General features: G+C 39.8%; 1 protein-coding gene across 2 annotated transcripts; it reads right to left on the bottom strand.

Annotated features, from left to right (window-relative positions):
* Positions 1–48,363: 48,363 nt before the first annotated feature.
* Positions 48,364–268,104, bottom strand: LOC119661661 (protein dead ringer). Of its 2 annotated transcripts, none has more exons than XM_038071094.1 (11): positions 266,265–268,104; positions 204,686–204,828; positions 200,296–200,449; positions 195,724–195,913; positions 195,553–195,653; positions 134,324–134,396; positions 92,019–92,202; positions 55,996–56,143; positions 55,590–55,924; positions 55,166–55,527; positions 48,364–49,183 (listed from the first exon to the last, which is right to left on the bottom strand). In XM_038071094.1, exons 1-11 carry the CDS (start codon positions 266,319–266,321, stop codon positions 48,999–49,001), a joined length of 1,932 nt encoding a protein of 643 aa, XP_037927022.1. In that variant the 5' UTR covers positions 266,322–268,104; the 3' UTR covers positions 48,364–48,998. The 2 variants fall into 2 exon arrangements, with proteins under 2 accessions (XP_037927022.1, XP_037927023.1); XM_038071095.1 differs by having other exon boundaries at positions 200,296–200,446.
* Positions 268,105–288,358: the final 20,254 nt, after the last annotated feature.

Genomic DNA, 288,358 nt, shown 5'->3' with positions numbered 1-288,358 from the left:
TAGCTTTCCTTCAATGCTTTCGGTCCGCTTCCGCTTCCGTTAGCCGCTAGTGCATCCATTTCACCGTGTTAATTAGCACGTTCAACGATATATCCGATTTGACCATGCAGGTTCTCAAATGTTCCACCTTTAAACAGGAGCTTAGCTCAGTCTCTAGGTTTCTCCTTGAGCTTTCAAATCTTGGGCAGGTGAAGAAAAAGTATTCTGCATCTTCGGCTGCAATTTCACATGTAGGATCATGAAGTCATTTATCCAAACTGAAACTGTAATGGTATTTCTCGTAATAATCATGCGCTATAAACCGAGTCAAATCATAACTCGTTTCGCAGTAGTTTCGACGTTAGCCTGTGTGTTCACTAACTTCTTTGCCTATTCTCATGCTATTTGCCACGCAACCAATGATTTCGTTCGCACATTTTGTTGACTTAGGCTCGGTTTCTGCTTACCAGCTTGAAGGTGCTTATGGTCTTCTAGGAAATTTAGTGCTGATGTTCACGCTTGTGCCGCATATAAGAGAACAGATCTGCCGACTCGTAATAGAAGTAATCGTCGACCATGTTTCGGGTAGCCTATATTTGCCAGCACTCTTGTTAATGCTCACCTGATGGTAGCTGCTTTCTGCCCAATCCAATTTCAATGTGGTTTAAAACTCAACTTTAAGTCAAAAGTTACTCCCAGTCACGTTGCACCCAAGGAGAATGCCATTCAATATCTGATGCGTTTCCGCCGCTTTGAACGAAATCGCTTAGGTTAAACTGAGAGGTTAGGTTAGATTACGTTAAGTTATACAGAGAGATTGGTGGCAGCCCCAGTGCCAAGCACTCAGGATCCGTGTCCTATTAGGGCTTTCATATCTCCCTTCTTAAGGGGGAGTAAAAATGCCCTCTCCATTTGGCTGCGCGAATCTTTGGAACTTCATCCTTCAAAGAAGACTTGGCAGTGGATGGCCTGATGCCAAATGCTGATTCTGATCTCATCAATGTGGAGCTGGACGCTTAGCGAGTCAGCCTGTCAGCTCCCACATCGCAAGCGATGCTCTAATGCCTACTACCCACATCAAGAATGTTTGATACCGTCAACCAATTTTTAAAATAAACAGTTGGGGCTCCACGTTGACCTTTTTTAGCCCAGCTGTGGAATCTTTAAACAGCAAATCGGTTCTGGATAATGGCGCGTCGTCGGAAATCGTTCGAAAGACAGTACTTACAATAAGGGCACATATCCTGTATGAACACGACCGGCTTTTTCTCATGCATTTGGTCGTTAATGCTGCGGCCCATATAGGAGCGCCATAAAGAAGACCGAACTAATGACTCCCGATAGCAACACTCTGCTGACCTAACTAGATTCATCGATATTTGATAGCGTTCGCAAGAGTGATACCTGTAAGAGGGATGGTTTTTTCTCTGTATGTTTCACATGTGCCTTAAATATTAGCCGATTATCAAGCATTAGTCCCTGTTATTTGGTCTGATTTCAAAATCGTATGTTGATGCATTCCAGCTTCTTTTGCAACAACAACCATATTAATATCGTCGGCGAAACCGACCGTTTTTGTCTATATTGTGCGGACGGCAGATTTTACTGCTTTATTCGGAACGCCATTAGGTCCCGATGTTTTCTTGTCATTCACTTTTTTACACACTTTGAGCAATTCATCTTCGGTGATACGAGGAATGATCTCTGAATTGATTGCTCTGATTACTTCAATCACGGTGTTCGATCTTCGCGAGAACAGTATCTCCGCTATTGATTTGAGCATTATCAAACATGTTATCTGCCATGTCTCGCTCTCTGCAGGTCGTGCCTCAATTGTCTAAACCTAAAGAGCTGCTCTTGGAAGTCCAGTCTTTCTCTCGATTTTGAACGGGCCTTCAAACATATAAGCATTTTGTCCTAAATCCTGAATAGTAAGGCGAGCCGCACTTGAATTCATAGGCTGGACAATTTTTCTGCAGTTCCTTCATTCATACTGGCGGAATTTACCCAAATTTATCCGCACTCCAGGCATTTGAAGGACTTTGTAATCATTTTTTTTGTAAGAATGGAGGGAGCCCTGAGTCCATTTGATGGTGGACCAGACCAATTGTAGATAGACATTCTATTTTTCTGGTTTATTGACTCCTCCTTTTGGCCTAACACCCAAAGTATCAAAAATTCTGACGACTCCGCTTTCATCCAGGGCAGAAGCAACTCATCAGACGCTGTCTTTTCCCCGAAAATAGCATTACCGAAGTGATTCAAGGGTGTTGTTTACTTGTTTATATTAATTCACAAACGCGCCAGGTTTGCAAATTTTTACAATAGCCTTGAACCACTTCTGTCACGCTGCTCCTAAAACAAAGGCAGATGTAGCGGTGAATTGCCTCTTCTCTGAGTGGAACCGTAGTCGTCTCAATTTTTGTAATCATTACCTGCTCGTGAATGTGACAAACGACCCAACCTACTTGATGCTTCCTGCTTCCAAAAGCTTTTTTGAACTTTCCGTTGAAAGGATATGTACGGCCGTTTATATTATTTCTAAAGATATAACATCCCTCATTCCGAACTTTGACCGAATCGTCGCGGTGATATCCTCCCTCCCTTACATTCGATAGATTATGGTTCTAACATCTGCATATTCATGATATCCCTTCTGCACTCATCTGGTTTTTCCCGTCTTTCGCTGCATTGAGAACACCACTTTGAGATCTTCCAATTTGGATCTATCTTGACGTTGCGCAGTATACCAATACGACATTTCGCCTTTTATTTCTATCGAAATAACGCCGGGCCTCGACTTTTTGACTTTCTACGCCATTGGTTTCTTGACCGATTTTGTTCATGCTCCTTCTTTATCGCCCACCCATTTCTGGATTATGATGTTCGTTTGCCGAACTGTACTTTCCGTTCTCGGCTCCGATGTCTCTTCCAGTTTATATTTTGGATTGGAATCTTTATTCATGGTGTATTTTCTATTTACCTGGAAGATATTCAATCCGGGAGTCCTTTATAAGAAGTTGTTCTTTCGTATTGATTCTTTGATCTTTTTATCGGCCTAATCAATCTCCGTTTGTATAGAACTCTAATGTTCTTACACCATCCCTCATTGGTTAACGAATGGGATGTATTTTTCATTCTCCAGCATTTCAACCAATTTCATTATTTCCGCCATAATTTTCTGGAAATTGGTTCCTTCCGTGAAAGAATTTACCTCCCTATCCACATTTAGGTGACGTTTGAGGCTCGTATTCGTTGACGATTGATTATGAGCTTGTGCTCGTTAATCTTGAAGTATGATTTTTCTTGTTCCCCGATTTTAGTTCACCATTATTTGCACTTTCAGCATTTTTAAGTTTATTAATACCCATGATATTTAAGTCCCCACTCAGCCACTACTCCTATGATTATCTTTGCGAACAGTAAGACAATCCAAGAGTTAAATATTGTTCAGCCGGAACCGGATCAGACGGAGAACCTCAGTTTTTTTACGTTTATCTTCAGCCCGACTATGCTTTCGTCCTCCTCGAAATCCAGAGCCATTTGGCCAAGGTCCATGACCCAGTGAACGAGCAAACAGATGATACCAGTGGAGTCGATTCATTTAAGAAAAGATGACATTGAACCCTACCACGTCCTTAACAAAGGCAGAATGGAAAACGTCACCAATATCGAAAAGAAAAATTATCGGTGGCAAGATGAAACCCTGGCGGACCCCGTTTCGGCTTTCCAGTTCTTCGACGATATTTAATCGATGCATTTGGCGCCATCATATGATACTCTGATAAACTCTATTAGTTCCTACCGAATGCCCCTTCTAAATAGAGAAATCCAGATGCACTTCGTGTTGACGCTGTTGAAAACTTTCCAAAACAGATAAAGAGCAGGTGGAGGACGAGATCGCAATTCCGAATATTACTCCATAATCATCAGTGTCAGCAGACTTAAATCGGAAACCAGTCTGCTTTCTGCCGATCGAACTTTTGAAATGTTCTTTACTGATGAGATGATCATAAATAATATCTTCGGAATAGGAAGGCACGCAAGTATTCCCCAAGCTGGCTTGATATTTTAGGTCTGATATTGCTGCTTTAACATTTTAACATTTTACGGCATATACCTACTAACTCAAAGCGAACTCAAAAGATGTAATCAGTACGTGTTCGCGGTATTTCTAGCAAAAATTTTTTTTTGAATTAAAATTCAACGCCGTCTCCGTCGCTAGTAGAAATCTTTTATTCAGCAAGTATCGATATTTTGGGAACAACCTGTTCCCTTCTTCAGTGCCCGGTGTGTACCCCAAAGGGTGATGCCTTGGCCGATTGGAGTCCAGGACTCCAGGAGTCTGGACGACTCGCCCATTAAGAATTGGTTTTTAATAAGCTTTAGGAATCAATTCAATTCAGTTGAATTAATAGAGAATTTGAGACTAGAATCTAGTTCTCTATCAGTGAGCGTAGGGTTACCTTCCACTCAGGCTTGGATCGCCACGAGTGAAGTTCAATTTTTGTTGTATTTTTTTTCGTTGATATTCATTGATGGCTGCCATGACTTTTGTTTTAAGCGGAAAGTTGACCGAACTTGGCAAACTCTTTTTTCTCGAAACACAGAGAGAGGGAAAGTTACAATTAAAACGTAAGGATAATAGGGGGCCTAGTATAAAGCCTTGGAAAGAGGAAAGGAACGGGATGAACAACAATTATTGAACCTTAAAATACGGCGACTAATAACCTACTCTCCCATCATTTATTCTCATTTTCAACTTTTATCCTTTAACACAAATTTCAAACAGACACTTTAAATGGAATATCCCAAAAATTGATTTGAAAGAATGCGAGAATCACGATGAAAATTCCTTTGCACAGAGAAACTTAGACAATCTTCAGAGAAGAGAAAATAGATAGGAAATAGAATTCAAACAACAATCATCACTCTTTCTGGAATTTCAGTAAAATCATACTCATCGTAAAATCGACACACGATCCATTAAGGAAAACTCTATATAGAGAGACCTAGGAAAAAACTGCACAGTGCACTGCACTTGTTGCAAAAAAATAAATTTTTGCAGTTTTTAAAATGCGACAGCATATCAAATAATGTTACCCGCGCAGTAGTCACGAGGCTGTTCACACGCGTTATGATTGATAAGCGAATCAGAGAGATAAGTTCTAACTAAATCTAAATGTAAGGATGAATTATTCGGTGAAGAAATGCTTACGGTTTTCGCGGATCAAGTTCCAATTTTTAGCAAGCTGTTTCAGCCCCCTCTAGGACTTCGTAAGAAATCTACATTACTCTGTGACTGTTCTTCGGTACATAATTTTAGGGTCTTCCATTCATCAGCAATCCTCCGTCAGTGAAACCCACCACCTGATATGTAGACCAGCAAGGGTCCACTCGGTCTTTCTTAATGTGCAACCTATTCGCTGCCACTTCTTTTTCTACTTAATCATCTGGTTCTACCCGGAACCTAGTCCTCTGTTGAAAATTAGTTTACTCCCATGTCAAGTCGCAAATACTTCTTAATTATAACGTGGAGCATTTAGCCAATAGTGATAGTCACTTTTCATATGCTACTTGATAGTAGCACAGGCCACATTGCGACAACACTGTTGTAGAACAACTTCGACCCGATGTTGTTGATTTGAAGAAAGTGTCGAAAACGGGTTTATTCGTGTTGATACGAGTACAGTAAATTAAGTCTAGCTTGGTGCAAAGGAATGTTACAATCCATCAGATTGTATGCCTCCTACTCAGTTTCTTTGGTGTTGTTATGGTTCTTTATCATTTTTTTAGTAAGGCGACGTCAGAATAGAAACCTTTATTTGGCCGGTGCCATGTTTTCATAGAACTCTATCTGGCACTTTTTCCAGATCCTTAGTTTTTTAGTTCAAGTTTATGAGTACAATGAGTGGCATCAGGCTAGTTAAGCACTTTGAGGAAAAATACAATTGTCTATTAAACTTAACTCTGTCCACTGGTGTCACATTGACTTCTAATATACCATTATATGAGTGAAGTGTATCCAAATTTTTGGTTGATCCTACATACCCCCAATTAACTGAAAGGCATAATGGCTTCTAGTTTTTCCAGGTATCCTCTTACGCCTAGTATGCACGCGTCAAAATTTTTCCAGAAATCATTAGGAACCAGGTTAGGTGGGGAATTTGCAGGAAAATCCACAGTTAAAATCGATCAATCCACTATCAATCAGACATTTAAGGGGTTCTTAAGGCAAAGCGAAGTCATTGTGGCCATTATTTTGGCTATAGCAGGTTTCCCACAGATACTTTGATCTCAAAGCGAAAACAAGATATTTCTTAGATTGAATAACCCATAAAAAGAAACTTATTCGTTTCGAAAAAGTGACATTTAGATCCCCTTTTTGCTTCTTTGTGATAAATAAATATCTATAATAAGTACTCCACCAACGATTCTCTGATTCAAACCAATATGGCAGCATAATAATGATCGTTGGCGCAACAATTTATATTGGATCAGGGCCTTGAAGGGTGTTAGAATACCTCATTCAGGACCGTAACGGAACACTACAGTACACTGTAGAAGGCAATGTGGTCAGCATTGCGGTCGTCCGATGTTACATATTAACCTGATTTGGCTCAGGCACTCATTTACAGCTGAATCAACTGCTATCCGAAATCCAGTCAAAGCTATCACTTTGCCGATTATTGTACACTTAGTTATGGCTCTGAAGTCAATATGTTCACTTCTTTTCGTCAGTTGTCTGCTATGCAACATATCCACGTTGCTGCCTTAGTGCTTAAATAACTAATATTTTCGTAGTCAATAGATACTCTCTCTTTTTGCCACCACGCTTTTATTTAATTTGTTGTTTATTTCGCACCTCATTGTATTTTTACAATATCCTACGCCCTTTTTGCAATTTCCTCTTACCATTTTGGAAAACTCTCGAATAGTGTTCTTCTGTTACCTGAATGATGTTGGTATCCCTGTCCAGCACATTGCACTTCATTAGTGCAACACCGCAGATTATTCTCTGACGTTAAACCAGCTCCAACGCGTATTCTCACCAATGACCCACTAATGTTTGCACCGCACATATTTCTTCCTGAATCCATCTTTTCCTCCTACTTTTCCATTTAGGATTGTGCTCCCCTATACGCTCCTCTACCGAAAATAAAGCATTCCCTGTTTATATTTTACCGCCTGATCCATCCTTCGTTACTCATCTTTCGTTCTTCGACAGATTATGAAAAGTCCTAATACACATTCTACACTTCTTCCCTATACGTCTTTCCATTTCTTTATACAGCTTCATGAAAAGCTGTCCTGAAGATCAGAAATCACTTAAATAGCACTCTTGACTTTGCCCTATCCAACCTATCTGTGCGTTACTTTTCCCAATCTCCAGACGGTCCTGCGAACGTCAGTCCTGATGTACACTATCCTCCTCTTGATTCCTATGCGCAGTCCACTCGCCCCATGTTTAGCTTTCGAAAAGTCAATTTCGAAGATCTCAATTTAATTAGTCAACTTCCTTAACACGCGACCAAACTTTCGATTTCTTTTATACCTCTACCTGGTTCCTTGATATATTTACTTCTCCCCAATTTGCTGTTATGCTACCGATTCTGTTCCACTGACAGCCATAAAAAGCCCCTTCTTTATTCCTATATTCCTTTTCCCCTTCCTTTCTTCCAAGGATCCATTCTTAATCAATGGCCAGGACTTCTTTGTCGCTAGCCTTGGTTTCTTTACAACAAAAACCTTAAATTCCTTTGGCTCTATAGTCGAACTTAGGCACTCTGATTCACGGGATATGCTACTTTCTTTTACCCTTTCCCACTATATTTTCCTATCTTCTTGGTGGTGGTGTAACTTTCGATGAGGTTATCCAGCACATCTGACTCCTCTTCTGGCTTGACGTTCCTGAGTATTGCTTTGTTATCTGGTCATCTTCTCACGACTGAGATTTTTTTGCTTCATATAAAACATGTTATTTTCAGAGTATCTTTTACGATCCTCGAACTCTATTTCCAGACAGCGAAGCCCTAGGGCCATAGTAACATCCTACACGAAGTCTGGGTTTTGGGGAGTACATGCGAAGTTTCCGCGGATAAACACAGTGTGACCGAGTCGTACAAATCGACTTCATAGACGATCTTTAATCCATCGGAAAAGAATATAGCAGTACATTGAAGGCTTCTGCCGGGCAGGACTACAGGGTTTCATGTTGAACTCAGGATATCTAAACTTAGCTTCCGCGGGAGTAGATGCAGATGTATAATAATATTCGAACAAAGGGTTGAAGCCATCAAAAATGGGAACAATTTGTGAGATTGGATACTATCAATTCACTTATTATTTAATTGTCGACTCAGAAAAATGTTGGCTTTGATACATTCTTAAAATCACTAAACTACATTCCCGAAATCTAAGTATTTGTTAAAAAGCCTTTCAGTCTGCGCGCATGGATATTATAACTTTTTCACTCACTCTTGCGATAGCTTTGAACTTACATATTTTCAATTTTTTGTTAAACAAATGAAAGCAAAATCTACAGTGGGCCATTTCCATTAATTCTATGATTACCTAGAATACTTCACTTAAATATTTACGATAAGGCAATTGTACATTTCAGTATTATAAGCAAACAGAATGATGAAGTTCATTCTCGAAAAGTCAGCTTCACATGGACCTCCAACACATCGCCAAAAAAATTATCTGCCTACATTATATATAGTAATGTTGCTAAATAAACATTGTTAAATTCGGAAGCGAAATTTATAGGATAATAAATAATTCCAATCTTTCTATCTCGGTACTATATATTGATTAGATACTTCAAAACGTCATCGACTTCATAAATCACTACAAAATTGATAACCCTATTTTAAAATAAATATTGAGTCCGAAAGATACAACTTTCAGATGTAGTGCATCAACAAAATATGCAAATGATATCTTCTTTTTTGCAACTGACGAAATAATGTTAATAGCTTGCTAATTGCCGCTAATTTGCTAGAAAAATTGGCAATTTGCTACGTTCACTGTAAGCTTCGTGATTTGCTAAGATACGCATAAAATTGATTTTCTGCTACTGCAAATTCAATTTATTTGAAAATTATTTACAGTTGATTAATGTAGCATCTAAATGTGAAATAGATTTTGCTTTGAAAACAAACAGAAAAGGAGTTTCATGGGAAACACTGGGTAAGTGTTACTCGTTCTGGATGCCAAGGTCACAGCAGAATCAAATGAAAAAGTTTTGGGAAATTCTCTGTATTGTATTATGCAGAGATAGGGTCGTTTATATATTTGGTATTGTAGGCTATGGAAACCAGTTTGAAATTTAAAGAAACGTAACTCACATACTTGTGCTACTACTGAGAATATTGTATCGAATATTGCTAGTTTACCAGAAAAACTAGAGATTTTTAGCAGATCCCAGATTCGTATGGAAGAAGACTTCAACCAAAGCATGTACAGAGGTTACACGATCATTTACGAGTATATACCCCTTCTATGAAACAATGACTTTCATTAAAAGTAATATGAATTAGAACCGTATTGATATACTCCATTTTTTAGAGGGAAGATCGGGTCCTGAACTACTAAGCGACTGGAAGAATCACTACTCCACGGTTCTAAACTGTGTTAACTTCGATGAAATTTCTTCTTTCATAGATGATATCGTCAGTGATAGCAGCATGAGTATAGGGTCAACAACCCTTAACCAAAATAAAATCATGCTAATTAGCAACAGTTTCTATAGACATCAGCCTGAAACTCTTGTTTGTTTTGTTGGTCTACCTGCAGCCCCTGAAAACTTATTACATATTCGTCCAAAACAATGCGACCAAGAAAGTATAATACCACCATGTGATGACAACGACAAGCGCTATAGGAACCACAACTGTGCTACCCAGAACTAGACGGTTAATCTGTGAACTACATTTATTACGGACGTACTTCATTTTGAAGTATTTACTAAGCTGTAGCAAACAAAGAGGTGATATTAAACCCATCATAAGGAAAGCCATGAAACACAATTGTCCTTACATACATATATTGGTTGAATGGTAGAACTATGGATGCATCTAAACATGCATTCGATGATGCTGCTTTTTTCAACAACTTTGAGTCCAACAGCAACATAATATCGGAATATCGGAATGGAGGGAATTTCGGAGTCTATGTACCTTATAGTGGCAGCCTCTTGGTTTGTTCCAGATTTTTCGGTTGGGTAGTTTCTGAGAATGGGTCCAACAAATGGCAAAACTAAAACCGGTTTCGGAAAGTACGAACTGAGACCTTTCATTTGCTATCCCACATGACTATATTTGGTGAAAAAAATACACCCCTCTTTTGCATGTATGGGGATTCCCCCTTAAATTCTACGTAAAAGGATGTAACTGACTGTATGCATCAGCGTTCACAGTTTCCACCTTTCCACCAAATTTGGTGTTAATCGCAATAACCATCTCCGAAAAAAATGTGTGTGACAGACAAACAAAAGGACGGCGGTCTCCCTGAGAATCAATTCGGTTTTCGAAAGAGGAGATCTACAGCGAATGCAAGTAAAACCGCACTTTTTGTGCGGGGATCACTCTCGATGTGACAAACGCCTTCAATTCCGCTCGCTGGGACAAGATACTTAAGTGATTAGGGACTCGTGCCGAAGTACCAGATGTGTATCGTTGCCAACTTCCTAATCGATAGGGTTCTGTGGTGCGAATCAGATGAAGGAATGAAATTATATCCAACGACATGCATAGTTCTACAAGGGCCACTCTTGTGGATTATTATGTACAACGGAGTGTGGCCTCCATTGATGTGGCGGTTGTTGGACGACTCCTCGAAGAATTCGAGCTTTATGTAAATGAAGCAGTCTATGAGATTAAATTCTGGTTAGAGAATGCTGGTCTACAGCTCGCAGTAGTACTTATTATCAAACAAAGAAAATGCACGTCAATGATCGAATTTGGAACACAAACAATTCACTCCAAACCTGTGTTCCAGTATTTAGACGTAATGATTGACCACAGGCTAAACTTCAGATTGCATGTGCAGCAACCAAGGCACATTACATCGGAGGGCTGATTGCGAGAATACTACCAAATATAGGTGGCTCAGGGCCGAGCCGTTGACTACTTCGAGGGCGATCAGTTCGATCCTACTATATGCAACCCCAGTATGGGCAGATCCACTGACAATACAGCAAATAAGAGAAAGTTTGTAGCTGTGTATCGCATAAGTGCACTCCGAACACGTTTCGCTTACAGAACAATATCAAATGAAGCAGCTTGCGTGATAGCAGAAATGGTCCCGATTAAGATTCTGACCGAAGAAAGACAACGGCTTTACGATTGAGCGAATCTCACCGAAGAATCTCCTGCCCGTCAGCGGGAAATGGATCGAGCGACCCGACGGCGAAGTAGATTTCAACCCAATTCAATTCTTGAGCGGACACGTCTGAATGCATAAGTTTATTATCACTCTCGAACAATGAAAACTCAAACCTTTTTGGCCAAAATTTGTTCAGGATATATACGCGAAGATCCCGGAAGTGAACGAACTAATCGTCAACCACTAAACGATTGAAACTACGTTGCCTAGAATAAATAATATTGTTTCCAATTTCTTTATCGTACAACCTACCATTTGGCAGAATTATTTGAAGTGGTTTTCAAATTGTTTGATTTATATAAAAAAACTATTCATCTATTTCGTTAGCCAATTTTCAATTTACTTTTAGAAAAAAGTTATTTTCTCTCCTGATTTGTTATTAATGACTGCGAAGGAAGGCAAAGCTCCTTGGTTAAAAGCGCAAGGGCGTTGCTGCACCACCAGTTGCAGCAATATCCACAGAATTTGGACACAAGCCGCAGTTATAGTGTAGTGTAGTGGTAGTCAATGTTTTAACATGCTCTTCACTAGGACATAATTCTATGATCTCCGTGGACCGGACCGGTTTATTATGATTGCCCCTGTTATAGGACCACTAATAGAAAACGAGAAAGAGGCGTAAATGCAAGCGACAAAATTGTTCTTAACCGAATGCTAAAACATCAGAGGAACAATTCACCATAATAAGGGAGTGCATGTTGGGAAAAAATACAAGAACTGGACGAAGTTAAATTTTCATAATGTACCAGAATGCCGGGAGCAATTTGTTACCTTCTTTATGACCTCATATACCTTGCACCAAAGAAGGAGATAAGTTGTTCCCGGAATATATATATATATATATATGCAAAATAAAAAGTAATTACTGCTGTTTATAACTGTATTAACGTCTAGGAAATATTTTCTTCTCGAATCCAGCTAGAGAAACAGGGACGTAATAGAGGTGTTCGTAGACATGGTAAGGGATTTTAGCCGTGTACTGCAATAGTCTAAAAGCATAATAAGATTCTGGATATTTTCTGGGACAATCTATAACCGCTTTATAAAACGTAGGCGAGCCTTAGACCTGACTGACTGATGAAGATCTGGTGCATCGTGATCTGCAGCGACAACTAAATTACCTTGAAACCGTTGAGCACCTTAAAAATCGTTCAATAATTTAGAACTCGTTTCAACTCCATACCTCTATTCAATATGGTAGAGTTACGCTGGGTACCTGTAGGAGAGAGGGAAATAAAAGCTCGCCTTAGCGAAAGAGCGTTCAATATCACGCATGCCAGGACCGGAACGGGTATTTGGAGTGACCGCAGCATAGGTAAATATAGCTTTCGAAAATTCAATGCAGCCGAACACACCAAACTGTTCCTACTAGAACCATACAAACATGCTGCTAAGTTGATCCTATCTGAAAGCAGGATATTATGCAGATCTATTAAGGGCATTTTGATTGACGATAATTCACTAAGCAGAGTGTGCATTGAATTTCTGTTATTTTCAAAATTAGAAAATTTTGTAGAAAAAAGACGGAGATTAAACTATTTTTCCGAACAGAAACCCGGGATTGGCGCATCTCGTTCGGTTGCGCCATTCCGCTCGGTCACGTGCCTGATCTGGATGGAGTCGAGAGGTCCTCAAATCACCATCCCGCGTATCACGCTATCAACTGCAATATAAATCTTGGTGAGTGAGTTCTCATCAGCGCCAATTACATGCCCATACCATCAAAGACGTATCTCTCATAATTTCTCCACCATCGATGCAACCCCATGTTGATTGATTGCATGGCATATTACGCCACTGGTCCAACACAACATCCCTCTCTTCATTACGGCGAAGCGAAATTCATTGTCTTTTATAGTCAGCTAACACTTAGAACCGCAGAGGGCGACAGGACAGACCACACTGGGGTAGAAGTTGGATCTGGAACGTTCATTGATACGCCGATCACAAAGAATGCCAGTTGTGGAACGCCACATAATCCAGGTTGCGCTAATGCAAAAAGCAATTTGATGAAACATAGCATTGATCAGAGATAATTTAATTGCTCAATTCTTGGCAGTTCGCTGCCACTCACAGTGATAGTTCCTGTCTCCAATATCAAAAATCAAAAATTCTATTTTATTCATTCCGAGACCGTGTTGTATGAGACTATCATTCAATTTGACAAGAAACCGATGAAAACATCATCTATAGAGAAGAGTCTGTCCCGGAATGAAGGAAAGGATGTCCCATGTAACAGTGTGTATAACGAGAACAAGGAGATGCGAGAGGACGCTTGATAAACACCGCCAAAAACACAAAACGGTTTTGATATACCAGCCACACTTCCCACTTTCATCATCATCATCAACGGCGCAGCAACCGGTATCCGGTCTAGGCCTGCCTTAATAAGGAACTCCAGACATCCCGGTTTTGCGCCAAGGTACACCAATTAGCGAACTCTTAACCACGTTCGAGAGAAGAATCCTCCGAAGAATTTCATGAAGACAGACGATTCCGTAGCCTACATAACGACGAAATCTATGAGCGATATCATGACCGTCCGATTGCAGATAAAATCCGGCTCAATAGGTTACGGTGGGCGGGTCACTTAATCCGTATGGATGAGGATGATCCCACCCGGAAAGTCTATAAGGGCAATATCTATGGTAGAAAAAGAAGACGAGGCAGACCCTGCCTAAGATGGAGCGATGGCGTAGGTCAGGACGCCAGACAGCGAAGCGAATTGGTGGACCTCGGCGCAAAACCGGGATGTCTGGAGTTCCTTATTAAGGCAGGCCTAGACCGGATACCGATTGTTGCGCCGTTGATGATGATGGTGAATGTCTTCAGAACAGCCAAGGAATTAATAATGTTCCTTAAATTAAAGGTAGGAAGCCCCAGGCTAAAACGGGAGGTATTACTTTCAAAAGAATATTTTGTCTTCCACCGTTATTATTGATATAGGACCAACCACGAGATACATGTATCTCTTACACATGTGTATAATTTTATAATCAGCCTATTAGCCGGTTCGACGAAATCAGATTTTCCTCAGAAGTGTTTGCTCCTCCTCTGCTGTTCTGCGCCTCGTGCCTCCGTCATTGGTCATCCTGGAATAGTGGTTTCCATGGCATACACTAGTTGACAATGAAGTTGTCGACAAAATTGACCAGCCGCGGGGACTTTCCCTGTGTTACTTCCTTATAACAGCACGAAACACAGGCGCGGAGCGACCTGCAATTGGTTTGGTGTTGACACAGGAGTTGACCTAGCACTATTAAGGAGTCGAATATCATCGAGTTCGCAACTATCGAAACGAAATTACCATAATAAGCAAATTCATCGACCGTTCCAATACTCTGCCTACTAATGCAGATGAGAAGGGTGCGATGATCAGTCAAACTAACACGAAGCATTGGTGTTGGTGAAATTTATCAGATATTTTTCCTCGATGCAATACATCATATCTTGCGCAGTAGGTGGCTCCAACAATAGCTATTAGTTTCTCTGCGTGCCTGTCCTGTGCAGAGTACTCCAAATATCCTCCCGGTTGATACACTCGCCTGTCTTATCGAAGTTAATGAAATACAAGTTAATCGGACCTAAACTCCGTACATTGCTCCACAATGATCTGAAAGATGTTAAAGTGGTTTGTACAAAACAATGCATTGCAAGAACTAGCCTGTTCTATGCCGATCAAACTTTCAAAGTGTTTTTCGATACTTTAAGGGATAATTTAGCTATTATCTTTGCGACATAAGGAAGAATCCTTTCAATTCTCGCACTCAGGATAGGTGCTTCTTCTTGCAAGCTCTTTCGTGATGTGATATATTGTAGCGAAATCATAATTATTTATGGCAATTTCCACTTCCCTGAACAGTGCAACAATGAATTTTCTTTTGTCGCGGTGCACGTTGTGAAGCGTTCACATGCCGAGATTTTCCGCGATACCGGAGCTCAAGCGCAACATATTCGCCCCCACTTTCAGCAGCGGCAAGAATCTACAGTTCTCTATGCTCTTCGATCATCGATGCGATGTGGTCGATCTGATTAGATGTAGATTGTCGATCAATTCAGATCAAACTGACTTTATGGTAGGCTCTGTACAATCCAATGGCCAGGTGAAATAAACTGTAAAAAAACCACAAACCTCTTACCATTGTCATTACACTCACAACGCATGCCCAAGCAAAATTTTATCAGAGCCCAGGTTAGCAATCACATCACACATCACAATATCACCTTGGAACCCACGCCCTCTTCGACTGTATTGAGTTGCTCCTCTGTATCAGAAATCTCCTTACTTACTTACTTACTTACTTACTTACTTACTTAGCATCTGAATGCTCCCCAAACTGAGCCAGAACCTCGTAATGAGTATATTTTCTGATACCCAAGATGTGAATGCACGCCTTGTGGCTGTAGTAGCATGTATTAATCCAGCTTTAGATTCACGCTTAAATCCGTGAGGTCTGCCAGAGCCTAATTACACAATGCCGCAAGACTGAGAGAAGTGTTACCCACTTTACTGAACCTTACAATGTCCATCCTGTTTCTTTGGAATCCTCGCTGTAGTTGTAGCAGGCAAGCATTATGAAGCGCCTTATTCCCTCATCATCGACGACGCAACACCCCGTATCCGGTCTAGGCTTCCTTATTAAAGAACTCCAAATATCCCAGCTTAGGTCCGAGGTCCATCAATTGGATATCCTTAAAGCTGTGTGGCATCCTGGCCTACGTCGTCGTTACATCTCAGGGTCTATCTAGTCTTCTTTTTGTACCATAGGTATATTACCCTTATAGACTTTCCAGACTCGATCATCCTACTCCATACTTCCATAGATCGTCTGAAGTATAAATAATATTTGAGCCTAGCTCTTTGATAATTCACCGATATCTATCCATTTTGGTCGCTTCCTACGGCAAGCAAGAAATTCTTGAAGAAAGTCCTGGATCCCCAGCTGACAGAGGAGCACCAAGTTCTAGCTAAATAATAAGTAAATAAATGAAGTTTACGCCACCACTTCTTATGGGAAAGTAAGAGAAGAAAGGAAAGAATGAGACCACCTTGCAAATCACCACCCAGTTTTTTTGGGTTTTTTGAAAAATGAGGGATCCAAAGTCCAACATATGATGTCGGGCAGACCCAAAAGGAAAGTAACTTACTCCTTCAAATTCCAAGTACTATTTAATGTGCAACCATCTCAAGTGAAATAGTTCGAAGAGGCGCGAAAAGATGGGAGCAATTAGATTTATTAATAAACTCCTTTTTAAGACATATGATTTCATAGTATCGCTTTCTATTAACCTCGGAGCACTTTGCGACATTGAAGTTAACCGTGATAATCCTTCCCTTTACCTCCAAAACCATATTTGATTTTCAGAATATCAACTGAGATATTCATCTACTCATGTTGTTCGGAATACGTCGTGGAAAAGGGAAAACGGCGCAACAACCGGTGTCCTAATATTGGGATGAGGAACTTCAAACATCCACTCCGGCTATCTGGCATCCTGGCAAACGCCGTCGCTTCATCTAAGCAGGGCTTGCAAAGTCTTCTTTTTCTACCATTAGAGACTTTCCTGGATGGATCTGACTCATCCAAATGAATTAGGTGTTCCGTTCACTGCATTCTATTGAGAAGGATTTAATCTACAATCAGAAAGTTGCGGTATCGTTCATAAATTTCATCATTATATTGGCTGCTCTTTTAGAGGGACAAAAATTCTTCTCAGAATTCTTCTGTCGAACGCGTTAGGAGTTCGCCGTTTTTTGGTAGGAACTAGAGTCTCCAGGGAATACATGAGGACCGGATACTATTGTCTTGTATAGAAATACCTTTAGCCCCATATTGGTTCGTATTGAGCGGAACAGTTTTTGTAAGCTGAAATGGACTGTTGGCTGCCCACAACCGTGCGCAGATTTCATCGTCATAACTATTCAATTTTTCCAAAATTGCATTCTCTTATCTTAATTATTTTTCGTTGACCAGTGCTTCTGGATTTTGTCTTTGTTTCCTTCTTTGGTGCTAACGTTGTCACCATGTATTTCATCGTGGCTAGATCAACCCACACCTCCCGATCTCATTCCGCTTGCTCGATCTAGAGAAAAGCAATTTGTACATTTCGAGTTGTTCTTCCCATTATTTCAATATCGGCGGAACAAGCCAGGGGGGGGGTGAACTTGTGGAGAATAGTAGCTCTTCCATCCACCTCGAGGCCTCAAGAATGCATCATAAAGCATCTTCTTGTGTTAGACCGTCAAATGTCTCGAGAGTAATCCAGCTGCTTTCATCTGGCCTCTCACATTAAGCAAAGTCAGTTCAATCAGTATTGATCATTTTATCGAGATACCAAATCCTCTTATGGTCATATACAGTTTTACCCTGCCAATGTTATTAACAAAAATCTAACGACGGCGAAGCTTAGGCTTGAACGATGGTGAATTTACGTTTGTTATAGTTCGTAATTACTTGAACCGCTTCGGCTACGCTGACCCAGGGCAGCGGTGAGGCCGCATTTTTTGAGATGTGTCTACTCTGGATGAAACCGTATGTCGTCTTCACCCCTTTTTTGAAAGACTTAGGTAATAAGTTCAAAAGGAGAGGTATGTGGAACAAAAAAGTGGGGGTAAGTTATTCCCCATTTGATGCGGTCCAACATCAAGTGAATGGGAACTTAGAATTCTCAATCCCTAAGCAAAGAACCCAACCCATCGCTTCAATATGCATATGCGGTCGGAAATTCCTGGTGTGGCTGCTTCCTGTTCTCTTGAGTTCACGGACTTGTTGATTTTCGCCGGATTCCTTTTTTCTTCTAGGAAATCACTTCTCCCTTCACGGAGTTTGTGGGACTGATATCTTCTCCTTATTAAACTTATTTTACAGCGGTGGTTCTTACTAGTAAATTTTTACTGCAAAACGTATATTATTGAGCAATACCAAGTGTAGAACTCAATCTTTACAAATCCAAATCGTCACAGTAAAAAGATATAGGCAACTAATTGCAGAAACTGAAAAAATTGTATGAATGCAAAGACAATTGGTTCCCGAAATGCAATAGTTGTGCAATTTCAATCCAAAATATTAGCCAAGAACAACAAATTTCTTCAAATGTTTTTCTTTTGACGGGACTTGGGGTTGCTCACTTACATACATTCCAGGTTAACAGGGGGTTTTTCATTCTTCCATTTCGTTCCCGGTTCAGCGAATTGATCGGATATACGTGGACATTCAAGTATTTTTTGACATCACTTTTCAGTCCAAGTGAAATACCAGTTGAAATTTTGATTGTGGTGAAAGACGCAAATGAATCAGACTTAATTTACGGGCGGACCAAACTACCGGATGGCCATTCTCTTCCCTCATTACAGAGAGCATTCAACGAATAGAAATATAAATTTCAATATTAAATTTGAATTCCATCAGGAAAAGGCTATCACAGATGCTAGCCGTCTGTGAGCCAACTGGACGGCCGCTTCGGGGAAGGGTTACAGGATTGGGTATCATAGGCCTCAGTAAAGCCGAACGCAGGCATCCGGTTACCCTTGTGGAATACCAAAAAAAATTTCCAACCTTAAATCAAGAAATTTCCACAAAATGCAACTTATCCCATTTCACAGATCTCAGTCATCCTAAAAAGCCTGGGCTTGCTTTAGAAAAGTTACAATGAGAGTTATAAAAGTAAGAGAAAATTTCACTTGACCTGATCGGTAAGCAAATAAACATAGACTCCAAATCGCAATTAAATAGCGAACGCAAATACTGGAAAAATCTTCAAGACCGGATGGAAACGCACGAATTTGAAAAGAAAACATTCCAAACCACGGTCGACAACCCCATAAATCACATTAACCGAAGCTCGGTCAATTTTCATTGGGGAAATGCGTGCGCGTCACTTTCGCTTTCGATTCCACTTGGGGTGAGACTGATTCCTGGACGCCGTTGTCACAACGCAGATGACCTTCCTCATGAAAACTTTCATCTGTTGCTTCACAAGTCTCCCTCACTTCTAGCCACCCATTGCCGATGATTGTGCTTAGAGCGCTTCCTCCCCATAGTGCTATCAATTCAAGCTCCAGACAACTGTTGCTCGTATGTCCACGTATTACGTTTGGTGAAGACGTGAGGAGTTCGCTGATTCACATTCACCTGTCTCTCGCCCGAGTTTTGGGTGGTGAAAATACTATTCGCAACCCGCCTGAGCTTTTGCCAATTGAGAGTATTCGGCTGGAGATTTTGAAGTGAGTATTGTATTTCCACGAGGTTGAATGACGTCTTTCTTGCTAATTGACTTATCTTGAATCTGGTGTTTGCTCTCAGATACAAATCACGCATTCAGAGTTTAGAAAATTGCAATTATTTTAATGTTTTATGCTTTATAATTACGAAAGTGGGGCGATAACAATCCACAAAAACTGGTACTTTACATTTTCTCCAAAATCGGATGCTAAAAGGCAAAAAGATATAGATAGAGCTGGTAATTCACTCTTTGAAGATTTTCCTCCAGTTACCCCTAAACATCGTAACATAGAAAGCGTAAGAACATCTCACTCTCCTTGGTATCGTCGTTTCATTCACAGCAATTCACATAACTGAATAGACTATTCCGTACCCCAAATTCCCTAAAAATTTGGCGCCTGAAATCTGCCTGCTCTCACCCACTCATTTGCTTTTGCTCTTTCGCCATCGTCCTACCACCAGCTGGGTGTTCGTTTCAAACGTATCCTTTCTGAGAGGTCAGGAACCCGCTCGAAAGGAGTTTCCCAATTTCTCAGCACAATTTAGCGGGAATTCAAGGCGCAATAAACTTTCCATTGAGGTTACTATAAACCATCTCAAAAGGGAATATTTAATCACCTTTCTCGCAAAATGGAATTTAACCCTCTAGCAAGTATTGTGCTCTCTTGCAGGTGGAGTTCTGCTTTGATTGATGGGTACAAATCTCAACTAACGCGTTACGACTCATTCTAAGGAATTATTAAACAAGTCTGTACAAACTGGATGTGAATTAACTGTCTGCTGAGCATCCGTTTTGTTTTTCATTATTTTTCATCATATAACGTTAGAAAATGTTATTTTAAGCTTTCATCTGTTCATGCTTACGAGTAATATTATTTGGCCCATGATGAAGATTTTAAACGGGAGACCAAGATACCAAAACCACTCTCCGCAAATATCCTTTCATTAGTAACAGCGACATGATAAGCACTACCAATTCAAATAATTAATTAAGATGCCAAATTATATATAGTACACATATCGTAACCTATATGACTTGCCTTAAATATAGAAGCCTTCCGCGGCTTAGCATTACATATTAAAGGAAATTTAAAAAAAACCGGAATCTCTGACAGTGAAAAAAAATATTTTTATTCTAAATACCGCGGGCTATAGATAAGCTTTTGGGAAATACTCGAATTACTGAAACTTCTGGTGGGATGATATCCGAAAATTTTTGTAATAAATATTCATCCCTCTGTCAATTACCGCATCCGGCGGTTTTCCTCTCTATCTCAGATTTAGAGTTTGTTAACTTTCGCCACACACGCGGATCACTTTAAAATTTCGTTTCATTCAAGACAACATTAGTGAAGTCTAGACCATCAGCCTTCTACCCTGCTGCTACGCAGAGTGCAGCACCACGTCACCTCACAATTTACGACCCCTTGAGTTGATGATCGATTCAGGCACTGAAGCCTCGATTCTTCCCGCATCCTGGAATCATAAATTAACACCACAATTGTCAAAACTCGAGGCAGCAAATTCCTCATCGCTCTGCACCTGTGGGTACAGTAGCATGAGTTTACGGGTTCGATTAGCGTATCCTCGGCACTTCATTATAGCGGATATCAGCACTTTCATATTAGGTCCAAACTTCCTGTAGCACTTTATGTTACTACTGGTTATACAAAACAAATTCCTCATTAATCCCAAAATTTCCCTTGGGTAATCAGGAAGAATGTTAACCTGCACGCCTAACACTCTTTCCATTGCTTTTGAGAGCGTTTCCAGCATCTTGACTTTTTTTAGATTTTTCGGTTAGGTAGTTTCTGAGAATGGGTCCGTGAAAGAAATTATTACTTTCGACCCTCGCACTCCCCACCTTTTCAACAAATGTTAAAACTAAGACGAACTTCGGAAAGTATTAACCGAGGCCTTTCATTTGATATCCCACATGACTATATTTGGTAAAAAAAATATCACCCTCTTTTGAATGCATGGAGACCCCTCCCCTTAAATTCGGCGTTGAACGATGTAACTGTAAACTGTATGCGTGAGAGTTCACAGTTCTTAATTTTTCACCAAATTTGGTGAGAAAGACGTATGTGACAGACAGATATTAAACCGATTTTTTTGTTTTCTACAAAACCTTAAAAAACGGCCCAATGAATCGCAATTACCCTAGTTTGCGAACCGTAGAAATATGTTCTGAATAAGTCGTGATAATTTCAAAAAATGTCGGTGGATAGATTTTGGGCATCCGATTTTCAACATGCAATTTCGAGAAAAACGCATTTAAAAATTAGAATGTGATTATTAATCATAAAATCTTATCTGACCATTAATCTGCTGTATCTAGTCCATAAACCTTCGGTTTCTTTAAAAAACACATATAAAGCCTTGGTTTCAATTCCGGTAAATTCGCGCTTCATCACCGCGATCATCCACACACACTGAAATTTCCGAACGACTCGGAGTATCGAAAAATCACTTTGCGCAAATATTCTACACTATATCTAGATACAATTGATTCCGCAGATCCAGTACACGGGATGACCCCCTGAATACATTTACCATTGGGTTGCGGGGCCATATGAAGTGGCGAAGACCAGTAATTGTATAAAAGCCTGCAATACCCTTCTTAAGGAGTCATTCCGTGAGCCGCGATTTTGTGGCGATTATAGACGTTTAATGGCCAGCCTTACCCAATTCTAAATAAATTCTTGTAGCTCCCGAACACATTCCCAAATCGACAATATGCGCAACTTTCGGGCTATTCGAAATAATTAGGATAACTTTTGGACTATATAATAGATCTTCTAGGCCGAGGGCTGTGCTTACTTACCCATGTAACATACATAGTTTTCCATTTCGTTTTCCAACCTTCAACTGCCTATATCTCATCCCGAATTTACATCCATACAAAGTAACATCCTTTAAATTTCAATTCCAAATAATTAACGTTATTACAATAGCTCGATGTCAGCATTAGAGGAATTTTTGAATATGCACGACTGCGAAACAACTTTCTCGTTGTTTGCAGCAACATAAAGCAGCTGGAGGGTATTGTGACTTCTAGACAGGAAGGTGGACAAACAAAAGTCGTCAGATAGAAGAGAAACCTTCAAGGAATCAAATTTTTTTTGAACATTTTTAACGGAATGTTTTGAGCGAGCTTTGTTCAAATTTCTTTTTTTCTTAACCGTGTCCGTATTAGAAAAATCCACCCAAATTCAGTGGGGAGAAAAGGTAGGAGTAAATCCGCGAAGTGCGAACCGGTGGACAGAGGAAGAAAAGAGCAGCTAATGCAATGTCAACCAAATGTGATTGCCCTTACACTCGTGCGTCCTTTCAGGCTTTAGGGGCCATCGAAATCTTCTCCAGTTCCCAGAAATGTTTTAACATTTTGTGAAAGCTATCCTCCGTTGTGGTTGGTGGCAGAGCAATTAGTGCATGACTGACGAAGTTTGGTTTTAACTGACCATGGAATCCTCCTGAAAGAATCGAACCCAAGCAACTAAAGTACCCGTTTCCCCCTCCAATAACTCAAACGCCGGACTTACTTCGGGTTTTTGTGTTCTGATCTTTAACGTTGATCTCATGCATATCCTCTAGCTTACCAGTGTAATAGAAAAAGCTGCCTGCCTTTAGAATCCTTTTAATACGTTCGGCTAATTCACTCGATTGCGTCAATTGCTACCTGTACCTCCGTCAATACTTGGACCGACTATAGCAAAACATCGTTAAATAATAGCCCAATACGTGGTCCGAATTGCAAACTGCGAAAACTGTACACCCGCCTCTTGATTTGTTGTATACTCAGTGGCTCGTTTGGGCAATTTATAAAGTTTTTTACTGAACTAAAGCCGAATTGTGTACTTGCCCTTTTAAAATCCGTCCCTTTGACTGAATCACTGAAGCCGCTATCCGGCTTGGCGAACCATGTTCCAAATCGAATTCCTTCAAATAAAAATCAAAATACAAAATTTTATTCACAAGAACAAATATTTCCACAAAACGGGATTTGATCAAACTATGTATAATATTTAGCGAAGTTACAATATGAAAATGTTGATTGGTACCCGGAATGGAGCGTAACACCTACGAAACGCTTGCTGAACCAACAACAACAGATCTACTACACATAGTGATCGCTGAGTCCTTTCTTAATGAAAAACCACAGACGGAGATTGATGCGTGCGTAAGAACGGAACAAATTTTACCAACTGGTCTTCCAGGTTGAGGGTTCAGTAGGGCTAACGACCCCACACGGAAACCACATGTTACGGATCCATGAAAGGAGCATCGGACTGGATTGATTGATGGCAGAGCCGACAAAGAAAGCGGACAAACGCTTTTTCTCATGGAACGCTCCCTGCACAGAACAGGAACTGCTAAGCAACTAGCCGATATCTTGCCATAAGAGAACTCATATGCGCTCTGCGCCCCAATAACGTTCACGCCCCTACAGATGAGACTGCACAGTCGGAGAAGGATAGCTTCAACTACACAGTGGAATGAATGAAAATCATGCTTCGAAATTTTAACACACCCGTATTCAGGCGAAATATGCGCTCCCATAGTTCGCATAAATTAGCAATAATAGCAGGCTTTATTTAATCAGGTGTCACACGAAATGATAGCAGGAAATGCCTGGTTTGCGTGAAAAGGGAACAAACGTGAATGTCTCCTAATAGAACGACTTCCAACAATATTGACCATGTGGTAATCGAACGCCACCATCAGCCTTGCCAATACATGAAGGGGGACCAGATCCGAGTCTAGATCACCCTCTTGTACCCATAGTTCTTCTGGCAAATAAAAACGAATAAAATCACCACCTCGAACCCTTTATGACAATCAGGTATGAGTTATCATAGCATCTACGCCTCAATTACCGCAGTTAACAAAGGTCCTGGAGACGAAGTACTGGCAACTGATCTTCATTACTGCCTGAACAATGTTATCATTGGCACGGCCAGAAACATACTTCGCCCACTCGTAAAAAAGTTGGAACGGTTGGCTCGACGATGAATCTAAGCTAGCCACTGAAGGGTTGAATGCTGCACGTTAGCAAAGCAGCATTTACGGACAAATTAGCATTTTAAGCCATGTATAATAGCCGCTAATCCTGCTAAGACTAAAAAGGTCTGTTTTTGGGCCGTATCGGCATGTTGCAGCAACGGCTTGAGTGCTCAACAGCCAGAATATCGACGAGTTGGAAGTCCCGCCAACTGAAGACGATGGACAAATTCTGCTACCACCAAACATTCATCGGCTTCAAAATCAGAAATCTCCAGGAGCTATTTTTTCTCTACGGCAAGCGATGGAATTTTTTTTAAGAAAAAGTGTTCTAGTTCTTTTGTTCTAGTGCTGAAGTAGGGAACGTGCTTAAAAAGCAAACAGGCAAATACTATATCTACGACCTAAACTGAAACTTAAATCGGAATACTTCATTGGTGCGCGGCAGACCTTCAAAGTCGACATGCAACCACCCCGTTTAAAGACAACTAGGTGGAATGCTAAAACATAATCGCTAAAACTCTCCTCCTTCAAATATGAAGTGCGCGTTACAACCTCATTAACAACTTGTTAACCTCCGTCGTTTCCAGAATCCTAAAATTCAAATCACCAGACCCTTCATTACATCTTTTCCTCTGCAAATAACAACTGAACACAAAATAGACGTAAAGTTGCATTTATTATCTCCCTTTAAAGAGTTACTTCTACTTGAAAGATTCTGACATTTTCTTTGTCCCACTTCAGCTTTTTAATCACTTTGTGAAAAGTCAAGTTCATGGAAACGGGACTTGTCCAAGATGTTTCATTCAACGGGTTCAAAGTTTAATTATCCTCGCAAAACAAAACCTATAAAATCCGTAACATTTCAACAAGGCACCTAAGAAATAAGGATGAAAGAACCGTTAATTCACCCATGAAAGTGAAAGAAAGAGTTTCAAGTGAATTAAGAAAATTCACTCCCAAATGTTCTAAATTAGTGTCGACGCTGTTCAAGCCTGAGGAAAAGTGAAGAATGATTTTAATGAAAGAGTAAGGAAAAGTCAAAAAAAGTTTTACCAATTTTTAGTACTGGAAGGAATGAAAATAAATCGGGAAAACAATAAAAACAATGAAGTTCGCACAGCTCCTTTAAGGATGCTTGCACAATATACTCTCAGCCGCTCCTTCTCTTGTACACACAAGTATCTTTTTATGTTAGACGACTTTATCACTTGGAGGAAAGCTATTTATAGGATTGGCATTGTTCTCAAATGCATTTAAACTCTCCTATTCAATTGAAGTTATTTCTGAAGAAAGTTACACAGCTGTCCTTTCAGAAATATTGAGGACAGTAATCATCCCACTTTAAAGAGTGAAACCTGCAAACACATCAAAATTTAACTACTTATATCTTGCATTGCATTCTCAATATTTACTTATTGATATAAATATACATATTGAAATAAAGATATTGGAAGCCAGAAATGAAATAGTAAAAGTCAAACTTTAGCTATTTCTCTTATCTTAATGATTTCAAATTTACTTACACCGCATTGCTATAAGAAAGGAATGATTATAGATTATTGTTTCTTCACTTTAAAGTTTATGATCGGTATTATTTATGATTAGTTCTATTCAGAAATATTATCTACCCATACCTATAAAAGTGCCATAAATATTGTTTGGTTTCTTTTGTTGAACATGCAGGGAGTCCTGAGTCCACTTGATGAAAGACTGGATCACTTAAGAAGCATCTTACTTCCTCTTCTGTGGTCCACAGGACCCTCTTTTTTGGGTTAAATACCAAAGTTTTTCAAGAAAGTTCACCCTTGACTGACGTCCAAGCCAGAAGTATCAGCATCAGAGACGGAACACCGTAACCAAGCGATTCCACTTCACATAACTCGCACCCATGTCGGTTGTGTTTGAGTATTTCACCCGTTGGAAACTCTCCTTAAATCGCGACAAATGCGAGACCATTCCATGGAAACATCCCATCCCAGTCCTCTTGTCTCCAAAGCCATGCAGATCGAGACCGTTGAAGATAACCTACTTCGGACTCATCTGTCTCCCCAGATCCTCTTATCCCCCCAATCTCAGAACCGTCTTTTCGATCCTCAAGGTAGAGTAGTTTTCTACACAGACAATTTCCCTTATTCCCAATTTTTTAAACCTACCCGTCCTACCCCTCCCAGCTTTTAATTCCCATCCCTCTCTCGCATATCACCCATTCTACCCCATTCCTTTTTCTACTCCCCGGCCTACCCTGTTTTTAAATACGCTCAACGAGTGGAGGTTTTTTCGATTTTTCCTCCAAGATGGCTTTGTAAATATTGTATTTCCCAACATATATTTCTTTAGTGATAAGTTAGGTTAAGCTTCATCATATACCTTCGATTAAGTTTAACTGCTAAGGTAGTCCCTAAGTTAATTATAACTTTATATTCATCTTTTCTAGTAAAAAAAATTATTGTTTTTGGTACCACTTGTTTGAGGAAAATTGGTACAGGGAATGAGCACTCTACCTTTTACCGTTACAGAGTTATAGCGTTTTTCGTCCCTGAATTCACATGTCTCAGGAGAATTCCTATCTCTCAGTCGCTTTGGTTAGGTTTAAGCGAACAGTAACATTCGAGTCTCAAACGTGGTATTGCGTGGTGCCATACCCCTTAGTCCGGTAGAGATTTAGGTTGGATTTGCATTCACCAGTATAAATAAACCGCGCCATGCATTCAGTATAGACTGATACCGTTGTGCACGCCTCAACGGGGCCTCTGAATGTAGTCACAAAGTGGGTTCTCGTGTCTTAAGAAGAGCATGGAGTTCAGTCAGCTCCACAGGTACTCACGTTAAACGACCAAGGACGTAACTGCCCTTCTAAAAATCCACCACAAATATGCAAACACCTCCCTATGCAAAGCCTGAGAAAGAATAGAAGACGCATACATATATACACAGCAATAGGTAAATGCCCTCGTGGGAGATATGCAACCAGGTGATTAGACCCGTGTGAAAATGAATTTCCGATCCTGGATAAACATTTTTTTTATTTATATTTGACAAATACTTAAGCTAGGAGGAAGGTAGTGTAGAGATAGTTAATAGGAACGCAGGGGACAGTTGTTACTCGTCATCGACTACCATTTTTGGTCAGTTATACACCTAAGAATATAAAGTTGTCTACATTTTGCAAGCTCTACTGGTGATTCGTTATATTTTGTCTAGTAGTGGTCATTTTTCCCATTTGTATCGTCATCTTTCGTCTTCATTTCGTTCGGTCGAAGACATTCATTTGCTGCACTACGTCCTAAAAGAGTTATTACGCCCCTTTTATTGGTTATAGTGTACCTATAAACTATAATATGTCAAGCAAGCCTATAACCATCAGGAATTTTAATATCTTCCCTACACACAAGTGCCGGACACTGTCCCAAAGCGTGCAGCGTTTCGTCATACTCCACACAGAACCTGCAGGCAGCGTCCGTAGATATCGCTAGCATCCCCAGGTTATAGTTTAATAACAATCGTTGACGCAGCAGGGCTATTAGATCAGGGCCTTGAAGTGTGTTAGAGCACTTCATTCAAGACCGTGACGGTGCACTACAATACCCTGTAGGTGGCAATGTGGTCAGCATTGCGCTCGCCCGACATTATTACCTTGATTTGACTCAGGTATTCATTCACAGCTGAGCTCCCTGGTATCCGACATCCAGTCACGATAACAAATCCCTTTGCCACCAATGAGATTTGATTCGCGACCTACCGCTACGACAGCACTCTAACCACTTGAACCATCCGGACGGTTATAGATTATTCGTCATTAATCAATGAGTATTCCCACTATAATCTGAAGGCTCTCCTTGATGAGGTTTGAATAGTCCTTTAAGCGCATGGGTTCCTACCCCCATAAGTAACTTGGAGTGTGCCATTCCTGGTGGGTTTGCCCAGGATAGTTCCCTCTTTTCATTTTTTAATGTCATCATCATCATCCAATGTCACTGAAAAGGTCTCCTAGTCATTCCTGCTCCCTAATTGGCCAGATTATCCACTGCCTTATTAACTTCTCATCCAACATGGCCTGAAACCCAGACCTTATCGAATGGGCCGAGCGAGTTCAGTCCCCCGAGGCATTCCTTTACAAGTTTTGAGTGCGACGCTACGAACCTAATACGGAAATTCCTGACAAAGATTGGTATTTCCGTTTATCTTGCAACGACTATTGGTACCTATTTACAAGAACGGAGACTCTATATGGCACCGATGACAGGTCCCTGGAGTACGTTGTCTCCGCGGGTGTCCCTCAGAGCTCAATTCTAGGCCCACTGCCGTGGAGCATCATTAACAAAGATGGAGTTATTCTTTCAGTCATCAAGGAAACCACGGTGGTATGTTCTACCGACGACATAGCACTGATTGTGGTAGCAAAACATTTCGAAGATGGTGAGTTACACTCATGCAAAGCGCTGTTAAAGGTTGGTTAGAGAATTCTGGTCTAACGCTTGCGGAAGAAAAAAGGGAAGCGGTGCTTATCACCACGCGTCGTAAAAGAAATGATACCCATATTCAATTCATTACTTCTAAGTCTGGCATCAAATACTTTGAAGTGATGGTAGACGCGAAGCTCAGTTATAAGCAACACGTGCGGTACTTTTGCGATAAAGCCTCTGCTGCAAGTATAGCCTTGCCAAGGATGATGTCGAACAGGAGAGGGCCAAGGCATACTTCTAGGTTGTTTATAGGCAGGGTAGTGAGCTCGATCCTACTCTATCCAATCCCAGTTTGGGGAAAGGCATTGCAGATCTCCGCCAACACGCAGAAACTGAGTGCAGTCTCCAGGAGGACAGTTCTGCCTTTACGACTGCCTCAAATGATGCTGTGTTGGTCATCTCGGGAACGATGCCATTGATATCTTAGCAGATGAGATGGTGAACATATACAATGTGAAGTCTATCTCCCCTTTATTGCAGGGGAAGAACACCGAAAGGAAGAGACCTGTAGATAGATGGCAAGAACGTTGTGGAGGTTCGAAAAGGGTCGGTGGATGCACAGGCACGTCCTTGCCATCAAAGGGTGGTTAGAAAGACGGGCGTACAGTAAGATTAATTATACTGTAATCCTGTTTCTCACGAGACATAGAGGATATCGTCAGTATATGTACAGGTTTAAATCGGATATTCCACCCAATTGTCCAAACGGCGATGGAATCCCAAAGGACCTAGAACACGTATTCTTCCACTGTCCAAGATTTGTAAAAAAAGGGAAGAACCTAGAAGGGACTCTAGAAGAGGTGCTGGTAACAGAAAATCTGGAGAGAAGAATGCTACCATGGCAGGAGGATTGAGATGCGATCAACTCCATGATCGCATCTATCCATATTAAATTGCTGAAGGCAGAGACGACGAGAAAAACGCGATTACGTACGTCGCGTAGAGAAGAAAGGTGACAAGGAGTGAGCTGATTCCGCCCTGAGTTGTAATATTTTATGGTAGTTTCACGGAACATGGAAGGAGTCGGAGGTATTTCCACCTCCTAAAAACAAAAAAAAAAGAATGAGAGGCAGACAGTAAGCCGATTTTAATAAAGTTTCGTTTTACACAAAACCTTAAAAAAGCATTGTACTTGGCGTGTATGGCACCTATCAGTAATGCTGAGGGAGAAATTGAAGAGACTTCTTCGAAATATTTTCCTAACGTATTTTGTCCAGGATTATGTGGAATGGAAAGCTGCCACGAACGAAGTATGTTATTGCTGCTTTTGTAACGAATGCTGATCGACTCTATGCTGTATGAACTGTAAAATCTGCCAATACACGCTCAAGCTCAAGGACGTGATTGAACTAGCTTTTTATTGAAACCTGGAGGCGGTACGTGGAAATATACAAGATGCCATTGATTTGATTGTCAATTAGTGCCTCAAACATGCGCTTTTAAAAATTTAAAAATAGATATCACGACGGTACTTTTTATAAAAAGAAGGAACTGAATAGTATTCACCTTCCAAAGATAAGAGGAACTTTCAACTTTCCGAAAAAGTGAAATATCTGGCTCCTTTACTACAAACCTGTAGCGGCAAAGACGGGATGGAGGTGAATCTTTGCCTCGACATAGGAGTTCAGCCCTCATGTTTGCTTATGTTATCGTACTATAATGGATCAACTTGAGAAAAAAGGGGATTTCACTGCTGCCGAACCCTGAAGCACGATTTTCTGCGGATATCTCTCTCCATATATCTTCAGAACAATGCAATTAGAACAGCTCATAGACTAACTTGTTTAGGTCTATTCGGAAAGGGCGGACGTGCGTGGGACAGCAGGTAGAAGGAAGAGATATTGGGAGAATTGAATCCAATTTTTATAATAAAGCTAACCCAGAAAATACTGGAGCAGGCCAAAAAAATAAGGCCTTTTATAACGATGGTTTAAAAACAGAATAAGTTCCTGGGAGCGCGCAATCCGCGAATGTTTAACAAGCAATAGAAAGATAGGTGCATCGCGCCTTGAAGGCGTTGAGCATTCCTCTGATCACCACAAAAAACATTCAGAAATGCAGAAATCGTTTGATCTTTACATATATCAAGATTCAATGCGGGGAAACTACTTTGAATACCTGATGCACAGAAAAATGCGATCTAGCACGGTTTACCCATTTTCTATATGTTCGGATAGGAGCAAGCAGTTGGAGTGACATAACTATGAGAAATGCTGCGTTCAAAAACTCAAAAAAGGATACCCATAAGGACAAGTGGTATAGACTGTCGTTAGGCACATAAAATGTCAACTTCCAGAACCAAACCAACATACTGCACGTTTTATCCCCCCGGGAAGGGTACTTCAACCAACCTACTTAACTTGAACATATAATTATAGGAAAACGATCCCCATTAACAGTGTCATTAAATCCGATCTACCTTGTGTTTTTAGCCAGATGGCTTAGTCGTACAACAGTAGAAGACAACCGAATACCCTTCCTCCTTTGCTTTGGAAGATTCATTCTTAACATAAATGTTATTTTCACTTCGACTATTGATTCCCATTGACTGCAATCTTCTGTAAAGTTTCCATGTTTTCCATAGTCACCCGTCAAATTTCCATCAGTTCTACCAAAGAAACGTGAATTTAGATTATTGAATCAAAAGTTATTTGTACATAATTCAATTGGGGGGGAAAGTTTCTTAAGGGCTATTGAGGAAAAATCCGAAATCAATTCATTTTCCTGTCAAGTCCCGGACCTTATAAATACATTGATATTCCAGCACGTATGTCCTCGGCCAATTGAAATGAAAAACTCAAATTATGTGTATTGATTTCTACATTTTCTATCCTTGCCTTGGAGCGTATTTGTTTAGCATTCATGGCCCAGTTATATCTTCTTTTCCTTTAAAGCAAACACGGGATGAATTTCTGAGAAATACCTTCCACATTTTTACGTCTTCAGTCTGCGAAGTAGATGAAAGTTCGCGTAAATTACATCCCGGACGTCGAGGTGCTCGGCCGATTGAGGAACTTTAGAGGAGGAAATTTGTCTAGCAGGAAGCTCGAATGGTTGAAATTCACTTTCCTGTTTTTCACTTTAATGTTGTATTGATTGTGTTTAAGTTGAATCTTTCGCGAAGGGTCAAAATGAAATGAACATCTTAAAGCCAAGGGGCTACATAGGTACATTTATGGTTATCGCATACAGAAAAGACGCACTCAAATTTGACTAATTGGAAATAGACAAAAAAATTTTGGAAAGTGAGAGAAACAAAATTACCCGAATAGGAAGGGGGTATGAAAGATCGGGGTATGAAAGATCGGGGTATGAAAATATTGTATATTTTGGAAGGAGTGGTGGAAGGAGCATTTTGACACTATAATAGACTAGAAACTTCACCTCCACCCCGAACAAAAGCGAAATAAATGTACTCAAGCGAGGCAAGGCCGCTGTCCTTGACAGTCTCCACGCTGAACTGTTCTTTGCAGTTCCTGCAGTTTCTGGAAGATCATGCTGCTACTTTCACTCATTCTTAAATCCTAGGAATCTGAGATGTTTCCCATAGAGTGGAAAAAAGGGATGATTGTTAAGATCCTGAAAAGGCTTCCCGTGTTCAGTCGCAGATTATTTGTTTGCTGCTCTCGCAAAGATAAATTGCCTCGGAACGCATAAAAGAACACTTCTAAAGCTTGATCGCCAAAGAGCAGGCCAGTTTCCGTTCAAGACACTCCTGTAATAACTCATCACCACCCCGGATTATCTTAGAACAATGGACGGAGTGGTCTTCACAAAAAAAAATTAATAGCTACTATCATCGAGCCCTAAACAATTTAGAATCCAGCAGAGTCCATCCTTGGCATGAAAACAAAGAGGCGTTCAATAGACAATGTTATCTTTCCTCAAACACCTCAATTACGCTGGTGGCATTTCTTTGCTCTCTCACACAACCGTGAACTTTGGCGAAATGTCTCTGAATTTGAAGATGGGGGCAAGTAGAGTTTGACTGACATAATAAATGTCGACGAAACCAAGGCTACTCTCCCGAGTAGCTACTCTGTATACTGCCCCACAATGATACGGAGATTATTAATGGACGAAACACAGCTATCAACATCAAGAGCAGGATTTCACCCTTGTGTTATTATGCATTTAGTGGAGCGATTATTCACTGAGAACCGTTACCACGCAATCAAACCCTAACAACCGAAGAACATTGTGCCCATCTAGAGCGTCAAAAAGGGAATTTCGTTGCTATAAGGCCCCGCAGGACGTAGTAGACCACGGACAGAAGATTAAAAATAAAAGGTTTTTTTTTAAGTTTCACTTGTTGCTGCTCACAGTTGTTCAGAGTAGATTTTTCAGTCAACCAAAAAATTAAACGTGTTGTTACCGGCTTTGAGAACATAAGCGAAAGACTTTGCACTCTGCGCTTGCGAGGCAAAGTTAGAAATATAAGCCTCATTACGTTCACGTTCCTAGAGAGGAGACTGCAGAGTCGGAGAAAGATACCTTCTACCAGGCCCTAAGCCTGTCCCAGATACGATATCAAAATCATACTTAAGCCCATATTCAGGCGATTCGTTGGCTCCCACAACTTACATAAGGATATCGATGATAGCGGACTGCGGATTATTCAATTAGCACGAAATGGTTGTTGGAACTACCTGGTTTGCATGGAAAGCGGTCCACAAACATACGTGGGCCTCGCTACACGGAACCACTTTCAATCAAATTGACTACGTGTTGCTTGAACGCCGCTGTATCTCAGCCTTGATGAATATCATAACATATAGGGGGCAGATATAGATCCGAATCACTATCTCGTGGGCATGGTGCTCCGGGATTGAATAAAAACACCACCTAAAATCCTCTTCGACAATAAGTGGAGAATTAACACTGAAGTCATGCACAACACAGCCCTCCGTAACACCTATAAGAGGGGAATGGATGCCGCAATAACCGCAGTTAACAGAAGTTCTGGAGATGAAGCATCGACAAATGATCCTCACAACCACCTGAACAACTATGCGGACGATATTGACATTGCATCAATCTCTTAAAAATATGATATTAATAAATTTACTAATTCATTTAAACAAATGTCTGCATGGAGGTTTTGAGACCTAGACACCGTTTTCGCTCCGGTCCCTTTTGCACTAAATGTAAACAGGTCGGGAAACCGGAAGCTGGACGCTTCAGGTATGAAACGTTTTATGTATTTCTTTTATAAAGACATTTGAGTGTGAATTTGTTCCATTAGTACGTAACACGTAATATACGCATATATTATATGAGAATATCCACTTTCGGGTGAAATTCACATTCAAAATCTTGAATTTCCAAAAAAGCGACAATTTTAACATATTATAACTTTGCTAGTAATAGTGCGATTTCCACCAAACTTGATAGGATCAAGCTCTATAAATTTCGTGGTGCTGGCATGAACTTAAGGGCGGTTTTCCAGCCAATTATAAAAAATTATAGTAATATGTTATTAACTTTATTTGTAGAGATATCGGTATGGAAGGTATTTCGGAGCCTAGTCACCAGACAGCCTCTTGATTTGTTTCAGATTTTTGGGTTGGACAGTTTCTGAGAATGGCCCCGTTAAATAAATGATCACTTTCGACCCCCCAAACTTCCCGCCTTTCCAACAAATAACAAAACTAAGACCAGCTTGGGAAAGTATTAACCGAGACCTTTTATTTGAAAAAAAAAGAATTAGACCTCCCTTTTGCTTATATGGGGACCTCCCTTTAAATTGCACGCAACAGGAAGTAACTCACTGTCTGCGTGAGCATTCACAGTTCCCACCTTTCCACCAAATTTGGTGTCCATTGTTGCTACAGTCTTCGAGAAAAATGCGTGTGACGGACAGACAGACAGACAGACGGACAGACAGACAGTAAATCGATTTTAATAAGGTTTTGTTTTACACAAAAATTTACACTACCCTTTTGCATATACCATAATATATATAGACCCACCCCCTTAAAATCAATGTAGAATAAAGTTACTCACTGCATGCGAAGGAATTCACAGCTCCCGTTTTTCAACCAAATTTCCAATCAATAGGGGTAACCGTTTCCAAGAAGGTGGGTGTGATACGAATTTCATGATGATTAAGTATTTATCCAATTTTATTTTTGAATTTAACTTTATTAATTAAACACTTTGTTAATTGACATTGTAGTGGGGTAGTCGTACTAAAACTGCATTCAAATCTCTAAGAGAGAAAAATTACAAACGATATTTTTAATTTTATGTCACGAGTTCAGAACCACGGTTGGATACCTCATTTCCAAAACGTTAGAGGCAGAAGAGAAGTCTCGCTTCATCTGTTTCTTTTCTGCCCCTAACTCATGGCACACTTTTCTCGCCGGTCCTCCACTCCCGTGGCGTGCTACGCAAAGTGGATAGATCCGCGCCATCTATTCGCTCGCACTCGCAACATTCGAAATAAATTTCGAATGCTGCGAATCCTGCCGCGCCACATCACTCCGCCCCCAGATGAAACCTAGGGGTTTCGGCGACTGATCCCGGAACTTCGTTCGCCGTCAATCCACAAAACGGACACGACGCTGTTTCGGGGCGGACACGGGTTTCAGCCTGGACAGAGAGACCGCCCTCCTGCGTCCACCGATCTCGAGCTGGAAGAAATGTTCTCCCCGCTCGAGAACGCGGTACGGGCCCTCATATGGAGGCTGCAGCGGCTTCCGGACGGCATCCGTCCTGATCAGCACGTGCGTGCATGTGTCCAGTTCCTTGGGCGAACAAGCAGGTATGGACGAGTGTCGAGTGGGTGGTGGCGCTTTGATGCGTCGGAGATTGTCCCTCAGCAGACGCACCAACCCCGACTCCGTGAGACCCGATCTCTTGTCGAAGACCGGATCGCTTGGGAGTCTTGGGTTCTCCCCATAAACCAGCTCCGCGGGGCTGGCAGCAAATTCCTCTCGGCGGGTTGTACGAAGGCCGAGTAGGACGAGAGGCAAGACTTGAGTCCAGGACGGGTCGTCGCGTGCCATAATGGCGGCTTTCAGCGTCCGGTGCCAACGTTCTAGCATCCCATTGGACTGCGGGTGGTATGCAGTAGTCCGCTGGCGTTTAAAACCAAGGAGTTTGCCTAACTCGGAGAAAAGGGTGGACTCAAATTGCATTCCCTGGTCAGTGATGACCACTGCAGGGACGCCAAAGCGAGGTATCCACTCTCGACAGAGGGCTTCAGCACATGATTGCGCCGTAATGTCTTTCAGAGGTATTGCCTCAGGCCACCGCGTGAACCTGTCGATGATTGTGAGGCAATACTTATAACCGTGCGAGTCTCGCAAAGGCCCTATTATGTCGAGGTGTATGGTGTGGAAACGCTTGGTAGTGCGGGGGAATGAGCCCACTTCTTTCCTTACATGCCTGGAGACTTTACACTTTTGGCATGCGATGCACTCTCTGGCCCAGGAATTGATATCCTTGTTCATGGAGGGCCAGAAGTATTTTCCGGTGACTAACCGGTTTGTTGTCCTGATGCCGGGGTGCGCCAAGTCGTGAACTGCGTGGAACACTTCCTTGCGAAATGTGGCCGGAATGTATGGCCGAGGTCCCTTTTCCGAGTCTTCGCAGCAGAGCGAGAGGTTTGAGCCGAAGATGGGCAACTCCCGAAATTTGTATTTGGGGTTGGACTTGAGGCTCCGTAGTGCTGCGTCATCCACTTGCGCCTTGGCAATAGCCGAGAAATCGAGTGAGGCGGGGATGTTAACTTCGGAGACACGAGACAAAGCGTCAGCAACAATGTTGTCCTTCCCGGACACGTGCTGGATGTCTGACGTGAACTGGCTTATGAAGCTCAGGTGTCGAAGCTGACGAGGGGACGCTTTGTCGGGCTTCTGTTTCAAAGCGAACGTGAGAGGCTTATGGTCCGTGAACACTGTGAACGGCCTGCCTTCTAGGGAGAAACGGAAGTATTTGATGGACAGGTATGCGGCGAGCAGTTCGCGATCGTAGGTGCTGTAGTTCCGTTGAGCGGGATTCAACTGCTTCGAGAAGAAGCTCAACGGCTGCCAAACTTGGTCCACCTTTTGGTGAAGGGCAGCACCTACTGCGATGTCAGAGGCATCAACAAAAACGGCTAGGGGTGCATCTTGCAGAGGGAATGCCAAGAGTGTAGCGTCAGCCAGTTGTTGACGGGATTTGTCAAACGCGCAGATAGCCTCTTCAGACCACACGATCTCTCGTGTGTCCTTAGTTTTGGGGCCAGACAAGTACGCGTTCAAAATGGACTGGAGATGGGCGGCCCTGGGCAGGAAACGACGGTAGAAGTTCAGCATGCCCAAGAACCTCCTCAACTCCCTCACTGTCTTTGGACGCGGGAAGCTTGTTATCGCTTGCACCTTGTCTGGGTCGGGCTGTATTCCTTCAGGGGAAATGAAATGGCCGAGGAATCTCACCTGTTGTTGAAGGAATTTGCATTTCTCAACGTTTAGGACTAAACCGGCCTCAAGGAGACGTTGAAAAATGCACTCGAGATGGGCTAAGTGCTCAGACTCAGTGGAAGAAGCGACCAAAACATCATCCAAATATACGAAACAGAACTCGAGGTTTCGCAGGACTGAGTGAATGAACCTTTGAAAGGTTTGCGCCGCATTGCACAATCCGAAAGTCATCCGGGTGAACTCGAAGAGTCCAAAGGGTGTGCATATTGCCGTCTTTGGAATGTCTTCAGGAGCTACTGGGATTTGGTGATAAGCCTTGGTTAAGTCCAAGGTCGAAAAGATGCGGCAATTCGCGAGGTGATGCGCAAAGTCGTGGATGAGTGGAATTGGATATCGGTCAGGAACAGTCTGTGCATTTAGCCTTCTGTAATCCCCACATGGGCGCCATTCGCCGTTTGGCTTAGGGACCATAACCAGTGGGGAAGACCAACAGCTGTTTGAGGGCCTGCAGATACCCTGTTGAACGAGTTGTTCAAACTCTTTCCGTGCAATTGCCAGTTTCTGAGATGGTAGAGGACGCACCTTCGAGAAGATCGGGGAACCAGTAGTGAGATAATGTGGTGCTGCACATTGTGCTTCACTGGTTTGGAGAGACTACAGTTGGTAGTAATCTGGCTGAACTTTTGGAGAAGTGCCCGAACACGAGAGTCGGTAATGTCTTCTAAAAGAACGGAAAGATTATTGCCTGGGTGAGATACCATATGTCCCGACGAATTAAGGTTGGTCGTGGAATCTATAAGAGACTTGTTTTGCAAGTCCACCAGCAATCCATAGTGACACAGGAAGTCTGCGCCTAGTATGGAGAAGCTGACATCCGCCAGGATGAAACGCCACGAAAACGTCCTACGCAAGCCAAGACTCACATCCACTTGCCTATACCCGTACGTGTTTATGCGGGAGGAATTTGCTGCCGCAAGTTTGAGCGGTTGAGGGAAAAGTTGATGTTGCCGAGGTACGGGAAGAACCGAAACCTCCGCACCAGTATCGATGAGGTAGCTGCGCCCGCTGAGGGGGTCGAAAATAGTTAGGCGACGTGGCGCTGCGTTCTGGGTGGCCGCCGCCAAGACCCCCGGCGAACCTAGTTTTTTGCGGTAGGAGAGAATCTACACGGTAGCGTACATCTTGTCGCTTTATCCCCGAATCTGCGGTGGTACCAGCAAATCCCTTGGTCCGTGGACTGTCTTGACGACCTGCTACCTGATCGCCCTTTTCGGGTGGCAGACCGCGAGCGTGCTCGCGATCTGGCGCCCGAACGCTGAGCGTCCAACGTCGCCCGCATCTCGGCCACACTGGCTGTTAAAGCGGCAATCTCGCGCCTCAAGTCACCCACCTCATCCGACGGTGGTTGAACGGCCGCCAAGGTTGGGCGTACGTACACCTCCTGCACCTGGTCGGCCGTCGCTGCCAGTTCCTCCAAGGAACCGGAGACGCAAGCGAGGATCGCCTGGGTGCCCTCCGGGAGCCGACGCAGCCAGAGCGACTTGATCAGGTCGTCGCCGATCTTGCTCCCACCCAATTGCCTCATTTCACGAAGCAATTGGCTGGGAGTTCGATCACCCAACGTTAAACCCGCCAGCAAGTGGTCTAATTTTGCCGACTCGCTTGCCGACAGGCGCCTGATCAACTCGCTCTTGAGCTGCACGTATGATGCCGACTTCACTACGTCGGACACCAGAAGTATGGACTCTTCGTCCAGGCCGACCACCGCGTAGTTGAAACGGGTCGCGTCCGATGTGATGCCGGACATTTGGAACTGTGCTTCCAAATGCACGAACCACAGCTCGGGGTTCCGCCGCCAAAACGGAGGAACGCGTACGGCGAGGGCGGTCACTTGCGGGTCCGATGGGCCTGCCGCGTCTTTATTGTCAAACGACATTTTTCTTACCGAGAAGTACGAGATTGAGATGCAAACGCGGTGAGTTTATACTGACACGGCAGGCCGCACCCACAAATGCACGCACGAAACGAGAAAAAACGACGACCGAAGCGGACGCTCTCCAGCGCAGACCAAAAACACCACCAATGAAATGGAGAACTCGCGATGCTAAACACCTCCACGCCGTCTCTTGCAGCGGTTTCAATTTTTTATTACCACTTTTTAACTTTTAATATATTGAACAATAATTTCACTTAAGTATAACTTTCAAGCCGAGCTGGGGTCCTCCTCGACGGCGGCGCTGGTCGAATTTGTCGGCTGTAGCTGCGGCGTTGGCGGTGCTGGGGACGTCCGTTTGCTGCTGTTGATCGTTGTGGGGTCTACTCCTAAATTCTCAAGGAAAATGTGCAGCAGAAACGCTCACCAAAATGACGACGGCAATGACGCGGCCACTGACTGCGAGGAGACCGGGCGGTTGTTCAACTTATCCTTTCCGAACGCTGCAGCGCCAAATTGCTCTGAACCTGCTCGCTGGCTGGACTCTGCACAATTCTGATTTTCCGGATTTATTATTTTTACGTCATTAATCCGACCACACACATTGGGAACACTTTTGAAGCGCGGATAGTATTTCCTGCAAAGATTGTCGGAAGGTCGTGGCAATGATGACTGGTCCGGTGCGTGAAAGGTGTTGTGCAGAAGGGCGCGCGTACGGGAAGTCGCGTGAAAATCTACTTCTGGTGAGGGTCCGTCGTGTGTCGCGCAGTACACTGTGTAGAGAAAGTTTTCTCGCGTTTTTTCTTGCCTCTGCTCCGACTCGGGATGTGGAGATGCGACACGTTTTCGTGATGTTTACAACGGCACTCCACACTCAACTGTAGATGCGAACGCGTGAAAATCGCTTGCCGTACGGTCTACTGATGTTTTTGATGGATTTCTCAGACTTTGGAAGTTCTATTTCTGCCGTGTTGCTCGGACGAATTTTGTCGTTAATAGAACTTCACCAATGGCGGCGATGGCGGACAATTTGTCACTTTTTTAATATCGGGGTCACCAATTAAGTATTTATCCAATTTTATTTTTGAATTTAACTTTATTAATTAAACACTTTGTTAATTGACATTGTAGTGGGGTAGTCGTACTAAAACTGCATTCAAATCTCTAAGAGAGAAAAATTACAAACGATATTTTTAATTTTAAGTCACGAGTTCAGAACCACGGTTGGATACCTCATTTCCAAAACGTTAGAGGCAGAAGAGAAGTCTCGCTTCATCTGTTTCTTTTCTGCCCCTAACTCATGGCACACTTTTCTCGCCGGTCCTCCACTCCCGTGGCGTGCTACGCAAAGTGGATAGATCCGCGCCATCTATTCGCTCGCACTCGCAACATTCGAAATAAATTTCGAATGCTGCGAATCCTGCCGCGCCACAATGAGTCATTTGCTTAGGAGGCTGCTGTATATTCCTATTAATGTTCCACCACCAGATAAAGAGCCCGTGTGCTGGGTTAAATTGCTCGACATCAATACAGATCTGTGCCTCTATCAGTGTTCATCAAGGAACCACCTACCCGGCAATCCTGGTGATTCTGGTCATATTCACACGTGCGCAGTGCAGTCTGCGACTGAAGAGTTTTCGAACATCAAACCCACTGAAATAGGTACCATCAGCCAACGATAAACTACGCCATGAAATTTCCTCACGCATCAGCACAACCTGAATGGAGTGGCGTTCGACAACTACTGTCCTTTGCGATCGACGCATTATCCAACGTTTCCAATCCAAAATTTAACACAGTATCATGCGGCACGTTAACTTATTTGGTTATAAGTTCTGGTTGACTATCAAAGAAAACGAACGCCACCTCGCATTAATGCAGACGAAGAGGTTGCGTTGAATCAGTGACTAGAGATGGCTAACTCATGAGTGAATCAACTCAATTCTGCTACTCAGTCCATTGATGTAAGTGAGTCGACTCATCACAAAAAAGGCGAGGCGACTCAGAACAGTCGACGACATCGACTCGCTTCAGAAACGTCGATGGGACCGAGCCGCCTCAATTGATGCGAAAGCACATCAGCACAGTCTCAACGGCACAGTTAACACGTTACTCATGCGACTCAGCGAGATCCGAGTCGACTCAACCAGTGAGGCGAAATTGGACACATTTCTGCTTTACAAATGCAGCCAATATGAGTATTGTACGTATAAACAAAGGTAGGTATATTTACAGGGCAATCTTGTGCTGCGCACGCCGAAACGATTATTTTAAGGTTTTGTGTAAAAACAGTTATAAGATGAAATGTGGTATAAATAAAATGGGTACAAATTTCAATATGGAGTATTCATAGATCATCACCATCAACGGCGCAACAACCGGTATCCGAGCTAGGCTCGCCTGCATAAGGAGCTCCAGACTCCCGGTTTTCCGCCGAGGTCCACCAATTATTGCAACACAGCGTGCATTTCGGAATCGCTTTAATTTAGCCCCGTTGGCTCCCGTCCCAGACCCGATATCCCTAAAAGCTGCCTGGCGTCCTGACCTACGCCATCTCTCCATCTCAGGCAAGGTCTGCCTCATTTTCTTTTTCTACAATAGATGTTGCCCTTATAGACTTTTGCGGTGAAATCATCCTCATTCATACCGATTAAGGGACCCGTCCCCCGTAACTTATTGAATCGGATTTTATCCACAATCTTGCTAACATGAAGATCGTAATATCGCTCATAGATTTCGTCGTTATGTAGGCTATGGAATCGTCCATCCTCATGTAGGGGGCCAAAAATTCTTCGGAGGATTCTTCTCTCGAACACGACGAAGAGTTCGCAATTTTTCTTGCTAAGAACCCAAGTCTCCGAGGAATACATGAGGACTGGCAAGATCGTTCTCTTGTACAGTAAGAGCTTTGACCCTATGAGACGTTTCGAACGAAACAGTGGAATCATTTTTTTTAAGCTGAATAGGCTCATTGTTGAAGCTGTTATCGATTGTGATTTTGGTCCCTAGATAGGAGAAATTATCAACGGTCTCAAAGTTGTAGTCCCCTATCTTTCTTCTATCCGTTTGACCAGTGCGGTTTGATGTGCAGCCCAAGATCTCGTGCCGCCGGCTTGATTTGGATGAAGCAGTTTGTAGGCCTCGGGTCGTTCTTCGATATCGATATCGTCATCATAGGCCAGTAGTTGGGTGGACTTAAAGAGGATCGTACCCCCGGCATTTACCTCGGCGGATCACTTTCTCCAGGGCCAGATTAAAGGGGACGTATGATAGGACATCCCCTTGTTTTAGACCGTTGTTGATGTTGAATGGTCTTGAGAGTGAGTGCTGACATTGGTCAAGATCAGCCTAGTCAATCTTATCAATTTCGTCGGGATACTGAATTCTTTCATGGCGTGTACAGTTTTACCTTGGCTATGCTATCATAGGCGGCTTTAAAGTCGATGAAAAGATGCTGTAACTGATGTCCATATTCCAACAGTTTTTCTATCGCTTGCGGCACAGAGAAAATGTGATCTGTTGCTGATTTGCCTGTAGTGAAGCCTCTTTGGTATGGGCCAATGATGTTCTGGGCGTATGGGGCTATCCGACCTAGCAAGATAGTAGAGAATAACTTATTGATGGTACTCAGCAACGTGATGCTTCTATATGGACTGGGACTGATAATGCCTCGTTGCGAGTCGTTAGGCATTGATTGACTGTCCCACACCTTGAGCACAAGTTGATGAACCACTTGGTGTAATTGCTTACCTCCATAATTAAACAATTCGGCTGTAATTCCACCGGCTCCTGGCGACTTATTATTTTCAAGCCGATGCATTGCACGGACTGTATCTTCTATACTTGGTGGTGGCAGTATTGAATCGTCATCTTCAGTTGGCGTGACCTCCAACTCGCCAATGTTCTGATTGTTCAGTAGTTCATCAAAGTACTCAACCCATCACTCCAATATGCCCATTCTGTCAGAAATCAGATTTCCCTCTTTGTCTCGGCAGGATGAGCATCGAGGTGTGTAAGGCTTCATCCTACTGACTTGTTGGTAAAACTTCCGCGCCTGGTGCGATTGCTCCCTGTACTTTTCGACTTCACAGACCTGTTCGTTCTACTAGGCTTCCTTTTCCGTCTGTGAAATCACTTCTCCGCTCGCCGGAGTACGTCCTTTGAGAATGCAACATTACTCGGTATCATCGTCAATCTTTCATCGTCAAACCAGCCATTCCGACTCTTTTTGCGGCTGGGGCCAAATATGTTTGTGGTCGTATTTACGATAACGATCTTCAGGTGATCTCCAGGATCCCTGTTGACAATTTTGTGTGACACTGCCAATTGAATAATCCGCAATCCGTTATCATTTGTATTTTGATGTAAGCTATGGGAGCCAAAGTATCGCCTGAATACGGACTCCGTCCCTACTTGGCTGTTAGAAACCCCATCTATGATTTGGATATCACACTTGAGACAGGCTTCGTGGATCCGCCCAACTGCCTCGTAGAAGGTGCAGTCTCCTCTGTAGGGGCGTGAACATTAATGAAGCTTATATTTCTAAATTTACCTCAGAAGCGCAGAGTGCCTAGCCGTTCGCTAATGTTTTTATATCCGTTTCGTCATATATGGCCAAACAAAATATACATATGTCAATACATATTAAGGACATAAATATTGTGCACAAAAATTGACCTAACGCAACTTCACGCATTTCTTCTCTGCATAAAAGGCAGAAGAAAAAGAAAAGTGAAAGTGTCGCCATGCACCTCGTCTTTCATATAAGTTCATATAATGATGACGTCATAAACGTCCTAGAATTTACATAATTTACATGAAATGCAATAAATTTACATGAAATGCAATAATTTGACTTCCAATAACTTTGTTAATAATAGTTGGAGAGCGTTCAAACTTTCCTGTCCTATGTTATCAGTTACACTGTTGCCAAATTTTGCATTTCTAGGATGAACTTAAATTGGGTTCCCGGGTAAATTTCTAAAACATGGTAATATACAGGGTGCGGCAGCATAACTTCCTTTTTTCAAAACTCAATAAAAACTATTGTATGCATTGGAAAATATTTATTTATTTTTTATAATGTAGGTACATGTCTAAAGTTTTTATTTACATTGTTTTGAAGATCAAATCTGTTAGGTGACGTCCCCCATTCTCCATACATTGCGTAAACCGATTTCTGGCGTTTGTCATGACTCTTGTTAGCATAGCAGGTGTTATGTTGGCAATTTCTTCTTGGATGTTGGTCTTCACATCTTGTAGGGTTCTTGGATGGTTCACATAAACACGCGATTTCAAAAAACCCCATAAAAAAAACAATAGCACCCTCGGGAACGACATCAAGAAGGAGCTCACAGCGTTCATCCGAGAATTGAAGTCACGTTCTGAAAGTTCCTGCACTATTGCCATCTTATAGGGATGAAAATGAAGATCAACACGAAGAATTTTTCTCACAGAACGGTCGGATAGTCCAAGGGCAGATGTGTGTTTGCGCGCAGAACGCCGTGGCGATCGCAACATTGACGCTCTCACTGCTTCAATGTTCTCAGCTGATCTAACGGGCCGAGGGACTCCAGTTCTTCCTTTTGTCGCAATTGCAGTTCGTCTGAATGTAGTGACCCATGTAACAATTGATTTGCGGTCTAGGACGGGAGCCAACGGGGCTAAATTAAAGCGATTCCGAAATGCACGCTGTGTTGCAATAACCGAACATCCACTAGAAAAGTAAACCTCAACGGCAAAGGCACGCTCTTCACTATTCCAACGCATGATGGCGACTGAATCGTGTCGGGACAAAACTTTACAGTATCCCCTCTTGAACGAGACCACTAGCGCTCCGCTATGACATCAACTAACTGAGTGGCGCGCAATTTAAAAAAGGAAGTTATGCTGCCGCACCCTGTACTATTATTACCTTTATTTGTGCAGATATTGGAACGGATGTGTTTTGAAGCCTAAATATAGGTGCATCACATGTATGGGGAGCCCCCATCAAACTTAACACAAAATGGCGCCACTCGCTGCATGTAAAGGGACACACAGACCACATATTCTCACCAAATTTCGTGATAATCGGTTCAGTCATTTCCGAGTAAATCAGCTGTGACAGGCAGGCAGACAGACATGCAGATATTGAACCGATTTTAAGGCTTTGTTTCACACAAAAAAAAATAAACTACTCGTATCTAGTGGAGAATAATAGTGCACTTTTTCCCACTTTGCCTCTTTCCAAAGCTCAAGCTAACCAAATCACAGCGTAGAATGTAAAGATCATGTGATTTTAAACAATAATTTTATTTCTATTCTTCAAATAACCAGAGAACATATTCTATTTGCTGCCTTATTTCCAGAACAAAATATGAAAACTAAATTTCAATGTATTTCGTTTTCTCCGTTTTTTTTTTATCATTTTCATAAAAATAATAATCGACTTTCGTCACAAAAATATAGATAACAATAAAATTAATGACAGAACCTACAACATTTCCTACATTCTATGATTTGTAATTCGTCCTAAAGACAAAACTGCACTCACTCTAAAAATTAAGTTTTCGAAACACAGAAAAAGTATTATTGAAATCAAATATTGCTGGTTTGTTTGTTTGTTTTTTTTCAGCGTTTTCTGGCCAAACGCATATTACACCCTTGGCTTAGTACCACATTTCTAAGCTTGGATTTGTTACAGTTAAGTGTTCCTTTTGAAGATTTGTTCTAGACAGTGTTTATGTTTACTAAGCCTTTAATTACATATTGAGATTGCTACTACTTAGGTTTTATATAATTTAATAGTTAAATGATGTCTTCGCCGTTGCTTTATGCTCTATTTGTCATATTAGTGTGTTGATTTTTACAATTATTTTACACCCAATATCAGATACGATTAAATAGTCAAATGACGAAATCAGAAGGAAGAAATGATTATAAAAAGTAATTTAAGCGTCAAACTTAGGTCTCTATTATTTACAAAGCAAATTTAGGTTGAAATTAAATTAAATGTGAAAGTTGGAAAATGCAAATGTTGATGATTTAATTTAATATAATATGTTTTAGTTATTTTCCAGAGGTTTATTTTTATCTTTTTCATTTTTCATTTTAATTTAGTTTCATTCTAATCACATTAGACTTACATTGTACTCAAATAAAAGACAGCTTCACACAATCAATGGAAGCATAAAAAATATGTAGTTATAAAGATTATTCGATTATATTGTTTCCGTTCTACCCTTTCATGTTTATTTAATTTAAATAAATCAATTACGAAATTCATTCGCTCACTATAAAATCTATTAACAAAAGTTTTAAACAGTCTTTTGGTAAGAAAAATCAAATGGCAGAACCACATCGTTCAATGCACTTGTTTCGTCACTATTTCTTACTTGATGAATTCACCATTCATTCGATTAAGCAAGAGCCATTCAATATAAATATTGTATATTAAGAATTCAAGCTACTTATGTGTATTCATATATTGTATAAGTAAAGTTATGTTTGTGCACTAATTCCTTGAGTGCAACCGATATTCAGAGAAAGATTGTTCCACTGATCCCCGGTTCTATGTACTATTCAAGTCCTTCGAAAACTCACGAGAAACAGCTAACAATATCGATTGCCACAGAAGCAACTGAGGAATTCTATCATAAAATAAAAATCCTGTATTCGGCGGACCTTCTAAATTTAGTGGGAGCATCGTTTTCCCGGTGAAAATATTTATATTCGAAGGAACATATACATCTGTACTCTACTATTCACGGAATATTATAAAACTATATGTAATTAGTACTTACGGACAGAATAAATACTATATATTCGTATTATGTTATCGTATCATTTTTCAGTAATTTTTACAGTAATATTCATATTTTAGTTGACCTTTTTTACAGTTCTCTACTATTTTTGGATCAAACGCCTTTTATTGCAGATCTAGTTTTCCTTTGTCGACTTCCTATACTATTTTGAATGGAGCAGACTTGAGTCTTCTAGTGGGTTCAGTGCGTTAAGTCTGATCCGGTACCGTCCCTAGAGCATAAGCGAGTTCCTCCTAATCGATTTCATTTTTTGTTTTGAATTACTTTACAGTTCTTAGTATCAAATTTGGTCGACCCCTCTTTATCCCCGAATTTCAAGTTCATTTATTACTACGGAATAAGTTACAGATTATGTTGTTTGGAATATTCTACTTCGCTAGTTACATTTATATGAGTCCAATTGCGCTTTTATCCAATATCATCTGCACAGGAAAATGTGGAAAAGAGTAAAGCACGTATGATAACATCTTCGCAAGCATCTATTGTGCACAGAACTCCCAACTAAATATTGATTTCAAAATTACGTCTTCGTAGCATACAATGCTCAAGGTAGAGACCATATATTCGGTTTCATTGTTACCGTGAGGTTTTCCTTTCCTGATAGCCAAGGTTGCATTCTAATTTGAAACGAAAAGAAGATTGAATAGCGAATGGTCTAACATAAACATACTCAACACAGCCCGTTCATACCTTCCCTATATGAATATGCATTCTTTCGAAAGGGTTAAAAACTAGAATTGAGTGGAAAACTGGTGGAATAATAACGCAATATTTTCATAAGATTGTGCAGAAAACCAGAGAGAGTTATTAGCAAAAAAGATCACTAGATGCTCATGAGAAGATATTTTACTTCTCGAATATAACGTAATTTCCAAGCAACCTCCAAATATTGACTTTTGTTAGATGCTCCAATTCGTGGAGACTCTTATAAACAAATTTTAAAAATATGTACTTCTCCGCATGTTTGGAAGATTTTAACTTGGGGGTTATAATCTCGGAGTTTGCTGCTGTATAACATAGTGAAGTGCATGTAACTTGTAAATAAAAAATGCCACGTCTCTGAGATCTCAGGGCATGGCCACTATTTAGACGATTCTGTAATAATTTATTAGCGAAAGGTGGAAAAAGATCTTTCAGTATGAAAAGACGATAGAAATTATAAACTGTTTAACTTAAATTTATTACTTTATATAACAGCCACCAAAAAGCAGTGGTGTCTTCCAAAATTCATAGTATTTCACAATATATATCCGAAGAAAAATTTAACTTCTTACTGTTTCCAAGAATACCTCCTTCAAGAAAGTGTGACATCTTCTAATATTTCCTTTTTGTATCGAACAAGAACAAAATTTTCATCATCTAAGTGTTATCATTAAAAAATATTTTAATGAGTTGAACCTCACAGAGCTGTGTTTCCATTCCCCAAAACGATTCCTGCTAGTTATGCCTCAAACTATAAACAGATAGATTCTAAATTCTCAAAAGGATACGGACACAAAAACCATTTCTCTAACGATCATGATAAAAAAGAGGTCGATAATTTATCTTACTCATAAATATCGAAATCATCATAAAATTAACAATAGAAATGTATTCACAATATAAGAAAAATTCTATGAAGGATCTTACGAACGAGATCGGGGATAAATAAAGAAAATAGTTAAAAGAAAATCGAAATTTTTCACTTAGAAACTAACACACTTTTCTCTTTCTTTCTTTCTTCTTATCGTATGAGCCAAATATATCTAAAACTTAATTTATCATGTAGAGAGAAAAAAACGAAGATACGCTTAAGATGAAACTAACGAATGCGTTCGTTCGTCAATTGACGAATTCGCGTCGGTCGTTGATGCTTTTGATGTATTCGCTGATGGGGATGAACGTGCTGAAGGGTTTGCAAATAATACACCTTCGTAGTGGACACCATTTACTTCTAAATTTACAACTAATTGTTGCTCGCCATTGGCCGAATTACCTGGAAATAGAAAGAAAGTTTTGATTATAGACGAAAGGCTACAAAAGTTTAATAAAAATTAATTTCTATGTTCACACGTGGTGATCAAAGGGTAGTATAGGTCTAAGAGCGAAACGTGGATTGGTATCCGGGATGAAGCATAAAACCTGGGAAACGCCTACTGAACCAACGCCAACAGCTCTTCTACCAAACCCTATCTCCACCTCCACGTGGTGATCGCTTTTAGTTCTTTCTTTATGAAAAACTGCAGACGGAGAAGGATGAAGGCAAGCCTCCTGCGCCTAAAAACGGGACAAATTGTGCCAACTGGTTCTCCAGGTCGGGGGTTGGGTAGGGCTGACAACGCACCGGAACGGAAAACCGAAGTTACGAACCCACAACAGGAGCCTCGGACTGGATGGATAGCACAACGACGAACCCGGCAACGACAACGGAATAACGATTTGTGCATTTTCTCATGGAACATGCGCTCCCTGTACGGATCAAATACTATAAACAGATAGCCAGTCGATACCCTCACCCAATATAAGCCTAATGTAACAGTGTTACAAAAGATACGCTGGACAGGGACTGGTTTTTTGAAGAAGAGCCGCTAAATCATATATTATAATGGCTATCCACTAAGCCATCTGCTCGGAGTAGGTTTCCTAGTCAGCCAAAAAATTAAACCACTGTTATCGGCTTCGAAAACATAAGTGAAGGCTATGCACTCTGCACTTGCGAGGAAAATTTAGAAATATAAACCTCATTAACTTTCACGCCCCTACAGAGGACACTGCAGAGAACGCTGCCACTTTTCATACCAAGTAATGCTGTATTCTCAAAAAAACACAGGCACACTCGGAGACTCATCGAAAGCAGAGAAGTGACTTCACAGACGGAAAAAGGAAACCAGGAAAGGTCTGTGAACTCGAAAAATACAGGGAGCAACCGCACCAGGCGCGCAAGTTTTACGAACAAGTCAACACGATGAAGCCTTATGCACTTCGATGCTCATCCTGTCGAGACAAAGAATAACTTCAAGGCCATCTATGATAGCATAGCCAGGGTAAAACTGTACACGGTCATGAGAGAATTCGGTATCCCGACGAAATTGATAACACTGGCTAGGCTGACACTGACCAATGTGTGAGGCCAGATAAATTCAGCAGGATCACTCCCAAGACCATTCGACATCAACAACCGTCTAAGACAATCGTGCGTCCTCTTAAACCTGGACCTGGAAAACTGATTCATGATGCTAAGATAAATGCGAGAAGCACCGTCCTCTTTAAATTCACCCAACTACTAGCCTACGCTGACGATATCGACATCAAAGGAAGAACAACCCGAGATGTACAATCTACTTACATCCAAATTTAACAAGAAAAATGTTTGGCACCCTACATGAGGATAGACGATTTTATGAGCGATGAGCGATACCAAGATCGCCTGGTTGTGCATAAAATCTGGCTAAACAGGTTGTGGTGTGCGAGTCACTTAATCCGTACGAATAAGGATGATTCAACCCAGAAAGTCTATAAGGGCACTATATATGATAGAAAAAACAAGACGAAGAAGACCCTGTCTCAGATGGAGCGATGGCGTAGCCCAGGATGCCAGGCGGCTTTTAGGGATATCGAACTGGTGGACTTCGACGCAAAACCGGGATGTCTGGAGTTCTTGGTTTCCAACTGGGGACACTAGTAGATATAGAAGGGGCTTTTTACTGTGATACACCCGGAGAGCAGATGCGAATTTATGTTTTGCTAATACATGCCCAAGCTTATGCGCATAACGCGCCTTTGTTTGTTGTTCGAAACCTCAGGGCGGTGTGTAGAAATATACAAGGGACCGTTGATTTACTTGACCATTAGCGCCTCCAGCACGGGATTTCAATAAATTCAAATAAAAACACGTATTAATTACGAAAACGAAAAAAACTGAATTATTTTTATCTTTCAAATGCAAAGAGAGTAACCCTTTAGCATTTCGAAGAAGTAAACTATCTGGGAGACATTTTAGATAAAAAGCTGCTATTATTAGACCATAGCTTATGCATTCATAGTGTGGTGGGTTGGGGTGAGGCAAAAGAATCTTCACTGCAGGCTAGCCTTATTTCAAAGAACTGCATAGTTATTACCAGCGCTATGAGCACGATTTTTGGGGGTTCCTCCAGATTAGAAAGTCATCAACGACGCATCAACCGCTATCCGGTGTAATCCTGCGTTGGTAAGAAATTCCAGGATCCACCAATTCTATATTCCTGAAGGCCTACGCCTGGTTAAAGGGGGCAATGGGAATATAGGGCTACTATTGAGAATTAAACGAACCTCTAGCACGCGAGGTTGAAACTCAGCTTCGTCTATCATCCTCCTCATTCATCTCCCTTTAACTGTAACTTTTATAGATTAAAGTCGATTGAAATTGCGTTCAATGGGAATTTTCACCTTACTGGTGACCAAATGTACGGTTCATCAGCATAAATAATCTTATAAGAGTTTCTACAATGACGTGTGAGGAGCAGAACAGTAAAAACGCTATTCGTAGACTACTAAGGACTTCACTTAAATCCGACTCCTCTGAATCAATAGAGGTATAGCTCTGCTGTTTTAATTGATGATGAGCTTCATCAACGTCTCTCACTTTACGTTTGCAATATTTTACTACGAAATGACCTGTATACGATTTCTTTTAATATGCAACATATATAAGAAGTATAGGGTAATTCTTCTATTTAAAGCTTGTTTTGTCAGTTTTGTTTGAACATAAATCTAGGGTAATACAAAAATACGCGCATTAGCTTTCTAGATATACAATAACCACTGTTTAATTTGAACTCGAGTAGATTAAACTGTATTTATAAATAGATTTAGTCTGTAGTTCGAACGACTCCAGAAGCTGACCAGGGAGATCTTCATCAGTGAATCCCAAGGCTCAGTAAGATTCTGTCCAAGGAGCATAGGAGCCGACCCTGTCTTAAAAAGTCTCCTAAACGGAATCTTCTGGTGAAACCTTGGGGCTGCTGGTTCAGATGCACTTTCCCGCCAGCGAAAAGGAGTATGTGTCAGAGCCTTGCCTGGTGGGTATATAGGCACCCCACGCCTGCGAGGCGCTCAAATCGATAATTTCTGAGGATAAGATCGGCTGGGCTATAAACAACTTTTTCGCATATAAATCTCCAGGTCGAGATGTCATAATGCGAGTCAAGCTACAGAAGCAGTAGGAAAGGATTGTACCGTGACTTGTCGAGATTTACCGAAGCTGTATGACTTCAGGATACGTACCACAGCCTTGGAGATGTGCACCAGTGATGTTCATACCGAAAGTAGGCAGGCGCGCCATGGGTCCGCGAAGGAGTGTCGACCAATCAGACTCACATCTTTCGTATTGAAAACCCTAGAGCGCGTCCTAGACATCCACTTAAGGACGATTATGGAAAGAATGCCTTTCTCGAAGTCGCAGCATGTCTACCTCAAAAGCAAATCCACAGAGACCGCTTTCTGCGAGGTAATTGACACGGTTGTGCGGTCACTGAAGTACAAGCAGTATGCCCTAGCTGGATATAGAGGGAGCATTCAACAATGTTAGTACCAACGCCATCAAGGAAGCTTCCACCAGAATAGGATTGGAGGAGTATCCTACGCATTGGATAAAATCCGTTCTAAGAAACAGGATAATCCAGAATGATCTGGAAGGCAACCACTTGCATAGCCCCCCGGGGTGGCGCCATCTCTCCGATTAATGGTGATGGTCGAAATTTGGCGAATATTGGACAACAGAGGGGTAAAGGTGGTGGTATATGCGAACGACTTGGTGGGGGGCTATGCAACACATAAGCTGAATTTCACTAGAAAATTAGCTGTAGACTTTCCAACCAGGGCATAGAAGAAGACCGGCGGCGTGTTGCAAGACTATGACACAGTACTCTTCACCGCCGGATCAAAGATGGTCTGTGGAGTCGGTATGCGAGTTTTCTCGAATACACACAGTGTATCCGATTCCTATGGTCTCCCAGCAGCGGAAGTACTGGCGACACTAGGGCTGAATCTACTCACACTACTTAGTAGACGCGGACCTCAGATGGTGAAGGCTCACCACCTGTGTCAAGTCAAGGGGGATTTGGTCCGCTTATAACAAAACCCGATTGCGAGAACTCCTGTGCAAGACGCAAAATTACGCCGGTTTATACGGGGCACTGGCTCATAGGGAGTGCTGCTTTTCTTCGTGAATGCTACGGGCTGACTCTAAAGATCTGAGCTGAATGAGCTTTGCCATATACCTCTGAATTTCTATGGGACGTAGTAAATCATCGAATTGTGGAATTCGTGATGCATACATCATTTTTTCACTACTCGTCATGTGCTTACTGTTGAAGGCACTATATCTGTTTCGCCTGCTGCTGTAAGCTTACCACAGCATTAAGTGTGATAATAATGAAATTGAAGCATAGTATAACAAGTCGGGAAACCGGAAGCTGGACGCTGCAGGTATGAAAGGTTTTGTTTGCTTCTTGTGTGAGTATATTTGAGTGTAGAACTATCCCATTTGTACGTAGCCCGTTAAGAATATGCATTTAGCATATCAGATTTAGTACTTCGGATTGTAAATTTACACGGTAAAGACAACTTTGAGCTACTGTAACTTTGTTACTAATAATATGATTTTGATCAAACTTGGAGATAATATGCTTCATATTATATTTTATACTACTACCAACTTTTATAACTCTAAGATAAACTTATGGGGGGTTTTACTCAATTGTCCCAAAAATGTGGTAATATACTATTATTAACTTAATTTGAACAAATATCGATATGGAGAGTATTTAGAGGCCTGGGCACCGTATAGAGGTAGCTTCATGATTTTTTTCAGAATTTTCGGTTAGGTAGTTTCTGAGAATGACTCCGTTAAATAAATCGTCATTTTGCACCCCTCCCACTCCCTGCTTTTTTAACAAATCTCAAAACTACGACCGGCTTCGAAAAGTACTAATCGAGACCTTTCATTTGACACCCCACATGACTATATTTGGTGAAAAAGAAATTTACACCCTCTTTTTACATGTATGGGGACCATGTATGGGAACCAGAATGGTCTTCTCAAGCAAGCCTTTAGCTATCAGTTGATATTATCTGGAAGGGTGCGAACCGATAATATCAAATTCCAAATATACTGAAGAGTTGTGACACACGAGCGATATTTACCACAAAAATGATTGACAATAAAGAAAATGACAAAATGTTAGCCAGAACACACTTTCGTTTCTATGAGTTGGAGCCTGAACCGATTTACCAAAAAAAAATGGCTAGGAGACGTCTTCACAACGTTGGATCACTACTCATTTCCATAGAGAAAGAAGCTTTCCAAAAATTAAAAATCCTAAGAAACATTCAGTCAACAAAGTTTTTAAGATATAATACAGAGAAAAACCGTTCCCCGAGACTTCAACGATGTCTCCTAAAGGTAGAAAGGCATAGATACAAAATTGAGTATTTGAAAGGGTAACAAAACTGAGTAGCAAATTTCCTTGACCGAATGGGAAAGGAGAGACTACAAATTGATACAAATTCATATTCAGATCTGGAGGCAACGATATCGCAATGCTAGCCATGACGACAATGTTACAAAAGTTCAAAGCTCCACAAAATAATAATAATAAAAGTGTCAAGAGGAGTTGAGTCGCGTTCTAGAAGAACAATTATGCCCCTTTAATGATTACAGTTTACTTGTTAACTTTAACCTATTTTGCACAAGTGTGGGACCTAGAATATGCACGGAGGTTTTATCACTCTCCTCACAGAAGCTGCAGGTAGTGTCCGCAGATATCCCTAGCCACGGAATAGCAACTGCAGCTCGAATTTCTGCTAAAAATGAAATTGCTAATTTCGACAATGATAAAACCGTGAACTTTCTTCTTGGGACCTAATTTTTCCATATAATATTACCCAAGAAAGAAACAAACTACAACAATGTGAATTGTAATAATAAAAATACACAAACCTCTACGCGCCAATTTGAACTGCATCCCAGTTAGTAACGGAAAATCACAAGATTCCGACACTCCATTGGGTGCGTGCGGCGGTGGTGAAACGCTCGGTTTGTTGCTAATATTCGTTTCATGGTGGTGGTGCTCATCGTACTGGACGCGTGAATTCACCAAACCCGGAGCGTGTTCATCTGCTGATAAATCGGCGTCCCGGTCGTCGGGGTGTGACATGTGGAACGGTCCCCGGAAGCTTTTTGCAGGCGGCGGATGTGCGAAATCGCGCTCTCTGTCGACTGATGGCGATTCAGGTTCCGGGTGGTCGCGTTCCCGCTTAATATTCACACTAGGTGGCGACTCGGAAAGGTTCAACGCCTCACTGAGAAAAGGTTGTAACATTAGCTTGGAGTGCATTTAATTTCGCGCAGCACAGACACTTACCGCTGTGGCTCAATTGGACCTTGTGGGCTGGTGTTATTCGAGGCGGGTGGACTTGTGTTGTTGCCGTAGAGCGACCAGAGTGCAACGCGAGACATCTCCAGAGCATTCAAAGCTTCCAGGTTGGGTGTCTGGGCGGCGTGGGCATCCTTGAGGGGTTGGAAGAACTTGATGTACTCCATCATCCGCTGTTCGATTTCGTGCTGTGTGATACCCATTTGATTCAGGTGTGGGGCGAGCATCCGATGATGGGCGGACGGCGCGTTGCCGTGTGCGACCAGGGCCAACGGCGACATTTGCTGCATACTATTCGGAACAGGTGGGCGCTGCACTTGTGGCTGGAGTACGTGAAAAAAAGTGAGAGCAATTATAGAAGAAGCTGAATATGCATGGGTGGATGATTACTTACCAATTGTAGCTGATTTTGCATGCCGTCGTAGGGTCCGTAGCTCGACCTCCTGCCTTCTCTCCTGTTCCCGTCGATGGCAGCTTGTAACTCGCCGGGAGTGCTCAAGTTCTTCTTCTCGCATTCGTAGGGATACAGGTACTTCATATATCTAAAATAAAGATAAAACATTTTAGACAACTATTTAAGAAATTGAGGATTTGATAAAATTTATCAGTTTTATGACGCAGGTACTGAACGAATCCCTAACATAGGATGACTCCAGACGACTCTATATTTTCTATTGCATTCTTGCTACCTCCTGTCACCTTCATTTGTTTTTCCACTAGATAGGGTGGGATTTTATTTGCCGGGAATGATCCGTTATTTGCCTGCCAGTGGCTTCCTTCTGTCGAAGGTCGTATTTTAAGCTGTTGATAGTTATTTGCGAGGTTTGTAGTGTGACGGTGGACATGAGTAAAAATATTGATTTTGCTTTTTTTCTTTTAAATAACAGTACATTAACAGGAAATGAGTAAAAAAAGAGATATTGAAGTAACATAGAAGATGCAAGGTGTGCCCGTTTTGAAAAAAGGAAGGTCACGCTATGCAGCGATTGTCTTAAATGTCGGCGTTTCTATGCCATCAGTAGCGAAATAGCGAGAAAATTCAATATCGCTCGTGACAAACCAGAAGTTTTTCAAAGTCGAAAAACTGCAAGGGAAAACAGAAGGCTAGTCAAAGGATACACTGACTATTTCTGCGAAATTCTGAAGATCACGGAGCAATACTCGAGGGTATTCCTCACGAGGGAATTGAAGAGAGCTAAGGAGGGTTGGATGGAGTCAAAATCAGAGGAGGAGCGAAGTATAAAGCCTGACAATTTTCCAGCTCGATTGAAGACATCGAGGCAATGGGTGTCAAAGCGGAGCTTATTGTCGAAAGTGACTCCGAGGTCTTGAGTGGAATTTAAGCAGAATAAGGAATGTTCGTTAAGAGAGTAGGAGAAAGAAGTGGGTGACGATTTTAGGGACTAGCACATAGAGTGACACTTTCTGACGTTTAGCGCTAAACCATTTGTCGAGCACCAACGAACCAGAGTATCCAGGTTAGATTGAAATGAAACACAGTCCATAGGCGATGATATAGCAGAAAACAGCTCAAGGTCGTCTGCATAGAGCAAACAGGGACAAGTAAGGAGAGGGGGAAGGTCGTTAATAAAAAATAAAAATAGCAACGGACCCAGAATAGACCCCTGTGGGACGCCAGAGGAGGGGGAGAAGGAGCGGGAAGTACAGCCGTCAAAATAGACGCGGCAGGATCGGTTGGAAAGATAAGAGGCAAGCCATAAAACAAGTGGTATGGAAGCGCTTAGAGACGAGAGTTTGGATAGAAGTATCTTGTGATTTACAGTGTCGAAGGCTTTAGCGAAGTCAGTGTAAATAGTATGCACTTCTTGCCGTGAATTTAGACATTTAGCGACAAAGTTGGCAAAATCAAGCAGGTTGGAGGTAGTGGACCTACGTTAAACGAAGCCATGTTGCTCTTTCACTATGTGCTGGTCAAAGTGGGCGGACCACCAGTCGCTGACATATCTTTCCAGGATTTTGGAACAGGGGGAGAGGAGGGAAATGGGACGGTAATTCTCGGCAAGTGTACGATCGCCACTTTTGTGTATGGGGATGATGAGAGCTTCTTTTCACAAGCCGGGAATATGATTCTCTTCGAGGTTTTTGTTGAAAATAAGAGATAGGGGAAGGGAGATGGACTTACCAGTTTTGAGCAAAAAGAGGTTTGGAAGACCATCGTAGCCAGGTCATACATTGGCATCAAGTTGGCCAATGAGGTATTCGACAAGGATAAGGGTAAAAAGGGGAATGGTAGTCGATGCGGGGCAGGCTACATCCACTATCGGGGGGTATTCGGAGGAAGGAGGGGGAAAATAGACTGACGAAAAGTAGCGGCAGAGTAAATCACAAGATAGTTGGGGGGAGTTAGCTGAGAAGCCAGAGAATTTAATGGATGGAAGGGATAACTGGTCAGGGCAGCGGGAGTTGCGAATGTGGGACTAGAAAGTTTTCAGGTTTCCACGCTTGAGTGAGTCTTCCACACTGGTCAAATATTCGTTTCTGGACTTACGTATTAAGGAATTGACCGATGCACGTAGAGAGAAAAAAACTAAGTCAGCATCGTTTCTAGGAGACAGGAACTTCTTCCTCGCAGTCTCTTTTTGACGTAGTTTTTTGTGAACTTCAGCGGTGATTCAGACGGGTAAGAGCGTAAGCACTTAGGAGAGGAGGGAATGTAACAAGGAAGAAGATCAGATAAAATGGTATAGAAAATGTTGAGTCACACGTAAGTGGAGAGAGGGGGGACCCAGTTAATTGACGCCAGGGCTGAGTTCAGACCTTCGAAGTTCGCCTTACGAAAGTTGAAGTTGGTAGGCTTGCGGGCAACCGGAGAGTGGAGTCAGGATATCTGAACATCGAACTCGAGAGAAGGATGATGGACGTCAGGGGCAACGTAAGGTGGAGCATCAAGGGGTTGGGAAAGACAACGCATAGAAAGGTTTGAGAGGACAAGGTCAAGAGTGCGATCTAAGTGGTTTCTAGAAAGGTTAAACTGGAGGGCGCCACAGGTGTACATGAAAGTGGATAGAGGATGGGAAGAGTGGGTCGAGTTTTTAGGGAGGGAGCAAAGCACAGGAGAGGAAAGGAAGTATTTGGAGAAGAAAGGGTGAGCATTTATCTAATGCCTAAATGGTTAAAGAGATTAAATATCCAACAGCAGCAATGATTTGAAGCTGCATTCCGAAGAAGGACCTGATCCAATGCAATTTATTGGAGATAACATTCGTAATATAAAGGAGTTTTGATTCATATATCAACAATATGAAGGTTCTATGCACAGAATATGCCTTCATGTAGGATGTCGCACCTTGCCATACATCCACAGCTAGCATGAATTATCTAAATTCACTAGATCTGTATCTGCTGCCTCTGCCCGGCAATTCTCAACAATATGTGTAATATGTCACTAAAATACGAGTAATAATGTCATATTTTATTAATCTAAATTGAAAATTTTGGTTTTTATCGTTGCCTAAAATTGGAACTTTGCATATTTTCTTAGCGTTCATAATTCGATGGTCAAATGCTCTAAATGAAGAAGTAAAAGATTTTGACTAGATGTCTGGCTGTGCTGAAGTCATTATTTGCTTAGTAATATTTATATTGTGTGTGAATAGCTCAAGTGGTTGCAGCGCTGGGCTGTCATAGGAGAAGGTCGCGGTTCAAATCCCACTGGTGACCGAGGGATTTGTTATCGTGACTGCATGTCGGATACCAGTCAACTCAGCTCTGAACGAGTACCTGTAATGCTGACCACATAGTCTCCTGCAGTATACTGTAGGGTACCGTTATGGTTTTGAATGAAGTGTTCTAACACAGGCCCTAATTCAATATGGATTGTTGCGATAACAATAGACAGCAGTGATCTGCCCAGAACTGAGCGATTTAAATACCTCAGGTCAAAGCTATCAGCCAATGGAGTCAATGTGTTATGGAATTGCCTCACGCATTAACGCAATCTGGATGAAGTGGCGTTCCACAACTGGTGTTCATTGTGATCGACGTATCAACGAACGTCTCAAATTTAAAATTTACCGCAATGTCGTCCGTCCTGCCGCCCTTTATAGTTCTGAGTGTTAGCCAACTATAAAAGACAATGAACGGCGTCTGAAAGAGATGAATGAGAACTAGCCTGCAGCCCCCTTTGTACCCCCCGAAGTGATACGTAATTGGTGGACCTGCGGAGCTAAGGATGCAAAGACGGGGTTAGTTTCTGGTGGGTACAAATCCCACATACGTCCACTCTGGCCCGAATTTTTTACACTTCCATTTTCCATTCCAGTTCACCCACCACTTCTGTGCCACACTGGAAATCGTTGGAGACGCAACGTAGAAGTGCCTGTGTGGAATTAAAAGCTATGCTAGAGACATTCTATCGCCTGGAATCAGTTCGACACATGGTGATCAAGTTCGCGGAAATATAATTCTTCTCATAAACAAATAAAAATCCGACTACTTTTTTAAGAAAGCGCCATGTCAAGTTAATCGTACAAGCCTTCATTCAATCACTTGGCATCCATTCCGAAGAAATATTCACTCTAGTTAGTTCGGTATGATCACCAACCGCACTATCACTGATTCGGTTGTTCAGCTGAAATGACCTCTTCAAATTCGCTCGTTAGACTAGCCTAAAGTAGTGCATTAGCACTATTGCATCGTCCCTGATATAAGGAGTGTTTTTCTTGATGCGGAAAAGAGAGAAGCTTTTATTACTACCGTAGTCGCAAACATGACTGCAAAACATTCTCCTCATATCGTCCTACTTGACTTTCAGAACTTATTAAAAAGATAGTTGGAGGATACAATCTTTCATAGAGGAAGGAGATTAGTTATGAGAGCAGTCGATCTAATAGCAATTGTCGCAGATCTGCTCTCGAAATCTGCATCTGCAACTGCGGTTCTGTGGTGAAACTGGACGTCAAAAATGCTTTTAATTCGCAAATTGGGATTGGATAAGGGACACTGACGAAATTTGGTGTAATTAGCTCGACAAAATTTTGCAAAAGGGACGGAAAGGGAGATTTCTCTAGGGCGTGGAATAGAAGTTGCAATGGAGAAAGGATAACCGGCAGACCTTCATAATTTTCACCACCTGATTTTCTCTCTGCGGCCCTGAACTCGACTAATTCAAAGCACCCTCTCGCTTATGCAGTATAAAACGAATGATTTGTCAAGGAAAACATCACCTTTGCAGAAGTTCCTCATATGTTCAGCTTCCGAACATCTGTGATATGAACTATTTCGTGCCGCTAAAAGTATACTTAAGCAAGCTACCTGCAGGACTTCCAGAGAAGTTTCCACTCCTTTTCCACAGTTACGCTGTATGTGTTTCTGAAGTCGATTCATGGTTGTGATATCGATAAAAATACATAGGCCCATAGGAACAATATTAATACATAGACGCAGGTGGGAGAGGTGCAGATACCAGACATGCATCATGAAACAAACGAAGACTCAGCGGCTTCAAATGTAACATGTTTTAACCACTCAACTCACAACCCATATACCCCACCTTGGACTCCTAGCAATTAAAGAACCCGCGGATAATCATCCTTCATCATCTCCAAAATATTTTTCAGGGGTTTTTCATCAAGATCACCTATACTATTATGAAAATTTGGAAAAGACAGAAAAAGTCAAAGATGATTTATACTTGCTTAGTCAGCAAATTCGCTCTCAGATATATCATACCACGAGGACTTCGCTAATCATGAAAGTGACGAAAATACCCGTACAGGATTAGCCGCCTTTAAATGCACTACTTTGGCACTTTGCTAACTAATTAAGAAATATGGGGAAGTTCTTGGCAACTCTATGCCTCAAAAATCGTTCTAAACCCGTTGCCACAGAATTACAGTGCGAATGGCACTGAAGGCCCAAAACAATGGCAACCACGAAAATGTTAACGACAAGACCGTCAAATGAATGTTTGGCGTGGAAAAATGAAACTGCACTCCTACGTAGCTGTAACCAAACTTATCCTAAACGCGGATGATTCAATCGAGTAAGTTAATTTGCCACAACGATCCTTAGCCTCAAATAATATCAGGTGTGACTTTGAGGCTGATATTTCATGGCACGTCGACAACTTTGCCAACCAAAAGAAAAGAAATCCTGACAACCTCAAACCTACAAGGGGCTTCTGCACAACTTTAAGCTGATCTAAGACCGCATGCAAAATTCGTCTAAGCATTTTACTAATTTCGTATAGCCAGTCGACCAGACAGCTGCTTAGCTGGAACGAGGATAATGGAATTGCTACGTCGTCGGCTCAGATCCAAAAGATTTTCAGACCAATACAATTGTGCAAATTAACCAACAATCCGTAGTAAAACGGATGCAGTCGCGTGGCTTTCAAATCACTATGCATTGTATCAAGCCATAGTTGTTTCGGGCGCCCTTTTGGTCGTTTCCCATCGATTTCAATGTTCAGACCAGTCTTGGCAAGTGAATTTTCGTTAGCGCGAATTCCATGACCATACCATTGAAGACGCCTCTCTCGCAATTCTCCCACGATCGGTGCAACCCCATATCGATTGCGGATTAACAATGGTGAGTGCGTAGGCGCTTGCCTTATAGACATGGAGAAAGCCTTTGATACCGTCTGGTTGGATGGAAGAATGAGTTTCCCAGCCACCTCGTAGCGATGATGTGTAGTATGCTCTATGGCAAGTGCTTTGTCATTACGGACGGAAATATCACTACTAGCAGAGAATTTCATGTTCTGAATGGATTACAGCAAGGGACAGTGACTGCGCCTACACTTTTTGCGGTATTTGCCGGCGAATTACTCAATTCTTTCGATTTTAATAAATCTCCTAAAAGGTCGTTGGTTGCCTTTGCTGACGATCTGATAGCCTACACGGCGAGGTAGGAGAAGGTAACTGAGGTGCAAGTTGAACTTCAGAAGATGTTCAATGATATTAAGTTCTTAACGAACAGTTGGCGGATGAAAATCAATGCCCAAAAGTGTGAAACGATTCTGTTTCGAAATTCCTTGGCGTATGCCAGTAGGAACTTGAAAAGGAATTGGAGAGATTTCCACATTGTCGCGAACGAGGATAGTTCTGAGCGCATTCCTCATAAGAAGTGCGTTAGATACCTGGGTGTGCGTCTTGACGAGCGTCTCCAATTTAACGAGCACGTTAAAGTCGCGCTAGAAAGCGCTCGCAAGGCATTCATGTCTCTTCGAAAACTCTTTTATGCTCCACATCTTAGCCGGAAGGTTAAGATTGTTTGTTATCTTACTTTGGTTAGACCGGTGCTCACCTACGGGTGTGCTATCTGGTTTAATCTGAGTGCTAGCCAAATGGAGAAAATAAGGATCTTTGAAAGGAAATGTCTGCGTGCTTGCACGGGGCTTAATAGGACTGCTTCGTCAAACTATGAGCACTATGTATGAGCACTATGTAACTAATGAAGTGATGTATGCAGCTGCTGCTGTGCCAAGAATCGACACAGTTATCGTCAGACTGATTCGGAATCATATAGTGCGATCTGCTTCGCATGGTGAGAACCCTTGGGTTTCGCAGCCGTTCTACCCAAATGATGGGTATTTCGAGAAAACTCTCACGACAGGCTTCATTCCTCCCGAAGCGTTCGTGTATCTTGACAGGAATGGTCTAATTCTTGATTCTGCCGGTGATCCGGTTATGTATCATATACATAGACGGGCCACGGACAAAAGGATAGAATACCCCCCGAATTTGACAGTGGGGGCTCTGGGATTCGACTGGAGATACTCCAGAGCGAGAGCAATTGATATTAAGCGGGATGAAAAAGAGAAATCCTGGTATTGGTGGCTGCGGGATGCCGGTTAGCGGTGGCCGTGCTCAGTTCTGCCATTTGTTTCTTGGTGGGGCTTTGTAAATATGTACATATTGAACGGGTGCTGATTTTGCCTCCAGTTGTATAATAACTTATACATACATACGTTATTATTCTTTGTTTCTTTGTAAATATTACAACTGTTATTATTACCTTTTCTATTGTATTGTTATTGTAAAAAAATTTAAAAAAAATATATAATATAAAATATATAATTGTGATAGTTTTAAGCACAATAATTTAAGTTAAAAGTATCATTTGAAGCGATAAAACATTTATTACTATTATTACTTTTATATTTCTTTATTTACCACTAAGGCCAAGTGAATTCTGTCGGGTTTTTGACCATTTCCCGACAACTTATTATAAAATTAGATTTTTATTTCTTACTGTTTTCTCTGTCTGTAAATTGTTATTCGAAAACTTTGAGAGCCCACAGTGGTCAGTAGATTTAAGTTATTTTTGTTATTTTAAAAGATTGTTTTTTATTGTTCATTTTTCCAATCTATATACTATTGTTACCTATTTCTTAAAAATAAAAATGATTTTAAAAACATAAAAACAAAACTAGTCCAACGCAACACTTTCCTCTCCATCACCTCTCCATCCGCCGTTCATTGTCTTCTATAGTTGGCCAACACTCAGAATTATAGAGGACGACAGGATGGAAAACACTGCGGTAGATTCTAGTTTTGAGACGTTCGTTGATACGTGCACCACAAAGAACACCAGTTGTGGAACGCCACTTCATTCAGGTTGCGCCAATGCCTGAAGCAATTCCATAACGCAGTTCTTCATTGGCTCATAGCATTAAGAGTCGCGCCGTTCTAGGCAGACCACTCTTACTGTCTGATGAGACTGCTAGAAAATATTAGTTGCCCTTTGATTCTAGTTCCGCGATGGAAGCAGTCACATATCATACTTATAGCCAAATAAATAGTTCAACATTTTCCAGAAATAAGGTAAGACGAGGACTAGTGCGATGTTGGATGGATTTTTTCCAAAAATATTTCTTTTACGGTGCATACCATCTGCCCGATTTATGTAAGTGGAACCATCCAGCATCTATCTCCATCACAGTGCCCTGAATTTCCGGTAGACGATCTAAATTGTATCAATCTATCGCTAATCAATTCTCGATGATTCGCCAATGATCCATAAATTTCTGAGATATCACATGAGGACGCTAATATATCATCAATCCGTGTTCACTGAGTTATTCGCATTTTAAATGAAGGCAATAATGGGCTCCATTCAAACCTGACCGACATGATATCCAGCAACAGTTAGTCATGCATTGAGTAATTACAGAATGTCCAAACACACGCATACAAATCCGTCAAGATTCGAGCAAGCATACATTTCTCCAATTTTCAAATATTTAATTTGTTTGCTGGATCGGAAAGCCAACAGAGTTCCAGTCAAAACGGCGAACGAGCTAAATGTAACCAACAAGAGAATGAAGAATAAAATCAACTCTCAACGACCGAGTACTATTCCGACATGTGTAGATGCAAGCATGTGTATAGGAACGTCAATATCAAACATAATATTGAGAAAAGATTGACACGAATTCAACATGGATAGATGGAGAGGTGAACGAGGTAAATGGTGAGCAGGAATTTTTGGAACGGTGTCTGCATATTCGGAGGTTTGTTTTGTTTTCAGATTCATTGCAACTTTTGGGTTCAAAATTCGGAAGAGAATGGTTTTGAACTCCTCACCCTTGCGTTTATATCTGCAAATATACTTAATTATTACAACCCTTTTCGAAAATACCACCTCAACTCATGAAAATGCTTCCTTGGCATGAACCAGGTAAAATCCTCATGGAAGATTATTCATACAATCCACTGTAGATCGCGAGAAATTTCTCCATCCAAGAAACCATTACGAAGGGAGCTACAGATTCAGTTTAGTGTCTCCTCAAATAAAATTTAATGCAAATAACACGAAGGTAATGGTGTCGGCTTATCTTTGTAATGAAGATGCAACGCTAAGATCGCCGTGATTCCTCCGATCGACCCGTGCAGGTAATTCTTTCACAGGTGATCGTAGGGAAGAAGAGGAGGCCGACTAAGTATGCAAACATTTCAGTTACAGGTCATAATGGGGTCTTATTTGAATATGATCGTATTCAGAGGCGAGAAAAGGAATTTCGGAGTAGATAATTCAATATTAACCCCGGAAAGAATATCCTTGCTGAGACAGTATGAAGGCAAATGGTTGTAATTTGAAAATTGATTGTCACGTGGAAAGCGCTGGAGACGCTGACACTGTGAATGTGGAATCGCTGCGTTCATCGGCACACCTGTTTCAGATGGAAAGTTGCCATGTATCCGCACAGCGATTATTACTGTAAAGGCCTTGATTAGCGAACACTTTGAAATTGCTGAAAATTATAGACCCCACCGATGAGGTACGATTGTTATTTACGATTATGAGAAGCTGCCGACTATAAAAGAGACGATCATTGGCGGTGATCGTCTCTGGATTCAGTGCCTTCCTACCCGGCCTGGCTTTTGTTTTGTACCTTTTAAATACGCCTGTAATGAATGCGTAAGGTTCGAAGAACAGTCTGTCCCTTGAACAGTGCACAATCAAGGCTGACTGCAATGGTCACTTTCACATTTTCCTTTTATCGTTTATAAGGAACAATGCTGGAATGCACGGGTAGATATGTATGACAGTTCTCTAAGAATGCATCGATGGTTGGACTTAACATAAAGTGATACTTCACCTCTTTGTATTTAGTGTCAAATTTACACTCCTTCGGGTAATTAATATTAATAGGATTCACTGCAAGCCAAGATGTTCACGTATCCTGACCACCTTACAAAAAACAACCTTCTGTCTTTGACAGCAGCGTTTTCTTCAAGCCTTGCATTAAGTACTACGACCCAACAATCTCCACGCAACATATACTGTTCAATTTTGCAACAAAAAAGGATTACGCCACACCACGGTGAACAGTTCATCATTTTTATCGTCTAATCCCCATATGTCCATGCCTGCATCCTCCATGTGATCAGTCGAGATCTGTGTGTGATCCAGCCAACCATTCACCATAAAGTTACTAAGCGAAGAAAAAAAAGGTGAAAACATCGGCTTTTGGTCAGATGGGCCCTCCGCGAGTTTTGTTTTATGATCCCACAAAGAGTAATGGCTGCCGGATTTTTATATAAAAGAAACACATCAAGTGTGTAAGGACCGACGATGTCTTATCTCAGGTCTATGTGAAAGATATAGAAAGATGTATGGTCGGCCAATACCCACCCCATCTATCTGATGTATGCAGACCATTTTCAATGTTAAATTATTATCGTGGCGGTGATCTTGTTTGCGGCTAAAGGTTTCAGCCGCAATATGTATACGTTTTAATGTACCCAGCATTTAAAAGGAGCCATTGATTGCCAATTTTAAAATTTAAATCATTTCATTTATATTTTATGGCGATTTTATTATTTCAATTTAAATTTTTAATCGTTTATAGACTGTCGATGGTGCTATTTGTATCTTTATGCATTCCAAAAGCTGCAATTATTCAGCTGGTCCTCCTGCAATATGCGCTGCAATTACAGGTTTGCTCTCGAAAGCATATTTTAGAAAACCTTGAATGAACGAAATATTCGGAATAGGAACTGCATGCGGTAATATTTACTATTTTTCCTGAGGTTGAAAATTTGTATTACTACTCTATGAGGTACACCTGCAACCACTTATAAGGTCTATTTTATCTAACACCTAACCGCGCTAGAAACACCTAACGCACCATTCAATGAGCTGGTGGATTAATAAGTATTCTCCTTGAAAACAGAAGGCATTGCTTAATGATCTTGGCACTGCTATCGCATAATTTCAATCTCAATCTTTCAATCGATACCATACAAAACTTCAGATTGATAGATAAATGGGTCTTAACTTGACAGACTTCGCATTAAATGTATTTGATATTTTATCGAATGTTTCCAAAAGGGACAAACCTGGTCCGCAATTCACTTTTCATTTTCGCATGAAAATACATTCTAAATAGGATGGTGATTGCATAAAGCATCGCGAGGCTTATATTCGGCGAATATGAGATCGGGTCCATTTTTCTTACAAATGGCGCCCAACGTAAAGTCTACCATGAATAAAATTTGTAGGACTGCTGTCGTGTCTATTTAATAACCCAAACGCGAAATTGGAATCATAATAATCTATTTTCAAAAGTTCCTGCAGACAAATCTCACGTTGAGCATCCTTTGTAATGATGGTTGTGTGGTCACCCCCAAGAACGCACCTTTCGTTGGGAGAGTCAATGATATGTTGCTCGCTGATCGAGGAACAAAATTTCGCGCATATCAAAGTCTATAGGCACGCCGTACAAAACAGTAGTCCACAATAGGGTCAAAGAAACAATTACCAGCTCTGTAAATGTCCGATATGGGCCGGAAAACAAGGGGTAAGTAAGGCTTACAAATTTCTAGCGAAATTCGAAGAAGTTCTTGTTTCGAGTCACAAGGACTGAAAATCTATTGTAGGTAACATTACGAATATGATGCATGCCTTTCGGAAAATCTGGTCAAGAACCAACATTACAGCAAAAATCTAGCCCGATTTGGTCACAAATTGATCGCCAATGAAAGAAGTGTTATTTTACCAAGACAATCGATGCTTCTCTAAAAACGTCACGATTGTCATGTCATGATTTGTACTACGAATTACTTACTCTTATTACTCTTATTCTCCCTTGAATACGGCCTATTTAGCGCTATGGTGTACCACTTTGGTGTCACGAAAACTTAACACCGTGACTGCCGTGGGAAAGAAGGAAAATCCAGCCGGCCCAAATATTCAAAGCAACCATGGTGTTCAAAAAAGATACTAGCTTGCCGCCCTACAGTCAGAGATCCCGTTGACATCGCCAATGAATTGTTTGCCTAGAGCTGAATAATCTCAAACCAATAGCCTGATCGTCGCCCCTTCAACGACAATGTGAATTGTAAGGGTATACGGAGTTTGACAGCATAGTTTCCTGTAGGCCACACCGAGTATAAGGCTCGGCAGTTGTTCAGAATGAATATGTTAAGCTGGATGCGCAGATTATTCTCCAGAACTGCTTGCGATTTCTCTGTCAATCTGAGAGTGTAACTTGCAGAAAAACTCTGCTAAAGGAAAGAGATCGGGCCGAGATCAAAACATATTTTCAGAAGGATTTAAAGGAATAGAATTGACACGATAATCAAGAAGTAAATATCTAAAAAATGTGGAGTCGTTTATCAGACGCATTCATGGGCGAAAATAGTTAAAATACCACATTATGTTTGCAAAGGTTCGATAAACAGAAGATCATGCGATGGTTAAATATTTGTCAACTGCCTTTTTTTTCTCCAACAGCTGGGCAGACTAAATCGGTTCTTAGTACTCTGGAAATTTTCCTTCCAGTCTTCCTCGGTTCAGCGACCACACCCTTCAGATGAACAGTCTTTAGGACGAAATGCTGACCGCATCCACTGACTTTTCGGCGGTGACTTAAATGGTATATAAACCACATAAAGTAGCATTTCAGAATGATTAGGAAACATTTTTGAACCCGATCTAGCTTATTCTCCAAAACGTTTCAAAGGTTTAAGACACCGTTTTGGGGTCCAGAAATAGTTTATTTTCTTATTTATTTTTATTCAATTAGACCTCTTCCTGAACGGGATTGTATTAATTCTCCAGTTTCCGGGTAACTATTTTTTCCTCAATGAATTTTTCAAGTAAACAATACTTCCATTTTTCGAATTCACAGACAACTCGGCCCCAAATGCGGTCAAGGTAAGTAAAAAAGGACAGAATATTTCGCTTGTAAATTATTTTTAGGAAGATGAATTGATTATATCCTCGCAAAATTCGAAAATATACAGAAATCCGTTTGCATTCATGTTTCTGTTACCATTAACATTATGTCTTAGAAAAAGTGATTTGTGCCGTGGAGCAATAAATAATAATAATCAAATGTATCACGTGAGAACGTTTAAAACATCCGACATCCTAAAAAGGTTTCAAATACACTTTGCCAAAAAATCAGACGAGAAGTGATATAAAATGAAGCACAATATGTTGTCAACAATTTATCGATACCGATTCAGGATTGTTAATATTATTGTTATGGCTGAAATCAGCTAGGAGAGCACATGAAGGTCCTGGAGGTTTAACATGAGTACCAACGATGAAGGTATAATCTCATGGTGCTCTTCGGGCTTAGATTAATTTGGAGACGACAATCAGAGCGTGAGTGGTACAGAGGTACTGTTTCATACTGAGTGGAGGCTCAGCATTCATACCAGTGGGTGCTAGGCCTATGAAACCCCAACAAGGGGGAGAGGGGGAGTGAGCAGCCCCAAACAGGCGGACCGGGAGTACATCTTACGTGAATTATCCTAGATCATAAGCTCTCAAAGGGTCGTCCCGGTTCATATAGTACCAGATAACCCCCAGTGAGGGATCGTGGTAAAAGCGACTTCAGATGCGTCCCTTACAGGCTCGGGTCTAATCGCCATCCTCAAGTACGTGGGGCTACAGGAGTACAACAAAATCATTACTCTTGAATTTCGCTATCAGAAATTCCTTGCGAGCTGAATCTTATAAAAGCAAAAAACCAAACTAACCAGCCAGCAGACATGAAACACTGGTCCTGATTGTATATCATTCAACATTTTTATGATCACCAGTATCACAGCCCTAGACCTCACAAGACCTAAGTGCATAAAAATGAAATTTTGGAAGATGTAACAAACCTTTGGGTAAGATATTTTGGCGATAACATTTTTGTGCTTCGAGATTGGAGCTCCATAATGGTCGTCAAAATGCGTCTGTCAAATTGAAATGCTAAGAAGCTTCTGTGATTTTTATTGGTAGTCTCACGTAAAACATAGTCTTTGATATGGACAAAGAAGCGAAATTGTCAAGCTTATCCGGATGGATTGATATTCTCTCTGCTAGAAAATTCTCTTGACTGCTACTTACCGTTTGTTTTTTCTTTTTACTTCGTTGGTTCTATGTACCAATGAGGTAAAAAGTCAGGAGCGCTGCGAAAACATGCCTAATATTTTTTTTTGGAAAGTATGGCTGCAGACAAGAACTTCAAACACCCCAAAAGTAATTTCTGTTCACAGACAGCTACATCATAAATTTTTGAATTATTTCGCTCATCAATAGTACATTACAACGTAGGGAATCTTATGACTTAAGTAGTAGGTAGTAGGTTAAGGTTAAGTAGGAGAAAATGAAATATGCTGCATAGAAAGAAATGAATCTCTCATCCACTCGTCACAGGATAAAGAGAACGAAATGATGCGGATACCGAGAAGCCAGGAATACTACGATCAGACTGAGAAATTTAAAAAAGAGAACAAAGATAAAGTAATCGGCGAGCCTACAGAATTTTATGAATTGGCAATAAGAGAAAATGCAAACTCGACGGTGGTGGAAATTACAACTGTCCCCAGAGCAGACCACGCGGTGCAAGTGGAGGAAAGCTGAGACTGAAGGCACTTTTCAGTTTAGGTCATGGAACTTCACCAATGGGCGATGCGATGCCCAAAGTTAAGCAAAGTCAAGCCTTTTTTGACTACCTAAAATTTTTACAAAGGCTGCTCATCAATACTAAAGATAATGGACCTTATGGGAGTCAACCATCCATTTTCGCATTTCTGCATCGAAACAAAGTTTGTCTGAGAAGGCAATAACACGAAAGCAGAAGGAATCAGCACCCCCAATAATTTTTACGGTTTAAGTGCTAGATTGATTGATTTTAAGTCTAAACAATTTGAAGTGAATCACTTCTAAATGTTTAATTGCGTTTTTCGCAAAACTAGATTTTTCCAGTTGGCGGACAGTGTTTCGATAAGAAAACTAGTCGGGAAACCGGAAGCTAGACGTTTCAGGTATGAAAGGCTTTCTTTTATAAAGAGATTTAAGTGTGCGTTTGTCCCATTAGTATGTAACACGCAATATATGCATATAATATCCACTTTCATGTGATATTGACATTCAAAGTCTTGAATTTGCACAGAAGCGACAGCTTTGACCTATTATAACTTTGTTAGTAATAGTGCGATTTTCATTAAATTTGGTAGGATCATGCTCTATGATGGAACCTGCTGCAAAATTTCGTGATTCAAGGATGAACTTAACAAATTCCAAAAATTATGGGAATGTACTACTATTAACTTTATGTGAACAAACATCAGTAGGGAGGATATTATGGAGCCTAGGCACCCCTTGATTTTTTTAAAATTTTGCGGTAGTTTCTAAGAATGGGTCCGTCAAAGAAATGATCACTTTAAGCCCCCCGTACTCCCACCTTTCCAACAAATGTCAAAACTAAAAGTGGCTTCGAAAAGTACTAACCGAGACCTTTAATTTGATGCCCCACATGACTCTATTTGATGAAAAAAAAAATGTACACCCCCCGCCCCCCTTTTGCATGTATGGAGACTCCCCTTTAAATTCGACGTAAAAGGATGTAACTCACTATAAGCGTGAACGTTCACAGTTCTCAACTTTCTACCAAATTTAGCGTCAACCGTCTCCGAGAAAAATGCGTGTGATGGACAGACAAACAGACAGTAAACCGATTTTGTGTTTACACAAAACCTTAAAAATAACCGATTTACATGTTTGGGTGCAAAAGGTGCATAATTTTGAATTTGTTTTTCAGATTCCCGAATGTTTAACATATTTTTTCCGAATTTTGAATTGTTCGTGGTTCGGGTTACAGCGAAAAGCTTGAAGTTCAAAATCTTAGAAAAATGAAGAGGCGGATCAATGCACTCCATGGTGTTGGAATTTTTCTGACTAGGTCCTTTTCAAAGCACGATTGTGGCGCCATGTCATCTTGAATTATTCTTCAATAAAAAAAATTTTCCAAAACTTCCCGAAATTTTATTTATATCCTTTGAGGAAAACAAAAATGCAAAAATTGTTACTAAAAACAGGTTTTCACACTGAAAATCTCACCTAACGAGACTATGTTTCAGTCACTTGAGGAATTGAACCTTAACGCGACGTCAAATTAACTGCAATGGCCTCTTACATAATCCACTCTAAAAAGTAACATACAATAGTCAAAAACATTCCCCATAATCAGTAATATCTTCCCACATAATTTTCACCTGAAATCAATCAATGAAAATTCTCTTCAGGAAAACAACTTTTCTCTCTACTTTCTAATTTCCAATTTTGTCTTCTACTGCATCTTTGTAGCCCGTTAAGAGGAGCAATTGAATGATTGAAATCCAATGAGAGAAATTTTTCATTTACATCTAAATTGTAAGTACTCGTACCCAATTATCGACTTTGTTACTTGTTTAATGTTTGGGAGATTTCCAAATAGAAATAAACGCCTACCCAATTCGATACTGATATTTCCACTGTAAGCGCACTCGCACTCATGTGAACTTTGCATTGTTAGTTTCAAGGCACAAACTTCTCAAACTGTTGAAAATAAATTGTTTATAATTTGTTTCAACAACTCGACTATATTCATATCTAATTTACATACGCATATAACCATACTAATAAAATGAAGTGTATGAACACACATTCCCCGATGCATATTGAATAAATTTATGAATAATAAGAAAAACCTGGTGAGAACGTAAATAAAATCAATCTGAAATAGGGAGCTATCTCTCAACTCAAGTTTCCATATTTTTCAGACATAATTGTTATTGGCAATCTTAAGATAGTAGATACTTCGGAATAATATCTCAAACGAGCTGCAGTCAGGAATAATTTCTTTCATTTGAAATTTATGAGTGTAATAAACTACCAAGGCCCCTGCAAAGTTAGACCAATTTCATGGCTTAATATAAATTAGTAGCAAACGGGACAAATGCCACATTATTGTAGTAACCTTTTTGCCTAAAATCAAGCGACCGAAGTTTTCTAATTGAAAAACCCTAAAAAAATGATGCAATGAACGTATCTGGGAGAAGGGCAACTAATCCACATCCTCCTCAGGACATTTTGTATTCTTACTGAATCTTAAGCCTTCTTCTTCGGTGGCTAGACCAACCAAATCAGGCTTTGATGTATAATCTTGCGGGGATCCACAAAATATAGAAATCATGAAGAACATCGAATCTTAGTGAAATATCTGTAATCAATAAATCACAGATTTCATCTCTGATAGTGTTTCTACTCATTGCAACACATAAATGCGCTGTTACTTTGTTCACGTTCATACCGAAAGAGATGGAAATTCTAATGTAAATTTATTCGAGACAATTGTAAATTTGCCATTGTCGCAAAATCTTTCTCTGAATGCGCTACGTCAATCAAAAATCTAAATAAATTGAGTTTGAAGTGGTGAAACACAGTTTATTATTTGTAAACATATTTACTTTTTCCTGATGTTTTTCCAATGCAAATTCTATAAATATAAATGTGTGAATAAATTAAATTTGACTCCCCAAACATAGAGGTGGGGGAAGAGCTTTAAACTTTTAGAGTCAAGGTTGGAGGGTGATTTCATAATTATTTTGCTTTTTTTTTGTGTCACAACTTTGCCCATTTTTTAACGAATTTTGAGAAATGTAATTATATTTTTTCTGACTTCTCGAATTTATCGAACTGGTGGTGTAGAATTGAATTACACAGCATAGAAATCCCCTGAACAATCATCGCTTTCTACTTTTAATTTCACAATAGCTTCCAGGATATGAACAAGATTTTTTTTTATTACAATTAAATACTAGACATTTTTACTGCTACTATAGCATTACTTCTCCATTTAATTCACTCGAATAAACACGCCAGGATGGAAAATCAAAATGCCATTATTGCAAGAGTTGTGTGCAATAAATGCAATTTTTATACTGCCACGCCGCGATTTATCAAATTGGTCATGAAATTTCCAACGCCTTAGTGAATGGAAAATTTTCTGATTAGCGTCAAATGTATAAACGATAAAATTCATTGTTGTGTTAATACGAGGTTATGGCGATTGAATGTTTCAATTTATTTACTCGGACGATCTATTGAAGGTTATATTCATTTCTATGGATGATGCTGGCTTTTATAGAGGAATTGCATGCTTTTCGCGTTAGATTTTCCGTGTCATATATCAGGTAGGTGGATTAAAATTTTCTAATACGTAACCGAGAGTCAAGTTTTGTATTAATACAAATCGACATGTGACGCAGATGTGATTTCATCAAAGTGGAGAAAATATGAACACAGGTTATCGAATTCTTACGGCGAGAAGGTTGACACCGTCATGAATAGATGACATTAGAGAAAAACTATAAAATTGTTCAAGCTGAGGAGGCATATTATCAGCATTTACGTGTACCGTAGACCCTTTACAAGAACCGAAGAGCCAAATGAGGACCGAGCTCCGAAAAAGGGAGGTCATTTTTAGTATAAAAATTCTTGAGAAATATTACAGTTCAGTTAAATTTTTTCACATCACTACGTTTGGACTTTCGGCTTTCAATATGCATGACTTCTGATTACTTTTCTTTAATGACCAGCTCTCACTGCTCAATTTTTACCGAAAATAGCAATGTTCAAATGGTCCCACCAACAAACGAAAGGGGGGGAAGGGGTATTTTTCTTTCACGAAATAAATATATATGTGGAGTTTACTAGATTAGTAGTTTCCGAAGCCGCTATCAGTTTCCTCATTAGTTGTAAAGGTCAGGAAAGCAGGAACTGGAAAGTGAGCACTTATCTAAGGACGCCATTCTCAGAAACTATCCAAATGAAAGATATGAAAAAAATCATGAAGCTATTCCTATATAGTGTCCCGGGCTCAAAATACTCTCCTTGCCAATATCTGTTTAAATAAACTCAATAATAGCATATTACGACATTTTTCGTAAATTGAGTGGAAACCTCCTTAAGTTCATCCTAGAATCATAAAAATCTGCAGTAATATGACCTATGATGAATCATGATTTGGTGGAAGTCGCACTATTACTAACAAAATTATAGTAAATGTTGTCACTCTTGTCCAAATTTATTGCAATCTCACACTTCAGATGTCAGAATCACACTAAAGTGAATAGACACTCCTCATCCAAGAGTGATCGGCATCCACGCAACTTACACAAGTAGTTTTAGCCGCTGTTGAAGTAACTGGAGAGAACTGCTCCTTGGAAGTTCCTGATTTCCGCGGAAAGAGATTCAGAAACAAATGTGGGTCTCTACAGATGGGACCACTTACAACAAGATTAGCGGATGGTCCCCGCTACTCGAACGTAAGCAACTCTTAGCCTCGATGAATGTCAGAACATACAGGGTCTGCCCCAAAAGTTTCCGGAATGATTTTTCAAAAAATTGTTTATTCAACATAAGTGCTAGAAAGTTTGAAGCTTCAGAACTTTTCAAAATGTTGTCCCTATGATTTGATGCACCCTTTCCAACGCTCAACCCAATTACTAAAGACGCCCTAGAAACGGCAACTGGAATCTCCTTAAGTGTTGTCGTCATAGCAACTTTTATCGCCTCCAGTGTCCTACGGCAAGTTCCTTTCAAAGTTCTTTTAAACCTTTGGAACAAAGAGAAGTTCGCTGGTACCATATCGGGGCTGTATGGCAGCTGAGGTAGCGTTGTGGCCAGGAACACAGAGACAATAAGCAGACGGCGCGTTTTCATACGATTGTCGCAAACTTCTCCTCGTTCTCTCGTTTCGAAACGTAGATCCCCCACCAACTTCTCCGTATCGGTATTCTGCATAAAACCCTTCTAAATAGACAATTTATGCACAAAAAATCCGGACCAGTCGGAACGGTTCGATGATGATTGTAAAGCCTGTTGGTTACATCGGAAGAGCCCGCAATGCACCCGCCCACCAATTGAACTGAAAGCACCATCCACGTAGCGGCAAGACGCAATATCATTAGCCTGAACAATCGAAACTGACAGACCAACTACATCCCATCCATTGTACGGCCGCCGGGCAAATGCCGACTCTTCAGGTGTAACTGACAAGCCGAACTGAACGTGGATGGCAGATTTAAGTTAGCAATGGAACAGAACGATGCTTCATACCAGACAAAGTAGGAAATCATCAAATGGAGAAGCAACTTCATCACTTGCCAGTATCTTCAACATTTCTACCAGTCTTCATAACACGACTTCTGTTAATATTTGGCCGACCAGTGTCTTCTCGTTCAAGGACAGGTAACTAAGCTTTTATCCCGGGCTTTAGGCTACAAAACCACAAGATGAAGGATAATTACTCGTAGGTTATAGGACTTGGCACTACATTAACACTTCCACCACTTCATCTATCTTATCGCTACGAAGTGTGTAGAATATAAAGGGATTCCACCATTACAAACACTTGATTAAATTTCATGAGGATCTAGCTATACTTCCCTTTTGATTTTGCCTGATTTCGAGCTCTCCACGAAAACTGCAAAACTATTCTCTACTTCATTCAACTCAATTATGCTATCCTAGTGTAATTATAACTTTCACAACATCCTTGATTATTCCTCTTCTTTTTAACCTTACAAATCGGTGAGTCTGTGGCACATCACATTTTCGCTTCTGAAAGTTACCAGGATATAAACTACCCCATATACTTCCAATTTACTTTGGGCAGAATTCTTACTGTTCTCATAAGATACTTTTTTCCAAAATAATTGCAAATTAGTCATATTTTTTTTCCTTTTATAATAATCTAGATCTAATTGGCGTTTATTGGCATTACCATTTTCGTGTTTGCCTCAGATCAACTATAAGATCATCTCAGTATTAGTTACTTTTGACCTAAATGTAATAAATGATGAGTAAGGGGTGAACACTGTATAGTAGTTTGAATTGAATCACGCCTTAAATGAAAGTTGCTGATTCAGAAATACCAAACCAAAGTTGGACCAAAATTTAAAATTTGTCTCCTAGGCTAACCGGGCAAATGCCACTAAACTTTTACCTTTTCCCTCGTAAAAGATTAACCAAACATCAACAAACACACATTCATACACTTATTGAGGCAACCGTCTATTTTATATTAAAATATTCAATTTGGACCACCACAGTAGTTTACTGGCTCCTACTGCAATTTATTGACTTAAAAGGATGTAATAAAAAACAACAACGATCGCAACAAGTGAGGAGAAGTAATGGTTAGGCAACGGCTCACCACTAATAAAAAAGGAAAACTATCAAACTCATTCCATCATCAAATCACTTTCAAGAAAAATCTATTCAGTGTCCATCCAAGATTTCTGTTTACATTTCTGTCTATGTTTGTCCAATCAATTAATAAAACGAAACGTTTAGTTCCAGTGCTTTGAGGGCAAACAGGTTAACTTAACTTCACAAGAAAGAGCATCATTTTCATCTCTTGATGAACTCGTGGATCTGTGCTGGAGCCGCATTCTGATCAACAGCAACCAACATTGGAAATGACGAAGAGGTGCTATACCGTCTTGAAATCGACGTGGAAAGATGGTTGATACTTGTACCGAGGACAGAACCGTTGTGAATAAGGAAACAGCAAATGAGTTATCATCTGCATAGACCAGGTGTGAAAATCTGTCGATGACTTATATGATGGATCAGTAAGATTACTAAGATACGGATGGATTGTGAGAGACTATGAACTTTGTAAATGTTGCTTATACTCGTATATTATTAGCAATGAGGGGGATGCAGAAAAGTAGAAAAAGATAACCAGAAATCGAGAGAATTCAAATTGTATTTATCAATCTTCGGTTGCATTTACATATGTATGCATATGTATATCTATTTACGAGACTTTATAATATGGTAATAACAGTAGTACCTCCAAGATAAGGAACGAAAAAGCATCTTTCACTGGTAGGCACAGGCAGCAGAAATCGGAAATGCAACTACTATGGCAAAAAGCATTCCCGTGAAATGTTCAACGGAGATGTACAATGAACACCATACTCATTTTCATATAATCAGCAGGAAGGAGGGAAGGATACTCTACATTACAAATTTATTTACCTAAACTAAGGAACAATTCAAAGATGTTATCTACTCTACATTACAAATTTATTTACCTAAACTAAGGAACAATTCAAAGACAGAAAAAGTTTTTCCAAACTGAAAATACAAGTTGATAATCTGCCCAACCCTGAATGCAATTCACAATTTGTTTTTAGATAGCGCCATCCTTACGTTATAATGACGGACATGCTTAAAAATTTAAGTAAACTATTTCTCCATTGAACGTACACAGATGCCCTAGTTTTAGTACTTCCATTCTTTGTCGTGGTTAAGCCTACGTACACTAAAAGTCATAGCGGCATCAAGAATTTGACTCCCTTGCGAAGCAGGCAGGAGTTCTATCTCTTCCTTTAAAATATTAGAGGAGCAAATCGAACTCCTAGGTGGCATGGAATGTGATAGCGTATATGCAGGTTAGGTATGAAGAAGCTAACTGGCGCGTGACCAAAAATACTCTGTAGATTGGGTTCTAGAACGTACTTGATGTATTGGTTCGTCGATGTGACAATGGCGTGTAGATGGTTTGCTTGTATATGCGAATGAAGAACGGCGTACATGTGCGATGCTGTTCTGCCATCATTCTAATTAACGCAACGCGCCGAGAGATGAACCTCCTGTGTGTAGTCTTCTCGACCAGTACATTTCGCCAGTGCTTGGGCTAGCAACAAAGGAACTGAATACAAGACAAATGTTAATTTAAGTTCTAGTAACTACTAATTTTTAATATCGAAAGTATGATATTTCCGAAGCAAATCCTCACTCGTATAAAAGCATAATCAAGAAAAGGAAAAATCATGACTGACGGTTTCGTCCAGGGCAGAGGCAACTCATCAGACGCTGCCTCGCCTCTGCCCTGGGAGCAGTGTAACCCGTGCCTCTACCCTCGACGAAACCGCCAGTCAAGATTTTTCTTTTTTTTTGTGAATTTGGGTGTTTAACCCAAAAAGAGGAGTCCGTGGACCCCAAGAGAGGATGTAAATTGCTTCCCAAGTAGTCCGGCCTATCATCAAGTCGATGCCACTCCCAGCATACTCAACAAAAAAAAGGTATAATAAAGTTGATTCGAATAATCAATGCAGCGTTTAGACTGAAATACGCCCCACGTGAAAGGAAAGTGGCTAAAGTCATAATGGTTTATAAGTCAGAAAAGGAAAAAAGTAACGTAATCCTCATCTAATCTAATATCCTGGTTAATATGTAGAATAACAAACAGTTCATCCTGAGCCTCCGATAAGGTGAGGTACCAGAGCTGATTACTTAATTTGGGTAGAAAACGTCAAGGAGAGACCGTCTCTAATGCCTTCTTCTTCCTTGGAATAGCGTAGCCCTCGTGGACCATACCATAGTCGATTCGGATGCTCATTTGGACAATCTGATATTTCAAAATTCATTACAAATGGCGCCTAATGTAGGGCGGAACAACATCCATTAGGTTTCATGACAATGGACCTGTGAAACATAGCTTACTCCGTCAGCATACTTCGTTGTTGGATAGAGATGACATCAGTCTCTCAATTTTGTATCGAACTAGACTCCACTTGCAATTGACTTAATCTCCTAAGTTTTAGTTTATACGCCTTTTTCCCCCATGAAACATGAAAAGTGTTACTTTGACTTATTTCTATCCCACCTTGTGATGTAGACTTTCCTATCCTTTCCTTTGTGTTCATCTTCTGACTTATCGTTCCGTTGTTGATTGCCTTCCAGAAGTCTTTATAATCACGGGCTTTGCGGCTATGCATTGGAAGATGACCATTTTTTTTTGCATTCGATCATTCCAAAAATGTTTATATTCGTTTTACTTCACTGTGATGAACTGATGAATAAGAGCTAGCTATTGATCGAATCATAGAGGTAGTCGGACCACATTGAGCCTATTATGTCCGCAATGATTCATCTTCATGCTGTACTCTGATTCCAAACGAGGGAAAACTGCTCAAGAACCCAGTTCGTTTTTTGTTTGATTTGGTTGAATTACTCATATATTCTATAACAAGGACTAACGAGGCTGCAAGAGGAGATTCTGTGAGTAGACGTCTTTATCGCTTTAACCATCTAACCTACCTACACACACCACACATCAGACATCCCAAAAATGTCCTGTCTCAATTGCATGTGACAAAACGCATTTGTAATAAACGTTTCAGTTGCAGATGGCCAAAATGACTATATGAGTTAATTATGGTTAAACACGAGCGTAAGGCTTTTCTAAAAGTACCGAAAATTGATCTTATGAATCCACAGCTCTATTCAAGTGTCCCGTCGACATTTGCCTTGAAGTCTCTCTGCTAGCCAATGTCGGGAACGTGCAGGAGGGAATCCCCCTCCGCTCTATTCAAAAGTGGCAAACAGTCAATTAGAAGACCAGTAATTTCTTCAAATTAACAACGCTGGAAAGTTTACCAGTATTAGCCATTAAATTCATCATACACCGTTTTGATCAAAAAGTTCCCGGAATTACAACCGATTTCTTTTTGTTAGGTTGCCACATCTGTACTAGCATTCTCTTCAAATTTCAGCATCAAAGCTCGACATTTATGAAGATGACGCAGACAAGGATCAGGCAATGTACAAGGGATATTATGTGGTTCAACTCTCACCAGAAGAGAAACTTTCACTCTTCTTCCACCCTGTCGTTACACCACAGCGTTCTAGAGCGACCAATTCGTCGACTATCCTGGGATAAGGAACCTACAATGGTTTTGTCGCCTTTTTTTAATGTGTGACTTATTTATTGCCACTTTCGCCTTCTCATAGACACATCTAGCTCGTACGCCAACGAAACTCTCCATTTCAAATTGCGTCAGGCCAGAGTACCTCAATAACACCAAATGGAGTAGTGTTGACGAAGCTTAGAACTTTCGAGTAACAATGGGAGTTCCCGAACAACAGCGCAGAAAGAACATTAGCACCGAACAGTTTCAGCTTGAAGTTGGTGTTGAGGTAGTGGCTTTTGCAAATTTTAAACAAAACAACGAAAGCAAATTTGACGTTAATGTGTCTGACGACATCATGTTCGATGTCATCTGCTCTACCCATAAATGCAGATAAGAAGTGTGCCACGATCAGACAAACTGCGAAGCTTGGTTTTGTCGGACAATGCAAAATGAAAGCACTCACGGATGATAAGAAGGAATAACAAATAATGTTGCACTCCACCGTGGACTGGTTAGATATTCCCGCACTTGACTTCTTAACCAACCATCCCTCCTCAATTGACAATGCTGATGCAAACTTAGGAGGAATGGAGAAACATGGATGGTGGAGATAATTTCTTGGGTGAAACCGATATTGACAGGTTATTTATTAAGTAATCCAGTGAATGTTTGTCTTAACCACTGCAAGGAAGTAACTACCAGTTCACAATGAAAACTCAAGGTAGGGAAGAAAAATTGTCAATATAGCGGGGATCAAACACAAGTTTAAACCGCATGATTCGGTCTTATTGCCTGTTAATCCGTTTTAGCATGTTGCACCTCACAAATATGGTTTGCAGCATTTCTTTCATCAATTTGAAATCATTTAGTTTAACGTCTGTATCAATATCCGTAAATGAGGTTAGACACTAGATAGCTTGCGAATTCCACAGATTTGAAAGACTTCACTAGAAAATTTAAATATCTGCAATTAAATTAGAGAACATGCAAAATTGCGGCATAAAACATTAGTGAAAGATCTAGAAACAATCCAATTCTCTCTAACAGTATAAAACTCAGAACACCAAAAGTCAGAATAATGATTTGTTATTATTATCAACAATAAACTCTCAAACGACTCCCTCATTCGATTTTATTCATTTCATTGGTTTATTAAATAATTGAATGCAAGGTGTCTGCCAATCAATGAATGACTAACCACGGCAAATTGGACGCCCTGTGGAGCACATAAAGTCCCCGCATTAATATTCATGAAATGAACGAATGTTGGGCTGGTCTTATGTCTCCGTCGTTCTATTCCTGCATTTCTTATAGGCTAACGGCTTAACTTTAAGGTTCACTTCAACCTTCCAACTCCCATTCACAGAGAGACACAAACCATAAAATTAATGCATATATTGGATTTCGTGCTGTTGATTCCAATATTATTTCCTTTTTATTGGCACCTACTATGCAGCGCCATAATATAATGGAACATGTGGGTATGTAATGCGTGATATGTATTGTATAATGATGCCTACCTCAGCCGTGAATTCGTTCGCAATGATGAATAATGCGATAATGAACATGGACAATCTGTATTCAGAAGTAAAATAATATAGGACAAACCCGGGATCTTAGCCAATGATCGGGAAAGTGTACATCGCATCCAAGGAGTCAACCTATAAATTTTGATAAGAGCTGATTCTGGAATCTCAAATTTTACAATTAACACGTTGAGCTTCATATGTGCTAATGAGCCCAAGATGTACTATTCGCCTTGCCAGTAAAATCAATTCCTCTCATAGTTTCTTACCACAAACTGTACCCAAAAAGAGGTCAGGCGGGAAAAACGCATGTCCAGCACAGTGTTATCCTGCTTGAAAGAGCAGAGAAGCAGCGCCGCGAAGAATGCAATCTTTGCGGTTAACCATAGAGACCTCCATGTGCAATTTTATACGATTTCTGTGTTAGCTTAAAATTGCGCTAACTTGTTGTAAAACACAAATTATAAAGTCGCCTATAGGGGAGTCTAACTGCATTGTAATTGTTCATAGAAGGAGTGAAGACGTGCAGCGAACAATGCGATAGCGAGATGGAAGCAACAATGGCGGAGCTTGGTAGCAATAATAGTCACCGCAAACAATCTAACACAATGTTGTGACTCCGTCACGTTGTGAAAAGCTATAGAGCGATTGTTTTTAATATTATTTACACTTGTAAATTGAATTGCAGCTCAACCGGACCGTCTGGATAGGACATTAATTGCTGGCATTTTATTCTAGTGGCAACTTTTTTTTTCTACGGATGGGGAAATATTATTGTCACGTAATAGCTGAAATTTCACCATTGAATGCGATTATGTGACGTGCGAAAATGCACCTGACGGATCATAAAAACTCGAGTTTAATTACGACGAAACTAATAAAATGCTTAATTTTATCGCAATGCCTTAGCAGAAAGTCTATTGTTCTAGAACGAAATGCAAGTTAATTTCCATAGAAACAGTTTTCTATGTTATCATTCATGAGATCAAGGAATAGACAACGCAGTAATGGCGACGAAGAAAGGCGTACTATGTTCATAAACCAGACGTGTTACAATTATTTATATTCTTTCTATTTCTTATGCTCTGAAATTTCATTTCCGTGTGGTGCAGCCAATTATGCAAGCTATTAAGGATTTCGAGTGTTGTAATGAAGAAAAAGTTACAGTTGTGGATTGGACAGCTGTAGCGCGTGCTTTGCGTCCACCGATGTTCCTTGGGTAATAGGCAATATACACACTCGCATTGAGGGGATTGGTACCCCATATCCTCAACAGAAAATGCTGCCCTCTGCCATACAACCTTCCCAATGATAATCTGTTTCGCTGAAGTTCTTGCTTCAAATTTGGCATCCAGTTACTGATCATCCGAAAATTCCACGACAAAGGGGAATCGAATTCCTCTAGGCGACTACAAGGATCACGACGTGATGTCGGCAATAATTCTCCAAATATTTATTGTCGCTTCACTAGCTGCCACAACTTGTGAACGGTCGTCGCTATGAAATGGAGATTAGCTTGCTGAGTAGCTGGGAATAGTCCCCGCCGCCGAGTTTAGGTACATCCCGACTCTTACGAAAATCTCTTGATCTTTTCATAACTTGTTCGAAGGTTTTTATTTCCGGGAAGAATCCATTCCTCAGAATCGATGTCCAACAACCTTCCAGTTACCAACGATAAATATAATTTAGTAGAGCGAAAGCTCCAACGGTTTTTGGATTTTTTATTTTAGTTACATAACTTTACTCAAACGCTCTAATTTTGTGGCGCCCAACGTGGGACCCCTAAACTTCATTTCCGATTTGCCCAAAAGAGGTGATATCAGTACTTGTTTAGATTCCGATTAAGCTTCATATAAATCTGATTTCCCGTTATAAATTTATAACTTTCATATCAATGACGCAAGTATTTCTGCGTCACGTCTCTATCGCATCTTATACAGATAAAATTTCCTATCCTTTCTAGTGTTGGTATATCATAATAGTTTTGTGATTGTTTCGAGGTATTACATCTTTTATTGCAATTTGATTTATTTATGGTAAACAGATATCATGCTTCGAATCAATTGTTTCCTACCTCAAGAGAAATAAGTTCCGAGAAAAAGAACAACTGATTCCCGAAATACGGTATTTATTTCATTTAAATAAATTGTAGCCCAAAAAGGAACATCACCCTTTTTTATTTTCACTTGAAATACTGCCTGAAAGACGTTTCCCGTTTGCTTTTCGTGGAAGTATCTTTTTGTGCTGGATGGCTCAAGTGGTTAGAGGGATGGGCTGTCGTAGTGGAAGGTGGCGGTTTAAATCTCACTCCGGGCAGAGGGATTTATAATCGTGACTGCATGTCGGATACCAGTCGACTCAGCTGTGAATGAGCACCTGAGTCAAATCAGGGTAATAACCTCGGGCGAGCGCAATGCTGACCACATTGCCTCTTAAATGGCAATTATTTTTTCATGAAAAGTAAGCCGTTTTCATTTTTGGGGTTGGGTTGGCACTTCGTTGCTAGTTCTTTCGGGTTTGTGGTGAAGTCTAAAATTAGTGGGCAATATTCTCAAGATTATATTTAGTTTCTGTTTGGACCTATTGTTTTTCAAACCCATGCACCAGTTGTCACTTCTTCTTTCGCGTAGTAGGAATTCATCATTTCATCACCAAATTCGGGCAGTCATTTCCTTTGTACTTCGAGTAACTCTCGACTATTGAATTTGAGAGTAAAAACTTGGTTTCTAGTTTTCTTGTTGCGTTTCTAATTTAAAGCAACATTTTGATTTTGAAGGAAACGCGATTTTACGGTTGAGGGCCATTTGTTGGTTGCAGTTATATACAATATTGAACTCTGATCACATTAGTCGTTTATTCTCTCCGTTCCCTGCTTTGCTCATCCTTATACATCAAATTTTGATTAGTGCGAAAGTGGATTTATATTAGGATCAGTTATACTGGGTGGCCTGAAATCTAGCTATTTTAGTTTCAAGGATTGTCCTGGTTACATTTTTATACAATTCTTATCAAGTGTCATAGTCTCATGCTAGAGTTTGGGGCTTATCCAGGGTGCAAAGCCCCCTAGACTTCTGGGAGTCCCTGGGAAAACCCCCTTTGGGAGGAATACTTTGGCTCAGCTTCAATACCCCGGATATTATATATTTTTGGAATATGAAATTTTCAGGACAAAGTGACTCTGCATTAGTAAAGAGAGCTCCTATTTCAAAGTTCCACATTTGATAACCATTGGGATGTTAGCATACATATATACCTTTCAATACCAATGAGTCAATCTAGCCTGTAGGCATTAACGGTCTTTGGATAGCATGGATTTAAAAAAAGAATGGTCCTTGGAACCCCAAATAAAAAATAAACAATTCAACCCAGCGTGAAGAGCTGCAAAATTAATTCTGCGATCCAGACGAGGGAAAACTAGGACGGATTGCATCCTTGCTTAAAATTCCAGTTAGGCTCAGTCAAAAACGAGGCATAGCCTTTGTGATATCAAATCTACGAGAGTCTTCTTTGATTTCGACGTGTTTCCGTCCACATCAACGATAACGTTAGGTAAACTCACTAAATCCATAAGAGAACCATATCGAATTTAAAACTAAGGGGATCCGCCTTGGTTTCAGCAAATCAATTTTTGTGCCCATATTTTGAAAGCAGATGATGTTCAAAATATGCCATAAAAAGCATTTCGTGAAAAGCACGTTCCTTCACGGGTATTTCGGAGGGGGAATATGAACACCTGTGGTCTTTTCAAGCAGCTAGTAGCATCCGATCGCTCCGCTCATCAAGTGGCATCAGGCCGAGACCCGAGGAACTTTCACAAATGTTCAGCATGACAGAATTTCCATCAATCCCAGGTTGTACAATTGATAAAATCAGCACACGAGGTTCTGTCTTCTGATAATTTATTAGAAAGGTGTTTGGGTGCACACACTCAAAACAGCGCCTAATCCCTTAAAAGCTCTATTTGGATTATGGTTCCGAAACATTTGCACTTGGGCAACTGCTTTGTTGAAATTGCTACCCATTTGGCAGTAATGATATTTAACGAAGGATTTTTGTACATCTTGTATGCCATGGGCCGTGTTGGGGATTACTTTGGGAGACGAGAAACACATCGACCGTTCCGAGCGTAAGGTCAGTGAGGATGCAAAAAGAGCTCGGACTCAACAGAGAGAAAAAAATTCGGCGAACCGAGAATATTTTCTTAATGAGGAAGAAGGACTCTACGGCCATGGTAGTGCAGATTGAATCTTACGTCTCTGCAATCATGTTTTAGTCCATACTTTATCTGTAAATGCGTTTTCCCGAAAGTTGACTTTTTTAAACATGCATCACTTCTACCAGAAATATTAATCAAATCTAATCATCTCATTATGACTTCCTGAACCAGTTTTTGAAAATGCTGATTTGTTGCACTTTTACAACTTATTTATAAAATGATGCATATTTTTATGCCAAATTTCAAAATAATAAAAATCCCGGTCGGGAAAATAAAGCCAACGAAACACTTATTAATAAGAAACATATTTTTTTTTGATTTTGAATAGATAAAATGACCATTCAAGTGCCACAAAGACGCCCATGACATTTCGACAAGGACTATTAAAAGGACGTTCCAAGGACATAAGAAAAACGACGGGTATTTTTCAAAAATATTTTTGAAAAGTCAAAACATGTGCAAAAATTGCTCTAATCGTCTCCTATGCCAACTACAAAGCTGTGTGAGCACTAATTCACTGCCAACGACCTTTTACTCGACTGACAAGATTTTATGCTCACTCTCTTGGAGTATAATAATCCTGATCACTTGGGGATGCATAAAATTAACATCTGAGTTATCTGTCAATCGCAAGCGCAGAAATATCCGAAAACCCGAAAAAGTGAAATTTCATTGTTCAGGTCCTACAGTTCGCTAATCAGTTCGGGAAGGTGAGTCGGCTCTTTTCATACTTGAGTCCAAAAATTATGTATCCTTAGTATTTGAAACTTGCATCAAAATCGGTATCATAACCAGTGTTGCAAGAAGACTTTACACATGAGGAGCATCTTCAGCGGCAAAGGGCCACGGAATCTCGTTGTGCACCCTTCGGATAGGGACGAGATAGGTAAGTGGTATTGATGTGGCGGTGGGTCGATGTCGCCTAAATGGTTTTCTTGTGTGCGTTTCTCCATATCACTCTAGTAGGAAACGGATGCATCCTAAAAATTGATCATAGATATATCTACTTATTTACTCCTCACTTCCTAGTAGGGCAAACAAGGATTTACTACCGAGAATATTGCGCGCGTTCGCTTCCCCCAAACTTCCCATAGAAGAATTTTTAAGCATCATCCGCTTAGTGATTCCATTAAGATCCATTACCATTAATCCGAAATGAATGACAGAGCTTGTCTTTGGTTCCGCTGGAATGTGTTGTGTACTTGCAACCATGCATTGCTCACATATACGGCACTAACACCAACCCTTATATTTTGCTCGCGCAAGTCTCGCGTGGTCAAACGTTTGCAAGACTTTTCCGTCTCAATAAAATTTCAAAGAATGTGCTGGGAATTGAATCTCCTGTGTGTAGTATTCTTGCGATGTTGACTTTTTAGTACCAAAGGACTAAATTTAGTACTTTTTGAAGTTCATCAGCACTGAAGTACTCTTTTTTTCATTATTCAGTACTTTTTTTTTAATTAGGTATTTTTCAACCGATACGAAATTAATATATGATAATATTACGTTTTATAAATGACAAAAGGTTCGATAAATCGTGAAGACAGGTCAGAATTTCCATAAAATCGTAAAAATAGTAGTGGTTTCGATTAATGCCGTCCACCACCTCATAAAAGGGATGAAATAACGCACTATGTTGGACATCAAATACACGAAGAGCATCAAAATGTACTGATAATGGAACGGGATAAAGGGAGGACGTCGATCTGCTATGGATACTACCAAAAGCGAACACTGCCAACTCCAAGCACTGAAAACCTTTGAACAGAAATACTTTCAAATAGATGATAGAGATTTAGACCGGAGATGATGCTCGTCTTCGCGTTAAATAGAAAAACAAATGGAACATTGTTCATTGAAATAAGGACGTGGGTAGCGTCGATCTCTGTGAAATGATATGAAAAATGGGTTTCACTTCATAGAAATTACAATACTGAACGCCCTTCTAATTTATCTCCTGAGGTGACCTTAGCCGGTGTACAATGGCCCAAAAACCTAAAAAGCAAGCGAAAAAAAAAAAATAATAACAAATATTAGTATGATCAGCGACCTTAAAAAAACTTTTAGGTACCGAATTGAGTTCTCATCCGATCACTTTTGGAATGTTGATCAACTTTTTGAGCTTCGGTCTTCTGAACCACTATGCAGCATGGTTTACGTTCGCAGCAAGCAAAGTCGCCAAATTAGATGGTGAGAATAAGTACATCTGAAGAACATGGAATTGTTGCGTTTAACACTTTTCATCATTATGAAGATCAACTGCAGAAGTTTAAGAGCAAAGCAACGTGTTTTCCCATCTGAGAAAGGACAGTTTGCTTTTCTGAGCATCCTTAAATATGTACATAATCTAAAAGGAGGAGCCACTGGTTGCAGATTTTACGGCAACATTAGCAATAAAATAGACAGAAATGTAGAAGCAAGATACTACGGGAAAATTTTGCTAACTGTCTCATTGCTGTCCTCTCCTGTAGGATTATCCTAACAGAGCGTTAAGTGTAGTGAAAATGAAGCAGAATATTGAAAAATTGAAAGAAAGATTACCAATGAGAAATGAAAAGCTATGTGGATGTCTTAACCTCCACTAAGGAATGAACAGGAGACGTACCAGCCAATTTTTTTTGTTGAGGATGCTGGGAGTCCTGAGTTCGCATCCACTTGTTGACGGACCAGACCACTTGGAGAGCAACTTACTTCCTCTCTTGTGGTCCACAGACTCCCCTTTTTTAATTGTACACCCAAGTTCCGAAAGAAGAAAAAATCTTGACTGCGTCGTCCGGTCCGTCGTCAAAGGGATGCGAACTCAGTATCCGCAACAAAAGAAAAATTCACTTCGGCCTGGTTTAGGTTTGAACTTGGGCGGATTTCAGTTCAATATAATTCGCACTCATGTCACGTTTGCGATTATATATAAATAGAGCGATTACCACCTGTCGCCATTTTCGGTCACGCTGCACTCAGGGCAGAGGTGAGGCAGCGTCTGATTGTTGAGTTGCCTCTGCCCTGGACGAAACTGTCAGTCAAGATTTTTTCTTCTTTTTTATGCCAACTAACATTGTAATTGTATAGAAATTTCATCGTTAAATTGATACTCAAAAGAATTAAATTCGAGACAATTTATAGGATTATAGGATTTTTCATTATTAAAATCTGTTTTTTGCTTTGCTCTCATTTAAACCCTTATCGAAATGTATAATATTCGTTAGCTTAATCGACTATTGCTCGGAAATATCAAAATTCATTTGAGATGGCTTATTAATTGAGAAAATACCTTTGAAGCAATTGCAAGCCTTATTTTTATTAATGGTCGAATTCCGATTTACAGGAAAATCTGTGAAGTCCCCGGAAACTGAGCAGCTCTCGAAGGAAACCTGCATTTGGCTGACCTTTTTGCATAATTACAACCTTGAAATGCAAACCTTTCGCCCATAAAGACGTATGCATCGTACAGTCAGGTGAGGCCCATACCATATTTCGCGCATATCGTTGAGGACTTAAGCTATAATTTTCTTTTTTTTTTCAAACTAACAGAAAACTATCGTAAAAAGCACTATGTGTATGTATGCAGGGAGAGATGGATGCATACAAAGAAAATTAATTTTTTAGGTTGTAAACACCCATAAACATACCTATACGCAAATAAATACACAAATTCCATATGGAGTTGGGCAGTACCGGCCTGTCATGGACAATGTTTATCTGCTAACGATGTTTATTTTCCAATAGTTCGTTCCGTACACCGTTGTACAGGTACGAGTATATAACAAGATAATTGTATAAGAATGCAAACAAATCTTTAAGTCCAAGTTCAAATGTTAGCGCATAAATTGAAATTAAATCTGATTTTCCAATGGATCGAATTGCAGACGACGAAGGAGAGATGAGTTCATTATGCATCTTGCACTCTCTACGAGTTTGACTTGTTTATATATTCATTCACATTTATACCTCTCTGTAGTGTTTTGTCGGGATTTTCACATTTCTGGCGTAGAGTCCACCACTTCAGTAAATTGAAAAGCAACAAGTCAAAGAGATTCTACGTTTTGCTTTCTTAAAAGCCGACAAAAATCAATTTAGCTTCATTCACCTGCTTTCTTATTTCCATCTACTTTTTATTATTCCATATTTCACAATATATCAATGTGTGAAATATCTTGGATGTTTCATCTTCTGGAAATTTTTCCGTAAGTGACTAAAAGTACCAATTCACCACACACGAACTCAGTGCTTAGGAACCTTTGGACAAAGCACACTATTCAAGGGGATGCATACTCTTGTGAAGCGCCATTGTTTCAATCAAGTACTCGTCAGAATTAGCTATCCCAATCCCAAGTAAGGAACTATTGGTTCCATTTTTAGCTTATTGTATAATAATTATCTTGGGAAATTGACGCATTAACAGAATTTTATTCCAAGAATACTTAGAAACATGCTGGCAGAAACTGCGATTTCTGGGACCGAAAACCGTCAAAACAAGGGTCCGCAATGAAGCACCACTCACCTCATCACCGAGAACCATATTCACCTGCGCATGTATAGCTGTATCGAAAACTACTTTCAAAGCAGATTGAAGCTCAATAAATTAATTGTTCAAATATTTACATTTGATCGTCTCACTGTGTATAAATTTGATGGAATCGTGTTTGGCCCGCAATTGTCAGTTTTCTCAAAAGTTATAAATTTGTTGGGTAAATCTTAAAAGTTAGTATGGAATTGAGGTAAATTGGATACACCATGTACGGGCTCTAGCCATCTGGGCAAATTCAAACTACATAGAGTGAACACTAGGTACCCGCCTGACGTCATTTCTTTCTACATTTCATAATTAAATTTATGAAAGATGTATTAGGAATGATGTGCGATATTGAATTAATCAGAAATTATTGAATTTCTATTTGCAAAATTAGTAATAAATGACTGGCCTCATACGAGTCGCTTATCGGATTCACAAATATTTAGTTAAGCAAAGCATGACAAGATATATTTTTCTTTCTTCGGAATAAATCCGGTTGGACTACTCATTTGATTATTGATGTTTTGTCATTTTTAAGTAAGAATTTAGATATCATACACATTCGTGACTGAAAGTTGAATCCAATGATGACGCGCAGATACATTCTGTTTCTAATTCTTAACGGTAATGCTGCTAATCAAAATCAATGTGAACTACTTTGGTTCGCAGTATCTGTATCTAATTTTCATAAATGATAGGAAAAAAGCCGTTACTTACTGGGTTCTTAATGTAAATGCTGCACTCGTTATACTAGATGGTAAATGTAATCCTTTAATTATTTCTTGCCATAGCTTCTTATTTATCACATCGACAAGGCCTCCTCGCGCTATAACTAAATTGTACAATTCGTAGAGATCCAGCACGGATTTGGCCATTATCGGTAGACGATTGATTGGAGTTCCTGAAAGAGAAGGACAAAAAATATTAATCACTTATTTTAAGCTAAAATTTTGATTTTGATGACAAGCTTCAGTTAATCGAATATCAATACGGAAATACTAGCTTAATTTTCGCTGCTTCTTCGAATATGGGACATGCGGAAACTCAAAGCATAATCATACCCAATCCGCCCTGGCCAACCACGAAGGCAGAACAATAACCCATATCTGGATAATTCGCGATTATATAGTGACGTAAATATACCAAATAGAATGAAATCTCTCGGACTTCACACACAAATCCTCTAGAGACCATCATTCCAAATTTCATGACATTCAGTAGTATTTTGAATGACAGCTGATTGTGTGAGACGTATTATGTATGATAAAACACAGTTTTCTGATGGCGAAAAACAGGCCAAGATCCCCACTATCGTTTACCCACTGTGATACTCTGGTTTCCGCATATTTAATATTTTCGTACCAGTGTAGAGACCTACCCCGGGAAGCATCTAAAAAATCCATTTGATAATTTCTTAAAAGCTAGATGAAATATCAAAAGTATCACTGAACGCATGGGCGCTGGCCTTCCCCAGTTCTGAAGCAAAAACGTTCTTCTTCCTCGAAATACGAGGGTAAAGGAACTATAGCGATCGGTCAAAATCTGTTTGGCGGATTTCAGATTCAGAATCACTCTAGACCGAAGTAGATCACTAAATTTAATACCCACTTTATAAAAATATTCGTCTTTGACAGCCAGGATAATTATTGTCGAATTTTGCAAATGTTGCATCATCGCAAAGACGGAGAATCTTTTTACTGGAAATTCGAAGATTAATCATTTCCGTAAATATCAACGGATTTTAACGATTTTGGACACTTTGTATTAATTTGGAACTGAATGTAATTGCAGGTTTTAATAGTTTGTTTTTAATGAAACCACACTTGAATATCACAAAACAACGAAATATTAGCGTGGAACAACAAGACCCTATTAAAATCGGTTCACTGTCAGTCTGTTTGCCCATCCGCCTGTCTTTGTGTCCGTCTATCTTCTGTACAGATCAACATTAGTAGCTTTTCGAGCGTCTGCAATCACCTTGGAGGTGTTTTGCATACTTATCTGATACAGATAGTGCGTCTCATTCACTAGAAGATCTGAAGGGATTATTCAGGCGATGACACATTATGCCTCGCCTAATGTTGTCCTATACGTACTGCAGACTTTCAGCGCGATTTACTGGTATATCGAGCTCATCTTCCTTCGATTGACATCATTGCCCAATGCTACCACCCAGGCAAGAAGTGCCTATAGCAAGATCGATTTGACCACCTCTGCAATTATTACAGCTATTAAATGTGTGATCGATTTTCTGATAACCTCATAATCACCTGTCCGGATGTTGGCAATATTATTTTCCCTGCTGACCACCAAGTCCAGGCCATTCATAACCATGATATTATGGTATCAATGATTCCACTTCTATATAGTTCCACGTTCTCAGTAGGTATTTACTTTACCTTCGTTAGCATATATGTTTTCCAACTATGCGAATACACCTTTGCTGCTCTGTTTACTTGCCTTTGATTAGCGAGTAGTTTGCGATAACAATTTCTGACCTGGGGACGTCTGTACGATTGGAGATAGCAGTAGGATGACATCATGTTATGCTGCGGAGGTGAAATATGGCCCCTAGCGCAAACTTCCAAAGAAGTGGTCGGGAGGAAGGTCCTCACGAGAATAATAAAAGCTAAACGAGAAGAAGACCAATGGCGAATCAGATACAACCATAAGTTGTACCAAATATTTTATGACCCTAAATTTTACAAAATAATCAAACTTCGGAATTTGCAACATATGCACGACACTCGAACACCTAAAAGGATATTCGAAGGGAGAACAGGAAAATGAAGATCGGTGGGAAAACCGCAAAAGCGCTAGGCAGACTCTGTTAACGCTGCTCAAAGTTCGAAATTGAAGGACGCGATCGATGGATCGAAATAGTCGAGAAGGAAGGACATTTTGAAGTCCAAGGCCCGAAATAGGCTGAAATGCCCCGACGACAACAAAGTGTATATTGTTAGATACTGTAATGTCCGCGTCTGTGCGACAGGGGCAGTCCTTCTTTCGCCTTTTTCATAGGCAATCAAAAAGGAAATGCATCCGTTAGTATGCAATATTCTCCCCTCACCTCTTACCTTTGCCAATATGCTCCTCACAATTTCCTTTTCCCATCAACGACATTCATTTACATCAATCATTTCATATTTAAACCAAAAAAAATTAATCACTTCATTTCATTTCTCAAAAAACTACCACCAAATTCGTACAATTTATATACAATAACACCGGTTCCTATATTCCGGAATACAGCCCGAACGGCTGGTCTGGTTGAGGCGGATGGGGATGCATTTTTATTGCAGAGACTAACGGAACCGGAGACTGATTGAAGGAACAGCCGAGGAACTCGATCGGGTGAGTGAGTCCCGGACAGTGAAGTGGTGTCGTGGGAAAAATTGCATGCTTGTGTGGATGTTGCATGAAAAGAAGCGGAGTTTTATTGTCTACAATGATTTCAACTTATCCAGTCATTGGGTGGCCTAAAGTATCAGATACCATTGACCAATTGATCAAGAACAGACGAGACGTTCTACTTCAATTACGAAGCTATCTACGACATCTGCTTCAGGACACGGGATTTGGGATTACTGCTTCGAGGGGGACTGGTAGATTGGCACAGGAAACGGGCGCTGGTCTTTGATAGTGAAGCGTGTCTTCAAAGCGACAAAAAGAAATTCGTAAATCGACAGGTTGTGTTGTATAAATGAACAATAATTCTCAGTTCGTTGAGTTGGATTTCAGTTTCATTTGATTGCCTGTGATTCCTGAACATAAGATGTGATCCGAGGGAGACCCATGAAGTGGATTGCAAGTGCTGCGCCTTGATGTGCTCGTCTTGACTTCTTTTCTGAACCACAAGTAGTGCAATCTTCAGACCCGTGCATTGATCGCAAAAGAAATCACGTAACGGAAGGACTCGCGGAGAACCGTTTAGTCCCACTAACCGTATGCAATGGTGTTCCTAGCGGGGCTGCGCTTTCGCCAAGATCCGGGATTGTCCAAACAAATGCTGGAAATTGGGTTTGTGAACGTGTTTCGCGCTAGATTCACATTTTAAAGGAATTCCGTAAGGAAGCGCCAATGATCCCGATTGAAATATCCACGTTGGAGAATTAAAAAACTTTAAGCGTTTTTAATGTAATGTTTAGAGTAGTCAACAGCAAATTTGCGGACTCCCTTCTTCTCTCCTCCTCCTTAGTCCCGCAAAACTCTTACAAGTAAGGGACATCCTCCAAAATCATGGCTTGTGGATATCAAGGAAGGACGGGAACCTCGCGTCTCATAAAACATCTGAGCCAGGAGAAACATCGGTCGATGTGATCCGTCGTGAATCCTCCTTTTCGATCGTGGCACCGAGGAGTCCGAGGTTTTATGGCTCCACGGGCGCGGTCGAGCTTTCTTTTTTTATTTCAGGTTTAGCTTTATTTCATTAGGTCAAACTAATCCCCATGTTCAAATATTTTTTAGTATCCGGTGTGGACCACGACGTACCGACAAGGGCCCTTGAGTTTTTGTAAAATTACACGTGAGGGATCGAAGTGCTCAAAGGACATCAAAGCACGTTTCGTCGGAGCACTTCAATGGAACTGCAAAATTTGCGGGCGGGTCTTCACGGTCAATTTCGCCATTTTTTTAGGTTTTGGGATAGCTTTTCCCTCTTGGTCGAATTCAGCCACTCAAGATGATCTTTTGACCAGCGAAAATTCAATTTTGTCATTACAGTGCTCATCAAAAACGTTCAACCACTTAGAAAGATGAATCTTGGCGTACACAAGTATGGGTCGACGTTTATCGGCGTGAATCAGGGGAGGGGAGGGAGGAAGTATAAGTGGGGATTTCTGAAATAATGAAGAATTTGAAACCTAAGTTTAATGCAGCATAGTCATTGAGTGGTCTTCGTTGTTAAATAGTGTAATTGTCTCATTTTTATACATATCGCATCATATTGTTGACTTATTTCGTATTCTAAAAGGAGTATCAAAGGGCAACCCCACAGCATTCACAGAGTCCCAACGTTTGAACCAGCTAAAATACGAATGCCATACCTGAATCGGTTGAATATGAAGAATATTGGGGAGTTCTGAAACGACATTGACGACATAAAAATCAGCGTAGCTAAGTAGCCCTTATATTTAAGATATGCTCTAGTTTCTCGCGGAAATAAAAGTAAAACGTAGATTGGCTAACCCATTTTTTTTTTATTCTTTACAATAAGGATTATTTATCTAGATTTCCACCCACTTTATTCTCGCGCGTCTGATGACAAGTTGAGGATTTTGCCAGTGGACACTTTTCCAATTTCTTCGAGAGTTATATTTATAGTGATATTTCAGTTGAATTATCATCCGTAAATGATTCGATAGGTTGTCAGATTGTTTTTAGTGTTTTTTTAGCTGTTTTTAATTCTGATCTTCCTTCTAGGTCTAAATAAGCTTAATTTAACTTCCTTTTCGGAACACGTGCATATAACGATATACACAGTGCCACCAGCATTGGTTGGCATATCAACCGAATTTGTTACATTGTTTCAGTACGTCCTTAAGATCTATTTAGAGAAATAAGTCTCGATAGCAAACGGACGATTATACCCATTTGATACAGTTCTGAACTCATTATAAGTTGAATCAAGCGTCTATATGTCTTCCTTTTTTTGGAATTAAAATAACAAATCGTCACACATCATTGAAATCGTAATATACAATATGGCACGTACGATTTTCCCATAGTCTCTATTAAGAACGGAATTAATAGTTTTCAAATGCGCAAACATAAATTCATCCCACGCTCAATAAAAATCCCCAATAAAGGAAGAGAGTATTATTCCCCTTGCTCCAATTATAATAAATTGACCGATATAAACCAGAAACCTCTGAATTTTTATAATTGCCACTGTTTAAACGGAAGCAACCATACGCCCGGCTCTGAAATGATCATAACGAAACTGATGAAGAAATTACTCATATGTTATCAGCAATCAAATTTTAATCGTTCCACCTAAAAACGGAACGATCATTCCTGACGTAAATATAGAAAAGACGTGGAATCTCTTACACGCAAAAATTATCGCCCTATTACTTTTGATGTTATTAGGCGATGCGGAGGACCCGTGGTGATCACGAATTGATGGTAATCGTGCTGGCAATCAATCTTGAAATGGAGCCACATTGATGTTGATCGATATAAAAGTGTGCGGAAGATCCCCCAAACGTTTTGATCTCCGCTACTTTTTTTACCCCATTCTTTATAAATGATTATAACCATACTGATTTTATGGGAACCTGCAGATACGTGGCTTCAAAGAGTAGTTTAAACCAAACAAAAAAATCGTATTTATTGCAGTTTTTCATCAATCGTCGTTGTTCTATGTTTTTTTTTGTTGTACCCGTTTTGGATAGGGTTGTTGATTCCCATGACGGATGATTTCAAATTTTCAAAAAGTAGCTTCAAATATATTCCTATAGAATTGGAAATATTTTTGAAATTAGGCGTGACGTATTCGCGAGGAGAGCCGTTTAAGCTTCAGCTGCTTTTACTAAAGTATTGAACTATCCAAACCGGTTTTAAACTATGATGGATCAAATAGATTAATTAAATTCGGAATTAGCCTATTCTGGAATGCTTCGCATGTGGGACTTCTTTGGCCAGGAAAGTAGTGGGGGCCTTAAAGTTTTTCGAGCCTTATTGGGGATACAGGAGATTTGAGTACACATCTAATATTAGGCGGACGACATACCTCGGCCACCCGGTATACAAAGGGGAGCCCAATGTCACCTCCGGGCCATTACCCGGTAAGCAACCGATATTAAAAAATAGTCTAGAAGTCTTCCAAATTGCCAACACTAACCAAATTAATCCAGCTTGAAAAAGAATAAGAACTCTTTTTGATGATAAAGAGAATCAATTGAGGCCCCCAAGGAATCAATCAAACGAATGATCGACACGTTGATTGAAGCAAAAAATAACACAAACAAATTTCACATTGAATTTGATCGCATACGTGGTCGACGTCGTTGTCCATTGATGAAATTGGAACTAAAACGGCGCACACGCACATGAAATTAATGTAATCAAAATATTTTGAAAATGAAAACGGGAAGCAAGCGAAACACGTCTATCCCTTGGTATTATCAAAAAGTGGCCAACATCCAGAAAGCTGAAACGAAATGGATAATTACAATAAATTGGACAAAACCAAAGAAAAAATAAATTCACAGGAATAATAGGAAGTTGATCGTACTTAGTGCATCCTCGTTGTATGCAGATTGTTTTTGATCGGGATGCATTTTTTGATTCTGTATAGCATTCATGCGTGCCAGCGCACTTGACAAGATGCAATTACTTGAATGAAATCACGAACATTCATTATCAGAGTCGAATACGATGGACTTATGGATGCACTAATAAGTGCATAAAAACGACTGGATTTTGCATACTCGTACAGATGAAAGACATTGTATTGAAATTTAGCAAAAACCAGATTGGAAGCTCAAAGGCATGTATGATAGTTGAAACGATAAAAACATCCACACAGGATATCGCAAATTAAAATAAAGTAAGTTCTTATACGTGCGGTTTGTGCAGGATGGAGAATCCAACAGATTAAAGATCCTCACCTTCTTTATTTTGTACATTCTTGTAAAGTTCGTAGCTGTTTAATTGTCAATTATATAGGGAAACTAGAAGATATTTGCATCTTGTACGTACTGTTATTGACCGCATTTCTTTATCTATCCTAGTAAACTGTACATCTGACCTACTTACTTTTCATTTTCAGTTTTTCAGGTCAGAGTTAAAGGGGGCACCGATAATAATGGTGAAAATAGGAAATAAAATAAGTCATGAATAGCAGAATGTTATTTTTGTCCGACTTTCATCATGATCCAAACATTGACACGAAACTTTTGTCAAACTTTCACTAGAATCCAAACACTGAGACATTTAGCTAAGTTTGTTGGTTATTATGCTTGTAAGCCTGAGGAAAGGGCGTGGAAAGGGAGGGGGGTTAACCCTGGGATCATATTTTTCTCAGAGATACGTAATAGAAATAATAAATGGATGATAAATGGTCCCATCAACAATTGTCATCGCAGGCCCAGTTTTCCCGCATAATATTCACCCCGGGCCAATCCGATTATCCGCTGCCGTGGAAGGTTTCAGGAGAAGACATGTTTTTCAATCTAAATCATTCTCCGCATGTTAAGCACCAAATACATCAAACCATCATTGAATAAAATTATTGTAATTAAGGAGCCTGGGAGTAGAGAATGAAAAGCCGCAGAATCGAAAAACTGACATTCATTAAAGTTCTCTCAGTACACGCTGGAACTTAGGAACGCAGAACAGCATGTAACAAGCTAAATGAAAAGTTGGAATCAACTAGTTTGGCAATCGCACCGTCGTATTCACCTTCGCCTTATTTGCTCATGCTGCTTTTTTCGTTCGGTAAAAAGCAATCAAAACTGAAATAAAACCCCTTATCGAAAAACCTTAGGTTCGCGTTCCTTTCCAAACAATTTTAAAAAATTGTGTGGAAAATGCAACGATTCTATATTTGGTTGTATTCAATAGTGGCCTTCCTCTCCTCTTTCTAGTGTCCACCGAGATTTCAGCAATAAGAGACGTTTCACATGACCCCAACTTTTGGTACCAAGGGCTAAGGGTTGATTCAAGAGAGGGTATGCTTTGACACCAGTTTCTCCGTCATATCAACCCCATCGCAGTAATCCAATTCTGTGCACTGCCAAACAATTTTTTCCTTCTCTATGTCTCTACTGTATACTGTTTTCGGTAGTTTTGAGTGTTAAAGGCCACCCCACTCGAAATCTCAGAGTCAATCTACAGCTACACCATTCTGACACAGTGTAGGACATTATAATAATCAAAACACTATTCCGGCTTTAAAAAATTGAAACCAATTTCAATTCCAAGACCAGACGAGCATTCTGTGTGAGACAGCCCAACCCAACAAAGCTCCATCAATTTTTAGTGGGTCACCAAAGATGCATGTGGTCTTGCATTGGCATGGAGGAACACAATGCATTTACGATTAACGAACCGCGGGCCTTTCTGGATGAGAGGTGCCTTCAAATTGTCCAATTGGCAACAATACTCTTAGAAATTGATCGTCCAGTTCCCTGCTCCAAAAACAATCCCACCAGAGAGCATAGTCTTTCTTTGATGATCTTTTGCCTATGAAGTCGTTTGAGGCGGGTCTTTACGACGGGCCCAAAACCGCTTTCGTTACACCTTCTTGTAAACGATTCACTTCTCATCACCAGCTATTCATCATTTTCAAAAAAGGATCGTTTTTTAGCATTTCAGCAGCATTTCACATGTTAATAAGCGCCGTCAAATGAACTTTTTTGAGCTCAAGAGGAGCTTGTTTATGTCTCCAAGCTTATTTAGATTCAAATGAACACCTTTTTGACTAACCTTTAATTTTTGTTTGCTTGTTTTTTTTTTTTGGCTTCACCATAATCTAAAGTATGAACGGATTTACGTTCAATATATTATAATTCGGACTCACATCCTGTTTGCAAATTATATAAAGCAGCGTTCAACAACTACGAACGGCTTCGGTCACCCTACTCCCAGGAAAGAGATGAGGCGGCGTTGTTTTGTCTTTGACATAGTACGAAGCCGTAAGCCGTTTTCTCGCCTCTTAACGTTTTGTCGTCATCAATCTAGAAGGGCCGCCCTGACCGGGGGCATTTTTAATATTCAATTAATTTTGACACTGAAGTTTTCTAAATAAACAAAAAAGAAATAAAAAGAGTAAAGTATACCGAAAATGCACGCTTTAGTCTACCATTTTTAATTTGCTTTGAAATGCCTCAAGCTAAACCAAATCTTCCCTTTTTCTAAAAAAGGAAGTTGAAACAATCAGCTGTCAGTCAGTATGCACGAAGAAAACCAGTGGTACAACACTATCTGTTGCAAAAAAAACGTAATCATTTCTTACTTATTCCAATATATCCCTATGGTACTGGCAGTCTAATGCCTGGCAGTTTTCTTTTTACATCTTCAGAAAAATATAGTGATCAAAATCATGGACACCGGCACTCATTTTTTTCTAATCTTATTTACGAAAGGCAGCCCTTGTAATACTCCATACCTAACTTTCCTGATCTTAAAATTTCAAATCGTAAACGTTTTAACTTTTACTACCATAGTTTAACAACTATAGTATATCAAAGGCACACTGATGTAAGGAACAGTTGGTTAGATTAGATTAGATATTAGCACTGATAAAGGAGGCATCGAAACAATTGTATGCTAAAGAAAATAAAAAAATTTACAGAGTTAACCAAAAGTTGCTTCCCGAGATGCAGTATCTGTTTGATTTCAATACAAAATTTCGACCGAAACGTAAATCTTCGATTTTTTCTTTATTTCACTGTCACTGTGCACACAACACACACAAGTAGTCTCCAAATTTCAACTATGATGATGATTTTATTATTGCAGGAATTCCAACAGAGCCAGGGAAGAAAAATACTGCATCCACGTGAAAGTAAAGCAAAAATATGATTGTCGCTGATAGTCCTTTCAGGCGCAGCCTCTGGCCCGGCGAAAAATTATAGTTTAGGCTGTCACTTCAGCACAGGGGATTATAACTGGTTTTTTTAATTCTGCAAGAATTTCGCGGTTATAACCATGCGACCTGGTTTCAACAAAATGACGCAGTATTCTCTATATCTAATGAATAACTGGCAAAGGTAAACAAAATGTTCGCAGGAAAATTCATCACGTATGACAGATGATATTTCATGGCCCCTCACAAGTCCCAGATCTGACATCGAAAACCTTTTTCTATTTTTTTATTTCCCTTTGTTGTTACTATCTCAGCTGGTAGCGGATATTATTTAACACAAGCAGTAAATGGCAACTGGTTAAGCTTGAACGATCCTACTTACGTAAATGAAGTCGAGGAGCTTTGACTGTGATGCTCGATGTAAGGTCATTAGGAAAATCCACTGTAGACCCCCCGCAGCATCTAATACGTTGGAAAAGTGAAATACTTCCGCATGATTTGAAGCAAACTATGCGAAATGTTCAGGATATCTAGAGAAGTCGTGAAGGATTTAGCTGATATTTTGGGAAATAGAACCGCCCTTTCGAGACCCTAAATTTGTTTGATTTTTCGGCCCAGTGCGCAACGTTCTAATGAATTACCTTACATGCAGCAGCAATATCTGTTCGACTAATGGAGACTAACGAACGGGTGCCAAAGGCAATTCACATCGATCCTCTCTTGGTCCGGCTTCACTCCACTCAGAACACCGAAACATCAATATTTCTAGCTAAGTGGAGTCAAATGACAATCTGCTTTACAAACAATCGCATGTAAGGGATCTCCTGCTCCTTAGTATAAAAATAAGCATGCAGCGGGTTGAATAGGCGATGACAGGTTTCTCAGGAATTTGAAAATAGTAGTCTGCAACCTATAAATTCAAAGGGGACTCCAAATATGGCTCTTCCGCAAGGTGGTATGCAACCCTTCCGTGGCTGCTCCCGGATCAATGTCATACAAACATAGGACACCAATTAGTCACCTGTCCGGGATACGATCAAGTCTTGGTTTAACCGATACAGCAACTAAATAGGTTGCCTGTTCCATAACTATCAAGTCGACAATGAGTTGCTCCTTGCAATGCCTTGATCCAACTCGGCAACCTATCTGCTCCTCAGGTAGAATATTGTTGGTCTCGATCAATTCATAAAGAGTTCGCAAGCAAGTAATAGGCCTTGTGTCTGAGGAGAGGTGTGGACATTCCGACCGACTAACGACTATTTTATAATATGCGCCAACTCATCGTATATACTCACGAAATTTTTATTTTTTTGATACATTATTTCTTTTAATTTTAAGTTTTTTTTCTGCTTATTTTGCTTTTCCTTGACGGTCAGATATTAATTTTTATTTTATCGACGCTTAGCTTTGAATTTTTGAATTCTATTGATTTTTAAATTGTTTCAGCTTCTTCCCATTTTTTATGGAATAGGAATTGCGTGATAAGCTCTCGTTAAATATTTCTTCCGCCTCAATCTAACCTCCTGTAAAGCATATCGAAAAGGGCATCAGAAATAAATGACAAGATTCCAAAATAGGGACATCTGTGCCATAAGATGTATCAGTCGAAGAAGAACCATCTTGGATCCTTTCTGTTTTGATCGTGATGTCCGGGTCAACATCTTAATCGGCTCCACATCCAGGTTTGAACCATTTATTTTCTTCTAAATTTTGTCGCCCTGGTATGCTTCTGAGATGGATAATTTCCGAAATAATTTGCAAATTGTCAAATTTTATGTTTTGCTTTCATTTTTTCGATATCGAAGAGATTGTACATACAGAATTCACATCTTAGGAGCTAATAATTTCGAAAAGGCCCTAACCAAAAGTTCCGTGTAGACCAACGAGCACCCACATTGGGCGCCATTTTATTAATTCCCATTAACCCCCCATTTTCTTAACTTATAGATGTACACAAAATAATTTTTATGGACACCATAAATAATATAGATACAACAGTATTTAAAATATCACATTTGATGTTACGACTTCCGCTAAACGGTAACAAATAATATTAGCACTAGTTCTACTCTTATTTCCACACCTATAACCCCTAAGCACATACAGAAAGCGATCGCTTTGAATACTCTGGTGAAACTCCATATTTCACATTGCCCAATCAACTAATGAACACTTGGAGTATATAATTACATGGTGATCACGTCTTTTTCATTACTTTCTATGCCAACCTATTCATATTGTGCCCGTTTTAACGTTCATTTATACTTAATTTCCAATAATGAGCGAGACGAGGTCTTAATAATTTATTATTCACGTATGAATCGTGTATGTCGAAAACATTACGTGGTACTACATGATAAGTTAAACATTTCATAGGTGACACATATTAAAAACCATTTTGAATTTCAATAAATACGCTCGCTCGTTCGCAACATATTCAACGTATTATACGTAAACGTACATTAATTTATATCGTGATCGTATATGATTCCAGCCGTACGTGGAAAAGAAACTTACTAAAAAGGCCGCACGGAAAATGGACAACGGACGGACTACTTACAAGCGAGTAAGTACTTTTCATTCACTCATTTACATATGAATTCAATCATCTTTGTATGACACTCTCAAAGACGTATAAATGCTAAAAATAAAATTTATGTCCCGCGCAGCAGTTATAGCGCATCATATTTTGTACATTACCGTGTTCATCTGTCCGTCTGTCTGTCAGATTATTCGGGTATGTGTTGTCGATATTAAATTGCTTCTTTGTCGTATTCATGATGAAAGTAGAGTATTAGCTGAGGAATGGGTTTTCCATCATTTGTTTACCTTTATACGAAAAAGCCGAAGATACGTATCTTATTTTGTGGCTAGTAAATATCATATATTTGTTTAATTTCGTCTTAGAATTGCGTAGAAACATTAAAGTTGACTATATTGTTCCCGGATATTTTTGGCATTCCCAGACTTGGAAATTTGAAGGACATACCCAAACATTGTTGATTCATCCCAAACAGATAGTCTCTACTGCTTACAACTGCTTAAGAATCTTTCTTCGAACACCACTAACCCACTTACATTAACGCCTTACAGTAACGGCAACACTATCTCAAATTATAAGTGTGACTTATTCCCTTCAACACGACAGATATGCATTAATCAAACATTCAAATCATTCAAAGCGCGGTTTCGGCGACCTGTACAAAATTACTTATTCGTACAATTATGCATTCCTTATGAATGATGACGACTTTGAGATATCTTTCTTTATCTGAAGGAGACCCGCACAATGAAAGTATCTGTTTAACAATGGAAAGATTTGTTTTCCACATTTGTCACATCATAAAGGAATTTCCTTTAAATCGACAATTGATTTGGTATTTAAAAAATAATTTATCATTGCCACAAAAAGATGGGAAAAATCCGTAGAGATCAAGATATACCGGAAGAGATGCTTTAATTCTATTGTTGCCCAGGTGACATAGAAGTTTCGGGTCAATGTTAAAAGGCCTAAATGCGACTTGAAAAAAAAAAGTATTATATATTTGAATAAATGTAACAATTTTATGGATCTTCGTTAACAATGCTCAACTGCATACATATGTGTCCATTTATTTTTATTAAACTGGAAGCCATAATGTCTTTGTAAACTGTGTAAAATTAAGTATAGCATACAGTTCATAAGAAGAATATAAAGGGTAAGACAGAATTTCAATTCATTGGACTAAGATAAGGAAATCTTTATCTATAAACAGCTCGCAAGAGGAAGTGGAAAAACGAATCCACATGGTAATCTAACCAGAAATCGGGGCTAAGTACTCACGTGTGAAGAACTCTTTGGCTGCTTCCTGTGGGAAAATTGACAAAAGATCCATTGGCTATGAACAAATTTTACATTCTTGAATTATTGTGGCGGCCTGGTCTGATTATGCTTCAGGTTAAAGTTGCGTAATTAGGCAAGTCCTCACACGACCTCCGCGTGGTGGCCGCTGGAAACCGTCTTCGGGCGGGCCAAGAGTGTGTAGGGCCGGGCTGGGAGTAGGCTCATCCAACTGACGAGGATCTGCTTGTCTGCTGGTCATGTGTTAGGGGCAAGTAGATCTGGCGGGGGGATGGACTGAAGTAACAGCCCGGGGATCGTCCTCCCTGCATCGGAGAAGGTGCTAATAGGACCCCAAGCCAAGGTGGAACAGCATACGCCGAGGGCTGCGTGGCCAATGGGGAGCATGGTCTTTAGTATGCGAACTCTGAATAACTTGGGCACCTTCAGTTTCAAATAAGACCCTTACCCTGGTGGCCGGGCCAGCCAGGGTGGACATTCTTCCCGGACTACTCGTGGGACCAAGACATGGACTCAATTAATAATAAAAAAACCAAAACGACGATAGAAGAGGAGGCGATGATGCCAGGCGCATCATCGGAGGACGAGCTGCTGGCCTCCAGCCAGGAGACAGTGGCCGTCGAGAGCAGTACACTCGGTGCCAGCCGTAGCACCGTTATGCTGAAACCTCAATAGTCAGTACCAGAAGGCCATGCATATTCTCGGCAAGATTGCCAAGAATAAGGAGGCCGGTACTGTCGACGAGCGGGATGAAAAAGACCTCGCTAAATACCAGGCGATTGTTGATAAATACAACAGCAAACGCCGGGCTGACGAACAGAAGGCGAAGCCCATCGCTCTAAAACGCAACCGATCTCAAGACGAGGTCGAACAAGACAAAAAGCTGAGTAGAGTGGGCAAGAGCGCAGACGCCAAGCAACATACGAAGGAAATTGTTCAGCAACCGTCAGCCGGCGGGCCACGTACTGCGAAGACCTTCAGCGATGTGGCCAGGAGTCACTTATGGGTGGCGCTGGCGGATGGCAATTCTGCTAGCGGCAAACTAACGCTGGAGGTGTGGACCAGTGTTGAGGCTAGGCTGTCGGGCATGGTCTATGAACATCCGGGACTCACTCCCCACTTTGATTCATCTCATGTGGTCCGTGGGTTCCACGTAATAGCTTGCATGGACCAGTTCTCTAAGGACTTTCTCGGCTCGTGCGTCGCTAAGATCAGCGACGCTTGGGAGGGCGTTAAGCTCAAGACTATCCCTTACGACGAGATTCCCAGGAGACCGGTTGCTCGCATTTGGTTGCCGAAGATCCGCATGGAGAAGGACAAGCTGGTCCATTTCCTGCGCCTTCACAACTCCGGGATTCCCATGGACGACTGGGTTGTTATAAAGGAGGAGGAACCTCAGATAAACAGCCAGCCCGTACTACTCCGCATAAACGAGGAGTGCCTGGAGGCACTGAAAAAGGCCGATTACAAAGTGTGGTTCGGAGTCAGGAATGCCAAAGTAAAAGTGTTCCGCTCTGCAAAACCGGACGACGACCTTGACCCAATCGACGCCGCCAACGAGCTGTTGGAGGAGATGACGATCGACGGTCCGACGGGGGCTGTCGAACCCCCCACGCAAGCAGATCATGCTGAGGGTAACGCAGATAAATCTGCAGCACTCGAAGTGTGCCTCGGCTAATCTGCTCATCTTCCTCTTAGAGGAAGACATCGACATCGCATTAATACAGGAGCCCTGGGTCGGAAGCGACCGAACCATCAAAGGGCTCCAAAACAAATATTTTAATCTATTCCACAGCACAGGAGACGCTGATCAGGCTAAACCTAGAGCATGTATTCTTGCGAGGAAGAGTCTGCACGCTTTTCTGTGCCCGGAACTGAGTTCCAGTGACCTAGTTGTGGTCAAGCTGGAGCAGGTGGGGGCAGAGAACGTGTATATTTCCTCGGCGTACATGGCTCACGACCGATCAGCTCCGCCACAAGAACTACAACATCTGATGAACACCATAACACCAAAGAAAGCCAACCTGCTGATAGGCTGCGACGCAAATGCAAGGCATACGCTTTGGGGCAGCTCTGAAATCAACGAAAGGGGTGAGTCATTCTTTGATTTTATTATTACTTCAAATTTATCGGTGTGTAACAGGGGCAGTACACCAACCTTTCATTTCCCCTGCCCTGACGGTTGGGAAGAGGTCCTTGATATCACCCTAATAACCGACAACGGGATTCTTAGGGTGGAGGACTGGAGAGTGTCTGACCAGAGATCCTTCTCTGACCACAGTTGGATACTCTTCAGTCTAGATCTCGCCGCAGAGGTCTCCAAGCCCTTTAGAGACCCCAGGAGGATCGACTGGAGAAAGTTTGGTCAGGTAATTAAGAACAAACTCTCCGGTGCGCAAATTGGTAGGATTGGCACGACAGACGAACTGGAGTCAAAGGTCGGGGCTCTGGAGAAGGCTTTTGATACCGCCTTCAAAGTCTCGTGCCCTGCTAAGTACAGCAAAAAGACCCTGCCACCGTGGTGGAACGAAGATCTCTCTAGTCTCAGGAAGTTGACCAGAGAAATCTTCAACATCTGCTACAGGCAAAAATACTGGCAGCCATACAAGGACTGCCTAAAGAAGTACAAGTCGGCCATCAGGACCGCCAAGAGGCGGTCTTGGCTAGACTATTGTCAGAACATTGAAAGCACTAGTGAATCCGCGAGGCTCAATAAGATTCTGTCCAAGGAACATAAGAGTCCATCCTTCCTTAAAAAGTCGGAAGGCTCCTGGACGGAATCTTCTAGTGAAACCTTGGAGCTGCTGGTGCAAACGCACTTTCCCTCCAGCGAGGAGGACTGTGAGTCAGAATCTCGCTTGGAGGGTTTGCGGCAACCCCAGCTGTGCGAGACTATCAAATCGGTAATTACCGGGGATAGGATCGGCTGGGCTATAAACAGCTTCTCCGCATACAAATCTCCGGGCCCAGATGGCATAATGCCAGTCATGCTACAGAAGCAGCAGGAAAGGGTTGTGCCGTGGCTTGTTGAGATTTACCGGAGCTGCATCACTTTAGGATACGTACCGCAGTCCTGGAGGCGCGCACGGGTGGTTTTCATACCGAAAGCGGGCAGGCGCGGTCATGAGTCCGCGAAGGACTTTCGACCAATCAGCCTGACCTCTTTCGTGCTGAAGACCCTAGAACGCGTCCTGGACATTCACTTAAGGACGATTATGGAGAGAACGCCTTTCTCTAAGTCCCAGCATGCCTACCTCAAAGGAAAATCCACAGAAACCGCCCTCCACGAGGTAATTGGCACGGTTGAGCGGTCGCTGCAGTACAAGCAGTATACCCTTGCTGCCTTTTTGGATATAGAAGGAGCCTTCAACAACGTCAGTACCAACGCCATCAAGGAAGCCTTGACCGGTATTGGATTGGAGGGGTATCTCACGCATTGGATTATATCCATGCTGAGTACCAGGATAATCCAATCCGATCTGGGAGGCAACCACTTGACCAGAGCTGTGAACAGAGGCACGCCCCAGGGTGGTGCTATCTCACCGGTGCTCTGGTTAACAGTAATGGACAAAATTTTACGTACATTAGACAGCAGCGGGGTGAAGGTGGTGGCGTATGCCGACGACTTGGTGATACTAGTATCTGGGATGTTTCTGTCCATTATGAGCGACATTATGGAAGGAGCGTTGCGAAAGGTGTGCCTGTGGGCCGCAAGATGCGGACTCGGCATAAACCCAACCAAAACGCAACTGATGCTATTCACCACCAAGACAAGGATACCTGAATTCCATCTACCACGGCTGAATGAACAAAGATTGGTTCTTTCCTCTAATGTGAAGTATTTGGGTGTAATCCTGGATCCTAAGCTAAATTGGAGGTTGAACATAGAACTGAGGGTTAAGAAGGCCTGTATAGCCTTCTATGCCTGTAAGAGAACCTTTGCCAGGAAATGGGGTCTCCAGCCGAGGATGGTTCTCTGGATGTACACCGCTGTAGTGCGTCCGATCCTGACGTACGGATCTATTGTATGGTGGCAGGCTTTAAAGAAGAAATACAATAGAACGAAGCTTAATAGGATTCAAAGAACCGCGTGTGCAGGTGCTACGGGGGCTCTGCAGTCTTGCCCGGCAGATGCTCTCAATGTACTCCTGCATCTCCTCCCCCTTGACCTCCACATCAAATATGTTGCAGCGTGCAGTGCCGTAAGACTGCGTGAGTCCGGATGCTGGGCAGCGAAGTCCTATGGCCACAGCAACATTCTAGATGAAATACCTCGAGAAATCTGGGCATCCCCCACGGACTATGTCACACGCAAGCTGAACTTCACGAGAAACTTTGCTGTGGACCTTCCAACCAGGGCAAAGTGGAAGACCGGCGGCGTGTTGCAAGACTATGACACGGTATTCTTTACGGACGGATCAAAGATGGCCTATGGAGTCGGCGCGGGGGTTTTCTCGAATACACACGGTGTATCCAAGTCGTATGGTCTCCCAGGTTTCGCCAGTGTATTGCAGGCGGAAGTACTGGCGATATTGGAAGTCTGTCGATGGCTGGAGCGTGATTCGAGTCCCAAGCGTAACATAGCCATTCTGACCGACAGCCAAGCGGCCATCAAGGCCTTGTACTCAACGACGACATCTTCCCGGTTGGTGGGGCAGTGCAGAGACACGCTCAACCATCTGGGCGGCACGCTCAAGATCACTCTCCTCTGGGTTCCCGGGCATAGGAACATAGAAGGGAATGAGCGGGCTGACGGATTGGCCAGGCAAGGCTCTGCTCTTGGCAGTCCCTCGGGGAACACAGTCGGTGTTCCGCTGGCGGCTGTCGGGGGCCGAGTCTACTCGCACTACCTAGCAGCCGCGGGCCTGAGATGGCGAAGGCTTACAAGCTGTGCCAAATCAAGGAGAATTTGGCCCGCTTATAACATAGCCCGATCACGAGAGCTCCTGTGCCAGACGCGTGCAAATGCATTCAAGATTACGGCGGTCTGCACGGGGCACTGGCCCATAGGGGACCATGCCGCTAGGCTCGGCTTACCCTACAACTCGCATTGCCGAAGCTGCGGAGAAGGAAGGGAAACCCTCATGCACTTTCTCTGCGATTGCCCGGCTCTGGCTCGAGTCAGGCTGCGGACACTGGGTAAACCATTCTTTGGGGACCTCAGTGAGATTTCTAGTTACAGGGTCGGAGAGCTGCTTTCCTTCGTGAATGCTACGGGCTGACTCTGAGGATCCGAGCCAGCTGGACTCCGCTTCCCTGTTCCTATAACAACAGTCACGGTCTTAGGAGTTTGTGGCATCAAAACGGCGCACCAAAGCGCTAATTGGGCTCCTCGGAGCGGCCACTGATACCTACCTACCCCTGAATTATTGTTGTTGTATGTTCTTCATACATATATACATACATACATACATATATAACTTTACAAGTATGATTAGGATTCAACTAAATCGCTACAATCATTTTATGTTGTCCTGGAGTTAGGAGGGTAGTAAACAACATGGATCAAAGAAAGGTTTTTGAAATAGATTTTAAATGTGATAAAAAGTTACTATTTCATGAAAATACGGAGTAACCTAAGCCACTTATTACAAACCAACTAACCATTTGAAGTAATATTTACTCACCTTAAAAAATTGATAATACTCATGCTTTGCCACTTACACAAAAAAATGGGGAGGTCGGTAGTGTACATATAAATGGCCCGCGCGAAGAGCCCAATAAATACTGGGGTGTCCTGTTTTGATGTCACAAATTTTTAAGCATGCGAATGCTGTGGGAAGAACAATGGGAGCAAAATCTAGATGGTTCAAATCCAACCTTTAGGGTTCAAAAAGAGATCATTCAGAGGTCCCCAAAGAATTGTTTTCCTAGTGTCTACAGCTTAGTTTTAGCTAGTGCTGGACAATCGCAAAGGAAGTTTCTGAGGGTTTCTCCCCCCCCTTTCGCAACTTCAATAATGCGGATTGTAGGGTGGGGTATACCAAGTCTAGTAGCATGGTCTCTTACAGGTCAGTGGCACTGCAAAACGTCGTAGCCCTATAGATGTTTGCGCGCGTCTATCCCAAAAATTCTCGAAATCAGGTTTTTCTAACTCAGCGCATATGGCGAGCAGCGATTATCAAGTAGTGCGGGTAGATTCCAACCTACATAGTAACGTCAACCATCGATCAGATTGACGTAATACTTGGGGCTCGGACCATGCGTCAGCTATCGATACGTCACCAATAAGCAGTAACTAGGAGATAAAAATATATAGTGTACTGTCTTCACGAAACTTTTCATGTAAATCCAAGGAATCCCATTATTAAGTTAAAACTCTAAAAGACGGGGAAAATTGTTTGAGCTCGTCGTAGAGATACGATTTTTTTCCAACCTGATAACGACACCCAAAAACGGCAGAAGTATTAGATAGGCTTTGCATCCACTGGCATTATTTTGACAACGATTCAGGGAATTGTCATATATATTTCCACCTTAACCCAATGGACGTATCCCTTTCCCATTGCGCCCTTTTAAGTATTAATTTACTAATAACTACTTCTATTTCTTTCAATTCAACGACCGTACTCCTTATTTGCACACAGATGTTAGGTGTGCCTTACATCCACTAGCTGCCCCTGCAATCAATGTGCCACTACTGCAAAAGCAATCACGGCGAAATTTGATTGTAGTCATAAATTTAATTCGTGTCCGGAGAAGACCGTTGAAATATGTCTACACAACAGGGACTCCCTTTAAACCTCCGTCAAAGCTTTTTTCTGAGGGGGAATTATTCATGCATTTCATGGTGCGATGGCCGAAGTTATGGAGCATCAGCTTTTTAATCTTACATTCTGGGTTCAGTTATAGATATCTGTCCTTTTCCCTTGGAGGTTTTTCACTCACAGAATATTATAAGGAATGATAATGAAACTGCAACCAAATCACTAAGAACAAGAAACCGGAACCTGGACGCTTCAGGTATGAAATGCTTTATTGACTTCTTATGTAAGAATTATTTGCTACAAGATAGTTCTACTTAGTATGATGGTACTGGTATTTTATCTCATGGGGAGTAGTAATTTGACGCGAAAGGAGCAACTTTGACTTACTATAAGTTTATTAATTATGACAGGATTTACACCAAACTTTCCAGTATGATGCTTCCAATTACTGAAAAATTTGACGGCAGTAAATTTTTAAAACAATAGGTACCAAGTGCATATATCATCATGATTTTTGTAGATTTTTAGGCTACAGCAGATTACTCGTGGCCGGAGTGGTTCGCTCTATGCTGCTATTTACGGCACCGGTCTGAGAGGGATCAATAGCATGTGAGGTCAATCGAAGGAGGATAAACATGACTAGCCATTTAGTGGCATTAAGGGTGTGCAGTGCATCTCAGGCGAGGCAGCGAATGATTCGCAGAGGAGTCGCTGGACCCACACTCTAATTCCCCGCATTGAGGAGTAAATTCAGCGACGACACGACGAGATTAACTACCACCTAACTCGATCCCTGTCAGGCCGTGGCGGTTACTGGAAGTATCCGTACCGATTTAGATTGGATGATTCATGCATAGCTGACGATCCGGAGCATGTCATGTTCTACTGCCACGATTTTGCTCAAAGAGGACGAACCTGGAAGATTTTCTTGAAATCAGGATAAGCCCCCAAAACATCGTCAGGCAAAGTCGGCAAATTCCGCAATAACAAGAATGCAGGCCCAACTTAGAGAAACGGAGGGCGCGAAGACCGGAAGCCTGAGAATGGGTGAGAATCCCACACACTGCGACAACCTATCGTGGCGGTGTCATTGTATTTCCACTTTCATCCACAAAAAAAGCATATAGACAGTAAACCGATTTTAATAAGGTTTTGTTTTACACAAAATCTAAAATTGGATCTTATCTCCACATTTCAGGAGAGACCGCTAATATGTCGATGGTATGTACCTGGTACAGCTTGTCCTCTTGCGATTTTCTAAAGGTACGATAGGTGTAGTCTCTAGCTGGGATATTTTTTCAAGTTGGTTATACACCGAACTTCGGAAGGGTGATGCAATGCTTATGTCAGAGATTACGGGAAACTAATCCAACCGGGAAATCATTCGCAAAGCAGCGATTTCTGGGGCCGTTTCGCGGGAAGTACTTCCTAGGCTACCAGATTTTGAATGGGGAGTTCTTTAGATTGGTGATTCATAATGTTAGATCGATTAGACAAAAAGAGCGGCCTTAGAGTTTCTTTTTTAATTAAGTAATAAATTAATTAAATAGAATCTACAACTTACAACCTACAAAATTGCCATCAGATTCTCACAAAGTGACTAGTTGAGGATATCTAACTTTCGGTTTCATAATTAAAAAATGACAAATGACTTATTCACTTAGTATTAGAGTCAAGTTGAACAAAGCTGTTAGAATAAGCAGATATTTCCGTAATCCACCTAGCTTCTTTCCTTCTAAATGCGTTATATAAGTTCTTCACTCGACACTCTTCTTGTATTTATTACAAGCCAATGATCATGCCATTTAATACGATAAAATTCATTCCTTTCATCTGTTCAAACTAATAATTGTCTACGGCATGAATTATAGCACCACGACTAGGTGCAGTGTAGTATAATAATTTCAAAGATTTTATAAGTCCAACTCGTTGGCTAGTCGTGAAAATCATACAGCCATCCTATTACGCGAACTGAAAGTAATTAAAACTACTACAATCCTACCAACCAGATATTTATGGCAATTTATTAACATGCATATGCGTTGACTTCTGTGTTTGTAGATGATTTTATAATGGAGTTTTATTAAAGCATTCAAGCGTAAAGTATCGACTTTTATATAACTGGAGGAATAAAGACGACATTTTAATGACATCGTGAATTCAATTCATGTCTACAAATTTTGTGCAGTATTAAATTTGCAAATTCATATTTTATATGAATTTAGTGAGAAATTAACAATGTCAACTTTGGCAACTTTGTAAATTTGTAGTTGCGATGCAGTAAGTTTTCATGTAAATGCCCTAAGATTAAAAATCACTGGAATCATTAAAACTTTATTAATTTGTTGCAAATTTCGATTATTTGCAACTAAATTTCTATGAAATTTCAAAATGTGATATATTATCTTCAATCCTTATAAGCTCCCCTTTTCTTATTGCTATTTTCCACCCGATGTTTAGTAATACGACACTCCAATCTCACTTAATGCTATGCAAATGACAACTTTAAAGCAGGGGGCACAACACTCAGAAATCCATAATGCACCTTCAACATATGTAGCAATGTCGTTAAAAAAATGTTCTTCAGGATGCAATAGTAGATCTATCCTTTAGTTGGATCGTAGTTGAAAGGTAAATAAGCTGAAATCAAACTTTCAGAATTAAATGAACAAGAAATGAAAATAACTGAAAATTCTCTAAAAATTGACGGCCCTGTCTTAGTGACAAGTGAAAGCAAGAACTTTCCAACATACATAAATCAATCTTAACATTTGTTGTTTTGAATTATTTCGAAGACTACCAATGACCACTTTATGTAATAAAGGTTATAGTAACGAAAAAGTATTGTACATCGCTAGCTACTATTCTTTTCTATTCCAGCATTAGAATCCCGTGTCAAAAGAACTTATTCCTTGACGGATGTGTTTCTCTCAATGCTGCAATGCCCTTATCCCACGATCCATTAGGATAATAGTTTTGAATCCGCTCTTCGGTAAACAGCTTTATCAGCCTCAATTGATTGAATTATTTAAGCGATGCTGGATGCATGGAAGAAGATATAATCTAACTAATAAATGACAAAAGATCTTTGATATCAAACATTTCCATTATCAATCCTTGCAACAAGTATCTTGCCAATAAATTCGGATTGTATCAAAAAGACAAATTTTACTTGCACACCTTCCACCATCTTATCGAAACCGTGCCCTTTGTTTGGCACTTTACGAGTTATGGAAGTTGTGGAGCAAACAAGTCTGTAGCCGTCCATTGAACCGATTTGTTTCGACGCAACAAGAGGATCCTTCCGATGTGCAATAGGCCCCGTTTGAAAAAAGGTTGTTATTAAAACTTACACATAAAGCGTTTCGTTAGCAAAATTAAGTTCCTGATTATGGTCGTTAGGCTTAAATTTCTGTACAATTTAAATTTCATATGGATGCTCTGAAGAATGCTTTTTAGAAATGTTCTGAATACAAGTAAAACACTAATCCAATTCCCAGTAGAGAAATTGGAGTGTTCAGCCAATAGGCACTCGTACATGCTTTATGTATACGAGTGAACTTGATGTCCTAGGTCGACCAGATCACGGTTGATTTTAAAATGCATTTTCTGTGACAATTTTTCAACCATTTTAGCTGTCAAATTGTAATGAATACAAAAGTTCCGTTTAGCCTGGCTTGTGCTTACTTCGATCGTAGTCACATACAGACTTTGTGATTCGCTGAGTGACGGTCTAGAATTCCTTCCATGTTTCACGGAGAACACCTTGGCGAATTCAGAAATATAGCGAAATTCTAGAGTGATACGCAAACGAAAATATTCATGATATGCAGTTATGGTTGCTGATGTTTAAACATCGGCGAAGGTGAAAAGTTTTTGAGGCCTATCAGAGTCCATAGATGAATTAAAAAAGGCTTATTTGGCGGAGGACTTATTTGGCGTTGAAATGAAATTTGACGGAAAATTAAAATCCATTGAAATAAGGTAGCAGCTTCATAGGGAAAAACATACAGTAAAGACCGATACTATTATACTACCGAAGTTGGGGGCAAAAGGCAAAGTTCAAGCCCAAACAATAAATGAATATTCAATCTGCAAACCCTTAAATATCTTCATCTTAACAATTAAGTGACTTATGTCTATCATGGCTTATCATGTTTTAAATCAATAATTTATGTCAAGTGTTTTTTTTATAAAAATCATGATTTAAATCAAATTTGATTTTATTCAAGTGCCAGTTACAGTTACAGTTACATAAAATTATTCAAATGCACAATTTTTATTAATTGATGGAAACTATAATATTAGATCAAGTTACAAATGAATATGAAAATCGATCAACAAGGACTATTCACTGCTATATTCAAAAAGGAACACTGATTTTGCTACTTATTCACTATCCATCCTGCTCCAAAGATTGAATTAGTCCAGACGCTGAAAAAATTCTTTATACAGAGACAGAAAAGCTTTCTCTTGTAAACAACTAGCAAAAGAATGGCGTTAGTTGACCCACGTTCATCTACGCTGTTTACCTATGATTTAGACCAGTACGACTTCGTCCAGCGCAGAGCCAACTCACCAGACACTGCGAACCCTGGACGAAACCGTAATCGTCTGTATTTTTTAAACTTTGGGTGTCAGCTTAAAAAAAGTAGTCCGTGGACCAGAAAAGGGGTAGAATTGGTCCGGTCTGCCATCAAGTGGATGGCCGACTCAGGGCTTCCTCAATTCCAAACGAAACGGAAACAAAATTAAAGCTATTCTATAGAAAATTCCTCTTCAATAAATATTCATATTTTGCGACAGCAAAGATATTGATTTGACATTTTTTTACAATTTGCACGATACACTCTCACATCCCTTTAATATCCAAATCCTTATCAATATACCTTCTTCATTCTCATTATCAGTTTATAAGTCCAATCGCATTCTTGTCATTTTCGTTCGTAATATTGATTCGTAACTAAACTTGTAAGTCTACGTTTCTACTCTTCCTTGCATTTTTCTATTAGATAATCAACTTTAGGAGGTTTTCCAGATACGTCGATGCTTTCCGATAAATATACTTTGCCAGATTCTGTAGTAACATAGCTGAAAGTGATAGGATCGTGAACATTTGACCACACATTTAATGACAAATCAAATGTCTGATCTCTCACAGTCTTCACTGTTAGCCTCATTAAGTGATCTCTTTCCCAAATAAAATCGAGACTGTCGCTGATACCCAATCACAGGAAAGGTTAGGCTGTTATTAGCATATATTATATAACTTTCGCAATTTGATCTATACAGCCGAAGAATATTGAGGGAATGCCAGGATCTTTTTTATCGGTGTGGGGTGACATCCCACGTAACGCGTTTGCGGCGGTTTTCGAGAATAAGTCCGAAAGTACTCGTTGATATGGGAAATTATATACTCCCTATTGGCAGTGTTTTATTGAAAATTTCCCCTGATAACTTTTCCGAGTGTTGCTGGCGAGAAAAATAGTAGCTTTCTATTATAGTTAGCAGATAGTAAAGTGAAAACCTAATATTTCTAGTATATTTAGGGCAAATTAACAATAAATACAAATAAATCAACGAAATCATGATTCATTTGTTTTTTTTTTTAAATCAAAAGATATCTGTCAAAAAAAAATCATGATTTTTATGAACGCTGGTTATTAATGCGAAAAGTATATGGAAAAGTTTCCTAATTAGGAAGAACTTCAAATAATTTCATACATTTATGTCAAAGAAAACTGCGGGAAAATTGGAAAAAATGTCATCATCCCTTGTCCACTTTTCAACCAAAATATTCTGACTGCATAGCAGCTTACATGAATCATAACTTATTACCAACTGAAACTAAATGCTCACGCATTTTCCATTCGATGAAAATGAAAATCATTTTAATCTTTGTTTTTTAATTTTGCTTTTCATCTCTTTTATATGTTATTTCAAAAGAGACACATGTGTGATATTTAAGGTATGGAGATGTCAATCAAGATAAGTTTATTTTCGAAGAAGCTCAAAATGATAAATGAGATTCCAAACGGATTTTTTTCCCTACTCAACCCACAACGGTGAGGCCGCCTAGCCACAATTGAAAATGTGGTACATATTTAATGGAGTTGCTTCGATTTCATCAAAAAGTCATTTGCTACATTTCCATCTCTCCACATGTGACATTTTTAGTTTTCGCTTCCTCGAAATCAATGAGAAATAAGATATAGTTGCTATGATCTAATTCCTTTTCAACTTCACAATGGAATGGAGGGAAATAGAAATCAGGCGACCAAGATAATGAGATATGAGAATTATTAGAAGAATTTTCATTTATTTAGAAAAATTCAACTTAATTTCTTTTTTCTTCTTAGTTGTCAGAGAGTCTGCAGCTTAATGATATAGTTAACTTTCAATATTTTTAAAATGAATTGAAATATAATTTTTGTATAATGACAGATCCTGTTCTTTTTTATTTGAGGAACTTTCATATTGGAAAAACGGCTTAAATATTCAAACGATTTTTCATTGTTAAAAGGATAAGGGTCTTATGAAAACATTTTTCTAATGTTTAAGTTCAAGAACCGAGCAAGAACCTTCTGGTATAAATACCATACTTCGTTTTTCTCTGTAGCAAATCATACACAAATCTCAGGCTCATGGAAACTGTTAAACTCAAGTAATTTCATTATTTGCATAGAGGAAATCATAAGATAACCCCCACACTAATAAACTAGCAATGAAACTAACTAATTATTTTCATATACCCCACATTTATAGACCATCACAGAACTCAAATTTTCGAAAAAAGCTCTTCGAACCCTCAAAAACTAATCAAATTTTGCTTTTTCAAATCGCCAAAAGTGCCAAATCCCCTTAAAATTCAAATTATTAAAATCCATATCTGAAATAGTCTACCCATGAATGCTAAATCATTATACAGCTCACCTCCAACACACATCATCCCCAATCCCCGTAATTCGTCTATCGTCGATTCCTCAGAAGACAAACATGTGTTCATCATCGGATGTCACTCAAAATCTTACAGAAATAACTCACAATTGACATCGCGCGCCTTAGAGTAGACACATCACACATCATATCCAACTATAACGCATTGCGTTGAGCTCGGCCGGCAAATGGGCAAACCAACAAATAATGATGATTTGAACGGAATAATTATCATCAAAAATAGAAATAGCATCATCATTAAAAGCGTTCAATCATCAGATTATTAAAACATAAAGAAACATTAGAAATCATAACAAATCCATCATTGTTAGATTAAAGGAATGATTGAAGAATGATTTCTATCGTCTTTACTCTCAACCTGTGAAAGACTCTTCAAGAATTGAAAATCAATCCACTTCTATATACTACTATGCAAACCATGCTTCTACAGAAACACTCAAAAGGTAACATAGATAGGCTGCTATCCAACTTATCAAATTTACTAAAACTGAAAATTAGCTAGCATTAAAGAAAAGCAAAATTAGTACTCATCAGATCTCAAGGAAGACTACATAATGTCAAAGGTGTGACAAACTTTGACAACTCGTCGTAATAACCTTCACTACTTAGGATACATCTAAATTGCTCTAGAGAAGCCGTACCAAATATCAATTCATCGATTTGACTTTGTCTAATGCGTTTGAAACGAGCAGATATACAGAATAATAGATCAACATATATTTCTGCAAAATATAAATACGAGGAAAAAATATTCTGACTCGAAGGAAATAGCAGCAGTTATACCCCAAAGCTCTAAACCGGGCTCAGCACTCCATCTTTTGAACAGCAATATTTAATCAACCAGCGGCCAAGCCAAAAAGCCATGATTGATGATGATATAGCTATTTTATTGTAATAGGAATAAAAGGTAAATATACTACGACTTAATTGGAGCAATCGGTTGACCACAGAATGAACTAAAAAGAGCAGAATAAAAGTAAATGAACCAAAATCTCTTCATACTAACTAAATATTGATTTTGCTTGTAATTATCGATCATTGTGGTTCGATTTTAGCAGTGAGGAAAATTGGTTTTTCGTTTTCTTTTCTTATAAAAATATTCTTCCCTATTTGATTGACAAAAACGCGTGTCGAAAATCATATTCACATTCGTTGCATTATGCTTTATCATTACGAGGAAGGATGCAAGGCAGCGCAGTCATAACAAAATGTTTCAAATTGTTTGTTCGATCCAAATCAGGGCAGTTCATACTCTTGATAAGGCGAGCCTGTATTGGTGAATCTCAGTGTAAAGTAGGATCGTTTGGAATTCCTTTCTAAGACTGGGGATCAACTACAATGTTGCCACATAGGTCGTCTACCTACCTTAGCTATATCAGTCTTTCTTGTCCAAAAATACATATCCGTTCTTCCATCATCAGTTTCAGGTTTACCTATATTTCCCTAAAATTCTCCAGGTCTGCCCCCAAATTCGACTGTACTCCTCACAGGATAAGCGTTGAGCGAAATCAGAGGAATGTTTTGAAACAGAATTGACACAAGTTGACTGTGGTCACTTTCATATTTGTCCCACCGCACTTGTCATTGGAGCGTTGGACCTGTTTGTGAATTCTCTCCTGCAATTTTTCTATTTTCTAGGAACCATATATTGGATTTCGAATAACACAAAAACTCTCGAAAATATCAGCGTTTCTTGTGTAGCACGATGCGGTGAAGGTGAAGGTGAATAAACTACAGACATAAAACAAAATTCTCTGTTTTCATAGGTAAGGAAGATTGAACGTGAGCAGGCGGGTAGGATAATTAATTTTTGAAATCAAGTAGATTTGTTGTTCTAGACCAACATTTTACGAACCCATCTTGTTCTTCAACTAGATAGTGGCAGTTATGTATGGTCAATGGTTGACATATTCTTAAAAAATGATGAGCGAAAAAAAGAGAAGAGAATTGGGGTGATAATTCTCAAGAGGACATCTTCTTTTTTGTGAATAGGAGTAATAGGCCCCTATTTTCAAAAGTTAGAAAAATAGCACTTATCGCGACGAATTCGAAGTGGCTTGACAGTACACTCTAAAACGGCGAGCGAAACAGAGCATCTCTACCCGCCAAATGAATGAGACAGATGGTAAGAAGTTATACAACGAAATATAAAATAAATGAAAAATCAAGAGAGTTGTAGGAGATACAATTATATAGCCAAAACAGCTTGAAATCTCGGCACCACAAAGCCATTGCAATGTTGCCTATGCGGCTTATTTACGATTAATTTTATGGAGGAGTATAAAACTATGAAAGTAAATTCTTTCTCTTCTACGATAATTGAATGTTTCAGAAATACGTTGTTTTGAAAATCAATGGAAAAACCAATTTAATAAAATTTTAGGCACTTATTGTCAAGGTTTTGCAAAGACTGACATAATTGTGTAACATTTTAAGGTCGACTATGACAGTAGAACGCAAGAAGATTGAAATCATCGCTAAGAATTAAAGAAACGCCGGTGACCTTGTTAGCACTGATGAAGGGAACAAGTGGCTCCCGAAATATCGATATTTGCAAGACCAATATATAACAGTAGCGAATAGAACAAAGCAAGTTCCAATTATTTTCAATAATTTAATCGCTAGAAATACCGCGTAATTACACTTAAACGGATGGAGAAATCGCATGCAGAAGGCGGAGAAAGAAGAAAGCTAAAACTAGTATGAGCAAGCTGCACTGGCATACCGTCGGAATGGGGGAGTGAAAATAAATTCTGAGTTTCGCGAAAAACAACCTGCGATCAACCCTAATGGGTTTTTTATAGAAATAGCACTTCTTTGTGTCTCTTATGTTATAGTAGCTCAAAACTGCTAATCTTCAAATTATTGCTCTCACTAATAGAACGCCAGGAAGCTAATTTCGACAGTAGTCCAGTCGTAAATATAATCAATATGGACGCAGCCACAACCGCAATGAAACTACCACAAGGTACCGACGGCAAATAACCAGACTGAAAGCACATCCTCCAAGAATTCTTCAGGAGCATATGCTCTTAGCGTCATTCCGCTTTCTTTGGTATCATGTTCGATGTTCATTCAGTATAGCTCCGTGGCTTTAACCATTTTAGAATACTCTTTTGGAGACTGAAGTCTAATCACCTTCCTTGGCTACGCGAGAAGGGTACTCTCAGAAAAGGACAAGCCAATTTCCACAGCGAACCCTTCTCGCTTATGGAATCTTTCTATTCGAGCGAGCGAAACCCTTCAGATATACTGGCATTGAATACAATGTGTTCCTTCGAATTCCTGGCCAAGAAAGTTAACTGTCGGATGTGTAGCACCATACAAAGCAGAACAACTGGATCGTTTACTAAACATGAACATCCCAAGCCAGTCGACTACACTCAGAAAGGTGGCAAGTAGTGGCCGAAATATGCATATGAAAAAATTCAATAAAGCTTATATTTGTGCTTGGGAACGGTTTCGCATTTTTATTTTTAACAATCATCGCTTTACTAAAAGCAGTATTTGTAGACCTTGTTGACGAGTGTGTTTCAAAACTTACGACAAAACTATCAGTTTCCGGGTTGAATTGGCCTGACCCTAGGTAAATAATCTGTTTGTCAACTAGAGTTATGGCTGACTCTTTGAACAAAGTCGCCATGGATTAAACCGTGAGCTATTTTTTGTGTTTGGGCGTTCTGTTTGCAACTGATGCAGTCCATCGTTATGCGGAGGAGCGACCCTCACTCTGAAACAAAATACTAAATTAAAAAATTCAAAAAAAAATAAGGTTAACAATGTACGAAACTTTAATTCGCTCGGACTTACGTTACGTCAGCGGAGAAGTCCCTTTACGAACATTTGAAATTTCTTGTGATGTGGATGATACAAGATTTACCAGACACCTACTCGAGGGCAAAGTAAAAGGCAAGTGACCAGCTGATGAAACGGCAACTCTCAAAAAACACAGCGAGTCATACATTACTCGGCTTCGAGAATTGGAGGAAGGAGTCGTTTAACCGAAACAAGAAAAGAGGAAAACTTTAGAATGTCAAGGAACAATCTCGGTTTGCAGCGTTATAGAAAAAATTGAAGATGACCACTCCAAAATGACGCTAGGTTACCATGCAAAATTAAAGTAACCAGCACGGCTGAAGTATATCCGATCCTAAAAGCTGCAACCTGGATGATTGACGAGCGGTTGAAGGGCAAGCACATCGCAATCTGTAGCGATAGTTAAGCTGCATTGAGGGCGTTAAGTATAATAGTACTTTGATCACTGATTGAACTCTGTTTCTAGATTCAATACGGTGGATTTACTCTGGGTACCTGGTCATTGTGGTGTAGAGGGAAATGAAACCTCGGATGCCTTAGTAAAAGAGGCTTCAACTTTCCCCATGCGCGGACCGGAACCAGCAATTGGGGTGTCGGTAGCATTGGCTGATGCTGCTATCAAAAACGGGGAACAAGCTCCCCATAATGACAGATGGCGAAGCCTTAATGTTGCTAGACAGACCAAACTCTTCCTGTCAGAACCAAACAAACCTACTGCAAAGTTTATCCCGTCGAAAAGCAGGAAGACTTGCAGAAGTATTGTGGGCATCCTGACTGCCCATAGTTCACTAGCTGGGCATATGTTCAGAATAGGAATTATCCATACGTGTCCATCCTGTAATGAGTAAGCGGAATTCATGGAACATTTTCTATGTCAGTGTCCCGCTTACGGACATTAGATTTTTGATGCTGATGTGCTCCAACTGGAGCGGATAGCATCACATTCACTAACGGAAATCCTGCGATACATAAACGAATCCTGGATATTCCGTTAGATGGGCGAATCGAGTACAATGGACCATGAAGGTCTGAATGCTCAGAGGCTTTGCCTCTTCCCCACTTCAAACACACACACACAACCAGCATGGCCGTATATAATGATAAAATTTATAAGCGTTTGGTTTACGTGAAATCCGGTACAACAGGTGTCGGGTCACCTAATCTGTATGCGTAAGCATGATTCAGACCGGGAAATTTTTAGAGGTATCTATGGTAGAAAAAGAAGACCTGGAAAACCCTTTTTCAACTATGGCGTTAACGTAGGCCAGACAGCTGTTACGGGCACCGAACTGGTGGACCGAGGTTCCTTATTTTAGCAGACCTAGACCGGACACCAGCTGCTGCCTCTTCGTTAATGATGAAACAGGACGAGGATAGAGGATATGCATGAAGCAGACTTACTAGAGTAGTCGTATGAATAACCGAATTCAAAGAGCACAGCAGCATAAAAGCTGGCCAAAAAGAACAGAAAGTTATAAGTTAGTTATATCATAGCATATTTCTGACCGGTGAACAGACAAGACACTAACGGATATAACGTATTTTATACAATTGACAGTATGTATTCATACATTTTTCCACAAAATATCAGTCTGTTATTGTGGAATTGCAAAGGGTTCCTCGCAAGATTACGCCTCAGGTACCTCGATTAAATTATTTTGGACGATCGTATAGTCAGGAATAGTCTGAGCACATCACCTCCCCGTGTACTTTGAACCAGTGAATGTGACTAATCAGTGGACTTAGGGATGAATCAAGATTCACTCTTCTGATCAGAATTAAAACATCACATAAAGGTCCTGTCTGATTGGCTTTCCGAACCGAAAATATTTGGCAATGTCAAATTCAGTGAAACTTAATTTCCCGTTGTTCTATCATATATATCCTGCCCTCTCCAATTGGATATTAATTTTGAAACATCTTTAATCAGAAACTAAAAAATATTTGAATTCCTGCAGGCCTAAGGAAGAACGGCAAAATAAGCTGAAAGTTAAAGTTGAATATGACGTTATTCTGCATTCTCAACAACATAAATGATTATCGATTGGTTCGTGATTTCAAAACCCAACATTTTCGAAGGGCATCCAAACAATTTAATGCAACACACCGGAATCGACCCCCTTGGATTATTGCCATTACAACAAACTTAAGATTTTCGATTTCAAAACAACGTTATTCCTCACAGGTCACATATAGCACATCACATCGTTCCCTCCTCACCCTTGTTCCACTATTTGTAATTCAATTAATAATTTTTATCCATTAAATTCATGTTAATTTTTTTCTGTTATTTTACAAAATATGAGGAATATGATTGTTTGTCGTATGCTAACAAATGTGTGTACTCGTACAATATGCGCCTAGTATCCTAAACTATAATGCCCGTACGATGTTGGCACATTCCCATATGTACATATACATATGCGTGGATAAAATTGCGGCAAGGGAAAACATAAAAATGTCATAAGCCTCTTTAGCGTTGTGATTTCATTCATATGAATGTCTATATATTTCAAGGGATATTACTGATTCGTTATTAACTTTCCCCGCGTTCTCCTCTCTTTCCCGGTTTCAATCCGAATCATGTATGACGGTATTCTAAAGCTAAAGTGAGCAGCTATTGATATGAAACCCAAACAAACACTTCTGTTGGTAGTAAGCAATGGATGGCATTTCATAATTTTAATAACAGATTCTCGGATTTCATATCAAATAGCAACTAAAATGAATAGCAACTATATCGTACAACCATGTCGCACGTTGGCTATATTAAGGAACCTACTCACTGTATTTTTTGCAAAAAAAATAACTTGATGCTTCATAGATGGCTATAAGGAATTAATAGGATGATATTAGAAAAAACTTTTTACCTTGTCATTACTTCGGCATTAAATAAGTTAAAATTATTTCCACCGTGTTCTTCGAAACTAATCCTTTGGCTAAATACCTTTAAACATCTAGGACCAATTGGTTACTTTTTCGTGCAAGAAGCAGCTCTGGTCAATCTTTAAGAATATCCAACAAATTACAATTTCCAAGAAAAGATGTCTTTCTCTAGTTATCGATAGTACCTAGCACCCTTAATTCCGACCATCTATTCCACTTCCATATAGTATGCACTTAATGCATGTTACACTTGACTGAATGGACACTACCAACTCGGACGTATCGAAAGACTTGTAATTTGAAAGTAAAATACACCTGCTAAAAAAATATGTACCGATACGGTTAATATCAATGCATTAGGTAAAGATATGCATACAATCCGTAGAATAAACGAAAACAGGGAAAGAGCTTTTAAGCTGACTTAGTTTAGGTTTGACTATCAGATTTCATTGGTTAACCAAAAGTGATTGTAAATCCGATTGTCAGAATACATTGTTAGCTTTCACCCTATCGATAACGTCTAATATCCAGCAGCTAGGAAATTTGATTCAGATTTAGGAAAGGGGAGATATGGAGGCAAAAACCTGTTCGCATATCTGTAAAGAAGTGCTAGGCTTCCTTTGTATATTTGCCCCATGGAATGATACATACTCGTATTTTACGTAAATTGGGAAAAACTTACGGATTGAAGTGGATCTGAAAACTCTAACGCGCGTTGTTACGATTGCCTCCCCATGCCCAGTTAACAACTTTTTAAGCGTTTTTACCTAGTTTTTTTTACTTGCATATAACCTATCATTTTGTTGATTAGTTGCTTATAGTCTTCACTGACCGATTCATTGTCGCCTTCTTATTTCGTAAATTAGAGAAAATTGCTTCCTTGCTCCATCTCGCTTTCATGCATTGAAAATAAGAGTTTAAAATTCAACAAAATATGCCAAATAGGCCCTCAATAAACTTCTACTGCTCCTTTGATTTCAAGGATAAAATTAAAAGCAGTTTGCCTTGATCCTTAACAGAAAACAGACTAGGTAATTTGCAAAGATTAAACATATGGAAATCTGCACTAAGCTCCTTGAAATCATCCCAAAATAGCCTCCCGAAAGAATTTGATAAATACCATCAAAAACGACACAAGGAAAATCTTGATGATGATAATTATATCACATTAATATCAAACTAAGACAACACCACATGCTCCTGTCATTCCATTTGATTCTTCATTTCTGGATGCTATTCATAAATAATATTCCTTTCCATCTCCACAAACACCGTCATCACCATCGGCTAAGCACGCATTAACCGGAATGTACTTTATTATAGTGCGTCAGCGAGTTGACAACTCACAACCCAGTTGCTCCCGATCAAGTTCAGTTCAAAGGCTACAATTAATCATCATATCCCGCCCGATCAAATTATTCGCCAATGATTTCTAAAAATACATGCACTCGTGGTATTTATATCAAAAGACTAAACTCCTACAATTAAATTCCAGAAAATCGAAAAATTAGACAAAGCTAGAGGTTCTGCTGTTGGAATCACGGGGGCTGCATCCCATTTGTTATGCTTCATGAGGGAATTCAAAAGCATCCTCTTGTGAACGTTACAGTTTTTGACAACTTCCCATCTACTATTAAATATCAAAAAAACTTAATATTCTAGTCCAGATTAAATGGAATTAACCCGAGAGTGTAATATATGAATCCACACTAGGGAGAAGCGGCACAAAGCAAACAAGCTCGGGATTTTTCTAGAATGGGTGAAGTTTTCTATGATTTGATAGCACATTTCCATCAATAATAACAGAACATGATGTTAATGAGCAAGAAGCAACATAGGCGTAATCACGAGGCACCTTGTTCTATGAGGAAAAACAATGCAAAATTTGATATAAACACGATGACTACTTTCCGTTACCCCCGTGTAACTAACATACCACCGTCACTAATTTCAATTAACAACTCTTAAATCTCTTCGACATGTGTATCCGTTTCGAATGTCGGGTTAAATTCTGAACTTCTGCAGAACTCCCATGAAATTAAACCCAAACACAAACATATCATCATTAAAAATTCTCTAGATAAATAAAAAACATTTATCTATTCATCTGTGATTAATTTCTTCTGTTTCAAAATTAATTTTTCTTTAATTTTTGATCTGTTCCTCGCAAGACTATAATCAGATTTTTTGTTGTATTTCAGATTTGATTTGGGATTTTTTTTCTTCAATTCAGTTCTGTAGCGAGCATGTTTTATAAACTGTGTCGGTCGGTTCCGCAAAAAGAAAAGTGATTAATGGCAATCAGGTTGGTGTGGAGTTGGGAATCAAATTGAGCAAACAGTCAACAAGAATGATCATTCCACAGCCAGCGACTGCCGTCTTGTCTTTGGTAAAATTTATTTCAATTTTCTCAAACTATCACTGGCACACATTGTAATTAGGAGCTGATGATCGAAAGTCAAAAGGAAGAAAACTGCTTCGTATGACAGAGTATTTCAGTAGAAGCATTCAAATTGCTTTCTACATTAATAAAATGCATCTAAAGATCGATTCGAACGATCGCTAATTATAGTGCGAAACGATAAACAGGAAATTCAACATATTGTTCGAGGTGCACTTCGACTCGGTTTGCCGTTGGGCTCTTGATGGCAATAAAGAAAAACATTGTTGAACATTTCTCCTATTGACGAGGAATACTAAATTGCAATGTATCGAGTCATCATCGGCAATATCATTGCATTCGATCGCTAATGATCGACAATCAATCATCAGATTGTTTAGCTCTGATCTTTTTAATTATAGACAGTTTCGATTTCGAGAACCATGCAAAAATGTTATTGCTTTTCTGATGAAATGGACTAGATTTACCTTTCTAACTAATTCCAATGGTATTCTAAAAGATACTGGATGAGATTTTAAAGTAGGAACTGGACATAGCTGAAGTATAAAATCCAAAAAAGTACGGGGAATGCTTTCATCGAACTTTGAACTATGACAGATGTAAATGTATGTGTAAGTCAGGCCAGATCTCTAGAAGTTCTCTTTCAACGCAAAATAGACGAATCTCAAAAATTAGATTAATTTATTAATTAATTTCTATACATAACTTCATCGGTACTGATGACAATTCTATTGTTAAATTGATCTTAATATCCATTTTATAGAAAACAACTTAAAGTCACCGAACTCACTCGGACCAACCTTATAAACAAAAGGAGTGACAAGTCGGCTCCAAAGACGTCTTCCCCACTACGAAATGGGATACAGCGTAAAGATTGTTTAGCTGCCTACTTACTGAAAAGAGAAATACCATTTTTTTCCCACCACTTAGGATTCGCAAGAATCCGGTGAATTATGATTTGATTATGCTACTAGTGACCTTATTGTTAGGAGTGATTGACAGCAGAGAGCAGTTCATTCAAGACCGCAACGATACACTAGAGGATTATAGTACCCTGTAGAAGGCAACGTAGTCAGCATTGCGTTCGTCCGATAATATTACCCTGATTTGATTCGGGTACTCATTCACAGCTGAGTCGACTGGTATCCGACTTCGATTGATAGATCAAGTTGGCCAAAAATTGACAAATGTCAAGCTAACATGGTACCAATGTCGAAAAATGTACACTTTATCTCGATTAATGATTATCTATGGACTGACCATACGCGGTCAGTTTTTATCAGTCTGTCATAACTCAATCTGTCAAAAACTGACTGATGGGAAGGGAATAGACTGACGTATTTACTATAAAAATAAGTCGAAACCCGGAAGCTCAGCGCTTCAGGTATGAACGATTTTGTTGATCATTTATTTAAGAATATTTGATATGTGATGCTGACATTTTATCTCTAAGAGAGTAAAAAATTGACAGAAGAGAAGCAACTTTGAGTTAATGTAACGATGCTAATAATAGTAGAATTTCCACCAACCTTTCCAGTCTGATGCTTTATATTGACACCTATATTATTGCGGAATTTCACGGATCTAAGATGAACTTAAAGCGGCTCTTAATAAATATAATAATATACTATTATTAACTTTATTTGAGCAAATATAGCAACGGAGGGTATTTTGAGGCCTAGATGCCTTATCCATGGACCATCGTTTTCCTAATTTTTCGGTCGAGTGGTTTCTGAAGCGGGTCCCTAAAATGATTGACCTCTTTCGAAACCCTCACCCCCTCGCTTTGTAGTGATTGTCAAAACTAATATCCGCTTCGGAAAGTACTAATCGAAACTTGTCACATACACCCCACATGTCAAAATTTTGTAAAAAAAAAATATTGGCCCCTCCTTTAACTGCTTGGAGATCCCCCTTCTCCTAAGTTCAACGTGGAAAAATGTAATTGATCGGATGTGTGGAGATTCACAGTTCCAACCTTACTACGAAATTTCGTGCCAATAGGTGAAACCCTCTCTGAGAAGATAACTGCCCAGATAGACTGACAGATCTTATTTAAAAATTTAAATATTTTCGATCAGAATCATCAGGACATCAGTCATTGCCAGAAAGCCATAATTTTGTCATTCTGACTGATACCAGATTCATGAGGAACTGACGGTATAAGTAAAGGAAAACCAGATTTAATGTGAAATTAAAAATAAATAAAAGAAATCCACAAGCGGAAATAAGATGTTTTACGAAGTAACTACCTATTGTGAGGAACTGTATCCTCAGAATGAAAACAAGGTAAGAGTGCAGAAGAAACAAACAAATCGGAGATCGAGAACTGACAGATTTGCTCCCTTCTGAAATCTGTTTTGTATAAATAACTTCAAAGTCCAACAAACTATATCATTAAGGGACATATGACTTGCTGTTTCATACAATAATTTGGTATATTACCATGCCACTTTAGCAATAACTTCATTCTATGCTACTTGGATGCGAATATGTTTTTGCCTTTTGTGACTTTATTAAAAAGAGTAGGATTTCCACCAAACATTCGCGACTTATGGCGAGAGTCCCATTGAAACTGAACACGTTCACTGCAAACATGGGACTTCGCAGTTACCAGCTTTTCCAAATAGTTCAATTAATAAACTCAACTTTTCATTTGAGCCTGAAGTTTTCGTGACAGATAAACACAGAGAAAAAAGTAGGCATACCGATTGATCTCAAGGATTAAGCGCTAGTTGCCGTGCTGTCATGATTCGAAAAATTTACCGCATGTATCATTGGATACAGTATTTACCGCAACTGTCTACATGGTGTTGGTTGCAACAATAATCCTTTTTGAGAAAAATGTGCAAGGACACAAACCACGTATTGTTTGTTCCATTGTCTGAGATTAGCTAGAGCGAGAAAGGTGATGCACTCAGTATTGAATGGTTCATTTAAGGAGGTTGCAACGAAAACCAACGAACACTCCCTCAAACCGAATGGAATGCCAGTAAAGAAAGCTATATCTACAATGTACAATAGGAACAGACGAAAAGGTGTGAATTGTGCCTCCGGAGGCTTCACTCATCACACAAAGTCATGTCTGATGACTGGCCAGTATTCAGTTCAAGTTTAACTTTTACTGCTCTTCGCTGCAGCCCCCTTACCCCACGATGGTACTGCGGAGATATGGGATGAGAAGTCATTTCTCTTACAGGTTAGAGCCTCATACATAAGTTTTCGACACCATTCGTTCTTGAAACCACCAAACTCCCCCTTTGCGCACGGGCTTGGCATAACGGAGGACATCAACCATCCTTTAGAAACTATTCCAACACAAAGAACAGCTTACCTCCCAGGTAGCGCGTTATTGCAGATATTTCGCGTTCTCTCCTTTGTGCAATTTTTAATTTAATGGAAATAATAGTCTCTTTTCTGTGTTCTAATCCCCCCATATGTTTTTCAATGAAACTGTTCCACGAAAAATGTTCAGGTCTTGTGTCGAAGAAAATTTTGGGCCAGCTTTTGAGTCGGCAGGGAACGGAAAAGCTGACTGGAGGTGTGAAAAATATAGTGAATGATAAAGAACGTTTCATTCGAGCTCTTGGACTGCGAACTTGACCACCTTGCAACATGAGGTCTAGGGTTGTTGTGAAGCATTATTGGTCAATCTTGCCGTTCTACTGTTTTCAGCTAAACTGTTTCATTGAAGTGGTGCAGTTGGACAATCTGAAGCTCCTTGCTGACTACACTTTTTTTTCTATCCTCTGACTGAATGACCAAAAACCAAGGGAGGGCTGAATCATAGGAACTGAACCTCCGTATACATACTAACCAGCCTGATTAAACACTCCCAGAAAGCTAGCATCTCCTAACTTGAAAACTTTTCTCTAAGGAGTTTTATGTAGAAAGTATTCACTTGCATGAGGCAGAGACGGGTTAGAAGAGAAAAGAATTGACAAGAAGCCAATTAATAGCTAGAGGCTCTTCTCTAGTGAAACAAGTACTTGTGGCTAATGTTATCTTTATCCAGAAATCCTATAGCAAAATTTGAAGCCAGAGTGACTATTTATGAAAGCTCCACATCTGCGTGACTTACATTGGGCACAATCTGTAATCCTTATTTAACCACTCCCAGGTATGTATTCTTTACAACCTGACCTTTGATAGTTGTTAACTTTTTAAGGTCATGTCCTAAATGATGTCTGAAAAACTTCATATTTTTATCTCAAGTTTCACAACAGCCATTGCAGCCACAGAATATTACTTTCCCGTTTATTTCATTGTGGAGCATCTAATGATGATGATGATTTTCTTAGTAATTGTCTTTTTTTCTTAGTTCACTTCTAAAGCCTTGATATCACACAACATCCGTGACCAGGACCATAAATGTAAGCTGATCTACCACCATTTTGGATCAAAGGCAAACGAGTAAGGGGATTCTTCAATGCAGAAAGGATTAGAAGAAAAGAAAACAGAGAGCTCAATTTTTTGGAAAATCAGAAGAAGGGAGCTGGAAAGTCCAAGGAAGAAAGAGTAACTTTGATAAAAACATGATGTTTGATGTGACACAAAGACGGCGCTCAACCATCAAGAATACCACATCTGTTTTTGAAGGTAGGCAATGACAATTTCCCAAGATTTTCAGCCATTATGCGAAACAAATCAGCGTCCTCAAACTTGAAACTCAAGTTTTGTAATATTGATACTTTCAACTATAGCATTTTTTCAAGCAACAGCCCCTATCCATACGTCAATTTGGATACTTCTATTACGACCCTCATAAGAGTGTTGCGCAATAGTATTTAGAGGCCACAGAGGCGATGAAACTGCAGAATCCCAACTCTAGCATGGAGGAAACCCAAAGACTGCATTCATTGGTTTTCAGCTAAAATTTCTCCAAGCAACACGGCCTGTAGCAGTTGATTGCAAGCTAAGGACTCAACACGAATCCCCAATTTGAATTTGTGGCAACATCTGCGACAAGGTGGGTTCTATCCCACCTGAAGGAACATTTTTTGCCACTTGCATAATCAAGGGACACATGACTGCTGTCCTGTCAGTCAAAGTGGCTTGGTAAGATAGGACCTGATGAGTATACCCAGGTTAAGTAAACCCGTCCATCAGGACATATTTTATTCAAATTTTAATTAAAAAATAATAAAGTTTTGTGCAAATGTCAAGAGGTCACAGGTGCATCTTCTCCGTGGCTTGCAGTAGCCAACTGGCTAAGTGGCCTAGTTGACAGAACATATTCAGAAGAGAAAAACAGGACACAATAGTTAGTAGCATTTAAGAATTAGAGATCATCAGTAAATTCAGTAAATTAAAATGGCAAAAATAGTATTTACATAGTATCTCCAGGGAAGGGCAAAAACATGAATACGGAAACTAACCAAAGTAGGAAGCACATTATAATAAAAGTTTTTTAAAAAAAATTAATCGGTCTTTGCTTAAACTCCCATTTTTAAATCAACAATTTCATCTACCCTAATCTTGCGCAACCCTTGTTAATTCTAATGCGTTTTACGGGATTACGGCGTTTTGTATGATTCACTTGGAAATATTTTCTCAGGAGAAACTTCATTTGTGCACCAAAACCATTTCGATTTATAAACTCAAAGCAAGTAATAATATATTTATCCATTTCTTTTGAATTCAAGTTAGATATTTGGGTATGGTTCATTGGAAAAAAAAATCCGTTTCATACTATCTTCCATTCCAATTAAATGAAAAGTTCGTTGTCCTTCAAACAAGTTTATCTAAGACAGGATTTCTTCCATTTCATCTATAATCCTTCACTAATAATCTGAAATATTTTCATTACCGGAAAAAGATTTCCATTCCAATACAACATTCCCTGCTCAAACAAGTAACCATAAAAAAACTTGTACTCACCTCTTTTCTGCATAAATGAGAACAAATCGTCCAAAAACTCCTTCCGCTTCGGATCATTGTTGATCTCGTAGAGCTGTAACAATGTAACAAAAATGCATTTATCACTATTTATCATATGAAGATGCTTCAACAAAAAAGATGTGAACATCTTCTCTAATGATGTCACCGTGAAGTTGCAATACAACATCTTAACTAGAATTAAAATGTATCTCCTCACGCTGGAGAATAGGAAATCCAGAAAAATAATAGAAAGCGGTCAATTTATTATCGCATTTTCGAGACTATATGTGGTTTCAGTGCTGTGGGGAGTGAGTATGTGAGTTCCGACCCTTGTGTGTTGGGCGAGTGAAAAGGTCACGGTAATTGGGAAACAAACAAGCATGCAACAAAGTATGGTACAATAGACAACAATAGATTCCGTCAGGCACAAACCTGGATAGTGAATTGTCAACCCTTGGTTGAAGGATCGTCGTTCTGAGGGGGAAGTCATACTATGTGATCTTCGCACCTCTTCTTCTCAATGATTTGAGGAATAATACATAATTTTGATTTTAGGGGAATGTCACAAAGGTTATTGTATTGTTAGCGCTAAAGGAATTTATTCAGAATTACAATGATAATGCTTTTCCGCATTGTGTCGCTTTTGTTTGGTTTGACATGGAATTCTGTGTTTGTTTTGAATGGTAGATATTGGCTCTCGAAAAGGTGAAGGGGATTAAAGATACATATATTATAGCCAATGAGGTAATTTTATGAAGCAATTATAGACTGAACTCTCGTTCTGTTTAGGAATTTCAGCAACAGCAAGGTATACAACACCAGTTTTGAGGTAGGTAACTGATCTAATGTCAATAACTGTTAAAATTGCCTTGGTTATCTGATACAACTCATTAAACTTAATCAAAAAGAAACGAAATCTCCTTCAATATTTGCCCACGCCCTCGTCACTATTCCACTTCGAAGGGATAAGCGAACTTATCAGATATCGAAACTTGCAAAACATCTTCGCCTGATGAATTCAAGCAACAGAGGTGTGTCAGAACGAAATCAATCAACATCATCTGGCGAGCATCAAACCAACCTTTCCAAATCCAGTTCTATAAAGATGAGTACACACTTAATCAAAATCCTCCAAGAACGCATTAGCATCTTGACAATGAATTATTAAATTTAAAATGTTTCATGAATAAATTCATTTCTTATTTTTGATTTCTCGGCCCATACAAACTGTATAGTACCAGCATTCGTATAAATTTCTGCTTATAATGATGAAGATCATCAAGATGATCCCGGACCGAGAGAGTGTCTGCAAGCAGTGGCGCGATTAGTGATGATCAACAACGGCAGCGTCCGCCGCAGAAGCAGACACGGCAGTAAAACAGGGGCACCAAAGTAAACATACATCACGATATCACGATTTTGATTCGATTGAGAATGACGTTTTTAATGGAAATTAACATATTAATAAAGCAAACAACATTTTACATAGCCACAAGTCATCGTACCCGATGATCAAGTGTCATTCAACAAAAATGTACAGAGGCCTCCCATAGTCTGCGTCGTGTGTGGAGGCCAAATTGGCTGTCATTCGATCAATGATCTGCAGGTCAGCTCTACCCTTCATCATCGGCAGCAGAAGCATCATCCTACTTTCTTACTATGATTGGTGATGTGCCTACTAACTTGAATAATCTTCTCAAAGATCGTGATCGATTAAAGACAGCGATAGAATGTGTTACCGATTTTGAACGTTGGTGCAGTTTGGTGGATAGTCTGAGCTAAAAACAAGCCGAATCGTCAACAACCCTCTGCTTCTTTATGAGAATACAATACATATTCACTATGGACTACTTTTGCAAATATAGCTGCAAAAATCACTTCAATGTAATATGGAGTTCGAGCCCCTCTGCATATAAACTTCCCAAAAATTTGAACCATCGATTTATTAGCGAAAAGTCTACATTTGTTTAACACTAAAAATTCATTTTATTTAACTTCCGTAGAAGCTACGCTTGAGGTATACCATCTGAATCCACCACCGGCAACACCAGCCGCTATCGAGTCGACCAAACAAGGTGTTTCGGTTGTCTTCGCTACCAAATATTTAGAATATGGATTTCAGTAATGAAATAATGACAAGTCACGCTTTTTGACACTTAAACGGTAGCAATTTTAGGAGAGATCACTACTACCATGTACTCCTCAATATACCCCTTGTTGGCGTGCAATTCAAAGCGATCATGTAAACACGATCGAGAGCTACTGTTTATCGGCATCCATCGAATAAGGTGTGTTGCTTCCCCCACACCACACCTCCTCTTCCCAGTCCAACAACTGGACAGTTATTAGTCGTCATCACCATCATCGCAAGTCGTCTATTCCCCATTCAAATATGAATCAGATCCAGATACTTTCTAGTAGGAGAGAAGAGTTTTATCTGTTGTGATGCATGGGAACCTCGTACTTAAGAACGGAGCAGCATCAACATCAATGGTGGCGCTAAGTTTTGAACAGTGATTGGATCCAAGCCAGAAGATGCATTTTCAATTGGCTTTCGGCTCCAAGCAAGTGCAGCAATAATTGTTGGTAATAGACAAGGTCGAGGAATTCTAGGAAATATTGTAAACATACGAAAGGTGTTCTCTTTCAAGTACTTCTTTGCCAGGTGATTGAGTACTTGTCGATTTCGAAAAATTATTCAGATACTGTTGCAATCAGATGCAGCAGGAAACATGATTTACAGAATCAAAATGCATTGTTTCGAGGTAACATGGGAACGATATTTGAAATTAACTATCTTGGGTGGCCTTTTATTGTTCTTCAGGAAGAAATTACTAAATACGGTGGGTTGTGGAGGTGGCTACTTATGCGACTTCAAGAAAGAGAACCTCAAGCCTATCACAGAAATACATCACCGCAGGCTAATTAAGAATTCTATTAACCCCAAGTACTTGTTTTAATAAACTTTCTTTGAATAAATATTCAACGAGAGCTTAGATCAACTGCATGATGGATTGTAAACTGCCTAATTTAAATAAAAGTTAGAAATGTTCTTTGGAGCTCACTTCAAACCTCTTAATTCAAAAGTACAAATAGTCATAAAAGCAAATGATAAATGATGAAAGTAGATGGTCAAGACAATAAGTGCACTTCTATTGAGGGTTACAAATGCCACCAATAGGACGCACTGCCGTTCCTATCAGGGCATGCCACAATTGGTCTCTCAGCTTCAAACAGATACGTGCATCCATCAAACAAACTGATATCTTCTCCGTAATAGAGAAATTTCAAGGATGAATTTTCTCTAATAATGTTTATGTGTATTCTAAAATGCAAACGTATTGATCACCCGCAAGTTTTCACAAGTTACCGACTTAATGGTACCACTCAGTAATTTATGACGGAAAGGATCTATCGAAGAGCGCAACGAAATGAATGAGAGGACGGGGCATCTTTCTGCTCATCTAATGAAGAGCGGAATTGCAATGGGCAGAAAACTGCGATTCTGACTATGAGCCAGGTGACTACCAAGACATTTAGGTCCTATCAGGTGAACTCTAAACTGGTACGGGAATGGCTTGATAAATTTGATACGCTAGACTCGCACAATAAGGACACTGTGGGTTCTAAGCCGTATTGGGTAAGAATACAGTAAATGAACTCGCCGAGAAAGGAACACGAACGCTGAAGCAAAACACTCTTCTGTGGAATCGGGAAGAGGTTCATGGTCATGGCACTAAATGGTGAAGTGGAACGCTTGAAGGAACAATTTTGGGTGAACGTAGCAGGAATGGAACAATCCAGGGTGGTCATGGGAAATATGAACCCAAGTCATCAAGGGAACCCTAGGACCATGTTGTGAATACTGTACATGTTGTTAATAACCTCCCCTCCCCCTTCCAATTAAAATTTGAATAGACACAAGTCAGGAAACCAACAGCTGCACGCTTCAAGTAGGAAAGGTTTTGTATAGCTTTGAAAATAGCTAATCGAGATTTTCCATTTGATACGCCACATGACTATATTCGGTAAAAAAAATTGACATAGACCCTTTAAATTCCGCGTAGAGCAATGTCACTCATCGTATGAGTGGACGTTCACAATTCCAACCTTTTAATCGAATTTGGAGGTCCAATATCCAATGGTTCATTGATATAACCATTTGTGAGAAAAATGACATTATGATAAGCTTCTGTTTTACACAAAACCCTAGGATAATGCTGCGGGTCCTCTCGGGCTCGGATATTTTCTCACTGATCCAATTTTACAGAAAAAAATTCTCTTGGTCGCACTGACGCCTGTGATTGACTTCTTTAAAGTCAGAAAAGAGATTCGTATTTAAGGTTTTGTGTAAAAAAAACCTTATTAATTTCGATTCAATGTCTGTCTGTCACTCCCGATTTGCTCCGAAACGGTTGAATCTATTATCATGAAATTTGGTGGGAACATGTGGTCTATGAGCTTCTTTACATGCAGTAAGTGGTATGACTTTATATTGAGTTCAAGGGGGGCTACCGGTACACATCAAAGGGAGTGTGTATTTTCTATCAGAATATTATCATGTGGGCTATCAAACGAAGGGTACATATGTATAAGAGCCACAAGCCCAAGGCAGGAAACCACAAAACCTTTCACACCTGAAATGTCTATCTTCTAGTTTTCCCATTTCTGTCAAAGGAATATTGCTGTGGTGAGGAAATAGACTGATTATTCAGAAAGATATTTACCTATATCCCCAAATCAAAGACTGGCAGCACTAAGTCGTCGCTCTGGAAGTTTTACTGGTTGCACACTACAATTGCTATATGCGGAAGACTATTAGAGCAACAATCCGAGAAGGCTTTCTATTTTTGTCAAAGCTCTGCTTCAACGGCTGTGAGAAACCTATCGATCCTGAAAAGGATTACTATATCTCCGAAATCTCACATATGAGCATCTTTCAATTTATCGACGGATGCGTGATGAAGTTCAAAGGCAGGTCAGGTGCATATGCCAATGAAATCCATTAAACATGGAATATGATGTCACACAAGAACATTATATATTTACGACCTCAAGGCTTACACAGAAAAGGAAGGAAGTGTAATCCAATCAACTCCTCTTGGGGAAGGAGTCAATCTAGAGAATTAACGCCCCCATTTCGTCACGAAAAAGTACACGTTCGACAAGTTTGTGTAGGAACAAGAAGAATGTGCTAAAATTTAAATTTAAAAATGAGAATGACAATATACTAACTCAGCAGCATTGTAGCTACACGCTAGACCGATTCCAAAGAAGTTCTCTAAGCATCCAATTGTCAATCACCATCATTTACAGAAGCTAAGAAAAAGCGAAAAATAGGTCGAAAAAGAAAACGAATTATCCTACATGTATCAGTGGCTATAACAAAATTACGATTTGGATCGTAGGTCTCAAAAATGACAGAAGGAAGTTCAAATAAATTCTCTTGGTCAACGTAGTGAACTCTTGAATAATCTATACCGAATACACTAAGTAAAAATGATCATTGAATGATTTTCTGAAATCCCAAAAATATCAGTACATCTTCCACTGTCCTGTAAATGAGGCAGAGCGCGAAACTACGATGTCAGTATGTCAAAATGTATTTCAACCCCAACGAGCTTGGACTCCACTATTGTTCTGGGCCATATATCTCAAAGGAGGCTCACTTGTTGGCCACTCTGATGTAATGGATTCCATTGCATAACTTAACCTGCAATAGAGTTGTCGATCTTTCGTAAAGTGTGACCTATCAACTGCCACATTCGCTTTTTAATCAGTACGTTTACTTGTACCTGCCCCGCAGCCAAAGTGCCTAATGACACGGCAAAGAGAAGTGTTAGCGAAGGGTTGAAGCTTTCGAATAAAAGTGGTAGCCACCTTCCCGGTTCCCATATAACACCACAAAGAGGATGCTGGCGTCAAGGTAAATACAATTGTAAACAACGTTTTCTTTGCTAGACAAGCATTGTTGATTCTGCAAAATCCCAGGACTTCAGAAACAACGTGGCATGTATTTACAATTGTATAAGCTTCATGTTGGTATTGAGATATCTATTTTCGAATGAAATTAAACAGCGAACGTGGATCTAGCGCTATTAACGCGTAGAATCACATCGACCCTTGTTCAAATCACAACCAATTTTTTTAGTCCATGTACCCCTCTTTCTGGGCTAATATTAATCGTTGGCGCAACAATCCATATTGGATCAGGGCCTTGAAGTGTGTTAGAACACTTCATTCAAGACCGTAACGGTAAACTACAGGAACATAATACCCTATAGGAAGCAATGTGGTCAGCATTGCGCTCGCCCCGGCCCTAACCACACACATCTCCGGACACTTCATGTTGATATTAAGATATCTGTTTCGCCAGATTAGACAAAACAACGAACGTGGACCTAGCGCCAATAACGTGTAGAATCACATTGCCTCCTTGTTCAAATCACAACCCAGTTTTTTAGTTCATGGACCCCTCTTTTTCGATTAATACTAAAAATTAAAAAAAAAGTTATAACGATTCTTTTCTTGTGAATCTGACGTATTACGACGCCTGTCGCAACATATTAGCTTTTAATAGTTTTAGTTCATCAAGAAAACAATCTGACATTTATCTATAAATGAAGCGAAGCCTTTACCATGCAATACAACCATATCGACTGTGCTAGCTTTGGTTCCTGGCGCAATTTCTACTGAAAAGTGAGGCAACACTTTATCTCCCACCCTGTATTTTAGATTAGTAGCTGCTTCTGTTGTATCTAAGGGAGGGTAGGATACATTAGCTGCATACAGAGCATATTCTCCTCCCATTCAACTTGAAAACTCTGGCAACTCTTCTTCTTATCATCACTGCCAAAACTACCAGGGACTTGCAAAAGAAGTCAGAAGATCTGGCAGTCATACCGTTCGTATCATTGCTAAAGTGCTAATTTGAATTCCCTACTATCAAATAACAGTTTCCAATGCAATACTTAATGAAGGAACGAAGAATTCCTCCTAAAACGATCAAAGAATCCTCTAATATCTATTAAAAGGCAAAATAGAGGGCTGAGAAGCCTCCAGGAGGACAATGGACAAACAGAGGTACTCTATGAACCAAAAAAATCGCTCCTCCTACTCGGAATCAGAAATTTGCGAACCAATCTAGTTCCATTACAAACAAGCGATGGTATGGCAAAAATTAATTGCTTCACCAGGTGGAAGAACGTGGAGGAAGAATCATCTGACGTTTACTACACAAAATCATGATCTGTTTGCTGCTGAAAGTCGACGTCTGAACCAGAATTGAAACATTAAACTATGGTAGAATCCGGGACTAATTTACGTATATGCCTGAATGTATCCACCTTTTAGTTTGAGAAATTGACCTTCAATATCAATTAATCGATTTCAGCTTCCACTTATAATTTGGAAATGCATTATTTCTAGGAAATTCTAAAAAAGTCTATATCTATCTGGAGTTCACCGTCGCAGTAATGACTGCTTTCCTGGAAATAATTCCTTATCTATATCCATCCAAGCCTTCCTTAAATCTGTCTAGCTTCTCTAGCTATCTACCTACATTCCCTCCATACTACCAGATACCTGGTCTACAATAGAAGATATATTTTGAATATCCATGCAATAAATTTTTTTTATTCTCTAAAACCAGTGAATAGTTAGATGAAGTCAGTAGGTTCCTCCCCGAATGACCTTTTTCCATAAAATAAAATTTACCGCAGGCAAAGGAATAGGTGTATATATGTTGGCAGTTTCAAATGTGTAATTAAATTTCTAATTTTTTTCAGGTAAATGTCGCAGGTACCTTATGAAGATTATGAAGGTAGTCAATCTAATACTTGGAAATTCTGAATTGCATTCATGCACAATAACTTGATGTCAAGGATACAGTCCGGTTTAGTAACGTACCCTCAAATAGACAATATTATGAGTTTCTTCCAGGTTTTCGTTTGTTTTGTTGGGAAATACCATGAGGATCAGTCATGACATCCTGTTTTCGGGTAAATGTATTTTTAATGAAATCGTGTTTGCCCGACAAGTATGACTGTTTGGTATTTTGCTTAAGTGTTGTTCTGACTCTTTGAATATTTTATAAAATGTCATATTGCAAGCATATGATAGAAGTATGGAGAAATTTTTGAAAATGCTACAAACACATGATGAAAGTATGGAAAATTTTAACAGCATAGGGGGAATAGGGAAAAGTTATTCATTGTGGCTGATGAACGTTCAACTGACACAATTATGATACCATCTAATGGGCTTAGATTTTTGACATATTCAGATAAAAATTCGTAAAAGTAAAAACTAGAAAACTGGAATCTCTGTAGAAGTAAGACACCAGCAAATTTTCGCATTGTTTATCTCTTTTGGAAATTTTTGGTAGGATTCAAGTATTCAGGCAAATTACTTCTGAAAGGCTTGAGGTAATGATATGCTACCTGCGAAGAAGGACTATATATTCTACCACTGATTTGAGGCCGTGTGTGAGCCCTGAAATTATTCCAAAAAATTGATTCACACAAGAATAAAACTCTAAAAATTCTAAAATCAGAAAAACATAAAAAAGAAACTTATCCTAGCTTAAGAGCACTAGTAATGTAAGAATGTATAGTATTTTAAGGTAATTAGAATTATAAAGTAATATTGTCAATATTGTTAGTTAAGATAAAATTAGTTAAGTTATAGTTAGTTAAGATAAAATTATTATTATTGTAAGTAATTTATAACTAGTATAAGATATAAGTTTTATAACGTTGTTGAAAAAAAAAAAAAAAAAACCAGAGGAACAATAACCAACCAGAGAAAAGATTGACAACAATGTCCACAGCGAAAAGGGGAGCAAAGGTGTCGAACACCAGCTCCAGACTCATCACAGTTCCAAGGAGGCCGTGTGGAATACCTGAGTACATACTTGTGTCATAGTAACCTGCCTGTAATAATGCATGTGATTAGATGTGATTCACTAAGCTAGAAAGGCATACTGATTCGCTTCAAAAGCGAGTAAATTTCTGATGTAATATGATCATAACTGAACATTCACGAACTAATTTGTAAGAGGAACGGTCGAAGATATTTACTCCTGATAATGTCCACAGAAGACTCTAAGTCGAACTGTTTTCGATCAATATTGAAGAGGAAACAAACTGTTTGAAGGTAAGAAGAAAAAATGTGAAATTCAGGAGAACATTTACATGTGAATTAAAGCACTCCAGCAAATGATCATGGCGCTGCTCTTCTCTATATATTATGAAAAATATTGTTTTGAGTATGGCTGAACACAAACTAAATTTGGTGATTTGGAAGGTGTCACTTTGACATCCGAGATCTTCCGAAGAGACCTCGTGATGTTTAACCTTAATAATATTCAGACACTCATATACATATATATACGTACTTTAAGTTTGTTTAATGTTGGTTGGTGGTGGTGTAACGATCAAAATTGACATCTAATCTTTTCAAAATTAATTTCCAATTTTGTAGACATTATTATCAAAATTGGCGCAGTCAGTCAACGTAAGTATTTGAGACAAGGCGCAAAAATAGTATATGGCGCCTTATAAAACCATTCATTTTAATATTTCAGGTAAACTGTAGGGTGGTACTTTAGTTTGGTAAGAAGTTTTGGAAACAAAGCTTGTTTAATATGAACAACGCCATCTTAACAGTTCATCTCTTATGTATTTGGTTAGGAAATATGACTAACCATATTGAGAACGCCTCTTCCCGACAGGAGAACTGTAAAACCTTTTCCATTTTCTGGATGACGACTCATAGTTCTGTTGATCTCTCCTAATTGCGACCTTAGATTCAGTCATTGCAGAGCAAATTGTCCTACGTTAATTAATCAAGCATTGTTTGTGCTTGGGTATCTTTGATCGGTCAGTGTTGTATAACGGAGATTTTGCACAATCTGCAAACTATCGTTATAATTCTTGAACAGGATAGTAAATTGCTTAAGAATGAAATGATAGAATAGAATCTTATGAAAGGAATGATAGCATCGCCATAGAAAAAACTGCAGTATACTATTTTCAAATGCCGTACATCCTTAGTAGTGATTCGTTGCTCTATAACTAACATGGAATCAAGCAGATGTTTCATCTATATCTGGCGCTTCAATATCCTAAACATCGGCCAACAAAATATCAGCTTCATATAGGATATTAGTCTACCAACCGATGACCTCCTACCACACTGGAAACCACTGAAGTGCACTGCGAAGAGAGGCAATGGCAATATCTTATTTGCTTTCCTCGTGAATCCGACGTTAGCTGTTAGGCAATATATCTAGCGTCACCTCCTTCATAAGCAAAATGGCAAATGATCGATCCTTAGCAACCAGGCACTCTACAAGTTAAGGAAACCTCATAGTCGAGATGGCACAGGGCACATCGATAGGGCGATACTCATGGTCAATCATAACCGGAAATCATGCAAACTCGTATGGATCAAAAAGATTTACTTTCCACGAAACCCATGCTGTAAAGCCCGCCATCCACGTTCAGTTCTGCTTGCCAATTACACCTGAATACTTCTTCCAGATGTGTCCCACTCCATTTTGAAAATTTTAGATCTATCGGAGCACAAGTTACTTGAAAACGTATATTTTCAGCAACTGGTTTTTCATCTTGGTCCAGCAAAAGAAAATCAATTCCTGTGGTGAAATCTCTTATCTAAAAAAATATCTACAATCGACCGAACTGACTCGATGGAGACCCTCAGTTTCTGAGCTAGTTCTTTTAAGTTGAAGTGCTGACTTTGAGGACAAATTTCCTTCATACGATTAACTTTACTGAATGATCAGAACGCAGCGAAACGTTAACCATTTGGCGATCGTTTTTAGATGGCTTGATCCATTCATACAATTATGTATTGAATAAAACTGAATCATCAAATTCTGCAACACTTTTAATAATACATACAAAATCCCATTTGGACCATAAAACTTTTCGCAAATTCGTTATTCCCTATGATTACCCAAGGTGAAATTTGCCAAAAATTTGGAATGAATTTGGAAAAAAAATTACGCCGGATTTTTAAATAATGAATTTCGGCACAAGAAGGTTTAGAAAAGTAATTAATACTCCCTTAAAATGTGGGCATCGTCGTGGAAGTCTCCAGCTAACTGCATTATCGTGGAGTTAAAATTAAAGTTCCAAGGTTTTGCAAACACTTACTACGAAAATTGTGTCAATCGAGGAATGATGATTTTCGATCACTCTAGTAAATTCCTTGACTAAACCATGCCCCGAAATTTGAAGAAAGCTTTGTTTTGACAAGTTCACAAGCAGGAAGAAAAATGGCTATACAAAATCAACAGACCAACTCCCTTAGGGTTTTGTCTAAAACTCATTTTTACCAACGTGAAACTTAATGTTGACATCGAAACCAGCAAATTTAGTGTAAATCGTACCAATAATAATAACTAGTTGAACATTATGTAATATCGCTTAAAAAAACAGGAAAAATATCAGTTTTTAGGCGATATTAATTCATACTTAGTATTATCATATGGTAGAATCAGATTGAATAATGATAGACGGTTCAGAAAGGCTTCATATTTCACGGTACGCCCGAATTACCAATACCTCAGAGCTTTTCTTTCTTGAAACGTCTAATTGCCGGTCCTCAACTTGTTTAATTCTCATATATCCATATATGTATGTATCTCCGAAATTCATTGAAAATTGAAGAATGTTTGCCTTATTTTTAAACAAACTCTTTGCAACACTTCGTAGTTACCTTATCTATCAGAAACTGAATTTGGAGGCTAACAGCTAGTCCGGCTTCACTAAAATAACATGGATCTGACTATCAGTTTCCTAGAAATCTTGAGAATGAAATATTCCACAAAATCTTGTCAACTAGCTTCCCCGACTACTGGAACACCTTTCTTCCTGTCTTACTCCAAGGGAAGTCAAAGAAAAAATGAAATCTTTGAGACACCAACATCTAATCTTTCTGCTTTTCCTATATATCAATGTTACCGTGTAATTGTCGAGGTGGTAGAGTTGTCAGTTTTTAACCTTGCGCTCCGGTTTAAATCTCCCATAAATGTTAATTATTGTCTAAAGGGTATGATTGGACTACTAAAAGCCAGAGTTCTGGGACTACAGATCCCACTTTTTCCTAAAAATAAAAATTCAATTGCCATTATCAAAAGGAATGTAAACCCTGACGCCTCGGATAAACATTAATACTAAACATTAGTCACTTTTTGTTTTGTTAGAATCCTTCTTGAGTGACCCAATCGCGATTGGGTTACTTTGTCACGACGACTTTGCCATATAACTTTTCGTTAGACCTCAACAAACCAGATTTACGTCATCATATTCCGCATCAAATGTTTTGGTAAAACAAATTAGCTCGCCAAACCTTTTCGTTAATCATGGATCTTTGCATGATGCATTGGAAAAATCTCTAACTTTCTTTACAACAAATCGGTTTTATCGCTGTGCCAAAAAGCGACTCATCTATGAAGAGTTTAGCCCAGTCGTAGTCTATATTCTCTTGGAATCTCGCTAACCATTTCCCTCAGAAGAAAAGTTTCCTCAAAGTGCTATTATGGGATCAATTTATTTTCAACAAGCTGATACCCTTTTTGAATTCAGGATCCAGGTTTTCACTTCAGACCACATTCTCGCATCTCGGCCTGTCTCAAACTCACCAGATTATTTTTCAAAAGGAATTTGACAATTATCTTCTCCTGACGTTTCGCATGTCTCTTAGTTGATATTTCCTACGCCCTATATCTATTAGCTAATCTGCTTATAAAAGTCCTTCGTCACGCCATAGTTCCTTTATGGCCGTTTATTTCCGTTGATTTTAATGTTTTATCGGAATATGTTCCAACCGAGTTTTTAAAGTGAAACCCCATTCTTTTTAATCATGCACAAGTAAGACTTCCTAAATAAAACATAAGATACACTTTACACTTTAGTTACTCCCAAACGAATGAAATTCTAGGTTAGACCGGAAGAATACCGCAGAAACTACAAAAATAATGCACCCTCAAAAACGGAATGAGGTAAATTGACATTTGGCTGAGAATATTAAACGTTCCAAGCCTCTGCCTCTGTCGTTGACGAAACGAATGTTCAAAACGAAGATGACTATTGGAAAATTAATAAGGAGTTTGATTTGGCAGGGTCTAGAAGCAAACAAGTTGCATGGAACCGAAGTTGCCTCTGAAGCGCTCTCAGAAGCGGCCTTGAAGATTAAATCAGTCTATGATGTTAACAACCGATTAGGAATTCATTTGTCTCTTTTTAAATTGGAGCTTATTCAATAATGGTGAAATGTATCAAAGTTATAACTTGCCATATCCTTCTGCACCGTAGGAAACCAATTGCAGAGCCTACAAAGTGTCTTAATTGTCAAGAGTTTTGGCATACTTCCGAGCATATGTCTCACATGGAGTGAATTTTACCTCGCAAGGATGAGTCCTCTGCAACCACTGTTCTCTATTCTACAGATAGATATGTGCCTACTAAAGCCAAACCTCTCCTTTAGTATGCCGATGATGTGAAATTCAAACGCCCCGAATCACCAGCAAATCCATAACTAGCTTAGAACCCATTTCGCCCCAACAATGCAAAACTCATCGAAAATTGGACTCTGATGAATGTAAACGTAATGTAAAATTAGAAGCGTTTCACGCCAACTACTGACTTATTACGCCGTTAAATGTAAGATAATACAAAACGACACATTCTATTAGATGAAGCCCGCGCATGACAAAAGACTGGAAGTTCTGGATTTCTCACCAAAGATCATATCGAAGTTTCTCAGAACTAAACGAGAGTTGAGGCGTGAATAACAACAGTTTAAATTGCCAAATTCGAAAAAGCAATAGCTAGAAAATCTCTAAAATGTTTCCCTAAATTTTCAACGCCTTTTCCACCTACAAAGTATTCCAGTTGAGATTGGTAAAGAAACTCAGTACGCGGATCTTGCATGAGTCATCAGTTCAATTTCGGTTCAAAACTAGAGAAGGAAGTTTTAACCAAACGCAAAGCTGAGGGAGAAGAACTGAAATTTGCCGTTCAAAGCTGCCGAAGTGTTAAGATAAGGACACATCGACTGCAAAAAGCTTCTTGGTATCCGCCCCATTACGAGCAAAATCTTGTGGAACTACCAAGATCTGGCATCATGCAACTGACATTCTTGCTTAAAGTCTTGATTACCCTCCTAAATGCTGGAAATTGTCGCAAATAACGATGATCCTGAAAAAGAAGGAAGAATCTAAGGCTTGATACATTCAATACTACTGTAATCGAAAAGTAGTAAGACAATTGTATTGAATCCTGGGCATTAGGGATAGGGATATTTTCTTTTTTTTTAATCTGGTAAAACCCTAACAAACATCTATGTCAAATTTTGAGACCTTAGCGTCAGCGGTTAATGTGGAACATGTGTTTCAACAACAAAATTACATTTTTCGATTTTTATAATAAGAAAATTCAAAAAAGGAGTTGCATAAAATATTCATTTAAAAATGGTTTTTCGACTACCCAACCAATGAACATGTTGAAAAAGGCATTTGGTGAGAATGTTTTGTCGAGAACTAGTGTTCCTGGTTGGTACAAATTTTTCAAAGAAAGCAGAGAACGCGTTGAGGATGGTGAGCGTCTTGGTCGTCCTTCCACGTCTACCGATGAGACCCACGTGATTCAGATCAAGGATTCAGTGCTCAAAAATCGTTACTTGCCAATTAGGGACCTTGTTGACGCCACGATAATGCACCTACGAACTCAGCACTGGTTCTTCCTAACTTTCATCAAAAATTCAACGCATATCGTACCGCAGCTGCCCTATTCCCCAAACTGAAATTGCCACTTCATGGACATCGTTTTGACTCGATTTAGGAGATTCAGACCACAGCGCGATTCCGAAAATCATTTCCGGAGGACTGGAAAAAACGTTGACATAAGTGCATTGCATCCGGAGGGGATTACTTTGAAGTCGACAAAATAAATTTGGAAGAATAAATAAACCGTTTTTGTTTTATTCAAAAATTCTTACTACTTTTTGATCATAGTAGTAAACCAAAAAACCTGTTCCTCTGGCTATTCGCGAAAATACTACTATCCACGTTATCAATGAAATTATTTCTTCTCATCAGATCAAGCCCAGGGGAAGCCACCGTCTAACAAATTCACCGGTTAGCCTTAAGCGGGTCAGTTTAGTAGTTTTTTTTATTCGTTGAAGAAGCCGTAAAAAAACCGTAAACTTCAGAAAAAAAAGTTTAACAAGGCACCAAAAATTTAGGTTTTAATATTTTTTAATAATCCTAGTTTGCGGATTGTAGTTAAGTTTGTACGTTAAAACGCCGTTTACTTTTTTCTTTAAGATGATCACAGTGCCATCTAGCGAGGCAGCAGAAAACATCTTTTTTGGAGATGGGTCAATAACGAAATATGCGATCGGATTGGAAAAATTACTATGAACGCTCAAAATATTAATAAATCTATGGTGAAAAATTCGTATTTGTACTTTTATCAAATTCTTCACAAAAAATTTCTAAAAAAAAGCCAAAAAAAAAGGCCTTCACACGGGATGACCCCCTTAATCTACAAAATCGAACCCTACCTATAAAATCCCTGGATTATATCTGGTAAGCTGGGTTTTCCAAATGATTGTTAAAAGGCCTTTATGATGCAATTCGTTGCACGTGTAGCAGTTCACAGAACACATATTCTCACTAGATTTCGTGACGATAGCTCCAGCGGAGCGAAGTGAATCTGGTGTGACAGGCGGACAGACACACAAAACCTTGAAAACATTCTTGCTTTTTTGCTTTGATTCAGAGAGAAACATTATAGGATGTAGTGTAAGCCAGTCAACAAAACCACAAATACTCATGGTGCTAAAATATTGCTTCATTTTGATGAGACAATTTAAGCGTTATGTCAAAAAACTATCTCTCATGATCGCTACAAAAACATGGACTCGAGGTGAAAATTATGTGAAAAACTTAGCCCGCGGTGGAATTTTGCGGGCCTTCCTATCCCTACGTTTCATTCAAATTCATATTCCGGGCCTGGGAGAATCCTATCTTTCCAAATTCCCTTCGCTAGACTTGATACTACAGAGTAATTGCAGAGAGCACAAATTTGATCTTCCAATACAACAACTTTCGATCAGTACTGGATGTACTGATCCTTTAATTATTTTACCGTTTGTGAAGTCACACAACTCTTATGAGTTTTCCGAAATATTGACCAATTCGTAGATAACCCAAAGCCGATGAAGTATGAACATTTTAGCAGAAGAATTAGAAAAAGGCCCTAAGATGCAGGCTCAAGATTGCGAAAAGTTGTATAACAATTATATTCTGGTCATTCCACTTCCCCAACGAAACAAGCTCCAGGACAACCCCATTTAAGAAAAAAAAATATCTGGTGGCAAAAATTCTTCCACTAAGTAATAAACACATCAAAAAGACAAACCCAAGCGCAGAAAATTGACGTCAAATAGGAAGCTTTCCCACCATCAACACGCGGAAAACAGCCTTCTCGGTGTTTAATTAAATCATCACATTTCTACATCTTTTACATTAAAATATATAAAATAAACATAAATCGGCTAATACCAATATGTAAATACGCACGGGTGTTAAACAAGTTACTATTGTTATAAATGCGCTAATAATGATCCTCCCAAAAATAACGCACATTTTTTCTTTGAATATTTAATCAATATATTTCAGACTGTCACATGCTACTCGTGTCTTGTGTCTTTTTCACAAGTCCACGTTTGAATTATAATACAATCAGCTTCCTTAAAATTCCCAAGATTATTTATTGTAATCTAAAAATAAGCCGCGGCGGAAAAGCGATCAACCATTATAAACAACAGCAAAGTATAACCTACACCAAGATTACTGTAGTTGTAACTGCACTGAATCATAGATTTGGGTCGATTCCCAGCTTATCAATCGCAAGGCATCTCGCGGCAATTACCATCGCCGAAAAATTTCATTTTATTCTGGGGGCACATAGCAAGGCTTGAATGGAATCTTTGTGGGCAAACTCTATGTATTGCAGGCCGACACTCATTTCAATAAGTGATTCCATATACAAAACAGTAAGAAACGGTGATATTGGAGGCATATACGCCAGTACATAATGTAGGAATTATCGTGTCTCGAGACTTATCTAATTCATACTGCCGGGCTGGAAACATGACCAACACAGCACCAAGTCGGACACAATTTAATTCTTTTCCCACTTGCAATCAAGCGTTTGTGTAACCAAGGAATTAGCAGCCAAGTTTGAGGGCACGCACTAGCGACATTCATGCGAAAAAAACATTTATTTATGAGAATTTGTCCAACTCACAATTGAGCTTCTGAATTTGCAACAATTAGCATAGTTACACGGAATGGAGAGTGCATTAATAGAAGAACTTTCCATAGTTTGTCAAAACAATATTGTCCGAAGAGTTTTTTCTCCTAGGTCTTTCGGGCAGGTGGCACGAGACGTGAAACCAGCTAGTTGCCGCCTTTCGCGACTAGTTAAAAGTATGTTACGATTATATAATGTTCCTTGATTTCATTCATAAGAAGAAGAAGTTAATTGAACTGCGACGAATCCTCACTAACCTCTGATATCAGACTATCCATGGGAATCATATCGCCAGCCGTCCCTTCAGGGCCCAGCATCAAGCCACCCAAGCACAGTTTCACTGCAAAGCTTTTATGTTTAGTACTTCACTGGCCCACTTCAGGCTTCACAACCACTTGAATCCTTTCGCACCAAAACTCGGACACAGTTTTCTAACGATCATTCATAGATATCTCAAAAAAGATATCAAGATTGAATCAAAAATCGCCACGAAATCACTCAACAACAGTCGAAATCACGTTCCAAACCGAGCCTATCTAACGGCAGAGGCAAATCGAAATCCGAAAACGATTATAATATTCCAATGTCCCCTGATAAACTAAAAATAGAAAATCAAAAATTTTAGGAAAAACATTACTGAAATTGATGATATAATTATCGCGGTCCCTTTCTATCCCACAGTCCTCTGGCCTACATGCCTGAATGTATGTCATCGGGGAGAACATAATGTACCTTCATTGGATGGAATTTTCTGCATCCGTTTATAACATAAAATGAGACATGACCCGCACACATGCATGCACAAACGATTGCCAACTCAAATTCAAATTATGCTTTATATGCTCTGTCTCTCCAGGATTATGGCACTACCCCTTGGAACGATATTGTCTCTCCCTTTCCGTCTTGGATTACATATACTTGACGATATCAAAGAATCATATCTTGTTAAGTACGACAATTTCATTTTGGCCTGTTTATTGCCGCTGTGCTGCGGGTCTAGTCAAATCCTTGGAAGGCTGGTCCTAATGATCTTTCCCGGCAACAACAACTGCCTTAGATGGTGACATTATAGTGTGACCCTGTTAGGGCAGACGTGGTACAGTTTGCGCTGAGATAATGATGACAACATAACTTATGTTGAAGCGCTAGTTTGAATAAATTTTGGAGACACTCAGAATGCAGGAGGATCTATCAAACTCCTCGACTATTTTTTATTGACAATTTAACTCGAACTCGAAAAAAGAAAGGTTTTGCGGTAAACACACATTAACATTAACTTATCAAAAACTATCTCCCTGAAATAATAAAAAAATCAACGTTCCAAAAAAGTAGTCCTTAGAGCCACACGCTTTCATTGAAGATCCTTTCATTTTCGCAAAAACTTTGACCGGAAGGATTACTTCACACACATATGATATACAACCAATAATTTCATCAGCTTTAATATTAACTACCAACCTAACCAGGTAGGCAATAGCTGTTTTTTTGGCATCACAGACAGAAATTTCGATTCGTTTATGTGACGACATATGTGACAATGCAGTAGCTATGGACACTTTTTAGAAAGAAACAAGAATTGTCTATCTACCAAAAGCATCCTAAATTGCATCATTACTCCCTGCACGCCCTTTCCCGCACCATATTTTCTCTAAACCAACCCTCTTACACATTTTGAGTACAGACTATCGATGTTGCACCATCGTTAATATTCCCAATCGTATCTGTGACCCGCTGAAGAGAATCGCGTTGGGCTGTCAATACTGAAATAATATCGAAGGGTCGATCGAGTCAGTACATTTCCTACGAGTTTTCATTCAAAGGAAACATTTGGAATTCAGATTAGCCGTAAAAATGGTGGTAGCTCATGAAGAACATATAAAACTTCATACTTATGCCCAAATCCTTCAAGGTTGTTCGATCAATTTTCGCCCCTGTAGTTAAGGATTTGTTTTTAAGATCAGGCCAATTGAATTTTGAATATTGCCTCATCTATGTAAGAGTAAAGGGTTTATGTGAGGGCAAAATTTCAGGTAGTTTGAGGAGCTCAGAACACAGTTTTGTACGGTTTGGTATGGGTATGCACTCCGTGTATATTTTTTGAAATATCCACTCTTTAAAACTAACTAAAGTCGAAAAATAAAAATGTGAAAATGAAGGAATTAAGAAAAGATTTCCCCTTCTTTAACGGTGCCCTGTATTCTAGAATACATCATCTCTATGCGTCTCTATTCATTGATTATGTACTGATTTGACAATCTTAAAAATATGTTCTCCGCAAGAATTAAGTCCACCCACCGGTTTCGTGGCTACTCCAGCGGACTATTTCCGTAAGGGTTAACTTCTAGGATGCATTTGGAAATCCTTGTGTCATTAAAGCGCTTCACATTTCCATCCCATTGCAATGTGTACAATATATTAGGATACAAGCGATGCAGCTAGATCGCCATAAATACAATTCTCTGTTGTACCAGTCCGGATCCTAGGGAGGGTACTCAACATTAGCCTTAACTATGTTGAACTTAAGGCATCTGTAAAGTTGTCGCTCATTTGCCTTAAGATGGTTAAATTTGAGGTCAAAACTTGAATAGCAGCAGCGTCAGCTATACGCACTTAAGATGCGCGTCAAGTATTCACTACCGCCCATAGATGGTTCTGTTTTGTTTTGAAATTAGTATTGTTACCGAATTCTTCTTGAGAGCGCTTTCAATTAAACTCAATAGAAAATTGAATCTACCTTTCTAGTCTACAATTCTTAAAAAATACCACAGGATTACAATCTTTCATTTTTAGGAATGTCACCTGAACGTAACCATTAGTGTTCCGATCGCGATTCAATTTACGGACACTACGCGAACTACGTCTTTTCTTAATTTTTTCACTTCACTCACTACATCAACGTCGTAAGACTACTCAAAATTCGTAAAGATTTCATTATTAACAACGAGCAACGCACGATGATAAGACAATTAAAAATTTCAAATCACCTTAACCGCACTTCCATTAAGATACTATTATCCGGGCCCGATTGCGAAAGATTGAGCGAAAAACAAAACACGAACGTCGAATAAAGTTGAATATAGTTCACTCGGTACATTCCCATGCAGTGGAAGAAACTTTAAGACGACTTAAGTCCAACATACGATGTCTGATCAAAAAGTTCCAGGACTTTCCAAATTGCCCACCTTCACGTTAACGCTAACAGCTGGTTCCGGGCTATCTTTTTTAGCGGGAACCTTCCTAAATAATCTCCACTTTATTTTGTTGCTCTAACCTTCTCCAAACCGATTGTTCTGCTTTTCGTGTTCCGCGTTTATTGTCATCGACGTGAACGAGGAGGAATGTGTTTGCGTGAAATTTTGGGTTAAATTGGGCAAATCGTTCACGAAACTTTTCAAATGCTGCAACAAACCTCTGGCAATGAAGTGATGAGTGGTTAAACGGTTAAAGGAAGACAGAACATCAACGGAAGATTACCCTCGTTCTGGAAGGCATTCAACCTCAATTGACGATTCTCATATGGCCAAAGTGAATGGCCTTTTTGCGTTCCAATCGTCGTTTGACAAAATTGAAAGATGGCAAGGGAGCACGAAACCTCATTTGGGTCATGTCAAGAGATTTTGACTCAAAAATTGGAGATGAGAGGGAGTGCAGCCAAATTCATTCCACGATTGATAACAAAGGATCAAAAAGCACATGCTAACGGAAACTTCTTGAAAACCATTATTGCATGTGACAAGTCTTAGGTTTATGGCTACGACGTGGAAACCAAGGTGCAGTCGTCCCAGTGGAAGTAAAAAAAAATTCACCAAGACCCAGATGTGATCAACCGTTAAAGTGATACTCACTGTTTTTTTCTATTCTTAGGGTGTCATCTACCACCACGACAACGCGCTTGTCACATTGCACTCCTCATTCACGAGTGTTTTGCGAAAAACTCGGTGACAACCCTTCTCCATCTCGCCTATTCTCCTGACCTGGCTCCGTGTGACTCCCCAAAACTCAAGTACCCAATGAGAAGGCAGCGGTTTCAGACAATAGAGGAGATCAAGGAAAAAATGCTATAGCAGCTGAACAGCATCCATGAAACAGAGTTTTCCAGATACATGGAATAGTGGAAACACCGATGGGAGAAGTGTATTTGCTCCTAAGGGGAGTACTTTGAAGGGGATAAATTAAAATAATTATTGAGAAGGTCCTGGAACTTTTTGATCAGACCTCGTAATTAGATCCACTCTGGGCTTTTGATCGTGTATTCAAATGTTTTCAAAACTAGCACCACAAATTAATAACGGCTTTGCTTTTTAATAGGGTTGAAACAGGTCATGTTGAAATACATAGAAGATTCATCATTTATTATATTTTCAGTGTTGCTCCAAAATTGTATTAAAATAACTCAAATCCATTGATAGAGCGGTTGACCGGTGAAAACCATATTTCATAGAATTCGCGATGTTCTTAGCCGCAAAGATGGTCCATCTGAGACTGCATTTACGAATTTAATACGAAAATTTGAGTCTATCGGTTTAAATCCAAACAACCACAAAAACACGTGCCCGTAGAGGTCCTTCAACCAGAAATATTTTTATACTAAAACAAAATGTTGCACGCGTCCCAAATTTATCGGTTTCAAGGCATTCACAAAAATTAGGTCAGTCCGTAGTAAGCAGATAACGAATTTTTTAAAAGATTTGATTCTAAAACCGTATAAGGTGAAGATGGTACATGAATTGAAGCCAGAAAATTATTTTCGGATACTAAATTTGCTGATCACTAAACAACTTTTCGAACGATGCATATTTTCACTTAAACGAGTATATCACAAGTAAAACCACCCTCGTCTTTTATCTTCTGAACGTCCGGGAGCATTTACTAAACAATCGCCACATCACTGCATGTGGTGCGTCTTACGCGCATCATTGGTCAATATTTCCTTCCGAAAATGAAACTCCTACTAAAGTTACTGCCAAGGATAACACAAAAATTAAATAGAGAGGTTTCTCATGATACAAATGCAAAATCTCTATATATAATGCTAGATAGGAACCCATTCGGTGCATACCCTGCCTACTTAAAAGCTAATCCAAAACGTCATCGGAGAAAAAATGACATGACTAAAACAGAGCGGGGCATATATTTCCGAAAAAAATGAGGTAGAGCTGGGTTTTGGAGGAAAACTGGAAGCCCCAGATCGAAAAAAAGAGGCAGCAGTATAACCGAAAACCCCGAAATGGAGTTAATAATAAATTATGTCATCAACAAACCTCAAAAAGAGTTCACAACGAAACAATTGAAACTACTTGCCATCGAAGGAGGAATCAAAAGACACAGCAGGCAAGTTGTTTAGGAAAAGGAAGGATCTTCGTTTTGGAATCCATTAAAAGAGTCGGAACGTCCTTAATATGTACCAATTATTGGGAAAATCTCCTGTTTAGAGTACCTAATGCTACCCTGTCCAGAACGAAATAATTCCCCAAAATCCACAAAGAATGTAATGAATTTGGGAAAATTATAGTATCAACGAAATCACCTACATGGACAATTGTGAAGTGGCTCTTGAACGAGATGAAAAGACTCGGTCTGCAAATAGGAAAGAGATGTGTCGAAAACAACCGACGGGTCATTGAAAGGCTGAACAAAGAGGGAGGAATACAAGATGACAAAAAAACTTTCTCCTTCAAGGTAAAATCCAATCCAAACCAATGAAAGAAGCACTAAACTTAGGAATAATTCAACGTTTATGAAGAAGGAAAGTGATTAAGATAGAAAAGAGTCTAACAACAACATATATGAGCGAGTTAGCTTCATATATAAATTATACATTTTATAAATTTTTTATAAATTTTATAAATCAACCAGTAGAGAACCCCTTTGCGTATTCCCAGAAAAAAATGGCAACAGAATTTAAAGGGGTTGGGCACACTCGATTTTGAGTGAGATGTATAAACAATATTTTCACAATACTAGGGGCAGAAGGAATAGGAACAATACTTTAGACACTATATAAGGAGCACAAAAAATTTACCAAGAAAATCGGGCAAAGAAAACTACCCTCCCATCAGGATCTGAAAATATAATAATTAGAGAAAACGCAACTTTCGAATACGTCGTCATCAAACCACGATCCGACCACGAAATGAAAGCATAGACCTATCCTACACGATCAGTTTTTCATCAGTGTACCGTCAGTCAGAATGACAAAATTATGCAAAACTGATCGTTTATGGCAACGACTAGTGGGGCCGATGTATATTTAGGCTGTGTCTAATGTAGTTGTCCTTGTGTTGTTAATCGAAAATGATAGGGATGTTTAAATGCACGCTAGAAAAATAGTTTTTTGTCTATTTCTTGATACTAAATAGGGCAATTCACCAGTTTCCCATCAGTCAATATTTAAAGGATTCATTTATGACATCCGGATGAAAAACTGACAGTGTAGGGTAGGTCTACAAAGCCATGATAAATAACATAATCAGAACACCTATGAACGAGGACAGACGAGAAAATCAAGTAAATTACATACTGGAGGCAGCGTGACAAAATGGATTCCGGAAAAACAATCAAAACACCAAGAAAACATAGAGAGGAGCTTTCCGCCCTATTTAAAGCCTATAATATACACACTGGCATCGAGAAGATACTAAGGAAACGGAGGTTGGAGAGCGCAATGACAAGCAAACAGCATCTACTACGGGCACAATTACCAACCACAGAAAACCTTAGTGAAACAAAAGAAAAATATGGATTCTTCAAAATAACCTGCTTAGAACATGCGATGATATACGTAAGGTAAATATTAAGAGAGTAATATATATGGAAGTTATGAAAAGTAAGAGAAACAAAATTCGAAAATAAAAACAGAAGGCACTATATCAGGTTAGCAGTGGCAAAAAGAATGACGGAACAGAGATATCGAGATATCATGAGAAGACATGGAGCTGATCAAGAAATTGAACAACACAAAAAAAACTAATTGCATATGAAAGTTACCACATTGCCAAAATACCTGCTGAAAAGTAAATTAACACCGACCAAATTTCTCGTCATTAATTAGCATATAAAATATATTAATATAATAATTATACCAGGAATGAAAAGCAGTTAACAGTAATCAGCAGTTAACAGTTAATCAGTAATAAACCTAGAAATTCGAACTCCATTCGCGAAAATTTCAGAAGGAAAAACACTGAAGAAGGGAACAACTGATTCCCGAAATACCGTGTATATTGAAGAAAATCACGTTGTACCCCAAAAAGGAGAGCATCCGTTACTTTTATTACTCAAAAGTATTTTTTCTGTATGATTTTATCGATTTTAAATTTTATTTGTAATGCTCCTTCGTCGCTCAATTTAGTCCACTTTATTGCCGTTCTTCCTCTCCATGCTAAGTGAATGCCTTCACGCATTCAATATGATAGCTTTCCGTCATTTAGTCAATTTGTCCTCATTCGCTACCATTTACCTACTTAATATCAACGAAGAGCAGAACGATTCTAATCTTCTTTCGATCACTTTGCACCTTCTAAAACTGACCTCCTTGTATCGGAACTGCCGATCATACTGAGCAAAGCCAGCCCTTTCCCCTCCCAAACAAACTTTATGGTTCAATGCTGTAAATCGCCTTCATCAAATTCAAAATGGTCGACATGTCCATCAATTAGGAAAAGGCAAAAAATTGAAGAAACTTGAAAATTCTCTTTATCTGTAAGTATCACTCTGTAAAAAATATTTAATCATTGTGTGCTGAACACCTACATTTTCATTCAGGTCTCCTCAAAGAAAAACGCAAATTCCCTCCTTCTAGATAGGTACAGACTTATTTTTCTCCTCGCCACCTGGTTAAAAAAATCCGAGTGAACTATCAAATACCTCAATACCCTTCCCATCCTTCAATTCCATCGACTTTCCGTACCCTTGCCCTTACCGCTCTAAAAAGGTTGCGATTCCAAATAAAAGTTCAATATTGACTGTTGTCTCCTTCCACTAACTCGTTTGGAATCCCAAGAAGTCCCAATCTGTTATTTCAGGATTTTAGGTGCGGGTACATAAAGGAGATGAAGGTAATACATAGGTGGCGTTTTCACTGCCATGAGTGACAAGCTGACACTTACTGCAGACATTATTAAATGCGAGTAAACAAACATTGTTTCAAATAAAGCAGTAGAAATCAATTTAGTGTCAGGATTAACTTTTACCGGCATATATCTAACAATCATTGGCCCTATATCAAAGAGGCTTCACTCCAAGTAAATCAGCAACAGATCAGATTTTTTCTCTGCGACAAGCGATGGAAAAACTGTTGGAACTGTTTACACCATCTTTTCATCGACTTTAAGGTTGCCTATGATAGCATAGCCAGGGTAAAACTGTACACAGCCATGAGAGAATGCGATATCCCGACGAAATTGATAAGACTATCTAGGCTGTCCCTAACCAATGTGCGAGGCCAGATAAAAGCAGCAGGATCACTATCGAGACCATTCGACATCAACGACGGTCTAAAACAAGGGGATGGCCTCTCATGCGTCCTCTTTAACCAGCCCCTGGAAAAAATGATCCGTGATGCTGAGGTAAATGCGAGAGACACGATCCCCTTCAAGTCCACCCAACTATTGGCCTATGCTGACGATATCGACATCATGGGAAGAACGACCCGAGATGTACAAACTGCCTTAATCCAGATCGAGCAGCCAGCGCGAGATCTTGGACTGTACATCAATAAAGGCAAGACAAAATATATGGTGGCCACGTCAGCACCAAAAGGCAAGCAACCAACAACATCAAACCGCACTGGTCAAACGGGAAGAATAAAGATAGGAGACTCCAACTTTGAGACCGTTAATAATTTCTCCCATCTAGGGTCGAAAAACACAATCGATAACAGCTATGACAATGTAATCCGCGCACGGTTGTTGGCTGCCAACAAAACCTATTTCAGCTTACAAAGGCTGTTCCTGTTCCTCAATAGGCTGTGTTGGGTAAGTCACCTTATCGGTGTGGACGATGATGATCTAGCCTGAAAAGCCTTTAAGGGCAATATCTATGTCAGAAAAAGAATAGAGGGCTGCCCCATCCTCAAATAAAGTGAAAGCATAGGCTGTTACGGATATTGAATTGATGGACCTCAGCGCAAAACCGAGCTGTCTACAATTCCTTACTAAGTCAAGCCTGTACCCAATAGCGATTATTGCGCCGTTGAGGATAATGAACAACTGGTAGAATTCATGAAGAATAATTATTATAATTATTATATTAATTATTATAATTATCTCTGTAATAGTAAATAAATCGCCTGAATGTAGACATTTTTCTAAAACGTGGTGTTATTGAAGTCAGCAATGAGCATGTTAGTCTAGTGTCCCTGTCAAAGACGCGCTAGGTCGCCTAGCAGAAAACCTAATGAAAACAAGTTTACCTTCCCGATTTATAAATGAGAGCTATTTTACTTTTAGAGGTAGGTTTCCTCAAACCAAACCTAGATCAGGATATCAAAAATAGGCCAAACAATTGCAGACTGCAATAAGGAAATATACTTTTCGCAAAAGGTAATTCTTTAAACTAGTTTGTCTTAAAAAAAAAAACAAAACCTCATTTACCGTACAATACAATTATCTCTCCACAAGTTATTTCTCAGGATCAACATGAGACTCCCATAAGTCAATCAGCCAAATATCGAATGAAAGAAGTACATTAACCGAAAACCTCTGTAGAAGCAGCCTAAATTCACCTTTTATGAATGATCATAAATCATATTAATTCCTCAAAAAAATTCAGAAATCCAATCAACCGATCTTCAATATTACGATCAATTTTATTAGTATGATCGACAACAATAAACGATCAAACGTTGCTTTTTTCCTTTCACTTAAACGTTAACGATTGATGTGATTCGCCCTGTCAGACCTTCCTTTAATCATAATCATCGTGATCATATCAAGATTCCACTTGGGAGCAGTCACATACTGAAATACTATCTGCAAGCCTCGTATTGCCTAGAAGGTTCTTAGAGAAGATAAAGCATGAATGATATGGCAGCACCTTGGGACTTCGAAGATCACTGATCTTCTCTTATTCGCATAACATTTAATTGTCTGATGGGGTTTTATCGAATATTTCATGTTATTATTATTTCTTATTAAATGAAAGAGGGGATTATAAATATTGATGTCGAACTGCGGAATCATATGGACTTTGCGAGAGTTCAAGGCATCTGATTGGTTTGATGAAGATCAATTTCGGTGATTAATTGAAAATGATAGATGCTGCAGATCGAAGGTCTTAGCAATATTTACTCAGGATCGGTGTGCGAAAGTTTCTGCAAATTAATTATTTTGCTGGTTGATGATCCTGAGCTACAACGCCACATACTTTTCATTTTTTCCTGAATTCCATTCCGAAATAACAAAAAATAGATATTTTGAGTTACATATTTGATGGCGCCCCACTTAAACAATACATTTCAATGTACTTGTCCACTTCTAGGCCTCAATGTGGGTAAGCTACAAATCAAAGTACTCACTCAAAAACAATGATATTCCACTCTGCATAAATCAAAGCTCCTCTCCTATGTAAATTTATCAAATCGAACCTCGCATTCCCAGCATCCAGTTGATAGCTTCTATATTTCGATCAAATGATCGAACACGGCATGATTCATATTTTCAACGGAAGCCACCTAGTAGTTGAATTTCGATAAAGTAGGCTAAACACTTGAACCCAAACACGATGAATATTGAAAAGCCAAGTAATAGGGAAATGAAATATTTCGTTACCATCTTTGTAATGCCCACGACATTACTATTTTTTGGCAACCCTTTCAAATTTAAAAGGTGTAATCACATGCAGGGATGATTACAATGTATCGATGGGGTTGAAGTTTTCAGGGTTTCGATACAATGCGGTTCTCCTTGACTTTTATATTATAACTGAGAGCGCTAGAGGAAATCGCATCACACTATGTCCACTTTAAAGCAAACCGCTATTGCTAAGAATTGACATCATTCCTTAAGATGTAATCCATTTTTATGCATGCGTATTTACCCCGAGGTTTGAATCATACTCCATTTGTTGTGCCCACATTAAAGCTGACGTTCGGGTAACTTGTAACTAATAGTAGATACCGTCATAAAGAGAATTTAGCATTTTTTATAATTTAAATCATATGTTTTTCCTACTACTTGTAAAACGTGCCTATTCTTCTTTTATGAGATAGTGCAACAAACATGCAGGCTGCCTAAAATACTCTTGTGAAGAGATCACGATGTCCGAAGACTTTACTGTAAATAAGGACCAAGATGACGATATTATCTTATTTTTATTTAGAGAAGCACTCTGTATCTAGGTTGATACATTTGATGCGTATGACATTTCCAGATAATTTTTGTCAACTCCAAAAGCAAATCTACAGGGTCTGTCCCGGAATGTTTTTCTACAATTGGAAACGCTGGCTGCAGGCAGTTTTTGAGGCAGGGTTTCGGGCCACGCAGAGGTACCTACTGCATAATCGTCGAGAAAAATCTGGACCATATTTTAGAACAGCGTCAAGCATAAAATTTTGTGCGAAGCAATCGTTCATCGCATTTAAACAGATGATCTTCAAATGAGAAAATTATGCGTGAAAATGGTACCGAAAGTTCCGACAAATGTGATGAAGGAGCAGCGTTTAGAATTGGACTTAGAATTTTTGGAAAGAATGACAACTAGGAACGAGACGTGTTTTTTTTAATATGACCCCGAATTAAATAGTAGCGTGTGCACACTAAAGAGATTGATCGCCCGAAAAAAGCAAGGATGAGCAAATTGTGAATGAAGACGATCCTCATTGCGTTCTTTGACCCAAAAAGTGTGGTTTACACTGCCACCAGGACAAATAGTCATTAGAGAATTTTACGGTTGTACAACAGGGTTCGACGCGTCCAAAGATAAATTTACAACAATTGGATGTTGCACCATGGCAACGCGACAAGCCACACAACGCTCATTGCATCCGAGTTGTTGGCCAAACTAAGTGTGGCAATTCTGGCCCCGCCGCCCTACAGCCGAACTTAACTGGTTCCAGCGGATTTCCTTTTGTCCCCAAGGATTGAAACAACTTTGAAAGGAACTCGGCATGGAGCACCGGAGACGATAAAATTACCTACGCCGACCACACTGTGTGTTGTGAAGTGTTAGCAATGGTGCTTCGAATCAAAGGAACAATACTTTGAAAAGTTCTGAATAATTTGTAAACTTATATAGAATAAACAATTTTTTAAAAAATCTTTCCGGAACTTTTGGGACAGACCCGGTAACTTTGGAAAACTGAGCAATATTATCCAAGTAGGGTTGTATGAATCTAAGTATAATACTTCCGCAGAAGTAGTTGCGTGGGGTTATAGAAACTTCAACCACTCTAAATCATTTTAACGAAAATTTATATGTCTACCGGAGTGATCATCATCCTTGAAATTTTAAACGGCCAAAAACCACAATCATGTTTTCCGCAAGATCAGACTTCTAATCACAACTTTTGGAACGAAAAAAAAAGAATCGAAGAAAAATAGCAGAGGGATGGAAACGAATAGAACGATTTGCGGTCTGCGGCAAAACCTCAAGCTTATCAGGGGCACAACAATCAATTCTTACAAGAATAGCACCGGCAATATTAACGACCCTGACATATCACTCTTTCCAGGTTTAGGAAACTTGGATTGGTGGCATAAGGTCATAAAGCATGTTATTGTTGCTTGGATAAAATGAGTGAATTATTTGTCCAACGAAAATAAAACCCTATCAATTTGATTTTTTTTTTGGAAAATTCGAATGCCAATCAAGCTATTGATATTGAAGAACTCTACAATAAAGTAGCAATCGTTTGAATCTATTGCCCGCAAAGGTATTCGATCACTCATCAAAAAATTCTAAGATATCCTCAACTTCCTTAAGACTAGAGTAATCGCAGCAGATGATTTTTACACGAAACATACCTGCTAGAATTTACGATATATCTAACCCAAAAGGAAACAGTTTCTTACGACCATCAACGCATGATGTTGTCTCAAAAAGCAAACCAATTTACCAACCGACCGATAGGCATAAAATTGATTTCGGTGCCATCAAAATACAGGAAAAGCAAGAAGGCTGTATACAGGAAGAATGTCACTGTGTATCTTTGGGGTAGGGACGAAGTAGCTAACTGGCCTATTAGCAATGTGGTTAATGTATGAGTGCGTCGGTGTGTCGATGTCGACTAAATGGTTTTCCTATGTGTCTTTCCCCATCCCATGTAGCAAGCCATAAAACACTGTCCAATGCCATCAGCTAGCAACCACGTGGTCGACGGTCAAACATGTGCAATAATTTTTCTCGATCATAAAAATTCGAACAATGCGCTGGAAATTGAATCTCCTGCATACAGTCTTTTTGAGGAAAAGATAGTATTTCTCCCGACATCCTTTACGATCTTTCGTCGAACAATTGACTCATAAACATCACCCTTAAGTCTCCCCCAAAACGTTCAGTGGATACTCCTGTGGTAAGCTTGAAAAGAACTGCGGTGAAAATTACTCGATCCTCGGTTAAACTACACAATCAGCCTTATTTTATCAGTCTCTATTCCGAAAACATCGAAACAACTTCAGGCCTAGAGGGAAGTCCCCTTCCTTCTGTTTCCTGTCAGATGTAAGACAAGGCTATTCAGTCACTGAATTCTCTGCTAACAAGCACAGTCGAATTAACTACACTTAGCAAAGCTGCAAATTCGAAGATAAAGACGGTTAAAAAGAGAAAAATGAAAGAACTTCGTAGGACTCTAAATGTATAACACAAAAAGAACTGAAAAACGCTCCAGTAGAATTGAGGGGCATCAAAAGGAAATGATTAGGATAAGAAATGACGAAGTAGTAAGAAATTACGAAGGAATATAAACCGCATTCCCAGGACCCGTATAAGCGCTCTACTTTCCCGAATTAAGAATTTGAATTAAATTGAGTTGAGTTATTTAAGAGTTGAATTGAATATCGTCAATAAAGCCATCAAATTAAAGCTAAATTAAAAATTCTAAATTCTCCTCTTAAAGGTGTTCAGCATACATGAAGATATAAAATTCAATTGTTGAGTGGTGTCTCTTGCCCTAATATCAACGCAATCCAGAGTCCATAGAAAAGTAACCGGGACACCCCTGTCCCCAAGTCTCACTATTTACAAATACGTGTGTCTTCACTCATCGCATCACAACGACGAGATAGCCTCTGCTCGAAGGAGGTATGTTCGAAAGTAGCTGATTGATGCTAAAAACTTGACGCGTGCTCGTTCATTACAAAACCCACGGAACCGCCATCGCGCCGAAATTACAGTCCTGGATCTACAGAGTGTCCTTTCCCGAACAAGCACCAAAAGAAGTTAAGGTTAAAGGAAAAAAACACCAAATTCACGTTTACTTCCAATAAATTTAAGAGAATATAACTGTATTACACTGGATGAGGAGGTGGATTGCTTCACAGAATCCTATACAATAGCCTATCCTAAAGATTAAATCTTGAATGTGTAACACTACAATTCTCCTTGAAACTCGAGGAAATAAACGTTCTAGTTCAGAGTACCACAAGAAAGACAGAACCGAAATAGTCCCATGGTACTAAACCAAACTGCATGTATGTAAACTAAAAATGTGGTACTAATAAATTTACTTCTTTTCAATAGTTGGTGTCAATCTAACCGAAAATAGGGGAAAATTATTTTCTTTACTTGAGGAAATTTACTATTCATTATACTGGTAGTATTAAATATAAGTAAGGTAAGCAGATTCTATCTACAAATGCCCCAACAGAAGCTCTCATGTACAGGATGTCATCTTGCTTTCGGGAACAATATTGATGATACATTGGCCGAGGTAGTTAAGTGTCAGCCTCCGGATGTCGTGACGCAAGTTCCAATCCTGCTTGCGAACATGGACTTCTATGTTTGGTCCGCTGTTGTAGAGCGTACTTTCACAGTGTCAAATGTGATGATCACGAAAAGTCATGGTTGAGTGTGGAGTGTCTTTCTCAACTAATCTTTTAAATAGGAATCAGTAGAAGATTGCTCCGTTTTTAATAAGAAGAATTTACACTGACGAAGGGAATAAGTGGGTTCCAAAATACTGTATATGCGATAACAAAAATAAAACATAGCCAGGAACGAAACAATATTTTAGTAGCTTTTTTTAAAGCATAGTCTCGTGAAAATGAAACAGGAAAAGTTTTTGTTACCTTTTTCCTGTTTCGAAAGTGGCAGAATTCATGTCCCGTACTCCACAAAAAAAGACTAGAAGATTTATTTAGCCCAACATAGGTAAATTCTAACAAATTCCCAATCGGAAAGGTTTCATAAACAAAATACACTCCGTTTCGGATATCTGAAAGTAGCAAAATTGTTGGCCCGAAAATTTGTATCTCTTTTAGTCCCCCACTTTCCACTAATACAAAGCAACCGCAAGAGCTTCGCCGCTCCCTTAGTAGACTTTTTGTTCCATGGAACTTAAGTATTTAATATCAACTGGTCAGCGATCTAATCCCTATCATCGTCTTTCAGGACTTCAAACACCAATCACATAGGACAAATGCCGTGACCATTTCATCCGAATATTCGAATTGATAAAATCACAATACAGAAATAACTACCGAATATCTCTGAAAAATTACCCATTCCTACACAGAAATCACAAAACGAACCCAAATGATCAAACCAATAGACAAAACGATAGATATTTCAGATAAAAATGTACTTGTAGGTATATAAAAGTGGAGCCATCACCACCATCATCATTCTTTCACTTCAAGAGCACTTGATAGCTTGTTAGAACATCGTGACTATGCAAAAACCCCAACCTAGGCCTGGGGTCCATATTTGATTTGAAGCAGGACCATTTAACTCGACTACTATCAAGTGATATCATGGCAGGCGATTGTTTCAAACAAGTTAGTCAAGAAATGTTATGAAACCTAATACGAAAGCAGTAAAATATGGACTTTATTTCGCACTGTGTGAGGTAGTGGAGGGTTAAGATCGGAAATCCTATCTAGGTGCGTAGGTGTCTTCAGTAATTTGTTTGGTAAATTACCAATATTATAGTGAAAATACAAGAAATAACGATGAGTGGTCCGAAATTATTAGTGCAGGCGTCATTTCTTTGCTAATAATGTTTCATAAAATTATATTAAAATGACTATTTGACGTTTATATGTTGAACGGCTGGAATGCTTTTCAAGTGGTTTTTGTTTTAGATTCCTCAAGTTGAATACGGTCAAATGAAAGGCAAAACCTCCTCTTTAATCTACGGATATACTAAAACAATGTTGTGGGCGTTATGTGTATTTTTTAGTACAACATTCATACCCGTGTATGACCTTTTTATTTGAAAAATCAATCACCCAAAAACTTCTTCAAACTTCTTCCCACTCTCTAAATTAAATGAAAACCCCAAAATTACATATAATGTGTGATATGTAACGCTACGAAGCGCTAAAAGTCTTCAAAAGTAGTGTAGCCTATTATAATGAAAATCAAATTGATGAGAATCAATAAGCAAAGCTGCTAATGGTAAAGTCACCGATGAGAATTCATAATTCATAAATTAAGACCAAAACTTGTATCTCAAATGGAAATTCCAGAATCCAGATCAATGATTTTTGGTACTCAGGACGTCAAGGGGCTGCCGTAGTGTAGTGTGCCGTGGTCGATAGAATTTGAGTTTCTGCTTTACCATTCAAATCTATCAACACGATTGGAGTAGACGCATTCACTTTCGTATCTTTTGACTATTGCTAATAACGCCAAACTCAGAATGTACCAGCCGAGACTTTTCGTTTGATATAACAAGCGGCTATGATCATACCAATCATATCTACTTGCCTTCTAAATACTTAGACGTGAATACCTCACAGTCCTTAAGTGTCATGTCTATATTGTTTGCAGACTCGCCCCTCAATCTAAATATATATCTTAATGCATTTGTCGTATTTGTAGAATGCGGCAAAGTTAAAATTGCGCAAAATGCGACAAGGTCAGGGTCACTTGATCTCTGGCATGGCAGATTGGACGAATCTTTGAAGGATCAATGGACGCATCATGGAAAAATTAACCACCATATTACCGAGTTTCTGACGGACGTTGGTGGTTGCTACAGATAAAAATCTACAAGGCTTCGATTTAGATACTTTGCCGAATTATCCTGGAAAAGGGGGGTCGGACATGTCGGAGGATCTAGAGCAGATGTTTCACTGCTCGAGGGAATCTGAACCAGGCACTAAAAGCGAGTGTGAGCCTGGAAAGTATAGGTATGAACATACTGAGGTTCAAGTAAAACTGGCAAAGAGCCAGAATCATACGGGCCGCGGAGTCTAAGCTAGAAAGACTGGAAAAGTGGATATGAAACACATGAGTGTGTATAAATAAAAAAAAATACCGCGGAAACTTCGGCTTTGTTTAAGGACAACGCATCACTATATATAACGTGGACTCAAGTAGATAACATGTTTCTCATCAAATCTGTATTCGACTCCATTTCTCCGATTAGTAAGAAATGACCTCATAAACAGACATTGAAAGAGGAGAAAAGATTTCGGTACGCCCTACCTAAAAACTAATTCCAAAAGTTAGAAGAGTGAACCTCCATCAGAGTCCTCTTTTTACTTCAAGGTTTTCTTCAGATATTTAAACTTAGACCGAAATAAAATGTATTTAATCCGTGAAAGTGAAAAAAGCTGATACCTCAAATTGGGTAGCTATATGAAGATAGACTGCAACTTGTGATCGTGCGTTATCCCGACTGTGAATATGACTCACTCGATTCACCAATGTCAGATAAAAGTAGCTTGTAATTGAATCGCCAGTTTGAAAAGGAAACAAGAATCAGATTGACCGGAAGTGAATTTCTTGTGGATCCACATACTTAATGCTTGGGTTCACATGTTAGGAGCAAAGACGAAACCGAACACCTTATGGGTGAGATCATCAATTTCCTATGCTATGCTGCTTCATCATTGTTGGCAACAGTGTGGTAATGTCACGTTCACCGTTGCTTTTACATGATGGTTCTATGGGCCGATTCACGTTCCATGTCCTCATGGACAATGACAGAGTAAAAGTTGGTCGGTGCGCTTCCTCCTTATTATATTCCATGAAAGGCCAAAAGTTTAAAAAAAAAAACAAACATCAAAACCGTCCGTCCAACCACTTTCTTAAGACATATGCAGCAATGTTGAGGAACATATTAGGAGCTTTTCTTTTCACAAATCACAATAGAGTAGTAAAAGGATTCGTTACTTAACTGCAAACTTAGGTATAAAGACCATGTACACACTTTTTTGCGACAAAAGGCCTGATTTGGCCAGCAACTGGAAATATCACCTCTTTCGGAAATAACACAGAGAAAACTTTGGCTGCAGATTTGGGAGGTTTCAGGTGGATATATGCTCCACCCACGAAGTTCTGGAAACAAAAATTAAATCTCCATATTTAAATAGCAATGCGGGATTTCTGATGACACAAATTCGTAACGCTAACTAGTTCTTCAAAAAACAACAGGAAACAACATCTCTCCAAAGAAACAGAAAATGTGGGAATCATTGGTTTGTTTAGAAAAGTTGTGGCTGTACGCATTCTGTATCCATGACATAAAATCTGGAGCACCCATTGTTTATACATATCCTAAACGCATCGTATGAGGAGGCCAGAAAAGCAACAATATAATAATAGTTCGTTTCCTCATTAGTCAATAGGAAGATTCAATAAAATTAATAAGCACTTCCTTCAGAGAGATCACTATTTTCTGCAATGTGACAAGAACTTAAGTAACGCTAAAAGGGAAATTCGGAAAAAGAACCAAATGTATCTTCCTGATAAGAAAAGGATTTGATTAAGACATCTAAGCTTCCTGAATACAAGTTGGTAGATATTTTCACTGAAAGCATATATGCTTGACTTTAAAACGTTGTGATCAATACACAAAAGAATCACATCATCCATAGACAATCCTAACAAGATTTCCACTTCAAAGTACAGGCAACTGGCAAAAGGACATGTCTTTGCATCAGGATTCATTGACAGTTTAATAAACAAAAATCCTATCTAAACCTCCTTAACTTCTACAGAAGAAAGCTTATTCTACAAAAAACCCATTAACCGTAGAAAATATAGACGATCTCAAAAAAATTATCTAACACGTACCAGAGGAGAAAAGAGCCTTCTATGAAGATCTGGAAAATGGCTAGCATCTTCCATGCTTGACGCACACTCTGATGGAGAAATAAAGAATGAAATCAACGACCTACCTCAACAATGTCTATTGCGTTTTCAATGGAAACTAGCAGACCCGAAGCTAAACTAACCTCTACTGTGTTGACTACGGTAGAATCACTAATGATAACTGCCATACTGCAATTGCTCTGCCGATAAGACCAGTTTGGTATGGCAGGTCTAGTACCTCAACAGAATTTTATTATGTCTATACTAATTTGTAAGAACATATAGAAAGCTTAATCCACTCTTCACTACTTCTTGCCCGAGAAGAATCACAGTAGGAGAACCCTATAGATGCAGTGATCTTGTCCAGTGCATGAAGTGGCAAGACGACCCATCTGATCATATTGTAGGGTGCACCAAACCTGCGATGAATTCCACAAAACAGCACTTTATTGGAGACCATAACGACACTAGGAAGAAATGTGGTCAGTCACGATACAAATCCCTGTGCCACGACCGCGACCACTCATACAACTAATAAGCCAATCGAACACTAATATAAGACCAAAATATGATGCCACAAATTCTTTTAAATAAAAAATAAATAGAATCAAAATTGTTCACTGATTAAAATAGGCTAACATTGATAGAATGCTTGAGTGTTTCAACGAAATTATACTAAAAGCCGCTTTTATAGCAACAGCAAAATTCTTAGAGAGAGTCGTCTTCAACGAAGTCTATTCACCGACCATTCTAAAACTTTTGCGGGAAGAATGGCCACTTCACAGGACTCGCCAAGCGGAACGCAAACTCATTTAAACAACAAAGTTCCTTAAATCAGCACTTGCAGAAAATTAGGAGTCTGGTATCCAACGAATTTTAAGTGGGATATCTACTTATGAGCCGTTAAAGATTCTTCATCAAGAACACAGGGAACTGCGCCAAGAGTAATGAAAATAAAATCAGATCAATCGTAGCTCACTTAGAAATATTTAGACCAACAGAGTCCCAAACGTGACTTGAACTCCCCAGACGTCTGCGAGAATTGTTAAAAGAAGTTGAAGGTATTAGAGGAAACGTCACTCCCAAAATGCTCCAGAGTGTGATATACGTCATTTCTTTCTTGTTGAAACAGCTACCAGTAAAATCCTTTAATCTACTATGAAATATTCTCATGTAAAAATATTTCCTAAATTTTCAGACAATGCATTTGTGGCAATAACTCCAAAGCCTGGAAAGAATGTCACTCACATCACAATCGCACAAACCGATTATCCTTCCTCCCACCATGTCAAAAGTGACACCAGATCATCCATTCGGATCTAAAAAATGGCAGCAAATTCACCGGATTACTATATATCAGAAACAATAAATGCTCTTTAAAGAAGAAAGTCTTGCAAAGCAGTATTACTAGATGTAACACATTCCACAAGGTTTGACCCGCGGGTCTTATTAATAAAATCAAGCGGCTCCTTCCCGGTTGTTACCATAACATGGCATGATGATCTCTCTGAACAACATAAGGTCACAGCAAGAGTCCCAAAGAGGAGCGCGCTCGGTTCTACAGGTTACCATATATCTCTTCATATGGCATAGCGCATAAACCATGCTTAGCCACCATCGTTAACAGTTCCCTGAAATGCGTTGCAGTTCACTGCGGGACTTCTTGAGAAGCTTGCACTGCCCTCTTCCACTGTCTCCTGTCAGGTCTTTCTGGGGGGACCAACTCTACGCTCATCTGAGGATAAGTCATTCCGTTGAATGACGTGGCTAACAGTTTAATTGTCGCCTTCTCTATATGCAGCCTATCCATCCACTGTCACTTCCGCCTTCTAATTAACACGTCAGCGGGCATCTATCCGAACGCTTCTTTCTTGAAACTGTATTATGTATTGGATACTTTGACGACACCATACAGACAATTATTGACGAAGACTTCGACTTTTCAAAGCGGTACATGCAGACACAGAACCACTTTTGGTCGATATTCTAAAAAAAATCCCCTCTAAATTTCTCTCTAATCTGCTAGACCGATCTGAGTCCAAAATTCTGAAATGTATCTCTGGTACTCCCTGGTATTTCCATAAAGTTGACTTCGACAATTTGAAAGTCCAAAAAATTGCGGAATATATTGAGTGTTCCGTTAATAAACACTTAGGAAAGCAAGAATAGACAGAGACGGGCAGTATGGAAATAACTATAGTGGATGTCCCAAAAGTACCAAACAACGCCTTTGAGCGACTCGCCATGCACAATCACCAAAACACAGAGCAATAACTTTAAACCGTGGATAATTGGTTTCGCCTGCGTGGACTTAAGCCAGGGTTTCCTATAATTGTACTACCTTTGGTTTGCATGAGATTTCATGGAGTAATACTTCTAACTCTGTATCTTCAAATGTTTTTGTTCTTCCAATACAATCCTGGCCTCCCGTGTCAAAACCTGTATTGCCTAATGTGAGAGCAAGTTTCAATGCGAGCATCTGCTCTCTAGAAATTTTATCTGGAAATTCCAGCAAATAGTTCACTTTAAAGGACCGTAGGTCAGTCAAGACCTTATCACAATAAAAACACGGATTTCACGCTAGCATATCATTGTATCATATATCCTCATCATGGTCCTTCTACTATGCAAATGCATCTATCTGCCTGTCAATAGCAGCTATCTTAGAATATAAGAAAAACCAACCTGGATAACAAGGAAAATCTAATGACAAAATTTAAACGCGTTTGATAAAGACCTACTGCTATCGTGATAACGGAGCTTTTTTGTTAGCAGTGATTCCGTAAAATTGAAAATTAAGTTCCAAGTGATGAAGGACATATTTATTAAGACTAAATGTGAATGTGCTAGTAGTAAAATTAGAAAATTTTGAAATTATTGAGGATGAATAGTTGAAAGTCTAAAGTGAAACAACGACGTGTTTATGCCTCTGTAGAACAAACGATATCCAAATAGTCTCTCTTTCTTTCTTAGTGTTGTTTTTCCCTTTGAGCTTCCCTATCACCACATTTAATGTTGCAGCAGGGCAAACATGAAGTATCCCAACTGAGATTCAAACCTATGGCAAGGAGATCGTAATCTTGAAAATCGCGCCACAAACGGTCCTAAAATAGAATACCTTATCAAGTCGTACCTAGTGTTTTGTGTATTCCTGGTTTAGAACATTTCAGTGTAGAACTGCTCCATTTGCACCTAGCAGTAATTTATATGCATTTACCACCTCAGACTACTCACTTTAGGGTGATATTGACGCATTGCAGTAAATTTGCCCAAAAGTAATAGTGCGATTTCCATCAAACTTGACAGTATCAGGCTCTATATTATAGCCAATATTAGTTCAAAAATTTATATCGTTCCCGACTGCCCGTAATCATTTCTAACAAAATGGGTGTGACATACATACGGACGGACAGAAGACGGACAAACAGAGAGACGGACAGAAGTCACGCTGGCTTGTGGTTTACATATTCAACTGGTGGAGCGGCGCTATGAGCTTGCGGTCGGCAAGCAATCCTATGTACTGCGAGTCAGTCAACCAACCGCTTTTGCAAAATAAACGCAGTATCTGAGTACATCTGCTACGCTCCACCAAGTCTGACACTATCTGAATTCGAGAAAATGCTTGACAATCTTGTAATCGACGCAAGGAGATGTAGTCCAAAGGTAGTTGCCGGTGACTCCAATGCTTGAGTCCTTGAGTGGAGTACCAGAGAAGCAAATGCAAGAAGGCGCAGTCTATTACATATTTTTGCGCAGTGAAATATAGTTCTGGCCAACGAAGGGGATGTAAACAGCTTTCGGAAAGGATGGTCTGCCTCAATCGTAAACCTAACCTTTGTCAGCCCCGCACTGGCGGATGGTGTATCCTTGTGCGTCAGCGAGATCTCCAACCACAGCGATCACCAGGTGCTTGCTGGAAAACCCACGGTCCACAGACGAATAGCCTTAAGGGTATGTGCTGACTTTAGGACTGTGTCAGATGATGCTGCGTTCGTCAGCTCGAAAATGATCCTGACAGATTAGAGACGAGCAACAACATCAGGTCCATCTCTTCTTTATTGCATACGAAGAACGCCGAAAAGGAAAGATCTGCAAATAAATGACAAGAGTGCTGGGAACGCTCGGAAAAGGATCGGTGGACACACAGGATCATCCCTGCAATGAAAGAGTGGTTGGCGAGACGACTCGGTTTCTCATGGGGAGTGGAGGATATCGTCAGTACCTGTAAGGATTATACATCACCCAATTGTCTAAGCTGGGATGAAGTCCCAAAGGACTCAGCGCACGTATTCTTCTACTGTCCAAAATTTCTGGAAGAATGGAAGAATCTGGACCCAAATAAATCTGATACAAAGAATGCTAGTCCGAATATCTCAGTGGTTAGAGCACTGGGTTGTCATACGGAAGGCCGCGGTTCAAATCTCGCTGGTGGCAGTGGGATTTGTATCATGACTTGACGTCGGATACCAGTCGACTCAGCTGTGAATGAGTACCTGAGTCAAATCAGGGTAATAATCTCGGACGAGCGCAATGCTGACCACATTGCCTCCTACAGTTCACTGTAGTGTACCGTTACGGTCTTGAATGAAGTGCTCTAACACACTTCAAGGCCCTGATCCAATATGGATTGTTGCGCCAACGATTATTATTATATAAAGAATGCTAGCATGTCAGAAGAACAGCAAATTGTGAAAGGCAGAGGAGACGAGAAAAGTTTGGTTACGCACGCCGCATAGAACCGAAAGGTGACCAACCTAGAGCTGAATCCACCTAGTGATGTAATACCCTATGGTGGTTCCGCGAGACGTGGGGAGAGTCGGGAGTAGTTTTAATGGGTACCAAATCAACACATTGGCATGTCGAAGTCAATGCCTTTTGAAGATTTTCACCTCCTCAACAAGAGACAGACAGTAAACCGATTTTTTACACACAGAACCTTAAAAAAATATGTTTTTAAAATAGGTATTATTAAAAGATTGCGAGAATTTTACTCTCAGCACTATACATAGTACCAAAAGATTATTGTTTCTCGATCCCCAAAAATTCATAAACACGCATTTTGATAAAAAATATACCTAACAAGTGTGTAGTATCCGTGATGAATATATAACTTCAAATGGCATTAGAAACGACTATCATTCAGATCCAGAAAAATTCATAGACTAAGTCGTGTTCTCCATAGGAGAGTCCTTGGCCTTGCCACATATATCAATTTGATAATTTCAAAAGTTTCGCCACCCAGACCTTAGACCAAAGTAGTAAATCACTGAAGACTGAAAGACAACTTGGTCTAAAAATCACATCAAGCAAATCAAAATCATTTCAAGAAGAATAGGGACTGCTCTTAAAATCCATCATAAAATTTACAACTCAAATTTTACTCTGTAAACAGAAAGTAATTTTCAACATTTCACACCTGAATTCGAATTCCGACCGTTGAACAAAAGACACACCGGCATGAACAACGCTTCCCGCGTAATTCCTCAGAAGGGAAATTGTTAAGAAAGGTTATAAAATTTAGATGACCCTGGGAACTGCAACAATCAGTTGCGATCGTAAAAGCGAGCTGGAAACATTTAAAATGCACAGAGAAGAAAATTTGACCAACATCTCCTCCACCTTCGCATCCCACAGCATTATTGAGCGTGCGAAAACACAGGAAGCACTCATTTAAGGGTGAGTTTGGCAATTAAATTAATCGAGACACGAAATTACCACCGCCGAACACCACCCCCATGATAGCGCAAGCCTTGTGAAAGTCCTTTCTCATTAGCCGTTCGGTTCTGTTTTAGAAGCGGTACGGATACTCGTGTGTGTGCTATTTTAATTAAGTTGTCTGAACCACGGATGATTTATTTTCGGCCATTTCAATGACCACGATGATACTGATGATGATGACGATGAGGACGGCCATGAAAATTTAACGGTGGTAGTGCATCCGCAAAAATTGCATTTCAGCTCCATCTTTCATCGTCGCGTTCAAAAGGGATTCAAATCCATGTAATTATTTCAAGTAAGCGGCATTTAAATATCGAAACTCAACATGTCAGATCACATAATTAATCATTGTCGTCGGAGGAATGCATCATTCGATAGTACTTTTAATTCTTCTTTGATACTTCCCCATTCAGAGGAGATTAGAAATAGACCAAGTTCGGTATGTGGTCAACGCATTCAACTTTGTTTTTGATTTACAAAAGTGTTGCCGTGGTTTAAATTGAGTAGTCTCAGATGTATCTCATTTTGGGGACTGAATGCTGGGAAATACGTTCGACTGGGGGGTTCAAAAGGGGCCTGAAATGTGCTAATCAGTTTCCATTAACTTGAATAAGCCTTATTCGTAGTTATTACTTACTAGTGAGCTATCGATAATTTGAATAGCCAACTAAACACTGTCAGATTGCCTAGTTGAAATGGTTCACTACTCACGGAACCTTGCACAACTCCTTGCTGGAGATCGTCGCCCCCTCACAAGCTCCGAATTTAATCTCCCAGCAAACAACAAAGTTTCGCTGCCATTCCCCAAGATGTGGCAACTCACAATTTGAGTAATTATAATCACCACAACACGCCAGTTGAAAGAGTTAAGCACGGCTAATATTTAAGCCCCAGGCCTAGTTACAAAAACGGCCGATCGTGTCTCTTCTGCAAGCTATTGTCAGAAAAGATGATCATCTTGGAGCACATCTCTCGGATGTTGATCACTTCGCGATCATATGCATCCTCTGCAGTCTTTCCTCTTCATCTCCTTCCCCAGTCCGGCCAGAAACCTGACAAATTACCAGGTAATTAATTAAACTTAGTAGGAGTAGCGCATATTGAAGGCGATGAAAAAAGACGACGGCGCGGGTGAGTGTTAACAGGTCAAGCAATTCAATATTCACATCACATGTGGCGCGGAAGATCACAATCTTAACATGGATGAAACACAAAGATACACGTAAATATCTTAAGCCATTTGCAAAGATCACAGATCCGTCACCTCAAGATAGTAATGGAGGCATGAAAACTCCATATGAGTATCATGAGAATGAAATACCGCTGGGAATTGTCGTTAGGCCGTCGTTGGTTTGTTATTTCGGCGGTCATTGGTGTCGTATTAGAAAATGGATATTGAATTGAAATTCTGTGGTTAGATTTCACTTCATTGGTATATTATTTTGTGTTTTTTCCTATTTACCATTGTTAGAGGAGTTCCCACAATGTGGGATATTCTTTATTGAACACTTAGGCAACCTTCGCTGTTTAGAAATTACTTATTCAATGAGCCTATTTCAGTTTTGTGAATGGGTAAAGCTAATATTTGTGACGAGCGACTCGAACACAGAATTTACATGCAAATTAGGAATTATTGTTACTAACATCATTTCACGGCAAGAGAGTACGCAATGGATACATTGCGTGATGTGAATGGTGTTTTATCGGTAATTTGGTAATACCTCAGAGATCGTAGCGCGTATATATAATAGTTAATTGTTAAGTGAGTTCTACCAGATATATTGCACGTGGCACTGTGAACCGGACTACATATCTGAGTGCGCAATATGAGAATAATTTCTTAACAATTTTGAGTTGGTTCTTCAAAGTAACACCAGACATCTTGACCTCTACGGCAACAGAAAAGGGCCGAAATCATTACCATATTATATCTCCCCAAAGATAATAAATAAAGGTTCTATTAAGGAAGTAGATTATACCATTGACTGATTAAACCATCTCAGAGCATACATTCTTACAACGCAGATTTTGGCAGCCCAATAACGAAATTAGCTTTTGTTTGTTCTGTGAGGAAAAGAAGGAATCTCCACGAATATTTTCCTCTATTCTTCTCGTGGTAAACCTTTAATATTAGGTCTTTGCACATGAAATGGCCGATTTGATAATCAAGCAAAGTTAGTTGCGATTTTCCTGTGTCAAACCACCGCCAGTTGGCGCCGTTGGTGTCGGATAATGAATACTCCTACATTTAATCAAGGAGTCATTTCAGTTTTGACCATCGTTGTGATAACAGCGAATAGCAAGGAAAAAATGGGATGGAAAAGAGCCAAGAACGTATACTTTTTCTGTATCAGTTCAAACTCGGTCATAAATCAGCGGAGACGACCAAGAACATTAACAGTGCATTTGAAGCTGATACGGTAAGTGAACGAACCACACGGCGGTGGTTCGAAAAATTCCGGTCAGGTGACGTAAACCTTCAAAATGGGCCGCGTGGACATCCAGGACCATCGATTCACAACGACGAGCTGCGTTTGCTAATCGAATCCGACACACGTCAGTCTTTGAGACACATTGCAGAGAAACTGGGCGTACACTATTCCACAGTTTCCCGCCACTTGCAACAACTTGGAAAGGTGAAAACGCTCGACAAATGGGTTCCGCATGACCTTACGGAGCAAAACATGGCGCTTCGAATGGAAATTTGCAGTTCTTTACTCATCCGCAACAGAAGCATTAAGCATTTGGATCGTTTTTTGTCGGAAAAACAACTTGGGAATGAAGAGGCCATCAAAATTGCCTTCGACGAGTTTATCAACACCCGACAGTTGGACTTCTACGAAACTGGCATACATGCTCTTGAATCACGCTGGGAGAAGTGTTTTGAATCGACTGGCACCTATTTTGATTAAATAAATAAATTGTCGTAGGCTTTATAGGCGTTTCAAATTTTAGTACCAAAACGGCCATTTCATTTGCAACAACCTAATATTTCAGTTCAAGGCTATTTAGAAAGCTAAAAGGGAAGGGAACACTAGACAACCCGGCAAAATTCCTCTTTTATATGGTCTCAGCTACAAATAAACTCACAAGGGAGTCGCATAAAACAACTTGAAGACAGGCATTCTATTAATGGCAAAACGTCCTTGCCATTGCAATGGCAACTCAAAAGACAAATCTTTAGTTGCTACTCTTAGATATAAGAGCAAGAGAAGCAGTAATAAGAATGCCCAAACGGTACCTGGACGAAAATTCTGAACCTAGATACAATCTGTCGTATTCAAACGAGTTAAAATATTTGAACACCACTTTTCCCTCTTGCACAATATTATAGCTATCATAAATCTCCCAATGATAAATGTAATTTCAATATGGCCTTAATAATGGTTTCGTTCTGAACGCGTTAATAAACTTTGGAGAGGGTCAATGTAAGCTATGTAAGCGGTGCACACTAGTTCCGTAGCTTATATTGACCTTCTCCAGGATCTACGGAAATTCTCATCCAATTGTACTCATCTCATTTCTTCCCCAAGGCACACCATTTTTTAAACTGCTTTTATCGCATGCTCCTAAGCCCCGTTTAGTAAAATTAATATTTTTCCCTTCAAATTAATTATAAAATAAAAACCCTCCCACGTACTATTGTATGAAGCTTCTTGCTCCTGCACTTGCTAAAAAGTAAAAAATAATTGCGTTTTCAATTATTGTCGTGCGATTGCCATCATTATGATCAACTGGATGTACAGGTGTGGCGCTGTATACAACATTATTTTGTGCGAGCGGCAGCTACTATGGACAACGACAACAGTGGCAAGCATAAAATAAAAGGTTCAAAGAAAAAAGAAATCGAGGAAAATTTTCTCATTAACGCTACATGGAACAACGAAGTGTAGCATTCGTCTTTCCATCCGCGACATGTGGCTCTTAGTTCTCCCACCAAATTCTTGTTATTCAAGACTGCTTGAAAGTAACGACTGTTACTTGGAAGCCTTCACGAGCTGCAACACCGGTTTAATTTTTACCAGCGAAAAAGGCTGATTTTTCGTTTTGATAGCGAATGGACCTTCTTCTTTTTCTTCAGCTTTTGTCCCGTTCACAAGCGGGGTCGGCTCGTCGTGATCGGCTTCGCCATTTGGCTCTATCCAATGCCTGATCTGGGTGCAATCTCGAGGCTTTCAAATCCCCATCCAGCGTATCAAGCCACCGTTGCTTAAGTATGCCTTTTGGTCGTTTACCATCGACTTCGATGTTCAGACCAATCTTTGCAAGTGAATTCTCGTTAGCACGAATTGGGTGACAATACCATCGAAGACGCCTCTCTCGCAACTTTTCCACGATCGGTGCAACCCCATAACGATCGCGGATATCGTCATTTCGGATGTGATCTAAACGTGTCACGCCACTAGTCCAATGTAGCATCTTTGTCTCCATTACCGCAAGACGCCGTTCATTGTCTTTTATGGTCGGCCAACACTCAGAACCATAGAGAGCGACTGGACGGACGACATTGCGGTAAATTTTAGATTTGAGACGTTCGTTGATACGTCGATCACAAAGGACACCAGTTGTGGAACGCCACTTCATCCAGGTTGCGTTAATGCGTGAAGCAATTTCATAACGCAGCTCTCCATTGGCTGATAGCGTTGACCCGAGGTATTTAAATCGCTCAGTTCTGGGCAGATCACTGTCGCTGACAGTGATTGTGCCTGTTTCATGAGGATCGGTCGTCAAAAATTCAGTTTTATAAGATTAAATCTGAGACCGTGTTGCATGAGGCGATCATTCCATTTTTGAACAAGTTGCTCGAGATCATTTTTACTATCAGATGCTAAGAAAACATCATCTGCATAAAGCAGTGTGTAGGGCGCTGGACGTTGGATATCCCGTGTGACGGTGTCCATAACAAGGACAAAGAGAAGTGGTGAGAGGGCACTTCCTTAATGAACTCCAACAGAGACACGAAGTGGTTTTGATACACCCGCTATACTTCGAACTTTACTTTTCGGATCGTGGCAGAGCAATTGAACCCAGCGCACGAGTTCTTCTGGCACGAAGTGTTGTCGTAAAGCATACCAGATGAGTTCGTGTGGTACACGGTCAAACGCTTTCTCTAGATCCAGAAAGGCAATGTAAAGAGGGCGATTCTCCATGAGTAATCGCGCAGCGTGTATTGATAGCGAATGGACCATGGCTGGCGAAAGCAGCGCTGCTTTGGAAATGCAAAGCACTTATAGACGAATATAAATAATTTTTGGACTACCATTATAGGTAATTTTCTTCCTATTTAAAAATTGAGAGAAGTCTTGCACAAAACATGGAAGACACCGGAGTAAAGGTATTGCAATAAAGATAAACTCGAAAGATCAAGCAGGCACTTTGGTGTAGGTACGAAAATCATATCGCGGAAGAGCTGTTGGTTAATTTTTGGATAGGATATAATAATAGGTAGCTCACTAACTCTAGCTAGACGAAACGCCCCACTCTGAATCGTTTTACTTCTATTGGAGTTTTAGCCGTTCAGAAAAAGAGCTGTACTATGCAATGGATCATTCCACTCTATTCCATTGCAAAGCTGAAGTTGAATAATTATAATCATGTAAAATGGTAAAATGATGCAGAATCCTTAAGGTCAGAATCCTTAACGCTGATCACGTCAAACATAAGTTACACAACACGAAACACTACCGAAACACTAAAGATCAGTCATATTTTTCATGAGAATAGAACCACCGACGATATGGAATATGGTGGCAAACGGAAAACAAGTAAGAAGGGATCTGAAAGAAAAGGGATTCCGAAAGCAAGGGCAAAGTAACGAATATCGTTGTACATTCACAAAGAACTTGAATACCCAATAGAACTCTTCCGATATATTGAGAACCCCCACTTGCCAAGCTCAGGGCATTACACATAGGCCCTGAGCCTGGCCCTCAGTGCAACATATTTTCATTTTAACCCAACCATAAAAGAGCAAAAATGATCTCTCAATCTCATCAAGATACTCTTCTACCAGATCTCAATCATAAAAAATAATGAGGTAAATCCTCCATTAGGATATCCCTTAAATTGTTCGGAGGATAGCATGATTTCCGTTGCCTGGCGATCATCGCAAAGACAAGTTATTAGTCATCTAAATGGAACTGATGTAAATTTTCACGAATAGACATATTGTCCATAATATTCGCAATTACTACCGCAGCAATCAATGAAAAGAAACGTTCCCTTCAGCCCCATTTTAAATATAAACTGGTGTATGCCTTCGGCAGCGGGTTGGGAAATCTCATTTACTAGAAGATATCATGTACGATAAGAAAATTTGGCAGACTCTGGCTTTGTGTCCATTTGCGATGGCAGACCCAAGTCCAACGTTCGTCAGATAGGACTTTCAGAGCGCCAGAAACTATCATATTTATGTTTGTAATAAAGGCAACACCACCGCAGGACAAAGAGTGAAGCTAGACAACAGATTTGAGACGTACTTGCTATAAGTTCTACGCCCATTGGTACAGTCCCTTTCAATACGCAAAATATACCAACTTCAACATAGGGGTACTCACTTGTTGATTTCTTTCTTGACAGAATGACTTTCTGTCTTAAGATGGTATTCCAGGAATTTTGAATACTTCCAAAAGATTGAAGTGACTAATTTCGGTAACTATAATCAGTACTAAGGGTTCTCGCGATTGTATTGTAGTACTGATTCCCAATAAAGCACTGAAAAGCAAGAAACATCCACTGAAAAAAACAGCCCTGCTACCGAATCCTACAAGTATTTAGTCTTTTTCTTGATGACCCTGGGAACTTAAACCTTTAAATTGAAAAGGATGATGCAAAAGGATGAAGATGACCTTGTGGAGCCTAATAAAAGAAACAGCAATGATAACTACGCATTTAGAAGGATTTGCTTCCCATATCGATGGACCCATAAAAAACTTGGGCACCAGCCAATGGACAAGTCCCGAGTGACCGCGTGTTCATCCAGAAGTGGTGAGTCTTCAGCATATTTGATCAGACCAGCCAGACTATTACTTAATCAACATAGGAGTATGAGACGAAAACCAGCCTTTCATGATATTTCAGGATCGAAAGGACAATAAACTTGCTGGCACCCTAGAAAACGAATCTCTGAAGAAGAAGAAAGATGAATAAACGAATGGATTATGTTATCCCAAACTGAAACTATCGGCAAATTGTATTATATGTCCTACCCAAGAAGATTATATACAAGTGGAGCACATCCAGGGCCACAAAATCTCATTTTGTACCTTTCGGGTAGACGCGAGGTAGGTAAATGGCCGGTGCGGTTAATGTGTTGGTGTGTCGACGTCCGTTAGATGGTTTTCTTATGTGCGTTTCCCCATCCTATTCCAACAGGAAACGGATGCATCCGAAAGATTGATCTTGAATGCATCTACTTATTTGCTCCTCAAATATGTGTGTGCAATGATTTTCTGTAACCATAAGATTTCAAAGAATATGCTGGGTGTTGAATCTCCTTTATATAGTCTTCTTGGTCGCACCAAAGTTCATTTACGTGAAAAGAAACATCCTAATTGCGAGGTGAAGGGATCAATTCACTAGAAGCATCTGATCTAGCCCTCCTGAGGTCTTGTTACTCCCCAGGTAGTATTTTCCCCTACGAGAGCGCAGAACACCCCAATAGACATGGGAGGCTGTTCCGTTCTTTTCATTGCAGAGCCTGCATTATGGACCTCCATTTCAGGCAGATGTTTTCATAAGGAAAAGTGACTGATTACTAGACCTATCAGTGTTTCCTCGCAGCCGCAACTTTACTTTCGTGCGAGTTCATCCGTGCTGTCATTGCCATGCTCCACGCCAATGTTATCTTGTTGTTGGCAGATCTAAATGAAATTGGCAAAGCAACAAGCGTACATACAATATCAACAAAAGAACACAAGAGCGAATGGGGATAATTATGAAACCTCCGTCAAGAAACGAATAAAATTATTAATTATTAATTCTGACACAGAAGAATAAATATTATGTGAGTTAATTAAGAAGTATTGACGATAGCTTAACGAGTAATAGAACAAAACAAACTTATAAAATGGTGAAAAGTTTCAAATGTGGATCACAAACTAAAACCATAATCTATAAAGATGAAAGCAATGATGTTAGCTGATAACAACAGCATTAAGAAGGTTGGGCATCCTAATTGAGAAAACATGGAAAAATCGGAGTCAAAAGATGTCTTAAGCCCCACGTTCAGTTCGGCGTACCGGTTAGGCCGGAACCCTCGCACCCGCCAATTAAACTAAATACTCTGGACGTGGAAGGCCTTGAAAAGAGAATTTGAGATACTTTTGTGTGTGTGTATTTATCAAAAATGTTCACCAGCAATAAAGACGTCTACAAAATTTTCGCTCTTAGCCTAAACAAACATGTCTGGCCGGCTGGCCGAATCATTTTACATTCAATCACCTTGAATAGTCAAAACTGACAGACCTAATGCATCCCATCCATGTTACGACCACCGGTCAAATGCGAAATCTTCAGGCGTAACTGACAGACCGAACTGAACGTGGATGGCGGATTTGGGATGAGAATATTACAAAGGTAGGAAACAACTATCTACGGCATAAAAAATACTGGCAAAAGTTTTAAATAGTAGAATGAAAAGGTGAGCTGACAAAATGATTGGGGTGTATAAGGACGGTTTGAAGTAAGTCAGATACTTTGAAAGTGTTGGGAGTTCAACTTTGATGACTACCGTGGACTTGAGGTAATCGACAACATTGATTGATATATTCTGTACCAAACAATACTGCATCTTGGCACTGCAGCAAATTTCCCCCGCCAAAAAAATGAAAAATGAAATGAAAGGCAAAAACCAGAATAAAGACCCAACTGACCAATACCTTTGACACAAAAGCTAGACTGAAGCAAGAAAAAGAACTAGGTCTAGTGTTGTTTAACCTCGCTCTAAGGAAGGACAAATACAAAAAGAACTTTACTCTATATTTCACAGAAGATATTAATATTCTGCCATTCTAGCTGACATCTCTTAAAGAAGGCTTGGGAAACTTGAGCCAAAGAGCAAACTAACAAGTCAGTAAAATGGAAACCGAAAGACAAATCAAGGAAAATACCCTCAATAGACAAAACTTACCACCTGACGAATATAATGTAGACCATATGATCGAATTCATATATTTCCGGCGAAAGAATTGATGGAAACTACCGAAATGAAATGAAAAACACAGGCCGCTGATAAGACGCCAGTTCTGATGATCTTGAAGGCCCATGTTTCCAACATGAATAGAAAAAAAAAGCTCCAAGTAAGTCTTGTCTATATAATACTACTGGGGTCCATAGATGAATAGTTGGAACAAGTGAGGAAAAAAAAGCTACACCCCTAGATTGTATGAACTATTCATTTATGAATTTATGAATTGATGTGGAAACTACAATGAACAGACCCGTATAAGGACTAGACATGTCGAATACCAGAAAGATATTCGATGGATAAACTGAATGACAAAAGCTAATGTGGAAACTTTGGAAATGCTGGACTGCTTCTATCAAAGATGGCTACACACTGCTGTTTAAATTAATTGATACAACTGAGGACGCTGCCTGCAGAAAATTAAGGCCCGAAAGAGGATGCAGTGCCACAAATCGATGAAGTAATGAAAAAAAGTTTATTTCTTGTGGTTGGCATGATACGCTCCACTATCTATAGCCAACAAATACCCCTATTCGTGGATTATACTTATTCAAGCAATGAGCCAGCTAGAATAAATACATGACATACATATGTATTCATATACAATATTCACTATATTCGCTAGGTAGAAACATTAACATCCTCACCATTTACTTCACATTGTTGATTTGCAATCGTGTCATTCATTAATTACAACATTTTGTCATTGTGGGTTATTTGCGCACCACAGCCCCTTTATGGCACATTAAAAAATAAAGATACTTAGATCTTAGTATCTTTCAGAGTTTTCGCGGCGGATTAATAGACTTTCAATGAGGTTTTGTTCATTTCAATATTATACTTAAATGATTCTGCTATTTTATTGTTGACAACACGTTTCTGTCGTTTTACGGTTTGCCCATTGAACAATTCGAATTCCGTGGACATTTTAATATTGTACTCATAAATAATTTCGAAATGCCTCATCACCTTAGGGGAAGAAAAGCTAATCATGTGAAATGTTATATGACATATTGAGCTCAGGACAATATATCAAGAAGTGTTGATAGTGTTAGGTGTGGCTTTCCCGCAATCTATAAAGTGGGACATTCAAAAGTGAGCTTTGTTTTAGCATTTTTAAGTAGTTAATATTAAAAAAAATAATCAATGTATTCATATGAACGTGTTAAAACAAAATTAAATATTTTATCAGGTATTTTTGCGGTTTATAATTAATTTTTGAGGAAAATATTCCATTTATATTACATTTGTTCATTACCCTGAGGAGAGTTAGGAATATTTTTTATATTCCAGCGAAAGTCAGATGATATTACATGGCACCACAAAAGTTTATTGAAATATTATAGTAATTTAATGTCACCATGTCTGAAACTGATTATGAAGGCTTTATTGAGTTGCAAACTCATTTTATGCCATAATTTTTATTCTAAACGAAATGTAATTGGATTTTGTTTTGCAATGAGAACTTGAATCAAGTATATAAATTAATTAACTTCAAAACACCAGTTGTAAAATCAGATAAAGTCACGACTAGAGCAATAAGCAACCATTCAACCACAAACAATTAGATATGTATGTAAATAATTAAATATAATATGTTTGCGGAAACAAAACGTTGAAACCATCAACCGAGAAAACATTCAATTTCAGCACAAAACTAAGGAAACAATAAGACGCTCGATCAGTCATTCATCTCTTCAAGATGCTTTAATTTCTCTGGGTAATTTTCTCCAGATAGTATTCAAACATATACCTACGTATGTGTTTGTATATATCAAACAACTGCACAAATAAATCGAAACCATATGCAGCGATAAATAAACGACTCACATCCAGTGATTATCGAATTCGAGAAAAGTCAAATTAATTTCAAAATATGCCATGAACATTCAGCGTTATGTCCTCTTCATAGATAAATTTCTAATTTTAGAAAAAAAATCATTGGATTTTATATCCTTTTTCAGCCACCCTCCTTGACAGGACATATCGTCTTATTCAAAGTGAATGTTTGGTTGAATACCGAACTGCAAGAGCATATGTGAAATTTGAGTCCTAGGCGATAGTGCGCATCATAAACCGGGTGCTCATGTGTTAATCGTACCCTTGGATTTTTTGTGAAAATTTATAGATAGGGGAAAAAGGAATTTTGGGCAATATTATGAACCTATAACGTGAGTATCTGAAACTTGAATTAGAGAAGATGCATTTTTAAGGTTTTGTGTGAAACAAAACCTTATTAGAATCGAGACGGTGTCTGTCTGTCCGTCTGTCCGTCTGTCTGTCTGTCTGTCTGTCTGTCTGTCTGTCTGTCTGTCTGTCTGTCACACCCGATTTATTCGGAAACGACTAAACCGATTGTCACGAAAATTGGTGAGAGTATGTAATCTGGTGATCCCTTTACATGCAGTAAGTGGCGCCATCTTGTGTTAAGTTTAAGGGGGGCTCCCCATACATGTGAATGGAGGGTGCAAATTTTTTTTTCACAGAATGTAGCCATGTAGGGTATTAAATGAAAGGTCTCAATTAGTACTTTTCGAATCTGGTTCAATATTTGATATTAGATGAAACATAGGGGAGTGAGGGTTCAAAATATGACCCACAAAAAGTGTAACAGGTCTCGTTCTCAGAACCTATCCAACCGAAAAATCTGAAAAAAATCACAGTGGTGCATCTCTACGAAATCTAGGCCTCAAAATATATCCGGTTCCGATATCTGCACAAATCAAGTTAATAATAGTATATTTCCACATTTTAGAAATTTACCCGGCACTCCCCTTATGCTCATCCTAGAAGTACAAAATTTGGCATGCTTGTAATGAAGAACATAATGCACAGTTTGGTCAAGTTTGAAGAAAATCCAACCATTACTAACAAAGTTATAGGGGGTGAAACTTTACAATTTTTTGTGAATTTTTTGCACTCTACAACCTCCATGACGTCATCATCACATATCAATTCGTCAATACAACAACGAAATGAGTTCTTATGAATTGGGTCCCAGAGAATTATTTTGTTTTAGTTTTTTAGTTATTTGTCAGCCAGACATGTGTGTATGTAGGTATATAATATATGCGTGCTAATGAACTTTGCGGGTAGTGCCTAATTCAAATAGATATAAGAAGTAAATCGGAAATATGGGTACGATCAATTTATATACGTGCATATATGTGTACAGTATTCGGTAATAGGCAGTTTGTTTGTTTAGGGTGAGTGTGATATCTATGGCTGTAATATGTACGTATGTCTCGTAGTTTGGAAAAATATGAAGGATTATGTTGAATTTGTAGCTATATACGGACGGAAAAATGTGCGTTGAAGTTTCTCACATAAGATGAACACAAAACCTTTATACCCGAAGCGCGAGCTTCCGGTATTCCGACTTGTTTTCAATAACTTGAAAGGATCCCTTGAAAAGAAAAAACGATCATTTTTCAAAATAAGATTTTTAATTTGCATTCAACAAATTTTATCAAACTTCTCCTATTTTATCAATGTTATGAGAAAAATGATACAAATATCTCCTATGTTGAACTTCATGGAACGTAGGTCTGGTTAAAGTAATAAGCAGGAAGAGTCCTTGTTTTTAATGCTGCTGCGATTTTATAGTTACTACTTGAGTTGCAGTTGCCTTATGATTAAGCATTAGTTCAATCTTCTAAAAAGATAAAGACAGAAACAAAAATCATAGGAAGAATTTCACCTTCTCAAACTATTCCCACACATGAAATACTTCAACTGCAGAAAAGATATGGCATCTCAGTTGGACGTTAATAACAATTATGTTGCGTTTCTTGTTATAAAGCCGTTTAGATAAGAAACACGGTACACAGAATTTATAGTTGGTCTATGTTGATTCGACTTATTTGATGCTACCCTTACATCATATACAGTAGAGGTCGTATGTACTGTTCGACAGTAATCAATCGTCAGCATCACATACAAAGACATCCTACATATATTTTGGAAAACCTTTCTAAAAAGAGGAATTCCCGGCAGGTCTGCTAAATCGATAGTTAGTTGGAAGGGTCAAAAATTTCGACAACCCTTGTGAAATCTGTCAAATGCCTTCAACTCTAATATTTTGGAAGCAGGAAACTTTATCTGAGGATAATGAGATGTAAATAAGTAGATTCTAAAGAATTTTGAATACCATGTGTTCCAGGGTTTCGCACTAAAGGACGGCAACAAATGGTTCCCGAAATATTAGTAGCATATAGACGGTAATTCAGGGAAAATTTTAGCCAAAAACAGGGAAACTTCTACCCTAAAAAGTGGTTAGCAAACTTACTTAACTTCCAAAAAAATTGCACCGCATTTGGAATCACGCTGCCATCCGTTTATAAAACTTGCCAAAGGTGGATGGTCAATGGTACCATTGCTTTAAAAAAGTGATGCAACGCTCAGGAATGGAAGACCTAATGAAATTTTTGTCTGAAAATATTTGGGTGCTTGATGGTTCCATTTTTATAAAGCTCGTAGTATAAGCATATTAAACGAAGGTAGACTATTCACTTTAATCTTTGGATGTAGTTTGCATTTTTGTCCTGCAATAATTTTGAAAATAATAGTAGGTTGTGCAGCAAATTCTCTCATATGATGCTCTAACATAACCATCTATATTACTACAAAACTCTACGCTTCTAGCATGAACTTAAGAATTTCCAGTAAATTTCCAACATATAATAATATTCTATTATAAGCTCTACTGGAGCAGATATCATTTTGGGAGACATTTTGAGGCCTGGATATAAGAATGGCCCATTAATTTAAAAGACCCCTTTCTGTTACTTCCCCCTCTACCGCTTTGCAACTAATCATCATTAATAACGACGCAACAACCGATATCTTGCCTTAATAAGGAACTCCAGACACCCCATCGAGTTCCACCAATTTGATATTTTTAACAGCAGTTTGACGTCCCGGCCTACGTTATCGCTCCATCTCAGGCAGGGTCTGCTACGCTCTCTTCTTCTATTTCTACTATAGATATTGCCGGATTTCGGGCTGAATCATCCTCGTCCATACGGATTAAGTAAGCTGCCTATTCACCCGGATTTTGCCTACAACAAGACACTCCTGATATCGCTCATAGATTTCGAAGTTATATAGGCTACAGAATCGTCCATCCTGCCTCGGACCTTTAATACCCCACATGACTACTATATATTCGGAGGAAAAATGTACAAAGGACACTTCCTTAACTCAATTTAGAAGAAGATTGATGCTATCCTGAATACGAATTCGGTGGTCCCAGCCACAACTTCCATTGCTATATTACGATCCAAAGCCTTAAGGGCTCCTACAAAAAGGGCGAATTGACTTCAACGGCCCAATGTACAGCCGATACAGATCTTCCACAAAGCGAGCTCATTGCGGTAGGTAACTATTATTACCAAAAGTACGAAACACTCAAACAAACCCCCCCGTGAAAAGTTCTAGAGCACATAAATAAGAGCAGACAAAAACACCCAATACCAAGAAAATCTAGAAACTCCAAGGAGGCAGCGACGAGACGAGCACAACGTTTTAATTCCGAATTGGATTCGCAAATGAAATCAAAATGGGAACAAAAGCTTGGACAAGCTTATATTGTGAAACCAAAGAAATAGATGAAACAACAGAGAACCCGTCCAATGGGAAGCTTCACCTGAAACGCCAGAAGAAGCAGAACGAAAAGACGCTCAAATAGCAGAACTTGGTCGGTACATCATTAGAAATGGAGGCGAAGGTAAGGCAATTGAGCCATGAGATAGCTGTGCAGTGCAAGGACCTCGTCAAATTCCAGACGGGAGTGTCGACTAGCTTGTAAAAAGCATACGGCAACACGCAAACAACAATCATAAATTTGCCGACTATATTGGCAAACAAGTTGCTGAAAACTGCAAATGTCTACATCGAATTTGTCTTCTGAAGGATTCAAGAGGAAATATCTCCTGTAATTTGGTTTGCACCCCTTTAATACGGTCACGTTACTAAATTTTGCACAAGCTACGATGAATTAGATAGCTCCAGACAGTGTTGGAAAAGGCCATCAATTTCTATACGGACCTCGAATGCATATTCTGTAGGGATGCAGGCTTGGATGGCAAGGGCCACGGCGCAGGAAGCGGAAATGCCTGCTGTCTAAGAGGAGTCCAAAGCAAAGCCACACATGATCTTTTGAGGCCAGACAGGGTAAGAGCTCGAGCTGTCTATAGCACTACAAGCGTCGAATATCATCTGAACTATTGTTAGATCCAAGCGTACGACCTCCCATGGTCTGCCTAGCAGAGAAACGAAATTTCAACAACAGGTGACTGACATTGCTGAACTTCATTCTTACTTAAATCGGCAGTACCTCTACCTTCCACAAAAGCAGGATAGGCGCGATTGATGACCAGGTTATTACACAGAGAAGGAGGACATACCAAGCTTGCCAAAGAAAATTGTCAAAGCCAATTCATGAAAGAATTTGTTTAAGGAACTGTGCAAACGTAATGGTTAATGAGCCCAGTTTTATTACGAAGGATAGTAACTACTCTCTCTCCACAGCAAGATACCTACGATAGTAGGAAAACAGATATCGCAACATTTGTATAGACCAAGTTTGCGGAAAAATTCGAACTTGCTCAAGACTTATTTGCAATTTCTGTATGTTACGTTTAGAATGTAGAGAACGTCAACCAATATCAGTTGACGACACAGTAACCAACAAGGCTCAATGCTGTCATTGGCAGGAGGGGTTAAGATAAACAAATCTTACGACATACAGGGTGCGGCAGCATAACTTCCTTTTTTAAAATGCGCGCCACTCAGTTAGTTGATGTCATAGCGTAGCGCTACTGGTCTCGTTCAAGAGGGAATGCTGTAAAGTTTTGTCCCGATACGGTTCAGTCGCCATCATGCGTTGGAATAGTGAGGAGCGTGCCATTGCCGTTGAGCGTGCATTTCGGAATCGCTTTAATTTAGCCCCGTTGGCTCCCGTCCCAGACCGCAAATCAATTGTTACATGGGTCACTACATTCAGACAAACTGCAAGTGCGACAAAAGGAAGAACTGGAGTCCCTCGGCCCGTTAGATCACTTGAGAACATTGAAGCAGTGAGAGCGTCAATGTTGCGATCGCCACGGCGTTCTGCGCGCAAACACGCATCTGCCCTTGGACTATCCGATCGTTCTGTGAGAAGAATTCTTCGTGATGATCTTCATTTTCATCCCTATAAGATGGCGATAGTGCAGGAACTTTCAGAACGTGACTTCAATTCTCGGATGAACGCGTGGGAGCTTCTTCTTGATGTCGTTCCCGAGGTTGCTATTGTTTTTTTAGCGATGAAGCCCATTTTCATTTGTGTGGGTCGGTTAACAAACAAAACATGCACAACTGGGCTGACACCAACCCTCGAGAATTGCATCAAAAGCCTTTGCATTCACCCAAAGTCACAGTGTGGTGTGCAATCTCCTCAGCTGGAATTATTGGTCCCTGGTTTTTTGAGGAAAATGAGGTTACAGTGACAGTGAATTCGGACCGGTATGTAAACATGCTACAGAATTTTTTTTCCCACGGCTAGAAAATTTGGATTTGGGGGACACTTGGTTCCAACAAGAAGGTGCAACAGCACACACTTCAAGAGCATCGATGGCTGTTTTGAGGGAACACTTTCCAGAGCGCCTTATCTCAAGTAGAGGCGATTTGCAATGGCCGGCGCGCTCTCCCGATCTGTCCCTTTCTGATTTTTTCTCTCCCGGAGGCAAGAAGCTCCTCCATGCCGAAATCGAATGGATACTAACTTTGAAAGTCATGGAGAAGCGCATGTGACACTCCGATGAAACTATAGCCTGTGTGCTGGCTTCAGTTTTCGAAGCTCGTTCGGTTATTGGGTTACCTCTGCTCTCGTAGTTAACAATGACGAACCCGGATGGTCATTCTGGCCTAACCTTGTTTTTCACTCATAATTTGAATTGGATTTCCGTACTTTTGCGAAAAACCGACCCGGACTTGGTTGCAGAAACTTAGCATTGACATAAGGACTATTTATGATCCCAGTTTCCCACCGTTTCTGACAGTATGATCTGTTGAAACCCAACCTCCTGACAATATGTAGCAATTATCACTGATTTTCTAGATCAATAAAGAACACTGGTTCTACTATGAACTACCCTCGGGAATCAATAGCCTAAATATGGTGGATAAGATGTCAGTGTCTCCATCATAAGGATTATGCGGATAGATTTGTTCACGGTAAAGTTTCTTAGATATGTAAGAACTGAGCAGTCCTCTCGCCTGTCAATAAGTCAAAGGACAACTTAAATAATTAATATTTAATGCAGTTCATTCACAAGAAAATGTACGTCAATATGCGTCATTAAATTTTTTCATCTCCATCAATTTTCTGACACAATCTGTTCATAATTTACATGAACAAAACATAGCAATTATCCACGTACCTAACATTCGCGCCGACACAACAAACTTCTATGCAGACATTTGTAAAAGTGGTTGGAAGCTGGAAGAGAAACAACTCGTGGAATCTTAGATGATTGTCCTAATGAAATTAGCGCCTTCGTTGTACTCATTTGAAAATATTTCCACTTTGAGGTGTTCCGTCCACTTTGAGATCATTAACGCCTATGGTGAATGATCTTAGATTGGCTTCTTGATCTCACCCATTTTAAGATACACCAAGTTTCTCATGGCTTTGGATAGTTTCACGACGCTAGAAGTGCAATGCTTTGCTGCCTATGCTACTGAATAATCCTCTGAATAACACCTTTTCCTGAGAAATGTACCATGAATGCAAATTGACTTGACACAGTACTTGTTTCTGCGTTTTCTTGTTACTATTGCTTGCTCGAATAATTGCGCTATTATATGAGTTGTGAATGTAGATCAGCAAAGGAAATCACTTTTCTCACTTCCTTTGATTTAGATTTAGATTGATTGAATAGATTGAGAATGTGATACCGACTTGTTTGGGGACAAAAAGGAAACTAAACTCCATAATTTGGAACAAACTAGTCTGCTGTTTTCAAAATGGGCGTAGAGTGTCAATACATCTCATTTTCAATACATATTAGAAATTAATAAAGTGGAATAGTAGAATCTACTCAAAATAAACAAAACTTCAACTGCATCACATGGCACGTCCCCAGATCTCCTTACACCATTCCATATTAACTTTCAAAGAAGTAATTTCAACAAGTTTTCTGGCACGCGACAATCCACCCCCCGTTAACTTGAGAGTACATCAGACGAAAATCAACACTAAAAATAAATTCTTGAGCTAATTATAAATATTTTCATGACCCACGATGGAATTTCTGATTTCCTCGATAATACGCCCTAACCATTCAAGGTTGCACTGTCCCCTGTTCGAATGCACTAAAATCCAACCAAATATACTCCTAACGGCTCCCCTAAGATTCAGATTTTCAAGAACACTCAAACCCAAAACGAGTCTGGATGATGAGATAAACGAGGGCTCGTGGTTGCCCAATTTTCCTCCATCATAACATTGAAAATTAGGTCTGGGTGACACAGGCAGACATTACCATAGACAATCAAATCAGAGCGAGAGAGAGTATCTTTTGCTGCCAATAATTTTCTAAAAATAAAATGCATCGCACACTCGACATGCATTTCTGTGAGCGATAAGCCGCTTTAGATATTGTGGTATTATTGATCCAGGGTGGTGGTGATGGATCGGCGATATTAAAACTCAGTTTTTCATACAAATGTGTCTGGCACTTAGGCCATGATCGGATGTACCCTAGAAACCTCTATATTTGGCCACTTACTTGTCTCACTTGTTTGTACTGTTCTTCGAAGCTGTAGCCATTATTCTGTTGCGACGAATTTGAAGCCTCGCTGGAGCTTGATGCATTTGAACTTGGGTTTGCTGGAAGAATAGCAGGAAAGTGATAAGTAAACTGCCGCCTATACTATGAAAATAGAAATCGTCAACTCACCATCTTTAGAACTTGGAACATTATTGTTAGGCGATGCGAATGGATACCCATTCGAATGTGATACCGAAGTTGGTGTTTGTGATAAATTTTGTGGTTGGCCTAAGCCATTAGACTGTGCAAGTGGAAACCCTGCTGCACCTGATGGAGGTAATGTGGAGCCATATGTGCTGTGTGGTGCATAGTCTTGATCCTGTTGAAAGAATAATGTCAACACATTAGTTTATGCCATGAAAATGCAATGTTCACAAATAAATATTTTCTTTTTAATATTAAAATAAAATTTGGGATTATCTGATTCGTGCTAACAACAGAAGCAAGCTGGACGGGGGAAGTAGAAGTTCAGAATGTCGACTTTCTTCAACTTAACCTATTTCTTATACCTCCCTGGTGTAAAGGCTGGGGCGTACTTTCCACATGAACAGAACAGAACATCTAACTTTCTTCTAAGGACAACTCAACTAGAAAAGGCGGAAAGCAGAAGCTAATGTGAGTGATGTCTGACGCTGGCTCAGACATTTGCCTCACAAATGTCTGTTTGACGCGTGAGACCGATACAAAAAAGATTTTGTGTGAAACAGATATTTGTCTATCGCAGACACTTGTCTGACAGACATTTTTCTGTCTGATGTCTGAAACATGCGCAAATATTTGTCTGCGTATTGTATGAGGCAGCCGGAGGCATTTGCCGAAGCCAAACATAAATTAATAATTATTCTGTCGTGTCGTTCCCAGTGGGCGTTAGCAAAACTGTCGTGTCGGTCCCAGTGTGCGCGCTCCTTAAGGCGGCGAAAGAGAGCTGTGGAAATCGAGCTATAGAAGATGCGAAACATCCAGAGGACGGGCTCACACGTGCGAAATTAGGACGGATATGCATATATCTATAGCTGTTCCGTAGCCCCGAGCTTCACATTAGAGAAATTCACATCATTGCAGGAAAAGTAATCCTTCAATGCAGTGAAACCAATGAAAGAGAACGAATACTTCTGGAGACATTTTCGCGCTTAAATGTGGTAGGTGCCAACTCTGCAGGGGTCAACAGGTTTCGGAGGGGAGAATTTCAATCGGTAGTAGACCTCACCTTCGCCACCCTAACCAAGGACTTGAAAGTGGCGTCTCAGCGAGGAGTACACACAGCGATCATCAGCCTATCATCTTCCAAACCTCGCAAAGGAGTCTTATGAAGCCATTAGAAAGAATAACCGTGAACTGGGTAACTAACAAATTTGACGCAGAAAATACATTGTCATCGGGAAGCGCCCAAGAAAAAGTTTCACAGGTCGTGGGAAAATTGCCGCGGGGTAGCGCTTTCCGAAGGCGAAGTCCCAATTTCTGGTGGGATTCTGAAATCGAGGAATGGGGAAAAACTGCCTGAAAGATAGGAGACGCTCGCAGCGCAGAAGAAACTGACCTGGAGGAACTACACGTGCAATACAAAAATGCGAGTAAAAAATTACATGTAGCTATCACAAAGAGCAAATCCGAAAATTTCAAGTGGATGTCTGAGTTTGATCCATGAGCTGGCGAAGGTTACTGATTTCATCACTAAAAGCCAAACGCCAACCGTTACTTCTCGCAGAATATAGTGAATACTCTTTTTCCGGAAGATGTAAACTACACGAGTCTTCCTGCAATGCATGTAAGCCCCGACGAAGCTCCTGCAGTGGTAAATAAGGGCATTCTAGATACAGCAACTGTTTGCTTATTGAATATAAGACCTCAGGGTCTTATGGAGTCCCTAGCATTGGCCTAGAAGTAGCCGCCAACATAACGCCAGGTATGTTTGCTCAAGTATTCACGGCATGCCTTTGAAAAGGAGAATCTCCCGAGCAATGGAAGCTACAAACTGATACTCATTCCAAAATCAAAGGGAGAAGAGGGATCATTCATATCGACCAATACGTTTAGTCAATATCATTGGCGAACTATTGGAAACAATCGAGGCATCGAGCAAACTACAAGCCCCGAAATATATTATATGCATTGTTGTTGAATTTCTCCTTGGGAAAAGATAGACTAAAAATATTCGTGAGATGCGTGGTGCCAAACGGTTTTGTCTATCCACATTCGTGTGATACTCACAGTCAACGTCTTGAATTTGCACAGAAGCTTCAACTTTGACCTATTATAACTTTGTTGGTAATAGCAAACTTGGTACAATCATCATCATCATCAACGGCGCAACAACCGGTATCCGAACATCTTGGACAGATATCGGTTTGAAGGGTATTTCGAACCTTAGGCACCACATAGTGGCAGCCTGCTGATTTATTTTTTAGATTTTTCGATTGGGCAGTTTCTGGGAATGGGTCCGTAAAAGCAATGATCATTTTCGACTCCCCGAATTTTCCGACAAATATCAAAATCAAGACCGGCTTCGGAATATTTAAACCCCCCTTTTGCATGTATGGGGACCCCCTTAAATTTGATATAAGATGAAGTAACTGTAACACTGTATGGTAACTGGAATGAATTGCATTAACCGATTCCGAAAAAAATGCATGTGGCCGACAGACAGACAGACAATAACACAAAACCTTAAAAAAGAGGAAAATCATAATGAGTCGCAGTTAAGGAGTGATTCAGTCCCGCGACGCAATTCTTTATAGCAGTTTCGTGGGGAGAGTGGAAGAAAAGCAACCAAAGAATAATAACACCACAGGAAAAATGATAAAGGAGCTGGGTATGACTACAGAAAATTATCTGAAACATGTCTTTAACACGATCATTGAGTCTGCCCATTTCACGGAAACCTGGGGGATTTCGAAAAAGCTAACCCAAGTGACCTCATACAGACCTATTAGCATGCTACCTGTTCTATCGAAATTTCACTCCCTAGGTAAAAATTTCAGCCAAACTTCCTTATTATCTATAGTCGCTCCGAGGAGCCCAATTAGCGCTGTAGTGCGCCGTTTTGATGCCACAAACTCCTCAGACCGTGACTGCTGTTATGAGAGCGAGGAGGCAGAGTCCAGCCGCTCAGATCTTCTCCCACCCTGCAACTAGAGATCTCTCTGAGGTCCCAAAAGAATGGTTTACCCAAACTCTAGCTAGAGCTTGGTAATCGCAAAGGAAGTGCTTGAGGGTTTCCCCCTCTTCTCTGCAGCTTCGGGAATGCGAATTGTAGAGTATGCCGAGCCTCGCGCCCGGGCAGACCGCCGTCATCTTGTATACATTTGCACACGTCTGGTACAAAAACTCTCGCGATCGGGTCAAATCCTCCTTGACTTAGCACAGGTGGTTAGCCTTCGCCATCTGAGGGTTCGCGGCTGCTTGGTAGTGCAAGTAGATTCCGCCAGCGGGACACAGACTGTACGCGCCGAAGTATTGCCAAGAGCAAAACCCCGCTTGGCCAATCCGGCAGCCCGCTCGTTCCTCTTTTCGTTCCTATGACCGGGAACCGGGTGACTTTAAGCGTACCGCACAGATTGCTCAGTGCGTTTCTGCATTTCCCCACCAGCGTGGAAGATGTCGCCGCTTATTGCAAGGCCTTAGTGGCCGCTTTGCCGTCGATCAGATCATGCCCCAGCCATCGACAGGCTTCCAGTATCACCAATACAGCCGCTTGGAATACACTGGCAAAACCTGGGGCACCATACGACTCGAATACACTGTGCGTATGCCAATCTTCCTGTGAAGAAATGTTCCTTCTTTCCTGAAGGAAAGAGTGTTGTTATTATGAACAGAACTTTCAAAGTTGTGACAATGCTTTTGGCGGTCTATGATAGTTTCACTATCTTTGGCAAATTCTTCTTGCTAGCCACTGTTCCAAGTCCTTAATATTTGTTCAGAAAAACACGGGAATATAATGAAGAACTGGTAAAAAGTGACGTGGATGTAGTTGGCACGTTTGCTATACCATTCATTTGCTAACCACAGCAATTAATTTAGCCTTCATTTACCTTGACTATCTGCATGAATGATTGATTACGCACATATTTTCATTTAGCCAGCAAAACCGTGAGTTCATGGGAACATTATCTTGACAAAACACCCAGATATCATCTTTCTTGTTCGCGGACTTTAGGTGGTATGCCTAAAAAGTAAGGCTAAGTTTGAAGACGCGTCAAAAGTTTAAACGCTATCATCAGTCGATTGGCGTTCTCCTCATCCGTCAAAACTTTGTAGACCAGTTTGGAAAACATTATTCGCAAAATTGAGATCACTGGAGAAGTTTCAAAGCAGAGATTGTTGGTTGCCTCTTCAATTTCCTTGCCACTTCCGACTTGATAGTATTTTCCGAGTTTGCCACAACCTTTGATCTCTGTTGGACGGTTGGTTTATTTCGAGTCACAAACAACAATACTGACGGGACTTCTCTTAGAAGCGGACAGGCCTTGAGCATATTATGAACACTCTACCACCACCCTCCGCACCTTTAGTGATCCTGATCCACAATAAAAACAATTGGTTTATTTTATGAACAAACCACACATATCATAGAATTCTGCCCCAGAAACCTCACCTCTTCTCTTTTCTGAAAATAAAAAAACGGTATCTCACCCCGTTCAAAACAATTCCCCTTCTGTTCGTTATTTAATAAAAAATATTTTTAAAAAATGAAATATTACTTACCATCATTCCAACTTTCATGTCTCTCACTTGCATTTTTAATTTTTCCAGGACATCACCATGTTGTAAGTTTGGCAAATTTTGTAGACCAGGAACGCCCATAAAATTACCAAGCAGGCCTAATGTGTGACTTTGTGGAAACTGTGGATGATGACTACTGCAAAATAAACAAATCGTAGTTAGAGAAGGGATAATTTACTAAAAATAAAAAAATCACTGCTTTTCATGGTAAAATGAAGGAAATATACGAGTATTTCAGCTAAGAATGCTTCCTCAATTTGAGTAAAAATTAACGGAAATTACGATCATAATACACGTTTCTCAATATAAAAAAAAGATTGAAAGGGAGAGTATTAAATAGGATCGAATTGTGTTAGCAATACTGGCTCAAACCGATCAAACATCTGCGAGCCGCTTCGGTCACGCTGCTCCCAGGGCAGAGGTGAGCGTCTGACGATTTGCCTCTGCCCTGGTAAGAAACCGTAAAGCCTAATTTTTAGATGAGAAAAAGTTTCTTTATGAGACGAAGCTGGGATTTAAACACCAAAGCCGAAAATTCATGCTCAACGTTTGGAACACCTGAGCCTGAGAATTGTTGTCAACAAACACTATTATTACCACTGAAGGTTATTAGAAGGTATTGGATTTTTACGTAGCAAAAGCAGTAAAAATTCCTCTCCAGCAGCTTTGGGCTTTCTCACAAGCGAAATTTTCGTCTGTTAGGAGAGTAGAATTGAAATTACCACATTTAAATTTACAAATCCATGTGACCTTGCCTTTGGTAACAGTGTTAAAAGGAGCAATTTGAAGCCAGAATGATCTTCATGTTCCGTAGCAAGCTGTTCATTAAATCCGCCAAAAGCAGTTCCGTGCAAACTTGCTGCAAATGATGCTGCCCTTCACTGCCAACTTATTTCCATCTAGAATATTATCATCAGTTTTCCACAAGTTGGAGCTAGTTTTAGTCACGAGTTTTCCGAAATCCTAACCTGTCCGCCAAGATTGCTGTATCCGCAATCCCTGGGGAAGATCACAACGAAATATGTCCTCTCAAAAAGGAATCTGGAAGCCAAATATGAAATATATTTGCAACCGAGCGATGTCCTGCTGTTACCAAATAAAGCAAATAGACCGCTGAATTAACGAGATAATAGTTCGTTTTTTATCATCGCATTGTACTTTGGAATCTAGAACATGTTGAAAGCATATGCGCCAGATAAAAAAATAAGTCGCGTTCATGCAACATTCAATGCATAGGATCTCATAATATAGTCGTCATCAATGATGTGGCAACTCGAATCAAACTCTGACCTTCAATATAATTCGCAGTCAGTTATCTTCAACATCTGTCTAACAATCGCATCCTTCCTCAGGTCGATCGAATCGTTTCACCGCTTACGCGGCTGCCCTATTAGGCATCTGCCAGATATTCGGACTTTCATAGTATTAAGTAGGGTAATGCCTGTGAGTTACCCTGGACAAAACCAGACACCAATCTTTCATAGTGGACCTGAGGGTTCCTTCCTCCGCTGTTCACTTCAAGTCCATTGCAATTTCCCCAACCAAAATAGGATCAATAGATTTGCTCGTCATCTAATTTGTATCACTTCTGTATCTTGTATCGTTTCTCGGTGGCAATACTGTTGTTGTATGCGATACTCGAAAACAGCGCTTGCTCTTTCGGAGTTTTGCATTAGGATCCACGTCTCGCATCCGTACATGAACAGAGGTCAATTTCAGGTTTTACATACTCTATGTGTTTCTCCTGTGCACCTCATCATCCGGATGGCCGCCCTATTCCACCTCGTCTTTTTCGTTGGAATCTCCATTGAGCTAGATACCAGGGTAAATGAAAGATTCAACATCGTTCCGTTTCTCCATTGCCATATTTTGGGTGTTTAGACCATGTATCCTATTTTGGCTTCACAGGCATTCAACTTTTGCTGGTGACTGTCCTTTTGTCATCGAATATGGACCCAGTATTTGTCATTAGCATACGCAACTATTTCTGTAGACTGACTAGAACTAGATTGAATAACACAAAAGCGAGTGCATCTAGCTGTTTTGTTCTGAACCAACTTTGACGCCTGAGTCAGTCCGTTTTAGATTTTCACTTGCGATTTAGTATCATGAATGGTTACTTTCGTAAATGATACTAATTTTGACGGACCCCCAATACATGCATTATTTTGCATAGTATATTCGGACTAATGCTATCCTATGCCTCCTAAGGTTCTTCATAGGTATGACGCACATCGGTGTTGGGTTATCAGCGCTTCACTGGCCACTTTCAACAAAGATTATTTAATTTTACAATAGATTAGTCTAGTTCTCAATCCACCTTGATAATCTCCTACGATTTGTTCAACAGTGGCTTACGCTGGCTCTCAATTCGATTTCATAAGACGTCAACAATGGTCAAATGTATGTATGTAATATCTTGTTGTCACTGCAGAGTTTGTCGTCTTTCTTCTATATTGCTCATATTATACTTTTCCGCCAATCGTTAACTCGTTTTATTTGCACTCCATCTCAACTATGTTAAGTGAAAAGCATTAGTGTTGGTCCACCCTTTTTCAGAAACACTCATGTTACGCCATCAATCCCTTGGACTATATTTGATTTGATATTGGCATAGGCTGCCTGGATCTCTGGGAGAATGAGCGCCATTGAGGAAGTTTGTATTTCATTTGCATTTCGTAGTATAGATGTCGAAGCAACCACTACTAGAATCACATTCAGGAGCTTACGAAAATATAAGGTAAGCTGAAAGTTTATGTTTTCTGCGCTTTTCCTCTTCTTGACAAAAGCTGACTTCCAGCCTCTTTGATCGTCGGTACGTGTACAATTTTCCCCCAAGTTTTCAATTTGCTCAATGACATTATTTGTATTATCGTCCTAATTTGTCATATTTTTCCTTTTCTGGTAGTTCGATATACTGGATGGATGCGTCTTCTTTTTTGCAGCGACCTGTTTGGCGTCTTGATATTTCTGCTATTATTTACGACCATCTTCCTTTAAGCGGCCAGCTTTAATTCAAAGTCCCCAGGAGATGTTTCTGATGTGTTCCACCAGTGCATTTCTTTCTTGTTTTTGGCAAGTGTATGGTTGGCTTATCTGATTTAACGTGGGATGCGTCCCAATATGGGAAGCGTGGGAACTTATATCATGTACTTATTGGGTACAAAGTCAACCAATTGTGGTTGTTCGTGGTATCACAGAGACTGCAATCTCTAGTTGACCTTCTGTGGGTTCCATTCAACGTTCGTTGAAAACCCCAGGGTTCTAATATCCTTCGACCACAATTAACCATAGATTCTTTGCAGTACTTCTATCCTGTTCACTCAAAGCTGGTCTATTTCCAAAGTGCGCTATTGGTACCAGGGTTGGTAAAAATCATGAGTTTTTTGTTTCTGACAGATTTTTTTTTAATGTAATTTTTAATTTAAAAAAAAATCAACTAAATCATAATTTATTTGATTTTTTTATTGCAAATTTATTTTAAATGAAAAACGAATGGCAGATATTAACTTTATTAACTACCAATTCTCAAAGAAAGCTACAACTAAAAATCAAGTTGTCGTTGTATATATCAGAACACATTGTCGCAACGGAGCGGAAAAGTTGTAGCACGGAATGATGAATAAAGTCACCAAAAGGCGAGCATTTTCGGAACCATCCTCGCGGACTATCAACCAAAGTCTTACTTTACTGAAGATTCTGCCTGGTAACTTCGCTGTGCTGCCCTGAACACGTCACATGGGACGTTTTGTCGGATTTCCATTTAAATATAATCGCAAACACGTAATGGGTACGAATAATATTCAAATGAAATCCGTCATAAGTTCAGACCTAAACCAGGCCGAAGAAAATGTTTTGTTAAAGATACTGAGGGGGAAAGAAGTGAGACAGCGTCTGATAAGTTGCCTCTGCTCTGGACGAAACCGTCAGTCAATTTTTACGTTCTTTTTTGAAAACTTCGGTTTTTAACCCAAAAAAGAGGAGTCCGTGGACTACAAAAAAGGAAGTAAATTGCTTCCCAAGTGGTCCGATCCGTTACCAAGTGGGTGCGAACTCAGGACTCCCAGCATCCCCAACATAAAAATTACTTCGGCCTGGTCTGAACTTATGGCGGATTTCACTTGAATATAATTGGTACCCATTACGTGTTTGCAATTATATTTAGATGGAGCGATTACAATCTGTCGTTACTTTCGGTCGCGCTACTCCCAGGGCAGAGGTGAGGCAGTGTCTGATGAGTTGCCTCTACCCTGGACGAAACCGTCAGTCAACTTTTTCATTCTTTTTTGAAAAATAGTTCTTGAAGAAGAAATACAAATACAAAGATTCTTTTGCTATTGCTTAACTTAAATAAAACTTAGGTATAGCTTACTTCAGTGGTATATCTGGATTGTCTTCTGTAGCCCTTGAGTAATCCATTCCATTTCCATTCATTGTTGAATTGATGGGTGCTCCTTCGTCACTTGAATCGCAATCCCTTACATCATCCTCATGGTCTGAGTGCTCATCATTTGACTGTAAAAACACAAAATGAAGAAATTATTATTATTTTGTCTTCTCTTGCATCGGCTCAAGGAAAATCAAATTTATATAATCACAAGACAAACAATATAAAATTGCATTGAGTGACAAATCACACAAATATTGGCTACACATGTTTATTCCGGGCCAATAACCTCTTCAAATCCATTAGCGCTGCTCTCATTGACTTTGAAATATTGACTACGTTGCGAATGGGACGAGGTCACCATGTAACCGTGCTGCGACAAAATGTAATCCAATTAATATTCAATTTATGATTTAGTTTGAGAATTATAAGCAACATATCGGTAGTAGGCGAACTTGAGAGCCAACCGGAATTCCGAACATGATTTTCCAACAAATAACATAAACGATCAAAGTTGCAAATTCCAGGTTTACTAGGGAGAATAGGGGAAATGGGGGTTGTGGCTTCTGAAAACCCAAAAGAATGAGGCAAGTACCACCGATTTCAATTCTCCTTCCCAGTTTCCTTGTTTCTCATTTCACAAAAAGAATCAATTGGAACTCACTTGGAAACATATTTTAATATGATTTTCTATTCAAAGTACTTTGAGCCGCAAAGACCATTAGTACATACATTTCCTGCTTCCCCTACACACAGATTTCATTTAACCTCCAGCTCACTGCAACTCCAATGCAATCACTCATACACACTCTAGCCTAAAACAAGAAGAAATCGTGAATGCTAGTCAACCTGTCGTCAATTTACGGCCAGAAAAAGGAAAAAGCTCGTGATTAAGACGTCTAGAAGAAAACACGACTCGATTTAAGCATATCGATCGCCACTTTCTTATTTCATTTCATTTCGTCCCATTCGTTTCATTATTCTCCCCGAGTCATTTTATGTGAGGGTGTACGATTGCAATTTAAATCCTTGCACATTACAACGTCAACAACAACACCAACAACAGCAACACCACCGTCAACAGTAATAAGACGGAGAGCTGTTAAATGAAGAAATTCAACACACAATGTTGGGACATATTATTTTTGCCAGTTTTCAAATACAAAATATTAAATTTCTTACACAATTTTCTGATGTAAAGTAAGACGACTTGGATGTGAAGCCCCATCGAATTGTATGCGAGTAAGAGTGCGATTAGAAATATAATCGTTGTTGTCCCCAAAGGCATTTTCTTCGATTTTAATCGATCGATCCAATTAAGTATGCAATGTTGGCTCGGGCCCCGCTAAGATTTGTTGGAGGAAAATAGAAATAATAATCGAACACGAGGGCGAATGGTTTCATATAAAATAATCGTGAAAATGATATTAAGGGTGTATTTTCAGTGAGATGGAGAGAAAAATTACCGTTTAAAGGAAACAGGAAGATAAACAATTTTTATTCGATAAATTTCTGCTGTACGTCTCAACAAGCGCACCGAGCCAACATATGTGTGTAGTTATTGCGACTTAATCTTATGCTAGTTCTCTAATTTTCAAACCCTAAATTTGCATCTTTTCCCGCGACATTCGAATTCTTTGCCGATTTTTTCTTATGGAGAACTCCCGCTTGCTAAAGCTTTGTTTGGTCATGTTTTATATCCATTACACTTTGCTTCATTCGTTAATAGCTTCCCCACTCCTATCTTCTGAGTCAGATTGTCCTGAACTGAGATTTAAGGTACTAGTACAGATTAGAAAACTAAACAACCCAGAAACCGGCAGCTCGACGCTTTAGATTCTGCACATTTCGATCAGTATCCCCATCTAGCATGTGGCGGCCAATCATTTTAAAACAGTCTGGAGATGCTCGGCATGGTTAGATGTGGATGTTGGAGAGGCATGTCTAACGTTTTTCTTCCACACGTCTGGGTCCATTTTGTGGTAGGTTTTCTGTGCATTGCGGATCATTGTCCTGTTGAAAGTCAATGTCCGAAACATTAAACCACAAATCTTCCATGGTGCCAAACAAATGATCCTCTAGAACCTTAATATAAAAGTCCGCTGTTATTCTGCCTTCAATCTTCTCCAATCTCCTAGCTCCTTTTCTTGACATACAGTCCCATGCCATAATTGAGCCTCACGCAAACTTCAGTGTAGGTTCTACGTGGCATGGTTATATTTTCCTCGACACCCATTCGCGCCCATCCGATCCAAAGTGCTTTATTTTGGTCCCATCTGACCATATAGTCTTTACCCAGTCATTTTTAGCACAGGGTTTTATATTTTTTAACGTCAATCTTATTTTCTGGTATCTCTCTGTTAAATAGGATTTCTCAACTTTCGCGCGCCTTCTAAGACAGCATTTCGCAGTGTACGTCAAACAGTTTCTGAGAATATCTCCAGTTTTTCAGTATTTATCGGGTCTTATACCTGTTACAAGTTCCTGCTCCAACACTTGGCTTAGAATCCACTTCCAGTTTGCCTTATTTTATACAGACAAATCAGAATATTTTCAGCGGATTTGACTTACCACGCCAACAGAGATTCCAACCTCCATTGAAATCTACCAATAAGTTTCACCACTACGCAGCATATCCTCAGTTTCCTTGCGAATGTTGCGAGTTAAGGTCTTGTTCTTTTATTCAGTGCCTACCGCCAATAACAAGCATTGTAATGGTATACTTTGAATTTATCTGTATACATCTGTGTTTGTTTAATGTTCTTATTTTGACAGTTTTTGCAAAGGGAACTTTTCTATACGCAAGAAGCTCGCAAAATTGATCACGTGATCATCTCTCACCCAATCCAAAATTAATAAACTGTTATTTGATAATGCAAAATCAAACACTAAGCAACAAAAATATAATATGCTATTTCTAGATTGTTACACAGTGCAGATTCAACGTTAAACAAAAAGCGTAATTAATTCAAGCGTGAGTCACTGTAGCTCGTGCGTACATGCAACTTTTTCTTAACAATTTTGTGTTTTGAGACTAGACGGAGATTCTGGGGATTTAACGTGTAGCCATAATCCCACAATCCTCCTGGGACACCGATTGATTTGGTAACCACAAACGTACTCCGCCTTGACTAGCACAACGGTACCCATTTATACTAAATGCAGACTAATCATTCATACCAATAGATACAAGGCCTATCTAACACCTATAGCACAACTAAAGGTACGGCCTCAACTTGTAAAGCGCAATTCCACGCGTTGAAACCACAAGGAGCTCTATCTGCGGTATGGACACAACAACAACCGTCATGAAACTCCCACAAGCACATCCTATAGAAATTCTCCTGGAGCATATGTTCTCAGAGAATCATCCCTGTTCCCATGGTGCCAGATGGCAAGAGAGTGCGAGGCTTAGCACTATCGAAAGGACATTTTCTTTTAATTCTTATTATTTAACTATTTTATAGAGAGCGATAAAATTGACACCTCGAAATGTACCCATCGCACGGTTGACAGTTAATCTCAAAGTTGACAAATCTGAATTAGTAAATTCAAAGTGGGTTTTAAAGGGCAAGGTTTTTCGCATGACAATTCACCATCATTTACGAAATATTAATTTTCAGTTTGAGCCTTTGCGTCGTTTTCTGCACGGCATAATTTTTTTTTCGATTCGTTTATATAATTTTTGCAAATTGTTAACTTTTAACTGGTCACATGGAGTCTCACAGATGTCGCGCGTTTTGCAAATTCTTAGAATTGTCTACCTGCTCCCGCTTGCCGCTGCTCCTCGTCTTGGTAGCTTCTGTTTTAATAGTAGAACGACCACGGAAGGAATTAGATTTTTCGTCGGTTGTATAACACGTAAGCAATATTTATCAAAAGATCGCACGTAGCCTGTCAGGTTACATGTAAAATATTTTTTCGAACTACTATTATTATTTTCTAGTGCAAAATGACAAAAAAAATTTGAGAAACGCCAACGTCCGAGAACGAGTTTAGTTGAGCTATCAAAAAGAAAAGTGATCCAGGCAAGCAATCCGTCATTTGAAGAGAAAATAAATACTCTGTTCTTAGCGTCAGACCAATCTGCTAGTGAAGGTGACTTTGAAGAGTACATCATAGCTAAAAGCGAACTTTTACAGCGACATGGTAGTGATCAAGATGAAGACTTAGAGAATAGTCCGATCACTCCAGTTGGCTGCGATAGTTCTGAAGATGGAGAGAACGTGCCTCTGGCAGAATCACGACACTATCCTAAATTGATAACTCAGGATGAAAAAGACCCTGTGAGCATCTGTAATAAACTATTTGATAGCGAAATGCTTCAAAAGATTCTGACTTAAAACAACAGCAAAATCTCTAGTTACAGAATTATATTCACCAGTCAGAATAAGCCAGAATTGATTGAGCTAAAGGCTTTTTTCTCTTCTTTTACTATATTCAGCCGGCTCGAAATCAAATCACGAACGCACAAGGTACTTATTTGCCTGGAATGGGACTGGTAGTGAGATAATATATTTAACATAGGTGCTGCTTGTCAGAAAACAAATTTGTTATTTTGTTACTGTCTCTGCGATTCATCAGCTTGACAACTGTATCCTTTATTTTCAATAAGTTTGTCAACAATTCGCAACAAACATACGTAGATGAAATGTTAGTGAAGTTTCGGTGAAAACTTACATGATTTCATACATGCCAAAGAAACCTGTTAAATGCGCACTGGTCATAAAATCCTTTTGTGATGGAAAAAATGCCTATAATGGATACGTTTATAACGGAAAAGGTTCTAATGGTGTGGGATTAACTACACAAGATAAGAAACTTCCAATCGCAGGAAGCAGAACTTCTGTAGAACTCCAACTAGCAAGACGCAAGCTTACTGATATAGGTACCATGAAGAAAACGCGAAATTCATTGCAATTATTTCTTCGTCTTTCACCCGCGAGTAATTATAAGAAGCGATTTCAATAATCAAGCCCATGACTTCCATTGTCTTTAATGCCAATCACTTATTTGCCTAAGAAGTGTGTTTGGAAGCAATAGCCCAAACGACCGCTCTTTGGGTGAGTGTGTTTTGCAAGCAAGATGAGAGGAAATCTTCGTCAACCAACCGATTTCGCACTAATAACCTATCCAACCGAAAAATCTGAAATAATCCCAAAGGTGTATCTATATCAAATCTAGGCCCCAAAATACACCTCATTCCAGTATCTGTTCAAATAAAGTTAATAATGCTATATTACTATATTTTAGAAATTTATTAAAAACATCCCCTTAAATTCATTCGAGAAGTACGTAATTTGGTACGGATATAAACGATGAGATATGTCCATTCTTCTCGTTTCAGCGACCATATTCTTCAAATTCGGAAATCGAATTCGTTGTCCGCTGAGTTTTCCTATTTGTTTCTGGGGCTTCCCTTCCCTTTTCCTTCCCCCTCGCCTGGAACGCCTGGGAAATTTTCCTGCGTCCATTCACTAATCATATAGGAAGTACAACTCACTGTTATATGTCATTCTTCATCCGCCGACCATCCTCTCTGGGCCCATTCTCATGAGGACTCGATATTCAAAAGCGCTAATTTTTCCTCTCCGATTTGGTTCGCCATCCACGTCTATCTGCCGTGTTGTATTTGTGTGCTTCTCGGCTTCATCGGGTGTACATAGGCAATGGAACAAGTGCAGTTACAGCCTCTCTCTCCTCCTTTGATGTGCGGAGATTGAGTTGTGCCCTTGAGCAGCTCCTCTAAATATTGGACCCATACATTTCTACCTACTCCATGTCTCACATAAAAATCCCACCCGCATTCCTGTAAAATATGGAGGCTGGAATTCGGTTGCCATTCTTTCGGCGATTTGTATTAAAATTATCATTCAAACTGCAGATATCGTTGCGCTTAATAAGAAATTCGCTAGTGGAGAATTTTATTTAGCAAATACCGATATTTCGGGAACCACTTGTTCTCTTCATCACTGCTAACAAGTCCCAAGTGTTTTCTTCTTTTGCAGATTTTGTCAACGGTCCTTGCTAGCTCTATGTATTTGTTATGTTGTGAATTTCTCATTGAATGCGTTCTGTCAATTCTCGTCAAACCATGCAATTCTTTGCGGCGTGGTTCCTATCCGATGACATTCTCTCCAGAAGTCTTGATTGCGTCTTTTAACCGACTCCACTTCCCATCAATGCTATCGGCGTCCTGGTGTCGACTCAGTGTTTACAGAATTTGTTCTTCTAATGATCCCACATATTTCGATGTCGTTTTTTTCAATCTGAAATTTTAAATATAGAATCTGATACTTGGAGTGAGCCTACTACTCCCATTATTTGCTATCCGATATCTATATTTTATTCTGACAACATAGTAGTCGATATCACAATTTCCTCAGCGCAGCACTGTATATTGAAATGTTTTCTATTCTGGACTGAGATTTCACAATCAATATTTCGTCGATACCGGTTCCCAGGATATAAGGGCGTGCCTAGCGTAAACATTAATCCGACACCAGAGGTTTACTGGCGTACAATATAGCACAGTGCACAAGTGCTCTCTAGAGTCCCATCATCTTACCTCATTTGACACCAGAATGTCCAACCTGTATCACTGATTCCAAGATTCGAGATTGGCAGAGAGTTGGTCCACAAATCAATATCCTTTTATGAAAAGCAGGGAATATTGTGTGAATTTTAGTGTCACGGCTCACAGGAAAAGTGCAGAAACTATATCGATGCTATCCTTTCCAAAAGTTTCACTGGCATTCAATTCATCACTCCCCCTTAAAATTATAGTCACATGCCACAACGTTTGCGTTTACCCCCAGGTGGGATCGAGATGCATCACATCCTTCATGAAATCGATCAAAATAATGAGTACAAATACAAGATTTTATATGACTTGCAAATGATGCTTACTAAGGATCGTATCAACAATACTTCAGTTAGCAAATATCAAAAGACATTCAAGTGAGCGCTGGGCCTTTTTGTTTATACGCTTTATCGATTTGTCAAACTTTCCTATTCCATTTATATTAGTTTAGAAATTATTTTTGTTTTTTGTCTACTTCAGCAGAGGAGGTGGAGGAAGGGAGAAGCGAAAGCTTATTATTCTGAAATTGCAAGTAGGCATTCGTACTATTAAATTTAAGCTGTTAACGATATCCTGTTAGCTACATAGAGTGAAACCAAAAGGTGTGACTAGAAACGCTTCTATGGATATCAAAGCATTGAAACATTAAATTTCATCAATGTACAATTTATGTATACAGGAAAGATAAGATACGAAAGAACAATTTTGATTAGTCATTTTCGCCATTTCGTGGAATTTTCAGCGAACCTAGACAAACCGGCGTTGTGGAACATTAGAAACATTTCTAGATAAAGCTTGCTAGGAGTGTCCGTATATTTAGAATATATGAAAGCATGTATGAATGAAATGCTGACTAGTATGAATCGTACTCACGATGGTAGAACATGTATATTCGACAAGAGCCTCCATAATTTCAGTGTTTACTATCTGATTCAGAGATCGCCTAGATTCGGTGCAGTTCTTTCCACTAATAGAAAACTCGATGCATTGCACATTACTTTGTATTAAGGCGTACCAAAACCTCTTAACTTACCATTGACCATCCACTCTATTGTAGACAAATTTAACTACAAAACAATTCTATGGTTGATGAAGATACTATACAGTTGTGTTAGGCACGACAGTAAAGTGTATTTTATCGATCCAATATACAGGCCCAACCCAAAATTTTTGTGTCCACTGTTTATTTGGCAAATTTAGAAAATGATATTTATCCAAAGAATGGACAAGAATACAAGGAATGACATAACTCTGTTATTTTTTCCGTAATTTTGTACTTTGTTGCTTTTATCTTTTCGCTCAAGACACAAAAACTAGCATTTTTGCTTATCAAAAAATAAACACATTAGTTGGATGTAATAGGATATGTTCAGTCAATGTTTGGTCGATATCTTTTGCTAAAAAGTATCAAGTGGATATTATAATCATAAAAATGTGAACTTTACATACAAGAACCAAAGAATAATTTTTTCTCATGCGAGTCCCAGATTTAAACTTTCTTTCCTTGAATACAACCCTCAAATGATACTTTCATCTCACCTGGCAAAGCTAATAAACATTGCGCTTATTCTAATCTAGACTAAATCCATTTGGTTTCCAAAACATCATTGTTTTAAGAGAAATCCTTCATAAATTCATTCTGGAATTCATTGCAGCGTATAAAATGAAATGCAATAAAAATTTTATTACATTTAAGACTTTCAGATGAATGCATTCAGAATTTCATCGAAACAAACTGAATCGAGCGAGGCAATTATGTCAAGGCATTTGCGTCTTGAGTGATCAAGCGTAATAATTAATTTAATGCCGCTATCATTCAGAGGATTGCACGTTTTGGTCGAATTATATTTACAGAGCAGAAATGATTCAAATGTTATTTACTAATAAAGTGATGTAATCTGCCTTATACTGAAGTGAAACGTGAAGGAAGCTGAGATCAACTTGCTCTAAGCTAGTTGCACGTGAGCTAAGCTATCAAGCCCTCAAAATAAATCACGCTCCAAGTGGACTGAATGCCCCCGAGAGGAATTTTGCAGTACGAGCCTAACCACTAGAAATTCTCCCCACTAACCCGGCATCTCCAGGAACAGACTATGCCAAAGATGACTAAGTAGAATAGAATAGCACCTCTGAACGCACAGTAGAAATCAACCGTTCGAAGACAGATTTCCTGTGCTAATCCAGATAGCAATCCTGGCCAGCAATAGCTATTGAAACCGTTAGCCATGAAGAAACTTACTATGGAAACTACCCACGTCGCTTTTGAATTCATAGTTCATAGCCATCCACTATATAACGAACCGGACCAATCGGAGAGAAACTTGGAATCCAGCAAATAAAATAAAATCCCATACTTTACTCCACAGTAAAAATAATTCCTGAGCGCCGCTCTGACTACATTAAGAAGTTACCATGCGGGCAATACCATTGAATAGAAAGGAGAACTGATTCTTACTCTCCTGGACTAAGCGAGAAAAAGCACACGTTTTCCTCTAGCAACAGATTATAATCAAGCTTTTTGCCAAAAAAATAAACCCAGTAAAATCTAGCTGAAATCTTATAAAAAGAAAAGGCACATAACTGGAAAGTCACTGAAGAGCTCAACTGTATCTACCAAAATTGTTGTAGAGGGGTTATAAATGACATCAACTGGAGGTTGCCCAGCGATATCTCAATTGATTCTAGCAAGAGGGTAAGCCACTTGTAAAACAGGCGAGTATGGAGTAAAGAAAGGATATCGGTAAAGACGAAGACGTCACGACCGACGAACAATTAATACGGTACTGTAATCTCGATGAAAAATAAGGACCCCGTCTACAATAAATATTATTGTTCTGTATGCCAAAACCAGGCCTCATTCAATGCAAACGATTTTAAAAGCCTCGAGATTGCACCCAGATCAGGTATTCGATAGAGCCAAATGGCGAAACCAATCACGACGAGCCGACCCCGCTTGTGAACACAAAGGCTGAAGAAAAAGAAAAAAATTCAAGGCAAAAGATGAACAGATTAGTTTGTAGAGAATGCTAACACTTCCTGTCTATATCCCCTTCGTTATCACGTACTGACTTTAGTTTTCTGGGGCCCAGATATATATTAATTGTTTCGCTGCAGAAGGTAGCAAGTTGCTATTGAAATACTATATGTATGGGGATAAATAAAGAATCACTGACTGCAAGGAATCAGGGAATTTTTACTTGTAGAAACATGGAAACAGCCGGCAAACAGAATATTTTACTCGGTTCTGCCGATTTTAAATGCTCAGTTGCATAAACAGGAAAGCAAAGTCCTGTGTAGACAAACCAATAATAAGACCTGTGCTATGCTGAGGATGTGAAACATGGACTCTACCACAAACTTCCAAAAAAATGGTCAATAGGAGAGTCTTCAGGAGAATAAAACGAGCTAAACAAGAGGCAAATCAGATAGTTACAACCATGAGTATCATCAAATATTTGACGACCCTGAAGTCTTCAAAATAAGTAAACTTGGGAAGCTGCGATGCGCTGGGCACGTTCAATGTATGGACGACCCTGGGATATCTAAAAGGGTATTCAAAGGCGGAATAGAAGGACGAAGACTGGTGGGGAAACCACAAAAGCACTGGACAGATACTCTTGACAAACACACATTCAAAATTGGAGGATGCGGTCGATGGATCAAGTATAGTATTTTGAGGCCAAGATACCAGTGGATAGTGACAATTTGGTGATTTTTTTTCAGATTTTTTGGTTGAATAGTGAGATATTGATTATTCCCTTGATTTGACTCAGGTACTCATTCACAGCTGGTATCCCTCTGCCACTAGTGCGATTTCAACCGCGACCTTCCGCTACAATAGCCTAGCGCTCTAACCACTCAGCCAACCATTTTCTTTTCATAGCTGCTTGTAAAAGAAAAAACAAACGAAAGTTTAGGGGAGACGGTCCGGAATTGTAGGGAAGCTGGAACGCGACGAACCAAGGTATACGTCCTATGTTTTATGTTCAAATCTTCAGTCATCTTGCGTTAAATTCACGCTTTCGTCCTGTTTTAATCACCTACCATCAATTGAAGGCACATCTGTCGATCATTCCCAAAAATCGAATAAATTAATAAAAGCACTTCGGTGACAGTTCTTGTTCTATCAGACCCAATTAACAAGTTTAACGAAAATTGCAATATTTCTTCATTGCTCGGTAGAGCGATTCATAACGACATATTACTCAACCACATAACAAGGTTCATGAGAACATTCTGACTCTGACAGCTTAGGGCAACTGAGATCAGACGCGTTTTAGAGTTAGCACCAGGTGTATCGTTAGGAAAAATCACTTTTTTTTCTAGTACATGTAGCGATGGGCGATGGGATTTTTCTAGTACATGCAGCGATGGGCGAGGTAGTTGAGGCGTCAGTTTCTTGTGCTTGTTCAATCTGGATATGAATAATACAATGTGCCTAAGCGCTGGAGTTATTGTTCACCCTTAAGAAACTCCTTCAAGTTTATTTCCTTGCAATCTGCCTACAAAACACTTCCCTAATACAAATAATGCTTCTGGCTTATGACCGCTGTAACGAGAAAAATATAGCTAGGAAAATAGAAAAACCGCTTTGCTTGCTTAACTAAAAAATCCAAAGAATTTCAATATTTAGTTCAAGACATATAATTATGATTTCTCTCCTGAGGTTTGAGCACTTCAGTACAGTGAGTCTTCTCACACTATTTGCAATAAATGTTGGATCATCTCAGAGGAATTTCGGTTTACTCACGACCATTAAATTCACCTCCTTGCCGTAGACGTTCTCTAAGGCACCCATTTTGCACTTCCAGAGTGCCAGAGAAGATGAGGACATGTAGATGATTTTTCCAGGTGGCAAAGGAGAAGATCGAAAGAAGGGTAATTCTTTGCGGACAGTGAGACAAGCGGACATTGCACTGAATTCCTCAGTCACGGGAAGGACATGCAAGCTATTGCGGAGCAGCAAAAAACCATTTATGAGATTTTAATTACCAAACCAAATAAAACGGAGGCAAACATTGAAATGCTGACTTCCAATAGATCACACTGCCCAAAATATTAACTTCATGAGTAGCCCTTCCATTTTCAGGAACACACGTATTGGTTATATAAGCCAAACGGTCGAGGATGACCAAATTCAAGTAGACAAGATTTTCAATAAGCGGCTTTTCCAACTCTCGGGGCTACCAAGCCAGGTAAGCGGTACATCAACCGATATACTTGGCTTTGGAATGACGATGTTGAAATGAAGATCCGTGAAAAGAAGCCTCTACCACAAGTTTCTCGACGATAAAACGTTCACCAATTGGCAAATTTACAGGAATGCCAGCTGGGAGGCAAAGAAAACAATGTCTGTTACCCGAGCGGTCCATTATAGAGATCATCTACGACAAATTTGACACTCGAGATGGCGAGAGAAATCTGTATCGACTCGTCAAAAGCCGACAACAATGCACACAGGATATGAAACACACCAATTTCAACTGAAGAACATGTTTATCCTCCACTTCCACAAGTACTGTCGACATTTGGAACAATTCCACTTGTCAGTGCGACTGAAGTTGACCGGACGACATCACATCTGAACTCTGGAAAACGAAGAGCTGGGACCCGACACTGTGGCTCTTTAACATTTCACTGGCAAGAAAATACCACAGTTCCAACATGGAAAAAGAAAGGTAATCCAGCTAAATGTTCAAATCACCGTCCGATCTTGTTACTTTCGCATACCATGAAGATTTTTTAACGCATTCTTGATAACCGTATTCGCGAAATCAATCAAATAACCGTGAATCAAGCCGTATTTATCACGAACTGCGGAACTACTGACGCAATACACACCTCGCGGTTACTCATTGAGAGACACCGTCAGAAGCATCACCCTCCTTACACTCCACTTCTGGATCTAGAGAAAGCGGACTCAACGACAACACTTAGTGGCAGAAGAACCCGTGCGATAGGTTCAATTACTCTACCAAGATCCAAAAAGTGAAGTACGAAGTATGGAGAGTGTATCAAAACCGCTTCATGTCTCTGTTGGTGTTCATCTTCCGTCTCACCACTCTTCTTTGTTCTTGTTATGGATACTGTCACACGGAACATCCAATGTACAGGCCCCTATACACTCCTTTATTCAGATGATATTTTCTTAGCATCAAACGCAACGCAGTCTCAAATTGAATCTAAATAAAACTGAATTTTTAACGATCAATCCCCATGAAACAGGCACAATCACTGTCAGTGGCAGTGATCTACCCAGAACTGAGTTCAGGTCAATGCTATCAGCCAATGTAGAACTGCGTTATGAAATTGCTTCACGCATTAGCGCAGCCTAGATGAAGCGGCGTTCCACAGCTGGTGTTCTTTGTGATCCACGTATCAACGAACGTCTCAAATAAAAAATTTACCCCAATATCGCCCGTTCTGTCATTCTCTATGGTTCTGAGTGTTGGCCAACTATAAAAGGCAGTCTACGGCGTCTTGCGATAATGGAGACGAAAATGTTGCGTTGGACTACTGGCGTGACATCCAAAACAACCATATCCGCGATGGATATGGAGTTGTACCCATCGTGGAAAAATTGCGAGATAGGCGTCCTCGATGGTATGATCACATACTTCGTGCTAACGAGAATTCACTCGCCAAGATTGGTCTAAATATCGATGGTACGCGGCCAAAAGGCCGGTCGAAACAACAGTGACTTGATACGCTGGAAGGGGACTTGAAATCCTCGTGATCGCATCCAGATCAGACATTTGATAGAACGAAACGGCGAAACCAATCACGACGAGCCAACTCCGCTTGTGCACGGGACGAAAGCTGACGAAAAAGAAGAAGTGTTTCCCCGTTTCATATGTAAATCTACAACTGTCTTCAAAGGCAACAGATGATTCAAAAGTAATAATAGGCAGATATTTACATTGCTCATAGATGTTGTGATCCGACTATGACCGATTTTTGGTCCATGTCAATCAATGAGATTTAGATCCATGACTGACCAGAGATCATACAATATGCAATGGCCAATTGTTTGGAAACAACCGTCACTACCGACATCGACACAATTTAAAACCTCACCGGGATGGGTATGACTTTCCATGGATACGAGAAAAGCAGGCAAATATAACAAGCGAGAAGCCTACAATGAAAAAATGGTGACAAACTTCAAGCTGGTATTCTTTGACCAGGACAACCGACCTCCACGCAAAGCCCAAGTTGCAATCGGACTTCGAGATAGATAGACCACATATATGAATCTGTTTGGAAATTATGAAAAAAAGCAAGAAATTATGAAAAGAAGAAAGAAAAAATAATTAAATTGGTAATTTAATTTGTATTTTACATGTATATAAATATTGTAATTACTTCTGCAGAGCTGCTAATTTAACAGGCCCATATTCCTTATATTTTGATTGTCCTCAATTTTCGTTTATAATACACACATAATCATTAATGAACTTGGAAATACTCCAAAATGAAATTTATTGTTTTTAATTAAAACGTATCTACTATTGCAATATCTGCACCGAATTAGGAATACTCAAATCTTGTTTATTTATACCACATGAAACTTGAAGAGTGTACTGACCTCTGGTTTACTGAGCAATCAAATCATGACCAATCATAAAATTACACAAATCCAGAGTTATTAGTCATTGCTCTTATCATCGCTTTACCTATAATTCAATGTATTGTAATTTATCTTCATTACACGCTTTCTATTTCTATTTTTTGCTGGTGTAATTTAAAAAATTCAAAACTGAAGAAGACGCGATTAACGATCGCATTGTAAGACTCCAGGTAGAGATATGACTGACAGTAAGTTTACAACGGCGACAACATACACGACAATGATGGGTAGTACAATAGAATTAAGAGCAATAATAATAAATTAACCTGTCGCGTACGTTAAGAATTATTATTTCGTATTTGGTTGCTTGTCGTCGGTTGAGCCTTAGGTATTGACTTTAGATTGCATTTGTAACATTAAAAAGCAATTATTAGAAAATTTTCGTTATCATTTCCAAGCTGATAACATTCCTTGGATTTGCTCTGTTATATATATTATAAATTGCAGTGTTTTCAGATAGATGTGTCATTCCTAATATACTAATGAAATTCAGGGTAGTTGCTGCACTTTTTTAATAGAACATAAAAGATACAAAAATACAAGGCGATGATGGGGAATTTGAGTATTATTCTTAGAAAAAGTACAAATTATTTAAAAATGTCGGAAGAAATGTAACATCGAGTCCAATAATAATAAATATGATAAATTGATAGAGCCTATCAATTGCCTCAAGAAATATGAATCGGAGACACATATTCGACTACACTAACCATGCTGACATTTGAAACCTTTAAATATCATTTAATTACTTTTTGCCTGGTATATTCCTCCAGTTTTCCATATTTATATATGGCCGATAACTACTTGAGAGTCAGCCTTGAAATATTTTCCTGGCACAATAAAGTTTTCCCCGAATTAAAGATTTAAAGAACGCCTACGACTCCAGGGTCTTAGTCATCGAGTCATAAAAGTGACCCGAATTAGTTATACCGACTTAATCCTTAGTTGCATGTACATTGGATGCATAGAGCTCACTAACACACAAGGACCTTATCTTCTTCAAGTTCACTGCCAATTGTTGCATTCACAGTGTTTGTCAAAATTGATGTACTTATAATCATGGTTTTGATACCGGCTGTGTTAAACTCCAAAGTATATCTTCTGTTGAAAAAATCATTCTGGATCTTTCCTCAAGTATTTTCGAAAAAAATGCACACGCTAGACCAGCAATTCAAAGTTTGAAAAATATTCGAATGGAAACCTGCGAGTATCATCTCAAATTAAAACTTCTAGATTTAGACAAATTTTCCCACATGAAGTACAGTACTTTCAATTTTCACGTGACATTTTGGATTTCACAAGGAAAAATAATACATTCATATTTTATTTCCTTTTTCATGGTTTCCTTCATTTTAATATCCAAAGAAAGAGAAAGCCGTAGAATAGCCGTTCTATAGTTTGTTGTTGACTGCTGTTGGACATATGTTTGTGTCCTTCTTCTAAAGGTCATAAATTATCCCATCTTTCAAGGATAAGAGCTATCAGGCCATACTAGGAACACATATTGTTCGTCTATGCACGCAGTTTTACTTTAGGTAGCGTGATGGACACATGGAATCAGCTCAATTTAAAATTGAAAATTTTCGGTTTGTTGAGAAAGTGGTTTGAAAATATATACAATATTTCCTATGACAATGTATATGTTACATAGCTTTATTTGTTGGAACTGCTGTAATAAAAACGATTCGATTCGATTAGACTATTTCCAACAACCAGGGTAACACTATACCTCGTTACAGAAAATTCGCAGTTTTGGATCATTCGGGTTCACTAACATCTAACGTGAATCTTTGTATGAATGTCAATCTATCGAAGAAAGGATGGGAACATCTATTTTTTATGGCTGAACAAAACATTGGCAAAGAAACAGTAGCTTCGTATGGAGAAAGCATATAACCAATGTAGTTATGAAAAGGAAACAAACGCATGCAAGGCTTAACCAAGGATATAATTGAAAAGCCGGTGTTTATCTGTATTCGGCAATCCTAAAAGGAAAATATAGCGCTAGTTTAAGCGATGAAACTTTGTGATTTCAGGCCTCAAATGCCTAATGTTTGTAATGCACTAGAGGGTTGTCAGTTACAAGTATAATTTTTGCCGTCCGGCCCGAACAGTTTATCGAAATACGTGGTTGACAGAGAGCAGAAAAACTGCTAATAGATACTATGGGTAATCCACTTAGATGCAGGCGGACCAGAACAGCCAAAATTAGCCCTCTGTAGGAAAAATATAACCATCGTAACAATAGTCAATCCGGATAATCATTTGGTCATCCCCTAATCTATTCTATTGAAAATTTAAGATCTTTCCACTACAATCATGCTATGAAGTTTGGCATTCAGTATCGATCATAAGGTGGTATCCGTCAGGAATCAAACGTTTTTTGAAAAACAACGATTGGATGAAAATCTTCTAAAACCTAACGGAAGGTGGTGATAATTTAAATTTTTCTCATATGAAGATCACTTGACTATTACGGACTATATAATAAAAGAACGAATTGAGAAAGAAATGACAATTGTACAGATCACGAGAATTGGAAAATAAATATGTAATTAGTCTGTAATTTTAAAAAAAAACGCGAAAGACACTTTCTCATCTAGTAGATATCTCCCGTTAGTGCATGCGACGATATTATAGCAAGATCAACCAACATCTGCCTTACAATCCCGCTCATCTCAAAACACAGGTCAAGCAGTATCTGATGACTTGGCTCCACTTTGGGCGGAACTGAATTGATTTGATTGAGAAAGTAAAACAAGGAGATAATTGTGAAGATTCAGAATGGAGAGACCAAAGACCGGAAATAATAGTATATCGTAAAAGGAACATGTCAAAAGCAGCTTGACGGGCAGGAAGACAAAATAATTCTTAGTCTAGCCCCTCCAGAACCAACTATGCCAATATTCTACAGAACATATTGGAATAATGGGGAAATTTTGTACCCCAACTACGGTAACTTGCAGAAAACTTCTAGCTTTACCAGCATCAGAGCATCTTGGGTACTTTGAACATTAAGCAAGGACTAATACCAATCATCAAAGCAACATCTTTCGAGGCACCAACAATGCACCAATTCTATAGGCACAGCCAGCCAATTTTAACTTGTTATGTTGCGCCGCTGTCCACCAACAATGTACAGGGTGTCAACCCCCATAAATGCCTCAGACCAAGCAGACAGCTTGGCCTAAGTAATACAAATGAAAATAAACCAGGAGAACCGTAAACAGAACTTGCGGTTGACCTTACTTCACGCCTCCTTAAAATCAATCATCCCGTAAGAGCGACGAATCGCAGATCACAGCAATTATGGAATAAAGGAGGGCCTTAACCTCTGTCAAAGTGAACATGGCCTCAACCGGAACCACATACGACTTCGTGTACGCCGTATTCCTCTACTGCCTATTTGAATCGATTCGGCTCTCAAAATATCAATCAGACCAATTCATCTAGCTGACAAATCGTGTTCCCATACTTTTGGGGGAGCTTAAGCACCAGATTTAATTTTGCACGGCAAACAAAAATGACGGTCCACTTGTCGGACCCGCAACTAAATTTCAACCCACCCAGAGAATTTAGCAGTGACTTGACAAAGCTACCAAAAGTAAAGATATCCTGCCTCAATACATTTTTCAACTTAAAGAAATCGTCCCCGCTAACTAATTTGTGAAAGGAAAACACTGCACGCCCGATATGCCTGTCCAAAGTTTCGAAACAAAAATCAATGCATTTTATTAACCTTCCTCAAATCTACACTACCAGTCAAACTAGATTTTCCTAATACCCTCGTCTCCCAGCCAAACTCGCTAGTTCCATTTAATAGTCAACTTTGTCAACCCCGAAACCGCCACAAATTCTATTCAACAGAGCAAGAGCAAATCTCAAAGCTGACAGCTGTAACCCCACCTCCATCTAGCCCTTTCCACACTGTATGTCAACAACCGGCTGGAATTTGTGCTTAGCGTCTAGTAAAGTCTAGCAAGGCCCTGACAACTTTCTTGATACTTGGGCTGCAATGAATCCTGTTTGATTTCTTCAAAAGTCCCAGATTGCACCAAGGGAAGTCCTCAATACCACCATTTTGAAAAATGAAATTTTTAACACTTAACTACGATTAAGATTTAATTATCATCATATGAGGGTCAGTCAAATATAAACTCTGATTTTTTTTTCACTCCTCCTTACTCCACTTCCGCACCCACTGCCAACATTATTCCTTTTCAGTCTACATATATTAGACCAATGAGTAACCAAGTTCTTCCGACATCTGTTGCGCAACGAATTATTATAAATTCTTTGACGCGAGAAGAAATGAAACCTTCAGAAATTGTTATTCCTTTACAAGGGCAATTCGGGGCTGAAACTCTCTCCCGAATCGCATGAACGTTTTTCTGGAGGCCACGAAAAAGTAGAACATCGGAGGTCGACTCATCGAAGGGCAACTTGAAAGCAAATTTACTCCATAACTGTGGTTTCTATACTTCTATTCCTGTTAAGCATTCTGTCTTCGTGAAAGAGACCTATGAGAAGCGATTCCTTAAATCTCAAATATGAAGATCACGATTGGCAAATGTGCGACGATTTAAAGATCATGTATTTATATGCTACTTGGGCAAAAAGCAGGTTACACCAAATTTTCTTGATTTTTATGCCTAATGGACAGCCGAGAATGAAAAAATTATCGGTCGTTTGGCAGTTGGAAGCCAAAAGCGCTTATGATTGGACAAAACAATATTCTGCGAGAAAATTTGGTACCTCTAGAAAAAGTTCTCTTTCCTATATGAAACAGTTTGTCAATTCTCTCCCAAAAGATGAAGGATGTTTCAAATAACTGGCTAAAAAGTTTCGGAGTATCTCGAAGACGAACTTAAAGGTTGAATATATTTGTTGGGTCTGATATCAGCGGATCAGGGTTTGCTAATATCATGATAGATCTCCAGAAACAAGGATGGTTCACATTTAAGGATGTTGTGGAGCAATTTTTCAGTAACATTGCATCCCGATTGCAAAAAATTAATCAGAAGAATGCCAAAGTTTTTTCAAGCCTTGTCTCAAGAACCTAAAGGAACGTTTTCTCCGATTTCAGATAGACTAATTTTCTGAGAGTTTAGGGGCTTTGAGCAAAGAACAAGGATAACGTTTCCATAAAGACATCAGGAAGGAGATGAGGGTATTAAGGAAATCGGAGCATAGCAATGATGGCAGACTACTACTGGATGCAACAGACGGACATTCCATACGCTATTCACAAGATGAATAAAGATTAGCCTTACAGTGAAGAAACAACTATTTTAAGTAAATTCAAAAACTCCTTAAATTAAAAAGTAAATCTTTAAAATAATAAATATGACTTTACATATTTTTATATCCATTACTTGTATCTCTTTTAACTAATAACATTGGGATAAATAGATACCGATTTAGTGAAAAAACGTGACGTTCTACAGTAACACGGAATTAATTTTTGAATTTTTCAAAAAACACTTAATCAGTTAAAATTATCAAAACAGCTTTTCAAAATGCGATGCGAATCACTCTCTCTGTTATAATAGGCCCACTGCAATAAAGGTTACGATTTCATCTTCTGAACCAACATATAGGGAGCTTGTATGCTTCCTGTTCACTGCTTGGTGGAATATAGGACTTCCACGCAGTTTCAGTTTACAATGAGGTTGTATGTAAGTTTCATTATCATTACCTAATGTTGTGACAGTGATGAGCCTACAGAAGCGGGACACTACAAATGCAGAACGAATACAAACATTCATGACGACCGAGATTCGAACCCGGAGTATCGCGCAAACGTCACACACCGATACCGTCCTGGCAGGATACGCAATGAAATATCAAGAAAATTATCAGTCACCCCCAAATCCTTCAGTTACCTAGTACCTCTTAGTATCTCCCCGCTCAAACCAGTTCCCGCAAAAAGCACCCCCTAAATATCCTCATCAAAGAACGTCACTTTTATTCAACTAGAGCTCACTCTTCATATACATTCAAGGCCCATGCAAAAGATATTGCATTTATTAGAAATAAGAACCTTTAAAAAGTACTACGAGCTCTTAAACGTATATCTACTGACAAATCCCAGTTCGCCATTCACACCTCACGAATGAAAAGATACGTATACGATTGGACTATGAATTGATTGAATCTTTAGGAGAAACTGAAAACTTTTATTTTACAGTTTTAATTCGACCACTATCAAACTACAAGGGAGGGCAAAATGTTGGCGAAGCGGAGGGAATGGCGGCTCGCCCTTTTACACCTTTACTAATGAAGGAAAGTTGTAATTATTCAGAGAGTTATGCTCGATAGGGATGAGTCAATCCCATAGTGTAAGCTGGGGAAAATTTAGTTTCACACCGTGATTAAGTTTCTTATCAAGCAAGGAAGAACTGAACTAAATTTGGAAGAGATGTTAACCGTTTACAGGAACTCCAATCCCATCCTTTTCAAACAAGCCGGAGATTTCTTGGAAGACGATCCCATGCCGAGGTGTTCCATCTAAGCTATCACTGTAGAAAACACTGAACAAATTGAAAATTGAAATGTTAAAAGATGTCCATTTGAAGGAGAAACAATTTGCAGAAATAATTGAAACTATTTTCACATCTTGCATAGCCCTTTGGCAGATCTAACATGTGCACAAGGTGGGTGCCAAAAATGCTTACACCGAATCCGAAAAAGCGGCGAGTAGCATGTTGACGCGAGTTTGAATTTTTGTATCGTGAACAGAGAGGCCATTGGTGCCGGAGATTAAACCCAAAGTCACCATTATGTACCTAGTCTAAGCAAGACTTCATGGATTGGCCCAGAAAGGTATGCCCTACCAAAGGAGTTCAAACTGTACCATTCAGCTGGCTACAGCTTTTTGGCATTTACAAGGAACCATATTGATTGACTACAAAGAATACTGCGGAATATTGCGCTATGCTACTCGAGAAACTGAAAGATGTTATGAAGGAAAAAAGGTGAGAAAAGTGAACCAAAGGTCTGATGCTTTTGCACGATAAGGCACCTGCCACATGATGCGTGTCGCGTTAGCTGCCATACAAAAACTGCGGTTTGGAATACAAGATCTTCATCCATATACTCGTAGTCCAGATTTAGCTTCGAGCGACTATTATTTGTTCCCGGAAACGAAAAGGAGCTTCGTGAAAAACAATACTCGATCATAGAAAGTAAAGGATGCGATTATCGCTTATTTTAAGGGCAAAGAGAAATTCTTTTCTTTCTGAAAGGATAAATAAAGTTATCGAATGATATAGATATGAGTTAACGTCAAGGATGCATACATATATAGGGTTGGGGAAAAGGAAATGTCGTATTTTGTCAATAGATGGCGACATTTAAACATATCTTGTGTTGTACTCATCGCATCGGATCATACTATACGGCGATTTAAAGAGGAAAATCTGTGCTACAATTATCTCTTTGACAGCGTTGTGATCGTACGTTTCAGTGTCAAGTTATAGCGCGTCAAAAATGGAGTCCACCAAACAAGAAATTTGTCAGATTTTACGTTTTTACTACCTGAGAGGTAAAAATGTAACGAAGGCGGCCGAAAAAATTTGTGAAGTTTATGGGCCCGATACTGTAACGATTCGCATAGCACAGCGTTGGTTCGATCGATTTCGTTCTGGTGTAGTGGATGTCGAAGATACAGCTCGTACTGCTTGACCAATCGTAGCAGGAACCGATAAAATCGTCGAAATCATCCAAGTAGACCGACATGTGAGCATTCTCTCGATTGGCCAGAAACCGGGTATAGCCATAAAACCGTTTGGAACCATTTGCAGAAGATTGGATTCCAAAAAAGCTGGATGTTTGGGTGCCACACGAGTTGACGCAAAAAAATCTCTTGGACCGAATCAACGCTTGCGATGCACTGCTGGAACGGAACGAATTCGACTAATTTTTGAAGTGGTGATGAAAAGTGGATCACGTACGACAACCTCAAGCGAAAAAGATTGTGGTCGAAGCGCGGCGAACCGGCCCAAACCATCACCAAGCCCGGATTGAGGGCTAGGAAGGCTTTGCTGTGTGTTTGGTAGGATTAGAAGGGAATCATCCACTATGAGCTGCTCAACTATGGCCAGGCCCTCAATTCGGTCCTCTACTAAGAGCAATTCGACCATTTGAACCAGGGGATTGACCAGAAGCGGCCAGAATTGGTCAATAGGAATGGTGTTGTGCTCCACCAGCACAACGCTTGGCTTCGCATATCTTTGATGACCCGCCAGAAGCTACGGGAGCTCGGATGTATAATCCGGACCTGGCACCAAGTGATTACCATCTCTTCTGGTCCATTCAAAACGCTCTTGATGCTACTAAGTTGGCCTCAAAAGAGGCTTGCGAAAACTGGCTGACTGAGTTTTTTGCAAATAAGGAGGGGCGGTTTTATAAGAAGGGGATAATGGAGTTGCCTTCTAAATGGCAGTTTGCGAACAAAACGGTGCACATTTGACTTAAATCGGATAATTCTAAGTATGTTAGATAAAGCGTCAAATTTCGATCGCAAATACGACCTTTCTTTTTCCCCAACCCTATATTAAAAACGTAAATTCACTATCCTTAGTCCGCATTCTGCGAAATTATTCACAATCTTTCGTACATATGAGGACAATTGAAGGTCTATTATGTTTGTTCCATTTTATAGGATTGGACAATGGATTCCACTTTAGTTGCTCCAAACATTATTACTAAGTTAACAAGATTTAAATTAGGTCTTATTGCGGAAGCAGATAGGTGATTTATGTTTCTCTTGCTCTTCATAGATCTAGACCATATTTAAACAAGTGAAAACTGAACTCAATATTATGCACACAATTACGCAATGTTAAAACAAAAACAGTTTCGCATCACATTCATGAAACATTATCATCATGAAGCCGTAGATCAAGTCTGAAACCTCCCGTAAATTGAAATATCTCTCCCCAACCGCAGTGCGTACCCAATCTACTGTCTTCACCAGCTACCAACTCCGCACGTCAACCATATTTGAAAGCCTCATGCTCACGATTAATTCCATCTTTTACTTTTATTGTCTTTGGTAATTATCTGATTCGATGATTTGATAGTGGAGCCATTGGCCAACAATCGAAACACAAAAACAATTGCCACTGGCAACGGCCGCTGAGCTCCTATCAAAAAGTTGCTTGGGGTAGCGCAGCTCGAGGGCTTGTCAGCGGTGGCCGCGGTGAGTGCGCCATGCATGGATTCTGTGTGATTCCGTGTGTGGCGGCGGCGGTCCCCTCTCTTCTGGCTAGCGCGCATGTTAACATCTGGCGGCGAAGCGATACGACGTCATATCACAACTCAATAAAGACAGTGGCCGGGAACAAAAACACAAACGGAACGCAGAAATGTTCCGCGGGCTCGCCGCGCTGATACACGCTCTCGCGGATTCACCGTCAATGAAATGAAGCCACGCCTCCCGGACCGTACTCACTCCTCTTAGCATGGAGTACTCATCTCCTCTTCCCGCGGCTGTTTTTTATGATTTTTCCCTCTTGAAAAACATTAAATTTGCAATAGTGGACAATAGTTTCCCGTGCGTGAAAACGGTCTGGATCAAGCGTGATGTGCGCCGAAAGGGTGACCGGACGACGGCAAAACCATGGAACAAGACGGAAGAGCCTGGGGGAGAGTTCAGGGTAGGAGCAGGATGCAGCTCGCATAGCATGTAATCTTTCTATAAAACACGTCATCGTGGCCACAAGAAACGCGTTCCGCGCCATGTAATGGCTTGTGTTCACCTCGTGTATGCACTGCATGCGAGGTGAGCTCGGCGTCTTTGAACGCGGAACGTAGGCACCGTGCATGCGATGCAAGTTTCTCGTTTTTCTGCGTTTGGAGACCCAAAGAAAGATGAAATCGTAGAACACTAAGTGAATATGAAACTGCCAACGAAAAAGTAAATACAAAAACTTCAGAATTAGTTTTCGACTTCAAGTTCTACCGCGCACCTTCAATTATCTGCCATTGAAACCGGAAGGGGTCTTACCGGATTGTTTACCATTAAATTTGCAAATTCGACTTAGCATAGAAAAATTTAGAGTATTATAGCGTCTCAATTTTATTACTCCAGAAATTTAATGGTCCAAGTTTTAAAGTCTACAAAGGAGGGATCGGGGGAGAGAGGCAGAGCCTCCGGGCCTAGGGAGGACAATTTAAAATAAATTGTTCCAAATTAAATGGTAAATTTCAGGAGCAGAAAGTTTTCACAACGGATCCAACTTTTCTCCCTATGGCCCTCTTCGAAAGGTTTTGACGGTCCTCGCTTAATGATGGTCTGCTATTTTAAGCAAATCAAAGCTGGCGCAGCTGCGTAATAAGACACTACAATAAATCGGTAGTAAGACTCTAAAAAATGTCACTCAATATACCAATGCGGAGCCATGGCTAGCGAAACAGCTGTTTTTGAATTGAGTTTATTAGAGAAACACTTTTTTGGCGGTTACCACAAGATGAAGCTTGAAATACAGATGGTCCTTGGTAGAAAACACTTGAAAAATTAACGTCGCATACTCCACATGTAATCCTTAGGAAGAAAAGTATGTTTACCAATGGTTAGCGTCTGCCCGGGCAACTAAGAATTTCCAGTACTGATATGGGGATTCTATCATACCTGAAGGAAAGGAAACCCCACTCCTAACCCCTACTGAGTATACTTAATTCATTTTGTGTATTTTGTGCGCATTAGAAAGTTACACAAATTCCTGACGACTTCCAAAATAGCCCCTGAATGCGACGTTTAGGTAGGTATAATACTTCCAGTTACAGAACCCACCAACTCTGACAACACTGGCAAATTTCAAAGAAATTATTCTGGAAAACATTTCATAACATCAGAGGCGATGTAAATTTCTAGGAGATTACACAAAATATACAAGGATCGATTGTTCACATTGCTGCTGCATAGAGTGCAAAGCTAATCTTAATGGTTTGGAACGGCAGACAAGGAGGCAGAAAGAGGACGACTCCCCAAGACCCGGAGTTTTCTAAGGGGCCCCGAATAGAAATTTCAATAGAATTAAAGGAAAACAAGTCGGGAAACCGGAAGATTAACGCTTCAGGTATAAAAGGTTTTGTATTTCCCTATATGAGGAGCATAACAGAGTTCTTCATTGGCTGATAGCATTGACTCGAGATATTTAAATCGTTCAGTTCTGTTAGCGGTACTGTCGTCTGTCCTGTCGCTCTCTATGGCTCTGAGTGTTGACCGACTATAAAAGACAATGAACGGCGTCTTGCGATAATGGAGACGAAGATGTTGAGTTGGACTAGTGGCGTGACACGTTTTGATCACATCCGAAATGAGGATATTTGCGATCGAGTTGAACCGATCGTGAAAAAACTGCGAGAGAGGCGTCTTCGATGGTATGGTCACGTAATTCCCGCTAACGAGAATTCACTTTCGAAGATTGGTCTGAACATCGAAGTCGATGGTAAGCGACCAAAAGGCCGACCGAAACAAGTGTGCGTTGACACACTAGATGGGCATTGAAAAGCTTCGCGATTACATCCTGATCAGGCATTTGATAAACTAAAATGGCGGAACCGAGCCAACCCCAATTGTAAACGGGACAAAGACTAAAGAAAAAGAAGATGTGAGAAGCGATGAGTGCCTGACAGTTCCACATAGTTAAGAATTCTATTGGGCTCTATTTTTTAGAAAGCGACTTAAATAAATCATTTGCTGGAAAGCACGGTATTGATAATACAACTCAACCTCATACACTTCACACTCCAAAGTTAATGATTTTTTTTCGCATTTTTTGGGTTGGGTAGTTTCCAAAAATGAGTCCTATCTCACTTTAAGTGTGTGCATTTTGATTCCTTCTTCGCGCACTTTACAATTCACGTTAAAACTAGTATCAGATTGGCAAAGTACTAATTGAGACCTTTCATTCGACCACATGACTATATTCGATGAAAAAAAATTTTACATTCCCCTTTACATGTATGGGGAGCCCCCCTTTAAACTGCACCTAAATTTATATAACTTCCCGTATGTCCACTAAATTTCGTTCGGATCGGTTCAGCCGCTTTGGAGAAAAGTTTGTGCGGCAGACAGACAGTGGATAATAATAAATAATAAAAAATAAGGCTTTGTTTTACACAAAACCTTAAAAATGGTCCCGACCAATTTGAAGCCTAAGCCCAGGTTTTCTGTATATTTTCACCGCAGACCAGGATTTTCTCCCTAGTTTCAGGTGTGAAGTGTACGTTGGAGAAAGAGGAAAATCCTTCCCCTCTAATGCCGTTACATGTTGCGATGAATAGAATTTGCTTGGCGAAAAAAACCTTTCTGCCCAGTGATTCGCCACAGGCAGGCTTGACGAAAGGGGAGGATTCAGCCCTGAAGTTTGCTCGGGAGCCGGGAACAGAAATCTCACGAAAAACTAGGGATAATAGGGGCCCCCCAATTTTCTCCCTGTGCCCTAATTTTCGCATAAGTTTTACCCCGGCCCCGGATTTTCTCGCTATGGTCAAGTATCGAGTTAAAGCGTTTGAAATAGAGAGACTTTAGCAAAATAAAATTGCAATTTCGTGGGACACAATTTTCAACCCAAGTCTAGATTTCCTCCCTACCACTATGACTTTTCCTGTTCATGGACTTCCCCCGTTGTATATTAGCTAGCATGCCTACTTTTGAATTGGCTTTTACGTAAATTTATAATGATAAAATATTAATGCGTTAAGTTTGGAAATTTAGGATATGAAGATAACTAGCTAAAAACTGTTGGGATTTGCTCCCATAATAATCGATTGTGCAAGAATCCAGGCCTTGAAACGTGTTGTAGCACTTCATTTCAAAATCATAGAAGTAGAGACATCGTGAAAAATACTAGGTCCTCAACAGGATAGCGATTCTGGATCATTAGATCAAGGAGTAGAGTACCGCAATGGTAGAAAAAAAACATTGTTCTTAATACTGGGAATCATCCGTCAATATTTTTGAATATTCGCGGTGTAAACACACAGAACACGAAGAAGTTTTTTTACGAAAAGCTAAGGCAAAGCGGTTCAAACGCAGTGACAACAGACTGAAAGCCTAACAATTTGTACGACAATCGGTTCAAAATGTTTTAACTTGTAGTTTTTGGGAGACACAAAATATTATTTCGATTGACTACTTTATACAACAGTTTAAACATTGCCCCATCCTAATCTAATTGATTAAACATAACCGGTTCACAGGATGAAATATTACTGAACGTCAGGCACATTTTGGAACTCAAGTTTGATCACTCTACCTTTTATTTACAGGCGTTTTGATTGAAGAAAGAAACAAACGAAAAGAAGCCTAAACGGTAAAGAAAACAGATCTAAGCTTGATATTTCTGCTTAAGGAAAGATTCTTGCCTGCGAAGTCATATCATCATTCGAACACTGATTTTCTATCAAAGAAAAGAATCGCTATGTTCGATCCAACGTTTTATATATTTGATTTTTAATCCCCTCAAAGAAACCAGAACGAAGCTGAACATAATTTTTGTTAAATGAGTTAAATAAAAGAATATGAAAATTCCTCTAGCACTTATAATTTTACTGGAGTTGTGAACTCTAGGCCTTTTTTCAGTCTTTCTCCCGTTCAGAAGCGGGATAGGTTGCGTCATTTTAATCGATTCAAGGTATGTTTCAAATGAAATCACAAAGCGTATTGAGCCATCATTTTTCCCTCCTTCAATCTCTCAAATTTTCTCTTACCCTATTTGGGGTTCGAAAGGGTTTTCATTATTATAAATGAAGTAAGATGGAAATTGAGAAAAAAATGACACAGATACGATTCGCAGCTTACTGAAAAAACAATACGAAAATGGTTCAAATATTAAAGTGAAAGTTGCCACAAACACATAGATCGATAGTTTAACTATCACAGAATACGCTGCAAAAATTTGAAACGAAAATTCGTGTTCTTTTAGAGCGTATGAGAGTAGAACCGAGCGATTATCGGGTACAGGCTCAAGCTCCAACGCTCAGGAGTTAGTTGCTTCATGGGATATGAGGGATCCTCAGTCCACATCCACTTTATGTTGGACCGGGCCAAATGGACTTAGGATCCCTCATATTCCAAACAAAAATCTAGCTTTTGCTTAGCTTAGGCTCGAACTAATATTGGTTTAAACTTGGATATAATTCGCGCCCTTGCCGTGTTTTTGCGCTTCTGCCACTTTCACTCACGCTGCTCCCAGGATAGAGGCGAGGCAACGTCTGTTGATTTCTGACAAAGAAATCATCACTTTCCACCCCTCCCATTCCCCGCATTTCTAACAAATCTCAAAACTAAGACCGGCTTCCAATAGTACTCATCGAGACCTTCCATTTGCTATCCCAGGACTATATTCGATGAAAAAAATTTTTACACCCCCTTTTACATGTCTGGGGATTCCCCTAAATCTCAACGTAGAAGGATATTACTCATTGCATGTCTGGGAGTCCATAGTTCTCACCTTTTCACCAAATTTCGTGTAAATCGGAATAGCCGTTTCTGAGAAAAGTGCGTGTGACAGACAGATAGACAGACTTACAGGCAGACAGACGGACGAACAGACAGACATACAGACATTGAATCGATTTTAGTAAGGTTTTGTTTTGCAAACAGAACCTTAAAAAAATAAAATAGAAAGAACTGTCAAAAGTACGAAGCATGTATCAAATCAACTATTTTCTCTTTATGCATATACATATTTGCGCAAAACAAATTCAAAGCTTCAAAACAAACGCAAACAAGGATCGCCAATCTTGAAGAGAGATGAATATGAGTTAAATCCTTCAACATAATCAAAAGAAGTACTGATTTTCAGATGGAGAGATACAGAGATACTACAGCTATGAGCTGAGATCTCCTCTACAAATAGACATTTTCTCCTATACTACCATTCACTGGCAATCATAATCCAACCAGGATTGCACGCTAAAGTTACACCTAATGAAAAATAACGTTTTGTACACTGGCCTTCAGCATATTAAACTCTCTAAAAATTCGAAAGGTTCAGAAGCTGCCACAAAGTTACTACGAATGAAGACATAAAGTTTATACACGAATACGAAAGTACTGATGACTCCATCAGTTCAATGTTGGGAGTTCAATTCTCAATCAATTATTACTATCATATAATATAAAATGATTCAATTTATAATGATCTCGATTATTGCCAATAGAATGATGAACCCTTCATCTTCAGCTTGATGATGGGGGCATATCATTGGATGCCCAGAGGGTTCTGAACTTAAATAATCTTACCATAGTAAGGAGCGGAAATTTACAATCGTACGGTTGCTACTTCGTTTCCTATTTATATATAAAAATATATATGCTATATATATATGAGTACATCCTACCATATAAACGAAATTTTGTTAAAGAAAATATATTTTCATTTTTCCACAAATGGACACCATCGACATCTGATATCTAATCTTAAGATCCGTTTGATAATAGTGCACCTAACATTCCACCCGCTTCTTTGATGAAGGAATATAATTTTTGAATTCAATAACGGAATTCCAGACATTCTATATGCCATTTTGACGCTCTTGGCAATCTGCAATAACACGCCTTGAGTTCTTCCTGAGCAAGCGTCGAGAGTATTAAATCTACCCCAAGTGCAGGTTGTCGTTGCATGCGTACTCCATAGCTAACGATACGCTTTTATAAACATCCAAACACATCAAGAAGTTGTCATTTGAGACCTTCACTACATTGTGGATCGTATTCGAGATCATCGAAGCATCGCATCCCTAGCATCCCAACCTCATCTCCCATTATCGATAGTATATTTGTAGATTCGATAGACACAGCCTAGAAGTGGAAGGAAGCGGTTTTCAGAGGATGTGATTGAAAGGTATATTGTTTTATGGCTATTAATTCTCGCTCCTCAACTAGTTCTGTGTGTTCTAGCTGAGCGGATATTTTGCTTTCAACAATTCCTCCATTTATTATTTAGAGCGCATAGGAAAATACCAACATATGGTTTTAATTGAATCAGATTTTGACAGATTTTGACATGTTAATACAGTTGATCATTTGATTTATGAAGTCCAACAGTTTCTTAGCTAAGCAATACATAAAAGAGTAATGTGTGACACCACACCCTTGCAGAATACTAGCCCATTCGGCAAAGCGTTGAGTGCGCTTCATGTATTGAAATTCAAAAGCAAGTCTCCGTACTGGGCATACATGAAGATGTCTGCGGAACATCATGGGAAGATGATCAAAAATTTCTTTCATTCGACAACAATACAGTTCAGTAGGTGGGAAAATATTTGTGAATATGAAACTCATTGTAACCCACACAACATGAGGGCGTAAACGTTGACACAGTTAACCCAAAGAACTCATTACGAAACCTCGTTAAGCCGTCAGTGTCTAACCTTCTGAAAATTAATTGAATTAACATTTCATATGCGTCCACATCAAACACATATCGCACACATCAATATCGCAGCTAATCAGCAGCGAAATGCTGGTATTTGCCATTCGTTTCTTGGATAACTCAAGGATGAGAAGCAATTTCAAATTTAGCTTCATCATAACCCTTAATTGAAAACTGATGTAGGAGGGACACTCTTGGGCTACTGAAATCATTATTGCGTTTAAAACTGGACGCCGGAATGCCACCCAGGCAATCAATGGTGCTTATATTAAATTTATATCAATAACAAGTTGACGTTTTGACATGCAACAAAACACCCTCGGAAACCACAGAATTTCAAGTGATCATACCCAACGATAAGGAGTTGCATTTTCTCTGTGAGATTTCATGCACAATGTTGGAAGGTTTGCGATTTGTGGTATTTTATATGGGCTTGAGGGTCATTTATCCTGTCATCTAATTTACAAGCAATTTTGTTGGATTGCTTGGATGAGTCAATAGTACTGCTTGCATTAAATGTACATGAATATCTCGTATTTCCCACATGAAGGAAATTAATAATTCAGGTTTTCTTTTTCAAGCAACGCGAAATTATGGAAATGTAGGATAGTGACTGAAATACCATTTCGTTCAGTTTTAGATTCCAGGTTAAACACTCTGTATTATTGCGGCCATTTGTCGGCTAAATTGTAGATAAACTATGCTTTCAAAAGACCAGTAACCTGAAAGACTCTATTTGGGACTATATCATGTTAGAGGTTTCAGATAAGCAAGTATTTCAAGACCACCAACCCTATTTTTCGCTATTTTTCTTTGTTCACTACATCTACTACAGGGTACTACCCATACAGGATTATGATAACGTAGGAATTAAAGAAATGACTTGAATGAACGTTAAAATAGAGGGTACCAATGTAATGGAACCAAGAGGGAATTCAGCCTGCCTTTTTAGTGATCAGCGAGGACATGCTTCTTTCGTTTAAACGGATCAGTTAACAGAAAAATTATCGATAATCATATATGCACAAATCCGTAGAGATTAATCGATAAGCCGTGCAGTTCACTCATAACAAATTACAATCTGGCGCACCAGAATACCATACAGTTCTGACGATGGGTTTAACAAGAAATTCCCCTCACAGCAGAACGTGACACCACATAGTTCCTCGTAAAGCAATTTGGATAGACTCCCGGTTGACCCGACTGAAAGTTCGGTATGTACACTAATAGCTGACCTTTTTAGTAAATCAAATTTCCATGATCAGTATTTTTGACATCCCCTTTTCATCAATGCTGAAAAGCTGCCGCAAACGCTAAAGACATACGGAGATGTCAAAGACACGCCCAGGAATAGTTTGCAAGATTCAAAGATGATGACTTTGACCTTATCGACATGCCAAACATCGAACGACCTCCAGAATTTGACGAGGAGTACCTGAGGGCGGTTTTGAAGCAGGTCAATCAAGTCGCGAATTGGCAAAAAAAAAATTATTAGTAATGTGATGACAATTCCCCGGCGGCGATTAGTTTTACTCAAAACCATTGAGTTCTTTACGCGAATACACAACGAAAGGAGGAATGAATCTCATCAGGAGACACGTCAAGGCCACAAATCAAGCGAGATCTCTACCCCAAAAAGACAATGATCTGCGTCTGGATATATTGGCGAGGTCTAGTGTGCTAGAAAATACTGGTGAAGGGCAGGACCCTTAACAAAATCCACAAACGAAGTTATTCAACTGAAAAGACCATGCGTTCCGCAATAAAAATATGGCCCCCCCAAGACATGAGGGCCACCCTCTGGGAATGGGATATTCTTCACTATCAGCCCAACTGTCCGGACATTGTGGTAAGAGGTTGCCAATTTTCCGCTCCACATTAAACCAAGTGAGGCACGTTATCTTACCTAAAACTTCAAAAACTGGCTCAACAACTTCTTCCATCCTAGATCGGGCGATTCTTTAAAAAGCGTAATCCACTTTTATATCTTTTTGATGGAGCCTGCCTCTGTTTTGGGTTTGCTAACATTGATTTCTTGGCCAACACTACTGAATCTGTTTTGAATGTAAAACATTGAGAGAGGTTTATAGTGAAGCATTATTGTTTCAAGGAATTCATGAAATACGTGGAAAATGAAACAGGAAACTTCAAAAAAATGATTTGCGGAATTCGATATGATATACAGAAGGAAAGTAGTCAACCACGAACTGGGGCTAAGGAAACTTCTCTCAATTGCTGACTTTACCTTCGAGACGAGGGTTTAAAGCGAAACTGTAAAAAAATTAACCAAAATTACACAGCAGAACGAACGAAGGGATAGATGGCGAAAATATTTCAAGCAGATTTCAAAGGAAGAATTTCTTCATCTTCCACTTCCGCACGCACTGCCGACATTTGAAACAATTTCCCCTATCAGCGCCACTGAAGGCGAGGAAGCAATAAAACAGGGGAAAGCAACTGGACCTGACGGCATCGCATCTGAGTCCTGGAAAGCGAAGAGTTGCGGCTCACTGAACTCCTCAATCAGATTATTCAGGAAGGTAGAGCACCATCTGACTGGCAAGAAAGTACCACAGCTCCAATATGGAAAAAGAAAGGTCCAGTAGAATGTTAAAATTACCGTCCGATCCGGCTGCTATTCCGTACCATGAAGATTTCTGAACGCATTCTTGACAACCTTGTTCGCGAAATCGTTCAAATAACCGTCGGGTTTCTCAAGAACTGCGGAGCTACTGAAGCAATAAACGCTGTGCGATTACTGATAGAGAAACACCGTGAAAAGCATCGCCCATTTTACATTGAATTGAGTCTAGAGAAAGCGTTTGACTGTGTGCCACACGAACTCATCTGGTATGCTTTTGGATAACACTTAGTGCCAGAAGAACTCGGGCACTGAATTAGATTGCTCAACTACGCTCAACTGTGTGGCGAGTGCACCAAAACCGTACTGTTCGTCATAGAAGCGCCCTCTCACTGCTCCTCTTTATTCTTGTTATGGACACTGTAACACGGGTCGTCCAACGTCCAGCACCCTATACACTGCTTTATGCCGACGATGTGTTCCTAGCATCCAATAGCAAAAACACGCTCGAGCAACTTGTCCAAAAATGGAATGATCGCATTAACGCAACCTGAATGAAATGGCTGCCACAACTGGTAATCTTTGTAATCAATGTATCAACGTCTCAAGGCTCAAATTTACCATCATGTTGTCCACCCTGTCACTCTCTAGGGTTCTGAGTGTTGGCCGACAACAAAAGACAATGAACCGTGTCTTGCGGTAATGGAGATAAAGATGTTACGTTGGACTAGTGGCGATCGATATGAGGTTGCACCGATCGTGGAAAAACCACCAGAGAAGCGTCTTCGATGGTATGGTCATGTAAGAGAATTCGCTTGCTGAGGTTGATCTGAACATTGATGGTAAACGACCAAAAGGGCGGCCGAAACAACTGTGGCTTAATAAGCTAGATGGGATTTCGAAAGCCTCGCTACTGCATCCAAATCAGGCGGTTGATCGACCAAAATGGCGCAATCGATCACGACGAGCCGACCCCTCGTATAAATGGAGCAAAGGCTAAAGAAAAAGAGGAACGTAACGCACCGATCAAAAAGAAGACTTGCAACAACTGAAAAACGGATGAATGAGATTTCTGACCTTTATTCTTTTTCAATGGCTCATGAAACCAAATCAATCCTAGGTGTTCAGGTTTAGATTTTTACGTAGCTACAAAAAGTTTGAGTTAGACAAGGAGGAAGATTAATTCGATTGTGAACAAATGGTAACTTGAGCTATTCAATTTTACCTGGACCAAGCCTATGACCAAGGAAAGTGGAAACAATGTGCTGTGTTCGGTTGGTTAAGTGTAAGGCTAGAATAGTGTAGTTGCTCTTTCACTGTTAGTTGAACATTATTTTGACAGTCTTTACAAGAATGTTGCCGAGGGTTGAAAAGTTGGGGATAAGGCGGCACTTTTACAGGAAAGAGAGAATTTTTAGGAAACGTGGCGAATCCAATATAAGACAAGCCGAAGGCTAAAGAATAAGAACACTCACAAGTATATTAAAGATCTAGCACTTTCTTGATTTTTCTTCAGGTTTTTCGGTTGGATAGTTTCTGAGAATTAAATGACTATGGACTCCCTCCTTTTGCATCAAATGTCAGAACTGACAGCTATGGAAACTACTAATCAAGCCCTTTTATTTGATACTTCACATGAATATATTTGATGAAAAAAATATTTTAGATAGAAATTAGGTAAGTCGACCTTCCTGGATGATTAAAGGATATATAAAAGTCTTGGGCTCAAGTACCCATTACACTTTGAAGAAAATGAGATATCATACGATCCTCGTAGTACCTGGAGCTACTTTTTCGGCTCTCAAGAAAACTCTTGCTGATTTAGTGTTAGCGGTGTTCCTTCCAGATAACACTTTCCCGAAAGAAAGCATTCCTATTAGAGGCCACAGTTGTTTTTTTAGCAAATCGAAAGTATTCTCTTTAATATCAGCCCATTGAGACTCGAATCAACCTAAATATCGCTTCCCATTTAAATCAAACAAAGAATCAAAAATTATCAATATTTTACAGTTATATAATATATTGCAGGAGGGCACAACTAGTAGAACTGAAGTCTTTTTATTCTTACAATATTTTAATAGTTCTTGTCGCCATTCATAAGGTCACTCTCGTATTCATAATGAACATATCAGAACAACGAGAAAAAATTACCTTACAACACGCTGGGAAAATCAATCTTTCCGTTAAATATCGCATTTTCCTTAATATAACCATAATAATAGTATAAAATTTCCATTTATATTACAATTATATTTTTCATTTATACAATATGACATAAATATTTTCCATTTATATGTATGTGAAATATTCATCAATTTAATTATAAAAGCAGGAAAAAATAATTAAATTCTTTTAGAAAAAGTTGTTAAATGATTCTTTCCAGTAAGAAAAACTGATTGAAGTGATTTTCCGTGCCTCTCTACGTTCCATTTCAAGTTTGTAGGTATGAAAATGTATAAATGTATGTGTAGGTGTGTAATTTTCACACATTTCATTTATAGGTTCATTATATCGCGATCGTTGTTTATTTATTTAATTTGCAATCTGCTCCTATAAAGAATTTTTAATATCGTCTATCTACGGGGAATAATCATGAACATTCAAGCATTGCATTGTATTTTGAATGCCACTGAAGATTCATATGTGGATCCGATACAAAGGGTAATGTGGTGCTGGAATACCCAATTGTGAACTACTTTTTGTTCCTTATTCCTACAGCTGGAGGCTGAGGGAGAAATGAATGTTGAAATGATCTTGTAATCCAATTGTAATTGGATTCGTACATTATTAGACTGTAATCTGTTCGTGTAGAGATGCGGAAATTATGTTTATGATTTCTTCAATTACTTCCTGTGAATTATGAATAGATGTACGATCATATGGACACAAATGCCTGTGCTATGAGTGGATAAGGTAAATAAAGATACGTGGTTCCAATCAAGTAAAGCTGGAATCAGAAATTATGGATGTGAAGATGAAAATTCAACCTACCTAAGAGCATCGCATCATGACATTTGTTTTTCTTCAAATTTATAATTGAATTCACATATAACGAATAATGATTAAACTCGTTGAGAAAATTAACGTCCACGTAATTAAAATGCTCAAAGAAAAGACGTTTATCAAACTGCCAAAGAAAGTCTTCAATATTCACATCTTCCAAATGATGTGTTGACAGTTTAGGTGCAATAGGAATATGTATGCACTTTGAAAACCTTATCCATGGTTGCCTTTTAATATACACACAATCAGAGCCTTTCTTTGAATTTAAACTCAGTAGAGATTAATATGGTTATGTGACGTTTAAGAATCTCACATAATAAGTTTCCAGAGAGTTTAGCCCTAATGTGAGTCCAACCAGATAGAAAACCGACCCTTTACGTTTTAAATCTTTGTTACAAGATCAGTTCCAGATGAAATACTTGCAGATCAGTTTATCCTCCTCAAAATCAACCCAATGCAAGAATCATTCAAACTAATTCTGCCCAAAGAATATCAACCGCTACTGGCTAAAACTATTACAAATTATTATTCAAGTAAACTCAATGATGAGAGAAGACCAGTATACTTCAACCTCAGCTTGGACGAAGGAAAGCTTCAGCTTCTTACGTAAGTCACATCGCGCCTAACTATCTAGACGACGATAAGTCCCTTACTAGTGAACAGATCCTAGCTCCTATGGTAAACAAAATTATTGAAATTAGCACTCTTGCTTCTAAATTCTTCATACTTTAATTCCAACAAGTCATTGCTTTCAAAAAGAACGTGGTAACAGTTGCTTGCTGTGCACTTTATATTTAGACACATTCTCCACAACTCCTTACTAGATTGTAACTAGACTTTCATAATGCATACTTCAGCCCTAAATAATTTTTAGCTCTAAGTTAATTTCACACAAATACACTCACCCTTTTGCATAACACAGAAATTCCAAATCTAAAGGATTATTCCATATATACAATATATTATTAGGCACTGTACGACACAAGCAAGTAGGATATGACACAAGTAGGCAGAATATTGTATTCATATCTACCTCACTTCACACATGATGCAAAACCCCATCAAACGATAAGAACCTAATGTTTAGCTCAGTCGTTTTACCTTTTTTTAGAAAAAGTTGTAACGTATGACGTTAACGACCGGTTAATAACTGCAAACCGAAAAAAAACAGTAAAGTTTGATCGTGCAAGTTCGACAGCACCCAGGTGAGGATCCACTAAACTGTCCCGTCAACACGTGCTGATTTGCTTTTTTACAGGGTCGGGAAGATTGGCCCGATTCTTCAAACTCTTCAATTCTTGTTTAAATATTGCAGCGTGCTCAGTTCCTCTCAAACCATGTACAAAAATTCGAAATCTCTAAATACTGGTATATTGGAACTAGCACCATGATGGATATGAAAATCCCTGAATGTTAGGTAAACATGGGAAGCTAGAAGGAGAAAAAAAGTATTAACTCGACAACGTCCATAGAGCCGAAAACTCCGAAATCTAAATGCCACGATAAAGGGATGAAAGGTCCATAGTGGATCAGGTTCTAATCCGGTACTTCAGTTTCCCTCAGGTGCGGCGAACCCTTTCGCCCAATCTGGAAACTAAAAGATGAACCTTAGTGTCCTTGTCAAGTCCTTATTAGGGAACCAAATCCATTACTTACTTAAAAACTGGTCCCAAATCTAACATCTTTGGAACCAGTTTGTATATTAATGACAAGATATATTCTCTGAGCGCTAGTTAGCGTGGAACCGGAAGACACTTTTTTTAAAGATGGGCAGATAGTGTATTTCGATAATGAGCAATATCGGGCTGAAAAACATTGCTGCCTATATTTAAAATATAAATAAATAAATGGTGAAAAATTCGCATTTATATTTTTATTCAGTTCTTAAAAAAAAATCCCAAAAAAACGGCTTTCACATGGGATGACCCGCTTAAATTACCAAGACCTTTGATCCTTCAACAATAAGAATTGAATAAAAAAATTTCGCGTCTGAACACTGTGTCTTCCTAGAAGATAGACATTCTAGAAAGACACAGAGAGGATGGGGAAAAAGGCAGAGGAAGAAGCAAAAAGAAACCTTTCTTTTCTTCGATGATTTAGTAAAATATTCGACCAGATCTTATGCTATAACTAGTTGAGTAGTATCTACGTAATAGCTGCCGTAATGTGCCGCCAACTGATGCATATACTTATTTCACCAGCATTTGTTTTGGCATTCATCCTGAGATAAATCTTCTCGCTTCTGTCTGATGCACCCCATATAATTTCCATGACTTTATTGACGACTCCTCCGCCTGCTACGACAGATATACCGAGAAAATCACTAATCTCTGTCTAATTCACGAGTGCATTTAGTGAGATAAGATTTATAGCCACCGCAATAGTTCAGTTCAGCAACATAGCAGTCCAACTCTCTGAATAAATACCACTCTGTACCACCGCCATCCTCATTCCAGTTATTTGACATGCTCGTATCAATGATACTGGGTTAAAAATGGCCTGCCCACCAAAGCAGGTCTATCTTAGGCTAGCTACACTACTTCTTAGGAAGAACTACTGACGTTTCCCCACCTGCCGGCCCCTTGGGCTGTGCCTTCCTTTAATAAATTTTAGACGCTTTAGTATGCTCTTTCCCTGCGAATGACCTGACACTGAACATCAGGAATTGCGACTCGTTCTGCTACTCCCTCAAACACTACTCAATATCGCTTTTCTGCTCTTTTGATGGACAACCTCTGTTATGTTTGAGCTCACTTGAACACATGGATGTAACTTTCGACGGTAAACCCCGTTTTCTCCATTTCGTCAATATCATTAATCGTGCTTCCAAAATGGCCAGTTATATCTTGCGATTTTTCTCCACTTCTCTGCCATTCGTCTTTCCCCAATACTTCTCAACTCCTTAGAAGTATCCTTTTATATTAGTCTCTGTTTCGCAGTTATGACTGCCTCTCTCTTGAAACTATCAAACGCAAATTCACGTCGGTCCTCTTCTTTAAAACAATATTTCCCCGATAATCTGTCTTATCTGCAGCAACGCCAAATTTTACTTCTCGGACATTAACTTCAGCATTGTTTCTCACATTTTCAACATTCCCTTCCTTTCACTCAGGATTCCAGAAATTATACCGGTGTTACAAAAACTTACAGATTGATTCCTTTAATTCCGTCTCTCTTCTCAGTTTTAAGTGGTAAAAAGTAATTTCGTTTCTCCCCTATCCAAAGGTAATACGCAATTAGCATTTGTATCCTTCTATATATTGTCCCCTTTAAATAAATAATTAACAAGTCGGGAAACCGGAAGCTGGACGCTTCAGTTACGAAAGGTTTTGTGCATTTCTTAGTACGTAGCACGTAATATATGCATATACAATATTATGTGAGAATATCCACTTTCCGATGATATTAACATTTATAGCCTTGAATTTGCAAAGAAGCGACAACTTTGACGTATTATAACTTTGTTAGCAATAGTGCGATTTCCACCAAACTTGGTAACGTCATGCTCTATGTTACACCCTATATTGTTACGAAATTTCGTCGTCCTAGCATGAACTTAAGGGGGGTTTTGCAGCGAATTACTAAAAATTATAGTAATATACTATTATTAACTTTATTTGTGCAGATATTAGTGTGGAAGGTATTTCGGAGCCCAGGCACCATATAGTGGCAGCCTCTTGATTTTTTTCAGATTTTTCGGTTGGGTAGTTTCTGAGAATGGCCCCCGTAAAGGAATGGTCACTTTCAACCCCCCGCACTCCCCTCCTTTCCAACAAATGTCAAAACTAAGACCGTTTTCGAAAAGTACTAACCGATACCTTTAATTTGATACCCCACATGACTATATTTGATGAAAAAAAAAATTACATCCCCCTTTTGCATGTATGGGGACCCCCCGCTTAAATTCGACGTAAGAGGATGTAACTCACTGTATGCGTGAGCGTTCACAGTTCCCACCTTTCTACCAAATTTGGTGTCAATCGCTGTAACCGTTTCCGAGAAAAATGCGTGTGACGGACAGACAGACAGACAGACAGACGGACAGACAGACAGACAGACAGACAGACAGACAGACGGTAAACCGATTTTAATAAGGTTTTGTGTTTACACAAAACCTTAAAAATGAAATAACAAACAGAACGAAGTCCGATGGTGGGATGCAAACACTGATTTGTCCAAAGGACGGGCACTCTTAACGACAATTTAAACATTCCTCCTATGAGTGTACCCAAGGCTATGTGTTAGTTTTGAGTATGAACACAACTAAATAAGCCCTTAGAGACAAAATCCAGATCTGGGGTAAAATTATGCTGCTTTTCTATTATCCTTTTAGCTTCAACAATTTCACTGTATGTCTCTATTCGTTCTGACCTAAAAAACAATCAGCTCCGAAAGAAATCACTTCGTTCTTCCTATTTTTCTTCAGTCCTGAGCAACGTAGAAGCATTCCTCTATCTTCTCTATTCGTTTGGCCAATACTGCTGCTGGAAGTTTGTAGTAAATATACTAAAGAAGCTGTTAAAATTGAACATTGGTGGGTAAGCGAGGGGTCCGTGGACCAGGAAAGAGGGAGTAAGTTGCTCCCCATTCGGTCCGGTCCAGCATTAAGTTGATGCGGACTTAGGACCCCATCATTCTCAAAACGAATTGGTCGTATCTTCAGTAACACACATTCTTCGGCTGAAGTGATGATGTGATTCCCCAAGCGGTTATTATATATACGTTCCCCAAAAAGGGGGGCCTAAAGGGTTACGAACTTTGGGTACCAAAGCAAGCTTTTTCTGCTCCCATAATGTCAGGAAGATTTCCTCTGCAAAGTATACTCCGCACAACTCACCGAACATTTCTAATCTACTACGCCTCTACGCCACCATGAAAATCTTATTAAGTTTGTCTTCGTGGCCCAAAGGTAAGTTTCCCCACATCTTAGCGCAAATTTCCAGCAGTTCTCGTCTAATTACTGAAAGTGCCACTTTTGTCTCCGGGGAAACACCCCTGAATAATTTGCACCAGGCGATTAGTGCACGCGGTCGGCAAAAACCACACCTCCCTAGACAGTTTTACCTCCTGCGTATACGGAACGCTGACAACTTAGTCCTAGGGTCTTTTATATTTTGGTAATGTGATGCGAGCGGAAGTAACTACGTCGCTGATCTCTTTGGATATTTTCAAGACGGCTTGGACGACAAATTGGACCAGAGATTTGTTGTTTTTAGTCAATCCGCTACAAGGAAATGATGTAGGTAAGTACCTCGGCCTATATTCCACATGCCTTCAAACATCTTCAGTTGAGGTATTGAGCCCTAATCTCAACAGAAACAATTGTTTGGGGACCTGGCAACTCATAAATTTGTACGTTAACACTTCCTGTGAATGACGTTGAAAGAATAAAATAAAGCTATCTTGCTGCAAGTGGGCAAAGTAATATGATAATGATCAATGAGTAAAGTTGTCAATAGGTAACTCCTCGCGTGTAGCTTGTTGGACCGGCACATTAGAAACTGAGTTTATACTGTTCGATGCAACAGGAGGTGCATTTATTGTACTCATTGAATTATTTGGCGCATTATTAAGCTATTAGATGCCTGAAGAAAATTGAAATATTAGTCGACTGCGTCACTTTTCGTACAGTGCGCTCCTTGTTCTTTAACCAAGTAGCGCCTAAATAATCCACAGTCCATTCGGCCACCTCTAGAAATGAAAACTCCATGCAGGTAGCGGCAGGCCAGACAACACCATCAGTTGAACCCTACCCATGGTCGTAAAATTCATATAATGAACAGAACGCTCGCGACTTAGGTGGGCTGACCAGCGACCGTGAACCTGGCGCCTCATTCCACTCTCATACCGGCTTGCCTGAACTTACTTGAGGTCAGCTGGCTGCCCGAATGATTGTTCAATAGATCGTCCCTGCTCAGCCGGAAATGACAGGCCAGCCGGACCTACACAAATTCTGACCCCTAATAACCCGTGGACTGTTCAGACATAACTGACAAACCTGTCGGAATATATATGGCTGGCTTTACGAATCACCTTTTCTTTAATTTCTGCCGCCAAAGTTGCACTGCTGAGCTTCTCTAGGACAACCGGCAATGTTGAAATCGATATTTAGGAAAACCCGCAGAAGAAGTGATTTCAATGAAATTACTGCGGAAGTATCAATCGCTCACTGGATGACAACGGGAGTTGTATCGAATCAGCGCCACTCCAATTATTGCAACCATTCAGTCATTAATCAGGTTTCTATCATTTCCGAATAACCTGCACAGTTCAAACACTTTACTCGATAACGCTACTGCTTACCATTTCTTCCGAATTCTGTTTTCTGATTTTAACCTAATCCGACCCGATAACTAATCAGGTAAAGTTTAAAAAGAAGAGGAGTCACGTGACATACATACTATATACTATCGACCAGTTATAAAATAAAAATGAGTTCAGAACACATTTACAGATACTCAAAAGGAAAAAACCGATGCTCCTGAATAGACCAGAAGACGAAGAAAGTAGTCAAAGGATTCAATTCGCAAATTTATAGCTAGCTATACTGGTGGATTCGGCCGATGCAAATATTAGCAGCGTAATCGCGACAATTTAGGGTTCGAATCGGCTTGAAGTGCTACGAAGAAATACCAAAGAATTCTGAACGTCCAAAAAAGAAGCTACTTAAGTCGTAGAATTATTCTACAATGCATGATCAAACGTCCCAGGACTTTCTCAATGTCTCTTTACAAATTTACAAATTGGGAGCGAATACCTCCGTCTCACCGGTGTTTCCACAATTCCATGCACCTGGAAAACTCTGTTTCATGGATGCTGTTCTGCTGTTCCAGCATTTGTTCCTTGATATCCTTGGGGTTCTTGAGTTTTGGGAACGGCCAGAAGCCACACAGAGCCAGATCATCAGAATAGGGGAGATGGGGAAGGGTTGTCATCGAGTTTTTGGCAAAATGGAGTTCCCATCTGTCCACCAAATTTCGTTCGAATCGGTTTGGCCGTTTTGCAGAAGAGTGCGTCAGGCAGACAGACACACAGCGAATCGATTTGGATGTCCTCCAAGCGTCAGGTTGTTCTTGACTAAAATATTTTGTTACCTCATTCAATTTCCAGTCGTTTAATAGAATATACGTCTAAACCAGTTGACAAGAAAAACCGATCAAGAAACTTCTTTCCGCAACCTCTATTCACGCCCCAAATTTCCAGTTTTCAAGTAATTAATTGAATCAATGAAACCACTGGTACATATGTACTCGTGTTGAAAGCTATTGACCAGTAAGAGACAGTCCAATTATTTCCATGAGGATACTTTTTTCCTTTCGGCACTATCAGCGTTTTTCAATCGATAATACCGTTGGCCGTTCTGCTTCAATTATCATTTCTTAAAAGCACTCATATATTACTTCAGGAAGTGTACTATATATCATATGAATGTAAGAATCACTTATGTACATCATAATTCACAACAAACCACTTCATAAAGTTTACTGTAGAGTTCAAGCGAGCAAATACGTCACACGACCTGCATCCCCCTTTTGTTTACAATCAAGAGCATGGATCTTGAAAAATCAACAAAAACCAAAGTTGCTCCACAGAGAGAAACATAAACAAAATAAAAAATCTGTAGAACCCAAGAATCTAGAACAATTTGCATAGCCACGGGACAAAGTTCAAACACGTGCAAAGAACTTTTAAACATCACCTGATTGCAGATAAAGATCAAGTATCTGAAAGAATTCATCGTACGATCTTGTGGGGGGCCCTCCACAAATCGGTTTCCGCAATTTCCGAAAAGAGCCTTACGCATCACGCGTTTAAGGAAAAAACTCAACAATGTCACATAGGAGCTCTTCGGGAGAGCTGAATGAAATCTCGCACATTGGACCATCATTGCGCATTTGGAATGATTATGTGTTATTGTTGTTAATCTTGAGATACATATGTGAAGAGCCGTGGAACTCCAAATTTGGAAACTTATTTTTGGTCACATTAACTTTCTGACGTTTAAGTCCTAACGCAACTTTTTTTGCCGAATCTTATTCCAATAGAAGAAAGAACAAAATAAACACTGAATTGAGGTAACAAACATTGGGAGTTCCAAAAAAAGCATTAAGTAGTTTTTTTAAAGATATATTTTACTCAAAATTAAGAGAAAATATAACTAGAGCTGAAATCGAGAAAAAAAAAAAGAAATAACAGGCGTGTTGCCGTTTTTTCTAGTTTTCTGCTAGTAAACCGGTGATTTCTATTTTGAAATGTGCCAAGCCCCTTGTACTGGTTCGTTCAGGTACAATGAAATTGTATTTTTCCGTTTGTATTTGTTGTATGTAACATGAATCTTACTGAAAATCATTACATACTAAAACAAAACATGACTTCATGGTTGGTCCTCTGATCTCAAGTAAAGGTAAATGGCCCAAAGCTAAGTGATTTTTTTACAATTACTTCGAAATTCTTATATCCGAAGTTTTTCTAAAACGATCGAGTTGACCCCAAATGTACACACACAGTTTTCTGTCGACAACAAAATTCTCTCACTGGCCCAATCTGTCACCAATTCATCTCCAACCAAGAGATCAATGCCCTCCATGCGAATTTTCTGGTGATATCCATGAGTGATAAAAAGCCACTACAAAAAACCTATGAACTCACCTAACCGCATCTGGATAATAACCTTTATCGCATTGTCAGATCAATCCACAATACACATGTTTTTCAAATTGTATAAAAGGCATGAATGGCATGCCTTTTGGCTTTTCGTTTTCCGATCCTCTGATAGTGTTTGTCCCGGCAACAAGGGGCTGGAAGGTTGTAAACGATCAATTCTCGGGAGGATCAAGATTTCAAAACGATTTTCTCGATAAGACCGAAGATAAAAGGCGGAAAGGTGGTAATCCCTGCAGGTAGATTGTCGATAAAGTTCTCTATTACAAGAAGTTAGTCGCCACACATTTTGAGAATGACGTCGAGGAGAGACAGACACACCTTGGTTAGTCCTTTTTTGTCCCGTGCGTATTGTTATCACGTTTTGACGGAGTGACGAACAGGTTAAATGGATATTTTTTCTTGAGCAGGGAAGTTTGTAATGGAAGCCAGGCATTTATTTTGACGTAGAGCACGTGTATATCAACAAGTTCATTAAGAATGAATGTCCTTGCGGAAAAATTGTGATTTGAGGATTTCTTTTTTGTGAAAGTCTCTATCTGGTAATGGGAAAACTGCAGGACTTGAGGGGAACTCAAACTTTTTAGAAATATTGATATAAAACGAATTAGGTATACTATATTTCACGGAAGATTTAGCCTAGAGTGCATAAGATTATGTACATATAATAAGTTGGTAATTTGAATACAAGATCATCACTGGCATACCATTTCGCCTGACAATCGCGGATGGAAAGCGCAGAATAGGACCCCAAAAGAATTTTAAAAAAATGTTTTCACGTAGATTTACATTTAATGAAGTCAAACGTACAGCGCATAGTGGGCAAACACTCCTTTCCCCCCTACATGTGGTTGAGATATCTTATCTCCTGTTGAAAAAAATGCATTTAAGCGTTTGGTGCACCTGCGCCGTTCTTTTGTCAAGCAAAATAAATTTTTCATTTGCCACTCTTATGGCGAAAATTAGCGAAGCAGCGGAAGTTTTAGCGACAGCATATCAAGGAAAAAGGAAGAATTAGTGAAAGACAAATGACTTAGTCTACTAAATTTTTGACCGCTCCATCACGAGAGACACTCACAAATTGAAATTGATGTACATATCATTTCCAGAGGCTCAAACTCAAGATAGAGGAGCAAGAATTTTTCTGGAGAGAATCCTGTTTATTAATCCACAACAAATTTGTCACCATTTGGTATTACACACTCATGCCAGCGTTCACTTCTGAAACTCATTCGCTGGGATAGATTTAAGCTCTCTCAGCGGTGAGTTTTAATCTCATCCGTGCTACAGTTCTTTAAGATTCTCCTCATTTTTGGGAATAGGAAAAAGTTCTACGCTAGCATGTCTGAAGAGTGAGGACGGTAGGGTGTCTTAATAGTTTTGAAATAAAATGTAAGCAAAGACATTAACATAATGCAAAAGCCATGAGTCGTTTCACCACAAATCTGGAAGTTTTTTTTTAATTACTCCACGCAAACATAGTTAAACTTGAACTACCAGGTAGGTTGAAAAGCTTGTAGGCTAGCACATAGATGGCGCTGTCGGGCTATTAGTTTGTGAGATAGAGCATTTTCAGTAAAGCAACTTTTGTTTGTGTCCGGATAGCTAAGTGGTTAGAGCACAATGCTGTCGTGAAGGTCGTGGTTCAAATCTCGCTGGTGGCAGTGGAATTTGTAGCGTGATTTGACGTCGGATATCAGTCAACTCATCTGTGAATGAGTATCTGAGTTAAATCAGGGTAATAATCTCGAGCGAGCGCTATGCTGACCACATTGCCTCCTACAGGGCACTGTAATCCTGTGGTGTACCGTTACGGTCTTCAATCAAGTGCTCTAACACACGTCACGGCTCTGATCCAATACGGATTGTTGCGCCAACGATTATTATTATTAACTTTTGTTAATTTAAAAGGAATAATTAAAAAGGAATTTCGTGTTATAATAAAGCAAAAAATACTGCTGAAGACAAAGCTTGGCTTGATAAACATTTTCCGAACTTTGCACCAGGAAAATCAACCGTTGAGAAGTGGTTTGCTATGTTTAAACGAGACGAAATGAGCACCAAGGACGATGCATGCAGTGGTTGCCCCAAGAAAGCTGCTACCAACGAAAACACAAAAAGTCTTGAAAATAATTTTGTATAATCGCAAAGTGAAGTTGACTGAAATAACTAGAGCTCTAAAGAAGTCAAAGAAACGTGTTGAACATATCGCGCATGAACGTTTGGGTATCCGAAACCTCTGTTCAAACTGCGTGCCGCGCGAGCTCACAATCAACCGAAAACAACGACGAGTTGACGATTCTGAGCAGTGTTTGAATATCTTCCTCCATAAAAACCTCGAATTTAAGTGTCGATATGTGACAATAGACAAAGGATCCATTATTTGACACTAGAATCAAAACGATCGTCATCTAAGTGGACTGAAGGTGGTAAACTGACTCGAAAGCGTGTAAAGACGTAACAATCGGCTGGCAAGGCTATGGAATCAGTATCTTAGGATGGGTATAGTATGTATAATATTCATCGATTGTTTTGTGAAGGGAAAAAACATCAACAGCGACTATTACATAGCATTATTGGAGTGTTTGAAGGATGAACTGGTGGAAAAACGGCCCCATTTGAAGAAAAAAAGTGCTGTTTCACCAAAACAATGCACCATGTCACAAATCAATGAAAACGATGGCAAAATTACATGAATTGGGCTTCGAATTCCACATCCAACGTATTCTCCATATCAGCCGCACAGAAAATTTTTCCTGATGTCAGACTGCAACAAAATCCTCGCTGGAAAGAAATTTAAATTTGATGCAGAGTTAATCGCCAAAATTGAGGCTAAAGTCAAGTTGTACTATAAAAATGGCATCGAAGACTTGTATGACCCCTCTACGTTAGCTTATGAACTTTTCAGCTCACCTGATATATGCAGGACTATTCATCAATCGTTTGGTTTTGAGGCATGGATCTTATGGCTCAGTCAACGTTAAAATCGAAAAACAGTGACATAACATTGATGTTTGATAGCACCTGGAAACTTGTTTCAGCTTTGTCCATTCAGAGTTTGTGTACTGGGACGATTGAACCTCAATTTCGGCAATGACAGATATGAACCTATAAACAGAAGTTTCATCACTTGTTTTGATTTGTTTCAGTAGTTCTGCATCGTAACTGGCTTCTTTCAGGAATTTCTGGCCAACTTACATTTGCGGTAGTTTTTGCTGATAACTCAATATTTTTGAAGCAAACTTTGCTGACATGTCTCATATCCAAAAGTTTCGAAATATTTTATAATGTTTGTCTGTTAACACGCCTACATCAACTACTTCTTTTCCTGCTGTTATTCGGTTTATTGATGTGGTATTACGTTTAGGATTCCCGTCATCTTGAATGTGTTCCCAGGCATTTTGGCATCCTTTTAGGACTCTTGTCCAGGGCGAAGAGGCGAGAGAAGAAAAATTGGGCCCGGGGAAAAACTATATGGGCTTGGGGTAAAAAATATGCCGGGCTCCACATTATCCATTTTTTTCATTGAAATTTGTATTGCCAACCACCAATAAAAGTTCTGGCCTGGAGTGAATCCCCCTTTGCGTTCTCTTTCGTCAGGCCTACTCTTGTCTTGTTTAAGGTTTTTAAATCTTGCTGCTGATTTCTGATATATTTTCAAAATCCACGATCCAGCAAAACACATGTAGACGATTTGATGGTACAGCAAAGTTCCAGCAAGGATGCCAAAAACAACAACTAGTAAATCCCATGAATCAGAATAATACAACTCACCAAATCAAAAATTCTCCGGAGGACAAGACGCAAGGATATACCAAAATCTTAGGAATAAATTAATTTCTAAATCAAGACCCTTATCTGAGAATACCAGGCTTCAGGACTGAACTACAAAGGAATCTTCACCTAAGGCGAGTTGTTAAGAGATCATGGAAATTGCAAAAATCTTTGTAACTTAATCCTAATTTCGGAACTAATAAAAGAGCGGGCCAGTGACTATTAGTGATTGTTGTTCCCTTTTCCACTTTAGTTGTGTGACTGCGATATCTCCAATATTCTTTTGGGCGCACTAGAATCTCTTTTGCACTCATTATTCTGAGAGTAAAGATTTCCTCAAAATACTTTTTTGAACAAATTTATTTTCAAAAAGTCAGTGATTTATCGTATTAAGGATTACGTACACACCACGCCATGATTAGCCACGGTATTATTTATATCTGCATCAAAACAATTTTATGACGTTTCGTGGTCACTTTTCTTCGCAGCTTCCCTGCCTCGTTATCTACATTGTTTGCCTCGTCCACCAACAGATAAGTCCTTCTTGATTCAAGATACCTTCCTGATTTCGGTTTAGGGATGATACAGTCAAATCATTTTATATTTTCCGTTTTAAAAAAGTAACAGTATAAAAAAGTCACATGAAGATTTGAAGTCAAGGTTTTATGTATGCATGGTCGCTAGTGAGCTCGCAGAAATGTATTTCAGCACCCTCCAGGACTCCTAAGGAGCCTAACTTTCTCCTCGGCTGTTCTGTGCCATATGGCTCCAAATCCCGAGAGCATTTTCTCTCTACGGCCCTGGTTATCAACTTTGCGACCGTAGCAAAAACACAAACACCCCTCCAACTATCGGATTCAAATTGGGCACCATTCTTCGAGCTCTAAGAAATCTTAGATTTACAGAATTTTTAATAAATGGAAGCGGAAGGTCTGTAGAAATTGTGAAGCAGATATGGTAGATGAAGTAATTACCAATTCTTACATTTTGAACAAATTCTAAAGCTCATATCACCCGTCAGTCTATATGGAAAAGGTTGCAGCTTTGATTGGCAATCATTTTCACTTTCCCAATTTTGACGGCTCAGAATAACTATCCAACGGACCAAGACTCAGCGATGCAGCTGAATATGACGGGAAAATCGATAAAACTCCAAATGGATTTCATGTAGAAGTTGAGAGGTTATTCTGGCTGGGGTAAGGTACGAGCTATTTTCGAATTAATTTAATTCGATTTGAAATTTCAAAATATATCGAGGCTGTATTTATCCGCAAAGTTCACTAATAATGTCTTCTGTTGAAAAAAGAAAATTCATTCGAAAAAGTATACACCATATCAAGTTCTAGTGGGGCCCTCCAACTATATGCCCAATATTGGTGCAGTGGTGAATATGATCCTACAAGTGATCCACTGTTCCAAATGCTTATGACATCTGGCAAAACCCGATGATGTGCGGCATGTGAATTCCCGGGGCACATAGCCCTGGCATATAGTCGGGTGTATCCTAATTTGGGAAAAACTAGTACATTTTTGTTAAAAAGAAACCGTGTAAGATATTTTCTTCCCCGATGCAAGCCATTTCAGCTATTATTCGCAACAAAATTGATTTTGAATTTATAAAAGGAAGCAATCTAGCTACTTACGGTCCTTCAATCCGTAAAAGTGCCGAACACGGCAAGAAAGGATGAAAGTAACACCAAAAATGATGGTTATATCAAAAACCTCTCCCTAAGAATCTGTACGGCTCTTTATTATTTAGTTCTTTATTTTGGCGTCACTATAAACTCAAACCAAGCCGGCATATTCAAAACCAATGGTACGAAGTACATATTCAACCAGATCATCTACAAAACCTCCAAAACATCATACATCGATGCCTTGTCGGGTGGCTACGCGGTGAAATTCCTTGCGAAATATCTCTCAACGAGAGAACGTTCCCTCCTCCAAACAAAATCGCTCACACAATTCATAAGTCCTTTCCCTCTTTCCGTTTCCCATCCTCACCCTCCCCTTCTTCCGTATCACCATTTTAGAGTATATGAATAATGAGGATTGGAGGTTTTTAAGGTTTTGTTTGTAAAACAAAACCTTATTAAAATCGGTTTACTGTCTGTCTGTCTGTCCGTCACACGCATTTTTCTCGGAGACGGTTATATCGATTGACACCAAATTTGGTAGAAAGGTGGGAACTGTGAACGCTCACGCATGTAGAGAGTTACATCCTCTTACGACGAATTTAAGGGGGGGTCCCCATACATGCAAAAGGGGGGTGTAAATTTTTTTTTCATCAAATATAGTCAATTGGGGTATCAAATTAAAGGCCTCGGTTAGTACTTTTCGAAGCCGGTATTAGCTTTGACTTTTTCTGAAAAGGTGGGGAGTGCGGGGGGTCGAAAGTGGTCATTTTTTTAACGAACCCATTCTCAGGAATTACCAAACCGAAAAATCTGAAAAAGATCAGGGGGCTGCCACTATATGGTGCCGAGGCTCCGAAATACCCTCCATATCGATCTCTGTTCAAATAAAGTTAATAATAGTATATTACTATAATTTTTAGTAATTGACAGGAAAACCCCCCTTAAGTTCACCGTAGAATCACAAAATTTTGCAGCAAGGTAGGCTACAGTATAGATCATGATCCTGCCAAATTTGGTGAAAATCGCACTATTACTAACAAAGTTATACTAGGTCAAATCTGCGCTCTTCTGCAAATTGAAGACTATGAATGTCAACATGACTTGAAAGTGGCTATTTTCACATAATATATGCATATTTTACGTGCTACATGCTAATGGGACAAATGCACACCCAAATCTCATTATAAAAGAAATATACAAAACCTTTCATACCTGAAGCGTCTAGCTTCCGGTTTTCCGACTTGTTTTTAACTTCCTGCAGGATTATTAGGTTAAGTTCCATAGATTTATAACCTGAGATTAAGTTAGCCGCTAAGGTTACTTTTAAGTATTTTTTGAAACTATGATGTCCATATTTATTAATAGACAAGTCGGAAAGCCGGAAACTGAACGGTATGAAAGGTTTTGCGTTTTTCTTATATAAAAATCTTTTAATGGTCAGTTGACGAATTTGTATTTATAATAGCTTGTAATGTTTATGGATTTAGATTATAAGACCATTCACTTTAATTTGACACTGACATTCAAAGTGCATGAACTATCATATTTCTTTTCAAATAGTTGGGTTGAGTAGTTTCTGAGAACGAGTCATTGAAGTTATTGACCATTTTAGGACCCCCGCACTCCTCCCCTTTGTAACCAATGTCAAAACTAATATCAGCTTCGTAAAGTACTAATCGAGACCTTTCATTTGATACCCCAGCGACCTTTTGCATGCAAGGGATCCCCCTCCCCCCCTAAAATTCAACGTATAACTACGTTACTCCCTCCATGCAATGGGGTTCACAGGTCGTTCCACTTACCGAATTTCGTAGTAATAGGAATAATCGTTTTTGAGATATAAGGTGTGACAGACAGACAAACAGACAGACAGCAACCCGATTTCAATAAGGTTTTGTTTTACATAAAACCTTAAAAATGTCCTTCCAATGTTGTGTAAAAGATACTCAGTAGATGCAGCATATACCACCTTTCCTGTCAAATTTATAAGAGAAATGACTGGGCGATTCAAAGTTTCTAGGATGATATAGTATGGTAGAGTACAATGATCTGGAACCCTGTTTATACTATCATCAGAAAAATAGTTCTTTACGTCGCAGAACACATACTCTTGATTAAATCATTAAATAAACAGTAGACAAACTGTCAGTGCAAGGAAGACATCCTGTCAAAAAACCGAGGAAAATTAGGACGATTCCAGGAATTCAGGGAGCAAGATAAATTAAAAAGATATCTTAGAAGGACCCTGTTAAATACCAAAGTTTGACCTAGATATCGTTGATGATAAAGATAAACTGAAGATATCTTATAAGTAGATTGATTGCTTTGGCCCGTGTGCATGTATGTATGATAGAGCCAAATAACCAGATTGAATTTATATCTTTGTTGGTAATAAATGCACAATGATTAGTGATTTTGCAAAGTTTTCCCATTTCTATTAAAATCAATTAAATTTTGCAGCTCTGGGCGCTCTTAAGTAAAACTGTTAAAACGATGCAAATGACTAGAACCACGATGCATAATATATGCATCGTATATTCGCCTATAAAGCGGATTCATAAAGTCTCATAATGATAAATTGATAATGCTGGATAGTGAGAAAAAACCCTTCTTCTCGTTGGGAACCGGACTCATCTACGCAGATGTTCTTTGGAAAAGGCTTTCCTTCAAATGTAAGCTTGTACTACGTAAATACCGGCATGTGATACTTGAATGATTTGCAATTTACTGATGGAAACATGAAATATTCGGGGGAAATCGTGATTTATAAATCGATACCTTCTAGCACAAGTATGCTAAGAACATTGTGCACCGAAAATATTACTTACAAAACAGTTATCTGCTCGAGTGTCTCTAAGTTTGACCCGAATGAGGCAAGCAAATAATCATATGTTTCCTCTACTATACTTATGGAAAATTGAATTATGTGCAGAAATAACACAGAAAAAGAAACCCAATTTTCTTATTGAACAGTGAAACTGCCACTTAGCACACTTTTGCACGAAGTATCAAAATAGTATTTTTAAAGGGCGCGAATGAAATGGTCTTATCAGTATGTATGTGCATATAGTATGTTGCCATGTATTATCGATTTCCAGGGACAAATTTTGTTGTACACTATGACCTTCCAGCCTAACATTACCCAAACTATTCCTTCATTCGTTTCGGAGCAGAAGTCTTTTACCTGAACCACGTGACTGAACCTAGCGTAAATTCAGATTTTTTTATGAGAGACAGTAAGCTTGGTTAGAATCCTGCAGAAAAACATCTCTTCACATCCTTACAAGGGAAACCACTTTACAATTTAGAAAATGCGGGTATCTTAACAAATCTAGGAAGTGCGCTACTGAAGGACGCATACGAAGGAAGAAAAATAATAAGGAAAATACTTCAGAACAAAACGTATTTGTCTTTTCTCCCTTTTTGAAATCGTGTTCGGTTGCGCCATTTTGTTCTATCAAAGGGCTGATCTGGATGCAGTTGTGTGGCCTTCAGATCCCCATCCAGCGTATCAGGCCATCGTTTTTCCGCTCGACCTTTTTGTCGTTTACCACTGGCCTGCCTTTTGGTCGTTCACCGTTTTTCTACAATCAACCACATATCGATCAGAGAAAATGTTTAATGTGATCAAGGCGTGCCACGCCACTATTTTCATCTCCATTACCGCAAGACGCCGCTCATTGTCTTTTATAGTGGGTAAACATTCAGAACCATAAAGGAGGAAAGGGTGGACGAAATTGCGGTAAATTTTAGATTTAAGACGTTCGCTGATACGTCGAACATAGAGAACACCAGTTGTGGAACGCTACTTCATCCAGGTTGCGCTCAGTTCTGGGGAGGTCACTGCCACGGACAATATCAGAGATCATTTTGCTATTAGAAGCTAGGAAAACATCATCTGAATAAAGCAGTGTTGGATGTCCCTTGTAACAGTGTCCATAACAAGAACCAAGAGGGGTGGTGAGAGAGCGCTTCCTTTTTAAACCCCAACAGAGACACGAAGCGATTTTCATACACCCGTGGCACTTCGAACTTTACTTTTCATATCGTGGTAGAGCAATTTAATCTAGCGCACGAGTTCTTCTAGTACTAGGTGCTGTCGGAGAGCATACCACATGAGTTTGTGTGGCACACATTCAAACGCTTACTCCAGATCGAGTTATGCAATGTAAAGAGAAGGATGCCTCTCACGATGAGTAACCACGCAGCGTGTATGGCGTTAGTAGTTCCACAGTTCTTTACAAACCCGGGTTGATTCACGGTTATTTGGACGATTTTGCGAATACGATTGTCAAAAATCTTCATGGTTTGGACAGCATGATGAATCTTTAAATATTTTGAAGCTTTTACAGAGTCTTATAATGATTCCAAAGCAGAAAACTGTGCTCCCTGTGAACGGAAGCCACCAGACAATAATAATTAATTTTTACCTGAACCGTCTTAAACAAGAAGGCTTCTCTTAAATCAAGCTAACATCCGTGCTGAAAAATTGACATATTACCGTAACTCTAAAAGGAGAAAATCCGTCAAGCCAGGGCCACCATCAAATTCGGGAGAAAACAGGGGTGTCAATGCTTCCATTCCAAAGTAATAATGCACTAGAATCCCGATAATTCGTATGGTCAAGCGACTGACCATTTGGTACGAAATATCGGGATTATCATTTATCGGGAGTGAAAAATAAAAGAAAATTAACTGTGGATGTTGTACACGGAGTGGATCAATACGTGTGCTACGCTTTGAATGGGCAGTCCCTTAGTTCTAAAAGAAACATGCCTAAATCAACCGTTGTTGGGTGGTTGCCAGTTGGCTGCTGCCAAATTTGACCAAGCAGTGGTTTGTATTGTATTTAAGGGCCATTAGATGTTAGCAACTGTATGAATTTTATCAGAAATGGAAATTATGCAATCATCAGGGTTTTACTAAAGGTTGCGATGCCTAACACTAATGAAGGAAGTTGTTCCCGAAATTTTCGCCTCTGCGAAGAAGAAACAACCTTACTCGCGAAAGAATGACGTCGCTGTTTAATTATCCTGATCGGTACAAATACTGGAATATGCGTTCTGGTCGAACATTGTTTGCTCAAAAAAAAAAAGCAATCACAGACACACAGTTTTCCAGAAGAAGGAAAAGTTGACTGACGGTTTCGTCCAGGGCAGAGTTCGTCTGAGCCCGTCACCAAGTGGGTACGAACTCAGGACTCTCAGCATCCTCAGCAAAAGGGCACAATATTTCTGTAAGGACGCGGTGCGACTTTCCCTTAACAGAATAAAATCCTCAACAAAAAATTCACTTCGGCCTGGTTTAGGTCTGAACTTATGACGGATTTTACTTGAATAATATTCGTACCTATTATGCGTTTACGATTAAATATAAATGTAGCGATTACCATCTGTCGTTACTTTCGGTCACGCTGCTCCCAGGGCAAAGGTAAGGCAGCGTCTGATGAGTCGCCTCTACCCTGGACGAAACCGTCAGTCAACTTTTTTTTTTAGTATGAAGAATCAATAACTGAATTCTAAAGTGGCACCGGACATTCCGAAATTTCAATTGAGACCTTTACACCCGGAAAAATTTTAAAAATCCATAGCATCATGTTGACCAATCTAAGTTTAAAGGGTGTAAAAACATGTAGGGAGCATGGAATATCACATGGTTCAGTCGTTTCAGTTTTGAATAATTGAGTTTAGGAAGTTTATTAGCGAAATACGACCCGCAAAAGGATCTTTATGACAACTTCAAAAGAGCTACGACGACAAAAGGGAACATTATAACAACTTATTGGGTCGGTACACGAACGATTTGAAGAAAGATTTCCGAGAAGAAAATACTTTTCCATGAAGGCAGTGCAAAGGTACATTTGTGTTCAAACTCTTTGGCGAAATAAAACGATTATAAACTCTCCATACTCTCCGGATTTAATTGCAGAGGAAGATTTGCACTTTTTTAATTTGAATTAGTTACGCAGAAAGAGATTTGCCTATTTCGATGACCATAATAAATCTTATTATTTGGGATTGAAAAATCAGAAAATTCCTGTATGAAGCATACAAGGCTAAATTGACGCTATAGGTCCTTAACTCATGCGTCGATAACAAATGTGAAATTTATCAAAAATTGTTAAGCTATATAGAGGCGATGGCAGACTCAATTATCTGGGAGAGCAGGCTCTGTCCAATCGGCCAGTTTAACTTTAGCAAACGGAGTCTTAAACTGTTGATCACCTAACACCGGACATGTTTTACTGCCTGTTCTATAAGCGAACTCTTGGCCGCGTTCGAGAGAAGAATGCTCCGAAGAATTTTTGGCCCCCTACATGAGGATGGACGATTCCGTAGACTACACAATGAAAAAATCTATGAGTGATACCATGACCGTCCGGTTGTGAATAAAATCCGGCTCAATAGGTTACGGTGGGCGGGTCACTTAATCCGTATGGATGAGGATGATCCCACCCGGAAAGTCTATAAGGGCAATATCTATGGTAGAAAAAGAAGACGAGACAGACCCTGCCTAAGATGGAGCGATAGCGTAGGTCAGGACGCCAGACAGCTTTTAGGAATATCGAATTGGTGGACCTCGGCGCAAAACCGGAATGTCTGGAGTTCCTTATTGAGGCAGGCCTAGACCGGATACCGGTTGTTGCGCCGTTGATGATGATGTTCTATAAGCGTTGTTAAATTTCCTTCACTTCTCTGAGAATCATAAAGAATCCATACAGTTTATTGTCCTAATTCTTATCTTTTCCTACTTGCACTTTCAATAAGACTACGCTCCAGTTTCACCTAATTTGGTTAAGTGATAAGCGTACGGTATATGACCACCACAAAAACGAATACAAACATCCATGACGCAACCAAGATTAGAAACCGAAATTGAGCAAGCATCACATCATCATAGACGATTTGGATTGCTTTAATTTTCCTGATTAGACCTTTCAATCTTTTTCCGCAGTCCTTGCCAATATAATATTTTAAAAACGAAATTTTTGGAAGGTCGCGGATTAAATGTCATTGGAGGCAGAGGGATTTGTAAAGCAGCTGGATGTCGAATTTCAGTCGACATTTAAGTATCTCAGTCAAATCAGGATAATAATCACGCGCGAACGCAATTCTGCTCACATTCCCTCTTCTAAAGTGCCGTTGTCCTGTAATGTACCGTTAAGTTCTTGAATGAAGTGCTCTAATACGCTTCAAGGCCTTGATCCAAATGGATTGTGTCGCCAACGATGCTTATTATTATAAAATTATCCGCCAAGCGATAGTCCTAGCTACCTCTGGTGTTATGATTTTATTCGCTCTTTTTTACCTCAAGGCGCCGTTCATTGTCTTTTATAGTCGGCCAACACTCAGAACCATAGAGGGCGACAGGACGGTTGGCATTACGATAAATTTTAGATATGAGACGTTCGTTGATATGTCGATCACAAAGAACACCAGTTGTGGAATGCCACTTCATCCAGGTTGCGTTAATGTGTGAAGCAATTTTATTATGCAGTTCTCCCTTGGCGGATAGCATTGACCCGAGATATTTAAATCGGCCAGTTCTGGGCAGGTCACTACCGCTAACAGAGCTGAGCGATTTAAATATCTCGAGTGAATACTATCAGCCAATAGAGAACTGCGTTATGCTCCTTACATTGGGAAACACAAAACCTTTTATGCCTGAAGCGTTAAATTTCCGGTTTCCCGAATTGTTATATTTTGAGGGACAAGCGTGGTGCGTTCTATTTTCTGCATATATGGATATTTCGGGAGATAGGGGCTCACTTCTTCAGTTCGTTTTCCAAACTACAATCCATGATGAAAGTTCACCAGAAGAATCGAACCGTCGAAACCAATGCTAAATTCACAAAATAATAGATAATAAATCGGCATTGTGGCGAGATAGTTCCTGTCCCACCACAACGGATCTGCTATTCAGCCTTGAAAATTTGAGTTTTGTCCGAAAAAATCGACTTGAAATTTGTACTCAAAGGAAGCCTTTTTGGCACCATACTGACTAGCATCATAATTGGGATCGTTATGTTTACTAAATTTGTTGCTTTGTAAAGATCTCGACTAAATCCTTACGTTCAACTGATGGAGACTTTATTCCCGTGTATAGATCTTCCCTAGCAAATCGGAAAAGCAAATTTAAAGCATATTTCTTTCCGAACTTAACTCTGTTCCTAAACCACTTTCTATGCTGGCCTTCTTCCTTGCACCCTCATATTTCGGGGTGTTTAAAGAGCTACCTCAAACTGCATCTCTCTTGCCAAGTCAAATGCGGCTGGTATAACAATGGAATCCCGATAATTCATACATCTATTATTCGTATTTCCGTCTAATTCAGTTAAATTTGTCAGTCCCTAGAGTTAATTTGCGTAATTGCGCGGTGTTTCTAGCGATTATTATATTATGATTCTCAGCAAGTGGTTCCCGAAATATCGGTAAAGTCTTGTTAGCACTGATGAACGGAACAAGTGGTTTCCGAAGTATCGGTATTTGCAAAAAAAAATTCTCCACTAGCGAATAGAAAAAAACAAGTTTTATTATTTCAAATAGTTTTCTTTAGTTTTCAATCCCGATATTTCGTCAGTCCCAAATCGTCAGTCCCTTGATCGTACAAATTATCGGGATTCTACTGTATTAAAAAGGGTACCGCATAGCGTTGAAAGTTGCTCCAAGAGGGAGATCTGAATTATTTCAGGAGAAGGTCATCGATTCTGATATATCCTCCAATGCGTAGAGCGGTAAAAAGAGCTCTTTAAACACCTCCAAATATGAGAGAAGCAAAGAAGAAGGCTCTGGAGCAGAGGGACTGGTGACTTGACTTCTAGGAAATGGCATGCTTCTTTCCCTAAGATGTTTGTAGTATTTTTTGTTAAAAACCCTACCTTATTGAAAAAGCCACTGTCGAATGAAGAGCTAAAATCTGATGAGGCGATCCCTGTTGAAACCTATCGAATACAATTTGTGCCAAAAACAGTCAGTGTGAGTAAAAGTATGAAGAAGTAATAATGAAGTTAAATTCACTAGAAAACACTGCCAATGGGGCGTGCCTTCTGGTAATGCAACCCTTTTACCTATAATAGTAGTAAAAAAATTTGAACCCTGGTGAGCCCCCTCCTTGCATAATCTGCGTACTTTCATTAAAGCCCGGTCGGGGGAAAATCGCTCCCTCCCCTCCCCCCCTCAACGGGGCTTCATTTGTAAATCACCGGAGAAAACAAGCCGTTCTCTTGTTATCAGCCAGAAATACAGGGGAAAATGTCAACTGCTGATGGTCAACAAAGTATTCTTTCCAATTTCTTCGACAAGCAAATGCAAAGAAATTCTATTGGAGACGCCGTTTTCGATATTTCTAGAACAACCTCACCCCTTCCTCAGCGCTAGGTGTGCGCCTGAGGAAGGAAATAAATTGTTCCCGAAATATCGGTATATGCATGAATAAAAACTTTACTAGCGACAGAAATGGCGTCTCTAATAAAATTTCTTTACTTTCTTCGGTGGAAGCCTCGTAAATTACACATTAATCGAAGTAAATTTTGAAAAAGAAGACATGAGAAACCGCGCTTCAGATAAAGCGATGATATAGGTCAGGTCGCCAGATAACTTTTAAGGATATCGAAATGGTGGACTTCGGCTCAAATTTGAAATGTCTGGAGTTCCTCATTAAGGCAGGCCTTGCCTACCAGTTGTTCCATGGTTTATGATGATGAAATTTTATTCCCCGGAAAATATTTGATTTTTTGTGAATGAGCACTAAAGCTATTCCCCTGAAGCAGATTGAAATCTACCTAAGTTTGCAGTACTTTTAAGATATGTTTACAATAGGTTACGTTGAGGAAATGAAAAAACAATAGCCCCACACGTTGAGGTGAGGTTAATCGTATTTTACTATACCCTGAAACGTCTGTTCAGAGGGCTTTCACGAATCTTAAGACGTCTTCAAAAAGCAGGGAATGCGCGGACTTCCTGTTGGAGAAGGCCTATCCTAGGTATCTTCATCTAAAGCCTGATAAAACCGAGCCGTTGTATATGAAGTACAGGCACTGTTCTCCACGCTTTGGTTGCAGCCGAGTTTACCAACCGATTTTTTCCAGGTCATAGTTTAGGAATCTTGCTATAGTTAGCGGTCGTTCGCTCTGGAAACTGTGTCATTTCTGCTGTAGTTATGGGAAACCTCCTGTTTCCAAACTTCCAAGACCACATGGACTGTAACTGCTTCTCGAGAAATGGTTGTTATGTTAGCCGAGGGAACAACCGTAAAGAACGTATTGAGATGAGAATTCGAGTGTTTAATATCAGCGCTGCCCCATAAAGTGATTGCAAAAGCACTTTCATGAGAATAGATGGTCCTCTGAGATCGGCAGGACTGTCAGACAGTCTTGAACTTTGGAAACAAGTCATTTTACATGTTTAATGGACTCATAGGATCACGCGATCCACTTTTCCAGAAGCAAAGATTGCTCGGTTAGCCCCAGCACCATCGAGTAGTCCTCAGGCGCTAACTTGTGGAAATTGACGCAGTTGCAATTTTAAAAAGCTAAACAACATCTATTAACTGACTTCTGCGGTAGACTTGTTAGTAGCAACATTGTTGAGCCTCTGCAAGTTTTCAAATGAAAATGGTCTGATTACATGGACACGAAATATCCTCTGGGGAATTATCATCGAAATCAGAAATATGATTCAGACTCTTCCCGAAATGGATCATTTGAGATAAAATGAAGGAAGATCATTTATTGCAGAGCTTCTGTCGTTAATAAGTTGTGATTAAACCATAAATAAAATTTAAAAAAAGGAGTTTTTAGGATTCCTTGTAAAATGGTGTTATTGTGAAAAAGAACTGTCAATGATTATGACTCAATCATGCACTTTAGTAAATCATCATTTTATATGAGAATATCTCTGAATGAAAATGAAGTCCAATTTTTAAATCCTCCACCCTTGTCACAGCTGCTTCTGCCCTTGTTCAGGTACTGGGTCACCCGATTACCGAGTAGATTTGGCACCGATATCCAGAAAAGGCGGAAGAGGTCATAATGGTTATCATCCAACACCCTTTCAGGAAATCCAAACTTTATTGCATCAGCAGTACTAGGAATGAGCGTTTAATTTGTAAAATCTTATTGTCATAATAAATGGTGACTGCCCCGAAATGCACTTTTCCATGTAATCCATCAAAAACATGAAGGATCGTTGCAAAGTGTTCAGTGTTGAAAACTAGTCATTTGCGCAGGTAGGGAAAGCTGACACTGCAGCGGACCTCTCCCACCCCTTCGTTGTCAATTAGCAAAACACTCGACAGCCTACTTACCATGGCTGAATCATCGCCTAAATCCAAATCCCTTTCACTGCTGCGGCCAACATCCATTTCTTGCTTAATCTGCTGATATGGAAATCGCTTGATCGGTGGTCCACCACTTTCAACGCCGACACCACTGAGTTTACCTGCCAGGCACGCCACTGTGGCAAATTTTACACGGAACCGTTCCCGTACGCAAAACACAAACAACCGTGTGAGGGCAGGTAAACAAAATGTACTGCGAATTTATTTGATTCCTTGAATTGCACTCCCGGGGTCAGTCGATTCAGCGGGTAGAGTTTGCAGGTGAAAGCATCTCTGGCTTGTTGAGCAATTTTTCGCAACAGACTGTAGGAGCAGAGTTGTGAGGTGAAATGTATTTGTTTTGTTTATTTCGTACACCAGGAAACTGATCAGGGGAGGGTTGGATGGCACGAAACCTCTTGAAGTCCTAACTCGGTTGGAGAAAAAGTTGGGTAGAATTCTAGCCACCACGGCACTCACGCACTCCAAAACGACACCAGACTCACAGCCCAAATCACGGCTGAGTGCACTTCAGTCGCGGATCCGCGGGAACGCACGGCGAAATCCTTCACTGGAAGTGTTTAGTCAAATTCCTGGACACAGCCAGGCAACGCGATCAACACTAACGACACTAGCGTCTCGGCATCCCTTCGCACATTCGACGAACGGAAGTAAACGACGCGAGCAAGATATCAAAATGTTTTTATCGGCGGATATCAAAAATCCAAATTGCGACGAACTACCTGACGCGACGATTCACTCACGAATGACTTGAACCGGTAATCGCCCCGAAACAAGCGGAACCGGACCGAAACCCGAACTGCCCCGAACGCCGCCAAATCACCTAAAACAGCCCGAACGCTGCCGAGCACGAGCAGAACGCTACGATTCGTCGGTGGCACGCTCGTCATCGAATCGAGTCGTTGGCCAGTCGGCGTCGAGCTTAAAATTGGCGTCGTTGCATTCCATCCGTTCCCCTACTCGCCTTTGTAGGCCAATCGAATCGATATAAAACGCCTATCGATGGGGGCGTGTCATCAGATGCGAGTTGATCAGATAAAAAATTCAAAATGAAGACGTGAATCTGGGATCGAAGGTGAATGGGAAGCGAGTGTGGCTTGACGGGCATGGGAAGCGCCTGGCGAGGTGATTGTTGTGCGTTAGCATTCGGCGGTCGTTGCGTTGTCGGCGCTAGGCGAGTGGCGAAATGTGCGTAGCATCTGTTGCGATTGTTGGTGCACGGCGAAAGTCCCGTTGCGAATGATGCACTCCCGCTGACTATGTGCGAGGCAAGGCATTGACGAAAATCATTGGAATCGCTGATGAGGTTTTTGTTTATTGAGTTGAAACGAATGATGGTGATTGCAATCTGAGAAAATTCCTAATTCAAATATTTAAAAAAAGATACAATTCGACAATGGAGGAGTTTTTTGTAAGTTTTCATTCTCATGTCCTTAAACCAAGTACTTTCTGTGGCGTTGGCTTCTTTTAATTTTAGAAATTTCATGTACAATCCTTTCTATCCTCCCAAGTTCCCCTTTGGAAAAATCGACTGACTAAAAATTTGTTTGAAATTTTTACCTTTTTCGCCTTAGCTGGATTTTTTGATGCACACATACACATAGCAGAAAAAATCTGCGTTCACCCACTAAATTTTTCATAAATTGCGGATAACTTATTAAATTTTTGCTGAAATTGATTTCTGGTTTCTCATTTATTTTAAGGAACTGAAGGAACCAGTGAAAAAGTTCAAGTTTGGTTGAAAGTTTATTTTATTAATGTAGTTATGTAAATATGAAACTATATAAATTTATAATGAAAAATAATACAGAAAGGAAAAGTTATATTTTGTTCGTTTTGAAAAATAATCAGTAGTTTGCTTTTGGGACAGTGACTTTCATCTAGCATTGTCCAGTGAATGTTCGATGGTAATTAGAGCTGAAAAGGACTCATCACTGGTTTTCGTTCGGAAGACGTAGTGACAGTTGGAATATGTTCCCTTTCGTTGTCTTCTTCGTCCTCATCTTGGCAGGTTAATTCCAACAATTCAACTTCGCTTGGGGCATCGCAAACACCGATTTCATCGTCAACAAATATTCTTAAAGGTCAACTCATCTCAGTTAGGTAGAAGTCCCCACCCTAAATCTGATGAAATAAAATTCGTAATTTCTCTTTTTGATGAGAGCTTTGCATTTCCTCTCTGTATATCAAACCCGCACTCTCCGAAGCAGTTATAAAAGGTAGTAGGGGTGACAGTTTCCCAGGCCTTATCAATTATAGTTATGACAATTTTAAACTGTTAAGTTCGATTTCGTCTATTTCAATACTATCCAACACAACTGAAACAACTTCTCTGCGTTAGGGGGTTTTACAATTTTTAGATGATGCCCTGGTCATATCCTTTTAACCAAGGTCAACCATTCATTGAATAATTCTGTCATCACCCACGATTTTTTGTTCGAGCGATAAATTGTAGGAAGCGATTTCATTCCCTTGAAACAGCGTGGTTTTGTAGATTTCCCTACTATAAGTGGTTTTAATTTTTGGATTCATCAATGTTAGAGGCTAGAAGGACAATTACACTGTGCTTGCTTAGTTTCATTATCATCATCAACGGCGCGAAAATCACTATCCGGTCTAGGCCTGCCTTAGTAAGGAACCGGCCTTGGTCCGAGGTCCACCATTCGAAATCCCTAAAAGTTGACTGGCGCCCTGACCTACGCCATTGCTCCATCTCAGACAGGATCTGCCTCGTATTCTTTTTCTACTATAAATATTGCCCTTATAGACTTTCCAGGCTGGATCATCCTCATCCATACGAATTAAGTGACTCGCCTAGTCAGATTTTATCCACAACCAGGCAATCGTGTTCGTTCATAGATTTCGTCATTATTTAGGCCACGGAATCGTTCATCCTCATAAAAGTGGGACCAAAATTCTTCGGAGGATTCTTCTCTCGAATGCGGCCAAGTGTTTGCAATTTTTCTTGTTCAAGTCTGAGAAGAATACATGAGGGTTGGCTAGATCAATGTCTTGTACAGTAAGAGCTTCGACCCTATGGTGGCGTTTTTGTAAGCTGAAATAGTCTCTGTTGGTAACTAACAGCCGTGCGCGGATTAATGTGCAGCCGGAGATCTCGTGCTGCCTGCTCGATCTGGATGAAGGTAGATTGTACATCTCGGGTTGTTGCCTCTTGCATTAATATCTGCATCGCGAATCACTTTTCCAGGGCCAGGTTATGATACGGTATCCCCTTGTCTTAGACCGTTATAGATGTTGAATGGTCTCGAGAATGACCCTGCAGCTTTTACTTGGCCTCGCACATTGTTCAGGGTCAGCCTAATTAGTCTCACCAATTTCGTCAGGATACTGAGTTCACTCATGATCGTGCACACTTTTACCCTGGCTATGCTATCATAGACGGCTTTAAATCCGTTGAAAATATGATGTAGCAGATGGCCATATTCCAACAGTTTTTCCATCGCTTACCGTAGAGAGAAAATTTGATCTGTTGCTGATTTGCCTCAAGTGAAGCCTGGTAGCGGAGAATATCTTATAGATGGTACTCAGCAACTTGATACCTCTATAATTGCTGCAATGAATGATATCTGCCAGATAATGCTTTGTTTTTTTTTTTAAAGGATTTCGGGGTCCTAAATCCGAATCCAGTTGATGTAGGACCCCGCGATCCTTAAAAAAATATGTTCAGCTCTGGCCAAGCTTTGGCCCAAACTGTGGGCGGATCTATGTTCAAAGTAATTGTCTCGGCAGGATAAACATCGAGGTGTATAAGGCTTCATCCTACTGACTTGTTGGTGAAACTTCCGCGCCTGGTGCGGTTGCTCCCTGTACTTCCCGAATTCACAGACTTGTTGGTTCTCCCAAGCTTCCTCTTTCTATCTATAAAGTCGCTTTTTCACTCGATGGAGTTTATGATAGGCCTCTGCGCGGGCTCGCCTTCTTTGAGAGTGCAGCATTGCCCGGTATGAAGCATTCTTCAATTCCTTTGGCAGCTTACATTCATCGTCGAACGAAGTATGTTTGTGGCTGTATCAATGATAACGCTCTTCAGGTGGTTGTGAAGATCATTTGTTGATGCTTCATCTCCAGGACATCTGTTAGCTGCAATTATTGCGCCATCCATTCCCCACTTATAGGTGTGACGGCGGGTTGTGTTGTGGATGTTTTCGTTATTCATTCTCACCTGATTGTCAGGTGGGATTGTAGACGGTGATGTAAATCGAGCCTGGAGTATTATGCCAACGAGACAGTGGTCCGAGTCTATACTGGTTCACCTATATGTTTTGACATTCATCAAGGCTGAGAGAGAGGTGGCGCCGTTCAATCTACACGTGGTCAATTTTGTCTGGAGAGGCCCATGTATGTTTGTGGACCCTTTCCGGGCAAACCAGGTAATTCCAACCGCCATTTCGTGTGATACTGTTAACTGAATAATCCGCAGTCCGTTATCATTGGTATCCCTATGTAAACTATAGGAGTCGACGTATCCCCTGAATCTCCAAGTATGATTTTGATATCATACTTGGGACAAGTTTCGAGGATCCACTCAACTGCTTCGTAGAAGGTATCCTTCTCCGACTCTGGAGTCTCCTCTGTAGTGGCGTGAACTTTAATAGGGCTTATATTTCTAAATTTGTTGCAAACGCAGTGTGCATAGCCGTTCGCTTATGTTTTCGAAAGCCGATAAGAACAGATTTCATTTTTTGACTGACTAAGAATGCTACTCCGAGCACACGGTTCACTGGATGGCCACTATAATATATGTCATAGTGGTTTTTCTCCAGCAAACCGGTCCCTGTTCAATGCATCTCTTGCAATGCTGTTGCATCAGCTTTATATTGGGACAAGGTATCGCCTAGCTGCTCAGCAGTATTCAGTCTGTACAAGGAGCGGACGTTCCATGGGAAAATGCGCAAATCGTTATTCCGTTTTCGTTGCCGGATTCGTCGTTGTGTACTCCATCCTGTCCGAGGCTCCTTTCGTGGCTTCGTAAAGTCGGTTTTCCATGTGGGGTTGTCAGCCCTGCCGAACCACCTACCTGGAGGACCAGTTTGTACAATTTGTTCCATTTTTAGGCGTGGAAGACTCAGCTTCAGCCTTCTTCTTCTGCAGTTTTTCATTAAGAAATAACTTCAGCGATCATCACGTGGAGGTGAAGATAAAGTTTGGTAGTTGAGCTTCAGCAGGCGTTTCCCAGGCTTTGTTCTCTATCGTGGGTACCAATACACGTTTCGTCCTGGGACGGATGAGGTAAATGTCATAATTTTTTCTCTTTATTTTATTTTTTATTTGATTTTTTTTTATTTATTTGTTTATTGTAAATTTGTCCTAATTAAACTATAAATAGTAGAATTTTACTTTTTACGAGCAAGTCACTAGGTAAAAAAGCTACTATTTTCTACACTACCAGCACTCAGATCGACGTTCAATCCAGTGCGTTCGCAGCGGAACGGAAAAGTTATCAGTGGAAAGTTTGAATACAACCGCCAATCATTATCAATATCATTTCCGACATCAACGGGACTTTCGGAACTATTCTTAGGGACCTCCAATAATTTTTATATTTCGCCGTGAACGTGTTACATGGGATGTGGGCCCCACACCGCAAAGAAAACCCTAGGATTTCCTCAAAATTGGTGGTGAATCACCTGGAAGACCTGAGGTCGATGTACTTTAAACCGCAAAAAATGCTAGAAGTGTCCGGATAGCTGAGTGGTTAGAGCACAAAGCTGTCGTACGAAAGGTTTCGATTCAAATCTCACTGGTGGCAGTGGGATTTGTATCGTGATTTGAAATCGGATACCAGTCGACTCAGCTATGAATGAGTATCTGAGTCAAATCAGGGTAATAATCTCGGGCGAGCTGAATACATTGCCTCCTACAGAGCACTGTAATCCTGGAGTGTACCGTTACGGCCTTGAATGAAGTGCTTGCTGTGACCGGGAATCACTTGATGAAGTTTACAATGTGCAAGATCCGACAGTTGATTTGTCATTAGATATGTCGTCAAATGTTCACATTGATCCTATCATTTTCGGTTGTGTTCCTACTGAATCCGGCGTAGTGTACTTTTTTTAAAGCATCGACATGACTGGAAACCCTCATAGAGTTGATTATCTAATGGAAAAATGACTTACAAGTTTAGTTACGAATGATTTGATTTGGGGGAAATTCAGTTAAATATGCCAGTTTTAGTGTTTGGAGGCATTCATTTTTCATTGTTCGCATTTAAAACTACCATATTTAAGCGAATTTGCTTCATATCAAGACCACGTTTTCTCCCATTTAACATATTCTTAAATCTTCCATAATTGAGCCCATCATTTTTACATGTCATTTGAAAGCTAACATGATGAGACAGCTTTTTTCACCTTTGCAGGTTTGTAAGTTTAAATTCCGTTACAATAATGCATATTGAATTTCGGATCAAAAATAATTTTTGAATTTTCTTTTAAAATTTAAACAGTTATATCTTCGAAGTGATGATGACCTTTGCAATTGAAAAAATATACATTTATAAGAAATTTTATGTATGAAATTGGTCTCAAATCTGCAATTAAATGCTTGCGGGAGTGGAAAATTGTGATTTTTTGGAAAGATCAATTTTTTCACAAAAAACGGTATAACTCTGTAACGGTAAAAGATAGAGTGCCCATTCCATCGACCAATTTTCCTCAAACAATTGGTACTAACCACCACTAAAATTTGTACCATCATAAAGGGGACAGCCTGTATAAATGATAAGTCTAAATTCTTTGATACATACAACTGGTCAATATACTCCAATATAGACCAGTAAAGATTTGTTGAAAAATATACTTCCTTTTTATTGTGTATTAAAAATTTCATTGTGTTTTCATTTCTTTTTAAATCAAAGGTACCAAATTATAGAAACTATTCTCCAGAAAAAGTACTCCTACAATTGAAATATATATTTTATGATATCTTATAACTATTATTAGAAATTGATTGGATTTCCTTTGTGTTGTCGTTTTGGCATTGATCTGACTAATTTGGATGTTTCTTCTACGCTAATGTTGGCCCATTCCTCCAGAATAAGGCATTTCTTTCGATGTAATGTAATGTTTGCGAATCTTATTCTCCTGCAAATCATACACATGTTCTATGGGGTTAAGGTCTGGCGATTAATAGATTTGATGTTTGGTGTTATTAAGTAGCCACAACTTCACATTGTGCGCCATGTGCATCGTTCGTTATCGTTATCCTGCTGCAACCAAAAATCTTATCCTAGTTGTTTAGGATATGGGGCATCCTGAGTGCACATCCACATGATGTTGGACCGGACCGAATGGGGAGCAACTTACTCCCACGTTTTTGGTTCACGGATCCCTAGTAGTAGGCCATAGCACCCAAGCACTCAAAAAACAAAAAAAAAATTAAAAACGAACTAACGGTTTCGTCCAGAGCAGAGGCAACTCTTCAGACGCTGCCTCACCTCTGCCATGGGAGCAGCAAGTTGCCTCTGCCCTGGACGAAACCGTTAGTCCTTTTTTGGTTTTTTGATCTTATTCTAGGTTCAGCCGTTGTGCACTTTGTAATAAATTTTGTTTCAAAATATTTAAATAACTATACTGGTCCATTGTGGATTCTATAAATGCCGATTTTCCTACGTCTGTAGCTGACATACACCCTCAAACCATAACACTACCTCTTCTGTGCTTAACCTTTGGAACTTTTCTTTATTAAGCGCTTCTTCCACCAAACTAACTTCTTTCTTTTTGTTCCAAAGATGCAGAACCGTTCACAGCATTCTGGAGCCATTTTTATGTATTGGTTAGCGAATTCCATTGTTCTTTCGGTTTATGTCGGATACATACGGATTTCTACGCGCTACACGGTAATGATAATCGTTTTTTTTTCAATATTTTTTCGTACGGTATCGAGGAAGTCGTACCGCGTCCTTAAAGAACTATTGTGCCCAAGGATTTCCTTACATCTATGCTAATTTTGAATGCCGTAATTCTTGGATTTTCTGTCACTGATGACAAAATTAATCGCTTCTTCTGTTCGCTCAACTTAGATGGACGGCCTTTTCGTAGTTTGGGCAAAGTGCAACTGGTAGATTGAAAGTTTTTAATAACGTACTGGATAGAAGAGTGGCTTCTGCCAATAGTTTGCGAGATTTCACGTAAAGATTTTCTTTCACTGCGTGTGTGTGTTTAAGGTGGGGGAGAAGCAAAGCCTCTGAACACTTAGACCCTAATAGTCCATTGTACTCGATTCCCCCGCTTAAGGGAATATCCCGGATTCATTTATGTATCGCAGGATTTCGGTTAGTGGCTGTGAAGCTACCCGCTGCAATTGTAGCATATCAACAGCAAAAATCTGATGTGTGATGCGTCCATAGGCGGGGCACTCACATGAAAAATTTCCCGTGGATTCCGCTTTCTCATTACATATCATCATCAATCAGCTAGTGAATTATGACCTGTTAAAATGCCTATAGTATTCCTGCTTTTGAACAGAATAAACTTTGCAGTATGTTTGTTTGGTTCTGATAGGAAAAGCAGCACTAAGGCTCAGCCACCTGTCATTATGGGAAGCTGGGAACTGGGAACCAGCTTTTGATAGCAAAATTAACCAATGCTACTGACACCCCTGAACGATTTTTTAAGTGATCAAATGACTGCTCAATGCAGTTTGACCATCGCTACTGATTGCCATGTGCCTGCCCTTCCAACGCTCGTCAATCATCCAGGTTGCCGCCCTTAGGATTGCATACACTTCAGCCTGAAAGACCGTTGTATATTATCCCAAGGGAAAGCCCACTTTTTATTCGAGAGGTAGACTCCGACTCATGAACCCTGTTCTGTTTTTGGGCCATCGGTGTAGAAGACGTCAGTATATTCTGACACGCATTCTTCTGGTTTATATCTACCAAATAGATGGATGGGTATCCGAAAATCAGAAGGCATTGCGAAAACTGGATTCAGTTCTCCCTTTCCTTCCATTGCTCTGTCATTGCGATGCCATGTCCATTGTTCCCCATAGATCTAATCGCATTAGTGCATGAGCTTCTTTCATTGCAGTGCTCTAAATAAAGAAATCCAGGCTACAAATTGAGTAATGCATTCAGAGCTGTGCCGGATATCGTGCTCAGGGCACCAGTGATACTCAAACACACAGCTCTTTGCAGTGTGACTAGTTTACAGGGAAAACACTTTTGTTTCACCTTAACCGACCACACTACGGTTGGTAATTGGTAATCAAATCAACTGCACGTTGTATATTTCAACACACCGTTCCGAGATCTCGACCAAAAACTAACACAGCCACGCATAAGCTTGAATGTGTATTGGCAGATTTCGCAGTTCGCATAGTAGCAAGTTGATCAACATACTCCACAGAAGTGATAGCACACCTCCTTAAGGGCAGTCTTCCGTTGCTTCCGTTGTTTGGTAGCGGTGAAAACCCACATATGCGTACAGCAATCTCTACGTTAGCATAGCATAGATCCACTTAATTAAAGTTTCATCAACACCATGTTCTCTGGCGACATCACAATGCTTTTGAAAGAGGGCATAGTCAAACCCGCCTTCAGTATCCACGAACACCCCTATCGCGTACTCGCCTTTCAGAGTTGCGTTCTCTATCTTTGAAACCAAAGAGTGAAGAGCAGACTCACAGGACTTTCCACGTTGGTAAGCACTGCGTAATTTTAGGATCAATCCTCGCTTATCAGCAAGAATTTCTTTTGTCTCAGGACTTATCACTATTTTCAATTCGGAACAAACTATCATCGCGTCAAATCAATTCAATTCAAAGCAATTTTGTACTGTCTTGTTATTCTACGCAACTTTGACACACTTTTACGTTGTAAAATAAGCGTGGGATTCGCCGAATTGTATATGCAGGAATACTCTCTCTTTTCCGCTGAAAAACAAAAAAATTACTAAAGCTCAGGGTTTGGAAAACATACCAAAAATAAAGTAAACATTCCGATGAATCGGTGGTATTAGATAAGTACACAAAACTACTTTACTTATTTTTTAAAATTAACTTTAAAATTGATAGTTATTCTGGCAAGTGTGTGTGGCGGTAGAAAAATGGCAATGTGACCTCAATATAATTTCTTGCATTCAATGAATTGTCTGTTGTTAAATGTTACTTCCAGCGAAATGTTAAAGTGGTTATAATTTACAACAGCTCACTATAACAGAACTTTTGTCAAAATTAATTTAATAAGGAAGTGATTCAGTATCTCCATATTTTTTTACGATTGTTCTTCCTCTTAATATACCGACTTTTTAACCAAAATAGGAAGTTAGATCACCTTTATTATACATCAATCATCATCATCAACAACACCTACGAACCATCGCTCGCGGTTGCCCCCCACGACTTCCCGAGATGCTCGCACTCGTCTTCTACTATTCTGCACCAAATGCTCTCTCACTGAATTCCACTGCAGTGAGTCTTGGCGTGCATAGGACCCCATATTAGGCGCAGACTTCCTATGTCACTATAGGTAGCATAGGTCCCTGATAAACCCCACAACCTCTCTTCGGTCGTCAAGGAAAATTCCAACCTGCTCCAACAACAACACTTTTTCTCATTTTTGAGGATGTTGCCGATCCACGAATCGCGCGTTCCTCCAAAAATATCGCAACATAACTACCGAATGTAGTCTCTCTCAACCAGTTAAGTATGATGTCCAGCATCACATCAACACTACTAGTTCGCCAATCTTCTCGAAGCTGCGTTCTCTACCACCCCAGAAGCTCACGTTGCGCGGAAAGAGTTTGAACAACTACTTAAGCAGGGTATATGCAGACTTTCCACCACCAGTTGATCATCTCCTCTCCATTTGGTCCCCAAGCCGAATGGCGAATGACGACTTTGTTATACCCCATTCCACTCATCCAAGCCTTTGCATATTATTTGGCAAACTATTGTGTTTTCTCGACCTTGGACTCGCCAAGGCCTACCTATAGTTCCCAAAGATATACCACAGACAGCAATTTGCACACCTTTTGGACTCTTCGAACTCACACGGATGATTTGGATTGGTCTGTGCAATTCGGCGCAAACCTTCCACAGATTCATTCACTCTATTTTACGAATCTTGGACTTCTGTTTCATCCACTTGGATGACGTTCTGGTCGCTTCTTCCATCTTCCGCCTTCTTGAAAATGGCCTAATTCTCAACGCTCTCAAATGCAAATTTCAACAACAGCAGGTGAAATGTCTAGGCCATTCCATCACCCCTGACGACATTCAACCCGACCCACCTGACCCCGCTTTGAGCTGCCACTTAACGCCTTCCTGTCTAGTCCTAAGAACAAGAATTCGTGAATGGTTGTGTGGGCTCCAGAAACCGTCCAAACGTTTGAAACCATTAATCAGTAGCTGGTAGATACTATCCTTTTGACACTCCCTCAACAAGATACACCTCTAGCCTTGTTCGTCAATGCCTCAGACGCAGCAGTAGGTGCTGTTCTTTACCAAATAGTGAATCAAAGCTGGTAACACTCACTAATGATCGTGAATTATTAGCCGCGTATCTGTGTATTAAGCACTTCCAAGCCGTTCACCTTCTTCACCGACCAAAACCATCTGACTTTTACCTTATGGCAAAAGCCCGACAAAGCGCCCCCTCGCCAAATTCGACATTTAGCGTATAGCAGCCAGTTTACATCGAACATTCAACATGTGCCTGGTAAAGACAACTTATTCGTTGATGCTTTGTCCTGAATCTCCGAAGTCAACATCCTTCGGACAATGAATCGGTTCGTCTGCAGAAAGTATTCCTTTCCGTTCATGAACAAGGACAGGAACTCTTGTAAAGTTACTAGATATGCTACGAAGGAAGCAGGTGTATTCCCCGCGGAAGCCTGAGGCAACACCTCTGAAAGACATAACAGTACAGTCATGTGCAGAGGCTCTCTGTCTAGAGTGGATTCCGCGCTTTGGTGTTCCAGCCGTCAGCACAGACCAGGGACTGCAATTTGAGTCTACTCTCTTTTCGGAGCTCGGAAAGCTCCTAGAATTCAAACCTCAGCGGACAATTGCGTACTATCCGCAGTCCCCTGGGATGCTAGAACGTTGGCTTCGGATGCTGCAGACAGCAATTATGGTGCTGGTCGCAGATCTTACCTTTCGTTCTGCATGACCTTCATACAGCCGTCCGCGAAAGGTTTGCTGTCAGTCCTGCTGAGCTAGTGCACGGGAAGAACTTTCGACTCCCTGGTAACCTGATCCTCGGCGAAAGAGACGGTCTTGGAGAGACCGGATTGTTGCGCCTAACACGAGAGGCCGTGCCCAAATTAAAGCCCCCTCCGCCATCTTGTCGACGAAATATATATATCAGTGAGTTGCACTAGGCACTTGGGAACTTGCACAATCAACTATCGTCACTTGTTTTGGATATGCGGGATCCTAAGTCCACATCCACATGATGGCGGACCAGACCAAATGGGGAGCAACTTACTCCCACGTTCTTTGTCCACGGATCCCTAGTTTAGGGCATAGCACCCAAGCATTCAAAAATCAAAAAACCAAAAATGACTAACGGTTTGGTCCAGGGCAGAGGCAACTCTTCAGACGCTGCCTCACCTCAGATGGAAAAACGCTCCTTTATATCATCGCATTCCCAATCTAGGGATCCGTGGACCAAAAAACGTTATCGTCACTTGTTTTTCTGACTGTACTTGGTTGACCTTAGTCACAAAGGATGGTTATTTTTGCCATCCTCAAATGCATGGGTTTGGCAGTTGATCTAGAAGCGTATGTCGCCTGGGTTAGGAAAACTTGTGTTCTCCCATTTTTTGTGTATCGAATCTGTAATGAAAATCACGATGTTCAAATTTTCCTACATAAGAAAATCATAAGCTTATCATATTTGATTTCGAGTCATTTCAAAGTCTGTTCAATTTTTAGATATAGATAAAACAAATTAGACAAACAAAAGTGATAATCAAGAAACTACAAGCATTTAAAATTTTTGTTAAGTAGATTCTGGTTGCCTATTTAGTATAATGGAAACATAAACTTGTTTATTTACACACACAACATACAAAGGCTACAAAAGATACATATCCATAGGTAGATATTTTCTGCTTTTTGAATTCAGTTCTCAATGACGAGTAATTGGTCATTAGTAATATATTCGTACGTGAGAAATCGCCTGTAGCCCTCGTGGAACGCCAAAATAACTGACTATTGTGAGCCTCCAATAAAAGACACGTCCATGATCGATTATGTGACATGATCTCTTCTCATTAAAATGTAATCGTCGTAGATTGAAGTGGGCCCAGCGTGGAGCTCGAGGAACACATTATCTAGCCATTTGTCAGGGAACTTTCCAAGCTTTCAACTGCGCTGGGCGAGGCGCACTTTAGCCAGTAATGGGAGACCATTACGGATTCACTAATAAAGTTATTAAGCTGTATTATCTCCCACACACTTAGGCAGTCCACGGAGGAGTTATCAGAGCCTAAGAGCCAGTTTAGCAGAGGCAGGGAGTGTTATTTATATCCGCGATTCTCCACTCCAAGATACATACATTGTTAATTTATTGCCGTAAATGATTGCAGTCAGGTCTGGGGAATATAAAAGTCGCTTATGATGATGGGGCGGTACTTGTTACGAATCAATCACTGAAATGAAAAAAGTTTTTTCTTTCCGTTTTATGCTCAGCGGAATAAGTTGATACAAACCATTTTCTCTGTAAATTTTATAAATTGCAGATAATAGTCTTGTAGATCTGTCGTCAAGTAAGGAGATGAAATGAATATATCGGACCCACAGTTACAGTTTTACAAGCATATGCACCTACCAAGCAGTACGTAAATGCAATTTACGTCTTGAATGTTCTATGAGAAATCACGCGGGTATCTTATTTTCCTGCAATATCCAACGATGCCGCCCTTCTTTGTTACAATTCGTAGAACAGTTTCCGAGCAAAGTAATATTTGTGGTAAAACATTTTTAACAATTTTAATTCAACTATTGAAGGTTCGTCGGCGCTTAGTGCTCATATAAACACTCGTATATGCATATGTCACAGCACCATGGATAACGTTATAAACTTAGAAAGAAGAAAAAGGATAATTGCAATTATAATTGTCATAAAATGAATCCGTATTCAATATACGTAGATGACCTGAGTGATGTACGCTTATTTACCACCTGCAGCGCTAATATCAAATCCTACTCCCATCACCACACTGACACCGGTGGACAATGCAAAGCAGCGGACGAGAGGAGGTGAATGAACAGTTCTTTGTGCTGTAAAACAGAGATGAACCGACTGGCACCACAGGTTGAGGGCTGCGCAGTAGTCTGAAAACAGTATCATGTTAAAAACGCAAGAAAGACGACTAACGGTTTCTTTCAGGGCAGAGGTAACTCATCAGACGCTACCTCACCTCTGCCCTGGAAGAGGCGTGACCAAAAGTGGCAACAGATGGAAACCGCACCTTTATATACAGTTGCAAACACGACAGCGGTTCGCATTACTATATATCCAACTTAAGCTTGACGGTCAAGCTGCTCCCAGGCCAGAGGTGAGGCAGCGTCTGATGAGTTGCTTCTGTCCTGGACGGAACAGTTTCTTGCTTTTTTGAATAATTGGGTCGTCCAAAGGGTAGTATAGGTCCCAGGCGATTGGTACACACGATGGAGCATAAAACCTGTTGAACCAACACCAACAGCTCAACTATTAAACCCTATCTCAACCTCTATATGGTTATCGGTTTCTTGATGAAAAACTACAGACGTAGAAGGATGAAGGCGAGTATCTCGCACCTAAAAAAAGACAAATTGTACTTACTGGTGCTCCAGGCTGCGGCTTGATTAGGGCTGACAACCTACACGGAAAACCAAAGTTGTGAAGCCACGAAAGGAGCCTCGGGCTGGATTGAAAACACAACGACAAACCCTGCAATGAAAACGGAGTAATGATTTGCGCATTTGCTCATGGAACGTGCGCTCCTTGTACAGAAAAGGACCTGTAATGAGATAGCCGATAATAATAATAATAATAATAATCGTTGGCGCAACAATCCATGTTGGATCAGGGCCTTGAAGTGTGTTAGAGCACTTCATTCAAGACCGTAACGGTACACTAGGAGGCAATGTGGTCAGCATTGCGCTCGCCCGAAATTATTACCCTGATTTGACTCAGGTACTCATTCACAGCTGAGTTGAGTGGTGTCCGACGTCAAATCACGATACAAATTCCACTGCCACCAGTGAGATTTGAACCGCGACCTTCCGTACGACAGCCTTACGCTCTAACCACTAAGCTGTCCGATACCCTGTCTCAATATGGGGCTGATGTAGAAGCGTTACAAAAGATGCGCTGGACAGGGAACGGTTTTCTGGAGAAGAGCCACTACACCATATATTATAGTGGCCATCTAGTAAACCATGTGCTCGGAATAGGTTTCCTAGTCAGCCAAGAAATGAAACCTGCTGCTATCGACTTCGAAAACATAACTAAACGGCTATGCACTCTGCATTTATACCCCTACAGAGGAGACTGGAGATTCCGAGAAGGATGTCTTCTAGGAGGCAGGCATATCAAAACCATATTTGGCGATTTTAACATCCAAATAGCGACGGAGCTGAATTGTCAACTCTTGGCCGCGTTCGAGAGAAGAATCCCCCGAAGAATTTTTGGCCCCCTACATGAGGATGGACGATTCCGTAGCCTACACAATGACGAAATCTATGAGCGATTCCATGACCGTCAAGTTGTGGATAAAATTCGGCTCAATAGGTTACTGTGGGCGGGTCACTTAATTCGTATGGACGAGGATGATCCAGCCCGGAAAGTCTATAAGGGCAATATCAATGGTAGAAAAAGAAGACGAGGCAGACCCTGCCTAATATGGAGCGATGGCGTAGACCAGGACGCCAGACAGCTTTTGGCGATATCGAATTGGTGGACCTCGGCGCAAAACCGGGATGTCTGAAGTTCCTTATTAAGGCAGGCCTAGACCGGATACCGGTTGTTGCGCCGTTGATGTTGATGATGATGACTACAGGTAGGGAAAAGTAGTCCCGAATGCTTCGCTTAACGAAATCCTGAAAGTGTGTTCCTGTCTAAAGTGTGGAAAAGTGTCAGCTTCGAGTTTTGTGTCTTTTGGCTTGTACGTGTCGACCCGACATTCTCGGTTGCTTCCTGTCCGATGCAAATTGCTGAATCCCGGTTCGGGAAAATTTGCGGATCGTGAGTCTGCTTCCGTAACACATTGAGCGGAAGGACACCCGCGAACGCCTTTCTGGCTTCCCAGGAAGATGATTGTGAACTTTATCTGGAAAAGGTTGGCCCACGGAGACTGTTAAATGGCCGTCAACCCAGGGCGAGTGGAAAATTTTCGTGGTGAAAGAAGACGGTTGAAGGCGAACGTTCGCTACGAGGGATAGAAAGAAGAAAAAAAATTCGTCCGTGCACTTCAAAGCCTGCATATTAATCCACACAAGATGCGGATTCAGTAGTTGTGGAGGCAAAATAAGGTTATGTAGGTACAATTTTTCTAACACGTTTTACCGATAGGTGAAAAATTTGGTTATGGCGGACCCTTGTGCGTTTGACCACACAGCGTAGGCAGCGTGTACACTAAATATTCGACGTTGCGCTGCTGATATTTTTAAACAAAAATCGCCATATGAAGGAGGCACACGCGTCCACTTTTTTAAACGAAGGATTGCCTCGAAATTCGAGTGAATTGCAGTCGGCTAAGCACCTCATGATCTTCATAGCGCTAGGGAGATGTTATTACTATCGATTGCAAAGGATGATCAAAAATTATGAGTAAACCGTTTATCACGGCGTATCCCAAAAATGTGGATATAAAGCAAATTCTTAAATAATAAAACGGCAGAGGTTAGCCGCAGGGCTACCATGCATCTGGCCCCCCCACTCGTCGCATAGGTGCCAGAATCGGCTCAGGGCTAGTCCTTCCCGCGCACGTTTTGTTTTTTTTGTGATTTTTGTTTGACAGTTTAGCTCCTTCTGTGAAGAAATTTTCGGTAGCATCAACCCGCCTCGAGAGTTCACATCTCAGCTAGAGTAGCTTACCCTGGGTGGGTTTAGTTTTTATTACTATTGAGTCTAGGTACATGAGTAAAATTTCTGCGTCCTGACAGGGAGATAATATTTGTGAACCAAGAACCCCGGCCCTCATCTCGTCAAACTGCTAGCATTCGGATTAGCTCCAGCACGTGCCATCGGATACCGCCTATTATCTCGCGCAGTCAGTGTTCACGACTGGAAAAACTGTTAGGGGAGTTTGGTTGGTTGAGAGCCTTGGTGACCGTGTTGGTGCGTATGCCTGACTTTCATGGTAACATGCTTCGAGCTTGAATGACAATACTACCTCGGATTCCCTCTGGCAATCAGGTGAGAGTAAATGCTAAAGACATCCATAACAGAGTCCCCCGTAACACCCATAAAGTCAAAGTGGATGTTGCAATAACAGCACTCAACATAGATCCTGGAGATGAATCATAAACAAATAATCTTCATAACCACCTGAAGAACGTTATAGTTTATACTGCCATAAACATACTTAGTCCCAGCCGCAAAAAAAGTCGGAATGACTGGTTCCACGATGAATGTAAGCTAGCAATGGCATCGGACAACGCTGCACTCTCAAAGAACGCGAGCACGCGTAGAGACTTATTACGAACGCCGAACCAAAATATGGGCGAGTTGGAGGTCCGGCCAACTGAAGACGACGGACAAATGCTGCCAACATCAAGCATGGAAAAAACAGTCCATGCATTCCATCGGCATAAGTCTCTGGAACGATGGAATTACAGCCGACCTGGTTAAATTTGGAGGCGACGAACACCAAGCAACTCATCAACTTATACTCATATTCTAGATATTCTCCATTATCTTGCTAAGCCGGATAGCCCCATATGCCCGGAATATCATTGGTCCATACGAATAAGACTTTATTCCAGGCAAATCAGCAACAGATCAGATTTTCTCTCTGTGGCAAGCGATTAGTTGCACCATTTTTCATCGACGTCAAAGCCGCCTATTATACCATAGCTAGGGTAAAACTGTACACGGTCATGATAGAATTCGGTATCCCAACGAAATTGATAAGAGTAACTAGGCTGACCCTGACCAATTTACGATACCAGACAAAATCAACAGGATCACTGTCGAGACTATTCAACTTTAACAACAATCTAAGACAAGGGGATGCCTTATCATGCGTTGTCTTTTACCTGGCCCTGGAAAAAGTAATCCGCGAAGGAAATCAAAGGAGCCGTAATCAGCGAGCCTTATTGCAACAGTAAGAGTGGTTCGTGGGCTGCAGATGCAACTGACAAGGTGGGAATATGCGCCATCCGAGAAATGATGGAGTTTCCAGAAGTTGGATTCGTTCGTGCCAAAATAGCTGGCATCTCTATATATAGTTGCTATACTCCTACAAGAACAACGTTAGCAGAATTCGAGGAAGTGTTACGTTGGTCTCGGATATAAGAAGTCGAAACCCCAAAATCATAGTGCGTGATTTCAACGCGTGGACTCTGGATTGGGGCAGTAGCACTATGAACACCAGGGGCTATATTCTGCTTAAGGCTTTCGCGGAAATGTATCCACTTTTCGTGGGACAGGGTCGGGCTTAATAGTCGATCTGACTCGATCTGGTTCGTCAGTGGGCACTATAATCATAGCGACCCTTAGGCAATTTTCTGCCAGATCGAATATGGGCGATGCGGCGATGGGCGCCACGGTGGAGCTGAGCATCAGGGCTGGTCTAGTGGTGAAGTAAAGAGGGCGCAAAGTTGCAGACTGCATGTTTTCGAGCAAGAATTACTTGTCAACGATCTAGACAAAGAACATACTTCGGTAAGACACGTCAAGTATATGCGAACCTTCGGGGTATATTTAAGTAGGCTATATGGACTACGAAGCGCGAATGCTTCATAGAACATTGATCGGGGACAGGATAGAACATTGATGGGGAACAACGTACAGGGTGGTCATTTATAAGATCGTTTTGTACTTTTTCACTCATTACCTAATTACGAGTCTTAATAGTCGTGTCCCGTTTTCTCTTAAAGTTTTTACAGTTTTCCAAGGGTCCAAGGTTGTCGTTCGCATGGCACAAGAGCTCAAGATTTTCCCGTTGAATGGTATGACCTTCTCCGACTATGTGCGCTGCAACTGAGGATCTTATGCACGACTTTTGTTTCCGGACACTACTTACCACTTCTTTGATGTGCTTGTTGAATCTAGTCGTTATCAGGCGTTTAGTCTGCCCTCAATGCATATATCTTACTACAATCGCTGCATGTTATTTGGTTGATATCGTTTTTTTATTCCGCTGCCAAAGGATCCTTGACGTTTCTCAGTAAATTCGGCAAGGTGGACGATCGACTTGAACCTACAACTTCAAGTTGAAGCTTTTTATCCATCTGATCAGTGTTGGGTCCTCTCCTGTGGAACGAGATGTACAATGGAGTTCTTGCCCTTCCATCCTCCACGGATGAAACCTAACATTGGGGGCGCAAAATACATTTCCAGATTTTTTGTAGCCGAAGTAGTTTGCTCTCCACTATTATACAGCAGTAGTTTGAGGAGTGGATTCAGCGACGATACGGTGAGATTAACTACCACTTGATCTAGTTCCTGCCTACCAGGGAAGGAAGTATCTGCACCATTTCAAGTTGGATGATTCTTCCTCTTGTCCTAAATGTGGTTGCACACCTGAGGACCCGGATCATGTTAGGTTCTACTGTCCAAGATTTTGCTCAGAGAGGAAGAACCTGGAAGACTGAAATCAGCATAAACCCTCAGAATATGGTCGAGGAAATGTTGAAGTCGGAGGCAAATTGGTATACGGTGAACTTCGCAATCAAAAGGATTCAGACGGAACTTGTGAAAGCAGAGGGCGTGAAGAACGGAAGATTTGGTCGCTTAAAAGGCTTAAAATGCTTTGCGGCGGTTTCGGGGAAAGGAAGCAGGATGGATGAGAATCCCACACATTGCTGCAAACTGGCGCGTCCGTGTCTTTCTAATATTTCTACCCAGGTAGGTAGACGGACAGACATTGAACCGATTTTAATAAAGTTTTGTTTCACATAAAGCGTTTAAAGTAAGCTGCGTTCAAAAGGATAATTGAAGAATGAAGAAATCTATAAAGGACATTGCGATTATATGAATGTGGAAAAATCCGACTCAACAGTATATGGTGGGTCATCTAATCCGTATGTGTAAAAATAATTCAACCTGGAAAGTCTACATATAAGGGTAATATCAATGGTAAAAAAGGAAACCAATGCAGTTACGTTGGCGATATTGAGCTAGTGAACCACAACATGAGGATTCTCTCTTAAGGACGCTTGCGAATTTTTCCTTTAAGCAGAAGCATCAATGCACTCAAATAGAGTAAAACCGCTGGGATTGACAGCCTTCCCGCAGAGTTACGTTTTGCTGCAGCATTTTCTGCAGATCTACTAATTCCACTTGTACCGAAATTTTAAAAATCCGATACTTTTCACAGAGAGTGGAAGAAGGGGATGATCGTTAAGATTCAAAAGAAGGGCACCGTATTGAGTGTGTCAATTGGTGTGGTATCTGCATGCTCCTTGTCGTCGCAAAGATAACAGGTAAAATAATCCTGGGCCGCATTAAAGAGCATCTCGAAAGCTTGGTCGACAAAGAGCAGGCTGGTTTCCGCTCCGATTCTGGAGACAATTGAAAGATAGGGGATTATTCATTGCTGTGTTGGGAAATTTTTTTGTGAGGAACAGAACGTGAAGAATTGATGAACTGAAGAAAAGAAAATTGTTACAGTGTGATAAGGAAGCCATGAATTATCCGGAAAATGAGGAGCGTAAACGTAAACGAAGTGATTAATTAAGCTGGTATTTGTTCCTGTGGAGTTCAGGAAAGTTTTGAAAAGCCAAAGTGATTGTACAAAAGTCAAAAGTGGAGTGCACTGGAAAAAGGTGGATAGTGTGCATTTATTGTAAGAGAAAGCGGAAGCATATTTCGCGCCTCGATTCTCGACTGTAAAGTTTTTGCTGTTACGAAATAGAAGACTATCAGTTAGTTCATCAATTTTGTGAACTCCACTGTGAAAATTAGTACATTTTGTCTATTGTAACGTAAAGGTATAGTGGTGCTGCAGCATATCTTGGAGTCCTCTAGTCTAAGGCAACCTCGAAAGTAGAATTGCGCCGTTGTACAGGCCAGATGTCTGTTAACATATGGAGTAAATGGCAAAAGTGGCAGTGAATAGTTTAGCAAAGGGCGGGGGTTAAGCTGCTAGGTGTTTCATGCAGTGGGACCAACCAAACTTTCCAGCAAGCCAATGAAACCATTAAGCTACATGGCACCGGGGCGGGGGGAGCTGGAAAATGTTACCAGAAACGGGCACTTGAGCATAGTCGATGCCCTATGGCCCAATTAAGAGGGATCCTGCTCTGTTGAACCTATTACCATTATTACCATATGACGATAAAAATTCAGTACCAGTTTCAAAACTTTATTTTTTCTAGAAGTTACTAACATGCTATACTATAAAATGTTTTAAGACATCAAACGTGTTTAGTACGACAATTTATTTTCAAAAAATAATCTGTTACCGATAAGGCGAGTAAAATATTCTGTCAGCGTATAGTTTTACGGTATCCCTGAAATAAAATTGTTTATCAAAGTACTTAGAGGAGAGTTTTACTTTGAAAGAAGCAGGTGCGAAAAAGATTGCGATGGATCCGCCTTTTTTCTCTCCCACATGTCTTCTTTCCCCTTGTATGGTCAAAATTGTCTCTTATTATTTCATGTAATTTCAGAAGATCTCAAAACCAACTTTACAGTTGAGGCTGGTATTATGAGCGCATGACCTCAAACCTTAATAAATGTTAACGCATTTCCATATTTGCTTATTAATAATTGGATACTCGTTCAATGTTCGTAGAATCAGCCAAGTGTCATCAATTCAATATTGAAATCATCGATAATACGTACTATCCGAGATCTCAGAAAATTACATCAAACAGCGAAATGTAAACTTCTTAAGAAAGTTGTGAGAAATAAGAGGTTTGATGGCGGCCGTATCACA

The sequence above is a fragment of the Hermetia illucens genome, chromosome 1, assembly GCF_905115235.1.
Source record: "Hermetia illucens chromosome 1, iHerIll2.2.curated.20191125, whole genome shotgun sequence".
In the NCBI taxonomy this organism is placed as follows: domain Eukaryota; kingdom Metazoa; phylum Arthropoda; class Insecta; order Diptera; family Stratiomyidae; genus Hermetia; species Hermetia illucens.
This window is presented reverse-complemented; position numbering and strand designations above follow the sequence as displayed.

Bases quoted from the DNA above. Each gene is read 5' to 3' on its own strand.
- LOC119661661 (XM_038071094.1), bottom strand. From the start codon at position 266,321: ATGGATGTTGGCCGCAGCAGTGAAAGGGATTTGGATTTAGGCGATGAT. The intron at 134,397-195,552 runs GTAAGTGGCCAA...ACATTGTTACAG, and splicing joins AGTACAAACAAGTGAGACAA to CTCTACGAGATCAACAATGA. The intron at 92,203-134,323 runs GTGAGTACAAGT...CTTCTCTTTCAG, and splicing joins CTCATTTATGCAGAAAAGAG to GAACTCCAATCAATCGTCTA.